This window comes from Mustela erminea, chromosome 14 (genome assembly GCF_009829155.1).
Source record: "Mustela erminea isolate mMusErm1 chromosome 14, mMusErm1.Pri, whole genome shotgun sequence".
NCBI lineage: Eukaryota > Metazoa > Chordata > Mammalia > Carnivora > Mustelidae > Mustela > Mustela erminea.
The window spans coordinates 7,466,976-7,722,107 of NC_045627.1; the positions used below are offsets into that span (position 1 = coordinate 7,466,976).

The 255,132-nt window shown below is 41.4% G+C and overlaps 1 protein-coding gene and 1 long non-coding RNA gene across 8 annotated transcripts; both read right to left on the reverse strand.

The window, feature by feature from the left end:
• Positions 1-4,437: 4,437 nt before the first annotated feature.
• LYST (lysosomal trafficking regulator) lies at positions 4,438-178,554 on the reverse strand. 7 transcript variants are annotated; one of them, XM_032313700.1, is made up of 55 exons: positions 178,430-178,551; positions 162,188-162,352; positions 155,389-155,478; positions 151,507-151,705; positions 138,497-138,587; positions 134,465-136,544; positions 131,792-132,824; positions 129,917-130,078; positions 128,207-128,363; positions 125,842-126,068; positions 125,261-125,327; positions 120,268-120,377; positions 118,467-118,893; positions 115,652-115,796; positions 114,290-114,463; positions 110,638-110,798; positions 109,339-109,529; positions 106,724-106,969; positions 103,262-103,435; positions 102,162-102,311; positions 97,993-98,130; positions 93,619-93,817; positions 91,249-91,380; positions 88,123-88,750; positions 87,290-87,467; positions 85,058-85,227; positions 83,382-83,612; positions 81,585-81,751; positions 80,789-80,941; positions 75,807-75,965; positions 74,954-75,145; positions 72,479-72,654; positions 70,858-71,064; positions 62,810-62,986; positions 62,185-62,261; positions 61,851-62,039; positions 59,387-59,532; positions 59,202-59,298; positions 58,205-58,266; positions 56,694-56,749; positions 52,060-52,212; positions 48,439-48,683; positions 44,194-44,260; positions 42,246-42,402; positions 39,004-39,144; positions 36,150-36,367; positions 30,174-30,404; positions 28,116-28,305; positions 24,469-24,605; positions 21,473-21,571; positions 13,777-13,916; positions 13,404-13,501; positions 7,860-8,016; positions 7,381-7,452; positions 4,438-6,482 (listed from the first exon to the last, which is right to left on the reverse strand). In XM_032313700.1, exons 4-55 carry the CDS (start codon positions 151,696-151,698, stop codon positions 6,344-6,346), a joined length of 11,565 nt encoding a protein of 3,854 aa, XP_032169591.1. In that variant the 5' UTR covers positions 151,699-151,705; positions 155,389-155,478; positions 162,188-162,352; positions 178,430-178,551; the 3' UTR covers positions 4,438-6,343. The 7 variants fall into 7 exon arrangements, with proteins under 7 accessions (XP_032169591.1, XP_032169590.1, XP_032169592.1 ...); XM_032313699.1 differs by lacking the exon at positions 162,188-162,352; XM_032313701.1 differs by lacking the exons at positions 162,188-162,352; positions 178,430-178,551 and adding an exon at positions 166,281-166,301.
• Positions 178,555-179,846: 1,292 nt separating this feature from the next.
• Positions 179,847-180,879, reverse strand: LOC116573543. Its single transcript, XR_004278867.1, has 2 exons — positions 180,777-180,879; positions 179,847-180,141 (listed from the first exon to the last, which is right to left on the reverse strand). It is a non-coding gene; the product is annotated as an uncharacterized LOC116573543 (long non-coding RNA).
• Between the last annotated feature and the right edge of the window lie 74,253 nt (positions 180,880-255,132).

The following is a 255,132-nucleotide window of genomic DNA, read 5'->3' on the forward strand; positions in this document are numbered from 1 at the left end:
AATAAAACTAGTGGTGTCTCTTTTCCATCTCATTGGCCATTCAAATGTACACATTTTGTATTAGCAAATGTAGCTGCTTTTTAAATTGTGGAGTTTAAATTGGACATAACCTGGGGGAAATGTCAGATAAATACTGTGTAATGTGATACTCCAAAATACCAGTTTGTGCTGAACCTAAAACCTTTTTTGCTTCCCTTTGACCTCAATCTTGACTGACTTCAATTGGCTGTCTACTCTGCTCAACCTAACTCTTAACGCTTTTCAGTTGGTTTTCTTAAAGGTTTTAAGCCTATAAAATTTTGAAGTGCTTTGGCTTCATAGTATATAGAGTGTGATCCTGAGAAAGGGAGGATTTTGAAAAATAATACAGTTGTCCAAGAATTAGGACAGATTGGAACAAATGGGGACATATTGCCCCCAATTTGGGACAAGCTGGGAATAGCTGAGGTTAATTAGTAAAGGTAACATGAATAATCCAAGAAGCACACAATAGTTTCAATCTCCAAATATTAGGCAATTGAGTTTCTTTCCTCCCTACTAATTTTTCTTTTCTTTTTTTTTTTTAATTTTTAAAGAAAGATTTTACTTATTTAAGAGAGAGAGAGAGAATGAGAGAGAGAGAGCATGAGAGGAGAGAGGTCAGCGGGAGAAGCAGACTCCCCACTGAGCAGGGAGCCTGATGTGGGATGGAACTCGATCCAGGATCATGACCTGAGCTGAAGGCAGTTGCTTAACCAACTGAGCCAACCAAGCACCCCCGACTTACTTTTCAAACGTTGACTTTGTAGCTCTTTAATTTTTGATGTTTTAATTATAGTGTGTCTTGGTGTGGATCTCTTTGGATTTATCTTATTGGAACTCTGGGTTTTCCAGATCTGGATGACTGTTTCTTTCCCAGGTTAGGGAGGTTTTCAGCCATTATTTCTCCAAACAAGTCTTCTGCCCCCTCTCACTCTCTTCCTCTGGGACCGTTGTATTGTGAAGTCTGGTCTATTTGATGTTGTCCTATATGCCACTGAAACTACCTTTACTTTTTTTTTTTTTTCTGCTCTCATAGTGCAGTCCCACTGCCCTATCTTTGAATTCACTGATCTTTTCTCATTCTCCATCTAGTCTGCTCTTGAACCCATTTATTGTATTTTTCAGTTCAGTTATTCTTCAGCTGTGTGATTTCCTATATTTTCCTATTATTTGGTACATTCTTTTATTTTCCTTCTCTTTGTTAGAATTCTCACTTTATTCATGCCTTGTTCTCCCGACCGTGGTGAGCATCTGTATGACCATTATTTTGAAATCTTTCTCAAGTAAACCACTTATCTGTTTCATTAAGGTGTTTTTCTAAGATTTTATCTCATTCTTTCATTTGGAACATATTTCTCTTGTTTCTTTATTTTCCTTGACTTTTCCTGTTGGTTTCTATGCATTAAATAAAACAACCACCTCTCTCAGTCTTGAAGGGGTGGCCTCTTGTAGGAGGTGAGCCTTATTGTTCAACCCTGCCCTAGCTCCTGGCTGTCTCTTTGAAGCTTCATGATTATCCAGGTGTCTTAGTGGTTCTTAGTGGCCTCAGAAGTCGAGGGTGGGCCAAGATCAGTCAGTGTATCTAGGGAAGGATCTCAGTCAGCACCTAGATTCAGGCTCACTGGAAGCCATACCTTCAAGCAGCAGCTTTTAAGGTATGCAAATATACCTCTTTAATGGGAAGACTAGAAAATGGGTATTTCTATCTGCTCCCTCTGCCCTGAGCCCTGGGGTGTTAGCCAGTTAAGAACAGTTTCTTCTTTGCTAATGTCCCATTGAACCCACGAACACCAGCCCCACTGGCACCCAGGGCCCACCTATTAAAGGCATCCCACAAAAATAGGGATGCCAGATATGTACATTATCTACTTTCTTGGAGACACTGGCACCCTGGGGCAGGGCAAAGGGAGAACATGAAGATGGTGCCTACTGCTCTCCCTGATCTCTGGAGAGGGCTGCAGATATGTTTAATTAGAAGCCTCCACACCCCAACACTGCTTGCCACAGCTATGAAGATAAGCTAGTAGACTATTGTCTATTAATAATAACCCCCCAGGGAAAGACTGGGGTTTATGCCTGCTGCCTCAGTGCTGTGCCTTGAGTGGTTTGCTGGGTAGGGACTATTTCTCCATTTGTTACAGTCCTGTGAGAGCATTGAACAGAAGCCCCACCGGCCACCAGAGCCCATGATCAGGGGTGTTCCCTTGGTGGCAGCTGCAAAAACTGGGGACACAGACATACGCACAAGCTCCTGAGAGACACCTGGAGCAAGGCAGAGGGACAGTACAAAGGTGGTACTTAACCAGACTCCACAGGCTTTGAGAAGTATTCCAGTGGCCTCTAGATGTGTGTTATATTAAATGTCTGACACTCTGACTGAGTCTTTTAAGATAAACAATAGAAAGTCTTTCTCTTTCACAGAAAGATATGTTGCATTTCAATCAGCTGCCTCTATACCGTGCCCCTGGGGTTTAGCTATGGCGAGTCCGCAAGACCCCTTTAAGATCTGTTTCTCAGTTTGCTGTAAGCTTGTGGTCTTGTGGATGCAAGCCCCATTGTCTTTCAAAGCTAGATGTTTTGGGGTCTCTTCACTCAGCAGCAGGTCTTAAAATTCAGGTGTCAGGTGTAGGGTTCAAACCTTTGCTTCTCCAGGAGCACAGCTTCTCTGCTTTTTGTGGGTTGCCATACTGAGTGTGGTTTATGGTGACATTGTGTCTCAGCCTCTCCTAACTATTTTGGTGGTGGTTGTTCCCAACCCCCTAACCCCCAATAATATATAAGAGTTGCTCAGTTTTGGGATTTCTTTCACAGGGAATTTTCCTATATGCATGTAGCTGTATATTCACTGTAACTGTGGGAGGAGGTGGGTTCAGGATCCTCCTATGTCACCACCCTGAACAGGAACACCCTGTGGTTCTTTCTTTGGTTGAAAATACTAACAAGTCATCGAAAATAATGAGAAGCAGATCACCAGGTATGAGCTCTGAAGGGCTAGGATTTCCTTACTCTTCTCTTACCCGGCTCCATCACCAAGCCTGGGACTTGCGCATAACTGGCATTCGGTGAATGTAGTTGAAGGAAGAGGTGATCTGAGATTTGCAGGTAAGGGGGGATATTTGGGTTGGAGGCTTACACTGCTAGATGCTACTCCTGAGTTCTTTTGGGGACAGACACCTAGAAACAGGTGTTCTACTCTTGAAGACCCTTAAAACCTCTCAGATGCAAGGCAGAGTAAAAGAAGAATAAATGAAACAAGATGGGATTGGGAGGGAGACAAACCATAAGTGACTCGTAAACTCACAAAACAAACTGAGGGTTGCTGGGGGGAGGGGGCTTGGGAGAGGGAGTGGGGTTATGGACATTGGGGAGGGTATGTGCTAAGGTGAGTGCTGTGAAGTGTGTAAACCTGGCGATTCACAGACCTGTACCCCTGGGGATAAAAATATATGCTTATAAAAAATTTTAAAAAATTATAAAAAAAAAGAGAAGAATTCTGGGGTCTTGGGCTGGTGTTTGTTGAGTTCACATACCCCTTTGCGATGCCTGCCAGAGCAGCTGAGGAGTGTAGCCGAGGCTCGCTCCTTCACTGGGCCTGGTTCACTGATGGTCCTGCCTCAGGCATTCGTAAATGCGTTGACTGGAACACATCTCCCATCCTCACCTGTCAGATTTCTATTCGTCCATTTCAACAAAAATTTCACTTTCTCTAGAGGCTTTCCCAGATCCTCTTGGTCTGAACTCGAATCTTCCTGTTATATTCGCTCAGAGGACCCTACACTCCTCTTTAACAGCACTTACCGTATTGTGTAGCCGTGTACACCGTGGGTTCCTGACAGCACACTTCTCTTTCCAGCCAGTAACCTCTGGGAGTGCAGGAAACGACTTGTGTGTCCAGCACCCAGGGCAGTGCCTGTACATGGTGCGTTATACATGGGCTCTCGGGGGTAGGAGGGGCACATGTTTTTTTCTTTAAAAAGTGTGGTTTGACCTGGACACTTCTGTCTAAACTCTATGTAAGGATATTAAATAAAGCATTGGTATAAATGGTATTAAAATAAAGGGCTGAAATAAAATTTCTCATAAAAATACAATTAAGGGCACCTGGTTGGTCCAGTCAGTTAAGTGTCTGCCTTCGGCTCAGGTCATGATCCCAGGGTCCTGGAATAGAGGCCTGTGCCGTGCTGCGTGCTCATTGGGGAGGGCCTCTGTCCCCCTCTTCCAGCTCCTGCTCTCTCTCTCAAATAAATAAATAAAATCTTTTAAAAATATAATTAAGAAATGAAAGTTATCTTTTCTTTGTGACATCAATGTATAGGGGAGCTAAAGAGAGAACCTATCTGGGTTACAAAGCAAAAAAGCCACCAATTTGAGCTCTAGTCGTAAATATTTATATTGTATGAAGAATAGGTCTTTAAATCTATTTTTATGAAATTTATTCCCAATTTGAAGTGGCAGTGTATACAAAGATAACAGAGCTTGTGATATATTACAGAAATGTTTACAGCAACATGCACATTATGAAGTGTTTCAAACATATACATATTAAGTTTCATGCTGAATAAATAATACCCCCAAATTAATTTTTATTTTTACATAAAAATATAATATTGCACTCTTAACAAGACCAGTTACTTTGCATATTTTCTCTTTAAATAAATGATGGAATTCGGCCTTAAAAAAAGAAGACTGAGTAGCAACCCTATTCTAATAGGGGACTAGTTCCAAGTTCTTGGTAGAAAAAAACGAAAGCCAGACAGTAGCTGCAATTTTTTTTTCTTTTAACAAAGCAAATCACTTCAACGTGAATAGGAATAATGTCATCTCTGCACCCAGCTGGACCTCAGAGCTCCGAGCTGGCCTGGGCAAACCGCGGTGTCAATGTGGCCCGTGAGCCGTTCTGAGGGATGTATGCTGCTCCAGTGACAAGCACACGTGGCCACTCGCTTCCTCTTGCCCACATCTCAGTGGCAGAGATGTTGGAATTGTGTTTTATACAGTTTTTAAGCAGAATGTTTTAGAAAGTCTGGAAGTTACAAAAGTAGTTCTGTAAACACCATATGAAGTGAATTTCCATAACAAACACGCAAGTTATTCTTAGGCAGGAATACATATTTTTACCCCATGGTAAGTAACATCTTACTGAGCTTATTTTACAGTGTTCTCAAAGCCAATAAGCAGCACCCCAAAATAGAGCCGTAATGGTAGAGACAGACTATAGTAGAGATTTTTAGGAATTCTGTCTTCATGGTGTGCAAGTTCTCTGTGGCATATACTTAGACCTTTCTGTTGTTCCCAGAATTCTCAGGTTGTATAGATTAGTAGAAACAGAGCAGACAGTTTCCTACAAGAATTATTCAGCATCCTGTGGGAAACAGAGTAGGCTGTCTCCTTTCTTTTGTAATTCTGTTTTATGGAAGAAAACATACCCTGCCCATTAGATTTAATGTCTTATCTAGAATGGACTCTTAGTATCTGCCCCATCTTTCTCCATAGTGGAGGCTTTCTATTGCAAACTGTTAAGTATTCAGTGCTCTATAGATGGCAGATATTAAAATAATTATCATTGTGTTTAAATCTTAGTGACTCAACTAAGGGTGTTCAGTATCTAGTGTTATGAATTTTAAGCAGAATTTGTTATGAAAAAACAGAATGTATCTGAAATCAGATGTGTGTTTGTGGCTGTCAAAAAGTTCTGGTTCCTCTTTGAGCTAAGCAGGCAACTAGAAAAAAACCTGCCAACACTAAGATTCATGAGTAGTTTGTTTTTAGTATTCAGATCTTCCATAAAACGTTTGGTGCAGAGGCACCTACTGAATAATTTACTTCTCAAAGAAAGCACTTTGCAAGTTCTAACTTCTTATCCTCTTCTTTAATTTCGTGTGTTTGTGTCAGGAGGTGGGGGAAGGTAGATTATCTCGGCATAAAACTTTTAAAATATAATTTTTAGAGTATTTTATATAAACAACTAGCTAACCAATTTAAATTCTCCTGGTCTTTTTGGAATAACAGAAAAAAAGGAGAGACCCCAATTCTTTCTTTAGAATAACCTTGTGGGTAAACACTTTAAAAATACAATTTTAATTTATCGTGTATGACTTACACCTTGTTGGTTAGAACATACACAACCCTCTAGATGATCACAAAATTAGAACAAAACTGTTCTCTCCGGACCTTGGGAGGCCGCAGAATGTCCTGCAGATGATCATTATTTGGATGATGTATTTGGTCATCCATTTCTTCAAGTTCAACCTCCTAAAACTGGTGAGGTCCACACATCTAGTTTGGAGCTAAAGTGCTTTGGAGAAGTGAAGTTCTCTCTCATTCATCCAGCTGCATAGCTGCTAAGGAAGGAATAGAACATTGGCTGTTTCAGGCGTTGCTGGTCCTTTCGACACCAGGCGATCACAGTCCCGTCACTATTTGCTGTATACAGATGGTGGCCGTCACAGGAAAACGTAAGGCTGTCAAAAGAAATCCCACATGTACATCATCTCTTAAAATTGCATTAGCATATTGGTGATCATATAGAAATCAGTGTAAAGAAGCGAAGATATCTTCACCGGAGCAGAGAGACCAACGAAATAACTGCTTACGACTCACTGGTTTCTGGTGCAATTCTAATATAGTCTAATTGCTCTGCTGACGACTTTGTGAAGGTCACCCTAACTAGGGGACACAGAAGAAAACCAGAGCAAAGAGGTCAGTGTATTCTGTTCCTTCTTTGTACATTTTCTTTTACCACCTTGTTTGTGCTCTTATTACTTAACAAATACTTGAGTTTAGGAAAGTTTAGATCATATAACGGGGCTACATTTTCTCTTTATAGAAATAAATGATGATTATAGGGAGATATTTTATTTCCCAGAAAAAGGAAAAGGCAAAACTGTTAACATTAATAAATAATTGGAGTTCATTAATATTTAAATTTAGTGCACTGAAAATAAATTTAATAAAGTATAATTTAAATCCCTTACTTCCGATTGATTTTTAAAGTCAAATTTGTTGGTGGAACAAAGGGTAACTGATTGTTTATCAGTCTTATCAAGCACATTCCTGCAGCTGTCAATCACCATTATAGTATTTTTAATAAGGAAAGAAAAAAATATAGTTTCTACAATTCAAAGCTTCTCTGGACACCCTCCCAGGATGCCTTCTATCCAACTAGGAGCTCCTGACTCAGATATTAAGCTCCACAAAGACATGGACTGTGTCTCCTTGTAAAAGGTCCTGGTCAACCTAGTGTTTGATAAGTGGTCAGCTGTTTAATAGACTCTCATCACACAGTTCAGTCTGTGTGCTTTCATCTCTAACAAAAGTAGAGTCACAAAATATATGATGAAGAATCTGGGGGTGGTTTACCTTACAATAGGCTTATTTGATTTAGGAAATGTGATTTCCCGCACCGGCTTTAGGTCCCATGTACTCCATAACCTAGAGAGGGAAAAAGTCATCATCTAATTATGCAAACTACAACTGCCTTCGCAAAAAACACCTATATATTTATTTGTTAAAAATCATCTGGAAGGAAACACAATAAGCCATTAGCAGTAGCTACTTGTGGGAGGTTTGCAAGGGGTAGATGTGGGAGTAAGAAAATTTGGTAAATTTTCATATTAATCTTTTATACAATTAATAGACAATATACAATTTCAAAACTGCATGCAAGCTAAGTTTATTACTTAAAAATAAAACAGGGATTAGTGAAGAACCTATATCTGAAGGTGATTTTAAATCTCTAAATATTAAGTATGAACATGCCTAGATATTTAAGGCTAGTTTTTGGGACTGCTGTGTCCTTATGAACAAGAGTGAACAAAGAGAGTCAGAACTCCTCTTACCTTACAATTCCATTTTCTAATCCCCCGGCAATCACATTGATAGACACCCCCTCGGGCTGGTTAGAGAAGGCAACGGAACAGATGATCTCCCTGCAGTGCACATGTCCAACAAGGTCCCCGTTCACTGTCCAGAGTCTAAGGTCGCTGCCTCCACCAGCTAAAACACCAAGACCATCCACAGGTCACCAGAGTGTGGGTATGTCAGAGCCCACCACCCTGAGTCCCAGAGGGGCATCCCTGCACATCCAGCTTGATTGTTTCAGTGATTAAAAAATTTATAGGCAGCTCAGGACTGAAGCTGTGTAAATAAAATTACTATGTAATAAGTCAAAAGGCTCTGCAGATTTATCTAGAGACAATGACCAGTGGAAAAATAAAAATAAAAATATTAATTTCTAAATCTAGAGCAACAAGGCAAATTAATCATATATTTTTGTGTAATCATATTTTAGCAAAGGAGCTGACAAGGCTGAATTTGAGAGTACCCAGAAAGTTAAACAATCTCCAAAACCAGACGAAAATATTCTGTGAAACCTCCTGTAAGAAGTGACTTAGGTAACTTCTGAAGGAAAAAAAAAGTTACAATAAAACTTAGTGGAGTTAAAAGTTACTTTTTTTTTTTTTAAGATTTTATTTGTTTATTTGACAGACAGAGAATTACAAGTAGACAGAGAGGCAGGCAGAGAGAGAGAGAGAGGGAAGCAGGCTCCCCGCTGAGCAGAGAGCCCGATGCGGGACTCGATCCCAGGACCCTGGGATCACGACCTGAGCCGAAGGCAGCGGCTTAACCCACTGAGCCACCCAGGCGCCCTTAAAAGTTACTTCTTAAAGAAAAAGAAAAGACATCTAATTCCTCAGCATGTCTAAGACTGAATCTTGTGGGTCAGTGACTTACTAGACTAGTTTTTCCTTTTCAAAGACCATGAGTAACTAAACTTTCTGGAGTTTTCCAGGGGTGGGAGAGGCAGTAATTTCTCGCCATCTTCTATATTGGGGCCCCATGATGATGCGCCTAGCCTTCTTCGGAGAAACATTCTCAAGCTGATAAAACAGGTTAAGAGGCGCAGTAAAGTCTGGGGCCATGTTACTCCACTTATATTTTAGAACTAACAAAAAAAGTGCAGACTTTAACTCTTTCCTTTATTAAGGCAATGAAAAGACTGCATAGATTTCCTACTTATAGTAAAGAAACAAATTGTGAAAATACTCCTTTATGTCAAGATACGCTGAAGAGGGAGCCTGGGTGGCTCAGTGGGTTAAGCCTCTGTCTTTGGCTCAGGTCATGGTCTCAGGGTCCTGGGATCGAGCCCCGCGTCGGACTCTCTGCTTAGTGGGAAGCCTGCTTCTCCCTCTCTCTGCCTGCCTCTCTGCTTACTCGTGATCTCTGTCTGTCAAATAAATAAATAAAATCTTTAAAAAAAGAAAATTAAAAAAAAAAAAAGATATGCTGAAGACCTTCAAATATTCCAAACCCAAATGACTTCTGTGTTGCAGCAGTATTCACAATAGCCAAGAAGTGGAAACAACTGAATGTCTGTCCGCAGACAGAAGGTAGAGATTTACAAGGGGCTACTACTCAGTCATGGAAAGTAATAAAGTTCTGCTCCATGCTGCAATACGGATGAGCCTTAACATGAGGCTGAGTGAAATAAACAGACGTAAAAAAGACATGAAAGGACACAGAGTGTATGATTCCACTTAGATAAATATCTAGAATAGGCAAATTCATAGAGATCGGAAGTAGAACAGTGGTTACTTGAAGATTTGTGGCAAGGAGGAATAAGTTATGGTTACAGAGTTTCTGCTTGGGGTGATGAAGAAGTTTTTGAGATGGTGGTTGCACCACATTGTGGGTGTGGTGATGCCACTGGATCACATGCTGTAGAATGGTTCGGATCGCAACTGTAACAGTAAACGTATTTACCACACATGCAGAGAAGAGAAGGTTAACAGATGCCCAATGTTTTACTTAAGACTTCTCACCAATTAGGAGAGGTTACCTAAACAAAACATCAGATGTAGGAGTTCAATATACTAACGAGATGCAGCTGTAGGCGATAACCTCTTTTCCGTGAGTAGATATTTCACTCTTGCTTTTGAATTTAATACTTGATAAAAAATTTATAAAATTTATAATGCAACCAGATGTGTGCTAGTAAGAGTTAGAAGGCTTCCCAAAGAGACCAGTGCAGGGGTTGATCACTGCCTGGAATTGAGAGCTACTGCAGGCTCAGTCCTTCAAAACCAAAAATCAAAATGTGGGCCTTGACTCTCTGCAATGGGGTACAGAACTCAACAGAGATCTGTAGATCAGAGAACTCAACAGAATCACCCTAGCAGATTACCTAGGACCTTGGGCCACCTCAAAACCAAGTAATGACTCATCTGCCTAAGGTTGTAAATGTCAAAACTGAGGCCTTCACTCAAGACCAGATAGCTTTCATGTGTAATTTAGCATGTCAACTAAAAGTCAGAAAGCTGGGCATTCCTGAAAAAAAATTTATTCTTCCTATACATGATCACTGAAATTAAAATAAATTGGAGAGTCACTGCCCATCCCGAATTTCATAATATTAACTTTATAATGCCATTGGCAACACACAACCAGGCTATGAACGCTAGTTAAAAGGCATATATTTTGATCCAGTGGCAGAATGATTTTTAAAAAGACAAAAACCGGGGCACCTGGGTGGCTCAGTGGGTTAAGCCACTGCCTTCGGCTCAGGTCGTGATCTCAGGGTCCTGGGATCGAGTCCCGCATCGGGCTCTCTGCTCAGCAGGGAGCCTGCTTCCCTCTCACTCTGCCTGCCTCTCTGCCTACTTGTGATCTCTGTCAAATAAATAGATAAAATCTTTAAAAAAAAAAAGACAAAAACCGTCTATTATAATATTCACATGGTTTAATAAATTTCATATCTTATCATTATAAAAACCACACCCTATATGGGCTGGCAAATTATGAGCAAGAGGAAAGAGCTCACCAGCGTAACTTCAGCCCCGACACAGAAATTTTATATCTGTGTGTATAATGTGTATATATGTGCACACACAAATATATAACATATATACATACACATACATATGTTTTATTTAAATTTTGATTTTAAAGTTACCTGGCTGGTACTCACTAAATGGGTCAAGATGTTTGGTAGGCTAAATCTGTTAACTTTCTTACCTTCTTGAACTGTAAGACTAGGAGGATGAACTCTAGTTTGGGTCACTAAACATAAATTTAGCCTCTCTTTAGAAAAATCATATTTATTATATTTTCTATATACCCAATTCTTGTTATGATTTCTCTTATATATGCACTAAGAGGCTTTAAGAAAGTGGAGGATGCCTTTTTGTTCATATTGAAAAAGAAAGTTCCAGCCATTACTCTATTATACTGTGCTCTCCCCAGGGACACCTGAATACCCTACTAGTAGGTTAGTAATTACAGCAAAAGTAATTTTGTTTTTTGTTCCCATAAGACTGGCTGATATAACATCATGATATAAATCACTACTGGCAGCAGGAAAGTAATTAACTTTACAAAATTCAGCTCCCTAAGGATCAGTCCTAACTTCCAAATGTTGCCAAAACAAGAAAGTAGAGAACACTATATAAATAATAATTATATTATTCCCCCAGATTCCCCCTTGGTATGACAATACTAAAAGCTGCTAATGTACAAATCATGGGAGAACAATTAGCATAAGTCATCAATCATCGGCCCACACTTGTATTAACAAAGTTGACGGTTCAAAATCGTTCCCTTTACTTATGACAATTAGGAAATAAAAATGTTTCTATGGCACTATTCAATAACTGGATGGTAGGATTGGCAAATGTTTCACATTTGATACCTTTAAAGGATGACTGAAGACATTACTTTTCCAGAATACAAGAATGAATGAATTTTTAGAAAATCAACAAGAAAACTCCAAGAGACAGCTGTAGTGTAATAAAAAATACACATTTGGTCTTTGTCCCAGGTCCCTGGCATACAGCTCCTGAGACCCTTGTAATTTACCACCTTCTGTACGCTAACAAGCTGGCTCCGGGGGGTAGGCCCTACATAGCTTCAGGTTGGGGGCCTGTCACTAGACAAACCAGCCATGTGGTTAGGAGGTTAGAATTTACAGGACCTCCCCACCTCTGGGGACAGAGAGAGGCTGGAGATTGAGCTCAGGTCCACAGCCACTGATTCCATCAACTGTGCCTACAGAATTGAACCTCAGAAAAACCCCTAAGCAACAGGGTTAGGAGGGCTTGAGCTCGTGAGCACATTCATGTGTCAGGAGGGAGGCGCACTCCGACTCCACCCAGACTGGCCCTCTGGATCGCCCCCTGTGTACCTCTGCAGCTGGCTGCTTACTCCTTTTTTTGAGAGAGAAAGCAAGAGTGAGGTAGGGGGAGGGCTCAAGGGAGAAGGCGAGAAAGAATCTCAAATAGGTAACCTGAGCCCAAAGTGGGCTCAATCTCACAACCCTGAGATCATGACTGAGAAGTAGTCAGAAGTCGACACTCAAACCGAGCCACCGAGGTACCTCTGGCTGTTCATTTCTACCCTTTGTAGTAAACGACTGTAGTTAAGTAGAGTGTTTTCCTAAGCTCTGTGAGTGTGGTGGGGGGTTGGGCACTCCCAAATTTGCGATCTTCAAGTAGTTAGTGTCAGGATCAAATGGGGTTGGGCACTCCCAAATTTGCGATCTTCAAGTAGTTAGTGTCAGGATCAAATAGTTGAGCACCCAGGTGGTGTCGCGGGACTGGAAAACTCTAGGGCGTCAGAAAACACCAAACAATATAAAACACGCAAGCAAAAGATAGAGGGCCACCCCCTACAGATACGTCAAAGATAATCTATACTGAGTGGGCAGAAAGAGACAATTTTTCAAAGGATTCTTTCGATGCTATTAGGATCCTTAAGAATAGAAATGCAACAGAAAATTTATGAACTTTTCAACTGTTCTTTCCTGCTGGATGTGTGTGTGTGTGTTTAAAAACACAAGTTTTAAAATATGTACTACTTGAAAAAAACAAAAACTAAAAGCAAAACCTCTGATGAGGAGATATAACTCTATCATGTAAATTTAAGGCAAATTATACCTCTATGTATTATAATGCAGTAGGGGTCTCACTCAGGAACTGGAAGATACATATAGTCAAAGCTGATCATTGGTTTTGCTTTACACTTATGTCATGGGGAGGTAGTCAAGTTGGTAGTTAAAAAGCAGAAGCCAAAAGAAAAAAAAAAAAAGAGAGAGAGAAACAAAAGCCAAGAAATTCAGATAATTATGTAACAATAATTTGCTTAACTTTGTGCCCAAATGAAATCTTTCATCTATCAGAAAAGGAGTTAAATGATGACAATATTAACTTTTGCATAAGTTGGCCCCTAAATTGATGACCTTGCTCTTGGACCATACTGTATTTTAACACACAAATTCGCTATGCCATAGTATTTTAGATGTGATTAGGGACCTGAGAGACTGAATCCAATAGTTTAAACTATGCGGGCACCAGCTAATGAGTCTGTGCTTTAGTTCTGGCCTTGCTTACCTGAATCACACACAGTGGCGATGTCTCCAGTAGTTTCACTGGCAGAGACGGCCGTGACAGGGCTTTTGTGTCCTGCCAGGCTTTGTACATAGCACAACCTAAAAGACGAAAGACAAATTTGCATCTGATCATTAAATATCATTAGATTCTCTTGTATAATTCATTCCCTTAGTGTATGGACCTATGATTCATAAGGCATTCCCCACTATATTCCTAACTGATCTTTTGCTGTCAATAGGATTACAAACTAAAGTTTGTATTTCATGCTTAAAATGATCATAAGGTAAAGATCTTATTTCAGTGCACCTGTTTCACACAGGAAGAACAGAAACATAGAGGCAATTGTGTCTGAGTTGGAAATCTTCTTCTGTACCTGTTTAAATCCCATATGATGCAGGTTCCATCTCTGCTCACACTTATCATTATACTGTAGGGTTTGCAAACAAATAAGCTGGTTATCTCTTTTGTGTGCCCATACAGATGTATCTGAGACTCCATTTCTATCTCTGAGGGCTGAAATTGAAAAAAGTCAGTGAAGTACAAGATAAAAAGCATGACAAAAGTTTTCCTAGTACTCTGTTTCAAAAATAAGAACTCAAGACTCAAACATTTTTCTCAAGCACATCATGTTTCAATCCATTGCAGTTCAACTCTTTCCTAAAGGGTAAAACTAATTAAACTTCAAAACATTTTTAATTGTCCATAATTTCAAGAATTAAAATGCTTTTTCATTTTTTGTCTTCTTGTCCAATCTTTGTCCAAATACATACACAAGTATTTTTATAGTTATGATTACTGCTACCCAAATAATTTTATATCTTATATTTAAACATTCTCCCATAAGTATTTTCTATTTTTGACATTGTCTTCAAAATGAATTTAATGATGTTACAATATTCTGTGCAGTTGGTATGCCATAATTTACTTGAGCATTTTTACTGATAGACATTTAAAATTGTTTCTAGTATTTTCAAAATTATAGATACCATAACTAAATCCTTCATGTGTGAAAGTTGAGTTCTTCTGAATGGTTTCTTCAGAATAAATTTCCAGAACCCTACTAGTAGGTCAGTGAGTACTAACAATTTTATAGTTCTTGACAATGTACTTTCCAAAGGCATTGTACCAATTCATGATGCCACCAACAGTGACGTCCTCTCAAACCACCATTACCTGTCTATAGCGACAGACGGGTTTTCTAAATGAAAGGCTGCAAACTGATGTTACAAGGGCCACGTTGGCTCACAGATGCCAGATGTTTATACTAGGTTTGATTCGTGATTTTCATTAGACTAAGCTGTTTACTGTCTTAAAGTATTTCAATATTTCCACTTCAAAGGATACAGCAAAGTAGAAAGAGTAAGTATAATAAAAAGATGTATATTGACCACTCCGTTAAACTAATCCTAACATTTCTATGATCGATTTATTTTTTTAAACAGAGAAAAAAATTAAACATTACCCGGTTTGTGTACTGTTCTATTTCCTCTCTCATCAGAAGTTACTACCATCCTGAATTTTGCATTTGTTTCCCACATGTATAGAACATGCGTTCTACTATACGTTGCCATAACCACGAACAACACACTGTATGGTTACTCATGTTGACGAATCACTTTCCATAAGTGCTATTAGTCTTCTGGTGTCTTTAGCATCTTGCCCTTTTGTTCAACACTGCTTTGGAAACATATCTGTGTTGATACAGTAGTTGCTGCTCACCTACTTTAAAGTGCTACATAGTCCAGGGTTTTACTCACATAAAAATACGTATTTTACACTAAAAGAATCAAATGACCAGGCAATACCAGGCTCACAGTCTTTCTTGGAATGACCAGCTGCCACAGCGTGGCAGGTGCTTTGGTTTAGTGAGGACACGTGACACTCCCACACAAAGTCACAGGCAGGAGACGTGCTTTCACAAGGCCCAGAGTCCCGGGTCTGAGCCCCTGCTGTCTCTCTTCGGACTGTGACCCCCTCAGCAAGGGGAGGTGTCTGCAGGGCCAAAGGCATGTGCCCAGAACTCTTTCAGACCGTGCTTCCAGGAACCTGGGACCAAGGAATGCCCTGATGGCAAAGGCCCGAGCCCCTCCTTTTCCTGCTTGAACTCTTGAGCTCTGGAGTCCATGACCCACTTCACAATGTAAGTCTCTGAAAATTGCCCAAACTTCTAAATGTCAGCAAAGGTTGCTCTAAATTGCATTTCTCTTATTATAACCAAGTTTCACTTTTCCACATACTCATTTTCTTGCATGTAAATTGGTATGCCTGGTTTTGTGTATTTGTTACTACATGTAAAAAAATTATTTGGGGGCACCCTGGGGGGTTAAGCCTCTGACTACCCGCTCAGAGGGAATCTGTTTCTCTGCTCCCCCCTTCCCTCCCCCTGCTCGTAAGCTCTCGCTCACTAAAATAAACAGTCTTTTTAAAAAATAAGAAAAAATTGGAAAACCCAAAAGACTCCACTCCAAATCTGCTAGAACTTGTACAGGAATTCAGTAAAGTGTCAGGATATAAAATCAATGCACAGAAATCAGTGGCATTTCTATATACCAATAGCAAGACAGAAGAAAGAGACATTAAGGAGTCAATCCCATTTATAACTGCAACCAAAACCGTAAGATACCTAGGAATAAACCTAACCAAAGAGGCAAAGATTTGTACTCAGAAAACTATAAAGTACTCATGAAAGAAACTGAGGAAGACACAAAGAAAGGGTAAAACTTTCCATGCTCATGGATTGGAAGAGCAAATATTGTGAAAATGTCTATGCTACCTAAAGCAATCTACACATTTAATGCAATCCCTATCAAAATCCCATCAATTTTTTTTTCAAAGAAATGGAACAAATAATCCTAAAATTTGTATGGAACCAGAAAAGACCTTGAATAGCCAGAGGAATGTTGAAAAAGAAAGACAAAGTTGGGGGCATCAGAATTCCAGACTTCAAGCTCTATTACAAAGCTGTCATCATCAAGACAGCATGGTACTGGCACAAAAATAGGCACATAGATCACTGGAACAGAATAGAGAACCCAGAAATAGATCCCCAACTCTATGGTCAACTAATCTTCGACGAAGCAAGAAAGAATGTCCAATGGAAAAAAGCCTCTTCAATAAGTGGTGTTGGGAAAATTGGACAGCCACATGCAGAAAAATGAAACTGGACCATTTCCTTACAGCACACACGAAAATAGACTCAAAACGGATGAAGGACCTCAATGTGAGAAAGGAATCCATCAAAATACTTGAGAAGAACACAGGCAGCAACCTCTTTGACCTCAGCCGCAGCAACTTCTTCCTAGGAACATCGCCAAAGGCAAGGGAAGCAAGGGCAAAAATGAACTATTGGGACTTCATCAAGATCAAAAGCTTTTGCACAGCAAAGTAAACAGTTAACAAAACCCAAAGACAACTGACAGAATGGGAGAAGATATTTGCAAATGACATATCAGATAAAGGGCTTGTATCCAAAATCTATAAACAACTTACCAAACTCAATACCCAAAGAACAAATAATCCAATCAAGAAATGGGCAGAGGACATAAACAGACATTTCTGCAAAGAAGACATCCAGATGGCCAATAGACACATGAAAAAGTGCTCCACATCACTCGGCATCAGGGAAATACAAATCAAAACCACAATGAGATACCAGCTCACACTAGTCAGAATGGCTAAAATTAACAAGTCAGGAAACGACAGATGCTGGCGAGGATGCGGAGAAAGGGGAACCCTCCCACACTGTTGGTGGGAATGCAAGCTGGTGCAACCACTCTGGAAAACAGCATGGAGGTTTCTCAAAAAGTTGAAAATAGAGCTACCCTATGACCCAGCAATTGCACTACTGGGTATTTACCCTAAAGATACAAATGTAGTGATCCGAAGGGGCACATGCACCTGAATGCTTATAGCAGTCTACGGCCATACCACCATGAATGCGCCCCATCTCGTCTGATCTCGGAAGCTAAGCAGGGTCGGGCCTGGTTAGTACTTGGATGGGAGACCAAATGCTTATAGCAGCAATGTCCACAATAGCCAAACTATGGAAAGAACCTAGATGTCCATCAACAGAAGAATGGATAAAGAAGATGTGATATATATATATGAATACTATGCAGCCATCAAAAGAAATGAAATCTTGCCATTTGCGATGGCATGGATGGAACTAGAGGGTATTATGCTGAGCAAAATAAGTCAATTGGAGAAAGACAACTATCATATGATCTCCCTGATGTGAGGAAGTTGAGAAGCAATGTGGGGGGGTTTGGGGGGTAGGAAAAGAATAAATGAAACAAGATGGGATCGGGAGGGAGACAAATCATAAGAGACTCCTAATCTCACAAAACAAACTGAGGGTGGCTGGGGGGAGGGCAGTAGGGAGAGGGTGGTTGGGTTATGGACATTGGGGAGGGTATGTGATATGGTGAGTGCTGTGAAGTGTATACACCTGGCGATTCATAGACCTGTACCCCTGGGGCTAATCATACATTATTTGTTAATTAAAAAAAATAAAATAAAATAAAAAGAAGTACAAACACATAAAAAAAAATTATTTGGAGGGATTCCTCCTTGTTTCTGCTGGATGACCTTGACCACCATACGGGTCTATGCACACCTTAGCAAGTCAAGTCTGGAGATCTGGACCACCCAGGGAACTGTAACCCAGGCTGCAATTCCATACAAGAGGAGCCCCCGGAACTGACCCGCACCCTTCTGGTGTAGTCCTTCTGAAGCCGGCCTTGGGAGAAGGGCCTCCTCGGGCCTCCTGAGCTTGCTCGGTCCCTGGGTATTAGGTATTCCTCTCACAAGGGCTGTCCGAGGACAGTGTCAGTACTCCAGGAGTGACAAATGCCCTCTAGGCGAGAGCTCCCCTGCTTATTTACCTCTCTGGCTTGGAATTCCCTATTAGCTTGTCAGCAATTTGATGCTTTAATTACTACACACATGTATGTGTGCGTATTTTTTTTTAACTCCATGATCACGAATAATATTTACAGGGTAAACACAGCATAGGATCCCTTTAGTGGTTGTTGATAATTTTATAGACTTTACACTTTAAAATGACTGCAAGAGTTAGTGGTACTAGATGATTCCCTGACAGGTCAGAAAACAGTTTCCACGGGCAGAATAGGAACCATGGACTACTTCATTTAAAAATGCTCTTGAGGGGCACCTGGGTGGCTCAGTCGGTTAAGTGTCTGACGCTTAGATTCGGCTCAGGTCATGATCTCATGGGTCATGAGATCAAGTACCGTTTCTAGCTCTGCAGTCACTGGGGAGTCTGCTTGAAGGTTCTCTCCCTCTGCCCCCTTCAATCGCTCTCTCCTTCTCTAAAATAAATAAATAAATCTTCTAAAAAAACTGCTCTTGAATGATATACCATTACCTCAGATAAACCTCATATATACTCTCTGCCACCACCGATTCAGAGGATGGAAGTACAGGTGTTCACTTGCATGAAGACAAGGTGGCCATGCTACTTAATTAGTGAAAAAAATGACTCAAGAGCAGCTATTTTAAAATCGATTATCACTTTTGGAAGACATTCTTCTCTAATATGTAAATGGCTTATAGATAATTCCTTATAACAAATCAACTTATTCATCCCTACCTAGAATCCATTTTAGAAGACAATCTTGGGGAATTGAACAGAACTTAACGATGTTCAGAGTTAAATATGCTTCACTAGGTAAGGAATGTATTTCATAAGATCCCCTTGAAAAGATTTTCTGACAGTCATTATTTTGGTCACATCCTACACAGCACTTGGGGAGCCCGTCTTTTGTCTGTGTTGAAGCTACTACAAATAAGAACATCCATACTTCTAGAATGCCGGTGCTCAGTGGGTTGGGAGAACAGCAAGCAGAATATGAGTTGCCTCCGGCTAGCCTCACAGGGACGGGGTCACAATGCATCCTTGTGGGATGCTGAGATGGTGAGGTGGTCCTTGAGAAAAAGTCGCAAGAACATCCATGAAAACCCACGGCTCCTCCCCTCAGAGCAAACAATGATAAAAGTGCACAGCTAAGATGCACTGTGGGACGTGGTTAACTAGTAACTTAATCTCGTGACTTGATTACCTAATACTACTACATTTAGGAGAAAGAGAAAACCCTCACGAATAAAGCTGAAAAATCTACTTTCAGGCAAATGTACAGCTGTGGGAAGGTAAGCAACATGAGCTTCGCAGGCTTACAATGGCTTCACCTGTCAAGGAGGCACATGTCTTGCCAGTTCCCACTGCGACAGCCGTGCCCCCTGCCGGCGCGTCTGGCGCATCCAGAGCTCTGCAGGGCCTGGTGACTCCTACGCCAACAACCTCATCTTCTCTCTAGCCCGACTACACACCATGTCAGCGTACACTGAGATTTCTGACGGGAAGAGTGGCGCTAAGGAAAACTGGGAACAAGGCTATGCAAAGTGCTGGGAAAAGCGAAAGAAAACAAAAGCAAAAGCAGCAGCTCCTGTTTGCAGAGCAGTCCGATGGCGTGGTGCGTGACCAGGAGCGCCCACGTGGACGGCTGCTCTCGCAGCGGGGATGAGAACGTATTTGGAGAGCACAAGAAACAAAGGGTGTGTTTAGCAGATAAATGTGATGTCTGGAGTCACTATTAGAGATGTTGTAAGAGGCCAAAGAAGACATTCCAACGGTTAAGACACTTCCCTGCGGAGACCTTGGCATTCTTTTCATGCTGGAATATGAGAACTTGCCTCTGTCTCCCTCTCCTGCCCTGCTTTGACCCCGGCTCCCAGCATCTAATACTCTAAACTACACATAAAAGTATTTGCTAGCCCCCAAGTTACCATGTCTTTGTTTCCAGGTTGTGGGTTTCCTGTGCTGACATACTCTTTCCTCTTTCCTCCACTTCGTAAAATGATCGTTTAAGATCCAGCTCAGGTGGAACTTTCCGGGCTTTCTGACAACCGGCCCCAGCTCTGTGCTCTCTGTTCTCAGAGCACACACATCAGTGTCCTGTAATAACTGGTACGTGCCTTCCTCCTGCAAAGAGCCCTGCACCAAAGCCCACCTGGGCCACTATGGTGGGCACCCTTGCCTCCAGTCTCACACCCCCAAGTGCTGTTTCTGGCAGGCGCTACAGTGGGCTTCCTAAAATGCTTATAGATCATATTACAACTGCTTAACACATTTTGATGGCTCCTTAGGCTAAGAGATGGACACAGTATTATGGTCACATTTATACCCCAAGGATCATGGGAAAGAATCTTAATAAGAGTTTAAAAGGGAACAAACTTGGACAGAAAAGTAAGAGGAGCCCAGTATCACCCCATGCTAGGAAGATTGGTTCTGCCCAGTAGAACACATTTAATAATTTAATGGAGAAAACTGTCATGGGGGGGAAGCAAAAGAAAGTTCTAGACTAAAATAATTATCCCAGTTCTAGAAGGAAAAGAAAGAAAAATTATCACCCTAAATTTGCTATTTATCCTCAGCAGCACCATCGAGAATTGATTCAAGAAAGGAACAACAGTAAATTAAAAGAAATATTGCATAATATATCTTTTCTTCACTAGACTGTTTTAATTTTCAAATTAAAAATTAGTCCTGGAAATTCAGCAAATGGCTAAAATGAATTTCTTCCAGTAAGTGGTGGAAATCAAGATGGGCTCCTTGGATTTTGCTATAGTTCAGAGACTGTAGGAAGGTTAAATATTAGGTGTTCTAAGCTTCCAAATTTTACAGAGTCTTGTAGTGTACTCCTAAGCTTGCAGGCTGACACTGAGAATACAGGAAGCATCACAGTGTCATGAAAAAGCGTAAATACAAAACAGATCATGATGCAAAATACTATGTCTTTGACACTAAAAGATAGGATTGCTATAATTATTGTCAGAAATTTTCATGATCCTAATAAACCTAAAACTAAAGAGTCAGATATGTGACCTTTCACATTTTAAGAGCTTACAGGAAGAAAAGATTAAAGAACAAAAGATTGAAGTACAAACATTTTCAGTTAATCTTATACCAATGAATTACACTTCTGAAGCCTTTTCTTCTTCTCATGAGCATGAAAATCCCAAACTACTCACAAAATGAGCCCAGGACCTACCGTGCTGCTGGTAAACCTGTTAGCATAAGCCGTGATGACCCCGCATTTGCTTCCGGTGAACAGCTGGCAGCTGTCAGGCACCCAGGCACAACTCGTCACCTGTGGGTGAGGACAAACCAAAGATCATGGTGTTGAAAAGCATGAGAAATGTTTCTACTTCTCTAATGGTTATTTAAAAATATATAACCACAAAATTTAATAAACATTTTATTTGAACTAATTAAAAATGTGCAAGATATGATAATATTCTGTAATGTTAAGCCAGATGCTAAAGGCTAGTTAAAATGTGTTACATCATCATCTATGATTTTATACTTTTCTCTACACACACACACACACACACACACAGAGCCACTTGTTCCTCAGAAATTTAATGATCCAGGATTGATGAGGTCCAAGGTTGAGTGTGTGTGTGTGTGTGTGTGTGTGTGATGTGTATATATGCGTGGTTTCACATTTTACTTTTTTTTCTTTTTTCTGCTTTTGGTGGGGAATTGGGGTACATACAAAGAGAGAGGTATTGCTTCTAACAGTTCTAAAGATTGTTAAATAGGAGACAAAGGAAAGATAAACATGGAGAAAAAAAATCTCAGATTATTCCTTTGGGACTGTAAACTCTTCAGTCCTAACCATGGAGGTGCTCTCATTCAGGACCACTCAACTCTCTGGCCCAATAAGTCTTCCTCTGGCTCTGGTAGCCTGCTGACCCCCAGTACCGGTCCCCAGCACCTCTGCTCCCATGGGTCACTTCTCCACTCCCACCTGTCCCAGAGCCTGCGCTCATGCTGCACTGTGCTAAGGGGACAGAGGCCATCAGCCACAGATCTCATCCCCTTCCTTCCTTTGTGCCTCAAGTGTCTTGGTGCTTCTCCTGATTTAAAGGAGGAAGCTCCTCTGCTTTTAAGGGCAAACCCGCCCCATACGAGAGTTCCTCCAGATTTTGTCCTCGCTCTCAGACTTTCAAGTGGTCTCTTGCTGGCTTCTTCCCCCGGGCCTGCAAACGTGCTTGAGTGTCTGCTACATTAACAATGACCTTCTTTCATCCTGGCTCTTCTTAATTCTTGAAACATCATCAGAGTTCACTGGACCCAATTTCACTGTTTGAATTTATTTCTTGAATAGTTCTAACTATTTGTAAGGATTAATATTTCATGACTTATATTCTTTTTTAGAGGCCTTCCAAAGAACAAAGAGAAAATATGTTTTTTTTAATATATATTAGAATAAAACTCAGTGTCTTAGCATTACCATATGGGTCTACTAAACCCTTTCAACCCTTTCATAAACTTAGGTTTAATGTAAACCTAAGTTACATTACAGGGTTTTAATAATCTCATCTTCCTTCTGTCTTGAAACATTATGCTGTTTCATCACTGTAGGAATTATGTCATGACTATTAAACAATTATTCCCAACTCTGCTAGAGCAAAACAAACAGGGAAATGCAGAACAATGGATCTCCAGGAAGGATAATGTAATCTGTGAAATAAACCATCATCTTTTGGTTTTCTGATCGTACTGTCCAAAGAGTGTTGTCATCTTTCAAGAAAATATAAAGGAAGACTGGAGACACTGCTTCGTACTCTGCTTTTAGCTTTCCTGAACACAGCTGGGAATTCAGAATTTCTCATGTTCTACTGATAACAGAAAAGAGAATGAAATTGACAGAGGACTAGGTTTCACAATTATGAGATGAGTCAGAAGGCAAAGAGACGCCAGAACTCTAATCTCTAACCATGAGACTATGATTGTAGAAGTGAGATCTGAGTGTGGGTCCTCATATGATAACATCCTGGATGAATTTTCTCAAACTAGAGAACCACGTAGAGGACAATATATTTCTAAGGAAATATATTGCCGTTTGGTGCAAGTTCTTGATCACAGAGTATTTTGCTAGAAGAATCTGGACAATGCTGTTTTGCTAAAAGGACTTATGGCAGTTTTCTTTCATCTTTAATGATGCTGATGTGTCAAACTTTACATAATAGAAGTAATTTTGCAATGCTCAAATTCTTACTAAAATTTCTAATAAGGTTGTTTTCCACTGTCCTTATGTTTAGTTTTATTAGTTTACTGATAATTAGATAACAAAAGGTGATGACCATTTTTTTGGGTATATTGAGGGTTACGCATGTAAGTCATTGCCTTCCTTTCCTTTTACTGCTAAAACTCCCCACAAGTGGCAGCTTACTCCATTCCTAACATGCTCAGGGAATGGGGAAATATTAGGACACATGAATAGGCAGGAGATGTTATGAAGGTAATGGGAATCAGGAAATGGCAAAAGAATTTCCCATTGTTTAACATACAATTTAGTATGGGAAAAAGTTGTGGCAGTATTTGTGTGTGTCCATACATGCACACATATATATGTACACATACACACACACAGTATATATACAATTGGAAATATTTTTACAATGCTTTAGGAGAGAATAGTGGGGGGTACTATTACCCCAGTTTCAAAGAGGAAAGAACCTTAAGTTTGGAAAGGTTAAGGCACTTGCCAAAGGCTACAGAGTAAATAATAAAGGCAGGACACTAACACAGCAGATCAGACGGCTTTAATTGGGCCCCATGCTCTTTCTACCCATTGTGATGCCTAAACACCTAGTTTAATAGTCAAAACCAGGTACAGAAGACTGCACTCTGGTTATAGAAAATGACACAGTGACAAAAGACAAGTGAACCTTGAGAAGAAAGTGGTGCTGATTTTGTTCCAATACTGCCAGTCGCTGACGCTAAGTGCTTATAATACTCATGAGATACTAGGGAGAAGACATCTCAGTGAGATACTAGGGAGAAGACAAATTTTGGGGACACAGAATAGCAACAGTCAGAAAGGTCTGAGCACTGTAAACAAGGCCTAAGTCCAGCGTCACCAGCTTCCAGACTGTATTAACGGCAGAATATTAAAGACAAGCTGCTCTCAGTCTGACCCCTTTCTAGAGCATTACACTTAATTATTACGATAAAGTACTCTGTAACAAAGTTTACCTGATACTGTTGTGAACTTTGTATAAAGTTTATTGGAGGCTCGCTTTGTTTACTCTTCAGCCTTAAAATGTTATCAGCATATCCCCAGCTCAGGATGGCCGACCACTGAATGTCAGTACTGTTCATGCTTCTCACACCTCAAAAAGGAGAAAGAAAAGCATCAGACTGCCACTGCTCAACTGTTATTTGATAGCCCCCCAAAATGGCAGGTTAAGAGCTGAAGTTTGCACGGCAGAACACAGTATCTTTCCAGAGCAAATCATCTTTGTATTTATAAGATGGATGGATTTAAGTTGGTTTTATTCCTTTAATGCTAATGGGATTTTAAGAGTGGAATCTGAATTCTTTTTCACTCATGGTGTTTGGTTAAGGCTTATCTGATTTAGCACCAAAATGTCTGTTCAGAAATTTTTATGGAAGACAACAATAGTCCAGCTTATTCTGTTCATGTTCTATCACACTTCTACTTTTAAAAATAAATATAAACTAGACACCGTTTAAGTAACTTTGTAGCTACCACCTGCTGATAAATCAGTATGGACAACTGTCGATACTGTAAAGAACACTGCCTCCCTAAAAGCAACACCTGTCCTGGGAAGGGACCATTTAATCCTGTCAACTGCCAGGGCTTTGCAGAGCAGACAGATTTGATGAGTTTCTGCTCTTTTCCTCTTCCTCTTTTTTCCAACATAGTTTTATGTCTTTTGGGATAAAGATTTGGAGATTTTGACATCCCTTTTCAGTACTATTCATAATCTATGCCTTGTTGGTATGCTGGATATAGCTAATGCAACAGAAATGCTAGAACTGATGCTGCCCTGGAAATTTGCACTGCTTAAGTCGCTTAAGGAGAGAGAATGGGCCTTATTTATTCCAGCACCTAGCAAAATAAGCCCACATATAAAGGAATGAAACAAATACATATTTGTTGAAAGGAGCAATACTACAGTGAAAATGTAATTCACAGATTTTTGTCTTCTTTTGTTGAGTATAATACCAAATGCTGACATCAGTTTTACAATAAAGGAACTGGAACATACCCACTTAATAAAATCCCCTCTAAATCTAAGGTGCTAGGGAAAGGAACCACATTTCATGAGTCTCAGGGCCTCTCAAATTCAACCATAATGCCTGGCATGTAGCGGGCACTTCAATAGCCCTTGTGCTCAATGAATTAAGTACATCTAGTAACTGCCCCCAGTTTCTCATTCTAGCACTTACAAGATGCACCACCTCTTTTTTTTTTTTTTTTTTTTTTTAAGAAAAATAAACTTCTCCTTTACCTACTAGGACAGTGACTCTTAAACAGGCGTTTGCAAGAAAATGGCATTTCTTGCATGCCTGGGCTTGGACTTGAGCCCTAGAGGTTCTGACACTGTGTGGCTCAAATGAGACCCAGGCAAGTATATTTTGGAAAAAAGGGATCTCAGGCAATTTGGAGACACAATTTTTGAGTAAGAGTTTAAGGTCATCAAAACCATCGCAGTTACATTATTCTTGATAAAGCAGCGCTCAGTACCTTGCAGCTGTCACACGTGACCTGACACCCATCTGTAAGTGGGGCTCTTACTCCTAAGGCTGCTATGGGGTGGGTGAGCACTCCTCTCGCTCCTCTGTAATGTGCAGCAGTGAGAGCTCACACAGTCCCCAGAGAGCCCCAGGGTGCTTATGGCCTGATGGACCTTTACTGAGCACTTAGGAGGAGTCAGGCACTGTGCTAATCATTACCTACATTATTTCATTAAATCTTTTTTTTTTTTTTAAGATTTTATTTATTTATTTGACAGGCAGAGATCACAAGTAGGCAGAGAGGCAGGCAGAGAGAGAGGAAGGAGCAGGATCCCCGCTGAGCAGAGAGCCTGATGCGGGGCTTGATCCCAGGACCCTGGGATCATGACCTGTGCCTAAGGCAGAGGCTTTAACCCACTGAGCCACCCAGGCGCCCCATATTTCATTAAATCTTTATAGTAAATTACCCTGTGAGGTCAATCCTTTTGTTATTCCCGATTTATAGATCAAAAGCCAGGATTTAGAAGGTTTACATAATTTTCTCAAGGTCAAACAGCTAATAAGAGCTGGGATGTAAACTCAGGGTTCTGCGCCTCCTGAGGCCAGTGCCTTGTATCTGTTGTGTTATACTGTTGTGTATTACAATCTGTTGTATTATACTGCTTCCCCACACAACCTAGGTGCTGGCAAGCCCCAAGTACATTCTACAAGGGAATAAAGCATAATTTGAATGAACACTACTACTAAGGGCTCTGACTATAGTGCCACAAATAAGATAGGCTGACAATGACATCTGACATATTACGTTCCGTCATGGTAAGTGGTAACACCAGCCCTTTCTCTTCTGTTCAACAGAGACAAACTTCAATCCAGTCTAATTTTTTTTTTTTTAAAGATTTTGTTTATTTATTTATTTGACAGACAGAGATCACAAGTAGGCAGAGAGGCAGGCAGAGAGGAGGAAGCAGGCTCCCCGCCGAGCAGAGAGCCCGATGCGGGGCTCGATCCCAGGACTCCGGGATCATGACCCGAGCCGAAGGCAGAGGCTTTAACCCACTGAGCCACCCAGGCGCCCCAGGTCTAATTTTTTAAGAGCAAATTATTGACACATTTTGGTACTTTAAGTATTATTTGTAGTAAATTGTCACACATCTCACAACTAACCGCAACACTGATATTACAATAGTTATGATTATACAGATTTACCCAGTCCTACTAAGTCACCAAAATTAAAGAAAATGATAAGCAGCCTCTCCTACTGCTAACAAGTATAAAGGCAATCATTGATTCTATGATATAAACAAGAGAAAGTCTACAAAGAACTGTGGTCCAGCCAGCACACTTAATTTCTCTGAGTGCCCTCTGCTCGACGTGGGTACCACATCCGTACAGTGCAGAGTTGTACGTGGTAGGAGGCTACACGGCCCCCCAAGGGGCATGGTGCCTCAAAAATCACGTTAAACCCAGTGTGACTGTCAGGAGGCATCTAGTCCACACGCTGGCTTCTAGGCACATCTGCACATGCCTGAAACAGTCGAGCGTCATCACTGATTTGAGTGCCCATGCCCAAGCCTAGGAAGCAGGGAGAGTTCTTTCCCATTAAACGGAATGGTTAATTACATTTACCATGAAGTAATTACAGCACTTTCCCAGGTGTTGCTGTTAGCGAGTCAGTGTACTGAGGGTGAGAAAAGGATTGCTTTCCAGGCACACCTATTTTTAAAACCTGTTTTCAAGGCTAGCGCGACTTCCTTGTTTTGTTTCATTCTGTTTGTTTTAATCTCCTGACTATACCTTCTGAGGTACGAGCTTTGCTAAATAACTGTGCCTATTCTGCGATTCAAGAGTCTCAAAAGATACATTTCTCTAAGACTGATACTCTTTTAATCTTGTGAGCCTAACCATTTATTCTTGTCTCTGACTCTTCCTCTCTCATTCCAAACGGCGCTACATTTAATCTCCCCCCTTTTCCCCATGTGGTGTGTTTAATTCCTACTTTGCACTAAATAGCCACAAATTTGAACGATTTTTCACCATGGATTCAACACTTGCAAATAAAATAGTGGCATGGAGGAGCTGAAAACATCAAATCCCATGAAAAATATACCTAGAGTGATTCTCATTATGTTTTCTTGTACCTTGTTCTTTGCTGTACGTCATCAGAAGACAGAAATTTTGGGATAAACCACAGATGGCTCTCGTGGGCAGAGCCTGGAGGGAACCAAATCTTTCTCCGTGGGGCTGGCTGAAGCAGACCACAGGTACGGGAGCACTTGGAGAGCCTACATACTCCCCCCACTTCAAGCCTTTTATCCAGGACAAAGGACTCTAAAACAGGAAAATAAAAAGTATGATTTTTTTAAAAAAATGTAAATTTAGAGTGACTTCTAATTTGAATTCTAAACAAAGAGTAAGCAGCCTGATTATAAGCCCTTTGTAAGCAAACATTATTTTATATATATTTTTTGACTTCCCCCATACTTAGCATATAGAAGTATACGCTCCTTGTTGCTAGACACAGCGATGAAAATTCATACAAAGCCCTGGTCCTCATGGAGTTGCCTTCCAGCTGGGAGAAGGGGCAGACCAGAGGTAAACAGACAGAGGCTCAGCAGGGGCTGAAAGCTCTAGCAAGAGGGAGGGAGAGGACTGAGAGCACGGGAGCTGCTATCTTAGATTTGGGGTCAGGGAGCTGAGGAGAGGATATCTGAGCAGAGACCTGAAGGAAATGAGACAGCAGAATGGGGCTCATCTGGGGACAGGCCATCCTAGGTGGAGGAAACAGTCGACACAAAGGTTCTGAGGTGGGAATGAGGCCAGTCAGTACCAGGGTCCCACTGTGAGCGGACACACGGCTCTGATCTTTACACATACCAGCTGCAAAGTTAGTTAGCACTAAGTGTAGTGTAGATTAAATGGCACTTATTACTTTTTAGGGATGTGCTATTAAATTATTTTGGCACAAAAAAAGAATAGAATAAAGTCAACTACGAAGCACAACATTGGTGATCTGGTTTGGGCAAAATAACATTATGCTGAGATCGATCGATCTATCTATCACATCATACTGGTGTTTGAAATTTGAATTTTACTGGTTCTATTGCTCTGGTTTGTGTTTAACATGCAAATTTAACACATGTGAGCTCTGAACATAAAGGATTTACATGTCTTCTGTGTTCTACATTTACTGTATTTAAGTAACATTATTTTAAGAAACAACTGTCAAGACAAGGTCTGTGAAAGCCATTTTCTCTTAAAATGGGTCACAGTTTCCTGCAGTCGGGGATGTGTTGCTTTATTTCTCCACAAAGGTTCTTCCCAACCTCTCTCCCATGCCTTTCCATTTTCTGCTATTCCTCTCCACAAACCTTTACATTTTATAATTCGTGGTCTCCCATCCTCTGCTGCTTTTATGATGAAGAATTTAGCTGAGGGTAAGAATCCATTTTCCTTTAATGGTTTGCCTGCTTTGTTTTGTATTTCAAAGTAAAAACTATGCCTACTTTCTAGTTTAAGAGGCAATACTTCTCACCGTTAATATGGGGGGGGGGCGTCCAAAGACATACGTAAGGTTCTCCCTTCACTGTAGGTCACAACACCCACACTTCTAGTGAGTACTTTTGGTGGAAGGTGGCCAAAGGCCTGCCATGCACGTGTGTACAGCCATACCCACACTCGGACCACTCTCCAGTCCTGGACGCCTTCTCTCCTCTGGTGGGCAGGTTCCTGTTAGGCCACTGCTCCGGCAGGCTTTCCCTGCTACTAGCCCCCTAGGGGCTGGCCACCTGACTTGAGCTCCCCAGAGCCCTCCTCTCAGGGACAGGGACAGCCTTTACCACACACAGGACACTGCCGCTCACAGCACATCTGCATTTGCTGGCTGCAGTGTACCCTGCTGGCCGGGACCCTTCTGTTCACTAGAGCCTCGGAGGGGGCCTGACAACTGCGGGGTTGAGTCAACTTCTGCCGAATTCTATTGAAATTCAAAACCATGAGAGACTGTGGACTCTGAGAAACACACTGAGGGTTCTGGGGGGAGGTGGGGTAGGGGTAGGGTGAGCCTGGTGGTGGGTATTACGGAGGGCACGGATTGCATGGAGCACAGGGCGTGGTGCATAAACTATGAATTCTGGAACACTGAAAAGAAATTAAAGAAAATAAAATGGGGGAAAAAGAAATAAATTCAAATGACATACCGGATAGGTGATTTCTTTGACCTGTTCTCGGGTTTCCCTGAAAGCAAACTGCACTAGTAACCCCACAGCAGCAGGAAGCTCTCCTTCAAGGTTGAGCTTGGATCCAGGCCTGCTGGCGTGCGCCGACTGGAACAACTGGCGAGGGGTCTGGCCGTAGGTTTTTATCATGGTTTCCAGCGCTCGCCTCTGAACGGGATCTTCAACTGCAGAGACATCCATTCCAAAATACGTCTGCACGGTGAGAGAGTAGAAGAGAACAAGAGGTTTGTCAAAATCAAGGTTGGCAATGACACCAAAGGGGAAACAACAATGTGTTTTATTCTCTAGATAGTAATTTACTGTCCTCTATTTCAAATGGAAATGGTTTTTAAATGTTTTGATCAGTTAGCATCAGAAACTAAATAATGTTTCATATGTCAATTATACCTCAATAAAAAATGAGGTTTTTTCTTTGGTGTTTTCTTTCAATGAAGACAGATGAAAAAAAAAAGCAAGATTTTCACTTGAGTTGATCCAAAATAACAAGCAGATTAGCAAGTGGATGTATTTTTTTCTGTAGTTGCCTGTCCGATATTGGTCAGAAAACTAGAGTGAAGGGGTTTGTCAAAATCATTTCAGGTGGTCAACAAAATTGAACAAGACAATTTCAGCTTATGGCAACACAGACGCAGAAGAAAAGTAGATGACCCTGACCTGCCCCGATTTTCTCAATTTGTACAAATGAGGACTAGAAGTTCAAAGCCATTTGTATCTGGCCTTTAATTATGTGACAGCCAAATACTCTTTTGTTCTTGGACATTAATGTGCTCAATGAAAGATTTGGATTACTCTTCTCTCAAGACACAACAGCTAATTTCAGAGGATGATGTTCTGTGCTAACTCATGTCAGGGCCAAGGACAGGCTGCCCAAAGATGGACCACTTTGGCCTATTGATTTTATTTTATTTTAAAGATTATTTATTAGAGAGCGTGTGCACGAGCAAGAGAGAGCACATGCAGGGTTAGGGCAGATAGAGGGACAATGAGAATCCTAAGCAGGCTCCATGTAGAGCCTGACACAGGGCTCTATCTCACGACCTTGAGACCATGACCTGAGCCAAAATGCAGAGTCAGATGCTTAACCAACTGAGCCACTCAGGTACCCGAAGCATATCAATTGTTTTAAATAAGTTACTTAGGAGACAGCTTGTATATGGAGACCCAGACCCTCCTCCGTTCCCCTGAGAGCAGGAAATAAATTTTCCATGTGAAAGGTAGCCTCCCCATAGCAGGAGGTAAAGAGCTATCCTTATGACTGGAGATGGGAAATTTAGAGTGGAAAAGACTGGATAAACAACACTTGCTACTTTTTATTAATTTGCTGTCCCAGCCCAAATTCTGTTTAGAGATCCTTACTAACTGAAGCTCCCAAAGTTAAGTTTTCTTTGCCCTATCAATTCCTCATAGATCCTTTGTTTCTCTGTCTAAAAAGTGTAAAAACTGTCTGCCTTGGTCATTTCTTGAGGTCTTGATTTCATTATTGACCCTCTGCACATAATTGAACTCCAGTTTTTGTTGTTGTTGTTGTTTTTTCCTATTAATCTGTCTTATGTGAATTTAACTCTTAGGCCAGCTGGGAGATGTTGAAGGGTAGAGGAAGAATTTCTCATTCCCTTCACTCACACACACCATGTTGGAGATGTCCATGAATATCAACTATTGAGGCATCTATATAGACATTAGTAAGGAGCCTAGATTTTTGAGGTCTCTCTCTCTCTCTTTTTCCTGGGCAGAAGAGTTAGGGATTTGAACACTAGTATCACTGAGACCCAAGTAAAATTCTTCTGATTTCCATTCTGTAAGCTCAAGACCAATGCATGTCGGCCTCAGAGAGGATTATCTGAATCTTGATTTCCTGTCTCTGTTTGCTTTGGAGGTTTTCACATGCGCTGCTAAAACGGACTAGAAGGTTGGAGGGGAGAAGGCTGGGATGTGCTGCAAATCCCTTTAGCCTCCCTCACCCCATCTTGGTGACGCTGCCAGCGGAGGAGGTGACGCTGCCAGCGGAGGAGGCGATGCTGCCAGGGGAGGAGGCGGGAGGACAGACAGCTTCACCTCCCTGGCAGGAGATGGAGGACTGGATAAGAAACAAAGTCAAAGGATTCCATTTTGACCAAGGCACTGTAGGGAGAGTGCTGTCCTCTGTGAAGCACCTTCTTAGGACATGAAGCTGAAGAGAAAGGTGTGTGTGGGAGGGTGGTCAGGGCGATAATCAGACTGGAAGAGGAGTAAAGATTCAGGACTTGGCATGGTCCTTTTTTGCCTTCCTCAGTGTTAGAATTTAAAAAAAGACCGTGTAAAATGCTAAGTTATGGAAAAAGTCATCTGCTTAAAGTAATTACAGGAAAAAGGCAAAAATGAAGTTAAGATACGATGTTGGTAGGTAGTTCAAGAGAGTACTATTTAGGTTCTAACAAAAACTGGGGGTGATTCTGAAAAAGTGTGGTGAAAATTGCAAGCTCTTTAAGGTAAAGAGCGCTATTACAAGCTCCCTCCTCATGTTATCATCCCCTGGGGTGAGATGGAAAGCAATGTGCGTGTCTCCTTTCTGACTTCCTCAGAGAGAGTCAGGAGCTGGGTGCAGATCTGTCACGTCCTGGGAGTACCCGCTTGTACAACGCAGCTTTTAGCATTTCATCAGGCATAGCCAATTTCATTACATAACTAGACATAACCTTTCTGTAAATGCCAAAATAAAATCTCAAAGATTCCTTGGAAGTTAAGTAATCAACACTACTCTCCTTGCCACCCCCACCCCCTTGACTGCCTCCACAAGGGATCAAATACTTGTTAGAAATGCTTGTGTGGGACGCCTGGGTGGCTCAGTTGGTTAAGCAGCTGCCTTCGGCTCAGGTCATGATCCCAGCGTCCTGGGATCGGGCTCCTTGCTCAGCAGGGAGCCTGCTTCTCCCTCTGCCTCTGCCTGCCATTCTGTCTGCCTGTGCTCGTTCTCCCCCCCGCCAATAAATAAATAAAATCTTTAAAAAAAAAAAAAAAGAAAGAAATGCTTATGTAAGCATGGTCATTCTCAATGGCTGCTTGACTTGGTACACTAAAAAATTCAAATGAAGACTGGAATAATCCTCCAGCCAGAGCTTTAAAAAGTATATTTGAAAATAGTGTTTCTCTACATTCTATGGTATCAGTTTCTATGTGAACCTTATATATGAATGATGAATTATGATCAAAAGGCATTTCTACGTTCTTTAAAAAGATTAATGTTTCTTATATGTGGTTCTATGGTGCACATTATCCTGTATGGATTTCCTTCCTTATTTAGGAGGTTGGTATTATTGTTCAATTTTACAGATTTGTACATTTAGGTACGGAGAGGTTAAGCTATTTGCCCGAGGTCACACAGCTAGTGGCAGGGTCACAGGGTGAGGGCTTGAACTCAATTCTGAATTCAGAGACTGTGTAGGCAGTCACTGCACTTTCCTTGGCTCCATGAATTGTTATCAAATCCCTAGAACAAAGGCATAAACTCTATGCTTTTTAAAGTTCTAAAGTCCCAAACAAACAGTGACAAAAATGGTAAAATGACAATTATGTGGTATATTTCAGCATCCAGATACTTTTAATGTGAATTTTCACAAGAATAATTGAAAAGATATGCTAGGATCATAGGCGCAGAGTATAATGAGGTTAATGTAGAAATTCCTAGTTGGTTTTAAAGTTACATTTTAGAACAAATATGAAGGCAGGCCAAAAATTATACCTGAAGCCTTACTTTACTTTATACTACTCTTATGCAGAGAATTATGATTCACCCATGAAACTTTATTATTCCCCTTTTCCAAAACACTTTGCCATAACACTTCTTTTATCAGAGTCATCAGTAAATTTGTCTTATTCTGTCTCCTAGACCTTAAGTCTCTTAAGGATTTGAATTTTCTGCTATTTTAGAGGTATTTAAAATAATTACTAAGCAAAATGGACTAAAGAGATTTTTATTTTAAAACTGCTATTCAGGGGGCACCTGGGTGGCTCAGTGGGTTGAGGCCTCTGCCTTCGGCTCAGGTCGTGATCCCAGGGTCCTGGGATCAAGCCCCATGGCTGCGGGCTCTCCACTCAGCAGGGAGCCTGCTTCCCTTCCTCTCTCTGCCTGCCTCTCTGCCTACTTGTGATCTCTCTCTGTCAAATAAAACAAAACAAAACAAAACAAAACAAAACAAAACAAAACAAAACTGCTATTCAGGAATGGGTCTCTGGCATAAATTAGGTACAGAGTACATTCTCTGGGTTCATGTGCGCATTTTTGCAGCATTTGTCACAACGCTTGATGAACCTACTCAGAGAACTATAGCTAGAGGGGAAGTCCAAGATCCACCCCACCCTACCTCCTAATTACAAAGCTGGGGGAGCCGAGGGGCTGAACATCGTATGCAGGGGAGTAATAGCTCCTGAGCTGGACTCACAGTCTTGGAGTAGCCACTAGGCAACACCAGGCTATAGCTTTTTATAATTTGCCTTTTTGCCCCTCATTCCTTGAGGAATTTCCTTCTGGAGGCCTCATCTGGATCCCACTACCATATCTAGTAGGCACAACCACCCCAACTTTCCCTTCTTGCCCCACTGTCCCCAACTGAATCTTACTCACCTTCACACACCAGAGCCTACCAGATGAAATGTTTCCTCAATAGATTTCATTCTTTTTTTTTTTTTTAAGATTTTACTTATTCATTTGACAGAGAGAGACACAGCGAGAGAGGGAACACAAGCAGGGGAAGTGGGAGAGGGAGAAGCAGGCTTCCTGCCCAGCAGGGAGCCTGATGCAGGGCCCAGGATCCTGGGATCATGACCGGAGCCGAAGGCAGACGCTTAAGGATTGAGCCACCCAGGTGCCCCAGATTTCATTTCTTTTCTTTTTTCTTTCCTTTCCTTTTCTTTTCTTTTCTTTCTTTCCTTCCTTCCTTTCTTTCTTTTTCTTTCTTTTTTTTTTTAAAGATAGCCTATCTAGGACGTCTGGGTGGCTCAGTTGGTTAAGCAGCTGCCTTCAGCTCAGGTCATGATCCCAGCGTCCTGGGATCGAGTCCCACATCAGGCTCCTTGCTTGGCAGGGAGCCTGCTTCTCCCTCTGCCTCCGCCTGCCATTCTGTCTGCCTGTGCTCACTCTCTCTCCCTCTCTCTCTCTGACAAATAAGTAAATAAAATCTTTAAAAGATAGCCTATCTAACAACATCAAAAAGTACATGTGAAAGTGTAATAATTCTACTTCTAAGAATTTACATTGTGCCAAAAAGAGTTAAGGTGGTGGGCCCAAACTGCTTTCCTTGGAAGGGCCTACTTGCATGGTTGGCCCTTGGCTGGTATATGGCAACGTGGATTTCAGGAGAGTTCCCACCATTTCCTAACTGGGTAAGAGTGGCTTACTGTGTCTAAACTGTACAAACAGTGTGACTTATACTGAACACCTTTTCTCCTTCTTGAGGCCTGGGATTTCAGTACATGTAAGAGAGAGAGTGTTTCCACGACCACCCTTAGTAAAAACCCTGGGCTCTGAGTCCCTAATGAGCTGCCTGGCTTGACCACATCATACATGTTGTTGGAGGAAAGAAGCATGTTCTTTGTGATTTACTGGGGGAATACTCTTGGAAACTTGTGCCTAGGGTCCTCCAGCTTTGTCCTATACATCTTTTCCTTTTGATGATTCTGCATTGGACCCATCACTGTCATAAACCTTCTGTAAGTACAACTATTTGCCGAGTCTTGAAGTCCCCATTCAGCCTGGGGATAGTCTTGAGGAACCCCCGGTGAATAGCATCTTAGTTATTTTTAAAGAAGTGAAATATAAAACCTGAAAAGTCTTGGGTAGCAATTTAAGCTGTTGCTAATTCTCTTTGATAACTTGGGTATTTTAAAGAAATAGCCCCACAGCTAACTTTTTATTCCAGTTTTGCCTTATATAAATGCATATTTTTTAAAAGAGTCACTTACAGCAGGATGAAAAACGTTGATGGCTTGAACAGAAGCCTTCCCTTTTTGCTTATACCCGAATACCAAGTCAATCCACTGACAGATGTTCTGGGACACGTAGTCAGACTCTAGAGCCTGTCGATGAATGAGGATAAAAAGACGAGGATCGTTACGTGCCCAAGGAGGGAGGTTGACGTGATTAACCCGTTCACCGTTCTGACGCACACCAAAATCAAAACCTAAAAGAGAAGATTAATATTAATGCTTATCTCCCCAAAGCACACCTCATTTGGCCCACTGAGCAGGTCTTAAGACTTCCCCAAAACAGATATTATGTGCTATAACCAGGGAAAGCAGAGGCAAAGAGGAGAGTGACATCATTGTTCATCTATCTATCTACCTACTGACAGAAGTACATGGGTTAATGCTATCCTCATTATATTTGAGATATTTCAACTTTATTGTTCTACCACTTTATATCATATTGAAAAAACAGCAGAAAATCACTGCCATTTAATTTCAATATTATCAGAACTTCAAATGTAGTTAAGTACTTAAATATATATTCTATTCAATTATAAACTTGATTACAAAATTAAACTAAGGTGTTAGCATCATAATAAATTTAAGATTATATGTAGTAAATATTAGCATTCTGTAGCTTAAATAAATCCAATTAATGCAAAGTATACACATCCTAAGTGAACTATTAACTTTATGGTAAGTCAAGAGGTCTGTCCTAACATCATTTCCACTAAGCATTCCTATGGACAACAAACTTATTCCAACACATTGAATGAGAGGGTTCTTCTGTGATCTAAATAAGCTGTTCTCTAATTGTTTCATTTGTCTGCTAGTGTAAACAAAAATCTCAGAAGTGTTTGTTTAAAAAAAAAACAACTGTCCTAAAAGAAATGTTACAGAGATGTTTTTGTGTTACCTTTTATGGGCAGAAAATGTGAACAGCATAACAGAATAAAAATTAAAAAGGCTTTCTTAAAAGCTGATTACACTCCATATAAAATTAAGTTGCTGTCTGCCTCCTTCTAGATCTTGTGAAAACAGTTACAGGATATTCGCTAATTCTGGAAGTATTCTGAAATGATATGATGTGAAATATAAAGCAAGGGCTTATGTAAATGGACATGGAGTGAGGATGCGGGTCATCTCCAGAAGCTCAGCTCATCCTACAGGCAGCTGCAGAGTGATTTAAGACGGACTGGCCCAGAACCCCCAGAGCTCTCTGGGAGCAGCAGGAATCTACTGAAGTAACAATAGTGAGTGAGACCTCTAAGGGCTGAGTTGGGGAGGGGCTGAGCAGCAGGGGTCTGTATAAACTCAAATTCTCAACTGTCAAATGCTCTGTGGGCCCATCACGGGTGGGCACTCTTCACACACAGCAGATGACTAGGGGACTAATCAAAGGCTTAATGGAATGCCGATAGGAAATGACATGATGTACATGAAAGCAAACAGTGTTTTCCAAAAATAGCTATAACAACCCTTGCTGTGCTGCATGCTTTTCCGGAATCTCGCTACTCTCCCATCAAGTAGCAAAGTTTATGCTCCTTCCTTTTGAATGTGGGCAAGGCACTTGTGACCAGAACGCAGGTGTGCCACTCTGTGACCTCCAAGGTGAGGTTCGTAGAGGCCGTGCAGCTTCTGTTCATTTCTCTCTTGGGACACTCGCCTTTGGAAGCCCCAGTTGCCGAGGAGAATGTCCAAGGCCTCCATGCCATGAGGAAACCCAAAATGGTCCACGTGGAGAGACCACATGGAAAACCACGGACACTACATGAGAGAGATGCCTGCCAGCCCCCAGCTGCTCTGATCCCGACTGGTCCAGCTCCAGCTCCAGCTAATCTGAATGCACACCCTGAGCCCAAACCACTGAAGGCTCAGGGAGGAGCTGCTCCTGAATTTCTGACCTGCGAAACCTGTAATGATAATCAAATTCTTATTGCTTTGAGGCCCTAAGTGTTGGAGGCATTTGTTATGCAGCCAGAGATAACGGAAACATACATAGAAGAAACCATGGACAGAGAAAACAAGCATAGACTGAAATGAGTCCCAAGCCGAAAGCCACCAGGCAGGTACTACAAAGTGCGGGTGCCAACAGCCCATTAAGGCGGTTCTCATCTGGGCAACACTATGAACCGTGCTCCGGGTGATGAGGCACATGGATATATTAACGGTTCTCCAAACAGCTCCAGAGAGGCCAGTTAGCATAGAATAAAATTCTAAAGGAATTTTCCCAACACTAACTTCTCTAAAGATACCATTATCAATTGCATATATTCCTAAAGGTCACATAAAAATACAAAATTAAGCAATGTAGAAAAATGACCCACAAACATCTCTCAGAGGAATACCTGATCTTCTACTAAAAAATAGGTAAGGTGGGCCCAGATTGTTGGTCATTGGCATCACGGAAACTGGATTTTATCCTCTATTATCCCTTATTGGTATTAGAAGATTCTGGCTAGGGTGTTTTATTTCTAAGTTGGTCACTCCGCATAAAGTCATTGAGATTTTGGTTAACTTACATTGTGCTTCAATAAATTCATGACTTATTTTTTTAATGAGCACATGATAACCTTTGCAATCAGGGAAAAAAGCATTTCTGTAATAAAACTAAAGTACATTTTACAGATATCTTTAATAGGTAAAAGTTACCAATTTTCCACACATATTTGGTCCTGTAAAATAGTTACAATCTTCATGCTTGCTTGGAAATAAAATGATACACTTGATAAATAAAGGTATTTATCTTATTGGGGGACTCAAATTACAGGACTTAAAAAAGTTATTCTTATTTTTAGAAAATTATAAAATAAGTACAGAATTATAAATTAGAAATGATGTACTGCTATACCTTCACGGTTGACTAAGAACTCTGGAAGATAAAAAAACTCTGGGATCAGTTCTTTGACATCAGTCATGGATTCAAAAGATGAAAGGCGCCAAGTTGTATTTGTAGAATGAAAAGTTCTGTCTGGAATGTCAAAACTTTGATCTATAAAGAAAGACAAACAATGCAATTAAGACACAAAGACTTTATTCTGTTTAAAGCTTGTTATAGTTTATTTCTGCTACTTTGAAAAGATTAAAATGATGTTCATTTTGTTTTTCAGTTTTAAAGAGGTTATTCATGTTCTTGAAAATAAATATTTCTAGGGGGCGCCTGGGTGGCTCAGTGGGTTAAAGCCTCTGCCTTCGGCTCAGGTCATGGTCCCGGGGTCCTGGGATCGAGCCCCGCGTGGGGCTCTCTGCTCAGTGGGGAGCCTGCTTCCCTTCCTCTCTCTCTGCCTGCCTCTCTGCCTACTTGCTATCTCTGTCTGTCAAATAAATAATAAATAAAATCTTTAAAAAAAAAAAAAGAAAATAAATATTTCTATACATTATTTGAGACCATATTATAGTATTGTTAATCTGCATTATGTTTTCCTGGTACACAAAAAATGGATGAATTTATATCACTTTTTTGTTTAATTGACTACTATCTGTCTACCCAAGCAGAATTAAACAGCAGGGACCTTGGGTATAACCCACAATGAGCACATACTAGGTACTTGATAATGACTTATTTATTGAATGAATAATAAAGAAGGAAAATTGAAGTTCAAGTGGGTAAAACAGTTTTTTCCCCATCAGAAAACAAAATTATTCCTTCACCTTTAAATTAAGACTACTTTTTTTCTTTTTTCGGTGGGGGGAGCACTGCTTTTTAGATGTAACTGAATTAAAGAATGAAGTACAATTTCCTATAAATGAAAAAACTAAACACAGTCACTCCTCTGTTAAGTTTTTCTGCAGTTTCTTTGTTAAGTTTTCTGTAGACTAATAATAAAGAACTGAGTTTTGACTGGTCTCTTTCCTGTCAACAGTTAGCAGAACATGAAATGGTATCCAGAGGCCAGCCCCTGAGAACACCAGCTGTATATATTGTACTATCGAAAACTCCTTTGAAGTTGCAAAAATTTTATACTTATCTTTTCATTTAGAGACTGTCACAGACTAATTTCAGCATCAAGCAAGGCACAATTTTAAAAAGATAGGCTAAATTTCTTCCCAAGGTCTGCGCTTCCCTGTCCAGCAACATTTTCTATTATTTTCATTACTTTCTTATCTATTTTGGGGAGTCAGTTAGCTCAGAGGAAAAGTAACCAATCTAAATGGCATCTAGAAAAAGTAATTCTGGAAGGCTACGGCAGATTCATAGTATCTAGAAGAGAGACTAAGGAACTGTGGTATGAAAGCAGCACACTGAGGGTCTGTTCAAACTGTCAAATTCTGCATTGTTTCTTAACTTAAAAAAAAAAAACTCTTCTACAAATTCCTATAATCTAGAATGTGCATGTATTAAACAAGGGGTTCTGAAGCTAGCATTTCTGTCCCCAAGTGACATTTAGCAATGCCTAGAGATATTTTTGGTTCTCACAACGGAACTAGTGGGGGAATGTCACTGGCATCAAGTGGGTAGAAGCCAGGGATGCTGCAAAAACAGCCTAGAGCGCACAGGACAGTCTTTACAACAAAGAGGATGCACCTCAAAAGGAATACAGGGCCAAGATGAGAAGCCCAGGACCAGGCCCCCGAGTCTAGCTAATCAGATGAAGTTGACGGGGATTGCAGTAGCCTCTGGTTGTTTTTTTTTGTTTGTTTTTTTTAAATCATGCATAAATACAGCATGAAGAAAACTGGCATAATAACAATATATATTTAAAAATTAAGAAATTTTAGTTGATTGGGAGTTTTATATTAATAGATTCTTGGGCTACATGAAAAAAGTGGAGGGCAGGGAGAGTCCTGTTACATGCTGCAGCAGTCCCAAAACACATGTGAAGTACTCTTTTTTATTCTGAGTGTCACTTTTTAATAAGGGCATTTGCAAACCAGAACATGTCTAGAAGAATGATCAGAACAGTGACAGGTTTGGAAACCAGAACAAACAAGGATGGCTTACGCACTGGTTTTTAAAACTCTTCGGTAAGTACAGAACGGTCTTATTTATGTTTTGGATTCCTTGCAGCAGCTGGGATACGACCCTGCATACAGGAGGCTCTCAACCTGATGTCAAATTAACTAAGGATAATTAGCTTGGGGATAAACAAGACTGAAAGGGAAAAAGGGGACAGGGCAAGAGTCTTCAAATATTTGAACAGCTGTCACTGGAACATTTGTTCTGTGTACTTACACAAAGACAAACAGAAGAAAGTCCCTTCTATAGACCAAGGAGAGACAATGCAAAATTCATTCCTCCAAGAGGTGGTATGTGAGTAAAAATACATAAAGAAGTTCAAGAAGGTTGAGTAAATGAATGGATAACGACCCCACAAAGGATTCTGAGTGCCATGAGGAAAAACTACAGAGCTCATACCACAGTCCTCATTAGAAATTGGTAGGAAAGAATGTCCTCATTTGCACACACATCAGTAAATTCACCTCTAAGTAATCTTCTGGCCTGTGAGCTGCCACTTAAAACACTGAGTAGAAGATTATTATCATTCTTCTCTTTTTGTGAGAGAGAGAGAGAGGCTGACCGGGGAGGAGAGGTGGAGCGAGAGGGAAGAGAGAGAGTCTTAAGACAGCTCCACGTTGGGGGCTTGATCTCATGACGCTGAGATCATGACTCAAGCTGAAATCAAGAGCTGGACACCCAACTGAACGAGACACCCAGGTGCAGAAGTTCATTAACTAGACAGTTCCTATGGTGATGGTGGAAGTGTGGCTCTCCTATTAACTACTTACAATAAATGACAGTAACATATTCCCACTAGAAATAACTATTAAATTGAACATCTTTAAAAAGTAAATTGCATACATTTGATAAGGATAAAGTTTGCAAATTACACAGGATGTGAACTACATCCTAATTTTAAAAAAGTGAATTGCATTTTTATAAACATATATGTCTAATCTGCAGTGAAAACTCAACAAATTAGCAAGATAATCTGGTTCACTACAAATTTCTGGAAAGAATTTTATTGAAGGAATAAGTAGGATTATTTTTCCTGTGGTTTGGTTAGTCTCAATACAGTCTCAGGAAGTATGTCAAGTCCCCCCCCGCCCAATGACCCAGTAAAATATTTTAGGTAGTTATAAAATAATTCTTACCTTGGTAGGCTAAAAACATTTTTGTGAACGGAGGCATCCTGACCAGGAAGTGAAGCACGGTGCCGCTGTTGGAGTAGTGGGAGCCGTAGTGGTAGGGCTGCACGGGGGGCATGGGGTCATCCTCCCGGGCCCCTTTGCGGTACTCCTCCTCCAAGTACTGAAGGGAACAGGCAATCAGACAGTGTTCATAAGAGAGTGCTCCAGGTATCACCAGTTTTCTTTCCATCTTCTCTACTAATCCCCCTTTTAAAAAATCATTATTTTATTTTTTATTTTGAGAGAGAAAGAGCACAAGTGGGGGTGCGGGGTGGGGTGCAGAGAGAAAGAGAAAATCCCAAGCAGGTTCCACACTTATCACAGAGCCCAACACAGGGCTCGATCTCATTACCCTGAGCATCATGACCTGAGCCGAAATCAAGACCTGGATCATAACCATCTGAACCACCCACGAGCCCCTATCCTATCCCTTTGACACCATTTTCTATGGTTTGCCCTGCCACGTGTTTGGACCTCAGCCACCTAAAGTGTCTCCTCCTCAGTGCCCCACTGAGTCCTGGTTCCTCAAGAAGCATGTCACAGTCTGCACCTTTACTCTCTCATTCCGTCACAGGAAACTCACCTGCTCTGCACCCTGCCTCCCAGCACTCTGGCTCCCAACGTAGCCTATCATGTGTAAGTTGATTATGATAAAGGAGAGCTGCTACTGTCACTAGAGACATCTGCATTTTAAAAAATGAGTCTCGGGCGCCTGGGTGGCTCAGTGGGTTAAGCCGCTGCCTTCGGCTCAGGTCATGATCTCAGGGTCCTAGGATCGAGTCCCGCATCGGGCTCTCTGCTCAGCAGGGAGCCTGCTTCCTCCTCTCTCTCTCTGCCTGCCTCTCTGCCTACTGTTATCTCTCTATGTCAAATAAATAAATAAAATCTTTAAAAAAAAAATGAGTCTCAAGATACAATGCTATGTTCTTTAGAGAAACTCTCTAGCGTGGAAAGGCAACAGCAGTGGAAAAACTGTACCACGTTACTAAGGTTCTTAGGTATTAAGGTAACATTTTTTTTGACTGTTTTGCAATGTAGTTTCACTGAGATAAAAGCGAATACAGTGATTTCTCACGCCTCCTATCTTCCCATCATGACGTAGGAAGCTCAACCAAATATTTAATATCTGTCACTCATCTCCCATAGCTTCTGTCTGGCTCTGATAACAAAGTCAGGCGATAGTGAATTTCTGGAGTCACTTCTCCTTGATTCCATAGCACTGCCCCACTTTCAACTGCAGAAGAATCAAGGAGTGACTGTTATAAGACACTTGGAGAGATCTTTCTGCAACTGTGCTACAAAACAATGTGAATGCAAGAAGACTGCTTCAGCTGCTCTTACCTTGATACTGCTGTGAAGAATGCAGCATGTGGCTAATGAGTTTTTTAAAAAATTTCCAACAGAATTCCATTAATGTTAATTTCTCAGAAATAGATAAATTATACTTTTAAACTTCAAAATCTGGTAAATTTCTGCTAATAAACTAATGCATAATTTGCTGAATATGAATAATAAGGAATTACAATACATTAAAATAGACAGTCTATTATAAATAGACTGATATTGTTCTATAAATAACACTAGGGGATACAAATAGCAGGATCCTGAAAACCTGTGATTTTTTTTTTAAAGGAATATAGTTATTTATATATGGATGTAACAATGGACTATTAGCTTCCAATTTATGCCACAACAAGCGTATTTCTTTTTCTGGGCAAAGTGTTTTCAGAGAACTGAGATAGACAACAATACCTAAAATCATATAATGATTTCCAGTTGTTTGTCACTCAAAGCACAAGAAGGTAAAAAACAGAAAAGTCAATATTATAAATTTTAAATTAGGTAAAACTCAAGTCTGTAAAATAAAACTTGAGTTCTCATGTATCAAAATATGAGGAAAAATGAAGCCTACCTTGTAGGTATCCACATAACGATCTTCTTTTTCTTTATACTGCACGGCTATGGGCTTAGAGAGATTTCTACAAACGAAGAGAGGACGGAAAAAGATGAAGTCTTTTGATATTGTCAAGCTTAAGCTGCCTACATGCCTGCATCCGTAAGTAAACCTGTGATCAGCAAACATGTGGCCCTCAGTTTAGTGGTTACACATGTTGCTTTGCAACATAACAGCCATCATTCAAGATTATGACTGAATCAACTGGTAGATGGTGGGATTTCCTAAATAGATTCATACCCACTCAGGAGTTCCTGGCTTACGAGTAACCTAGACAAGAAGGGCTGCTGGGGCCCCTGCTCTCTTCGCTTCTTCCATTTCCTCCAGAATCAGAACCGATGCTGTCTGGGGAAGCTGATTCCTGTTGAGCTCTGACATGCCCCACTTTCCAGACCTACACTTGTCCAGCGGTGAAGACGGAAGGGCGGTTTGGATGGGAAGCAGGACCATGAGGAGATATTATAGAATTATTAGGTTATGTACTGAAAATTAATAAAATGACACTTAAAAAAATTTTTTTTTTTAATTTTAAGTGGACCCCATGCCCAACGTGGGGCTTGAACTCATGACCCTGAAGGTAGGAGTCACATGCTCTACTGACTCAGTCAGCCTGGCACCCCAAAATGACACAAATTTAAAAATGACCAAGTGGAGACTAGGCGTGTGCATAGTGAAATCCATGTTTTATTGTCTAACTCACAGACGGGGAGTGACATCCTCATCTGCACAGTAGAGCTGTGTCTGTGCTGGTGTTCACACTCTGTCAGGGACGCTAGAGAACACTGGGATGAATCTTCACTTTTCCAAGCCACACAGGCAAGCAGCCTCCCTGTGTAGCACTTGGAAGAACAAGAGGAAAAGATCCGCCGAGGCCGAAGCCTCCCAGGCTGAGGGGCCACCGGGCTAGCAGCCATCTGGAGTTCCAACCTCTGGCTCCGTAACTAGATCAACATCAAGATCTGCCCAAAGCTCAGTGGATCAAACCAGGTCTGCTGAGCCAGCCAGTCATATGCCTATATCCTAGGGATACTGAAATTGATGATAGTAAGCACTAATTTGGTTTTTGAGACCTTTCTATAATCTTAAAAAATTCATTAAAAGTAAAAACAGTTTTATAGAATAGATACAAATTCACATATCAAAATAGGAGAAATCACGTTTAAGATCCAGGTATGCGGTTTTCTTCTAAACAGTGTATATAGGTTTTTTTGAACACAAATAATACTGTTGTGGTTGAAAAATCAGAAATTACTGATGAGCAGACAGAAAAACCCCCAAATCAGCTAAAATACCATTCTTCACAGGTAAAACATTTTGGTATATACCTTTCCAGTTGTTTTTCTGGTTATCTGTATATGTAGATTCACGTTTAAAAATAAAAATAACAGTCTTCTCCACCTACACTAAATATTTCTAAAATACCATTTTTAATGGCTGCAATATAAAGCAGTTAACTCGAACCTGGTGCTGGGCATTGAGATTGTTTCTAAGTTTTAGCCACTTAAAAAAATGATGTAAGGACTATCCATCCATATGGCCAAATTTTTGCACGCAATGCCAGGCACCATTACCAGCAATGAACCAGACAGAGTTCTTGCCCTCATGAAACTTACTTCCAGTGGGAACCTTTCTGGTAAAGTACATATTCTTAAGTATTCCTAAAAAAAGTCCAAGAAGTTAAATTGCTAAAGCAGTATATACATTTGAAGAGTTCTTTGGCGATATATTGTTAAATGCCTTCCAGAAAGATTGGATCTATTTATGCCAGTAGTGCAAAAATGTCTAAATGTCCATCAGCAGTGGATAAAAATATCTGGAAATAACACGCCACTTGCTGTTTTTTAAATTGACAAACATACTAAGCTGCATCTGATTTTTTTTAATTTTTAAAGATTTTATTTATTTATTTGATAGAGAAAGATCACAAGTAGGCAAAGAGGCAGGCAGAGAGAGAGGAGGAAGCAGACTCCCTGCTGAACAGAGAGCCCGATGCGGGACTTGATTCCAGGACCCTGAGATCATGACCTGAGCCGAAGGCAGAGGCTTTAACCCACTGAGCCACCCAGGCGCCCTGCATCTGATTTCTTGAAAACTATCTTAAGCTAAGACTACTTCTCAGTAGTTAAAATATTCTAAAAAATATATATTCTAATATACCAAGTAGAATATTTGGAGTCAATTTTTCTTTAAATAACCTAAGAGAACTTTAAAAAAAAATTAAATAACCAGAATATTTCCTCATCAACTAGGGCTATGTGGTTACTCTAAAAGGCAATTCATTCAAGAAAAGCAGGATAAATGCTTAATTCTTTTGTTTTAATTGGCAAATGTCAAAGGTAAGAAACTGGTGCCCTAGTTATATCCAGTGGCAACCAGTAAGTTTGTTTCTGGAGCCTTTAAAAAGCATCATTATTAACCTAAGAGTTTTTTTTTTTTTTAATCAATTGTAGTCATTATTTTTCCTAATGCTCCGACTGTCCTATCTTTGGCGGTGTTAGCCACTTCAAGTTGGCTCTTGAGTCCTTTGTTATTTTTCTTTTGGGTTGTGTTAAAAAAAACACACGATACAAAATTAATAATCATAACAATCCTCAAATAAACAGTTCAATAGTGTTGACCATATTTACATTGTTGCATGAAACGTCTAAAGCTTTTTCATCTTGTAAAACTCTACCCCCACTAAACAACTCCCCATTTCCCGCTCCCCTGTGCAACCTTGTCCCCTAGCAACCACCATTCCCCTCTCTGCCTGAGTCTAATGACCCTAGATAACTCACATAAGTGGAATGTCACAGTATCTGTCTGTTTTGCGGCTAGCATATTTCACTTAGCACAATGTTCCCAAGGTTCATCCATGTTATAGCGTATGACAGGACTTCCCTCCCTCTTAAGGTGGAATGATGTTCCATTGTATGTATGTACCACAAATTCCCCATCCATCCATCCACAGATAGACATGGGCTGCCTCCCCCAGCTTGCTGTTGTGAGCATTGTTGCAACGAACACAGATAGGTAAATATGGCCTCCACGTCCTTCCAACAAGACTATTAGTTTCCTTGCTTTCCTTTCTTTTCTTTCTTTCCTTTTTTATTTTTTTTTTTTTGATTTTATTTATTTACTTGACAGAGATCTCAGTAGGCAGAGAGGCAGGCAGAGAGAGAGAGAGGAGGAAACAGGCTTCCTGCTGAGCAGAGCCCGATGTGGGGTTCGATCCCAGGACCTTGGGACCATGACCTGAGCCGAATCAGAGGCTTTAACCCACTGAGCCACCCAGGCGCCCCTGTTTCCTTGCTTTCTGACACAACAAATACTAGGCTCATCTTCTATGTTTTCTTCTAAAAAATTTTAGAAGAAATGAGAGAATAGGAAATCACTATTTTGTGACCCCTAGTGAAATAAATAACCGACTTAAGAGATAGTCATCAATGACAGAAACAAATTCAGGGGAAGCCTGATACCATGGATCAATGTGAGCATCATTAGAATGGACGCCACGTGTCTCCTGAGTTGGTCAATATGTTGGTCAATATGAAGCTCACACCCCCTACAAAGGACACCCGCCCAAAAAGGCTGACCCTCGGTCTAAGCGAGACTGCAGAACTAGTTTCCAGTCTCTAGGAAATACAGAGGCTGAAGGAAGAAGGTAAATACTAACATGGGAATGGGGATAGCCTACAAAATAACTGATCTGTTTCAAAAAGTCAACGTTAGGAAAAAAGGAAGAGGAAAATGCATACCAACAAACAACGGCTTGTTCTAGATATGTCTTCAGAGACAAAGCAACCAAAGGTGATACTGGGCCAAATATGAGCCAGTCAACTATAAAAAGAAATCTTTCATATAATTGGGGGACACTGGAAAATGGGCTGGGTATTAGATGATACCATGAAATTATTGTTAATTTTCTTAGATATGATAGTGTCACTGTAACATAAGTAAGAAAATGTTTGATACTTTCTTAAGAGACCTGTGCTGAAGAACACAGGAATAACATAACAAAATGTCTGTGATTGTCTTAAAAAGAAAAAAAGAGATGACACAAGCTTGGCAGAAATATTCATAACTGTCGAGTTGAGGTTATGGACAGATGGGGTTCATTGTATATTCCTTCAGATTGGTGCATGGTTGAAAATCCTGATAGGTCTTTAATGAAATAAAGACAGCCTATGGACAAAGCCAACAAGTGACACCGTTTTCAGTTACCTGTAAACTGAAGGATCATTGAGGTCAAGGGTCTCACTGACATAGTCAGCGAGTATGAACGGGAACACCGGATACTGCATGAGATCATTGAAGGATCGGCCGGCATGTTTGTTTAAGTGAGTCAAATACTCAAAGTTAGTGATTTGTCCAGTATACCATAAATTTGTCAGAGCATTGATGTTGCCGTATTCCAGGAGATTAGGGAGGTTATTTGTTAGTATACTGTGGTACACGTCATCACGAACCTGCAAAGAAAGGAGAGGAAAAAACAAACAAACAGATTTTCTTTTAGGTTACTGATACTTTTCTCCAAAGTCTCCATATTTTAGGCACATTAGTAACTTCAAGGCCACCAAGAAAATTCTTGTTGCCCAAATAACATCCACTGGTGGTGAACTGAGATTCAACTCTGGGGCTTCCTCTGAAGGCTGGACTCCTAAACGTTATGTTGTGTTGCCAGAGAAATCAGCTAATAAGAAGGTAAGAAAACGTCTGTATAGAAAAGTCACTTATATACAGATCCTGAAAAAAAAAAAAAAAAGGATAAAGAAGAGTCTTCATCTAAATAAATGCAACATGGTATTTAGAAAGAGCATGGTCGGGGCGCCTGGGTGGCTCAGTGGGTTAAAGCCTCTGCCTTCGGCTCAGGTCATGATCCCAGGGTCCTGGGATTGAGCCCCACATCGGGCTCTCTGCTCAGCAGAGAGCCTACTTCCTCCTCTCTCTGCCTGCCTCTCTGCCTACTTGTAATCTCTGTCAAATAAATAAATAAAATCTTAAAAAAAAAAAGAAAGAGCATGGTCATCTTAATTAGACAGATTCCATCTTAAAACCTCTGTGTTACTACCACATCTGTAATATGAGAATAGTAATATTTATTGCATGAATATGAAATAAGATACCCTATGTAAAATACGGTATTTAATTTTCACTACTGATTGAAAAGCAATAAACTTTTGTGTTTGTTTGGTTTTTTAGAGATTCACAAAACTTGTCACAGAAAAAGGTAATCTGATTTTTTCTAAAGTAATTAAATGATGATTGGTAATAAATGGGCAAAAACAGACAAGCCAGGGCTTTACTAAAAACAAATTGAAATATCTATCCTAAATGTGTATGGACTTAAGGCACAGGAATGAGAGCTACAGTCGCAGATAACCAGAGACAGGACTAAAAGTAAATGAGGAAATGGAGCTATGGCTATGGAACAGGCAAGGTCACAGGGGGTTTAAAAATCTACACCGCAAACCTGTTCCACAACAATGTGAATATATTTAACACGTAAAAATGGCTAAAATGAGGACACCTGGGTGACTCAGTTGGTTAAGCATGGGCCTTCAGCTCAGGTCATGATCTCAGCGTCCTGGGATCAAGACCCCCATTGGGTTCCTTGCTTAATGGGGAGCCCACTTCTTCCTCTGCTTCCCTCCAGTCCCTCCACTCATGCTCACTCATTCTCTCTAATAAATAAATAAAATCTTTTTTAAAATGGCCATCTTCTTTTATGTATTTTTTTTTTACCACAATTAAAAAAAAAATGAATCGGTTCAAGGAAAAACAAAAACAAAAACAAAAACCTAAACTTATAGTTTAAATCCGAAGACTGCCACCTTCTAAGGCTAAGGCTGATAGGAGTTTATGACAGACTGCATAACAAAACCACACAAGAAAAAGGAAGTTTTCATTCCTTTGACAAATACTGATCAGGCACATTCAAACTGTTGAAGCTACAGCACTTAACAAAACAAACTGTTTACATTTTATTGGAGAGACAATGTTGGATGTTATTAAGTCCTATAGAGGAAAACAGAACAAAGGCAAGGAGACTTGGGGATAGGAGTAAGGGAGGGGTTGTTATTTTATTAAGAGTAGTCAGGAAGGTCTGAGAAGGAGACATTAGATCAAGGAACCTAAAAAAGTGAGCAAGTGAGTCACGTGGATTTCAAAAAGGAAAAACATTCCCGGCAGTATTCCGGAGCAGGAGCAGTAAGTGCAAAGGCCCCGAGGCATTAGTGTGCCTAGTCAAGGAAAACAAAGTCGCCATGGATGGAGAGAGCAGGGGATACAATGATAGAAAAGAAGGTCAGCGAGATAACAAGATGCCAGATCATTCAGTGCTTCATTCAGCTATTATAAGGACTGTGGCATTAACCAAGTGAGGCAGGAAGTGACTGGAGGGTTGTGAGTAGAGAATGACATGATCAACACACTTTAGCTATTGTGTTGAGAATAGTCTGAAAGAAGGGGGAGCAATGGAAGCAGGGAGGACAGTTAGGAGGCTACTGTAATGATTTAGGCAGGAGATGATGCTGGCTTAGACCAGGAGGGTAGTAGTGTACATAGTCAGACCTATCTTGAGGGAGAGTCAGCAGATCGAGAGCATGTAGGGCATGAAAGAGTAAGAGGAGTCTAGGGGAATCCCAAAATTTCTAGCCTGGGCAATCAGAGAGATTCGAGTTGCTAATTTTTGAAACGGGGAAAATGGCAACAAGATTTTGAGGGGGCAGATTAGAAGTTTGGTTTTGTGCGTGCTCAATATGAGATGCTGATTTGACTTTCAAGTGGAGATGCCCAGGAGGGAGTTAAGTATTTGAGTGTGGCATTCCCAGGAGGGGTTTGGGTAGTGACCCAAATTTGTAAGTTGTTACAATACAGGTAGTATTTAAAGTCCTAAGAGTGGATGAGAAGAGAATAATAGGTCTGCGGAGTGAACCCAGAGGCATTCCAAGCAGCATCTTCGAGGAAGACTGAGAAGGAATGCCCTGACGACAGGAGGAGAGCCAATGAAAAGTGATGACCCAGAAACCTAGTGGAAAAGATTAATTTTTTCTTGAAGATTTTATTTCTTTCTTATTTGAGAGAGCGTGGCAGAGGGAGACAGAAAGGAAGAGGCACTAGCAGACTCCCTGCTGAGCACGGAGCCCAATGCGGGGCTTGATCTCATGACGCTGATCATGATCATGACCTGAGCCGAAACCAAGAGTTGGAAGGTCAACTGCTCCATAGACTGCACCACCCAGGTGCCCTGGGAAGGTTATTATTATTATCATCTTTTTTAAAAAGGAGAAAATAATCACTGGTGTCAAATGCTGCTGATAGGCCAAGTAAAATGAGGACCGAGAAATGTGACCACAGGGTTTAGACACGGAGGTCACTGAGAACCCCAACCAGAGTTCTAGGTGAAGTGGTGAGAAGAAAACCAGCAAGGAGCGTTTCAAAAGAGAATGGAGGCAGTGAGCACACATCACTTCTCCTTTCTATAAAGGACGGCAGACAAACTGAAGCCGAAGGGATGTGGTGGGGGTTAAGAAAGGGTTTGTAAACAATGGAATCTGCTCTCAAGTTTAAATTGCTCTTTTCTGGTCGATTATGCATTCACTTACTTTTTACAGATACAGTTACTCTGGAGAATCTGAATTTAACACAGTTTTGAAGGACAAAAATCATTCTAATATAGCCAAGGTTCACTTTAATTAGGACTAACGAGCAATTTTTACTTGATGACAGAAACAGTGAATCAAAGTTTAAATAAGTTAAACCCTGATAAAATCATTTGAGTACAGTTACACTGGACCCATGATAACTTCAAAAATATGTATCTATTAATAAAGCCAAATTTACCTTGGTGTTATCAAATGCTAACAGGAGTGTTCTACCATTTGTTAAAAAGATCTCTACAGCATTGTCTCTCAACTGCCACCAACGCTTGTGGACTTCTTTAATTTCTTCATATGTCCAGGAGAAGGATGCTGGTTCCAATTCTCCCTGAAGGCTCTAAGACAAAAGAAATAAATGAAAGTGTTTGCTTCATAGGAAATATAAATAATCATTTTAATCTTAGATTTTTTAAAACGTCAAAATGAAATAAGACATCTTCCTTTTGTGGCAATATGGCACATAAGATTCCCTGACCTGCCCCACCCCCTTACTACAAAACACTTCAAAATGCTGGATGAAATTTAAGGAATTTTTAAAAAGACTTTATTTGTATTTTTTAAGAGACTTTATTTTTTAGAGGAGTTTTAGTTTTTTTTTAATTTATTTTTTATTTATTTTCAGCATAACGGTATTCATTGTTTTTGTACCACACCCAGTGCTCCATGCAATCCGTGCCTTCTCTAATACCCACCACCTGATTCCCCCAACCTCCCACCCCCCCCCACCACTTAAAACCCCTCAGATTGTTTTTCAGAGTCCATAGTCTCTCATGGTTCACCTCCCCTTCCAATTTCCCCCAGCTCCCTTCTCCTAACTCCCCATGTCCACCATGCTATTTGTTATGCTCCACAAATAAGTGAAACCATATGATAATTGACTCTCTCTGCTTGACTTCTTTCTCTCAGCATAATCTCCTCCAGTCCCGTCCATGTTGCTACAAAAGTTGGGCATTTGTCCTTTCTGATGGAGGCATAATACTCCATAGTGTATATGGACCACATCTTCCTTATCCATTCGTCTGTTGAAGGGCATCTTGGTTCTTTCCACAGTTTGGCGACCACGGCCATTGCTGCTATAAACATTGGGGTACAGATGGCCCTTCTTTTCACGACATCTGTATCTTTGGGGTAAATACCCAGGAGTGCAATTGCAGGGTCATAGGGAAGTTCTATTTTTAATTTCTTGAGGAATCTCCATACTGTTCTCCAAAGAGACTGCACCAACTTGCATTCTCACCAACAGTGTAAGAGGGTTCCCCTTTCTCCACATCCCCTCCAACATATGTTGTTTCCTGTCTTGCTAATTTTGGCCAAGTAGGAGGAGGTGCCTTTTCAACCTGTACCCTAAAGTGAGCTGATTACCTACCAAAGAACTCTGATCACCCATGAAATCAGCCTGAGATCAGAATTATACACATCTGGATCTCTACAGGGGCAGAAGACGCCAGTGGGCGGGTAAAGCGGAGTGGGAATGGCGGACTGATATCGGAAGATAAACAGAAGGGGGAGGGAGCCACCAGAGGTGACTGGTTGGAAAGTAATACCCCTAATATGAGTGAGAGTGCCCTGCATCTGGGGACCAGCATTAACTTAGAGCAGTTTTAGGTTTGCAGGAAACCGAGCAGATAGCGTAGAAAGTTCCCATGTATTCCCTGCCTGAACTCACAATTGCCCTATGATTAACGTCTCCCATCAGTGTGAGTAGTGTGGTGCCTTTGTAATAATTGTTGAGCCACCACTGAATACATTATTCTTGACTAAAGGCCATAGTTTACACTAGGGTTCACTCTTGGCGTGACGCAGTTGTCGGTTTTGACTAATGTCTCTGGGGAAACGTGTCCACCACCACCGCCTCCCACAGAATTCCCTCGTGCTCCACCTCCTCCTCCCTTCCTGCCCCGTGGACCCCTGATCTTTTTATTATCGCCATGGTTTTCCCTTCCCAGAATGTCATATGGTTAGACTCCTACAATACACAGCCATTCTAGACTGACTTGAGTTTAAAGCTGAGCTGGCAAGAAATTAAGGGAAAATGAATCCCAGGAAGCAAAAATAACAAGAAATGTGAAAAGCATGCCGGGGTCACAGACTAAGTGATCAGGTTGAAACAATTGGAAGAAAGAAGATGAGGCACTGCGTTCTCTGGATCAGAGTATGGGATGAAATTACTTCAGAAATCTAAAGCCCATTAAGGGACATGTTCCTGTTGTCGATAAACACACGAGCCCATCAATAGAGAAAGAAACAGGAGCTTGTCTCTCTTGGCCTGGGGTCGGGGTAGAGAGTAGACAACAAGTTCTGCCTGAGAACTCGAAACTGTGGGCCTGCCCTCACACATGGATTGGGTTAAAATTGACCTATCTGCATGCCTGGGAGCTCACCAGCTCTGACGCACAGTTCGCATGCCTCTGCATCTCCCAGGAAAGGCAAAGCAGCCTCTGTCAATCAGCCCCACTGACTGTAAGCTCACAGATCGTCGCCCACCAGATGGCTATGTTCCTCTCCCATGTGGTCAGCAGAAGGAAGAAGAGATAAAGTGACCACCGGAAGGCTGGGTCTTCCTGACAGCATTAATCCCAGTCTCCCTCAACAAATCCCTAATTCTTTTCTTTCTTTCTTTTTTCTTTTCCTTTTTTTTTTTTTTTAAGATTTTATTTATTTGTCAGAGACACAGAGAGAGAACACAAGCAAGAGGAGAAGAGGGAGAGGGAGGAAAGTGGGGAGAGGGAGAAGCAGGCTCCCTGGAGCAAGGTGCCTCCCTCGGGCTCCATCCCCGGACCCTGGGATCATGACCTGAGCCACTCAGGCATCCCAAATTCCCACATTCTAGAATGAAGGATTAGGGGCCATAGGTCCTATACTTCTTACCACCAATGGGCCCTTACCAAAGTACAAGATCAAGAAACTTTTAAAAACGTATCTAAGTCTGTAAACTGCAACTGAATACATGAATTACATTACTCAATGCTTTCAATAGAAAAATCACGATAAAAGATTCTACTAAAGTTTAAAACTAGTTAGAATTTACCTCATCAAGTTAACCTGCATCCTATTTTGGTTTTTCATCAGTCTTCCCTTTTGGAAAACTGCACTTACTTCTCCTTTGTGTTGGAACAGGAGCTCAGTGCAAAACTTGGAACTCAATCACATGACTATCTTACCCCAGGATCTTTATCCTTCTAAAACCTTATTTGAAATTTTTAAAATTTGACTTGTCCTGTTCCATGTATATTACAGTATTGTACTTGGTTCCAACTGGCTTTTAAAAGTAGGGGTTGGAAATATATTACAAATAAAATTAAACATTTTAATGAAAATCTAATATTCTCACACATAAAACTGAATTCCTTCTTGTTGAGCTTTAACTTTCATTGATTCCTGCAACTCAGCAGATGTTAAGTATCTAGGAGCAAGGTGCTCTGCTAAGTGTTTTGCATGCACTACATCTGTGTCAGATGGAAAGTATATAAACATTCAAAATGCAAGAGAGCAAATGTCATATGTAAAGTGGGAACAAATGCTAAAGAATGGAGGAGAGAAGGCTCTTTCACTCTCAAAAAAAAAAACCAAAACAAAACAAGATTATTTTAAGGAGAGTTTTAAAAGGGGAAAATGGCATCTTTTGGATCCAGAAAAATGTTTGCTTATATATCAACTATTAAATTTCTTGGTTGCTAAAAAAGAGACATCTTGAAAAATAATTAACCATACTTCTACTAGCTGGGATAAATACTGTGGCAACTGCTAGATAAATCCCACATGAAAGAATGCCTACTCAATTTGGGGGGGCTATATTAAATATTTTCATTTTTTTTATATTGTTTTAAAACAAAATTTTATGTTTTAGCTCATTTTTAAAAAATCACCTATGTATTCACTATTAAAGCACATGTAATCTTATTTAGTATATATCCTTAGCAATTCTTGGTGTTAGAACTTTTCTGAAACAAAAAGCCTTATTTCTCTTATTACCAGGATCTCAAAACAATATTTTAATGGCACACAAGCTAATTCATATGGACAAAAAGTCTTGAAATACAAAAAAAAATGTGAATTAAGAGTCATTTTTGTTATTTTCTGACTAACAGCAGTACTTCCAGCAGAATAAAAATTATGGTACTAAGGCATGTGAATATCAGAATTACTTAAGTTATTCAATTATACAACACTTTCCTTTCTTTGTGAAGGTAAGTGTACTTCACAGTGAACTGGGACTGGTAAGAAGTAGTTATTTGTTGCTACTGAGGATAGTGATAAAAAGAATAAATATAAATAAATTAACATAACAAGCATTTTTCTTTCATTTTTTCATTTTTAAAAAAATTTGTACTTTTCAAGTTTTTATTTTAATCCTAGTTAGTTAAAATACGGTGTTGTATAGTTCTAGGGGTACAATACAATGACTAAACACTTCCCGACATCACCTGGTGTTCACCACAAGTGCTCTCGTCAATCCCCTTCACCTGGTTCACCCATCCCCTACCCACCTGCCCTCTGGTAGCCATCAGTTTGTTCTCTATAATTAAGAGTCTGTTTCTTGCTTTCTCTCTCTCTCTCTCACTTTTTCCCCTTTTGCTTGTTCGCTTTAACAGGAGCGCTTTGGAATTTGACTCATAATGCTAACTGCTATGAGATCAGACTGTAAGCCAGACGAGATGGTATGGTCTTCTTTTTAAAAGTATCTTTTAAAAGAAAAAGTTTGGAATTAAGACCAATCTATACATAGAGTCACAATACCTGCTCTCTCGTTATCCCAAAGTTATACATTTTGGGAATTTGTCTAGATTTATGTAAGTGCAAACTTAAGCCTCTACTCACCGAACTTTCAACTGTATCAGAAGCATTATCTTCCACAAAGTACATCCCACATTTACCTATAGAAAGCATTCGGACATGAGTTTAAGAATGTATGCGTACTATTACCGTATGTGATTACAAATATGACCTCTGGAGTCTGTTGGCCTGAATTTAAATCCCAGCACACAGAAACTGTTCCTGTCACCCAATAACATTTTTTAATAGTATCCATGAAATCTCGGGTAAGTTGCTTTTTTTTGTCTTAACCTCCTGATTAAAAAAAGGGGTGAAGGAGGACTTTATTTCACAGGGTTACTGTGGGAATTAAATTAGAATATATGTAAAACACTTATTACTAGTATCTGGCACTCAGTGCTAAAAAAAAAAAAAAAAAAAAGTTGGCCATGTATTATTACCAGTACTCTTTTTATATTACTAGCATATTAATTTGCTTTATTTTCTTACATATTAGCTTAAGTCAACTTGTAAACAAATTTTCTAGCAAAAGAGGAATCCTTCATTATTTTTATCTAAACACTCAACAGAGCAGAGGAGACCTTAAAAGATAGCCCCCAAGTTCTGCTTTATAGGTTGGCTGTGTTAACACATGTCCCTACACTGTATGTCCAACGGGTAGGAATTTCTCTGGGGCTTGGCACTGTATGCCGGTCACCCTTGAGCACTGAGCACTGCTGGCTCAGAGAAGGGCACTATCTCCATCCTCACGACCATGGGGCTCAGTCCAGACAAACCTGAAGCTGTGCCTCTGGAGCTCTGGAGGCTGTAGCTTTAGTGTATAGCAGTGACTCTCAAATTTGAGGGTGCATCCGAATTGCTGGAGGGCTCAAAGAAATGCACACTGCTGGGCTCTGCCCCACAGAGTTTCAGCCTCAAGAGGTCTACGCTGGAGCCCAAGAATGTGTATTTCTATGTAGTTCCCATGTGATGCTGATGTTCTGGATTTGGAAGCCATGCTTCAAGAACTGGCCTACAGCATACACACTGGTTCCTTAAGGGAAGAGAGACCAAGTGGTGCAACCTTTTTTTTCTTTTTCCCCAAGTGGTGCAACCTTATTCCTTCATATCTTGAGGAAAAAATGTCTGACCAAATGTAATTATATAGATACCCATGGATGGACAACCTTGGCCTTTCTCTCAGAAGCACAACAGGGAATATAAATTATCGACTGTCTCAAGGTAGATATATTTCTTAGTATTCCAATAATTCTTCACTTTAAAAATAAAAAATGGATATAGGTAAAAGGAATGATTAAATATAAAGATGTATACTTACAAGGAAAGTCAACTTTATGAAAATCAAAATGCTATTCATGTGCTTTTTAGAAAATAAGATTGTCATTTCTTCACGTTTGTGGGTCATAAGCACTATATATAATGTTAAGGCAAAATCACCTATGTGCTGTTAGAGAAAGTTTATCTGATTTAATGGTATTTACAAGAAACAGTACTTCAAATTGTCTAAGAATAAAGACAGGGTGAGTATGTGTAAAAGTCTTCAAAGCATGACTTACCTAATAACAATTCACCAGCTGTCTCTCTAGATGGTGCAACGCTGATACATCTTCGATTCACTCTGTCAAAACATATTTAAAATCCCTATGATTAAGTGTTTTGACCAATTTTAGCGAGTAGAGTATAAGCTTTCTTTATATAGTAAAAGATTTTAGCATAGCAGACTAGAGTTTCAAAAGTATGAGAAGTCTTGTCTAAACTCAGTTGAAAATATTATCTCAAATTCCAATGCTCTAGTAGAGGAGAAGATAAAAACTTTTAGAGAAGGCTCATAACTCATATGCCATGTATATAGAATATAGGGATTCAATTTTTAAAAAGAAACTTCAGTATTTTATGTTTTCTAGTAATTAAACAAACATTGGATCAGGCCTCCGGTATTTTCAAAGACATTAAAAAATCTTTGTATTCTAGGAAAAACAGGGGATTTAGACTCAGAAAAGACTTATTCTTTTTTCAAGTCACTCACCTCCTTCAAGTCCGAGTTCTGTATCTACTAAATGAGCTCAGTAATAACTGCCACCACCACAACAAATGCTATCAATAGCTAACATATACCGACCCATTTGACATGCAACAATATGCTGATGCTTTAGGTATTATCTTTTTCGTGTCACAGATACAGACACTGACACAGAGAGGCTAAGTAGCTTGCCCAAGACCAGATAGTTAGTAAGACAGGGAACTAAAATTTGAACCTTTAGTCACTTGGGGACACGACCAGCGTGGTATCTGTTTCACAGACAACTACAAAGATAGACACATGCGGATAAGGGACAGAGCGCGATGCCTGAACGTCAACGGATCCTCACTATCAAAAATGTCTTTTCCTTCTGGATTTTGGTCATCCAACTTTGTCTTCTCTTGAGCCATGCACAGGACCTTTCCTAAAACCTCAGCATTTTCTGGAATAAAATATTACCGAAACACTACAATAAACTATTAGACTCTAACTCCTTCAACAAAAGAAAGGACATCTCACGGATTCACACTTACCTTATAGACTCACTCGCAGCTTTGTCTTTTACAGTCGAAGAGAAAGAAGAATGAGTTTTATCTTCAAACAGGAAAGAGAGCGGTGGTTTGACCACATCTGTTGAGGAAAAAAATACATATTGTCTTTATGTAATGATCATAGTTATGTGCTACATTTGTACATTGCATGAAGAAGTCATTTTTACCTTCCGATTTTTGTCTGTCCATAAGGAGATACTTATTTGGAATGGTTAAGTAACACCTCTGTAAACGTCTCCTCTCTCGATTCGGCCCTTCTGTTGGATCCAATTGCCAGGAAGTTGGATAGTAAAGGGGGTCATACCAGGCTGCTCTGCAAGTGAAAATAAAAGAAAGTTTTAAGGAGCAATCTATAGTATTTATAGCTTTAGATGAAATCATTATGGAACTTGAATAAGGAAATCAAAATTGATCTATTCAATTAAAAAAAAACCCAACTGCTTATGTAATTAGACTAGGGAATGCATACACATAGTACAACAGAGTAAGATTAAAAAACAAGTGTCCTTCTGCTCCTAAACCCCAGTCTTCTAGTTCCCTGCCTGGAGGCATGCTCTGCCATCAGTTTCTTATACCTGCTAAATTTTTAAAAAGATATATCACGACTATTCTGAATGCTTTAGCAACATGTGTGCTCTAGCAATACACTGGTTGGACCTAATACAGCCTGATAAGGAAAAAAAAATTAATTTTCCAAGTTAAGTTTCTATATTTCTCATCTTGCCTACTATTTAATATAATAAATAAAATTAGTTCATTTTCGTAGTACAAGCCACATTTCTTACAATGTTGAAAAATAAGTTCATATTTTATTTTTAAAAAAGATTTTATTTATTTGAGAGAGAAAGAGAACAAGCAAGGGAAGGGAGAAGTAGAAGCCGACTCCCCGCTGAGCAGGGAGCCTGACATGGGGCTCAATGAGATCATGACCTGAGCCGAAGGCAGGAGCTTAACTGACTGAGCCACCTAGGTTCCCCCAAAATAAGTTTATATTTAAATGAAAGAAAATGGTAGAACTATATTGAATATATTTTTAGAAATAGATAAGAGAAAAGAAAAATCACCCTAAATCCTACTATTCTAAACATACCAATTACTGGTAGAGATTATTTTCTTTCCTTTTTCAAAACCATAGTTAGAATTATTATATATATACATTTCTATATCCTTTGTTCTTTTACGGGACATATTTTAATCTTTATTATCATCACTGAAAAGGGCTGACTAATGCACTGGGTGGGCGTATTATAATGAATTTAACTCTATTACCATTACTATATATTTAAGTTGTTTTTAGTTCATTCACTAGTATAAATAAAACAGAGATGAACATCTTTACGTTTATTGCCTTTCTATATTTGGAATATTTTCCCTAGGAGAGAATTACTAAAATAGGATAACTGGAGCTAGAAATAAAATGTTTACAGGATTCCTGACATATGCTGTCAGAGTGTACAATGCCATTGAACCTCCAACCATGGACTAGGTTACATTTCTTCCTGCCGTGGGTATGTGAAACATAAAAGGTAAAATACGGTATTTAAAAGTTTTAAAAAATTAAATTAGACTCTAGCCATATTGAATATTTTCCTATATGTTTATTAATTTATTTTCTTATGTGGAAGAGTGTATTCACATCTTTCGCTCAGATTCTTGGGATCTTACATTTTACTTTTAAGTTGGCACAAATGTTTAAAACTATAAAAATATTAACTCTTTGATATAGTTGGTGAAAATAAATTTTCATGTTTTGTTGTTATAGTTGTTAAATACACTGGAAAAAATTAAAGCTTAAATCCATTTATTTCTTCTTGGTAGTTTTTTCTACAGTGTTTGAGCTTAGAGAGTTAACTATCTATCGCAGAGTTGATAAACACCCTGTTTTCTTCTACTTTATAAACTTTTTATGAGTTTATTCTTTTTTTCACCTGGGATTTCCTTTAGAGTTTGATGTTTAGTGCATTTTTAGCACCCCCAAGTCATGCTAATTAGTTAACCAAATTTAGAGATTAATACCTTAATTTTCCCCTTTTCATTAACTGTGATGCATCTTTTAAATTTTACATTAAAGTCTTATCTAGAGAAAGATCTATTTCTCAACTATCCTGGTTTTAGTGATTTCTCTATTCTTCTGCAAACATTACATTTTAAAATTAAAGCCAATATATAAGATTTTATTATTTGGAAGAGCTAATAACACCTCTCTTTCTCATAATTACCTGCTTTACCCCCAAGAGTTTAAATAAAGATTGTCATAGGATTATCGAAGATGAAATAAATCACAAGTGATTAAACAAAAAATATTTAAACTAATGAAATAATGTTATGATCTTTTTTTTTTTTTAAAGATTTTATTTATTCATTTGACACAGAGAGATCACAAGTAGGCAGAGAGGCAGGCAGAGAGAGAGAGAGGAGGAAGCAGGCTCCCCGCGGAGCAGAGAACCCGATGCGGGACTCGATCCCAGGACCCTGAGATCATGACCTGAGCCGAAGGCAGCGGCTTAACCCACTGAGCCACCCAGGCGCCCCTAATGTGATGATCTTTATGCCGAAATGAAAATAGCATTTCACATTAAAATATTCAATAGTAATGATGGACAACCTAAAATATCCTCCCACTTTGCTTACCTATCATGTGTCAGCTGTTGAATAAGCTCCTGCCAGTGTCTGCTGGCACTCAGATCTACTTTATACATTCCTCTGATATGCTGGATCACCTTTTTTCTCTCAATTCCTTGGGAGAGAGACACTGCCTGGGTGATGTCTGCAGCAATTTTGGATATATCCTTTGATTTTGAGTCCAGACGCTGAAAGAGACTAAGTAAATAAACGAGACGGCCCGTAAGTTAAGCCTAAGTGGACTGTTACACAGATACAAAAGCATGATACTGGAAAACTAAAAGTATGTGTGAAGTCGAATGAATTAAAAAAGGCACGACTTTCAGAGTATATAAAAGCCTACCTTTGTTGATTATTATTAACCGTTTTCTGCCAGGTGGCTTTATTTGTAGCTTCTTCAGTTTCATATTTCTTTTGTTCCTAAAAGATGTGGATAATAATATGTAGTATAAAATGTATTATTAATAATTTAACATTGGCACCAAGGCAAACAAACTAATTTTAAAACCGAGGTAACAAGGGGAAAAAAAATACTGTCCCCAAGACACCAGAATGTTAAAATACAATAACTACTTAAATAATGATATAATTCCCCTTTGTTTCTACACAATTTGGGGCACAGATGTGAGGGCAGAATAGTGAACAAGGGTGACAAACCTAAGGGGTTTGCACAGTTGCTTGCTTCAAGGCTGACGCTTCAACTTGTTTGTCACATAAAAATTTGTCCTTCACTGAAAGCTACTGATAAAGGGTAAGGATGACAATAATGAAGAAAATGCTCCTTACAATGAGCCTATTTATTCTCTCATAGTAAAAAAGCCAGATTGGGTAAAAAAAAAAAAAAAATCATCATCATTTCAAATTTATCATCCATGATATTCTATAATAAAAAAAATTCTTTCAATCCTCCTTTAAGTACATTTGATGGGCTCTCCTAAGAAAGCTGTCTTATGAATTCACTGACTCACCTCTTCGATCATTTTAATAAGCTCCGCTTTTGTTGCTGCTCTGGGAGGGGTGCACTTCTGCCCACACAGTTTTAAAGCGTTCATAAGCAGCTCCGCTGTGTCTAGTTCTTCCTCAGTCAATTCATCTTGGTGATTATGTATCAACTCTGACAAATACAAAACTAACTTGGCTCCATGCTTTAAGAGAAAGAAAATTTTTTTTAGTCATATAAATTTTTTTAATTTCTTACATTTAAATTATTTAACAGTAATTAAATTATATCACTAGATTTATTTGGAAGGTTCTGGTTAGAATAAAGCAGTAAAAGACATTTTGGGAACAATCAAAAAAATCGGGTTTTGCATTAGAAACACGGTGACATTAGGGTGTAAGCTAATTTTGATAGGTAAAATAATCTTATGTTACGTAAGATAATGTCTTTGGAAAAAGATTTCTATAATTTACTTTAAAATACTTCAAAAAAAGGAATGATGTCATTATGATAAAAGTATTAACAACTGTTAAATCTAGGTGATGGCTATATGGTACTCATTATACTATTCTGTTTCTCTTATTACATTTGAAAATTTTCATTGTAAGAGGTAAAATAAAAAAGAGAAAGGAAGTAAAGTAAGAGAGAAGGAAAAGAAAAGCAAGCAAGTTTTTGGGGAAAATTTTTTGGAGAAGATTTGCTAAAGGAATATAGGAAATAGGTGGGGATAAAGGAAAATAATTCTTAGTTCTTCTCATAGAAAAAAATGAACTGGAAGGGAAACTTTCCTTTAAATCTTCTAGGTAAGAGAATTATGCTCATTTAGTCTTTCTCCTTTGATTTCTGCTTGGTAGAATGAAGTTTGTGAAACATCCAGAACAAAACCCTGTCTTTGGATTAACCTGTAAGCAGTCTTTACTCCCTAGGGAGAGCTAATGGTAAAAAACTCTAAAACCAGTGAGATGTCAGCACCAGAACCTGTGCACAATGTCCGGAGAAGGGCTGGGTTAGGCCAACCTTATGAACTGCCCTGTAACCAAAATCAGAATGTTACTTAAGGTAATGCCAACTGTCTTTCATAGAAGAAATCTAAACCAATTTTGTTTCATGATTTTTTAAGTGGCCCTTCTATGCTACAGATCTTACACCTAATTGTTATGTTGTACACTATGTATTCTTTAAACATTAAGTATGCCAGCAAGTGAAACATGCAGAGTTTTACTTTTTAAAAATCTGCACTGATACAAATACCACTGCATTTGGCTTTATGACATTTTAAACTGTGAATAGTATTAAATGTCAACAAATGAATTTGGAAGCTCTTACATTTTGGATGATATTTAAATTAACACATGGAATCACATCATGTCACTTCCCAAAAGCATAAGATGAACATATGCAATGATGAAAATAGCAAAGCTCATTTTAATGAAACATTTTAAATTAGTCAGGAGACAGCTGCTTCCTGACCGAAAGAGAAAAATGAACAGACACTCTGCGAGTAAAAGGCCTGAAGAGTTGGCAAATAAAGAGAAACAGTAAATGACTAGACTATGTTCTCATGTGTGTCTTAAAGGTAATGCTCTTGATATAATCTAAAAATAGTTTAATATTCAGTGACATTCCAAAAATAATCTTGAAAAGCTATAAAAAATATTTTTATTCATCCCAAATATCCAAAAAACACATGGTTTTCTTAGACACTGAAGTTGTTTCTAGAATCTCATCTCAACATCTGATCAGTACTTTATTGACTGTAGTTCCTGGGACTAGAAAAGGTGTGATTAGGGATGAATGCGAAAAAGGGAAATGCCTTGTTTTCAGCCCTCAAAAAACTGATTTAAGGAACCAAATCTATCACATACAAATCCTTAGGAGATAATAAATGCTAACCTGTATGAAAATAACATTCTCAGGGATGTGTCTAAGAAGGAAGAGCTCTGAATGGACTAAGAAAGACAGATTTTGAAGGTGGGGAAAGGGAGCTGGGCATACGGATGAACTGACAGAACAGGTGTACAGACAGACAAGGAGAGGACGGAAGGCACTTCAGCAGAGAGGAAAGCATGAGCAGAGCGGCAGGTCAGTAAGAACGCACAGGATGTGAAGAGGTTGCACGAGACAAAGATGAGGTGACATTGAAAAGTGGAGTTCCAGACTGAGAGATTAATCAGACTCAAGTCATGACAGCAGAAGAGAGGTGCTGGGCTTTAAAAATCAAGCGGATTACAAACAGAATACAGCTTGTAAAAAGGAAGCTTTAAAAAGGCACAAGAACATCTCTAGATCCTGCTATGGAATGATCTCTAGGATGTACCATTAGTTGAAGAAAGTAAAGTGCAGAAGAGTGTGTACTGCTCTCTTTCTTTGTATTGACAAAGGGGGTGTGGATAATACACACGTGTGTATGTGCACATACATGTATGTGTGTGTGCACAGATTTACTTATATCTCTAAAAGAAAAAGTAATAATAAAAAAGATGGTGACCTACAGGGAAAAAGATGGAAAGAAGGGAGGGAAAGAGATTAAGAGCTAGAACCTCTCTGAATGAGCCATGTTTCACAGTTTTGATTTTGGAACCATGGTGACATTTCACATAATTAAAAACAAAGTTGGGGCACCTCGGTAGCTCAGTCAGTTCAGCAGCTGCCTTCGGCTCAGGTCATGATCCCAGGGTCCTGGTATTGAGCCCCATATCAGGCTCCCTGCTGAATGAAGAGCCTGCTTCTCCCTCTCCCTCTGTCTGTTGCTCTGCCTACTTGTACTCTCTCTCTATCTCTCTGTCAAATAAATAAATAAATAAACAAACAAATCTTAAAAAAAAAATAAAAACAAAGTTGAACAAGTAAAAACCCAACGGAGGGTGCCTGGGTGGCTCAGTGGGTTAAGCCTCTGCCTTCAGCTCCGGATGGGACCAAGCCCCGCATCAGGCTCTCTGCTCAGCAGGGAGCCTGCTTCCCCCTCTCTCTCTGCGCCTGCCTCTGCTTACTTGTGATCTATCAAATAAATAAATAAAATCTTAAAAAAAAAACCAAACCCAATGGAATCCCTAGAAATAGAAAACAAATGGCAAAAAAAAAAAAAAAAGAAGAACATGACTAGTTAGTTGAAGTTGGTGGCACAACTAAATACAGAAAATTATATGAAGTGTTTTTACAGTATTTTCATGGTGTACTCATAACGGTATCCTAAGAACAAAATAATTATGAGGAAGCCTTAATCTGTTCACTGGGTTTGTTATTAGTGATAATGTTGGTCATCCTATTTTGAAAATGTTCTATGTATATACATAGAGAGAGAGAGAGAGCACACATACAAATAAATATACTAATAACATCAGGAATCAAGGTTACAACATTAATAAAAGGAAATACAAATATAAAATCCAAGAAAATGTGGAAATATCAACATGAACTCATGATTCATTTTTCTTTCTTAAAAGATTCATATTCCTTAGCTTTTCCACCAGAAACACGAGAAGAAATAACAAACAAGTAGAAATGCCTGTTTCTAGTCCTTAAATTTATAATTTCTAAATACCATTATCTCATGAAAAGGAAAAAGGGTCTTCTTGGGGGAAAAGTCTGGTTCCAGATCCAGGAAGGAATGTGCAAGATAAACCTGGGACATTCTTCCGTTCCAGAAAGCAAAGCAGTTAATCATATTAGCTTGTTAAAAATTGGAAAGGCTCTGTTAAAGGCATGTAACAATCTGAGTCTACATAGGTGCTAATGTGACTATCAAACTGAACAATAACCACAAAGATTTGAAACTACTTTTGCAAGAAATACCTGAATTCATAATGATACCTCAAAAATAAAAACAAATACAAAAATTGGAGGCTGCTAGGGCACCAACTCATTATTCTAATAAACAGGGGAAAGAAACAAGAGTTGCCTTTCTTTCTTTTTCTTTTTTTTTAAAATTTTTTATTTTTTATAAACATATATTTTTATCTCCAGGGGTACAGGTCTGTGAATCACCAGGTTTACATACTTCACAGCACTCACCAAAGCACATACCCTCCCCAATGTCCATAATCCCACCCCCTTCTCCCAAACCCCCTCCCCCCAGCAACCCTCAGTTTGTTTTGTGAGATTAAGAGTCACTTATGGTTTGTCTCCCTCCCAATCCCATCTTGTTTCATTTATTCTTCTCCTACCCACTTAAGCCCCCATGTTGCATCACCACTTCCTCATATCAGGGAGATCATATGATAGTTGTCTTTCTCTGCTTGACTTATTTCGCTAAGCATGATACGCTCTAGTTCCATCCATGTTGTCGCAAATGGCAAGATTTCATTTCTTTTGATGGCCGCATAGTATTCCATTGTGTATATATACCACATCTTCTTGATCCATTCATCTGTTGATGGACATCTAGGTTCTTTCCATAGTTTGGCTATTGTGGACATTGCTGCTATAAACATTCGGGTGCACGTGCCCCTTTGGATCACTACGTTTGTATCTTTAGGGTAAATACCCAATAGTGCAATTGCTGGGTCATAGGGCAGTTCTATTTTCAACATTTTGAGGAACCTCCATGCTGTTTTCCAGAGTGGCTGCACCAGCTTGCATTCCCACCAACAGTGTAGGAGGGTTCCCCTTTCTCCGCATCCTCGCCAGCATCTGTCATTTCCTGAATTGTTGATTTTAGCCATTCTGACTGGTGTGAGGTGATATCTCATTGTGGTTTTGATATGTGTTTCCCTGATGCCGAGTGATATGGAGCACTTTTTCATGTGTCTGTTGGCCATCTGGATGTCTTCTTTGCAGAAATGTCTGTTCAAGTCCTCTGCCCATTTCTTGATTGGATTATTTGTTCTTTGGGTGTTGAGTTTGCTAAGTTCTTTATAGATTCTGGACACTAGTCCTTTATCTGATATGTCGTTTGCAAATATCTTCTCCCATTCTGTCAGTTGTCTTTTGATTTTGTTAACTGTTTCCTTTGCTGTGCAAAAGCTTTTGATCTTGATGAAATCCCAATAGTTCATTTTTGCCCTTGCTTCCCTTGCCTTTTGCGTTGTTCCTAGGAAGATGTTGCTGTGGCTGAGGTCAAAGAGGTTGCTGCCTGTGTTCTCCTCAAGGATTTTGATGGATTCCTTTCGCACATTGAGGTCCTTCATCCATTTTGAGTCTATTTTTGTGTGTGGTGTAAGGAAATGGTCCAATTTCATTTTTCTGCATGTGGCTGTCCAATTTTCCCAGCACCATTTATTGAAGAGGCTGTCTTTTTTCCATTGGACATTCTTTCCTGCTTTGTCGAAGATTAGTTGACTGTAGAGTTGAGGGTCTATTTCTGGGCTCTCTATTCTGTTCCATTGATCTATGTGTCTGTTTTTGTGCCAGTACCATGCTGTCTTAAGAGTTGCCTTTCTTAAATAGACTATGCTTCAGGGCTGTCAGATAGTGGATGAGGGAACAGTCTTCCTCTAGAAGACTCCGAGCTAATAGATGCTGGCAGAATGAGAAACTCTGAGAAAACACTGTTTTGCAATTCCTAATGAAAAAAGTGGATCTTGGCAGCTATTATCAGTGGTGGCTAAAACTACTAGGCTAAAGATGGAGGGTGAACTTTGTAATGAATGGATCAGGCTAATATCATTTCAAAAAGCAGGGCAATGAGACATTCTCTGTCTCCTGCTATGCTGTAATGGAAAATGCAAAGCATCCTTAATAAAACAGTCTTAAAACAAACAAACACAAAACCAAACGGGAAACCAGAACTGGAATCTAAGAAGCCTTGAAACCTACAGCCACAAGCATATGATCAGCTCAATCCAGAATATGGGAAATCCCAGTTCCATCAACAAATGGCTGACATTTAAAAAAATGGCTGGGGAGGGTACTTGCCAGGGATTAAAAAGATTTAGCATACATCAAGCCAATGCCATGTGTGGGCCTTGTTTGCATCCAGAATCAAGCAAACTATTAAAAAATTATAAGACTTAGGAAAGTTACACACTGAGTATTAGATGACATTAAAGAACTGCCGTCATTATTGAGCGTGACAAATTTTGTAGAAGTCCTTGTCAGGCAGAGATATAGACAGGTAAAGAATTTACAGGTAAAATGATTTGATACCTGACATTTATTTCAAAACACTGCAAAGGAAAGTTAAAGTTGGGTAATGGTCATGTGGATCCTTGTTTGATTTCTCCCAACTTTTAGGTATCTTTGAAAGTCTCTATAATAAACTTAAAAAAACCAGGCACAGGGGCACCTGGGTGCTCAGTGGGTTGAACCTCTGCCTCGGCTCAGGCCCTGGTCTCAGGGTCCTGGGATGGAGCCTCACATTGGGTTCTCTGCTGGGCGGGGAGCCTGCTTCCCCCTCTCTCTCTTCCTGCCTCTCTGCCTACTTGTGATCTGTCAGATAAATAAATAAAATCTTTAAAAAAAAAAATGGAAGCCAGGTACAATAATGTGGTTTTGAGGTAAAGAAGAGGTTATTGTAGTGATCTGAGCACGGGGGCGAAAGTCTGAACTACGGTGGGGTGGGTAGAAGACAGTTAAAGACACTAAATAAATGACTGGCTTTGGTGATGACATGATTTATGGGAGAGGAAAAAGTCAGCCATTGTCCACAGGAGACTGCGGGCTGGATGTGCTTCTGCCTTGGGAGAGGGAAGACAATGGCCTGGGGGCATCTAAGAGAATCTTAGTAGTAGAGAGAGCATCACTTCCAAACTATAGCCTTTGGTTCTTAAAATGATATATCTGAGTTGCCCAGGTATTAAAAGGGATGCCTGTTCGTACATATCCCCTATTACTGTACTTACAGAGATACAATTTACATACAGGAAAGCATACAGATATTAAGTGTTCATTTCCGAGTTTCGACAACTGCACACATCCATTTTAGCACTACCCAAAATAGGATGTAGGACAGTTTTATTGCTCTAGAAAGTTTCTTAATTCCCCTTTCCAATCAATTCACATTCTCACTTCCCCCTTCCTCATGGACACAACTACTGTCCTGAATTCTACTACCATATCTTAATTCTGTCTGTTCTCAGACTTCATATGAATAGAATCACAGAATGTGTGCTCCTTTGTGTTTGGTTGTTCCTTTTGCTAACATAATGTCCTTGAACTTTGTCCATAATGGCAGTTATATCAATAGTCCGTTTCCTTTTATTGCTGTGTAATATCTATTATATAATCATATATCGCAATCTGGTTATACATTGGCTTGTTGATTGATATTTGGTTTTTTCCAGTTTTGGGCTATTAGCAAAAAGGTTGACATGGATATTCTCGTACAAGTCCTTTTATGGATGTATGTTTAATTTCTCTTAGGTAAATACCTAAAAATGGAATTTTAGGGTCAGGTTAAGTATATGTTTAATTTTATAAGAAACTGCTAAACAACTCTTTAAACTGGTTGCACCATTTAAACTCTCCATCCATCACTCTTTAAGTGTTAGAATTTACAGACTCTGAAATTCTTTTAAGTATTTCAATGTTGATCATTCCAAATGATTAACACATTTTAAAAAATTTTAACTTTAATATAAGCATTTAAAAAATATATTGCATGTACTACTGTTTGAGCTACTCAATTTAGATGTCCTATGGATAATATAATGCTTTTAAAAAAGAGGTGAGGGAAATAGGAAAGGGAGGTGAACCATGAGAAACTATGGACTCTGAAAAACAACCTGAGGGTTTTGAAGAGGCGGGAGGTAGGAGGTTGGGGGAACCAGGTGGTGGGTATTGGGGAAGGCATGGAGCACTGGGTGTGGTGCAAAAACAATGAATTCTGTTACGCTGAAAAGAAATTTTAAAAAAAGAAAAAAAAGAAAACACTTGAAGATTTAGTAAAAAAAAAAAACTACAAGGATCTTATAAGAGCTCAGATACAGAATTCTTAATTTCAGCCCTGGAGGAAGGAATGGGAAATAAACAAAGAGGTCAATTTGAATCTGGTATGGAGCATCTGAAGAAAGACTTCAGTAGATTTTTGGTAAGAAAACTATGTAAAGGATATTTGGCATGAAAATTATCTTCGGTTCTTGTTTGTTCAGTTTTATATTTCACCACTATTTTTTACTTATGAATTGTTGAGACACTTACTTGCAGGGATGGACTAAGACAGTCTCGTAGTATTTCCTGATGATTTGGTTCACGAACTATTTCAAAAATTTGCTTTCTCTCTTGAGAAGAGTGCGCTGGTGACAAAATGTGTGCTAGGAGTCTGCCAAGCTGCATTCGGAAGGTTTCCTTACAAGACCATAAGATTTTAGGCCACTGCTGCTTGGAACCACCGGTTTTACTTGAACCCTTCAATCAGAACAGTAACAATCATGATCTGACTCCTCAAGGAATAATACACTAACCTCTCTACACAGCCCTAAAGAAGATCACAGGTCATGTTTTACTGTAGATTGTTTTTTTAGTAGTAGAAATTAGAATGACATATACCTCCCTACGTACAGATAGTTAAAAAAAATAGACATACACTGACCTTTACAGCAGCATTGTTCAAAAGAGCCAAGAGGCTGAAACAATCCAGATGTCCACTGATGGATGAGTGGATAAACAAAATGTAGTATATACATAGAATGGAATATTATTCAGCCTTTAAAAGGAATGAAGTTCTGATACATGCTTTAACATGGATGAACTTGAAAATATCACGTTAAATGAAATAAACCACATAAAAAAGGATAAATATTGTATGAAATATTGTACTATAAAACTTATATGAGGTATCTAGAAAGTTAAATTCATAGAGACAGAAAGTACAATAGTGGTTCTCAGGGGCTGGGGGAGGGGGAGTATGAGGAATTATTATTTAATGGGTACAGAGCAATTTGGGATAATGAAGCAGCTCTGGAGATGGAGAGTGGTAACGGTTGCACAACAATATGAAAGTAGTTAGTACTGCTGAATTATACCTTTAAGATGGTTAAAACAGCGAATTTTATGTTATGTGTATTTCACCACACACAAAAAAGAGAGAGGTGGGTTAAGAAGCGAAGGTCACTTGAATTACCTAGGACTTAGAAATTTTAAACTAAAAAAAAAGAGAACCATCAAAAAACAACAGTAGATTAATTTTACAATATAAAAGAGAAGGAATCATAATAAAGAATTACTGTTAAAATATGGAGTATAACAGTCACAAAATAAGAACAGCATATAAACTGACCACCAATATTCCGTAATAGGTTACAAAATAAGCTGCTTCAACTGTGGTCCAGCTAAGGCTATCTCAATCTTGACCAAATCTCCTATATCTGATTTAAAACTGGAATCAGTGCATTTTAGAATTTATTCTGGGTTTTGGAATTGGCTCTCCAAATTACTGCCAGTCCTAAGGGCCCTATATAAATCATTTGATTCTAAGTAAAACCCGCAGACACCAAAATCCAGTTTAGATTTAGAGATTGGCAGAATTGTGGTTCATGAGTTCCACTAGAATGAAATTGACTTTTGTTGTCTATGAAGTGTACTAACTGATTTGCTTCCTAGGTCAACTATATGTGACCCACAGATATCCAAGTGCACCAGTGATTAATGGAGCCTGATACTTGGTAGTATTTTCTTTAAAAATTTGAAGGCATTAGATATGTTTAAGCCAAGATTAACCTTTATAATAATTCAAAATAATAATAATTCAAGAGTAAGTAGACACATAAAACCCTAATCCTTTTGTGTGTATGAACATGTCCCATGCAACTCATTTACTTACAATAGATACTTTGAATCCTTCTATCAGATATGTGAGTATCTCCTTCTGAAATGGATTGAAAATGGAAGGCTGTTCATGATGAACATCTTCAGAAATTTCAGTCTGGGAAACTGAGATCTTGCTTTGAGTTGCATTTTCTGGAGTACTCAAAATGTCAATAATATCTGGATTAAACTCTTTAAATTAAAAGAATAATAAACAATTAGTCACATCACTGATGCCTAGCCATTAAAAATGGACATGAAGCTAGTAAAAATATTCTATGTAATTACCAATTCAGTTGTCACAACATATAAATGTGTAACAAGTGTATTAGGTATAGAAGGTAACAATATAATAAATTCACCCAAAACAATGTAGAAATGTATGCCATATAATTCTAAATTAAATATTTTATTAATGAAGATGAGTTAAATTGCAACATTATTAAAGTTATGAGGTTCTTGTACAAATCAAACCTAAAGACCACATGATATTTACATCAGGAGGATATGCAGGGGTTGTTTTAGTGCATGTGCTATCCCATGATATCTGCATGTGATAAGTGACTCAATTTCAGAGATTAGCCTGGGATCTGGCTGACTCAAATACAATCAGAAAAGTTAAAAATATGAGCCTTGGTTGTATTATGCATTTCTAGTGATTAATAACTACTGTCTTCTTTTTTCTGTTTTCTTGGGGTTACTTAAACATTCTTGGGGGAATTCCTTTTGGACTTACCTATAGTTCTTTTTTTTTATAAAAAAAAGTATTTATTTATTTGACACAGAGAGGGAACACAAGCAGGGGGAGTGGCAGACAGAGGGAGAGGGAGAAGCCAACTTCCTGTTGAGCAAGGATCTGGGGCTTGATCCCAGGACCCTGGGCTCATGACCTGAGCCAAAGGCAGATATTTAATTGACTGAGCCACCAGGTGCCCCTCTATAATGTTTTTGAGTATATTTCTTTGCATACCTTTTTAGTGGTTTGCTGTAGGTATTATGTTTCACATATAAACATATAAGTCAGTAGCCCCTATAAAAATGCAAACTGAACTCACAATATGATACCCCTGTATATCAGAATGGCTAAAATTAAAAACAGTGGCCATGCCAAGTACTGGTTAGGGATGTGAGGAAAGCTGCACCCCTTGTACGTCGCTGGTGGGAATATAAAATTAGACGGTCATTCTGGAAGTCTGAGTTTCTTAACAAGAACAAAGCACAAACTACCCTTATTCCAGAAGAATGAAGCCTTATTTTCACACAAAGCCTGCACATAAATGTTTCTAGAAGCTAGCTATTCATTTGTAATAACTGAAAGCTGGAAAACAACCCAGATGGTCTTTCAACAGGTAAAGGACTAAACAAACTATGGTGCCTCCACACTGTGGGAAACCAGCAAAAACAAAATAGCAACAAACTGCTGATACCCACAGAAACCAGGATGACTCTCCAGAGAATGACGCTGAGGGAAAAGAGCCAATCCTAAAAGGCTGCATACTGTATGATTCTGTTTAACAGAGCTCTTGAAACGATGAAAATAAGGAATGGAGAACAGATTAGAGGTTGCCAGGGATGAAGGAAGGGGCAGAGTGGGGGGAGAGTGGAAGTGGCTATTAAAAGGCGACAGAGGGGTGCCTGGTCGGTGCAGCCAGTTGAGCATCTGACTCTCCTTTTCAGCTCAGGTCCTGATCTCAGGGTTAGGAGATCTAGCCCTGCCTGGGGCTCCACACTCAGCAGGGAGCCTGCCTCAGATTTTTCTCTCCCTTTGCTCCTTCCTCCCTACCTCCCACTCTCTCTCATTTGGCAATCTTAAAAAAAAAAAAAAAAAAAAAAAAAGCAACTTAAGGATCTCCTGTGTGATGAAATGCTCGGTTTGTTGACTATATCAATGTCTGTACTCTGGTCATGACCCCGGACTCTAATTTTGCACAACCCATTGGGGGAAATGGGGTAAAAGATACATGGGGTTTCTCTGCAGTATTTCTTAACAACTGCATGTGAATCTACACTGATCTCAAAAAAAAGGTTAAAAAAAATGTACTGGGTCGGGCGCCTGGGTGGCTCAGTGGGTTAAGCCGCTGCCTTCGGCTCAGGTCATGATCTCAGGGTCCTGGGATTGAGTCCCGCATCGGGCTCTCTGCTCAGCAGGGAGCCTGCTTCCTCCTCTCTCTCTCTGCCTGCCTCTCTGCCTACTTGTAATCTCTCTCTCTGTCAAATAAATAAATAAAATCTTTAAAAAAAAAAAAAATGTACTGGGGATGCTGTACTGTTTTAAACTCGACGGTCACTCTAGGCCAGCATATAACATGTTGAAAATTGGATTTTTATTCAAGACTCCTGGTTCCAAATAAGAAATTCTTTAAATCGTGTGGATGTTAGGAATGAGCAATTAATGTCGCTTAAAATTTTGAAACCTAATCAGTTTCCTCTTAAATTGTTTTCCTTCTTGTTCCATATCTGAGCAAGCACCGACGCATCCTCTGGTTCCCACCTTGATAAATAATCCTGTTAACGGCTAAAATGGTGAGCCTCTGCAGCCTCTGCGCCAGCTCTGTCTCGCTCGCCTGGACCGGGTTCTCCTGGCTCAGTCTCCGCTGCATCATCATGTGCAGCTCATCACTGGCCACCGAACGCATTTTCATCAGCAGAGAGTCGGTCGGAGCAAGGGGAAATTTTCGAGGACCTTCAGGTATATGAATTAAAAACATCAAATGCCAGAGTTAACAGGGATCAAGGAAATCATTTTTTTCCTTGCAAGCTTTTTGATTATTCGACCATGAAGCAAATCTTAATTAATACCAAGGTAATTTACACAAAGGGAAGAGCATGATTCAGAAAAAATGCTGTTTCTCCCTCTTCGATGAAGTGCAACAGTATCTGTGATTTCAAAGTCCAAACAAGGATGTTGAAGCTAGTGACACGGCTTGGGAGGACTGCCATCACTCGGCAAAACTGGAGTCTTCAGAAAAACTCAGAGAATTAGAAGGGTGTATGTAAGTAGTTCAGAATGTTTGGACACAATGTTTCCAAATACTGTTTCACTTCCTTGTATGCCAAAATAATTGAAGGGTTTTGAAGGCACACCATGCTTCAGTAAGAACATGACTACTTCTGGATAATTACCATTGTTAAATTTTATAAAGTAGTTTTGAGAAGTATATATAAGTGAGAGTAGAAATCAGTCCAGTGAAAGTGAAGAGATCAGAAAAATGAGTAGAATTCCAGTGATTTGCTATTGAAATGATTTGGTGCTTCTTTAGAATTCAGTCCTCTAAAAGTGTCTCCCGAGAAGTGTCTCCTCAGATTGAACAGTCAGAAGTGGCACCCCTGCACCATCACCGCACCTGCTCCGCGGGGTTCCACACAGCTGGTGGATCCGGGATGCGGGAAGAATGAATCTTGACTTATTGGGCTGAAGGAGAAGGGCATCGGAAGTTGACCATAGGAACCAAAATGACGTCTTGGTAGGTGAGGAATAATGGAACCCTTCATTGGAATTGAACCTTCGTTTTAAATTATGAAAACAAACATCAATTTCCATAGATAGCCTCTATACACATTACTCACATGACTAAATTATGGTAGGTTTTAATGACTCATACTGTAAGATGTTTAAATATTTTAATAGCATTTTAGATTGTAGAGCATTTTAGGCAACCAGTATTTCTTATCTGTTAATACATTTTGGTAGGTGCAGTTGTCTTTAAGACAAAAACAAAGTAAATAAAAAAAATTCATATCCAGGTTATATTCAAGAATAATATTGTCAGACTATGTTCTTACTTAGTTTAAGCAGATTCTTCCTAATGTCTATATCTCTGGCAGCTTTCACACTGTATAAGCAGCAGATAATCCTAATTCAGAGGCAGAGCACTATACCGAATAAGGAAATGTTAAGTCTTCTTCACTACTGTGTACTTGAAAAAACGGAGGGGTGTGCGGTATTTCAGCACTCATGTGTGAAGCTACACCAGCTGGCGTGGCCTCAAGTATATTTTCTAAGCCTCCATCCCCTCGTATGCTAAGATGTAGATTAGAAAGTAAGATAGAGCTTGCCTCACAGATATTTGTCACTGTCTGACATGACATAATGTATTTGTTTACAGGGTTATTGACCAATTTCTTCAGCAAGATATAAGCTCCATGAAAGCAGATAAAACAACACCTGGTATGTGGCTGATGCTCAATAGATATTTGATGGTTGAATTAATGGATAAAGAGGTGTTCTATGGATTAAATAATAAAGTAATGGATGGGGCACCTGGGCAGTCAGTCATTTGAGCATCCAACTCCTGGTTCATGATCTCAGCCTCGTGAGATCAAGCCCTGCATCAGGCTCTGTGCTAGTGGGGAGTCTGCTTGAGATTCATTCTCCCTTTGCCCCTCCCCTGACTCATGCACTCTTCTCTTCTCTCTCTAATAAAATCTTCTGAAAAATGAAATAAATAATGGATGTAAAACACAATGCCTCTCTATTACAAAGCATTAAAAGTTGTTAATAGTTGGTATTATTACTGATGGTTGAAATACAAAGGAAATTCATTTTATGTGAATCATATTAGTAACACAACATACATATTTATATTTATTTATGAGATTTGTATGTTTGTGTATCATTTAAATAATACCCTAATGCTTACATGTATCTTCATGCATTAAAGGGATGTTTAAAGTTTTTCATAGAGATAAGCAGACAAGTGAACAAAAAAAAAACCTATAAAAGAAGGTACATTGCTATCCTGTTTATAACAGCAAAAAGAAACAAGTAAAATAAAGCCTTTGTTTATTGGTGAAGATTAGGAAACAAGATGATGGCAAGTCAATATAATAGATTATTATGCAGTTATTAAACATAAAGAATATTTTTATTGTATGGGAAAATGTCTAAAATATACTGATGAGAAATAGAAATCAGTTTACAAACAGAGGGAAGGGTGTCATATCATTTAGGCAAAGTAACATCTCTCTCTTAGCTGTACCAAAAGAAGACGCAGAGGACAAGGAATCCGAGCAGTTTTGTTAACTGGGGTCATAGGAACCATGGAGGCTACAGAGCAGGATAATGGCACACCAGAGTCAGGCTGTCAAGGGATGAACCTGGCAAGAAAGTAGTATCTAACTTTCCAGGAGTGAGAGAACTTAAAATCTGGATATGACGACAGCGCTGCTGAAGAAACGGGGCCCAAGCCGTGGGTGCTCTGGCATTTAGGTCTGAGACGTGTCGATGAGCAGAGCACGTGGTATGTGGCAGGAACAGAAGCTGCGGCCGCCGGGTGTCCCCACAAGCTCTGCTGGAGGTGTAGGGGTGGGGGAGCAGTGGGGTTGGATGTGTCACTGTCTCAGCAGTTTTCAATAAATGCTGAATGATCTATTTATGAAGAAACCGTCTTCCCTAAACATTTATCACTAATAAGAACAGATTGTTCTACATTATGGAAAGAACACCTCATTATATCTAAATAATGGGAATGATGGAAATATAAATCCTTCTTAGTAACTTTAGCATTATGAGCAAACAGACCTTAATGAGCTTTTACGACCACACTGTTCAGAAGCAGAGGCACTCCAGTATTTTGTATCTTTTGTATCTACAGTGTACACAGCCAATATACTTTTTATACTTAGAATGAAGAAACAAAACACTGTCTTTCCCAAAAACTTGTGTAAAACAATGTGGAAAGAATTACAAAGCAATATATAAAGTATTTTGTAAACTGCATTCAAAGAGACAGAATTTAAATAAGGGCCATATTTAAACCAGGAAGAACTGGTGGGAGAGGCCTGTGACAGATGTGTCCTAAAGACATGACAGAGCTGGAATGAGCAGATGCAGTGTAGGACACGGAGGGAGGAATATGGGGGACAAGGGAGGAGCGTAGATGCTCTTGTCCCAGTAGTCTCTAATTCCAGGCCTCTGTGTTTCTGTAAAACGGGGGAGCTTGTCTGGTGGTCTGGTAGACTTTGAAGGTCTTTTCTCAAGCTCAAACTCTGTAGGACTCTGTAAGTCTCATGTGGCTTATACCAATGGCATTTACTTAGATACAGTGAAAAATATAAACCCAGGGGAAGAAGCCAGAGGAGGCAGAAAAAAAAAGGGAGAATGGTTTAAAGAAAGGACTAAAGGTCTGTCATCCACTTTTAAAGGATTCAAAAAACAAAAATAAACAATTAACGAACTTGGAGCTATGCAGGGCTCTGAGGCTCAAGGTGATAAAAATGCCGGTATCAAAAGAGAGAGATGACAGACTATTAGGGAAATTACAGACCAAACAGAGGACAGCAAGAGCATCACTGTGTCATTCCAGGCACGAACTGATTGAAAAACTAAACCAGGGATCTAGGTATAAAAGCGCAGGAGAAATGGACATGAGAACGAGAAATGTCAGCAAGAAAGTAACAGTTCCTGTGATCTACAACACTGGTGAATCAAGAGAGGGTGAATTCCATCGAAGCAGTCCCTAACTATACAAGGAATCCTGCAACAGAAAAGTGGTGTGAAAGTCATCATCTAGTATGTGGTTAGCTAAGTATGACTGCTAGACTTGATAAAAGGCAGAATTCTACCTGAGACCAGAAAGTTACTGGGATATCCGGTCAAGAGGAGAGACTGTGTTTGGATATTATATTGAGAAAGGTTGTAGAGGGGCAATAAAGTTATGGGGGTGTCTTGGGAGTTTTATTTATACGCTTATATTTAGCATAATTGAAACATACTGCTGCAAAAAATGTGTATTTAATAAATTTTCTCTACAAATGAGTTTCTTACATGGTTTTAAAATCTGGCATAGCAGGGCACCTGGGTGGCTCAGTGGGTTAAGCCTCTGCCTTCAGCTCAGGTATCCTCAGTATCCTGGGATCAAGTCCTGCATCGGGCTCTCTGCTCATCAGAGAGCCTGCTTCCCCCTCTCTCTCTGCCTGCCTCTCTGACTACTTGTGATTTCTCTCTCTGTGTGTCAAATAAATAAATAAAATCTTTGAAAAAAAAATCTGGCATAGCACTGAACAAAATAAAGTTGTTTAACACAAGTAGAAGATAGATTTGATTTAAAAGCCTTTACAACAGTAAAGGTGATAAACTTTAAACAAATTACCAACTACTCTGTTTGGAGATACATGTGTGTGTTCATGTGTGCACATACATGTCCACTATACATACATACGTACTGCACATGTCTTTGCGCAGGTGCACATGTAGATCCTATGTGTGTGTGGGGAGGTGTTTATGCTAACTTTCTAGACTGTGTGCATAAAGGTCACAGCAGATTCTTCGGGAGAAATAAGGAAGTCTAACCATACTGACACTGACTTGGTGACCGGTTCATAGCAAGCCTCGAGGTGGCATGCTCATGCATTCTAACCACACGCGAGCCACCATCCTCTCCTGCCTTCACTGCTCAGCAGCCTCCTACTTGGTACCCCCACTATCTCTCCTGCTCTCCTCTACCCACTCTCAACACACACACCAGAGTGGTCCTTAGAGAACAAAAATCTGCTTATATCATGACTTCCCAGCAGGACAAAAATCTCAACTGCTTCACAGTGCCTACATGGTTACCTGTGAACTGGCCCCTGCCGCACTGGACGGCCTTATCTGCTGGGGCTCCTCATTCTCTCCAGAGTGTTCCACTCCAGCTGAATGGCTTTGTAAGCCGTTCTTTCTGCCTGTAGCACTGTTTCTCTGACCCCACCTTGCTAGATCCCTTCTCACCCTTTGAATCTACACTGAAATGTCACTTCTTCAGAGACTTCTGGAACTCCTGAAGGAAACCAGGTTGCCCTGTTACAGTCTCTACTCTAACCCTCTGCATTCCTCCACTCTTCTGTCAGCTCCGTGAGGGCAGACTCTATGTCTCTTTTCTTCATCACTGCACTTTCGACATTTACACTGTGCTTGGCACATGGTAGTTGCTCAAGAGATAACTGGTGAGAAGAGCCCAGAAACGAATCAGTATGATGTCTTTTTCAGGGAGGAAACCTTCCTCAAATTATGTAGTTCAACATTTTTTTTAAAAAGATTTATTTATTTATTTTAGAGAGAGAAAAAGAGAGAATGAGAACAGGGGAAGGAGAGGGCAGGGGAGAGGAGAGAACCTCAAGCAGACTCCCTGTTGAGTGTGGAGCCCTACAGAGGCTCAACCTCACGACCTGAGATCATGACCTGAGCCAAAATCGGGAGTTGGATGCTTAACCGCCTGGGCGACCCAGCTGCCCCTACAGTTTAACTTTTGAAACTAAAAAATATTTTAAAGGTGTGAGTGGCATCAGAATACAGGAAAGTCAAGCCACCCTCGATTTATAATTATTAAAACATTATTTCAATACTCACCAGCAATGCTCTTCCGCTTGGGAAATACTGCCTGATGGGCAGCAGAGGGGGACTGGAATGTATCTGTGAGGTTTTCAGAATCATGATTTGCAGTCGTCCTTATAAATTCCATAGCAGCTTGGAGAACTCTAAACTGTAGTGCAACAGCCATATCTAAAAACAGAAGATACTAGAATGTTTTCAAGCCATGTGGATGTTAATTTTTAAAACTGAATTGTTTTATATTTTCATGCAACATCTAAACTGTCAGTATATACTTTATTAGAGGTAAATTTTAAAATTTTGATCAACGTGTGTTCTTGATAGTAGTAAACATTTTTAAATGGCCTTTAAAAGAAATGTTAAAGCAAACTTCTAAATGGTCATTATAAAAAATTAAATGGGAAAGCATCAGCTCACAAAATTATTTCATTTTATATCATTATTTTAAAGAATAGGCTTTTTAACATATAAGGCAAAATTTACCAGAAATTCTCACACTTTCCTGTTTCACTTATATGGCATTTGCCATTAAAGAAAACTGATGGGCATTTTTATTCAATGTAAGCCTTTTAATTCTACTTGGTAAGAAAAATCAGAGGCTTCTCTTAATGATGTGTTGCCAGCTACTAATTATACCAAGGCATCGCTTCTTTACATTTGCCACTTAAAAGATCCTTTTAAAGCTGATAGGTATTATCACAAAATTAAGGATGAACCTTTAGTACAACAGTTTCCGCAAGAAAGAGATTAGGTTCAAATAACATTTTTGGCTACTATATAATTTCCTCCCAAATCCATAAAAACTAAATCTTACTTTGTGTCCTCTTGTTTTTGCTATTTTGAAGATACCCAAGCAGTACAATGAGGTCTTCAATAACTCGAAAATACTGCGAGCCCGAGGAACTGCACGCGTGAATTGTAACCGCTATGAGGAGTTGCTGTATGTCACAGGCAAGCAATCTGTACTCATTCAAAGGAACGCTAAAGAAAAGGAACAAACAATGTAAGCCAAAGAGAACTCCTTTAAATCCCTGTTCTTACAGCATTCACTCAAGCATTCACTGTTTACTCAGGCTTACTTTATGGCGGGTCAATAGAACTGCATGCTAGAAACAGAAATAAAAAAACATGCTTTGACTCCTGTCAAAAAGTTGACTGTTTTGCAGAGGACCAGATGAGTAAAGGGATAACTATAAACAGTAAATTCTGGTAAGGGTAACAATAGAGATTAACACAAGATTCACGGGAACGTATAGGTTCCTAGACTGCACAGAAGGTGAAGATTTAGCGGCTATGGACAGGAATGTTCTAGAAGGCTCCTCAGAGAAGCTGAATTTGAATACATTACCTAGCCTCTCTGAATCTCACACCAAATTACAGCTGTAGTTATTTTAAGGACTAAAAGGGATAATAAACTCGAACACATATTAATCATTTATAAATACTTATTAAATATGAATTAGTTACTTCTATCCCCCCAATTTTGAGCCTTGATAATCTACCTCAGTGTATGATATTAAGCCTGGAATACTTCTCTCCATTTATTTTTTTTTCCAAATCAAGCAAGAGTTAGAAAGGGTAACTGGTTGGGGCCAATTAGCATGTATGCACATTCAGTAAGTATAATTTAGTAAAAACAAAACAAAACAAAAACCAACAACAAACTACCTTTAGAAGAAGTCTGTAGGCAACTCTTACCAATTAGATATATTCTATTATAACCAAGACTGTTTTGAGGAAATAAAATACTTTGAATTTCTTTGTATTTCTCCCATGCCTAGTACACAAATCCTGAATTTAATAGGTGCCCAGTAACAACTGAACTGAACTCAGTACAAGGAGTCTCTCTTGCTCACAGACCCTCCCTGGCCTAGAGAATTGCCAAAACTATGTATTCTGCCTTCTCTTAAAAATACAGATAATATTTAATGCCTTAATGTGTATTAAGATGGTGTACTGGAGATTTATATTTTAACATTATGCTAATAAAAATGTTATGCCATATACCATAAATGCAGAAACCAAAGGCACAAAATCCAAGTAAAAATATAATCTCACACATTTTGTAAAGCTGCTGACGAATTTGGTAGGGAGCCGTTTGCCAAATTCTGGAAACAGGAAATTCATTTACAGTAGTAAAAAGCAGGAGAGTATTGTAAGTTGAAAGCATAGGTGTGTTTAAAGTGAGACGGGTTCAGTTTCAAGCCCTGTGCTATCTACTAGCTGGGTGATCTTCAACAAGTCACTCTCTTTTTCTAGTTCTCAATTTCCTATTCCTACTGGGGATAATAATTTTTATAAGGTCACAATGGAAGCTTGTTAAATGTATATGAGGGTAGTCGAATTTATTCAACTTGTCTTCGGGTTTAAATACTTAAAAGTAGGTCATATAAACATCTTTTTAAGTAAGCTTGTTGAAAATTATGGAATATATTTTCCCCTCCAAATTCAATTCAACTTAATTATTTTAAATCCAATCAGTTGGTAGGAAAGATATTCTTTGAAAGTGTTTTGGAAAATCAGATGCTCTAATGTAATCTATTTACTAAAGTTTTCTCTTTCTAAAGTATTTATCAGATGGTGCCACTTTAAATAATGATTTAAAACTTACTTTTTTTCTAATCCATTCAGGGCTGCTACTGTATTACATAACACAAAGAGTAGACCATTATCCAGCAACATATCTGCTACCTTGGAACAAGAATTTAATATTTGGAGAAGTAGTAAGAGAGCACTATGCAAAAGCATGTTGTCATATAAAGATGTCTCTATTAGTCCCAGAATAGGAATGACAGACCACTTCTGAAAAACGTCCATGTTTTTCACATCTTCCAGGTCAAACCTGTAATGAAAAATACACAGTTAAGAGCACGTTAGAAACAATTAACTACCAAATAAGGAAAGATGATGGCGATATGAATCTAGTTTTGCTAACTAGATTTTGAAGTTACAAAAATTAATCTGGAGAGCAAGGAATCTCAACCTTTAAGATCAGAGACCCCACCCCCAATAAAATAAAAGTATTGTTAGAAGTCTGCCCCAAGGTAAATATGCAAACATTCAAATGAAACATGTATACAATTTCATGGTTTTAATTGACTCGCTTTAATTTGCCCACAGGCTCCTCAGGTGTCCAAAGGACTTCTGCTTCAGAGGTCTATGTAAGAGGTGCACAGGAAGATATTATGACGTTATTATTAATAAAATAATTCATAAATTATAATTAACAGTATAGTCATTAACATATAATAGCACACAACATACATAATTTATATGCTTATATGCTGTTACTATTACATAACATATAACAATAATAGTATTTGAGAGACAGTGACCTAGTAAAAAGAGGTCTAATGAAAGGAATGAATCTTGAGCTCTTGTCCCAGTACTCTTTGTCTCTGTGAGAGAAGGAAATTATTTAAGCGTTTTGTACCTTATTTTCCTTATCTGTCAAATATGTGCAGGGACACCTGCCCTACTTTCTTCTTAAGGCTGTTGTTAGAATCAAAGGAGATAGTGCAGAATTGCTTTGAAAGGGCTAACAGCTACATGCAAACGGAAGTGCTATTGTCACTACTGCGCTTAATACGTAAATTCCTCAAAGTCTGAATTGGTCTGCTTATGAGAGGGACGCCTGGGGTGCTCAGCTTGTTCAGCATCTGTCTTTGGGTCAGGTCATGATCTCGGGGTCCTGGGATTGAGTCCTGTGGCAGGCTCCCTGCTCAGCAGGGTGCCTGTTTCTTTCTCTCCTCCCTGCTCATGCTCTCTCTCTTGCTTTCTCATATAAATAAATAAAACCTTAAGAAAGAATAATGATGATGATACACACATATCTCACTACGCTAACACAGAGAGTGCTAATAGTTTCACTTTTTGGCCAAACCAGGAATTCCAGGTGAGGAGATGTACTCTTCTCCCAGAAAACCTAGAGGCTGAGGGGAGTGGGGAGCTTCTCTAGGGATCGCTCATGTGATCTGTTGCTGGGCAAACAGGAGCCACCTTCTTTTCAGCTACCCTTCTCATGTTAACTCTGTGTGCCAAATCTTAACTGATCACCTTCTTCTCTTTGATGAAGTTTTGTGCCTAGTTACTCACTAATGAATGAAACACAAAGGAAGAAGTTAAAAACAAAATCATGTGGAAAATAAGAAATTGATTCACCTGGAAAATGACTTTTAGAGGGTTTTTTCTAAAAATGGCCAAATAATTTTATTAAGAGTCAGCTTAATAAATTTTCTTTTTAAGACAAAAGATCCCCAATTATGATGGAGGAAAGAACCCACTTACTCTTCATCAAGGCCAATACGTCGACCAAAGAACATTTCAATGAAGCATTCTAGCAATTCCTGTGTTCCCCGGTGAAGATATAACTGGTTGGCAAGCAAGGAAAAGCCACGGTTCTTCAGGAATTTGTCTTTTTGTTCCTTAGATGCTCTATTAAAATACGCTTCTAATAGCTAAGAAAAAAATCAAGACAATTTACATAGTGCATTAAAGTTTTCTATGATGTATAGAAATCAGGCAAATGCTTGCAAGTTACTATTTAATTTCACATGCACAGAACATAGGAAGCTCAAAAAAAATGCAATCTCCATAGCAAAACAAAATAATCTGTGTTTTGGACTACGGTGGAATGCTAATGATGACTTCATCTTGGAGATCTTAATACTTTGTTTACGGGAAGACTAACATTTTTAGCTGAGCATGGACCCCTAGTAGACTGGTGGCTCACTGGCAACGTACCCAAATGTAAGTATATTTGTGCTTTATTCTGAAGGAAAAAGAAAGGAGTCAACACTGTATCATCCCCTCTCTGTAAAAGTGTGTGCACGCGCACGTGCGTGCATGTGTCTCCTAGACTTCTATTTCTGGACTTCTTGACAGAATTTATCCTGAGCACAGGCCTAAATTTCTACCCTTCCCTGGCATCTTAAATGCAACATGCATAAAACCCAATCAATTATTCTCCTTCCAAACTCAATCTTTCATGGCTCCAATCTCAGAGCACGCAGTAGTGCCACCTTCCTAGGTTTCATAGTTAATCTCACTTTTGGCTTTTCCAGCCCTGATGTAATTATGCCCACATGTAATTATGGTCTTCATTCCAGGGAAACTCTCAAGTCCATGTGTCCTTCTACTCCCATTTCCCAGATCAGGAACTCATCACCGTTTCTACCCCAGGCTACTGTGCTGGGCTGCTAAACAGGACACTCCCACCGCTCCTCCCGTGCAACACTCCCTCCCAGTGCTGAGAGACCAATTCTTCCCCAAACACTCATCCATTGATTGACTGACCTACTTACAAAGCTTTCTAAGTTTACAGCATGAAACCAAACGCACCTTTTGCATGACTCTTTCCCTGGTTCCTCTGTCAGAGTTAATTGCTTTTCCTATGCTCCCACTCTTCTTTATTAATACTGCCATTAAAGCACCCATCACAAGAAGTCTTTACATTTCACTTAGTTGGGTAGAAGACTTTCTCCCTCACTAGACTATAAACTTTTGGCATGTGGAAATCACTCTACTTTATATCCCACATAGCAACTAGCCCAGTGTTTTGCACAGGGACAGAAGCTCTATAAATATTGGGTTGAACAGCAACTGCTTAAAAAAGCAGCCTCCTTCAGACAAATGAAAGAAAAGGACAATCTCTAAAAGACCATTTCAATATTGGGGTTGTTTTTTTAATTATTTTTTATTTTTTAAATTTCTTTTTAGTGTACCAGAATTCATTGTTTATTAAATATTGGAACCATTCATATCAAACATTTATTCATTTAACACTATGGTTAGTACCTAGTGTACACTAGACACAAAATGCCCACCTCATGCAGATGATACCTCAGTGTGGGAGAGTTAAAGAACAGGCACACAGACAGAATAAAAAGATAATGACAGGACATGGTGACATGTGAACAAAGCCTGACGTGAATGTCTACAATTTGATAGTACACTGCAGGAAAGATTTCCAAAGAACTATGTATTCCTTGTACTTGGGTAGACTTAAAAAGCACATGGGTGTGAGTCAATATATGGAGGAAAGCTTAAAATTGCATGATAACACATATAAAAATATGACCAAGAAGTAACAAACTACAGTTGACCCAAGAATGAGCCCCCTCACAGCTGAAAATCTGCATATAATTTCTGATTCCCCCAGTACTTAGCTACTAACAGCCTCTTGTTGACTGGGAGCCTTACTGAGAACATAAACAATTGATGAACACGTAACTTGTGTGTTCACTCACAATAAAGTAAGCTTGAGAAAAGAAAGTGTTATTAAGAAAATCATAAGGAGGAGAAAATATAGTACTCTATTATATTTATATTAAAAAGCCTGCCTTTAAGTAGGCCCACACAGTTCAAAACCCATGTTGTTTAAGGGTCACCCACATATTGGTTCATTATTCATTTAGAATTAAAGCTTTAGGTCTACTTTAACACATATATTCAAACTTTAAGCTATACATATGTTTATTTTTTCTGAATTAAAACAACACATCTAGAGTTTGTCCTTACTTTAATAACTCCTTGTTGTATAGCGGGTGATGGGTGGTTAACGAGGACTAGAAGTGCATCTGCCTGAATGAGCTTGTCCATCACATCTTGAAGCATAACATCGGGCAGGATGAGAAGAACCCCACTTAAAAGCTCGTATAATCCACAGCATATCGGTACCAAACAGTCTTCTGTTACACTAAAACAGAGACCCCAGAAGTCTTACTAACAGAGGATCAGGAAGACAAGTTCATAATGATGATCTTAAGAATGGTGAGGAGTAATAATAATTTTAAAATGTGAAACAAAAGCTCACAAAATTATAAAATGTTCAACTGTGACTAACAAATGTGCCATGACTTTTTTCACTTTATCAGCAATATAGCTTAGGCACACAGTCTATTAAACACCATTCTCTTCCACAGCTATGACGTGCAGTAGGGTGGTGGGCACCAGCCACCTTTCACGTGCTCAACAGGCACGTGGCCAGTGTCTGCCATACTCCATGGCACAGGTAAAACATTCCCACCACCATAGAAGCTCTCGCAGGAGGTTGCTACTTGCTACTATAAATTTTATAGTTTCCCCAAAGAGTTTTTCTCTAATAACTCTAAGTATTAAATAGACCACACGGCATTTTTTTCTTTAGTAACTACTATTTATGGTCTGGCCTTTGGTAAAACACGGAATTCAATATTATCTAGTATTCAAATAAAGAGAAAGGTACCTTTCTGTTTGTTATGAATATGTCTGTTGCACATGAGAAGTGACATAATGAAGACATTTCTAGAGTGGTAGAGGTTCTTTCAAGAATATTAAGAAAAAGAGGGGGGCCTGCAAAACCCTGTGAATACCTGTGAGTCCTTGCAGTTTGGCTGGAGTTTGGCTCATAACCCAGAGAAAAGGTGAAGTTCTCCCACTCATCGGAGTTCCTATCAACGAGACTTGGCCAGCGTCCAATGGCTGCGGATCCATTCTGGGAAGGAAAAGCTAAACCTAGGCTTGCAATAGTGCTGTGGCTTCGCTGGAATGAGGCCAGTCCCTTTAGGTAATCGGGTCGACGTGGGCAGGACTCTTCTCCGGGACTGTCATCATCTGATCTGGGCTCTGCTGCCAATTCTTTATGATCGACTTTGACCCCCGGAAATCCCAGTGTTCCTTTTGGGACACCGTTGACAGAGGTGCGGGCTGAAAGGGCAGCTTCCATTTCACACGCAGCTTTTGCAGACTCAAAACTACTGACAAGTGCATCCTCTCTGCCTTTTTTCAGGGTCTCGGAACTCACCAGAGAACTCAGTTTCTCTTCTTGCAAAGCAACGTAATTATCTCCAATATTTTGTAACTTGTCGATACTACGACCCAAACTTCCATTTAGTTTTTGTGGTTGTGTTCGCGATGAAATGGTAGGAAATGCTGGCAGGCTTCTAGAACGTGGCATGTTGGCGGTCATCCGTTGTGGAATAATATTGCATGAATTATTTCCTGGTGAGAGCAGACCAAAAAATACTCTTTAAAAATCTATTAAGTGGGACCACTTGTTTTCTGCAGTACCAGTCACAACCATAGCAGTGACCCATTTATCCAGCTATGTTAGAAGAATCTCTATAGGCCAATGTTCCTAGTAATAGTGCTTCAAATTCTCAAGTGCTCAAACTATTTTTTCTTTTAACTACTTTTTATTAAAATCTTCCAAAAATATATGTGTTTTCCTGTCTCCATAACAAAACACAGTGGTGACTGAATGATTCAAGGTCATTAGGATTAATGGCTCTACTGTAGTCAACTTAAGTGAATTAAGTGAAAATTTACTTCAGGCTGGCAATCACTAGGATACAGTTTGAGATAGTGGAAAAGCACGGGCTTTGCAACAAAATATAACTGGATTCATGTGATAGTTCTTTTTTATTTTAAGGATTTTATTTATTTGAGAGAGCACAAGCACGGGATATATATATATCTCAAATATATACTAATACATAACAATTATATTAATTATTATTGTTAGTTTCTAAAAATGTAAAAGGATGGTTCAGAATATCTACTTGGCAAGACTGTTTTAAGGATTCAGTGTGATCATATTTGTGATGCATAGTGTCTGGCATATAATAGGTGCTCAATAAACAGTAGTAATACTCATACTTGTTACAATTACTAGACTAAATGGCCCTAGACTATTCTGTCTCTTGTCCATTTCTGTAGTCACTTCTTGATGCTATTAGTGAGAAGCAATAGTTTTTTGACTTCCCATTATAGCTATCCAGTTTGCTTTTAATACTCTACGTAAGGAGAGACAGAGAAATCACTGTCGCTCTAAGTGCACGGGATAAAGCAACTGCTGTTCACGGAGTGGTTTATGAGCCAGCAGCATGGGGGACCTCCAAACACTACCCGTGTGACTGCAGCACATGCATATTCTCAGGCTCCACCCTGGACCTCCTGAATAGCACGTATGAGGAAGGGACCCAATGATCTGTGCTTTAACAAGCTCCGCAGGTATTTCTTTTGCCTAGGAAAACTTGAGAACACTGATATAAAGTAAACAGGCACTGGATGAACTGTTTTAGAGCACAGGCTTTTTGGCAATAATAGCTCCATAGGTCAGAAGTTTTTCCTAGTTGTTTCTGCATTTTGGCTGGAGGGCTAAGGTTGCCAAAAGATTCTGTTCAAAAGACCTGGGAAAAAAAGGAGGCAATGATTGTATTTGAAAATGTTTTAGAGTGATGCACAATGATTTTAAGAATAGAAATTTCTGGGACACCTTGGTGGCTCAGTCAGTTAAGCAGTTACCTTTGGCTTAGTTCATGATCCTGGGGTCCTGGGATCAGGCCCTGCATCGGGCTCCCTGCTCAGTGGGGAGGCTGCTTCTCCCTCTGCCTGCTCTGTCTGCTGTTCCCCTGCTAGTGCTCAATCTCTCTCTGACAAATAAATAAAATCTTAAAAAAAAAAAAAGAATAGCCATTTCCTATGAAATTCCAAATAAAACTAATTAAAACACATCCATGTTCTCTAGAAGAGAATAGCTATCAGAAAAGGAAAAGATACACAGCCAGTTCGCAACTAGGAGACGTGTACCTATTTTTTTTCTCTATAAAAAGTAGAGATGAGGTAGTCTGTTAAGTTAGGAAGACAGAACATACTGTACACTTAAAAGACCTGAATATACTTGCTATAGAAATAGAAGAGGGAACTGATTTTGAACATACTGAGGAACAACAGAGCAGCATTAAAAAGCCAGCTACAGTTGGAGACCCTCGTAAAGACACGAATTCTCTCCAGCAGCTTTCGGCAGTACAAGAACAGATGGAGGCAAGGTTGGGGCTTTTAAGGTCAAGAATGCCAAAATGCCAGAAGGAAAATAAAGCTGAAGGCAGTATCAGGAAAATGACTGGTTAATGGGATCTAGGCTGGATGGGGAAACAGGAAGTAAGGAACATTGGATGGTGATGAAGTAACCAGAAAGATAGGAGGTTGTTATCAGAGAGTGGGATACTGGAGTTTCAGAGCGGGGTAGTATTCTTGATGATGATGAAACCCACGCATACTGGTAGATAAAGTAGAAGGAAAGGTCCTGACAGTCCAAGAACGAGAGGCTGGAGTACTGGCTGGTCATTGTCAAGAATGATGTTTAGGCAGAAAGGAGAGAGTAAGCCAAGCAAAACTTTTGAAGAAAATGGGAAAATAAATTAAAAAACTTAATGACTGTAGTAAAAGGAGACGGAGAATTCCAGAGCAAGACAGCATGCACCTCTTCTGTTTCCTAATTCTCTAGAGTATCTCTTGTTATACTGAGTGTGAGCTCCTGATCCCGGAAAGTAATGAAATGCATTCCTTAAATATATTCTACAATTTTGTTTTAGCTTTCCATTTATTTGATCTGAATGTCACATATATCATACTGTGAAAACATGCACAATTTATTTATCTGCTAATATTCAGAACTGTATCAGGAAGGGTTACACTTTCAATATCATTATGCTTACCTTCAGGCAGTGAAGCAGTAAAACCGGATGGGCTTATTACCATAAATTCAGGGCTAGGAACAGACTTTCCTCCACTGCTAGAATGTCTCAGGTACATGATAGACTGTACTTTCTCCTGAAAGATCTTGCCATCTATAATCAAAAAAATTTTTCAGACAGTAAAATTTTTTAAAGATAAAATGAAAATATAATTTTAAAAGTAAATCATTAAATGTAAATTTTTACTAAAGATATTCAAAGTGAAAAAATGTGACATGTTTTATACTAACGCACATTTGTTATACAAGCACACGCTGTATCATTCCTTATATGCAGATTGTTACTGTGCTTTCCACATTAACTCTTATTTTCTTCGAATTGCAACTATACTTATTTTATTTCTATAATTTAGCAGCTAACTGTTCACTCCTTGAGGAAAGAACCATTTCCTATATTTTTTTCCTATATTTTTATATATCCCTTTCAATGTCCAATATGACTCCAAAATGAGTACCTCCAGCTTAATTTTCCTTTCTGAGCTGACTCAGACTTGTAGAATTGATTTCTTAAATGCACCCCACATGCCACAAATCTAAATATGAATCCTCTTTCTACCCTAAACCCAGTCCTTCTGTTGTGTCCTCTGGTTCATCTGGCGGAAGCATCCATTTCCTAAGTAGAAGTCGGGATTCACCCTTGATCACTACCTTTCCTTTATCCATGTGAAGTCTGTCTACAGTTTCTGCTGCATAAAGGCCTCTGCCCCCAGCACAAGGCTATAACACAGGTGCTTACTAACTCTCACCTGGAGGCCTGTCACACACTTCTAAACGGTATCAGTGATGGACATCTGGTCACCCTCAAATCTTCACAGCTTTCGGAATTCTATCAAATGTCAATCCCTGCTAAGAAACTTCCAGTGGGGTCTCTGTTGCCTCCTTACCACTGTGGATAAAGCCCAAGCTTCCTGTCTACGGGAATCTCTGTGATCTGCCTCCGGATCCCTTCCAGCCTTCTTTCCGCCATGACACTTTCACAGCACCCATTTCTCACAGCTCCCAATCAAGCTGCTTGCTTTGTTTGGAGGTCCCTGCCCTTCAACTCCTCCACAGCCCTTAAGCAGGCATCACCCCCTCCAGGAAATACCTCCTCACCATGTTCTGTGCTTCCAGAAAACAAAGTATTTCTCACTGTGCTTTCCACACAATGTCATTACCTCTTTATGTCTCTTTCCCCTCAACTAGGCTGTAAGCTTTGTATGGGAGTGGAGCACATTTTACTCATCTTTGCAACTAACACTGTTTCTAGAATCTTGACAGTACTTTATTCCCTATATGTGTGCTGAACCGAACACAAAGTCATGTTGTTTGCTTTCATTTGGATTTTTACTGCCGTTGAATCATTTTATTCATTTATTACATTCCTAAATGCCTGTTTTACAACCAGTTTTCCTCTCTAAATTTACTACCTAGTTTTCTCATAGGTATATTCTTGCTTGCTTTTTTTCCACATTACATTTTCCTGGTTCTTTTAAAACTCTGATTATTCCATCTTTCTCATATACTAAGTACTCTTTCCTTAGGTCTAGACTTTGCTTCTTTCTCCTTCACTCTCTCTCTATACTTCAATGGTCTCATCTCATCTCAGAGCTTCAACTCCCTTCTATGTGGGTAGTTTCTCTTTCCTGAATTTTACTGCAGTAATTTAATTCCATCATATTTCTTTGCTCAAAACAAACAAACATAACAAAATGAAACCCTTCAGTGACCCCTAAATAAATATAAGTTCAAATTTTCTGGCCTCATATTCAAGGACCCATTTACTATGACCGTAGGGGAAAAACTAAATAAGTGACAGCCCTAAACTATATTCATGGTATATGTTTCTCAAGATCCTTTATAGATCCTTATACTTGGGTAAAATTCATCATTCTTTATTTTCTCTCTTTTTTCTCCCTTTAAGTTGTTCTCTTCACCTGGAATGCTAATTCTCCAATATACCTACCAAATTCTACCTAAATTCTTCAATGCCCATGTCAGATATAGAATCTATTAAATATTCTTTCTCCACAGCTGTCTGACGAGACCCTCACTCTTCTAAAATCTCATCAGTCCTTCTTTTGAATCTAGTAGGTACTTACCAGACAGTTTTTGACTATCTTAATTTGTGTATCTGTCCACTCTCTCCTCTCAGCAGTGGCACTCTGCAGGCAGAGACCACGTCTGGTTCACTCTAGAGCCCTCTCCCCTCTCCCAATCCCAGTCTGTAATTAAGGTACTTTCTGGCACACAGAATTCAGTCAATGAGTCTCAAACAAATGTGGATTGAGTGGGAAGAAAAATAATAAAAATTGGGACAGCCAAAAATCCAACAAAAAATGATTATACCTACCTATGTGCAAAGAAAAGTAGAAGTTTGTGGGGTTGTGACAAACATAAGTATTAGTAGGTGGGTGAACTGCTAAAAGGAAATTGAAGATAATTGTCAATAATTCCAAATCTGGAGGAGATCCAAGGACTTCTGCTATAATTTTCACAAATGATCTACAAACCTCTCGGGGCATGGAGGTAAGATGCCCCTCTTTGTGTTCCTGGAAAAATAAAAATCAAACTCTCTTTAGATTTAAAGAGATGTAAAGAGAACTGTCAACTTAACTAACATTTTTCATTTAAGCGATAGCTCCTTTTAAGACAGAATTGTGCTGGTTTATTACTCTAGTCTGACCATATTTACCATTAAACTGAGTTGCTACTTCCCAATTCAACCAATCCTGCCATGAAAAATTCATTAAAACTGATGGCACCTTACTTCTAACTAGTTTATCTTAATTAACAAGGCAAAGTTATATTATGGCAAACACAAACATGGCTCAGAAGCTAAACCCCTGAGCTTTGCATTCCGGCTTCCCCGTTCACTAGATGGGTGATTTGGGGCATACTTAACATCTCCAGGCCTCAGTTCATCTTTAGTATGGGAATGATCCTGTTACTTCGCTGGGCTGTCATAAAAGATTAAATGACACAGACTCTTGGAAGAGCACGTCACATACAGGAAGCCCTATAGAAATGCTAGCTAAGAACCATACTATTGCGACTACTATCTCTGTACTACTACGATGGGATCACAAGGAGAAATGCCTGATAGACAAAACTGACTACAGTACTACCGTGTGTGCCGGTTAACAAAGCTCTTTTTCACAACAGCTCTGAGAGGTTGAGCCTTCACTTCTAGACTGTGAAGTGCAAAGTGATTATACAACTACCTTAAACCACACCGAAAACACGTAAGTAGTGCAGCTGTAACTCACACCCAGACCTCTGAACCCTTTCTGCGGTATCATCGATTGCCTGGTATTAGGAGACCTGGAGAGTGCCAGGCAATCACTAGACATAAAGACAGGAATAACTAAATTTTTTATACTCTCCAAGTCCACCCCCCACGAGGGAGCAGTTGGGCTCTAGATCAAGACTGAGGAAGTTAAACTTCCTCATTTTCACTCTCCCTGTACATGTGATACATCCGAAAAATGATACATCTCTACACCCACTTTCCTTCATTTGTTCTTGTGTAATTGCTGCATCAATGCTGATTCTGCCACAGCCATCGGCCTTTTTTTCAGAATCGTGCCCCTGGTGTCTTCCCCCTTCCTGGTCACCACCCCAGCCGCTCATTCCCAAGACCATCCCAGGCCATGTGTCCTCAATCTTGTATTTTCCACTAACCCTTTACAAATAGTCACTGGTATCCCACTTAATTAAAAAAAAAAAATCCCCTGGGCTACCTGGGTGGCACAGTTAGTTAAGTGTCTCACTCTTGGTTTTGGCTCAGGTCGTGATCTTTGGCTGTAAGATCAAGCCCTGTGTTGGGCTCCATGCATAGCATGGATAAATGCATAGCATGAAGCCTGCTTAAAATTAAAAAAAAAAAAAAAAAAAAAGATTCTCTCCTCTTCTCTCCTTTGCCCCTCCCCTCACTCTTTCTTTAAAAAAAAAAAAAAAATCCCTTAACTTGAACTTTGGGAGCCTTTTGTTAACTTTCTGTTTCTCTTTTCTTTCACTGCTAGACTTTTTAATCACTATTTGTTCTCACTGCCTCCAATAAATCTACCACATTTGCCAACTAAAGTCCCCAAAACTTAATTCTTGCCCTCTTCATTCTACTGAAACTGTGTGGGTCATTAAGAATTTCTGTCAGTAGCCCTTTACTTGTCCATATCTTCTTTGAACTTTCCCCATTATTTGGATCTGGAGACCACCTTTTCTTCCCCCCTCTGCCACTCTTGGCTTTCACGTTGCTGTTTCCTGACTCTTCTCTAAGCTCTTTTCTTACTCTTTCTACATCTTTCAACAGTTTCTTTTTCATGTTTCATACCTGAAAATGGACATTTCCAGAGATGTAAGCCACAGCCCTCTACGATTCTTTCACTACACTGTTTATCTTGTGGTGCTTACCTGTCTCTGTGGCTTCAATGTAGACAGCACCCCATCTGTCCCCCTCATCTGTCCCTCTCATCTGTCTCCTTAGTTCCAATCTCGCACATCTAAGTGTCCAGTGGTCACAGCCGCTGAACGCCCCACTGTAATCTCAGAGGCAGAATGGATAAGCTATAAAAACTTGTGTGTTCAATTCCTTCTTTCATGATGCTATCATCCTTCTTGTCTCCCAGGTGGAAATTTTGCATTATATATTTCATTTCTCCTGCAGCTCCTATTAGATAGAATCAAGCCCTATTAATTCTCTTTACAATCTCCTTCCTATTTGCTCTCTACTTTTACACTCCCTTTTCTATCAGCTGACTTCAGGTTCTTTACACTGTACCCATGAACTAATGAAGCTGCCCTATACCCAATATACTATCAATTTATCAGTCTTTCTTAAATACTCTGAGATGCTATAAAGACAACAATTAAGTTCTTTATACACTTCCTACAATACCTAACACAAAACAAAAAACTGTTGATTTGATAATGGGCTCTTTGAATAAAGAAGGATGAAGAAATATACTTTTGAGGAAAAGGAATTGGTACCTTGATTTTTCTAGCATTTTTATAAATATATGGAAATGAGAATATATATAGAAATCTGGTTTACAAGTGTTACTTTTCTGACATGGAAAGACTGAATAGAAACTTCACACTGTCTCACGAACTCCTTGAAAATTAGCAGGTTTCAAAATGGATATACAAAGAAATTGATTTAAAGAAAAATTGCTGTGTAAATGTTACATAAACTATTCAGCAAGCAAGGGGCCTCAAAGTTCACCGTATTGTATTCTTGAAGAAAGAAGTCTAATTCACCACATGGCCCAAGAAAGGCAATAAAATGTGGTGTTTTTTTTTTTTAAAGAATTCATTCATTTAACAAATATTTATTGGGTTCCTGTTATGTGCCAGGTATTGGAGTTACAGTGTGATCAAGAAAAAAAAAATCTGCTGGAGGGGAGTGAAGTGGGAAGGAATAAAGTAACTGGGTGATGGACATTAAGGAGGGCATGTGATGTAATGGACACTGGGTAAAAGACTGATGAATCACTGAATTCTACCTCTGAAGCTAATAGAACACTATATGTTAATTAATTGAATTTAAATTTTAAAAAAGAAAAAGTAAAAGAAAAAAACATATCCTTGTCCTCAGCAGGTTTACAGAGGGAAATAAACCATCATTTCAGAAATAACGAAATGACACTAACAAATGCAGATGCGTGGAGCGAGTCAGAGGAAGGGCGACGGCGGATGGATAGAGAAGGGAGAGGGCTTCTCTCAGGAAGCAAATTTAAAGTGGAGATAGGAAGGAGAAGCAGGAGGTGGCCAGATGGAAAGAAAAGGATCAATAACTTCTCAATGAGAAAAACTATCATGTGCCCTGAGGCAGGAGAAAGACTCACTGGTTTAAGAAAGAGAACAAAAGCCAGGGGCTTTTTCTTGCAGTGGCACGAGATGAGGCTGGTGCAGTGACCAGAGCACACAGGCTCTCTTTAGAATCTGTCACAGATTCTGGATTTTGTCCCAAGTACAATGGGAAGCACTGGTGTCATCCAAACAAAGGCACTCAAACATAAATATTACTGCTCCCAGGGAACATCTGAACTTATCTGATCTGATAAAGTTCTACTAGATGCCTCAATGAAAAAACAAACGACCTTGAAAAATATTCTCGTACACTGATCAGTGATAAAAGGACATCTGTGAAGGCAGAGCAAAAGATTTAACTAGAGGCCAGGTCATAGCACAGATACTACTGGTGAACTGAGTGTGCCACTTTTTCATATAATACTTCGGATATATTTTTGATATGCTACTTCTAGTACACATAATAGATCTTCAGCAAATACAAACTTATTAAAACAAAACATACTTGCACTTGTTATTTAAGGAATGTGGGATTTAAGTTTTAGTAAGCAATAATCATGCCTAGATTAACCTCACTGGCCACCATACTGCCACTATGCAAAGCTCACAAGAAGTTAAAATTTTGCTATTGTTGATATTCAAGAGATGACAAAATATTATTATATCCCAACATGGAGACATCGCAAAAATCAGTAGTTGTTGTTCTTTTCTAATCGAGTTAGGAATGATGGAAGTGTGAACGTCAAGCTCTATGCGGCAGGGTTGAGAAGAAAGAATGCAGGTGAATAGGGAAAATGGAGAAGAGAAAAAAAATCCTTCCATTGAAAATTTCACAAAAATTTGAGTTCACAGTACTGAGTTACTAAACATATAATTGCAGAAAATATCTCCCAAAGTAAAGTTACATGAAAAGTACCTGCAAAACCTGACAAGTCAGCAGAAAGTGATGGACCACTTGGGCTTTCAGTAACTGCTTGATATTAAAGACCTGCTGATGGTGATCTGCTCTGATGAGGACTTCTAGAGCCGCAAGCAGCGTTTCCCAAGCTCCTAGCTGAGAAAGCAAACACACACCAGTCAGCACATGGTTAATGAAAAACATGCTTTCTGCTTTTTATAAGACATATATCAGTCTATCACTGTGTATATTCAGGGTCAAAGATTAAATTTATCTGAAAAAGAAAACCTTAAAATTTACTCCACACTATTGTTATTAATATATTTTTTAAATCAATAGCTCATTTCTAAATACTTATGTTGAATGCAATATTGTATTAGGTACTTCAGTACATTAACTTTTCTGTGACATTATCTAATAATATGGTATTTTCAAGAGATGAATTTTCATGAGGGATTTATTCGATACAGAGAAACATATTATCAATGTAATTGTTTATAAATAATTTATTTCCAAAGAGCATTACTAAAAATGCATAAACTTCTATAATTTGTGTATACAGCATTAAATAATTTTAGAACAAATTGCACTAAATTGAAAAAACTCAGACAATGTGAAAATTCTGCATTTTTTGATTGATTTACTTTTAAGTCCAAATAATAGAATTCTGTGTATGATTACTGTGTATTTTCAAACATCCTTTTAAGGTGACTTAAAAATGATTCTCGCATGTAGAATCAATCTTAAGTTGAAAAAGGAACCTTCTATAGATAACTAATATTGAAAGATAATCTCCATCTCATCTTATTGTCCCAAATAACCTTTCAGCAAAGCTGTTAACAGAAGACAAAATAAACTGGTTTGGGCTGGAGGTCTTGCTACTTCTTTTGCCATTATTTGATGGTAACGAACAATGAAAAGACCAAGGAATTGACAGATTTAAGACTATTGTTACAACCACGGCCTCTCTCTTCATAAGACAGGGGTCAAGATGCCCTAGAAGAACAAGGCATATGAGAACTGGAGCGCAAGGCAGCCCAAGTATGAAAACTTGATTGAAAAATAGTACCAAATAGAATAGTGGCAATGTAAACAACCAAAACCAAAAGACAATCTCAGTTAAAAATTATTCACTAAGAAAGAAAACCTTACTGCATTACTATTGAATTCAGTAAAAAAATGTTTTGTTTTTTAATAAACCACCCCAAATTAGCATCCTCTTTTGAAATATTAACTAAAACAACTCTTGGCCATTTGGTTAGGTTCAGTCTCCCAATCTACAACTGAGCTGTTTACTGTATACTTTATATTTATGCTGCCTTTGTGCATTTACATGGGCTATCACCATGCAGTTGCTTTTTCCTCATGCAATCTCACACATATTTTTATGCATACACATATATGGTTATTTTTTATTCTAAAAGTGAGAATTTATTTGGGAGGAGAAAAGAAATCATGACAAATTACAAAGTTTTAAAAACTGCTAAGTACCATAAAGTCCAGAAAAAAGCAATAGTTCAGTTAGCTGCTTGTACTGCTTATACTTTCCCCCATGTGGGGCTGCATATTCTTTAATTGCTTTTTTTTCTTTTTTTAAATTTCTTTTTTCTTTAATTTCCTTTTTCATTTTTGCATATTTTTGCATATTTCTTTTTTCTTTAATTGCTTTTTCTTTCTTTTTTTTTTTTCTTTTGAAGAATAATTTGTTTCAGGTACACAACTTAGTGATTCAATATTTATATACATTACAAAGTCATTATCACAAGAAATTCACTTACCATCCATCACTGTACTAAGTTGTTATTGTATTATTGGCTATATTTCCTATGCTGTACCTTACATCCCCATGTCTTATTTATTTTATAACTGGAAGACTGTACTTTCTTATAATAATACTTTTGTAATATAATTTTCTATAAGAAGATTAAAAAAATAATTCTGTCTTTCTCTAGCATGACTGGTCAAAATTTATCTTTATTAATAATAGATTATAAAGGTTTCTTCCAGATTCCCAACCCATTATTGATAATGAGTAAATATGGGGGGAACATTGATAAATTCAGGAATAACTGATAATCTAAAAAATTCTAAAGCTGTATACTTTAGTCTTTAATTAGGTTGGATGGTAATGTTGTTATCTTTAAATAGCTATAGAAAATGTATAGTCTACCCTAGAACCAAGGAGTTTATAAGAACCTATACCATGTTTTGAACTAGAGCATCGGGTGCCTGGGTGGCTCAGTTGGTTGAGTGTCTAGCTCTTGATGTTGGGCCAGGTGTTAATCTCAGGGTTGTGAGATCGAGCCTTACATTGGGCTCCACACTAGGCATGGAGACTACTTCAAAAACAAATAAACAAAAAAGGCCCCCCCCCTCAAAAAAAAAAAAAAACCCTAAAAAATCTAGGGCAGAAAGTAAATATCTCTGTATTCGTTCCCTGGCTGGGTCCTTGTGAAGAAGACCAGTGCATCCATCCAGTTGTTGAGGTGCTGTGCCTAGACCTAAGATCAACCATGTTCCTCAACTTATATCTGTAATGAAGCCAAGACTTCATAGCCTTGCCCTAAACACCCTGAATCAACTCTGTGACTCCTGGGCAACTTGGCTGCCCTGCTCAGCAGTGTGTACATTTCTCTCTCTTTGACTCAACTCTCCAGATTCTTCTTAGCAGGATCCCCTCTGAATGTTTATGGTAAATGCAAGTCCCCAGCCCATTTGAATGAGCTCCATGTTCTCCAGCCTGACTACTGCTCTAGCCATTTCTAGTTAGGCCAAGTTCTGATCCTAACCCCCAGCTCAGCATTACCCATGGCTGCTCGAAGACTTGCACAGAAAATAATCTCCACATTTCTATTTATAATCAACATTACATTGAAGGAATAAGTTTGTTCTGTTCTTCAGAAGAATGATTAGATGAATATTTAAAAGTACATGTCTCTTTGTGCAGCAAAGGAAACAATCAACCTATGGAGTAGCTGAACCTATAGAATGGGAGAAAGTATCTGCAAACACGTGTCAGGAGAGGGATTAATATCTAGAACATACACAGAACTCCTACAACTACATAACAACAACAAAAATCAAATAATCCATTTTAATAATGGGTAGAGAACTTGAACAGACATTTCTCCAAAGCAAACACACAAATGTCCAACAAGTATATGAAAAGATACTCATCATCACTAAATATCAGGGAAATGCCAATCAAAACCACAATAAAATATCATCTCATACCCAATAAGATGGCTACTACCAAAACCCAAATATAATTGTTGGCAAGGATGTGAAGAAATTAGAACCCTTGAACCTTGGTTGTGGGATTGTAAAATGGTACAGTTCTTATGGAAAATACTGTACAGGTTCCTTGCAAAATAAAAAATAGAATTACTATATGATTCAGCAATCCCACTTCTGGTTATATAGCCAAAAGAACTGAAAAGAGGATCTCAAAGAAACATTCACACACCTATGTGCATTACAGTGATAGTCACATAATCCAATATATGGAAGCAATCCAAATGGGATAAAGCAATCTAAAAGGGATAAAGAAAATGTAGTATATACTTACAATGGGTATTGTTCAGTGTTACAAAGAAATCTTGTCGTATACTATAATGCAAGTGAATATTTGGGACATACACTAAGTGAAATAAACCAATCACAGAAAGACAAATACTGAATGATTACACTTCCATGACATACCTAAAGTAATCAAACTCATAGAAACAGAAAATAGTATGGTGGCTGCCAGGGACTGGGGTGGGGGGCAGGAGAAATAGGGGTAGTTGTTCAATGGAGATAGTTTCAGTAAAGCAAGATGAAAATATTCTAGATATCTGCTGTACAACAGAGTGTAGATAGTTAATACTGTCCCGCACACTTAAAAATTGCTAAGAGGGTAATTTATGTCAGATGTTTTTACCACTAAAAATAAAAGCACATGGGGGTGCCTGAGTGGCTCAACTGGTTAAGCATCTGACTCTTCATTTTGGCTCAGGTCATGATCTCATGGTCATGAGAGTGAGCCCCGCATCGCATGCAGCTTTGCACTCAGCAGGAAGTGTACTTGAGATTCTAACTCCCTCTCCCTCTGCCCTTCCTCCCACTCACACGTGCGTGCACATGAGCACTCTCTCTCAAATAAATAAATAAATCTTTAAAAAAATAAAATAAATAAAAACACATGCCTTGGCTTTGTTCCATATCTTCCAGTCAAGCAATAGCTCCTCTAGCAGTTTAACATCTTGGATTATAGCATTAGACTCCACATCCAACTTAAACTCCCCATTCTCATTGACATGAATAATATCTTCACCACAGCAGCCTTCAAGAAGGGTCTATGGAAAATTAGCATTAATACAAGATTCATTAATTGCTGATTAATCCAAAAATTCAACAGAAACATTAAGCTTTCAATCTCAGCAGTCATAACATTAAATTCAAAGGAAAACTAGTGAATAATTCAGTATTACAGAGAGTATCTTTAATTTGTTTTGCAAAACAATTCAAATTAGAAAAATATAAACTTTCAAATATTTGTAAATGATAATTCAGTTTCAAACATAGGTAAAATTAACCCTCTATTTTTATTTTTTATTTTTATTTGTTTTCTTATTTTTTAAATTCAATGAAACTGTTAGGCTTTAAAAACTTTTACAAAAATTACTAAGGATTCATGCCATGAATGTATGGATCTTGATATTTCAAGGAGTGGGGGTTGAGGGCATAGGTGGAGATAGAGTCTTTTGTCTTACTACTAGAACCCTCAGAGAGAAACAGTTTCACTATGTTACCAAATGCTTTTATCTAGAAAGGTATTTAAATATATGATGATAGCTAGATCAAAATAAAAATTAATACAGCTTTAGAAAACTAACTCTCTAGAAGCATTGCCTACTGGAAGTAGATTAATACTAGGTGTCCAGAGAACTGGGTTCTCTTCCGTAACTGGGAGCTGAGGCAAACGTCTACGTGGATCTTAATTCCTCAATCTACAGAATGAGGGGCCCTAAGAGACAGCGCCAGTCCATCCAGATCAAAAATTGAGTTAATTTTTTTCTCTCACTCTCCTAAAATTCTTTAAACAAGACAAAAATGTAATCATGTACATGATGAAGAAAACTAGAAGAGTATCTTAGTTTGATTAAATATACACTGTTGAGTTTCCTTCATTTTCTTCAGGAATAACTGAAACACAAAATTCTATTGTTGGAAGACTAATGAAGAGAGAAGTATCATTGCATATGAATAATGCATATGAATAAGAATAAATTTTATGAGGACATACCTTCAAAACATGAAAGCCAACAATGCATTTTTGTTTAATCAACACCTGATGAATCATGGAAAGTCCATTACAATTTTCTAATTCATGTATTCTCTGTTGGTTATATTTAGTTAATGAAAGTATAACTCTCAGTGCTAATGCTTGAGTTTCTTCACAGCTGCTGAGTTCCACAACCTAAAAAATATACATATTTTAATTTACTGAGAGAAAAATTTAACATGTATGATTACTATTAAAGAACATCAATCTATCAGTTTTATTTGAAAGCTATTTTTTTGCTCACACTTTCCTTATTATTTAAGCACTATAATAAACAAAAATGAAAGACATAAATCCCATGATCTTTAGTTTCTTAAATATACTAGAAAAATAAACTAAAATAACATTCACAACTGTTTAAGTCAGTACCATTTTATTAGTGATCTGAAATGTCAGCAAAATCCATCAGGTTTTTGATTAGTCCATCAACAAACAGACTCTGCATTACATGGTGTGGGAGGCAACAAAGAAGTAAAAGGCATGATATTTATCCCCAGTAGGGCCTACTATCTAGTCAAAAGATAAGATATATATAAACCACAGATTTACCTTGTCCTTCAATTAAACCAATGCTTTCTGGCAACTACTTTATATGAAACACACACCTTATTATCATGACTAAAGGCAAAGAAGAGGGTGCCTGGGTGGCTCAGTTGGTTAAGCAACTGCCTTTGGCTCAGGTTATGATCCTGGAGTCCCAGGATCGAGTCCCACATCAGGCTCCCTGCTCAGCAGGAAGTCTGCTTCTCCCTTTGACCCTCCCTCTTCATGATCTCTCTCTCTTTCAAATAAATAATAAAAATAGAATCTCTCAAAAAAAAAAAAAAAGAAGAATGAGATACGAGTGTTACAAGGGCACAGAAACTATTTTTTACTCTACTCTGCTTGGGTTAGTGAAGCATAAATAGAGAGAAGATGACTTGGAAAGATGACAGAATCCTGGAAAGAAGGAACAGCGGGTGGCTGGGAGTGAGAGACAGGAGAGGGGTAAAGGTCTAAAGCCAGAAGGTCCTGGTACAGCGAGGAGGCTGCAAGTTGCCCATTTGGCTGGATGGCAGACATCCAGTTTAAAAGGCAGCCTATGCATGCAAGCTTTTTAAGGAGATTAAATTTTATTTTTGTAGGAGAGGAGGAAAAATAGTGAAAAAAGATCCCAAGTTTTGAGTGTGACAACATACTTTAGGATTCTTATTGACAAGATCCTAAATTGGTACAAAAAAAGATTAACCATTTTCTCTAGGATCTAGTCACTGTGTAACAGTAATTATAACAAAATTACGTTTAGTATCTTGATGAAAGAAGGAAAGCCAAGGATATACATTTTAAAATTATACAAAGCTATAAAAGTTAGTCATGAAATGCTGATGAGGAGTTAAAAAGCTTTTAATTTTGGAGGACAGGGTGTGGTACATAAACAATGAATCTTGGGATACTGAAAAATAAAATTTAAAAAAATTCTTAAATACTATAGGAAAATCTACTAGATATTGGATGCAAAAAATTTTTGAAAAAGAAGAAAAAAACAGTTTAGAGTATGGTGAGTCAATGCTGACAAAATATTTATAAGATCAGTAATGATATGAAATAAAGACAAACTGAGGGTTGCCAGGGGGAGGGTGCTTGGGTTAGGGACATTGGGGAGGGTATGTGCTATGGTGAGTGCTGTGAAGTGTGTAAACCTGGCAATTCACAGACCTGTACCCCTGGGGTTAATAATTAATTATATGTTAATGAAAAATAAAAAATTAATTAAAAAAAAAGAACAGTAATGATAATATCAGACACTGATGTGCTCCTTATTGCAAAATCAATCAGAGGTGATAGTCCCATCGAGCAAAGCAAGCCAGTTAAGGAGACTGTAAAAACTGGGGAATGCTGCAGAAGTTACACCTAGGAATAAAATTCTGAGAATGAAAGAAGATCAAGGCAGCTTTAGTTAACAAGGAAGTGGACCTTCAGGAAGGAGAGATGATTAGTACCATTTGTACCCCCTATTTAGGATTTTAGCAATCCCTGTAAACAATCAGTATATACTCATTGACTGTCTATTTTACGTCAGGAAAGATATCGTCCCTGCCCTAAGATGACAAAGTAGAACAGATAATAAACAATTTATTCTAATATAGTACTCATGACATCAAACTTTTTTCTTTTTAAAGATTTTATTTTTGGGGCGCCTGGGTGGCTCAGTGTTGTCGGCTCAGGTCATGATCTCAGGGTCCTGGGATCGAGCCCCACATCGGGCTCTCTGCTCAGCAGGGAGCCTGCTTCCCCCTCTCTCTCTGCCTGCCTCTCTGCCTACTTGTGATCTCTGTCTATCAAATAAATAAATAAAAATCTTTTAAAAAAAATTTTTTATTTTTTTTTATTTGACACACAGAGAGAGAGATCACAAGTTGGCAGGCAGAGAGGGGAAAGCAGGCTCCCTGCTGAGCAGAGAGCCCAATGTGGGACTGTATCCAAGGACCCTGAGATCATGACCCTCATGGCAGAGGCTTAACCCACTGAGCCACCCAGGTGCCCCAACACCAAACTTTTTATATTTCTCCTTCTCTTTAAAAAAACTTCAAACAAACTCAAATTATTTTTTGTACTTATTTGCTGACCCTTGTTTTTTTCCATGCATCTGGAAGCTTGGGAAAAACAAGTTTCACAAACCATATTTTAAAGAATATATTCCTGGGGCACCTGGGTGGCAGGTGGTTTAAGTGTCTGACTCTTGGTCCTGGTCTCAGGGTTGTGAGTCCCTCGATAGACTCTGTGCTCAGTAGGGAGTCTGTTTAAGTCTCCCTTTCCTTCTGCCTCTCCCTCTACCCCTCCCCTGTGCTCTCTCTTTCTTTCAAATAAATCTTAAAAAAAAAAAGAAAGAATACATTCCTTACCTATGGCCATACTACCTTGAACGTGTCCAATTGTCCAAAGAACACCTTTCTTCTTTTGGTTACTATAGCATGTATTTGTTTTCTCATTGACAATTTTAATCTTATACATTTACTTACTTATTTAAATGTAATCTCTACACCCAATGTGGGGCTTGAACTCATTACCCGGATATTAAGAATCGGACACTATACCCACTGAGTCAGCCATGCATCCCATTAAATCTTGTACATTCAAATATTTAATTGTTCTAATTACATTTCTAGATAATAGAAAACTTCTAAAATCTCTACAATTAACAGAAACTTTGACCATATGTGGCAGAAAGCTTGATGACATCCTTTTTTTAAAAAAATTTTTTCAATTTATTTATTTTCAGAAAAACAGTATTGCTTGATGACATCCTAAAAAATATGTAATTTTATCTTAAAAATTTAATGTAGTTGACATAAACTTTTTGTAATTTAAAAAAAACCCACTGGAATTTATTAGTATTAAAGAAAAAGTTTCTCTTCAGACAAAACTCTAATCAGTGATTCTTACCCTAGCAAAGAGAAAAACAAATATACCAGTTCCACCAATCTCGTGTAGAACTCCTTGAATAGTTTTACATTCAGTAGGCCGGAGATTCTTTAGATGATGAGGTTCTAACAAAATGCTCTGCACTTCTTTTGAGCTGAAGGGTCTTTGAGAGAGTTGGGTTTTCATCTGACCTTTAAGTCTAATAACTGGCTCATAGATGGTATACTGAGCAGGACAGTTAGTGGTATAAACAACTGAAAGACTTTCCTGAAACACAAATATTTTCCTTTAGTAACTAAACAAAATTTAAAAAGTAAGGTATCAACCAACAAATAAATATTTCAAAGTGAAAAGGTGCCCAACAAATTGTTTTCTTTGACAGACATCACACTAAATAAAGGTAAACATGAGGAGCAAGGTGGCTCTCCAGACAGGAAAAGATCAGTTTCAATTAGCAGTGACCAATAATAGATACCTTGTCAAGGCTGAGAAAGATTCCAGCTTTAACCATTGTAGAATAAACATGAAATTATACTTCCTATTGCTACTAAGAACAGCTAAGTCTTATACCACACTCATTTCATACCAGGCACTGTTGTTTGCACTTACAAATATTAACCAATCATTACAACCCCAAGAGATGGGGACTCTGGGTCAATGAATTCAAAATTTTTGCCTTGAATGTGTTCACAGGCTGGCTACTCATTTAACAGTGACTGTAAGCCAGATCTTTCTACTAGAATAAAATTCCAGACTATCATCATTCCTAACGAAAACTGAAAAGAATTTACAAAATTTCTCCCCCCAGAGGGTTATTTCCATCAGGTTCTGACTTCAGGTAGGGAGCTCAGGCTCAGGGAAATCATGTGCTGAGGTCCGTGTCTTTGCACAGAGGCTGTGGGGGCCTTGGGCTTAGATCGCTTTCAACCACGGCGGTTTAAATAGTTTCATCCAGACATCATCTGGCACATCTGCATACCAACTAACACGACTACACAATCTACAGTACATGATTATGCCGGGCAAAACAGACCCTTCAACCTGCGAGAGTTTTCATCAGGAGGCTGACAAAATGTTCACCTGCCTGAGACAAGCCCCACCTGGTACCAGCACCTTGATGGACCTTCCGCTCATGACATCAGAATCCCCCAGTTACTAAACCATGCTAAAACGGTTTCTAAAAAGAGTTTTAATGTTAAACCCTTTGAATTTTCATTTGTGATAATTTATGTTAAATTTTATGACTAATATAATTCTTTTCAAGCAAAATAAAAGGATTAAGGTAATTTTGTGTGTGAAAACTAATGGAGTACTCCGAAACCAGAGCAGTTAGATTATTATTTGAACAAACGCCAGCTGTGTGAACTCCTTGGTCTCCCTAACAAGGATCCCGTGTTGATCCCGAACCAGCTGCATCAGCATCATCTGGGATTTGTTACAAACTCAAGTTCCTAGGCCACACTTCAGACCTTACTGAATCTGAGACTCTGGCCCAGCAATCTGTTTTAACAAGTCCTCTGAGTGACTCTGATGCATGCTCAGGTTTGAGGAACAATTCCCTTGAGCATGTTTTCTCAATGGTGAGGCATTTGGGATAATTCTTCACGGCATAATACTGCCCTTGCGAGGTGGGACATCTAGCATCCCTGACCACTGCTCAATCAGAGTGGACTGCCACAGTGCCCCCAGCCCCCCATTCTTAAACACTTCCCAGGGAGAAAAAGACTGTATGCACAATATCAGATCATTAGGTAAATTCTATAGGCATCTACACTCTGGATACTTGACCACAGACACATATTTAATACCACTTAAGACCTACCTGTGTTTTACAACGTATCTACACTAGAATTTCTCTTTTCCTTTAGTCAAATGTTACAGCTTTAAAGAAGGATTTATTCTGATTATGAGATATATATCTCATTAACAACAAAATACATTCCAAACTAGTAGTCTTCTTCAAATAAAAATGACCTCTGACCCCTAACCATACCTCTTACAAGAAGCAAGAGAAGGCCAGTTCACAGCTAGATCTACCAATTTTTCATAGATCTTCTAAGACAAAGGCTCAGCTTTCTAGTTGCTATAATGAAAAATATCCCCCCAGGTTCCTAAATTGTATAACTAGAACAAAATATTATAATAATGCATAAAAAACAATCTGAGAACCTCATATAAGCAGAGTTAGCAATATTTTGAAAGCCAAATTCCTGCGTGTTACTGATATTAAAGAATATTCTAAAATCTGAATATATGTAATTAAAACTAATAGTATAAAATAAAAATCAGTATTCATTTATAAATATGGAAATGAAATGTAATGAACAATATTTTTTAGGCTAACATGTATTTTCACTATATCATAAATATTTTTCTTGAATGACTCAGAGGTGTAAACTAAACTCATACTTAGCATAGAAATATAGTTCTAAGGTAAAGGGAATAAAAATTTGAAACCTGAAAACAAATTCTGGGTATATCAAATTTTTTTAAGAAAAAGCCATGTTCTTAGGGAGCAAAAATAGTGAGAAAGAAAGAAGAAACACTTTAGAAATTTAATTCATAGCTAATTACACATTTAATAAACATATATTATCAGTTACTATAAAGTTAAAACTTATAAAATGAAAACTTACAATTAAGAGACCAATGTCCACTTCTTTCTTGGTCATAAAAAGTTCTCTGATTTGCTCACATTGCAAAATTTCTTTATTAATATATTTGGAGTAGTCATTCACAGGCTTGCCATATTTGCATGGCATTATAGATGTATGGTTGGGTCCACAAGCATATAGATAAAAGGCCTCTTGTGAATCAATCTTAGCTCCTGAACAGGAAAAAAAAAAAAAAAAGTTACTTATTTCTATCACTCCAATGAGAATTATTTTAAACCTTTATTTTTATTTATTTGAGAAAAAGAATGTGCAAGGGGAGGGGAAGAGGGGGAAACAGATTCCTTGCTGAGCAGAAAGCCAGAGTGAGGCTTGATCCCAGGACCCTGATCATGACCTGAGCTAAAGGCAGATGCTTAACCAACTGAGCCACCCAGGCATCCCTGACTAGAATTTTTCATAAGCAGCAAGAAATCATGAATTAATTTTTTCTGCCAAATTCTTTCATCTCTATAAAATTGATAAAGTCTCAAGCTCCAAATTGGAGTCATGAGTAAGCAACCTACACCAGCTACGGATGGAAAGTGAGTAAATAGATATAAGGTTAACTGTGAAGCTTGTGATAAAATAAAATCATAAAATTCTATTTGTTCCTTAGAGAACAGTTATTTTGGTTTTGTTCTGCCTTTTTTTTTTAAGTAAATGGAAACTATACTTCAGTAAATTCTTTTTTAAAATAAATGTGGATTAATGTCTCTACACTTCAGTAAATCCTTTTCTAAAATAAATGTGGACTGACGTCTCTATTCCTTCTACCCGTCTGTTCAATAAACACTGCCTGACTGCTATTATGTGCCAGGCTTAGTGAGATAGCTATAAATTTTAGAACATGTATTTCTTTTTTTCCTAAAATTCGATATTTTTGTAGATATTCTAAAATTACAAGAAAGAGAATCATTCTAAGTTTACTTGTCATAATATTGCATTTTCCAGGATTATAAAACAAAGTTAATTTAACATAAGCTTTCTTTTTTGGGGGGATAGGGGTTGGGGTATGATGTATCCCCTACATGAAATGTATATATCAATTGTAAGCAGCATCTCAATTACAAAACAAACAAACAAACAACAACAACAAAAAGAAGCATCTTAATATAAAAATGTTAAAATATTTTTAAAAGTGCATCTTGGTATCTAGATAATATAGTACTTATTAAGTATCAAAGAAGGAACAGGAATTACTATCTTATCCAGTATAATTTACTAGTTTAATACTTGTTAATTGAAAAAAAATTAGAAATCCTTTGAAGGAGAAAAATATACCATTGAAGAGGAGTAAATTTCCCAGGTCCCATTTTCCAGCCAATTGCAAAAACTCTTCTTGGGATGATAAACAATGGCCAATCATGCAAAATGTCTTATTGCTGTCAGATGACAGACTTGTTCTTCTTGGAAGCACAAAATCCAAAGTAACATCAGGTTTCCTACATTAAAAACAAAGTTAAGTCAATTATTTCAGTGACCTAAGTATTTTGCAAGCATGAATGTATAATAATAGGAAATTCTTTAGCAGTTTTCTTGGTTCAGCAGCACAGTGCCGGTGATAGGAAGAAAGAGAACGGATTTTGCGGTCTCCTGATCCACGGTGCTGGCAATACCCAAACCCCAGTGAGGGGAGCGGAACAGCGAGGCCTGCTAGTCCTGCAGCAGCCATGGGAAGTGGGACCGGACATGTGATGCCAAGTTTTCTTTGTCACTGAGTTCTGCGCCTTTCTGATTTACAGATACAAACTGACCACCTCCCCCTAATTTTTCTAAGAAGTCCCCCACCATGGTAAGCCATTCCTAAAATTTCTTCTTTGAAGCCTTGAAAGACCACTCAGAAAAAGATGATTACCTCTTCAGGTTTGGTTCTCCCTAGCCACTGATGAGCCAGTGCTTTCTGCATTTTCTATTCTTTCCACGCTTAGTCACAGAGCTTTTGATTAGTCTCTTGTATTTACAGAAATCCTTATAAAAGAGTAGGAAAAGGAAAACTAATGCTTTCTCAAAGAGATACACACATGAGGAGAGGATGTCATCATCTGGTTGGAGGTGCAGAGTACCAAGCTTTGCCCATATTCGGAGAATGTTTTAGGTTCCATAATAAGATAATGATGGTAACTTACGAAGGGGGAGTTCATAAACAAGATGGTGTGCTTAGCTGTCAACGAGAAATTTCACATTGGTGTATCTATTTATTTAAACACTCTTCCCTAAGGCTTTCTGTTTCATAGTTAACATGTAAATATACGATTTTGATAGAAACATTTTCTGATAAAGATGTATGATAACTTTTATTTTTTTTAAATTGAGGTGTAACTGACAAACACCAACCATTACAGTGAGGTATTTTCTATTGCCCGCATCTTTCTTGAACCAAATACGTGGCTGTGACTGAAACACTACTGCCACCTATTGGCAGCATGACTTCATACAGTTTTTTTTTTAATTTTTAATTTTTTATAAACATGTAATATATTTTTATCCCCAGGTGTACAGGTCTGTGAATCGCCAGGTTTACACACTTCACAGCACTCACCATAGCACATACCCTCCCCAATGTCCATAACCCCACCCCCCTTCTCCCAACCCCCATCCCTCCAGCAACCCTCAGTTTGTTTTGTGAGATTAAAAGTCACTTATGGTTTGTCTCCAGTTTTTAAGGGTAAAGAAAGCTGTTTTACAAGATGAAATCGACAAATATTAAGTATCCACCATGTGCCATATATTCCTACCACATTTGTGGGCTCATCATTAAATCACAACATAAACTACTAATAACTTGTTTTTCAGTGTTATCATGTATTAAACATTTTCTCTTGAAATATATTATTTACAGAAATTATGCTATTAGTTCAGAAAATATTAAAGATAGTACCAAATTTAAATCAAGGGAATAATATAATTGTCCTGGTCACTTGCTTTTCAGTCTACTAACAGATGAAATCATTACTTACTTTGTACCAAATGGCAAAAAATTCCTTTAAAGTAATTTAGGAATATGTGAATGAAGAGACTATGCTCACTAACTCTCTACAGTGAACATCTAAATTCTCCTATACCTGTTACATGATCTGATTCGGAAGAAGGCTGTGGGGGTGGGAAAACTTCAGGTTCTAAAGCATGGGCTGTATCTAAGTTCAAGGTTCAGCTGTATTCTTCTGGCATGACTTTTCTCCACTCTGGGTCTCAACTGTCTCATATGTAAAATAGAGGAAACAATATACCTACTTCCTGGTGTTGTCAGGAGACCAAACGGTAATCTGTGTAAAGTGCTGACTACAGCACATGTTGAAAGCTCAAGAAATCAGGCGAGGGTCCAGGAGAAAGAGGTTCACTATTCATAGCCCTTATCCCCAACTCCAACCTATCTAACTCTAGGTTCTGAAAAAAAAAATATTGACTGGCTGAAGACTGAGAATTTCTCAGAAAATATTTTATTTGGAATATGGAAACTTCAGTGACATATTTCCATGGATTTTTTAAATGAACACACAAAAACTGAATAAAACTGATTTTATTTCCAAAGACTGTTCTTTCCTGTAGCGGACCCTGGGGACTGACTACCCTAGGCCACTCACAGGCCCCCTCTCCCCTGCCCTCCTCTAGCACTGAGGCTGGACAGCTGTAAGCCATCAACTTGATAGCCTCCCTGGCTGTCCCTTTGTTCCCATGGGCCCTTTCCTCTGCCTGAAATGTCCTTCCCCCTCCACTGCTCACAACAGGCTCCATCTCCCCTTGAGGTCTTAGCTTAAATAATCAATCTCTTCCCAAAGAGGCCTTTCCTGATCCACCTGATCCATCTGTCTGGGGATCTGTTATAACTCCATAAAATGTGTCATAATTTGTAAAATGCATATAATTGCGTTTGCTTGTTGTCTGCTTCCCCCTTAGATTGTGAGTTCCAAGAACGCACGGAACTTGAGTCTTGAGCCTTGTTTACCATTTCCCTCAGCCTACTGCAGCCCATTCTGGGCACACAGTCGTTCCTCTGTGGGTCTAATCTACTTTGAGGGATATTTGAGAGAATTGGGAGGCAGTGTTTAGAACACACCTAGCAAAAAGTCTGCAACACAACAGGTATATAATATTTTACAGTCTGTTCAATTACACCTAGATACCTCATCTTGAAATTCAAAACCTGCCTGTCAAGTAGCTTTGCCATATGCATTCATTTCTCTTTCTCATTATTCAACTTAGAATCTTCCTTCCAGCCAGCCTGACCCCATCTCATGCTATACCAGTTTCCAATTCTGTATCTCCTTTTATGTTCTTTCATTCATAAAATATTTCCCAACTCTTATAAATCTAAGATATATTACAGCTTTCTCAGGGTTAAATTTTACATTAATTTATTCCAGAAAATATTTTTTATTAACTTGATCCACAAGTTCTCCTGGTCAGTAAACATCACATAGTATTATACCTGAATCTATCACCTGGTATGTTTCAAGGACCCTATCTTAATCTATCACCTGACACACTGGCTTATATTTTTCCCTAGTCATTCTAATTTCTTTTGAAACCCTGAGTTAATTTAGGTATTTGCCTTTAAAAATATTTAGGTTTTAGCCTGATTAGCCACTTAATTGAAATAATTCCTTGTGGATTCATTTTATAAATGTATATAGGCTTAAGGGCCCAATTGTAGGTTCTGTTCTTAGATCTAACATATACTCTGCATAATGTCTCAATGTCCAGATTTGTGCATGTTCCCCCAAACTCAAATATATATTTTCACCAGTGCCCAGTATGGGAAATTAATTTTGTATTAGAGTGATAAGTAGGAAAAAAAAAATCCAACTGTGACACAGATTCCTGCATTAACATATAGCACATTTTATCTATAGTTTCCTATAATACGTTTCAGAAGCTATGACAAACTAACTTAAAATAGTAAAAGAAGTTAGCGTTTATTTAAAATGTTTCAAACCTCTGCCCAGAGATCCATATGGAGATTTTCCCATGGTTATTCTTTTTCCCTTGGGGCTGCTGCAAGTAGGTGAGAACTAAATGCTGCCATTTGCTTGGGATGAAAATATTCTCCTGTGATTCAACCTGTGCCAGTAAAACAGCTTTTGTATCATCATTTGAATCCATGCACATTCTACAAAAAGAGACAAAGTACAGGTTGGAAACATGGAATTTCTGATCTCAGCATTTAATAAATGTATAACAACTAAAATTCCATATATTTAAATGAGATTAAAAAGCAGTTGTTTGTAAACTAACTAGAAAACTCAGTAGGTCTTTGTTTTGCACCATAAAATCTGCTTATTTTCTTATATTGTTGTCTCAATTCATGAGCAAAAATAGATGATGCTCATTTGCTGGTGTTAATAATTTAAGCATTAATTTTCAAAATTCATTTTCAAAAAAACTTTATTGTTACTATTTCTACAGACATTGTCCTTTCAGAAATTATAATATAATATTTTATTCATACAAAAATTAATACATGTTGTACATAAATGTCTAAATGTCAGGATGTACTGGAGGTCTATCCTACTTGGAGGAACTACTGAGAGAATTAGGATACAATGTCTATAAAGTATCAAGTATGATTTATAACAAAAAGCATATATCCCCTAAATAACATATTTTTATTTAGTTTTAAGTTTATAAAGATAGTGTCATACTATTCATACTCACTCAATACAAGTAAAATATTTGTATCTATACTAGTTAACAAGGGAGGTAGAAGAAAAGACCAGGTCTCGAGAATAAGTAAAGTTTATAAGATAATGTCTATTAAATATGTAATCTGGGAAAACAGTTGTCTGATAATAACATTTTAGGGTGACTACAATCTGATAGAATACTACCATGGATAAGACTTCAGCAAGCATTTGATCTAAAATCTAATTGAGGGGCACCTGGGTGGCTCAGTGGGTTAAAGCCTCTGCCTTCAGCTCAGGTCATGGTCCCAGGGTCCTGGGATTGAGCCCCACATCGGGCTCTCTGCTCAGCAGGGAGCCTGCTTCCTTCCTCTCTCTCTGCCTGCCTCTCTGCCTACTTGTGATCTCTGTCAAATAAATAAATAAAATCTTTAAAAAAACAAATAAATAACTAAATAAAAAATAAAATCTAATTGAGAATGAACACAATCTACTTTAGAGTTTAATTATAGATTTTTTGATAGAATAATACATTGTTACAAAGGTGGTATTAGTGACTATTAGAATGTATCTTCTATTTAAATAATCTTTTTCTAATTTGCTATAATGATCTTTATTAGCATATAAATTATTTAAATACATGATCTATTCATGGCGAGGTTAAGGATAATCAATACCGAAAGATAAAAGTGCCACTGTGGGGATCAGCCCACACTTGGATCATAAGAGCTTTGGATCCCAATGAAATCATATGGATACATCCTTCTTCTATGAGCCTTTCACCAGGATTTATGTACTCTGCACCCTCCGGTCTGTTGTTCTCTACGAAAAAAAGATGTTAGAATAATCAGTAAAGCGGTTGATCATAAAGCTGAGTGGAAAAGCGCATTTGAAGGAACACAATGTGGTTGTCCATTTGTAGTAAATTATTTACCGGGATGTCTAAATCTGACCTGTTCCAAACAATATTCCTGAAGTTGAGACGCTAACTCCAAAAAAGCACGAGGACTGAAAACAGTAACTGAGTGCGATACACATTTCAAAATCGATGATAACTAGCAGCTAACTGTGGGAATGAACAAACCACCGACGGCACTACCAAAATCATCCTACAATTATTACAATGGCATGATTTTAGAAAATTGATTTTAGAAAAATTGTGGTGTTTAAATATATTCTGGTGTAGACTCTCTGATGAGTCATCTTTGAATATAATTGCTAAGTGATTCTGAAACTCTAAAATGTTCTCTAAGGCCAGCTAATGTAATGCCTTATGCTTTGGACTATTGGGTTATTAGTCCCGACTTTAAGTGGTTTCTTACCATGCTAATTCCAGCGCCATCAAGTATGTATAATGACCTGAATCCTTGAGCCATCCATGCTGTTACTATGCTGTGTGACTTTATGTGAAGCTATATTAATAAAGACGTACCAAAATACAAAATGCACGTCTAAGGGTTCAGACTTTCAGAGAGGATGAACACCACCAGTTATGAGACTGTATATATATATATTTGTTGCCATTTTTCAACAGGTATAAATACTACCAATTTTTCAGAATACTGCCCCTAAACGACAGTAGTCTTTAAAAGGAAGAGTTAAATTCATTGATTATTTTGAGGACCACTGCCCAAGATATGAGATGTATATAGAATTCATGGTGATACAATACTAGTGTTTCCATATAAAATCTGACTTTGCACAAATAAAAGACTAGAACAAAAACCAGTATGTACGCAGGTACTGTAAAGTAGGAATATGACAAATGTTTCTTAATTTAATGCTCACAACAACCTGATGAGGTGAATTTTATTGTCCCCCTTTAGAGGGTGAGAGAACCGAGGTGCTGTGGGGTTCAATAACTTGCTCAATGTCACAAAGCTGGTGTAGTGGCAAAGGAAGTGTTATTAACATAATATTTTCTTCTCTGTTCCCTTCAAAATTTTGATATATACACTATTTTTAAATGTTCTTTTTAAATGTTTATGCAGAATTGTCTGAAATATATGTTTTCTAATATATTTTTATAAAAAATTTTTTTTTAATTCCCAATGCTGACTTTTCTCAGGTCACTGTGTATACTTATTTCATTTTATAAGAGCCTGTTCACATTGTGATTGCCCCCACTTAAATGAGAAAGCAATGTGCACTGTTTATAGTGTCATGGTGGCATTTAAGCTCTGGAATTGAATATAGGTGGGTTTAAGTCCCTTTCCATCACTTACCAGCTCTATAAATTGGTCATGCTATTTAATTTCATCTGCAAATATGGACAGAATGAGCACTTAATTTATTGAATTGTTGTGAGGATTAAAAACTATGTAGAAAGAGCGGAGCAAAGTGACACCCACACAGAGAGCTCTTAGCACTCATGAGACAGCATCAGCACGACAGGATCTCATGTATGCTGCTTTGGAGCTATCAGTTCTTAGGTGGCAAAGCTCCAATTCCCAAAAGAAATGCTCTAACTACCTAAGTTTTTAGAAAGTTTGGCTTCCTAGGCTACCTGGCAAAAGTACACAAATACGCTGTGCTAGTAACATGGAAATGTGTCTGGAGAAGTGGATGCAAAGCTCCTGCAAGGACATCAGGTGACCTTTCCTAGTCCTCAGTCTTGAGAGTGTCAGTAAGGACTTTCCTTTCTGTCTGGGAGTCAGTGGCAGAGGACCTGCCCTGAAGGCCTGGTGTTGTGAAGCAGGGCGCCAGTGTGGGGTGTAAGCTCTGTGCAATGCAGAGCTCCAGAGGGACCTCCATGAAGAATAAACCCCTAACCATTTCTCTCCTCTAGTCATTTCATTCATCCGTGGCTCCTAACAATCAGCTCTGCATTGCTTCTCACCACATAAACTGTTTTTTTAACAAACAGGTTCTTCCTGCCCTAGTCATATGAAGAATGAGACAGTTTCATGGAAGCATAAAAGGGATTCCATCAGTTATAGAAAGCACTGGAATGGGAATGATTCTGACTCTGGAGAAAAGCTGATGAATCCAGACGTCTGGTGACAGGAGCTAGGAGAGGCGCACAGAGGTAGGACGCAGCACAAGGAGGAGAATTGAACGACAAGAGAGAAAGGACATGAAATGGGGCTCACACTGGCTGGGGCATAGGGAGCAGAAGGTCAGAAAAGTGGCTCTAGGGTTGCCTCCTTCCCTTCTCTAATATCAGGAGTCACCCTAATCCAGTAATGGGGCCAGGAAAGAGGCAGGAAATGGGGCTGGGGACTGCCAGCCAGGGCAGTTGGGTATGCAGTGGTCTCGCTGGGGCAGTAACCCAGCGCCCCGGCCCCAAGGCAAAAATATACAAGAAAAATGACGTTTTCAAGGCTATCTGATAACCCAGGCTTCGTAGTCAGGGCCTGCCGTTAGGAAGGCACTCGGGGTGAAGAACACACTCGGAGCACATGAGGACATCGCTGTGTTCTTACCGCTCAACCAAACCTGCAGTCAGGAAAGGCTTAGTGTAACAGGTAACAGGTAACGGCAACATCATACCTGTTCTATCCAAACTACTGTCCCGTAATGTTAAGGATTTGTTTCTTTTCTTGATCTTCTTTCCTTTCTCCATGGTTCTCTCAGCTTCGTGGACACACTCCACATTAAACCACAGTGAGACGCTGAAGCCTTCCGACAGGTGGGGCCAGCAGTTCTGCCCCAGCAAGGCCAAGTGGACTGGGGCTATGTGCCAAGAGGAGAGCAGCTGCTGGGGGAAACTTCCGCTCTCGGTCCCTTTCCTGCTCCGGGAACTCCGTGCTCTTCTTAATAATCCCAGGGCCTTACTGTTTAGAATCCCAGGGCACTTTTGTGATGAAACACCATTGCTTAAATTTGGAGTATGCAGGAGAGGGAAGGTTAGGTACTGGGAAGGACTCATCGTAATGTCGCTTTCAATAATTTTCAGAATACCCAGAAGAAGTACTTCCTAGAGAAAAAGAATAAATAAATACAAAATGTACACTGAAATTCAGGTTATAAATGAAAATACAAGCATATCTACACACATATCAGCATTCCTAGTTAAATGCCTATTTCCTATCTACCATACCCCTAAAATGTTCACAAGGTAAAAAGATTTTATTCTTTAAATATGTAATCTCTCATGGTTAATATTAGATTTAGGTGCCTTTTTTTTTGGCACAAGACTGAAAGTTATGAATTGGTTTTAAGTATTAGATGTCAACTCTAATAATTATATCCAGAATAATTTCTACAAAGAAAGATGTATATTTCCTAGTAGGCTATAGTTGCTTCTTTAAATTATTTTTAAGTGAGGGATAGAACCAGAGACCTTACAAATTCTCCAGATTTCTGAATGATATTTACAGCCTGACTGACTTCATAAAATTGAGTGGCTCAATTACTTTTCAACTTATTTTACATGACTTTTCTAATCAAATAAATTTTCTTTCATCTGTTTTGGTAAACCAAAGTAAGGGTTTTTAGGTTTTACTTACAAATTATAAATTTGGGGTTAAATGTAGAATTATAGAAAATGTAAGAGAGGAGATGAGCATTTAATTAAAGAGAAAAGTAATGACTAAGGAGACAAGTGGAGTAGAGAAGAGTATCTCAGTCCAATACACTGCCGAGTGTGTGCCCTATGCCTGAAATAACAGCTAATGTTGATGACGATGATGAGAACCGCACTTAGGGAAAGTACAAGAAACATTTCATAAATACAGGCAGTTATCAAGTGTCTACACTAGTATTTGTTAACCTTGTGTTCCACATAGCCCCTCGGGGTCCACAAGCTGGAGTAAGCTGCTGAAATGGGCAGGACTCAGGAACATTCAACCTTGCTTCAAATTAAGTAGCTCCAAGCTTTTGTTTTATTTGCTTATGCTTCTAGCCAAGATTTCATTATTAAAATGAGTTTCTCAGTAAAGAACAGTTGAAAAGTCACTAAGCTACACCCATGGAAAGAAGTGATAGAAGATACGTGAAGGGTAGATAATAACTTTCTAAAAAGAGGATAATCTTTAAAATGGTAAAAACTAATCAGAATTAAATTCTCTTTACTAATTAAAATTATTTAGCGTTTCTTAAGAACAACCACTTGGGGTGGGATAAGGCAATGGGACTATGAGCCCAGTGACCACGCTGGTTAGCCAAAACAGAAGTGAAAGTTAAAATAAGTGCAAATAATAAAATGATGAAGAACTTTACACATATTAACATGGAGTCGACTGCATAATCATTACCACATTAAAAGACAGAACTTAGTGATTTCCAAGTCATTTTTAAAAATATTCTATTAAGTATCAGTGAAAATATTTTAAAATTATGGCATATTTACTGTACAAGGAGATTTCTCCAGAAATATTCTCAAAAGAAGGGTTAACTCTTCTGAACATGTTCTTGAGCTCATCAAAGATACCAAAAGATCCACCAATACTCTTTGGCATGCTAAATTAAAGAAAGATAGAGGGGAAAAAATTAAAGCCAATACATAATTAAAGTTTCCAGACAAACAATTTCACTGAAAGAGATCAAATACTATTGTCACATCTTCAATGGATTATAAACAACTAATAATCCAAAAATGTGCTGAAAAAATAGCAATACGATTAAATGCAAACCAACTCACTGACAAAAAAAAACAAAAAACAAAAAACCACTTTTCTTAAAGATGGGTCCTTTCCCAGGAGAGGTATTATTTAAAGAAGCATAAATTAACACAGTATTTGTTAAAGAAGTTGACACTGTCAGTAACCACAAAATAGTCTGCTACCTTATCTTGAAACTGTTTAAATTATAACTATTACTTTCTATATTAAATGGAAGTGTAAATATTAAAGATTATGAAAATACTTAAGTATCACAAGCAATTATTTTGAACATTTTCATTGTGAGGTTTAGAATAAAATATCATGGGTAGTACATAAATTCATAGAACTTTTTAGAATAAAGTAACTAATATCTGTAGCATACATTATAGTGTCCAAAGTATATTCACATGCATTACCTCAGCTAATCCTCACCCAAAAAAGCCCTATAGTGAAATCTTATCTCCCTTTTAGATATGACAGAAATAATCCTGATGAGGAAGCTGAAGAAAGCAGCCCTGTTTCAGCACCATGTTTTGTAGAGGTGTGAGCTGAGGCAATAGTGGAACAGTAGGCATATCTGGAAAGAAACTTGAATTGAGACTATAAAATAACATGGACTTTATCCTGTAAGAAACACGAACCCATGAAAGGTTTTAAAGTAAGAACTATGAAAAACTAGAAAATAAAGGAAAATAATTATTTCTCTTGCCTTTCCTTTATGAATTATTCTAACTGAGCATAACCAAACAGTTGATGAGAGCAAGTTTTCTTTAAGTATTCCAGCTTATCCAAGAAGATGGAATGACAGCATGTTACCATTCTGCAAGTTCCTAGCCTATGACCATCCATGGCTCCTAGTGTCCCCCAAAGAGAGGCAATCAGACATTATGTGCCTCTGATGGAGGCACAGATTCCTGCCTGTAAAATATTCCAGTCAAAAAATGGTCAAAACCCAAATCTGATTAGGTTTCTAGATCTTACTGCCAGCTGAAGGAAATGTAAGACAGAGAGGATCATGTTAAACAATTCCCAGGGACATAACTGCCAAAAATCAGAATGCAGATGCCTCATGATAGATGACCTGGTTTCTTCAACCAAAAAAAATTGCAAGGGTGGGGAGAGTATACACCTACAGATGAAAAGATTTGAGATATATCTGCTAACTATAATATATGAACCTAAGTAGGATTCTGATTTTTTAAAAAAGCACTATAAAATAAGTGTTAGATAATCACGGGCTGGGAGAGCAGGATAAAGTAGTATGATCAAAGTAAAGTATATGTATGTGCTTAGACTTTTCTTTTTTTTTCAGTTCTAAACCAAAGGTTCCAGTTCAAAATGAGGGAATGAAGATATATATATTTATATATATTTGCCTTTGTCTACTACTGAAAACCCACCAAACTGGAAGTACAGAATTATAAAAAGAAAGAAATCTGTAACAGCAAAAAGAGTGAGGAAGTCAGTGGGCACTGGGGGCACAGCAGATTTAAAAATATTTCTTGAAGATGGAAGGGCAGAGAGATAAAAGAGAAAGCTGCTGCTTAGAATCTCTTTGAATTACAAAAGGACTCCAAGAAAAGGAGAGCCCATAGGTCTGTCTATATTCCGGAGAGAAGTAAGGATAGGGCTACAAATGCAGGGATTCATACAAGGTCTGTCTGGAAACACCTACCTCTCTCCTAAATTCTGAATACAGAGCACAGATAGCTCGGCTTTTACTTTTATGCCCCCAGCCTGAAAACTGTTTAAAGAAACTCCCTGGATTGTCAGGCAAGGACTGAGACGGAACATGGGACAATCAGCATCAGGCTACCAGGTAGACAGATACAGTCTGCAGACGGGCCAAGTTGCTCAGCTAAGGGAAAAAGTACGAGCTAAAAGAAAACCGGAATGCTATTCACCAAGCCATGCCTCCTGGCATTGAGCTGTGTTGCCCAGATGAAGGAGGGCTTTTTCTTACACAAAGACACTATTCACTAGCCAAGCCCTATATGTGGAGGACATATTTTTCTAATGTACAGAAAATGCCATTTGAGGTAACAGTAGCCCTAATGGCCCTCCCAAGTGAAGCTCTCTTTATATGGTATTTGGGGAGCCTCTATATTCCACTGGCACATGCACACAGAGCTCTTCAACATACTGCCTGTTCAGGGCAGATGCCAAACAGGAAAACAAATTTACAACATTAGCTTCAACAGCTTTCTTAAATAGAAATAGCCAAAATAGGTTCAAAAAGTATTTGAGGATTAGCAACATAAATAAGAAAAACCAAGATATAAAAGACAAATAAATTGATTAACTGACCGAGAGAGAAAATAAATAATTTAGGGTAGAGAAGATATCTTTCTAAAATGTTAATAACTAAATCCAGATATATTTAAGAAGATATTATATCCTTATATGAAAATGGAATAACCAGAAAACAAACAAACAAAAAGAAGCTCTTAAATATTAAGAGATAACTGCCAAAATTAAAAATTGAACAAAAGGTCAAAAGGTTGGGGCGCCTGGGTGGCTCAGTGGGTTAAAGCCTCTGCCTTCGGCTCAGGTCATGATCCCAGAGTCCTGGGATCGAGCCCCACATCGGGCTCTCTGCTCGGCAGGGAGCCTGCTTCCTCCTCTCTCTCTGCCTACTTGTGATCTCTGTCTGTCAAATAAATAAAATCTTAAAAAAAAAAAAAAAGGTCAAAAGGTTGGAATAGAATGGAAGAAATCTGCCAAAACATGGCACAAAAAGAGAGAAGGAGGTAATGTGAGAGGAAAGCTAAGGCATGCAAGACCAATTCGGGAAGGCCCAAGATTATGATCAGAATGTAGGAAAGAAGAGAGCAGAAAACATGCAGAGGAGAAAACTACTCTTTTCTTTGTGACTGTAAGTTCGACCTTCCTAGGTATGACACCAAAAGCATTGTGACAAAAGCAAAAACAGATAAATTGGTCTTCATCAAAATAAAAAATGTGTGCTTCAATTATACATCATCAGGAGAGTGAAAAGATAAGCCAAGGATTGAGAGAAAATATTTCAAGTCATACACCTTTGATAAGGGGCTTTTATCTAGAACATACTTAAAAATTCTTAAATTTAATGACTAAAACCACAAATCACTGTATTTGAAAATAGGTAAAGGGGGGTGCCTTCAGTCGATTAAGTGGCTGCCTTCGGCTCAGATCATGATCCCAGGGTCCTGGGACTGAGCCACTTGTTGGGTTCCCTGTGCAGCAGGAGCCCGCTTCTCCCTCTCTCTGCCATTCCCCCTGCTTGTGCTCTTTCTCTCTCTCTCTCTCCCTTGGTTGCTCTAGCTGTATCTCAAATAAATAAATAAAATCTTTGAAAAAGTGGGTAAAAAATTGAATAGAAATTTCTCTAAAGATATCCAAGGAAGATGCACAGATGGCCAGCGAGTACATGAAAGTATGTGTGATAACATTAGCCATCAGGAAGATACAAATCATAACCACAGTGAGAGTAACATGGCAGGCCCACTAAGATGGATATAACGAAAAAGACGGGTCATAACAAGTGTTAGCAAGGATGTGTGGCGATTAGAATCTTCATATACTGTATGGAATATAAAATAATGCAGCCACTTTGGAAAACACTCTGGCTGCTCCTCATCTGAAAGTTAACACTATACCCAAAAGAAAAGAAAACACATGTCCATGTGGAAACTAGTACATGAGTGGTCATAGCATTATTCCTAAGAGCAAATAAGTGGTAATGTTTGCACAACTCTGCAAATATACCAAAAAACACAGAACTGTATATTTTAAATGGGTGAACTGTGTAGTGTAGGAATTTTCTCTCAGTAAAACTGTCATTAAAAGGTAATGTGACGGAGTTTCTCAGAGCTAATCCAGAAATGAGTTTTCATATCTAAAGGACCCACTAAGTGTCTACCACAATAAATACAAACATACCCATATACTAAATAAGTAAATGGAGAAGGAAAAGCTTTTCTTTATGGTATAACCCCAATTAAATATAAAAAGAATAATGGAAATAGAAAGTCACTATTTGGCAAATACCACAGAATTAACAATTTCAGTCAAGAATCATCAATGGGTGCCAAGGATTAGTGGGTTCAAGTATGATGAAAAGAAAATATTTACATAGTCTCAAGTTATGTACCCCACAAGATACTTACTAATTATAAAGAGAAAACAGTAACTTTACAATGGAGAAACCTGGCAAGACACCACCTTAACCAAGTGATCAAAGTCAACATCACAGTAATAAGATACAGACATCATGAACCACAATATGATGCACTTTGAAAGGTACAATGTCACTTAGGTGGTCTGTTTGCCAAAAATGTATCACTCGAATTTAATCATGAAGAAACACCTGACAAACCTGAATTAATGTTACATGTATGTTAGACTTCTCCAACTAAAATATAAGTTTCTATTATATTACATATTCATTATGAATTCCTCAAATGTCTGTGAAAGTACAGAGTGGAGAGTGGCACTCAGTGTCTGATAAGGCAGGAACACAAGGCCAAGTTTATGTACATGACCCTGAACAACTCACTCAATCACTTGGAATCTAGACATTCCTCTCTATAAAATCAAGATACGATATGGTATGTCTATTGAACAAAAGAGATGATGCATATAAAGCGACTTTTGAAATCACAGGGCACTATGCCAATGGAAGTCATTATTAACTCTTCATTTCACATAACAACAAAATAATTTCAAAGCTATTGTGTAAAACTAACAGTTTCAACGCACCTTGAAAATCAGAATCAGCCTGTGTTAAAATACTCAAGAACCCTCCTAAAAGATTTTTCACAGTTCCCTGAAGATTAAAAAACAAAACATAAGAAATTAAATTTCTTACCTCATGAAAGCATGAAGTAACTGCAATGTCATAATAAATTATTTGATATTCTACTATCTATACATATATAAATATTTTCAAATAACTGAGAAGAATGCTATGTGTACAATTACACAATTTCATTTTCTTTTTTTTAGGTGGTTTATACATTTATGTTTTTCATACTGTTTTTGTTTTCTGGTTTTTCAAAAACAATGACTATATATTAAATGTAATTTATAAACTATTACCCATTCTCAGAAATAATACAAGGATTAGTTAGCCAACAACATTAATTTTTTATGATGCTTTAGAGAACTATGGAATTAAAAGATTTTTAGAACACCATTTGTACAAAAAAACATACCTAAGGTATTATAAAAGATAAATAATCATCTCAATTTTCAGACAAGTTGAGTTCTAAATAAGGAGATGAATGACTGGGGCATGCGTGTAACAAACATTCACCGCATTTACTATATGCATCTTTTACCTGTTGCATGAGTAGAAAAATATTCTTTTCCTTCTGTCTGATGATTTTCAAAAAACTCTCAAATACGTGGGCAAGTACATCAAGTTTGGCTTTACCAGTTGAAAGTAAATTTAATTCCAGCATACAAATCTCAGGATATATGATTTCCCCTTCAGTGAAGGTTTCAATCAAGTCCTTTGAACTGCTTAACACACTAAAACTTTCTGCTTCAGGTTTTAAGTCTACACCTGAAAGAGGAAAAGAAAAAGATGATTTTTATTCTCTAAACCCTGAATAAATATTTCAAATCTCACTTAACATTTTAGGAGATCTTGTGCCAAAGTGCCCTTTGTAAGAAGATTCTCACACAGCCTTTTCCTACACGGCATCTTTTGATTAGAATAAGTATCTTGGAAAATCAAGTCTAATGGATATTTTGAAGATAAATGAGTGGCTTAAAAGTAATTTTGATCTTCAATAGAATTATAAATATCAACAGTAACTTTTATAGACATAAGATACAGGAGCACCTGGGTGGCTCAGTGGGTTAAAGCCTCTGCTCTCGGCTCAGGTCATGATCCCAGGGTCCTGGGATCAAGCCCCGCATCGGGCTCTCTCCTCAGCGGGGAGCCTGCTTCCACCTCTCTCTCTATCTACCTGCCTCTCTGCCTACTTGTGATCTCTGCTTGTCAAATAAATAAATAAAATCTTTAAAAAAAAAAAAGATACAGATTTAACACATTTTCTCTGGCACAAGTGGGAAAAACATTATCCCAAACTTTCTGACCCCAAAATACCTAAATCACAGGCTAGTTCATTTGCCCATTCAGATCTCTGTGAAAAAGACAGCTTCAGCTATTGGTTGGATAAATTCTAAACTTTGTCTTCTTCATAAGTGAGAAATGAACACTGTCACTGAATATTACATTTTGGAAAATTTGATGTGCTCTTAAAACTGACTATAGCGCTGTTTTAAAAATGTTCATGTAGTTAAGAAATTTATAAATGTCTACATGATTAAGAACTAATCAGCAAGCCTATAAAAAGGAGGAGGTCTGTCATTATGAAATGTCAGTACACAGATAAAACCTACACCATTGAACTAATATTTTTTCCAAAAGAGCTTGCTCAGAAGATAGGAATGGGGGGAGATGGGAAGAAAGTGGTTAAAAGGTGCAAACTTCTAGTTACAAGATAAATTAGCACGAGGGATGTATTGGACAACATGAGGACTACAGTGAACACTGCTGTGTGATACGTAAGAAAGTGGTCAGCAGAATAGAACGTACAAATTCTCATCACAGGGAGAAATTCCTTTCTTCTTTTCTTTTTACTGTATGTGTATAAGATGATGGAAGTTAACTTATACTATCGTAATCATTGTTTCATAATATTTGTAAGTCAAACCATCATGCGCAGATCTTAAATTTCTACAGTTATGTATGTCAATTATTTCTTAATAACACTGGAAAAAAGAATAGTTTAATAAACCGAGTAAGTTATATGAATCTGTGTGTGGCTATATACATATACACATACATAGATTCTTTCAATTTGTGGCTGCTTTTGCTCTTTTTTTACTCTTTATTATACACAAACACTTGCTATGGGTCCAACAAGACCTTTCCCTTAGGACACCCACAATTATTCCTTCATGCAATGGGAAAGAGAAACTAGACTGAGGAAGACCAGGTGCTGGAAACGGTGAAGACTAGCAGTCCTGGGACGGCCATAAGGCCAACATTCAAGAGATGGAGTCTTCCAGAAAGATCTTGGCTCCAAAAGCCCATCTATTCTGTTCTACCCAAATTTTAAGCCCAGAGACAAAGGATCATGTTTAATCCAAGGGATAAGCTGGGTTGTGGTGAGTTAAGAAATCTGGGCTGCACCATCCTTGGATGTCACAGAAAGATGTCTATACTCCTTACATTAATTCATCTTTCTAACAAACTGCCTGAAATGCTCTTCCTGTCAGTGTCTGTCTGGATAGATTTTTTAAAAAATTTAGGCCTCACTATAAACCAAACATCTTCAGTGAGACCTTCTCTGACCACCCAACCACTATCACATCAGCCTGTTTTATTTCTTCATATTGTTCACTTCTGACACCTGGTGTTTGTTTTTTTCTACTGGAATATCGATGAAAGCAGGGACTCTCTCTACCCTGTATTCTCAGGCATTCAGCCAATTTGGCAATAACAAAATATATCTGTATGACGTTGCCTATATAAATGCCAGAATTTATTGTCAAGATCAAATAAAATGAAGCAATGCGCTTTTTAAATGGCAAGGCAATACAAAATTCTAAAGGGTATCACCGCAGCCACTTTGCTAATTGATAATCTGACTTGCAAATCCAATCACAAGTACTTCAGTGGTATTTTACCATCGTCTCGGGCTTCACTGTCCTCAGGATTGCTCTCGCTGTCTGCTTCATAGCCTTCTTCTTCAACCAAAAGTTTGAGACTGCAACACCGAGAGTCCTCAGCGTCTTCTGGAAAATCACCAGTTCGTGATGACAGTTCTTCCTCAGACGGATGGCGCTGTAAGAGCAGCACAATCAGAAGGTGAAAGTTGTAATATCTGCTCATGTTTAGTAACAGAATGTTTATTACTCCAAAATCATTTTAAGGATAGCTTCTGCGTTTTCTTTAAGGAAAAAAGTCTCAGGAATCAATAAGATGCACTATAAATTATGAAATTCATGCAGCAAAAAATTTCCAGACTCTCTCAACTTTATGAACATTTCAGAAATGGGAGTCTCTAACAGATGAAGCTATAGGTCACTTCAGTTTTACTGAAAAAGACATCTATGAAATTTCACTCTTAGTTACATAATAGGAAATGTCTAAAAACCACAATGAGTTGGAACTATATTTCTTACAGCTTAATGCTAGCAAATAAGTATTATTTTTACAACTTTGTTCAGGGAAAAAGACATTTCCATAGGATTTTTATAAATAAAATGTTTCATAAACTAGGTAATCAGAGTAGACATAAAAATTATTCAACAGATTCAATCTCAAAAAACAGACTGAGGGTTGCTGGGGGGAGGGGGGACAAGCGAGGGTGGTGGGGATATGGACATTGGGGAGGCTATGTGCTATGATGAGTGCTGTGAAATGTGTAAACCTGGTGATTCACAGACCTGTACCCCTGGGGATAAAAATACATTATATGTTTATTTTAAAAAATTATTCAACAGGATTAATTTTAAGATTTCAGAATCTAGTTGTCCATATACAAGCATTTGGGAAATTGAGAACATTAATTCTGGCAATAACCTGCTGCGTGAAATCTTCCTTTTCTTATAAAAATGCTACCAATATCTTCACTTTAGAACACATTTCCACTTGAAGCATGTCAGAGTACTTTACCACTGCAACATTAATGAAAGGCAGAAATAAAGTAGTATTTTAACACTTTCCAATAAACCAACTGATGCAGGAATATGACAAAGGCAATGGTTGCTATTTCAGTAAGTTTTTTAAAGTTATAACAAACAGCAACATAAAACATTGTGGCAGAGGATTATAAAATGTCATTTATCTGGCTAGACTGCGAAATTAAAGAGAAGTTACATAAAAATAAAGGACAGTATTATTAAGAAGTTACATAAAGATAAAGGACAATTAGTTAAAGGTTAAAGAAACTTGGAAGAAGCAGCTAATTTCTATGCAAGTATAGTCATTTTTGTTTGAGTGATGTAAAATTAAAATGCATAGAGGGTTCTGGAAATACTAACTGTATATTAGGAAAGGATCAGAAGATAGGATCAGAAAAAACAGCTGAGTCATCACCATCCCTGAACTATCATTTAATAAACTATCAGTTATATGTAAGACTTATCAAATCATACATTTCTGTCCCACTGAGAGTAAGTCTCAGTAAACTGCCACATTGCTCTGGTTTTTTATGAGATAGGGCACTGAGTAAATGCTATCCACCCCACAGATGGAGATACAACACCCAGAATTCACCTGACCAAATCCTGGCCCATGTGTTCTAACCACATTCGTGAGGGCCCTACTCCCATCCCACACATGTCTGCCTCTGCCAGTCACACTCAAACAACACACCTGGATCTTATCCATACCTTCTCAGTCATAGCATCATGGTGTTCAAAATCTGCTGAATGATTCCCCAGTGCGACTCGAAGCAGGGCATCAAATAAAGGCTTTGCCAATTCTGTTTCAGTCACCTTTGACCGGGAAAGATGGTCCCTCATTTCAAACAATATGTTTTCCACAGACAAGTTCTAAGGTAAAATAAAGGATACTAAGAATATTAATAACATGCTTTAAACAAATTGAAGTGACAAAAAATAATATTTACTTAATAAGTAGAAACATAGTCCATTTATTTGCAGTAGATATGAAAGTAAAAGGACTACAAATATCTAGCTCTTATACAAATACCCAGTTACAGTTAATAACATTTTTATTTATCAAATGCTTCACTCACCTTATTTCATTCTGATTTTCAGTGGATCACAAATTAACTGTATCATACACAAAAAAGATTAGTTGAAACTTCAGAGTTTTGATTAACTATCCTGACATTTTACAAATGCCTTATTCTTAGAGATTCTGTAAGACTCTAAGAAGGGCTTAGATTCCAGTCCCTTCCACTCTCTCCCTTCTTTATTCCCTCCCTTCTGTCCTTGAAGGAAACTCTTGCTGCTGGCCTGTGTCCCTATATTAGGTGATAAGGCCACAAAGATAAATATGAAACTGACTTCTCCCTTAATGAATTCCCTCCACCCAGCATAAGAACCAGATTCTTGTAGACAAGGCATGATGATGACCACACTAGAGCTATAAACAAAGTTCTAGGATAATCAAAAAGAGAGAAGGTGCCTGAGAGACCTGTCAAGAGTGTCTGGGGGAGGGGTCGTATGAGATGGATAAGAACAAGTAGTAGTGGGCAGGCATCGAGGCAGAAGTCTGCTGGTCAGAAGAACACATCCAGAATTCCTAACAAGGAGTGGCATCTTGAGAAGCTGTCAGCTAGCTCAGTGCGGTGGACGGCAGCATGGTGAAGGGAGGCAGGACGCGAAGCTACGCACGGAAGTAAACACAAGACACTAGGGCTCTGTATGCTGGCCTATAGAGTCTGGGGTTTTAACTTTGAGCACTGTGGAGACATCAGGATTTTTTAGATAGGAGTTAACAGGGAGACAGGAACTGCAGCAGGGAAAGCCTGTTGGCTGACAGAACAGTTAGGGATGGTTATGAACAGGGGTCTGCCATATTTGAAGTTTCTTTAGAAGCAGGGCCTGAAACTGAGGACTCTCTTTCCAGTTGAGGAATGTTCTCAGGAAAAATCTGTAGGGTCGTGAGGGAAGCAGAATATATTTGGGGTGGTGGAGGGGGGAATCCAGGCAAGAATGTGGTTTCAGAATAAATGCTGGGCTCCAGCCTAATTCCATGGGAAGCTCCGGAGCCTGGACTGTACCACAAAGATTGTCCCACTCCACAGAGCTGTATCTATCCATCACTGGCTATGAGCACCCTTCCCAGGCGTCTACAGAAGGGGCGTCTCCCAGGAGCCAAGGGCAATCCTGAGGAGACAACTCACATCCCTGGAGCAATGGCAGATGGGTGCCTCAGCTTGGTAAAGGGGATCTGAGCAGGGCACAGAACAGCGTCACACTGAGATTATAAAGTCTGAACTTTGAAACACAAAGCCCATTACTACTCATCCGACACATAATGCGTATCTAATGCCTTTCAGGGTTGGTAACTTCGATACATGTGGTTTTGCCTTCCAAACTGAACTGTAAGCGTCTTGAGGGCAAGACCTGGGTCATGCACTTCTCTGTCCTCCATAGCACCTGACACTGGACTAAGCATAAAGAAGCTTCTCAGTACTTATAATCTTTGGAAAAACAAAATGGCAATAGTATTACGTTAGAACTTTCAAACAAGAAAAGTAAAGCACAAAAGCCGAACAAAGGAGAAGCTATTACCTGATTAGGGAACTCTAATTCCGTTTTTTGCTGACTAGCTCTGGTGCTGTGAAGACAAATGGCAAGAAGGGCTTCCAAAAGTCGGATACTCTGTAGGGAAGTCTCGCTTTCTTGACTCGTGAGTCCCTTTACTTCCTCAGGAGCAGCCTCAGTAGCTGAAATACGTCCCCCATTTGCAGAAGAGAGACGCTGTGACTCTAATTTACCTACACTGTCAGCAGTCCTGTTTAGACCACCCAGTTCTGACACTGTGGGGTCTCTTTTGACAGCTGAAGATAATAAGTCTTCCCTTGTGGTGATCTCAGATGGAGACGTTCCATTTATATCTTGGTTTTCATGTGTGTGGAGGTCTCCTTCCCTTTGCCCTTGCTCCTCTCCTGGACTTCTGAACAGTTTCTGTATGATCATAAATATTAATTTATGGCAAGCCTGGAAACCACCAAGCCTGTAGAACTGTTTCTGGAAAACCGGACTCAACATGTAGATCCAATGACACATGGACCAAATGTCTGCTGCTTGGTGCATATGTTTGGGAGAAGGCAAGACGAGGCTCTCGGGAGATACGCATGGCGGCATGCAACGTAAAGGCTCACTGGTTGTACTGTCATAGCCAGAAGTATCTTCTGAGTCATTGGCCGACTCTCTGTCGGATTCTGCTTCCTTACTGACGCATAAGAATGCCACGCAGAGGAAGAGGTTTATCATGTTGATGTGAACATCCTGGCTAAAAGACTTCCATTTCTTTGGATAGGCTTCTTTGAGGCTGGCATAAAACTTGCTAAGACTCTGGGGAGAATCTGAGCAAACTTGCTGGTTACGAAAAGAAGTACCTACATTTAAAGACGACAAGTCCTTCTGTTCGATGATGTCTATCCCATCAACACTTGGAACTGAAGAATCTTTTTGTTGTTCCCCTAGGCTGATTATCAGAGTTTCAAAGGCTTTTAGGGAATGACTTCGAATACCATCTAAGTAATTTAATTCAATTAGTTGATTTACTCCATTACAACTTAAAAACAAATCTCTTATTATCCTGTGAGAGAAAAAAATACACAAGATTTCACATATAGAAACATCACTTATAAATAGGTACGTATACTATTTAAATACGTCATTGCTGCATGTGGTATATATTAAACACTAATCGATTCATCAATTATCTGGTTGGTGTTCTTCATGACAGCATGATCTCAAATTATTTTCTAATTACTTTCACATACATCCTTCTTCAAACATCACAAATATGACTCCAGCTTATTTAGGAAGAACAGATTACACACACACACACGAGTTACATGAAGCAACTCAGGGAAGAATACTTATCCCCAACTGGCAGGTTCTGTGTAAATTCTAAACGACACAACCACCTCCGCACTTGAGATGGACAGACTCTGACAAGAGGCAAGTCTGTGTGTGTCCATCTGTTTGTCTGCCTGCTGGCTTACTCGGGAATTTTAGTGTGTTTTACATCTGCACCGCATAAAGGGAAGGAACCAAGCTGCAGATCTGAGTCTCAGGTGAGACTCATGGGTCTGGATCACTGGAATCCTACTAATAACTAAGTAAGTCAGCTCAGTAAAGATCCAAATTGTCCACAAATACGCCAAAGAGTTACAAAACTTTTCAAATCAAAGTCAGTTTTATTTAAACTATGTGAGGATGTCAGAAATTTAAAAAAAATTGTAAAGATAATGATGACAAGTTATATATTATTATGTTTTTGAAATGGTATATACATGAATTTGTAAGACCAGACTATCAGAAGCAAGCTTTATTTTTGTAATTATTTTTTAAGTACCAGACTTGACAATCACAAAATCTGAAAATTTACTGGTAGAATTCTAAGTAATTTGGATTTTCCCTTTTTTGTTTAAATTTTAGTTTATTTATTTGTCAGAAAGAGAGAGAGAGAGAGAAAGAGAGCACAAGCAGGGGGAGGCAGAGGGGAAAGAAGGCTCCCCACCGAGCAAGGAGCCCAACACGGGACTCAATCCCAGGACCCCGGGATCATGACCCTAGCCAAAGGCAGATGCTTAACCAACTGAGCCACCCAGGTGTGGCTTAATCTTCTTTTTGCTTATCTGTATTTTCTGTTTTTCCTATATACATTGTGTATATAACAAATGTAAATGTGGTATTTAAGAAATCATAATCCCCTTAAGTCTACTGCCTTGACAAATAATTATCATTTTAGGTATGTGTGTATTTTACAAAGCTGTAAATAAGTGGGTGATATTTCTAATTTTGTATGTTTTATTGATAAAATATTTTTAGCACTTTCTCATATCACAGCGTGGTCTTTGTAAACATTATTTTTAATGGCTAATAACATTCTGTCAAGTAAATATAAATTAATTAATTTAACTTTGCCTCTGCTATTGGATATCTGTGTTGTGTCCATCCTTCCCTCACTGGTGTATATTTAAAACTTTTTTTCCACTGAGAAATTAAAATCAATGGCTCTGTGCTCTTCCCTATAATTACCCCAGGAAACTGAAATAAATTAATAGATCAATAGATCAACCAATCAATACAAGTAAAGCAAACTCTGACATGGGTTGGGAACACTTTTTGTTGTTAAGATAAATTAAATCCTAGGAAAGAATAATGGGTAAAGACATTTAAAAGCACACAATAAGGAAACGGTATCTGTGCAGATGCCCACATACGAACCTGGACTTAAGCAGAGCAGGCAGGGTTTTTAAATAAATCTGCAGCACTTCCTGGGGCAAACACTGGTCATGATGGGGACATGAGTGCATCTGAGCTGACGTGACGCTACTGTGTTGACAATGGTGTGCTAACTTGACGCCTCGCTGGAGCACAGGGTTAAAGACGGAATGATACAGTTTCCACCGCACAACGACATTGCCTCTCTGCATTAGAGAGCAGATGTGATGTGCAATTTGTACGCTACATAACCTGTCTTCCTCAAAAACAAACTTCTGATAAGCCTCTAAGGCGTCCCATTTCCACAGCAAGTCTTCAGATCCACTGCTGGGCAGGATTCCTTGAAATCTGTAGGCAGGGCTGGCCAGACTTGGGCAAGGGGTGGCCTCACACGAGTTTCCCTGCAGCGTCTCTTCCAATCTGGCAAGTTGATCAGGGTCCATGGTACAAATATTGCAAGCCGCTTGTTTAATTTTTTGCGGGGCGTCAGCTCCTCCCAACTGATCCAAGATAAGCTTGTTGAGGACATTCAGTATATGCTGCTGAACATGCTTCAGCGCAGGCAGCTGGAACGCATGGAGCAGAGGGACGATCACAGATTTGGGGTCCATGCAGCAGCAGACCCCCACGGTCTGGATGCCAGACAGGATGTGGACGCAGGTGACGCTCAAGGACGCCTGCCGCAACAAGCGCAAGCACTGGTGGGCGCACACCGCGATGCAGCAGCAGCGCTCGGGGTAATGAACATCTCCCTCCACGGTCTCCTCGAACGGGTTTTGGGAAACCTGGTTTTTAAAAGCCGAAACCAGGAGGCCCGAGAGGTCTCTGTGATGGTGCATAAAGTGAGAGTACTCACAGCGCCGGTGCCTTCTCCTCGTACACAGGGAATGATGAAGCTGCTCGGATTTCACCTTCTTGACGGTGCCCATGATTTTCATCACACTGTCGACGAGGGCTTTCAGGTGTTCCGAGGCCTCAGCGGGAGCGCCGTCCCGGGCAGCCAGCCACTCCATCTGAAGAACGGCTGTTTCAAATAAACTGAATCCGTGGTGCTGAATGAATTCCTGAACCAAATCCATGGCCTGGCTGAAGAAGAAGGGATTGGAAGCTGCACTTTGAAGACAGCAGATCAGGATCTGCAGAACCCCTTCCAGAAGCTCCGGTAAAAGAAGGGCTCTGTTACGATACTTTGAAAACGCAAAACCTTCTCGAACCTCCTGTAGTGTTCTCTTTTGTCTCGGTGCAAAGGGGTCAGGCTGCTTTTCTAGGCAAGTTCTAATTTTTAAAGCTGCTCTCAGCAATTCCGTTAAGTTTTTCCTAAGGTTTTCTGGCATCGTCTCTGCAGTACTAATATCTACTGACATAAGATGCAACACTGTTCGAAAAAGCATCCGTTGAACCAAAGCCACAGGTTCTTCAGTCCAACCTGTAGAAAGTGTCTGACTCTCCAAGTTGTCGCTTAGATTACAGCAGTCCCCAAAGCCTGCTAGAAATTCAGTCAGTGTGGGCACTACAGTGGCTGCCAGAGCAGAATTATGATTCAAGGTCATGTCAAACTTACAAACTTTCTCTAATAAAGATAACAAAACATGACATAAGTCAAAGGGAGAATTATTCATGTGACTGATAATAGACAAGGCAGCTGGCTCACTCAAAATGTCACTGTTTGACTCCTGTCTTGGAATAATCTCCTTGGAATGTTCCAAAGCCATGGTGTCAGGAGGAGTCTGTTCTTTGGTTGGTAAGTGGTCAAGTTTAGCCGTAAGGTGGTCGTCTTTAGGTGACTGGGTTACAAAATGCTGTAGCAGACGGGGCCGTCGATGCTTATTCATTGCTATGCTCTTGTCATCCGAATTGGCTTCTGAGTCTGAAGTGGACAGCCGTGTCTTTCTTGCATCTCTTATTGAATAGCGGTGGGTAGTTTTACGCTGCCGTCTGCTTTTTCGAAAAATGTTTACTTTCGCAGAAACCTGACCAGATGGGGCACTTCCTTCTAAATATAATTTTTCCTGAGTAGATCTTTGTGAACTTGAGTTCTTTTCTTTGGTCAGGATTATATCAGCTGAGAATGGTAGATTAAAATCTGTTAAGATAAAGAACGGAAGTTTAGACCTTAATATATTTTCAAACTCAGTTTGTACAGATGATTATTCTCTTATTTATCTTCCACTTTCGGAGCTTTTCCTCAGTTTCCGCCCCTGCCCCCGGGGCTGATTTCCTTTAGCTATCTGTCGTGTTCTCTGGATCATTTCCCCCTACACTTATTCTTCTCATGCTATGTACCGGGTAGCATTGGTTCAAAAGATACAAACTGATTTTGAAAACAACAAAGGAGAAGAAAATTAGGGGCGTAAATCTGATTTGAAACCATACATTGAATTCTGACATCAACATAAGTCTCTAGATTATCTGGGATTTAGCACTAGCATTCACACCATCTTACAAATCTCCTCTAATAGTGCCATTAATCAAGAAACAGGAGTATATTATATTCTCAAAAATAGCATTGAGCTTATATCCCTGATATAACTTAAGAACTTTAAGATGGTCCAAAATTATTTTTAAAATTGTATAATAGGTACTAACTGTTCTCTAAGATTGAGGTTAAAAGAGTTCTTCATTCAAAATATTTACTGAATGTGCCACACACTGAACTAGGTACAGGCATCCCTGTTTCATCCTCAGTGCCTAGAACCTAGGGCCTGGTACATGGACCACATGCAACATCTATTTCTTGAGGAAATGAATAAACCCTTCTTACTAATTTAAAAGTAAAATCAGTCTTTCCCTTTGCAATATTACATAGTAAGATCTATGTGAAAAATATAGTTCTAATTCAGAATGAATAAATAACAATCTATAAATAAAAGACCTGGGTCTCAAGAGAGAAGGGGAGAAATTAAAAAGAGTCTGACAAACTCCACCTATACAAAGGATGCAGGCAATGAAGACAACTTTCCTAAAAGAACACTAGTCGGATAGCTTAAGTGAAAAATAATTTGTGAATTCTACAAATTCACAAGAAAATGAGCGCAGAGTTAGTGAATCAACAAATAAGCAGTAAAACAATATTACAAGACCTTAGATAATCCCCTAAAAAGAGAGATCCATATCAGGAATGTATTAAAAGTACATATATGACACTGAAATACCAGATAGAAGGATTTATGTTTAACCTGATAGATTGTTAAACATCTCACAATTCACATATTACAGAAATGGTGAAGGTGAAAACTGTTCAACTGTTAATTCCTCCACTGAGACATTCACACTAAGTTTCAGATACTTAATATTATATAGATATACGTGTGTGTGTGTGTGTAATTAAAAATTTTTTTTCAAAATCAGATACTAAAAATACGTGTTGACCTTAAGTTGTAATGATTCTATCTAGTCTTGAAACAAAATATTACTTCAAATTACTCTCTTCAAAGAACAGTAAAAAAATTAAACTAAACTGCCAAAGTCACCAGTAGAGTACTGATAATAAAAAGCAGTCTTTAAGATAGGTGACAGAGCGGCACCTGAGTGGCTCAGCCGATTGTCTGCTTTCAGCTCACGTCATGTTCTCAGGGTCCTGGGATCAAGACCCAGATGCTGAGAAGAGAGACTGCTACTCCCTCTCCCTTTGCCTCTCTCTCTCTTTCAAATAAAAATAAAAATAAAATAAAATAAGCAAAGGAGCTTTCATTTCTTTCTTCAAACTTTCCACTATCCCTTTCTCTGATGGGGCTGCACACCTAGACTGACCCCTTCTGCTAAGTGTTCTGTTTCCTCGTATATTTTCTGATCATTGTTACATTTGAATAACCCCCTAAGAAGCACATCGTTTTTGTATTATTAGCAGAATAAAAATGCCTAAAGAATTTCTAAATACCTAAATACCTAAAGAATTTCTCCTGTCAAGTATCATGCTAATCTATACTGTTCTGAATTTGAACTGGATCAACTATTAAGGCAGGAGGAGCTTTTCCACGGATCTTCCTTCCCCAGTGGAATTTTGATAACACAAGGGATGTGATAAAAGAAACATACCTGCTGCCTTTTCTTCCTGAACAGGTATCTTCCATACCAGTGGAAGGAGCGACAGAAGTAGAGTAAGGAGCTCTTCTCTACATGTCAATGCCTGTATTAGAAACAAAGCAATCCTTCATGTCCTGAGGTCATGAGACACATAACTCCTAGAACCCTGTCTTAAACTGAGTCAAAAAATCCTTTTTCTTGAAAGGCTGCATTTGAGAAGCTAAGGGTCAAATTAATCTCAAATCCGGTGAAAGCTGTGGTGCTTTTCAACTTATAAACCCTTCCAAGGACAGAAGAATGTAAGGGTATTTGACAGTATTTAGCACATTCTTGCTGACGTTTCCGCAAACAGCTGTCATTACCACCATGCACATGGCAAGAATCTCTTACCTCTGAAGAAACAAATTTGCTAGGTGACAATGAAAAGTTAAGCCCTATTAATTAGCAAACCAATAAATGAAGTTACTAGAAAAACAAAGTCTTCATGCAGTTAAATGTAAAACTCAGAGAACACAATTTCAAAAAGAGAAATTGACATTATTAATAAAGGATATATATAAAGAGAGAAAGACTTATTAGTGAAGGTAATCTAATAAATATGTATTGACTGCACACTACGTCCACAGCACTTACTGTCTTACCCTTTCTGGAGGATATGGTCCTGGAGAAGGTCCCCTCATTTGGTCCATCAAATACATACACACAGACAGTTAAAGAACAACAGAAGGCATGTAGTATAAGTAAGTAGCTGGGTGTGGCACCGATACTCAGTTTAGGAGTTCAGGAAAAGGAGCAATCAGTTCCAGTTAGAAGTGTGGAAATGGGACTGGAGCTGGAGAGCGAGACTGGGATGCTGCGGGGGTGGGGGAAACATGGGTAGTCAGGGAATTAATGACAAATCAAGTTTAAGTTTAAGTTCTTCACTCCAGTCAGTGGGGAAGGAGCCACAGTAATATGTTCAGATTTGCTTGTTAGAAAGACCATTCTAGCCACTGTATGGAGACAGAATTGGGGTGGAAAGGGAAAGGAACTGACCAGCGTTAGAGGAGGGGAAACAAGAACCCAGATGAGAGACGATGGTAAACAGAAGTGCTCTACAGTAAAACTGAGAAACGGCAACGAAGAACAGAAATGACTTGCCGTTATCTATGGAGTGTAAGGGGGGAAAGAAAGATCCAGAAGAACTCGAAGAATTCTGGCTTAGGCAACAAGGTGACTGATGAAGTCCTCACTGAGACAGGAAATTCAGCAGCGGAACTAGGCTGGGCTAGAGAAGATGGATCCATTGTTTAGACAGAATAAGTTTGAGGCATCTGTGGGATCTTCAAAAGGAGAGAGCTTTTTAGTCAACAGTTATATATATAGATCCGGAGCTTAAGAAAAAGATGCGAAGTACATAAAAAGGGACTTGGAAGCCCCTGGGGGCAGACGTCAAGGGCACAGGAGATCTCCTAAGGGGAAAATGCAGAATGGCAAGAGAGGACGGACGGGAATGGAGCTCTGCAGAGCAACACCTCAAGAATGGAGAATGGTGGTGCCGGACAGAGGCCTGCCAAGGAGGCCGAAAAGCGGATCCCCCAAAGAGACATAGAGCAAGAAAAATCAAGGGAAGAGAGCAGCTCCGGAAAGAAGAAAGTCAACCAAGTCAAGAGCTGTTGTTCTTCAGTTGTGTAAGATGATGGCAGCAAAGCATTTGTCCAGTAGAGCGTCACTGGCAACCTTAGCAAGCTCAGTATTAAGGTAATGGTAAGGGTACGAGTCAGGGGGCGGTAGACCGCAGGGCTGGAAAGGAACGAGAAAGCAGGGACACAGCAACCAGGCTATTCCTTCTAGTGCCCTGGTTAGGAAAAGGCTGAAAACACTTCAAAAGTAAAATCTGAACTTCTTTTCTGGTTCCTGCCACCACCCCTGACCTATCCCCACGGTCCAGTCTGAAGGGCTTCCCGAATGTGGCTTGGGCTGTACCCCCGGCATGTCTTCTTCACGTGCACGGCCCTTGTCGTTCTCCACCATCCTCCCATCTGCCGAATGTCAACTCACTCTTCAGGCAAGTCTTAGTCCCTCTGCGGAGAGACTTCTCTACTCCCTCCTCGGGCAAGTTGGGTCTCATGTTCCTGACTGGCTTCTGGTACAGCAACAACTTCCTCAACTTTCCTGCCTGAATGCCGGCTTTCCTCCATGACTCAGCAAATATTTAGTGAGCCCCTGCCATGTGCCACTTGGCAGGGAGGGGCGAACAAGGAAGACACTATTTGCCTTCTCACAAAGCCGACATTCCTAGCAGGAGAGATGGAAAATAATGGGTACAAATAAGAAAACTTCATACAGAATGCTGTGCTGTGAAGAAAACTAAACAGGACAGGGATTATAGAGTGACTCAAAGGAGGACATTTAGATAGGCTGTTCAGAACGGGCCACTTGAGCAGATGCTCAAAGAGAAGAAGGAGTCCTTGCAAAGATTTGAAGGAAAAGGGCTCCTAGGAAGTACACAAAGGGTCGGGAGTGGGCTTGGTTATTTCACAGGATGGCAAGCAGGCCAGTGTGGCTGGGAGAGCAGTGGGGAGTGCTAGGAGATGAGACTGGAGGGCAGAGACTGGCAAGGTGGAGGGTGCCAGATCTAATGCGGCCTGCGGGCCAAGTGAAGGAGTTTGGATTTATCTCTAAATGGGATGGGAAACTTTTCCAAAAGTTCTTTCCAGTCCCCGCTCAGAGCATGGACTCCCAGGCCCAGGCCCCAGTCCTTAGCAATCACCCTTCTTTCCTGGCATGCCTAGTACAGAGTTGGATGTTAAATGTTATCTCCTTGAATGACTTTAAATTCTGGATGAACAGTCAGAATTATTCCCAAAGGCCCTAGTTCCAGGTGCTTGACCTCAAAATTAGAAAGACGAACGATGTCTGGGTAACATTTCCATGTACAGCTCATACTCGGTGTGTACCTCGGTATTTTTAAAGATGCCAGCCAGCAAAATGCCCAAGGTCTTTCAAAAAATGTAAACCAATTTTGGGCATGCCATTCCTGTAGAGTCCTCTCGATCTGAGTCTTTATCTTTGGCAGATGAACTAATACATTCTAGCAGAGCTTGCAGAAACCTTACAAGTGTGTGAAGCACCCCAGCCCTTGCCCTGTAACAGTATACTGGCGAATCGTCATTGCCACACTAATAGGCATTCCTGCCTCCCAGCCTCTGCACGACACATGGTCTGCAGCCTCACTCCTGCCCCCTTAGCTAAGGGGGCTCTCACTACCTTCAAGGCCCAGCTCCAGCAAAACCTCTTTTGAGAAGCCTTTTCTCCCACACCAACCCCCGTTTGCCATTCCCCTGTTCCACAGCCCTCACCTCCCACCCCAGCTCAGGACCTCATGCCTGTTTCCCCATTTCACCAAGTGGATTAGTTCTGGAAAACCATGGGCCTTTCCAAAGAATGAGACTGAAGCAAGTGCAGGATTTTGGTTTTTGCCACCTCTGCTGGAACTGCAGTCCTGAGGAGGACACAGCTTGCCTCCCCATGGCCCAATATGGCAGTGAGTGCCCAACTCCTGACCTCATTCAATCACGGTACTTCTTAACACATCCATCATTGGGGAAGCTCTTGCTATTCCTCTGGATCTATTACTTTTTTAGGTATTGCACATTTCCAGATTTACTTATGCTTTCAAGTTCCAAAGAAACCACACGGATCATTCTATCCCTTTGCAAGTCAGAGAATCCTTTGCTCTTATTTGTGGGTATCCTGGTAAACTAGAACTTGCAGTGCTCTATTTCAACCCCAGCTCTGGTTCTTCTCTTGCAAGGTTCTAATGATAATTGTCACAGTGTCCAGAGGAATGGGGTGCTACCTCATGCCAGCAAGGAGAAAGTTCTCAATATGCCATATTTGGCAACATACACCATAAACGGATTCTTGGCTGTTCCTACACTGTCCGTTCTATAGAAATCACACCACTCTTCATTTAATACTTACATTTTTCTGTTTCCCCTTCTGCAGGAAAAAGGACAGCAACATGCCTTTTTAAATTCCCCCAGAGCAGTAATAAATAGTAAAATCACTCTCATTTAGGTGGTAATTTTTTAGCTCAACTCAAGAAACATATTTTAGGGACCTATCAGGTGTCAGGCATTGCTCCTTTCAGTTCAAGTAATGGTGGCAGGGTCGGGGGGGTGGGGAAGGCAAGTGAGTCTGAGAAAGGGCTGAGAGGAGAGGCAGATGGATGGCCAGGATGCTGCAAAGGCAGGTGAAAACCAAACCAGTGGGGTTCAAGGACCTCAGGATGACAGGCTAAGCTTAGGGCCTGGACTGGATTCAGAATGTGATGGAAGATGACCAAAGTTACTTTAATTGGTATTAATGATATTACTTTAAATCTGGATTTTGACATGCTAATTAAATTTAATGTTCCAGCCATAGACAGAAATATATGTAAGTTCTTTATTTCTTCTATCAGAATTTTATAATTGTTTCTAATGTATGTGTGTATACACACATACACACAAGAACATTTCTTCATTAGTACTGTAAAAAGAATCTTTAATTTTGTTTTCTAGCTATATAGCTGTGGCTAAAGGAAATTACGATCATCTGGATTTTTCTGTATATGCTACTTTAAGAATGGTATTTTTATTTCTCCATCTTTCTCACGTTTTAGCTGTCATTACTTTCATGATCCACTTTACTACTGTGTGTTTTTAAAACATGATAACGAACAGAAATAGTCATAAAGAGTTATTATGTTGATTCTATTATAGAACTTATTCCTAAAAAATATTATTGGTTTTTCTCCTCTTGGTATATGGCATCCTCTATTCTTAATCTGTTTGAGTTTTTCAATGCATTCATTTCATCAAACATTTTTGCTTAGAGTTGTTGAATTACAACAGGGGTGGCAATCTTTGTTAGTAAACATCTCTGCCTTTTTGAATCATATATGGCCTCTGCTGTACATTCTTCTGTTTCTTTTAACAACCTTTGAAAAATGAAAAACTATTCTTAGCTTGTGGGCTGTCCAGAAACAGATGACTGGCCGCAGGATTTGGGTTTGCAGGCCCCAGTTCACCCAACCAGTCTCTGTGGCCTTTCCTCCTCCCTTCCCAGCAAAGCAGGGTTATAAACTGGTTATATTACTCTTTGTTAGGACTCCAGAAAGACTTTAGGTACTACCTAGTAAATCCTATCAGCTAGACAAAAGTACTACCAAGAATCCTGCCGGCATTACTCCACACAAGCTTTATTTGCCTGAAGTAGAGAGATCTGTCTCAAAAGCAATTATAGACGTGGCTTTTGGGGGGTGTGGTAACTCCATTAAAAGTCAGAGGAAACCCATAACACTTTTAAAGAAAGCTGTATTATTAAAGAATGCCGACAGTTTGGACTAAAAGGAAGAGACAATTCAAAATGAATAGACACCACTGGTCTCCCCCTTTTCTACAGGTGTGAGGCAGGGTGAGAATGCTGTGTCTTATGTAAAAGAGAAAACGCCTCAGAGGACGGATCCCAGAGCCCTGGAGAACCATGGATTAAGGAAGCACTCCCACAGAAAAAAACATTCCTTGTCCGAAGAACAGGGGCACCAACATGCCCACTAGGACATCAGTGGGTCAGTGACTGCTCCGTGCCTCCGGTCACTCTCCATTTTGAATACAAGTATGCAGTGTGGTTAACTTGTCCCTGTTCATCACTGTATACTGTGAGCGTGGCTTTTGTGTTCACAAGTCTCTCAGTCAAGAACAGCTGTAAACAAAGCACTGTACCGGGAAGCCTCACCTGCATCCAGAACTGATGGACATCATGAGATCAGGAACTTCAAGCCTGATGCCATGATAGGACAATACTTTGAGAGTCCTGTGGGAGAGGAAGTGTAGGAGGAGTGCTAGTAACTGTGGCCAGAGAGGAGATGATGGTAGACAAAATATGGTCACAAATTTTCTTCTCCTGAAACGATGGAGTCTATGTTCCTATCCCTTCATTCTGTGCTGGCCCGTGACTTGCTTTGACAACAGAATGTGGCACAAGTGAGGTTATGCTACACCTTGTAGCTATTCTTCCCCCCTCCTGGAATGATGCTTCCACAACCACATAAAGAAGCTGAGCCTCACGTACTGACATCGGAGAAGTCACGTGGATGAGAACTGAGGCAGTCGGGCCGACATCCAACAGCCCCCAGTCTTCTGCCAACAGATTGCATAGTCAGAGGCCGCAGCTGGCCCCACAATTAGCGGAGGCCGTGATCCTGGCTGGGTCTGCTGGAGCTGCCAACTCACAGACACATGAGCAAAGGAACCCTTTTTGTTTCATGCCGCTAAGTTCTTAGACTGTGCTCTGTTATGCAGCAATCGCCTGATGTACTCTGCTCAGATCATCAGCCTGGGTGTAAAGGGAGATAACGCACCAGATTACCTGCTCTCTGTGGGTAGCACCACCATCTAGTGGCCAAGAAGATACTCTCACTACTCCAAGAAGTAGGAATACCAGCATCTCCCCTACTCCTTCATTCCTGCCAAGCTAATCACGCACAGATAGATCTTGGCATGTGTGTAAACAGAATCCATAGAACCAGAGTAAAATAAAGTTCATTTACTATAATTATCTCTACTAATTTTAAAAGTTGCATTATTTTCCTATTGAAATCATTCTTGCTAATATTTTCAATGACTTAACTTGTCAGATCTGAAGAATAATTTTCATTGCCTATTTTCTTGCTTCAAAACCTCCTCCATGTAAAAAACAAAACAAACAAAAAACCTCCCCAGGGTTTTCAGAAAAAACTTACGCCTCCTTAATATGGTACATGGGGTTTGCCTTCCAGTCTTCTCAGCACCCCAAAACTGCACATACAGCCTTTGCTCTAACCCCAATAAACTACTGCTAGGTCACTGAATGCTCTTCCTTCTCTGGCTTCCAAGGTCCGCTTTTGCAGTTCTCCTGGTTTAATGTTCCCCCCCTTTCTACATTGCTAATCCCTACTTAGAGATGCCAAGTTCTCTAAGAAGCATTTTCTCATCGCCCTCTCCTTAACACGCCCCCCAAAATGTTTGTCATCATTGCCTTTTTTCAATCTGTCTGCCCCTTCAAAAGCTAAGAGCTCCCAGTAAGGACAGTCTCTGTTCTTTTACCTCTGCATCTAGCAGAGCTGCTGATATTACAGGCTCTTTATGGCCTGCTGAATAAACCAGTGAATGAATTGTGCAGCCCTACTACAAAGGGTCTGGTATTTTTCTATAATACATATTTTATATATGACATTGATTGGCCATTTATGTAGCACTATATATTAAAGTGATAACACTACAGAAATATGGGAAGAAATAGGTACTCTCTTACACAGAAAACAGCTGAAAAAGATACCTATTATAATTTTTAAATAATGTTTTGTTCGTAAATACATAACCTCCTCCAGTAAAACTTCACATTTTATTCAGCAAAATAAGTAACAACTTTTTAGAACATTCATAAAGCATGAACAGGTGTGAAAATTTATATGCCAAAGTTTTAAAAAGTAGTATTTATCACACTTGAGTTGGTAATAAATTATTGTGATTTTCTATCCACTACATCAGAATTAAGCTGTATATATTTATAACCAGAGTATAGAAAAAATTAGAAACTGTTATCAAATGTTATATGAAAACAAATACTTTTTATATTGGAGACATCTTTTAAGTCATCCAACTAAATGTATTTAAATTGTTCCTTCTTGGAACACTGAAAAAAAAATAAAATAAAATTACAAAAAAAATTACACATAACATTAAAAAATAAATAAATTGTTCCTGATGAGGACACGGAGATCTGAAGCAGCTGGTCATGAGCTGAAGTTACCCATCTCACTGATGCTGGTGCCAAGATTAAAATTTAAGATAACTCTTCCTTTTGGGGCTGGACAAATTTTCTTTCAAAAAATCTGTAAAAGTCTGCATATAAACTTCAGCCACGGTATCTTTAACCATTGAAAAGAACATATTTTTTCTATTTAAGGAGACTATTTTTTTCTGAAGAATAAACAGATTTAATGTGTCTGTATATAAGAGATCATGACCAAATGGGGTTTATCCCAGGAATGCAAGTGACGGTTTCAACATTTAGAAACCATCAATGTTATTCATCCATCTTAACAGAACAACAAAAAAAAATATATGGTAGTCTCAGTGTGAAGATTCAGCAAAGGCATTTGACAAAATCCAATATCCATTCAGGATAAACTTTCTAGCAGGTTGGGAATAGATGAGAACTCCATCATTCTGATAAAAGGCATCTAAGAAAAACCCGGAGCTAACATGATGGCTAATGGAAACACTGAATGCTTTCTCTCTAAGGTCAGGCACTAGGCAGGATGTTCACTCTCATCACTTCCACCTACCTCTGCACTAAAAGCCAAAGTAAAACGCAAGAAAATGAAATAATAGGTACAAAAATTGGAAAAGTGAAATTATTATTCACAGATGATTTGATCGTGTGCACAAAAAACCCTAGGAATCTGCAGAAAATTTTCAAAATAAATACAAATAAATGAATTTAGCAAAGGCATAGGATGCAAGGTCAATGTACCAAAATCAATTATATTTCTATATAATTGACAGAAACATATGACAGCAACAAATGACAGAAAATAAAAATTTTAAATTCCATTTACGATAGCATTAAAAATAATAAAATATTCAGAATAAGTTTAACCAAAAATGCAAGACTAAAAATCACTAAAAAAAGACACTAAAAATAAAAAATATGGCAGAGAAATTATATAAGACTCAAACAGATATTTACACCATGCTGATAGACTGAGAAGCTCAACATTGTTGTCAATTTTCTCCAAATTGATTTTTGGATTCAATGTTATCACCACTAAAATCCTAGCAAGCATTTCTATAGAAATAATAAGCTCCTTCTAAAATTTATATGGAAATGCAAAGAACTTAGAATAGTCCAACATTCTGGAAATGAATGAACTGAATGAAAAATGAACACTCTGAAGAACTTATACCACCTAATTTCTAGACACACTATAAAGGCCACAGTAACCTAAACAGATGATAGACAGTGAAACAGAAGAGTCTAGAAATAAAGCCCAAGTATATGGCGAATAGATTTTCCACAAAGGAGCCATCGATTTCTCCCTTGGGAAGGGGCAGACTCTCAAGAAGAAATGTGGCTGGAATGACTGGGTAACTGCACAGGGAGGAGGAGGGAGGAAGGAACTACAGCTGCGGCCTCACACTGTACACAAATATTAATTCCACATGGAATACAGACCTAAAAATAAAAATACTAATTAAAAAGCTTCTAGAAAAAAAAACAGGAGAGTATTTTTGCAACTTTGGGATGCAAGATAAGGATTTCTTAGCATATAAAACACACTACATTAAAAATCTACTGTTCTAAAGGCATTGTTAGGAAATGAAAAGGCAAGCCACAAAGAACATATTTGCAATTCAACAAAGACATGTATCCAGGATACATTAAAAAAAAGAAAACTACAACTGGATACTAAGCAAATAATCTGACTTTTAAAATGGGCAAAAACCTTAAATAGACATTCACTAAAGAAAATGTATGAGCGGCCAATGAACACATAAAATAGTACTCAGATCATTAGTTTTTAGAGAAATGCAAATTAAAATCACAATGAGATACTACTTCATATTTGCTTAAGATGGCTAATATTAAAAGGGCTGGCAAAGTCAAATATCAGAAAGGAGACAGAACAACTAGAATTCTCATACATTGCTGGTGAGAAAGAAAAGTGACACAGCTGCTCTGAATAAAGAGTCTGGCACTTTCTTATGAACACCTACCCTTTGACGCAGCAATTGCATACTAGATAGTTACCCAGAAAAAATGAAAATATATTCAGACAAAGACTTTTTTAAGGAGTTCAGAGCAGCTTTATTTATGAGAGCCAAATGGAAACAAAAGCCAAATGGTTAAACAACAGGTGAATGGTCAAACAAATCGTGGTATATCCATACAACAAAATACCAGAATCAAAACTTGGTGAGTTACTGCTTTATGCATAACAGAGCTCTGGGACACCAGAGTACATATTGCATGATTCCATTTATATGAAGTTCTTGGACAAGCAACACTACACTTAGATGCTGGAAATTAGAACTGTGGTTGTGTGGCAGGGGAGGAAGGGGAGGGGCTGCCTGCAAAGGGGCATGAAAAACTTTTTCTAGAGTGATGGCAATGTTCTAAATTTCGATCTCGGCTATGGTTACATAGGTGTTTGTCTTTGTCAAACTCATTCAACTATACATTTTACGTTTGTGCATTCACTACGTATAAATTATATAGCAATAAAGTCTATTTAATTATTTATACCAAATATCTATTAATAAAGTCCTTGCACAATAGTGGAGGGGTAGCTATGGACTTCACTCCAAGCCTCTTGCTTGGAGTACCCAAGAAGTGCTCCCATTCATGAGAGGCACAGATAACAAAGGTGAAGTTCCTCTTGAAATGCACTGTTTTAGATCTACTGTTTTGAATCCACCCTAAGTGATTAAACTTGCTTAGTTAAATTCACCTTAAGGATCCAAATTATCATTCTCCATTTCCTGGTTTAAATAATTAAATCTTATTTAATTATTTAAAAAATCCTATTTTTTAATTAGGACTTATTTTGCGCTCTACTTCTACTGTTCCTCCTGGTTCCTACTATCACTGCTACAGATATTCCAAAGGTGAATGACTGGGGAAGAGGGAACACAAGGCATTACCTTAGGAAAAAATATTGTTGAAATTATGACTTGGATGATTTCATTCATTTAATAATATATTAAAAGATATTTCATGACTTAAAAGAGAAAGTATACAATCTATAGAATCAGAAAGTAGATTAGTGTTTGCTTAGGTCTGAGGGTGATAGGAGGGATAGGGGAGTGACAGCTAAAAGGTGCCAGGTCCCTGTTTGAGGTGATGAAAATGTTCTAAAATTCTATGTGGCTATGCGACAGCGGCACATATCTGTGATTATGCTAAAAACCACTGATGACTTATTTCACTTGGCATAATCTCCTCCAGTCCCATCCACGTTGATGCAAAAGTGGGATATTCATCCTTTCTGATGGCTTCATTTATTTGTGGAACATAAGGAATAGCATGGAGGATACTGAGAGAAGGGAAAAATGAACGGGGAGAAATCAGAGTGGGAGACAAACCATGAGAGACTATGGACTCCGGGAAACAAACTGAATGTTTTAGAAGGGAGGTGGGTAGAGGGATGGGTGAGCCTGGTGATGGGTATTGAGGAGGGCACGTATTGCATGGAGCACTGGGTGTTATACACAAACAATGAATTATGGAACACTACATAAAAAGTAATTATGTACTTACTGTCTGGTGACTAACATAACACAATTTTAAAAAAGGGGAAAAATAAAGTAATATGTCTTATAAAAAAAATAGATATAGAAAGAAGAAAATAAAGATGTAAAAAATGCAAAAAAACCCTCCATTGAGTTGTACATATGAAATGGGTAAATTTTGTGATACATGGGTTATATCTTAACATCTACGGCTTTCATTAAAAAACCTACTGAAATTCTGATTAGGATTGCACTGGAATCTATACATTAATTTAGAAAAAACAAGTATCCTTACAATACTGATTTTTCTAATACATGAAAATTATGTAGTACTACATTTATTTGGGTTGTCTTTAGATTCTCTCAAAAATGTTTTATAGAATTATGTACAGAAATTTGTCCATGTTAGATTTATTCCTGCACATTTGATATTTCTGATGCTACTTACAGGATATCTTAAAAAGAGAAAAAACACTGAAATGTTCTAATGTGGGGTAAGAAAATGAACAGAACATTATATGTTTATTAAATCATAAAATTTTGAAATAAAAATTACTACACATGATCTAACAAATAATTTTTCTAATTTTAAAATTTATTTATGGAAAAGTCAGACAAAATATAAAAATTAAATTACATGTAGCCAGGCATTTAATAAATAACATTCATGAAAGGAGTAAAAATACATAGTATTTTGGAAAATACTCTGGAAAATTTCATGACAGGTGGATACCACAGTGAGCAGATACTCTCTGATATTTGTTAGGTTCCTTAGTGTATAGTGAAAACAGAGTCATTGTTTAATTTTAGTCTCTGTATTTACCCAATATATGTATTTATTAGCAAAATGCTTTGATAGCAAAAAATTTCAACAGTAAGTTTCTACTAAAGCCAGTAACAGTCATAAGTGTTGAAAAATGTCTGTCATATTGGTGCTACAGAGCCCTTATTATCTTTTCAAGTTAATTGAAATATTATCTAACTACATTAATTAGTCCCCTGAAAGCAAACAGTAAATTTTTTCTTTTGTAAAATACATATTTGTTTTTTATTAAAATGAAGTAAAGACATAAATCATGTTTGGGCTGCAAGTTAAGCCTGTCTGAGTTACTTAATATTCTGCATCTCAGTTTTTCATCCACAAAAGAAGGTTGGATGACATTTCTATTTCCCAACTAGCTTTAGAGTTCTGTTAATTCCATAATAAGGAAACAGCAAAATACTATATGTTCAGACCATACTTTGAGCAAACACAATAAGGTATAAAAAAACTGGATGTATATAAGCTAAAGAACTCAGTAATTACTGGTTTAAGGATTCTCTATTTTCACCCCAGAATTAGTAAATTCTCTATTACAGTAAACCTTTCAAAAACATATCTGACATTTATTGAAAGTGCAAATGTTTTTCTGAATCAAAATCTAAGGTCTCTACTAATAATCATAGTTATCTCACACTGATATTAGGATAAAAAGCTTAATATATATGAGATCACATTAGAAGAAAGGCCATTTATAATCCTAAGACATTTCAGACATTTTGAAAAGTCTTCAAATAAACAGTATGTGCATAAACTGGGCTACTTTTCTTTGTTGGAGTGATGTTAGAAATAGGACTTTATCTCAAAGAGACTCTCAGAAACTAAACAACCCAGAAATTATGTATCTGTAATCAACTATAATAAACTGGTAAAAAAGTTATTTGATAAGAAAATGTTACCTGATCAATGATAGAATTTAGCTTGGTAAGTAACAGAAATCCTCGGCCGTGGACAAGGTACTGGCCCAGCGTAGCCATGTGTGTCTCCTCCTCTTCTTCCTCCCTGGTCTCCACCCTCTGGACCACCGCATTGCAAAGCCGGTTGACATCCGTCAGAAATTCACGTGCCAGTGAGTTACTATCGATGCTCATGACCGAGCTATTAAATAAACATTACCAAAAAAGATTAGAGAAATAAAAATTTATGTTTAAAACTAAGTGTTTTTAAGGTTGGTTGTTTTTAACCAAAGACTGACTTTACGGGGCATTGGTAATTAACCCAATAATATTTTCAGACATAGTCCTGATCTAGTTAGGTGTTCCTTAAATATTGTCACATGGCAGAAATAGTTGTGGGTGTGACAGTCCCTGAGCATTACCAAGAACAGGAAGTGAAAGCACAGTGAGAAGATACACAGCGAGTGGTGGCAGTTAAGGTGAATTCTGACCTTCTTTAACAGCCTCATCATAGGATGTATAGTGCACTGTTCTTGCTCTACATGGCTTCCAAAAAAATGAATGGATCTTTTTAAAAATATAAACTGTTTTTCACATGATGGAACTGACAATCATACATCCTCCCCTCAACAACCAGGGTTCAGTTAATGGAGAGAAAAGGATTTACCATCAGGTAAATAAAAATTGAAGAATTACTGCAGCTGAAGCTATGCCACTTCACTTCTTCCTATACATTTAAATCAAAGGGCAATGCGACATTTTGAGATAAAGGAAGATAATAAGGTAAAGCAGACAGAAGAGACGGAAAACACCAATATAAAGAAAAAAGATGGGCAACTATTTAGAAAGGAAAAATCATGAACAATAAAATTCCCAAAGAATTTCAGAACAGTTTCATCTTAGGGCAAAAAGTAATTTTGAGACATCTGGTAACCTTTAAAAACGTTTTAACCTGGAGAGATTAAATAAGAAGTATATTGTGAAGTCTTTCTTTGCCCAAGGGCGGGGCAGGGGACAGGGTGGGCAGATGCCTCCTAGCCCCTGCAAAGAAGGCAGTGGAGCCCATTCCCAAGGGGCAGGGCCAGCCTCTGAGCCCTAACTAAGCGAAGCACGCCTGATTCAGGAGCAGTCGGCATGCATCCGGCCGCAATATCTGACCCATACGATGCCACTTACAAAGAGGCAACCGGCCAATCAGGCTCTTTCTGTCTCAGGAATTTGAATAAAGGGACACAGCTGATGAGTTGCAAAGCCACATAAAGATGGGCCTGTGGTAGTCCTTGTGAGGTAGCTGAGGCGCGGAAGAAAACAACGGGGTGAAAATGAACTACTAGGATACAAAGGGAAACAGAGAGACATGAAAGGGAAACACTAAAGAAATTCCTAATACTACTTTGGTTACTGTTCATTTTGGGGCCTGATGATTTATGTCCTGGATTCCCATCAGAATACTAGGTGTTATTATAGTAACAATCTCCGCTGTAGCATAACAAAGTTCATTAGTTTTAACATTGTTGATTACCAGGAAAAAGTATAAAAAATAAAATGTACATTATTCATCTCAAAATATCCTCCCTTATATAAACATTGGCTTTTTATAAAGCTTTCATAAGGTAAAATTATTCAATAAATCAAATAATTTTTAATTTATATTAATATAAACTAATTATATATTATAATATGTACATAATATATAAACATCTATATTCACTCCATAGTTACTGATTTTATTAACTTATTTCACCTATTTTGTCACAGATTTTAAGGTACATAATTTAGTGCACCACTAAAACAAGTAACACTGCCAATTAAAGTATAACACAATGCCTTCTTATCTCACCTTCTAGGCCGTCAAGACTACCCACCATTCTTAAAAGTGCTACACTACTGTTCTTGGGATTTTCTTCCAAAGATGCTGACATCATTCTGAAAGTTTCGATGCTGGCACCTAATCTTACCACATAGGATCAGAAGAAAGTTTCCAAAAATATTTAAAACTCATCAGATGTAGTACAGCAAGCGTGTAACTCAGCTCAATTGCTGATATGAGCCACTAAGGACCGAGCTCCCCCGTGAGCAGGCAAGAGCGACCCCTTCACCAAGCACAGCCGGCTCCCAGTGCTTACTAGACACCCCTGAGTACAAGGCACACTGCAACTTTAGCAATATTAAAAATGTGAAAAACTTTAAAATTACAGTAATAATTAGGGTCTATTTTCTGGAAATGAAGATAATAAAAATTAGTATGAATATCTAGGTATGACAATTACTGAGGAAATCATTTCAATGCTACTTCCTATAAGCACAAGATGCCAGGATGGCAAAAAACATTACAATATATGCAGAAATGTATATTATTCCTGATTTTTAAATGTACATAAAATAGACACAGTTACATAAATAGGGTATTATATATAAGTGATCTGACCTGTTTTGATTCACGTAGATATTTTGGAAATCTTTACACATGCTCGCTCTCTTACTCTTTCTGCTAGCTTCTGGCACGCTGCTGCCTGCATATGTAACATGTTCATCATATAGAGTACTGTTAACTATGCAGCCAATCTCTTATTGAGTATTTAGGCTATTTCTAGTTTTGATTATCACAAACAGAGCTGCAATGAACACCCTTACACTACTTGCACATTTATCCTTTATGTGCTTGTGGCAGAAACTGTTACTTCCTCCTACAATAGGTTTTACACATTTCTTGTTAGGTCTCTTCCAGGGTGTTCTGTAGCTTTTGCTGTTGTTCTAGGGATTTTCTTTCCATTATATAATCTAATTAGGAAAGAGAAGTAGTATGTAGGAGGCAAATGGAAGTATATTTATGCTGATGCAATAATCATATATCCAAACTTCTTACTGAACTTTCATTAATTTTTGAGATTTCCAGACATAAAACCCTATCATCTACAAATAACAAAAATTCTGAATTCTCCTACCCAGTATTCACACACTTACTACTCTTCAAAGTACACTAGTTAGCAACAGAACATCATCAGTAGGGGTGATGGGAGATACTTCTGCCTTGCACATTAATAAATACTCATTTCTTCCTGCACATCTAATAGGGATGTTGAACTTCAATGAATGCCTTTCAGCCATTCTGAATGCCAACTGAAAAGATGATTGCATGGTATATTTAATTAATTAATTAATTAATTAATTAAAGATTTTATTTATTTATTTGACAGACAGAGATCACAAGTAGGCAGAGAGGCAGGCAGAGAGAGAGGAAGAAGCAGGCTCCCTACTGAGCAGAGAGCCCCATGCAGGGCTCAATCCCAGCACCCTGGGATCATGACCTGAGCCAAAGGCAGAGGCTTTAACCCACTGAGCCACCCAGCACACCAGCACAGTACATTTTAAAGATTCTTTAAAATATTTCCAATATCCAGAAAAGTACAAAGAATTTATAAGAGGCGGATATAGCAAAAGCTCAGATTTAGCAAAATTAACAGTGTGCAGTGTTCAGATCAGTGTGTGTGTATGTATGTGTGGTGTGGGTATGTGTGTGCAAGGAAATCAAACCTTATAGTACAGGAAATTCACACCCCACCTCACTTCTTCCTCTCTTTAGTTGGTGTTTATCATTTCTATACATGTTTTTATAAGTTTTTACATGTTTACAGCCACAAAAAATTCAATACTATTTTAACTATAAATAGTATAATATATGTATCCTTTTATAACTTTAGTTTTCCTTTCAACATTGTTTGTTCCTTTAAACAATTATGCAATATGCCATTGTATGGGTATACCACAATTTATATATACATCTCTACTAAAGGCAAGTTTAGTTGTTTGTACTTCGGGGTTTAATTAATGTCACATAACTACGTAGTTTCAAAGGCTGCTTTTATCTATTACATTAATACTTACCAATCTCTCAACACTTCTGTAACATTTAGAGTCTTTACAATTTGAGCTCATGAACCAGATGAAATAAATACTCCTAGAATAAAGCTTCACCTATTTAAAGAAAAGACAAACATATTAATGGTAATAGTAAAACAAGTAATTTTAATAAAGTTCTGACACAAAAACCATCATATTTGATGTGAAAGAAGCCAAAGAAGTTTTTGAACCTCAAGAACACACTACGAAATTTCTAGAGCTCCAAGAATGGAATCTTGAGACAGGAAGTGTTGGAACATACTTGATTTGAACAAGGCAACTTGATCACAGATCCCTACTCCTCCCTTCCTTCCAACTCCTCACAATCTCCAGGTAAATCACCAGTTAACTATAAGGGGAATCAGCTCAGTATCAGTCTTCTTAACACTGAATCTAGAGGCAGTGGAATACCATCAACATACATACTACGGGTAGCCAAGTTATTACTCTCCTGTGAGAGTGAAAGGCACCTGAGGATATATGAAAACTCAAAAAAATACTAAAACCAAACAATGAATAAACTCCCACCAAATTTCATATCCTTGTTCACGTTTTAAAAATGAATTAACCTTTTGTGTATAACACAATGAAGGTTATTTCTGAACACTAAAGGATGAATTCCTACTTCTAGGGTAGCAACAAATGCTTCCGTTTAGTTACCTGTTTTCCCCTTCCCTATAGTTGTGCCCAGGCGAGGCATAAAAAATATTTTCTTATTACAGGTACAAGGCAACCATGAATGTTTATTTTAAAACAAGTGTTTAAATCAGAGTGATCTTTAATTCCTTCAAAATGCACAAATCTAGAGAACTTTCTTGAATTCCCCTCAGCTTGGCAAACTACTTATACCACATTATTCTGGGCACTTGAGGATAAAGGAGGCAGGAAATGGATTGGGGGCTGTTAAGACTACACAGGGCTTTGTGTGATGCAGGAAAGACAACTTTTCCTAGACCGGTCAACCCCATGTCAGGCACACAGCTACCCAAGCACAGGCTAAGCTTCAGTCCTGCTGCCGCACTCGGAGCACCAGGGGCCAGTGCGTCACTGCCCAACCAAAGGAGAAAGCCCTGGAATGTGGTCTCGGTTCACCCTCAACACCTGCTCCTGCCGCGTCCTCAGCTCATACAAGCCACCCACCTATTTTCAACTCTAAAATTATTGAAAGGCAGACTATCAATCAAATTATGAATCTAAAGATGGTATTTTATTAACTGCCGTGACTCTGACTACACTCCGGTTTGGACAACTACAAGGTGGAGCCGTCCATCGGGGGATGCCATGGTGACTCCAGGTAACTCGGCATGGCCATGAGAAGTGGAAGCTGACAGACAACTGGATCCATCTGTTTTTCTTTGTTATTGGGGGACATTTCTAGGCCATGCTCTAAATCTCTTAAACTGTATTTTGCACGGCCCAGCTTGGATGTCCATGGAGTTTCACTCTATCCGAGATCGTAATTCTACCAGCTAGCACAGTCGGCGTGACCTCTTTTACTCTGCCACCACCCTTGATAAATACAGCTGCATTCGAACTTTTGTCATCCTGCATTACGCTGGGTGTCCATGAAGTCTGCAAATAGAGTTTTAAAAAATAGAATGAAGATGTCCTTAGGGCATTGTATGTATTTGCCTCTATTTCTAAACTATATAAACACCCTGTAGATACTTATGACTGTCTTACCCCCAAGGTCATGAATTCCTTAAGGATGGGGACCCCATCTTATCACTTATTCTACTTTATAGCCAAAATGCTAAATTTAAAAATCCTCCTTATTACTATCATATTCAACTTCCAATGCAACTATTATTATAATGTCATAATAAATAAAACTTCCTCACAACAATGTTACCAGAATTTTTATATTAAAATAAATGAAAATCATAAGAACAAAGTAACTATAATCTTATAAATGAACTCAGGAAAATAAGTTTTTCTAATACAGTGACTGGTAAAGTATAAAACATGAATGGCCAAAACAAAGAGCAAAAACCTGACAATGTATTAGCTATACCTCTAAGTTTCATTTCTTCAGAAATTTCATAATATGGCATTTAATTCAACATATATTTATGGGACATTTATTATCTGCTGGCTACTATTTTTGGCACTGGGAATAGGGCAAAAACAAAATCCCCACCCTCAGATTCCATGAGGTAGAGACAGATGAAAACAAACATACTGTAATATCAGTAAGTGCTATAAAAAATAAAACAGTAAGGATACAGAGTGACTGGGACGTTACTTCAGAGAGGGTGACAAGGACTGTCTAAGAGGTGGTATCTGAGCAGAAGCCTGAATGAAGTCAGAAAATGGGTCACGTGAGCATCTAGGAAAAGTATTCCAGGGCCTTGAGGTTAGTTTATGTTTGATGCATTGGATACTGAGTGCAAGAGAAGTTAAAAAGTATTACAATGAGTGAGAGAAGTCACTCATTCCCACTTGCCAGGGATTGAAGTAAAGTGTGGAAAGATGAAACCGAAGTGCTGCCCCGGAACTGTTTCTCCCCAACAATGGGAGTCTCCTTCCTGCCTGCCTCCCACCGCAGGCAGTCCAAGGCATTTTAAGCCTGTGTGAAGAAAAGCACAGTTTAGTGTCAGACAAGACTGGGAGGAGAGCAGGATGAAAGGGAAAATCAAGTTCAGCGTGAGCTATGTTGGGTTTGACAGGCGATGTGGGAACCAAGGAAAGGACCCCACGGATCTGCCAACCTGGAGCGCAGGTCGGGAGGCTGGACCTGGTGGGTCAGTTGGGGAGTTACCAGCTTACAGATGTCTTTAAACAGGACTAGAACCCAGAGCGTGCTGTCCAACAGGACTTTCTGCAATGAAAGGACTGTAGCCAGTGGCTATCGCAGTGATCTGTGGGGACCTAGGAAATGTGTATAAATGAAGCAGAGAAGATTCTAGGATTGAGCCCTGGGGTTAGCATCCCCACATCAGGGAGAGGAATAGGATCCAACACAGGAGACTGAGAAGGAGCAGCAAGCAGGGCAGGAGAAAAATCAAGGGAGTGGTACCTCCAAAAGACCAGGTAAAGAAAGCCTCAAATGGGAAAACCTGACCAGACATGTCAAATATTGCTGGAAGGCTGAGTAAGATGAGGACTGGGAGCGGACCACTGGATTTAGCAACATGGAAGTTACTAGCAACCTTGTCAGATGGTCTCAGTGGAGTGGCAAAGGCGGTGAAGAAGATGGGCAAGGAGTTTAAGACGGCTCTTGAGAAGTTCTGCCATAAAGGGTGGCAGGGAGATGGGGGCAGCTGAACAGAACATGGGATGGGGGAGGTGGTGCTTTTTTTTTTTTTTTCTTAACAAGTGACATTCTAGCATATTTGTAAGCTGAGATACTATTATAGCATGTTTATATAGCGTATTTCTCCAAAGAAGAAAGGAAAATAGAAAAAAAACTAGAATGAAAGGAGGTCGCTGCAGTGGGCAGTATGAAGGGGATGCGGTGTACGCGTGCTAGGCACACCGGCAGTTCATGGAATGGAACGAAAGGATGACAGACCATGTCAGCACATGCAGAAAAATTGGTATATCTGGCAGTGAATGGACCAATATTTTGGGGCTTCTCTTTTCTTGGTGGAATAAACTGCAAGGCTGCGGGCTGAGAGTGAGAAGTAGGAGGAGGTGTTACCTGCTGAGTGAAATGAGGTTGAAAGCAGCTGCCCATAAGAGACTTCTTACGAAGCTGCCATTAGTAATTAAGATTGTGTTCGGCTCTTCAATTCCTGGACCCGTACCTCAGCCAGTCCCAATTCCCCAACATGTTTGCAAGCACAGAATGACAGAATGGAGGATGTCAAATCCCTTATGGGAATCTAGATAGATGATAGGCACAGCATTCTCCCATCTGTGCCTGCAGTGTCCCTGCCAAAGGTAGCAACTGGGTTATCCAGAAGGAATTATTCTTAGAAAACCCCTGTAACCCTACTGCTCATCTTTTCCTTCTGTAAATATTTGAGAATCTTTTAAGTTGATCTCTAGAATTGTTTGTGGAGGTAGCATCAAGCTCACTAAAGTCTACAGAATCTATGTTCTTGTTTTGTAATTTTGGAACTTTGGTCCTCCACTGTTTTCTAATAGTGTTCAAATTCCCCAGAATTGCTCAAGGATTACCCGCTCCTCAATGACATTAACACATTTTCTCAGAATCTGAACCTGAACCTAAATGTGAGCATTTAGGGCAGCCAGAGATGCTGGTACCACTTCCTCTCTAATCATGGGCTTAAAGTTTCTATTATTCTTCACATCCATCTTTATTAATCTGTGTAGAGAGCATTCTTCATGTCAGAGAAGTCAGTAATAAAACAGAAGCTGAGTTTCATGTACTCTCTGTATGCAATTATAGGGTCAGGTTTGTTTTTTTTTTTTTTTTTAATCTTTAAATGTGAGTGGAGTTGACACACAATGTTATATTAGTTTCAGATGTACAATGTAGTGAGGCAACTTCTCTGTACTATGTGGTGCTCACCACAAGTGCGGCTACGAGTTTGTTTAAAACAAAAATCTATTATTTGCTTGCTGTTCATCGTCTATATATAAAATGTAAAAGGTCAGCCTGAACATTTTTCAAAACCTCAGTGCATTATATCTTAGGGCTGTATTCCTCTTTTACATGAGATTCCTGCATCCACATCTATATATTTTTGTTTCATATCCTCATTTCCTTCTTCCGCACATGTAATTTTAAAATATGAGTTCATCTGGCCACTTGACCTTGCTCTTTTCTTCACATACTATTTCCAGTTGTTCAATAAAAACTCTGCCTTTGGCCAACTTACACACACTTCCCCTTCTGGAGACTACATCCATGGCATGATATCTAACTTTAGTTGGAAATTTAGGAACTCTGTATTTCCTTTTTTTTTTTAATAACTTTGTATTTCTAATTCTCTATATTCCAGCTTTCCTCCATATTCCTCTTACTGTTTCTTACTTATTCATTTACCATTTACTAAAACACCCACTCTGTGCTAGGTACTAAGAACACAAAATGTGAAAGTAATTTCAGTCTCTGCCTCTAAGAAGGACCCATTACAGTGGCAAAGGCAAACCAACATACAGGGTGTTGTGTACTGATAAGGGGACACTAAATCCAATTTGGGTAGTCAGGGAATCTTCATGAAGGATGTAATCTTTCACTAAACGTTGAACATGTAAAGGAAGAGAGAAAGGGGGGGGGAAGCTGGGGCACCTGGGTGGCTCAGGGAGTTAAAAGCCTTTGCCTTTGGCTCAGGTCATGATCCCAGGGTGCTGGGATAGAGCCCGGCATTGGGCTCTCTGCCCGGCAGTGAGCTTGCTTCCTCCTCTCTCTCTGCCTGCCTCTCTGCCTGTTTGTGATCTGTGTGTCAAATGAATAAATAAAATCTTAAAAAAAAAAAAGAAAAGAAAAGGGGGGAGTAAAGGCATACAGACAGAGAGAGCAGCTCAAGTCAAGTCCCTGACAGAATTATATTAAGTTTGGTATCAAAATGTAAAATGAGAAGCAGGCAGATAAGGATGGAGAGAGTAGTGACCAAGGGTAAGTAAAAAGAACTTCTGGTGGGCTGAGAGCTCGGCAGAGGTCAAAACCCATGAATTTTGGGTAGAATCACTTTTCTCGGATGGTTGAGACTCTCTAGCAGGGCTCAGCTGCTTGGATCTAGCATCAGATAGCACAGACTGTGTCACCGATGTAGAAATGAGTTTTGGTGGGTGGAGGAAGGGAAAGAGTACTAAAGTACAAGCGGGAGAACAATCCATATGGTCAAAACAGGGATACCGACTGGTGAGGAAAAAGAAAAAGGCCAGGCAGATGTTGATACACAAGCTACAATACAGGCAGGCAATCAATCTCTCTGAGCTCAAAGAATAAAAAATGAGGGAATATTAAAAGGAAAAAAAAAAACCCATGAGGGAATAAAGGATACTGCAATTTTTAGATTTCTGAAACAAGCAGTTCAGATGATAACACCCAGAGTGTAACCATGCAAGCAGGTGTCTGAAATGCAGGTTAAGATCACTGCAGTTGAGTAAACCATGACGCTAGTTTTTTGAACAACAGATCATCGTTAGCTCTTAAAACGAAAGCTCCGTGATGACAGGGATTTTGACTATTGTATTTACTACAAAATCTACAGCATCTAGACCACCACGTGGCACAACTATTTGCTGAATTTGTCAAATGAATGATATGGGTTTCTCTCAGGGTTCCCATTATGTCCACTTGTCTAATGAAGCCCTTACAGTGAGTCAAAATTAGGCTGAGTTATCAGCTCCTCTCGTTATCTCCTTAACCTTCTGGAAATGAAATGGTCAATAAAATTAGTCAGCAGCAGCTCTGCTTTTATTGAGTGAGACTCCCCACAGACACTTGGACAGTTGACTATATCTTAGCTCTGTTCTGGTTCTGTGATTAATTGCCACAACACATTATCCAAAAGATCACAGAATTAAGCTATTACCCGCAGTCCTGTGGATGCTGACACAGTCATTTCCTTGACATGCAGTATAAAACTACTACACCTCCCCTACACCAAGTCATCACTGCCTATGTTCTTCAGTCTTAGGCATTTTTAAATACCCTGTCATTTCTGTGTTTTAACCAGTGCTACCAAAAATATTACAGTGACCACTAAAAATAAAATCTCAAGCTCAACAGCAGAATAAGGGCTCCTACATCACCAAGTTTCCTCTCCAAGAACTATCAAATCTATCATTCATTCACTCATTCATAAATTCAACCAAAATTTATTATTCAATAAATATTTTAATAAATATGTACTGATCTCCTTACTCATTATTTTCCTAGGTGTTGAATCTGTTGTGAATAGTCAGCATTGTGATGGTGGTGAAAACAAAGGCAGAAGAGTGTGAATCCAGCAACTACTGGCCGCCACATAACGTGAAGTTTGGCTTCCTTTTACATGAGATGTCCATCCCACAGAGTTACTATGTAGATCTATAAAAATTATATAACATCAGTAAACATTCTTGGCAAACAGAGTTCCCTCTAGGTGCCCAGCACTCGGTGATGGTAGAGTGTGCCATCTGGAGGAGGAAAGAGATCATCACAATCCCTCCTCGGAGCAGTGTGTATGGAAATGTCAATGTTAGACTTTATGACCATACAGTTTTCAAGGAAGCACTGAAAATAAAAGTAGGGAGTACCAGTATATTTTGTTCTTTCCATGTCTTGTGACTTCTACAGAGGAGGAGTAGAGGAAAAATACAATAAGAAAGCTCATAATAATGAAATTTACTCTCAAAGCCTGATTAGAAATCATACCTTTTCCTCATGAAATGGTAATATCTGAAGGTCTCAACTCCTAATTTTCATCAAATGCCCAAAGTCCTGGCAAATTCATTTTTAAAATAATATTATGTGCTTGCCTAAATTTCTTAATTAATATAATACTAGAGAAATTACCTCTGGAAAGAATTTTTTTTAGAAATGTATTATGTACCAAAAAGGAGGAGACTGCTATCAACTGCAGGATTATTGAGAGCACCAAACACTACACGACACGTAATAATAAATATTCAATGAATTCTGCTGAACCAGAACCTGCAGTGATTTGAAGCAGCCTTCTTGAAAATAAGGGCTGGTCATTATGGACTATTAATTATGCTAAATCCCATCTCTCCAAAGTTCAATATATATGGAATATAGACTGATTAATGACTTTCCCAAAGATCTCATACATTCTTTGCAACACAACACTAAAAATTAAAAACCCTTCGGGAAAACAATAATAACACTATTTATGCCATTTCATAAGTGATATAAATAAAGGTATGAACGTGAATAAGTTAGAATCACACATTTTCACAATGGCAGAAACTTTAGGCATCATATTCTCCATCCCCACACTCTACAGATGACAAAAACTGAAGACCACAGGTCCGCTCTCCCACAGTTAAATCCCATGACGGTTGCCTTAGGAGTTACATGATATTTTTAGAGCTAATTAATGAGAACTAAAATAGCCAAGTTTAGAAGACACAGCCTTTCTTCTTCGGTCAGGTCAATTAAAAATTAGACATGGGCAAAGAAGTTTCCTTAACACTAAATACTATCTCTAAATGTTATCCAGAACCTTTACTCAAATCCGCTAGATTGCAATCTGTACACCTGGAAACAAGCTTCAAAAACCGCTCTCTACAAACTTTTGGTTGTTGCACTAAGTGCAACTGCAATTGGACAGTAATCCGGTCACTCTGTCCTATGCAGTTTCATTCCTCCAGGCTAATATCCTGCCACCCCAAACTTCTCAAGGTGTTCTATAGCTTCATGCTATCTTTCCCCATGGGTTTCCACATTTCCCATTTACATCAAGAAGTAAATGAACTGGGGGTGGGGGAACAAGAAGCAAAACACTCTGCTCCTCCTAGAAAGAAGTATTTACATTTTAACAAGAAGCAACACCTTCAGTCTAACTGAAATTACAACATAAGAGGGGTAGAAGTTGGCTCTGATATAGATGTTCCATATTAAAAATGTACGACTACAGGGGCACCTGGGTGGCTCAGTTAAGCATCTGCTTTGGGCTTAGATCATGATCCCGGGGTCCTGGAATCAAGCCCCACATCAGGCTCCCTGCTTGGCGGGGAGCCTGTGTCTCCCTCTCCTGCTCCCCCTGCTTGTGCGTGTGTGCATTCTCTCTCTGTCTCTCTCAAATAAATAAACAATAAATAAAATCTTTAAAAGAAAAATGTGGGACTACAATAATCCTTAACCAGTAAATGTGGGGCAGGAAATAGCTGTGCTGTTCCTACTTTTATTCTGCATTATGCCTTTAGGCTAAGTTAAAGTACAAAAATGTGCTGAAATATTTTCAATTTATGTAGAATTGCATAGGCTGATAAAGAAAACTCAATAAAATGAAAAGGGCAGTGGTTCAGAGCAAAGGGTAGAAATCTAAGAAAGCAATAGCCCCATACTATTTTTTTTCATATTTCAGGGAGTCCCCAAACAACACTGCCTGCTCCCCTCCCCCTCTCCAAGCCCATGACGTTTTGCTTAACACTCTCAATTCTCTCTATCGTGCTTGCCTGGACACCTGTGATTGGCCCAGAGAGAAGTCATCGTGGCTACTCATTTGACAAAACTGGTCCAGGCACGGTGTAGCAAGGCAGAATTTTAAAATAAATTCAGAGGAAATGACACCAAAATGTATCGAAGTTAAGCCCTTCAACAAGCAGTTCGGTTTCCCTAAAACAGATTGGGCAGCTAGGTATCTCTGAAGAGCCTGCATTTGATCCCGAGCACCATAAAAGAATGAAAATTGAGACACCTGTGGTTATAGTGAGGCAGCAATAAACAACCATGAAGGCTCATCCAGGTAGATCATCCGTCCTCTCCCCTGCTTTACTTCTCTGCTGGAAGAATGTGCTAAAAATTTCATACTGCATAGCTGAGATGTCCTCAAAACAGATCTCTGGGTTTCTACAGAATAACGATAATGACGACGTAGCTGCCATCTACAAGCGACTACTACCCATCAGGCACTCCTAAAAGCACTCCCCTACAGCTGTTGGTTTAATCCTCACAACAATCTCATAAGTATAATTAGATCCCTACTTGTCACATGTTAAAAGCTGAAGCACAGTAAAGTTAAGCAAGTGCTTCAGGTCACAGAGCTACTAAGTGTCAGAGGCAAGATTCAGACGCAGGAAATCTGTCTGTATTCTGCATAAGACTTTCTCTTCTCCGTCCAACAAACCAGCTCCTCCTCCCTCACTGCTGTTTCCGTGGATGGCCTCTACCCAGTCACTCAGGGAGAAACCAGAACAGCATTTCATCTGAGCCCAGTCAGTTCTTTGGCTTGACAGCAGCCACTTGCGAACTCTATGAACTTGGCTTCTTGGCTTCCTCTCTCTAAGCCTCAGTCTTATCTAGAAACGTGTCAAGTAGTTGTGGATATTTAAATTACACGAGGTAACGCACATAAAATGCATTGCACAGTGCCGGGCACCCTGTAGGAAGATCAATACTTACTCACGATTATGATCACAACCTTGAATCTGTTTCTCCCCCTCCAACCTGAGGACTGAGCGTCCTCGGCTCCTCAACCCCTCTGCCACCCTCTTAACTGGTCACACTGCCTGGTTGACTTTCCATCAAATCCAAATTCTATAACTGCTAAAACTGTCATTCACGTTTCTTAAAATAGTAAGCGACACTCCAGTTCTTAGGGAGGAAGTTTCTAACTCATTATTACTATTATCATTATGGTGCTCACTGTCCAACCTTCCTCAGCTCTCAGTACAGGACACCCTCTACCGTTCCATAATTCCTCCTAAGGGTACTCACTTTTTCAACACGATTTCACTAATGCTTTTTGTCATGTTGCTGCTGCTATAGAAATTCCTATTAATTCCCAGTTAATTACTTTCTACGTGCCTCTTAGGACTCACCACATTGTGTTACAGTACTGTATTGTTTCTTTCCAAACTAGATTATACTTCCCTTAAGAAGGGGAGCCGGGTCTCATTTGTTAAAACAAACAAGCATACAATATTTCTTGCCTAGCACAGTGCCATGAATAGTAAGCGCTCAACAAATAAACACCAATTCACTTAATACTAACTACGATAGAAAACATTTTAATATTCAAATTACTTTAGGAAATCTTCCTGCAGCTAACGCTTTCAGAAAGAGCCACATTTACAAAAGCCTTTTTCCATTCCTTAGCAAGCATTTAAGATACTAAGGAAAGTGCTACAGAAACATGTAGAAGTTTCAACAAAATCTTCTTAGATTAAAACCAAAAAACTTCAGCAATAAAATCTTGGATGTTTATTCTTCCTATGTTAAAGATTATAATGCAGTGTATACAGTTTAAGAGCTCTTTAAAACCAATTCTGGAAATAATGGTTTTCCATACCTCTTAAGGAGACAAATAAACAGAGCTTGGCATCTTATCCTAAATGTGAAATGAAAACAATAAAAATAATTTCTACAGCAACATCATAATGATCAGTAGTTTCTAATATATATTTTGTATAAGGTAAAAGACTTTGTAATATGTTTCTGAAATACTGAACACAGATATGTACAAGCTTTGAAGATACCACATAAGTGTACATAGCAATAGTTTCCTCTTATTCCTTCATAATTCTTATAGACACAGTGAAAATTAGCTTTATTCTAAAAACCATTTAGTTGGGACAGTCAAGTACAGACAAATGCATTCACTGCTATAAAACTTTTCACATCAAAAAAGATTAACAGTGAGATCAAATTCAGATCCAGCTGCTTAATCTACTGCTCTTTAACCATCCATGAAGATGGACAGATAGTAGGAGAGAAGGGCATAGGGAGTGAGAGTGATAGAGAATATATATATATATAGCAAATGCATTTCAGATTCAACTTACACTTAATATTATTTTTCTGCGTCATTGAGTATCATCACAGTTTAGTTTCTACCACTACGGCAAAAATGTAGACACGTGCAAAGACAAAGGGTTAAAGTTATAAATGAGTTACATACAAGAAACCAAACACTATCACTTTGAGTAGTGTATAAGGCATTTTTTGGCTATGAGATTATTTTCTTAAAATCTGTTAAAATGGTTCAAGAATTCGATGGCACAAAGAATACTACACTAAAAGTCAAGGGACTTTGGGTTTTCTATTTTGCCTCAACACTCTAGGATCTCAGGTAAAATGCTTAACCTTTCTGATCCTGATTCTTCTTATACATATTAAAACAAAAATAAAACAAGATGATATCTATCTTTAAGGCTGTGAACTTTCAAGATAGTACAGCATTCAGAAAATAGTAATACAGTAACAGTAAACATCAAATTTCATTTAAGATTAAAATCACACATTCCAGGGACACCTCGGTGGCTTAGTCGGTTAGGCGTCCAACTCTTGGTATTGGCTCAGGTCATGGCCTCATCTCAGATAGACAGACAGACAGAGTCCCAGCAGGCTCCACCCTGTGCAGAGTCTGCTTGAGATTCTCTCCCTCTCCCTCTGCCCTCCCCAGACTTTCTCTCTCAAGTAAATAAGTAAACTCTTTTTTAAAAATTATACATCCTAGGGGCACCTGGGCAGCTCAGTGGGTTAAGCCACTGCCTTCGGCTCAGGTCATGATCTCAGGGTCCTGGGATCGAGTGCCGCATCGGGCTCTCTGCTCAGCAGCGAGCTTGCTTCCCTCTCTCTCTCTCTCTGCCTGCTTCTCTGTCTACTTGTGATCTCTCTCTGTCAAATAAATAAATAAAATCTTTAAAAAAAATTATACATTCTAAATGTTCCCTTAAATTGTGCATAATCAAGTTCTGTCAAAACTACCTTACTGGGATTCTATTTTTCAGAAATAGTGTGTAGAGAAAATAATTATCTTTCAGCTGTATGGAATATATGATTTCAAAAACAGTCTCCAAAATATTCAAATACAGGAAAAAAAGAACAGTTACCAGCATTACCCCCTTTGGAAGCATTATTAAAGAGGAAATCCAGAGAACAGTAAAGGATTTTAATCTTTAATGAACTCTAAGTTATAATGCAATAAAGATCTAATGAAGTCTAGACAAGAAAATATTAATAAGCAGCATAAAAGCAAGCTGATAGGTATAAGCAGCTGTTCTACAAGTTACACCAGTAAAACCTCCCTTTGGCATTGGCCAGGATACACTGAACTGTGCACTTCAATGAATCCATACCCAGAAGTAGTAACAATGAATGCATTTTATGAACTGATAAATGTTTTGTTGCCCTTTCAAATAAGCCACATTAATATACTAAAAGAGGAAATCATTCTTAGCATTGTTTAATTTCACACTCATCCAAACTCAAATAATTACACTGCTAAAATAATATGAATGCAATTATGATTATTCTTCTTCAACCTAAGGAACTCAGACAAGTGAACTACAGAACTAATAAGAATTCTGTTATAGCAAATCACATTTTGATCAGAGCAATCTTAAAGATGGAAGAGAAAGGAAAAATTAATATACTATTACTGCTCTTTAAGAGTTCATAATACTCAAATGAGCATGTAGAATTTGTTTCACTTATGCTAAATAAATTACTGAAAACACATTTGGCCAAAAATCAAATGCTACAACAAAAAAATTTAAACGTACTTAACCAAAATATATTTCCAGTAAGCAAAGATACAGTTACCTTTGAAACAGTTAAGCACAAAAACAAGTTCCTAAAAAAATAGCGAATCCATCCCAACAACAATCTTGGGGATGGGACGTGGTTAAACCATGCCAAAAAAACCAGGCTTGAAAGTAGAGAAAAAATAGCCAACAACATTATCACAAAATTAGAACAAATAATACTAAAATTTATATGGAACCACAAAAGCCAAATAGCCAACCTGATCTTCTGTTTTAATGCTTTTATTTATTTATACACACACATCACATCACATCTTCTTTATCCATTCATCTATATATAGATACTTTGGCTGCTTCCATAATTTGGCTAGTGTAAATAATGCTGATATACACACGGGGTACATGAATACCTTTAAATAAGTGTTAGGCAAACCAGTCTTGAGAAAGAAGAATAAAGCTAGAGGTATCACAATCTCAGATTTCAATATATACTACAAAGCTGTACTAATCAAAACAATAGGGTACTGGAACAAAACCAGAAACATATATTAACAGAACAGAATAGAGAGCCCAGAAATGGACCCATGCTTCTATAGTCATATAATTTACAACAAAGGAGGCAAGAATATACAATAGGAAAAAGACAGTCTCTACTAGCCCACTTTCTTATACTATACACAGAAATTAACTCAAAAAGACTGAAGACTAAATGTGAGACCTGAAACCATAAAAATCACAGAAGAGTGCTCAGACAGTAATGTCTTTGATACCAGCCATAGAAACATTTTTCTAGATCTATCTCACAAGGCAAGAAAAAACAAAAGCAAAACTAAACTATTGTGATTACACCAAAATAAAAAGCTTCTACACAGTGAAGGAAACCATCAACAAAACAAAAAGGCAACGTGTTGAATGGCAGACAATGTCTGCAAATGATATATCTAATAAGGGGTTAATACCCAAAATCTATAAAGAATCTGTATACACCAATACCAAAAACCAAATAATCTAATTAATAAATGGCCAGGCGACCTGAATAGACATTTTTCCAAAGAAGACATACAAATGGATATCAGACACATGAAGAAATGCTCAATATTGTTAATCATCAGAAAAATGCAAATCAGAACCACAGTAAGATGTCACCTTAAACATGACAGAACAGCTAGAATCAGAAAGGCAAGAAATGACAAATTGAGGATGTGGAGAGAAAGGATACACTGTTGGTGGGAATGTACACTGGTGCAGCTACTGTGTAAAGCAGTGTGAAGCTTCCTCAGGATGCTAAAAACAGAACAACCCTATGGTCGAATTATTCCACTACTGGGTATTTAACCAAATAAGGTGAAAACACTAATCGAAAAGATAGATGCCCCTTATGTTTATCACAGCATTATTTACAGTAGCTAAGATGTGGAAACAACCCAAGTGTCCATTAATAGATGAATGGATAAAGAAAATCTGGTATATAAACACAATGGAATATTATTCAGCCATAAAAAGAACACAATCTTGCCATTTGCAATGACAAGGGAAGAGCTTGAAAGTATAATGCTAAGCGAAATAAGTCAGAGAAAGATAAATGTTAGGATTTCACTCATATGTGGAGTTTAAGAAACAAAATAAATGAGCAAAGAAAAAAAGAGAAACAAACAACCCCAGACTCTTAAATACAGAGAACAAACTGGAGGTTGCCAGAGGGCGGGAGGTGGGGGAGATGGGCAAAATAGATCTAGGGGCTTAAGAGTACCCCCAGTGTGATGAGCACTGAGTAATATTCAGAACTGCTGAATCATTATAGCACCTAAAACTAATATAACACTGTTAATTATATTTCAATAATAAAGAATAGCATGTCAAAGAAACAAAAATCCAAAAAGAAGAGGAAAGAAAATTAATATATACCAATATTTATCAAATGTATAACTAGACTTCAAGTATCATCCCAAATATATATGACATACAATATATAACATATATAAATTGCATAATTATATCAGGTATAATTATATATAACTTAATATTCAAAAGTACCACATAACAGAAATATTAAACTGTTATGATTTTAGACAGTTGAAATATCCAGAAATAGTCAAGAATGCTAGCCAGTAAATTCGATAAGTTGCTCCTAGAAACCACATTTCTCTGGTCTAGAAGCCTATATTCTTTTCAAAGACTTCTTAAGAGAGAAGAGACTTATTTTAATTTTTAATTTTTGAAAACTGTTGAAAAGATTTATTTACCCATCTGAGAGAGAGAGCGTGCACAAGCCTGCGCAGAGCCCCATGGGGGTGGGGGTAGATCCCACAACCCTGAGATTAGGACCTGAGCAGAAACCAAGAGTCACATGCTCAACCTACTGAGCCACCCAGGCACGTAGAAGAGACTTCTTAAAAGAGACTTTGCAGGGGCGCCTGGGCAGCTCAGTCATTAAGTGTCGACCTTTAGCTCAGGTCATGATCCCTGAGTCCTAGGACTGAGCCCCAAATTGGGCTCCCTGCTGAGCAGGGAAACTGCTTTTCTCTCCCCCCTCCCCTTGCTTGTGTTTACATTAATAAAAAAATAACTTTATAACATCTTACAGTTTTCAGGTAAGATCTCAAGAGCATTTTATTCATCTACCAGAAGAAGTCTATATGTTAAGACCTCTATTTTACTTATTTGTAAAAAGTTGGTCTTCTACAATCTGTCAGAGTCAAAGAATGAAAGGAGAAGATGCCTTAGCAAGAAAGTAGCAGGAATAAAAACTTAGCAGGTTGCGGGTTGTAGAAGATACAATTCTGGAACACGAGTCAGACTGAGGCTCCAGCATCCCTAGATCTTTGATTCCCCATTCAGAGAATGAGAAGATGGAATTTAGCTCTTGTTACTTTTTAAGTAGTGTTCCTGAAATGTGTTAATGTTGCAATATAGAGAAAGAAACTTTGGTCAAAGCTATTTGATAAAAACTAATCAACACAAATTATATAAAAAAAATCAGTGTTATGGGATCAGAAATCCTGAACTAATAAGCCTTACACTTATGTGTACACACCATCCTCCTCCTAAAAACTGAAGAGGAAAAAAAAAAAAAAAGGAACCCTAGAGTTAGTTAGTCCACAACCTAAATGTCACCTTACAGTATTTCACCAAATTAGGAATTCTCTCTTCAATAAACACTTTCTACCTATTTCAGCTTCTGATAGGTTGTAGTTATTACAAAGTTTGTCATACTTAATTTAAAATGTATCTTCATCTTACTTATTTCCATTACAACAAAATTACTAACTAGACCTTAGCCAGGAGGCATTGGTTGGAAATCCAGCTCCCTCCTAGTTTTTAACCCCTCATCTCCATTGGCTTCTTTACTGCCTAAAGTAAACAGACATGTATATCCTGTTAATACCTCCCTCTTTCAAGATTACTCAAGAGTGGTCTCCACTTGAAGTGGTCTCCTCACCTCTCTGGGCACCTCAGTCTGACTTTTGCCCACACTCCTCTCCCAAAACTAGTCAGGCCAAGATCAACAACTTTCTAATTGCCAACGCACATTCCAGTCCTTATCATATTTGACCTCTCTGAAGAACATAAGGCATATGAAATGACGAATCATTCATTCCTTGAATCTCTCCTTTCTGGATTTATGAGATAACAAATCTCTTTTGGCTTTCCTTCTACCCTGCCTAACCACTCCTGTTCAGTCTCCCTAGTTGGAATCTTCTTTACCAGCTCCTTCATGATGGTGAGTTCCTGGATTCTATCCACTGCCTCACTTCTCTTTCTTTGTGTTTTCTTTTGATGATCTCATCTACTTCTAAGGTTTCTAGTATGACCTATGCGTTAATGGATTCCAAATTTTCATATAGAGATGGATAGATTTTCATATAGAGATGAATCCAGAACATCTTTCAAATCTCCACACTCTTATAGAACAAAACATACCCAGAACATTTTAGGGCAGTAATATAGAGCTAAAGAGAATAATCTTAGCCTAGTAAGCTCCATTCATGTCCCTCTAATTTAGGGGTCCATTCATTCTCAACATCCACAGCCCCTTTCCAAGGTGATAGGTCCTCTAGTTACCTGTCACTAATAAGACTAAACATCTTGATTTGCCTACGACAGTTCTGGTTTGTGCCTGCTGTCCCAGAGTAACTATTAATGACATTCTTTTTCATTTTCAAAATAACACTTGTTTGGTCAATAAATTATATGATCACCCTACTTGCCCATCTATCCTTCCTGATTTTTTTTACATACAACTAGATGAGTCTTTCTTCCTCTCTGGATTCTTTGCTCACTAGCTTTAGGAACCCTAGTTCCATTGCTAAGAAACATCGTTCTATCCCTCACCTTTACATAAGGCAATCATTTCATCTCCTCCTCTTAATACATTACATCACTGTATACACCCAGATCTCAGGCCAAGAAGACAAGTTAGCATTATTCTGATTATCACCTGGTTTCCAAGGTGACTTGTGCATCATTATTATGCCATTTTATCCATTTCTCAGGCTACATTATAGCTATATTTATAGTTGTCAACTGCTGACTTTGAGTCCTTAATCTCCATTTACAGAGAACTTCGTCATACAACTCCCGCTTCCTCTCCATACAAGATCTGTTATTCTGAGGGCTGCATTATCTATAAGAACAAATAATCTCTATATACTAGGATTCAGAATTCTTTTATTTCCTCTTCTTCAATGACCTCTACTTTGTAGAGAGTAAGCATGGTTTAGTAGGTGGTTGTGAAAAATAAGTATGATAACCTATGGAAGGCATGTAGTATGGTGACTAGTATACAGTTCTCAATAAATGGTAGCTTTTATTAATTTACAATTGCTGTAATTAGCACTATTAGTCTTGGCTACCTACTATCACTGGTTGTACATTGGCCTATATCATCACCTGCAACTGTTTCCACTCGAGAGCCTGAGAGTTAGGATCTCCCATCATGTGCCTACTCTTCCATCCTTAGTAGTCCTTCCCGCCCATGAATCCTACAGCTCCTCATTGAGATTCTTCACCCTCTTTGTTCTGCACATTCCTCAGACCCGTCCTGGCTTGGCTGTCTTCCTTAATCAAGCAGGATGCCTCTGGCTCAGCCTTTCCATTAGCAACCTCATCATCACCCAGTCCCTTGACTTTATACCATCCCCCAACCCAAGTTCTACATCATACCCTCCCTTCCAATGCTCATCCAGATTCAGTGCTTTCTGCACCATTACATAGAGCTACTGGAGAAAACTCCTGATTGGCTGCTTTCCTCATTAGTGATTTCAGGGGTGTTTATCACTATACAGCAATTAGGTCAGTGGTCCCTGATCAAGCCCCTTTCCCAATCACAACGGTAACTCTTCCCATGAACATACTCCAACCCATGCTCTTCTGCCTCAATTTCAGCAGATAAACGGCTCCATGGAGACAAGAGATGCCATCCTGGACTTGTACATATATTGTATTGGTACCTACTCTATTTTCTTTTCTTTTTTTTTTTTAAACAGAAAGATGCATCACCGCCCTTCTTCAGGGTAACCCTTTCACCTGCACTCTTGTTCCCAACCCTTCCATTTCCTCTGAGTTTATGTCTGATTATCTACTTTCTCTTGAGACTTCAATTTTGTGACTTTAATTTTCTTTCCTCTTCAATGGACCCTTCTCATCAGTCCACTAAAGTTCCTTGACTCTTCCATCTTTAAGGAAAAACAAACCTTCCCCAATCACATCTCCCCACTCAAGCTTCTACCCACTGTCCTCTCTTCCTTACCAAAAGTATTTGAAAGGATGTGTTTGCTGAATGAATGAAGACTTCTTTATTTGGTTAAGACTTTTCTGAGTTCCAGAGTGACCTACATATTTTGAAAATTTTAATTACATGTTACTTGGTTCTGATTTAAAAATAACTATTTTCACCAGAATGATGTGAACTGATGAATTTCACATCTCCAAATCTGTTCCTCCACCTACATTTTCAAATTTAAGATCAATTACCAGCATCACCATTCACCCAGTCAGACAATCTAGAATCCTTAAAGCCCACTTTGATTCCTCCTTTTCTTTTATACTGTATCTAAGTAAGTCCTTTCTAAAATCTACCACATATGTCCCCTTCATGTCTTCCCTGGGCTCCTACCATTGAGGCCTCCTCCTCCGATCCTACTTCACAGCGATGTTGTGAGAGTTAAATACAATAATAAATGGGAATGCACTCTGTAAGATGAGAGGTACTTAAGATTATTTAATATTATCACACCTTGGCAAAGTGAGCAAGAGGTTAGTATGACTTGTTCTTAAAAAAACAACTCTGTGTCTTAATAATCAGTGCCTTGTTTTCTAATCACAAATTACAAAGCATCTGCTTGGCAATCTGATCTATAATTCTTCTAGGAATCACTTAGTGTCAAGATGTTCAGTGTATAGTTTCTAGGCTTCACTACCCACCCCCGACTCCATTCTTAAATTTAAAATATGTGATTCTTCAAGTTTCTGGCAAAAATCCTCTATCCTCTTTACTTTGTAAAGACGAGTGGTTACAGTTGTATAAACATTTCTGAGTATGTGCAGTATTCTCTCTTCTCGTTCATCTATTTCTTCCACTCATTAAAAGTGACTAGAAGTTCTCTTATTTCCTCATGTATTTGGAGTTTCAATTTCAAGGAATCACATTTGGATGCAATGATGACTAGCCTTTTGGAAAACTGTTTAATTCTTTTCTTGATGAATTAAAAAGATCACACTTTAAGCATTACGTTTTCATATTATTAAATAAGATCCCCCCCCTTAATAGACCTGAAAAGCATTCAAAGTTTCCAAATGTATCAGGTCTCTCTCAATTACTATAAATCAAGGTCAAGAGAATTAAGAGAAACAAGGAAAAGAAATAGCAAAAGAAAGTAGGATCCAAGAGAATATGGCGTTCCCACTGACTCCAAGTTCATCTTATAACTAGTTATTAATCTGACAGCTTTAAAAATATACATTCAGAATATATTTAGGTTGAAAATCCATTTAAAAACATTAGTTTATAACCTGGGTTCTTAATGTGAGGGTTAGACCTTAAACTCAAGGAGCCTGATATAGTTTTGATATATATTTTACAAGCCAAATTCTATTGTTCCAAAAACTGCATAATTTGATGAAAAGATCTCCATGTAACATGTGATGGCCCATTTATTTCAAGCCATCTTTAATGAAACTAAAGAATTAGGATAATCCCTCTATATTACTGACTCATTAATAAAGTATTAAAAATACAGGTCACTTCCACTGTAATTTCACAAATGGCCAAGTGAAGCCATGTTTGATAACAAGATTTCTGAGGCTTAAAAAAAATTCTTGAACTTAAGCCAGTCATCTAAACATAATATGGGAAAAGATTAATCATTTGAGGTGTTCACATTACAAAGGTATTCCGAAATTCTGGATTATATGGCCTTCTCTACAACTGAAACTAACAAACAGATGCTCTGAGGGCAAGCATATAAGAACAAAACTGCCCTTGGTGAAATGAAATGACTAAGTTGGTCCAAAAGAACTAAAAAGAAAATGAGTATGGAAAAATATTTGGCAGTTTATGGGTGAAAATATTAAGCCCCTGGTAAATAAGGTAATGTAACATCTTCAGTGCAAAGTCACTGCAACTACAGCTAATAATATCTAATTGGACATCTCATTTTACTGTTTTCTAACCAACCCCTCATAAACCTCATCTCAGTACATGTGTACTTCATCTTTTTTTTTTAAATTTAATTATTTATTTGACAGAGAGAGAGATCACAAGCAGGCAGAGAGGCAAGCAGAGATAGGGGAGGAAGCAGGCTCCCTGCCAAGCAGAGAGCCTGATGCGGGCTTGATCCCAGGACCCTGAGATCATGACCTGAGCCAAAGGCAGAGGTTTTAACCCACTGAGCCACTCAGGTGCCCCTGTGTACTTCATCTTTACACTCGCTTAGGAAAAACACTGTGATAACTGTAAGTCTCCTCTTGAGTCTACCCTCAGTTCATCTGAAATCAACCACTCCATCAGTTCCACTCTGTCCAAATTATAATCACCTCTAGCCTGAATTATGGCAAGGGTCCCTGAGCTAACATCCCTGCTTCCACTGCTGCCCAATCCTTCCCCCTGGCCCAAATTGCCTATTCTCCACTCCAGCCACCAGGGTGACCCTTTAAACAGCCTGTTGTATCTCTTCTCTATTCAAAGGGATGACTCCCCTTCTCACTCAGAATGTTAGACCAAGTCCGTCCGAAGGCCTACAAGGCCTCACCCAACCTGATTTCCCATTCCTACTTAACTGACTTCAATTCTACTCTTACTTTACTCACTGCACCATAGCCAAATCAGCCTTTGAGCCCTGTACACTCCTGCGTCAAAGCTTTTGCAAGTGCCTTTCCTGCTGCTTCAACACTCTTCCCCTAGAGAGGGGTATGGAGTACTTTCCCGCTTCTTCTGATCTTGGGCTCAAATGCCACGTTCTCCAGGAAGTCTCCCCTGGCTACCTCTCCTTAAAATTGCAACCCTCTCTCCTTATCCTCCCCCTTTCCTGCTTTTTCATCTATAGTCCTTAACACAAAATGACATAGCACATATTTCATTATCTGAGATCCCCCACTAGAATGTAAGCTCCATTTATCTGTTCAGAAAACGGGCACACAGTCTATGCTCCCTAAATATTTACTAAATTTATACATCATTTTATAGCTTTCAAACTGCTTCCATGTGAGTTAAATTATATAATAACTCATTTTCTCCTAATTCCTCCAATCTTTAGGCAATAACAATATGGAGGACAGCAAAGAGCTATTAGGAAAAAAGTTGCTGACGAGTTGCAAAGCTCTTTAAAACAGATACCCCGGATTAATAACTGCATCTATAAAATGAAAGCTCAGAGTCAACATCTTTATTAGCTTAAGGTTTCTGGGTGTGGAAGTTTAAAGCAGCAGCAGGCCAGCCAGGAGCCATCAGGAAGAAAAGCCCAATTCAGTCTGTCCTATCGATGTGTCCGACAAACCCGGGGAAAATGAGAGCTGAACTCGGTGTTCAAGGAAATGCTGGTCTGCTTTCAGCACGAGACTTAACATTTTCTATCCGTTCGAAACAAGCCTCACCCACCACCAAGTGCGGTCGCGGGGTGCGGAGTCTGCCGTGCACACGGGGCTGGTTTGTTTTGTTCAGCCTGATAAGAGAGAAGGCCAAGGTGCGGCTCCTAACGCCTCGGACCCCGGCCCCTGCACCGCTCCACAGCCGTCGACCCGCACACGGTGGGGTCAGCAGGGGCAGGGGTCTCCTGGGTCGCTTCTCTAAGAGCTGAATCCTGCCGGAGGCGAAGGGGCCCCTCGGCCGGGCTCCAGGGACGCCCGCACAGACGGCAGACGTCGCGGGGACTCTCCGGAGCGTCTCGCTCCCCGGCCAGGGGGTCACTGGCGCGAGGAAGGCAGCAGAGCGAGGCACCGGGGGAGATGACAGCTGGGACCGCGCGGCGGGACCGGAGCGCAGGAGCGACCGCAGGGTGGCGGCGCGGAAACCGTCCGCTCCTGCCGTCGACCTGCGGTCCGGGCCGGGCGGGGGGACCCCGTGCCACCGCAGCGCACTGCACACAAGACCCCGCCGCCGGCCGACCCGCCCTCCCCCGCGCCGGGAAATAAAGTTGGTGGCGGGCGGCCGCGGCGAGGGTCCGGGGGCAGTTCCCGCTCCCGCCCGCGGCTCAGCGGCTGCCCAGGGCTGCCCGGGCGCCGAGGGGGACGCCTCGGAGAGCCGGAGCGGGGAGGACGCCCGAGGACCGGCTTGGGGCCGACTCCCCCGCGCCCTCCGCCGGGTGGCCGCGAGCCCCCCGCTCCGGCTGGCCGCCGCCGCCCCCAAACCCCCGTCCCTCTAGGCCGCGGACGGTGTCGCGGACCCCCCGGCCGGCGTCATCGGCTGCCACGGCCGCCTTTTCCTGCTGTGGGCCGACCGCCGCGCGCTTCCACTCACCGGGAGAATCCCCCGTCGTCCTCGCTGTAGCTGCCGCCGCCGCCGCCGCGAACTCCCCACCCCCGCCCCCTCAGGTAACCCAGGAAACCGGGAACACCGCCCCCTCCCCTCCCCCGTCCGGACCCGACCCGGCCGCCTGCGCGTGCGCACCTGCCCCCCCTCGCGCGCCCCTCGCCCCGCCCCTCGCCGATAGGGCGCGTCGACGTCGCAGGCATGACGCGTGGGGCGGCCGGGCCAATGGGGCGGGGAGGGGGGCGGGCCGAGCCTCAGGGTGGGGGCCTAGGGGGTTTCTCTAGCGCGGGTGCGGCTTGCTTGGGGCCCTCGCCCAGTCTGCGCCTTGTGGGCCCGGCTGTGTTGGACGCCGGAGCGAGCGACCGCCGTCGAACAAGCATCGAGCCCTTGCGCGGCGCCCGCTTCCTCCAGTCAGCGTAGACCCGCCCTGTCCCCCATTGCAGGGCCGGGAGCCGGGGTGCAGGACGCGTGGGGCGGGCGTGGGAGCAGGAGGGCTGCGCGGGGGGCCGAGCCCGCCTTCGGGCCGGAGAAGGCAGTTCGCGGGCCGCGAAGCCGCCGTGGAAGCGACCCGGCGCGGACGCGCGTCTTTTGTTTCCGCGCTCTTGGAACGCGCTTGTGGACGCGCGCGGCCGCGGCCGGTGCCTCCCGGCGGCGGCGCCTCCGGCCGGGGACCGCGGGTCAGCACGGCGAGGCTGGGCTGCACCACCGAGGGCCTGGCCTGGCCCGTGCCCGACGGGCCGCCGCCCCCGCCGGCCGGCGTCGGAGAGGACCCGCTCCCCCCTTCCCGGTCTCCGCGATAGCGCGCGTGCGGCCTGTCGGACGCGCCCGGGAAGGCCCGGAGCGGGGCTCGGGCCCTGCCTCGTCCTGCACCCCGTGAGCAGGTGGTCGGCGAGCCGAAGGCAGTTGCGTTAGGATAGGCAGTTCGAGAAACAGAAATAACTCAGGACGTGGTGTCGTAAGGCGGTGAACCAGATGCCCCTCTCGCGCGGCCCGTGGCGAGCGAAGGAGATAGTTGGTCAGGGCTGGGGCCGGTGCTATGGCCGGCTATGCTCCCGGAGAATTCCGCACTTTAACACACTCCCCACTAACACTCGAAGCTCAACCGCTAGCTGGAAACTTCGGGCAGAGGCTGCCCACTCCCTCCGGCAGTCCGCTAGAACCAAGCACTCCAGCGGTGCACGACCCCAAATCGCTGACGGGTCCGTGTGAGAGACGTCGGCGGGAATTCACGACTCATTACACGGATAATAACGAGCACCTGCTAGGGGCCAGGTACCCCGCCCCACCCCCGCTAGGGGCTGGAGATCCTCTGATGAATCTCCCTGAACTAAAAGAGGAAGAGGAGCCCAAACATGACCCCTTTCACAGTTTTACCTAACAGTGAACCTACTCTGTGTTCGCATCAACGTTTACCCACTATCTTAAAAACATGTTTTTTTTTAATGGACAAAGAAGTCATAGAAATGATAAGTAACAATCCAGTTTCTGTTTCTCTTGAAGGCAAGATAGTCAATGACCATGATTTTGTTAAAGCCAAACAGAATGAAATAGACTTTGTGTTACAACGGTACACAATTAGCCCTCAAAGTATTCTTTATTTGTAAAGGGCACGAAGTAATGTCATTTCTGACGGTTCTCTTCTCTGTATGTCTGCAAAACCAAGCTACCACAGAATAAACTGTTCAAAAGTATCTTAGAACCTGTACCCCTGGGGATAGAGTATTATGCCTCCATCAGAAAGGATGAATACCCAACTTTTGTAGCAACATGGACGGGACTGGAAGAGATTATGCTGAGTGAAATAAGTCAAGCAGAGAGAGTCAATTATCATATGGTTTCACTTATTTGTGGAGCATAACAAATAGCATGGAGGACATGGGGACTTAGAGTGGAGAAGGGAGTTGGGGGAAATTGGAAGGGGAGGTGAACCATGAGAGACTATGGACTCTGAAAAACAATCTGAGGGTTTTGAAGGGACGGGGGGTGGGAGGTTGGGGTACCAGGTGGTGGGTATTATAGAGGGCACGGATTGCATGGAGCACGGGGTGTGGTGCAAAAATAATGAATACTGTTATGCTGGAAATAAAAAAAATTAAAAAAAAAAACCCAGATAAAGGGAGCCTGGGTGGCTCAGTGGGCTAAGCCACTGCCTTCGACTCAGGTCATGATCTCAGGGTCCTGGGATCGAGTCCCGCCTTGGGCTCTCTGCTCAGCAGGGGGCCTGTTTCCCTTTCTCTCTCTCTGCCTGCCTCTCTGCCTACTTGTGATCTCTCTCTGTCAAATAAATAAATAAAATCTTAAAAAAAAATAAATAAATAAAATTTAAAAAAAGAACATGGACATTAAGTATACGTAACTAGATAAAACTTGGTTCAAAAGATTTCAAATGAACACAGGAAACGTGTAACTGTACATTCAATAGAAGAAAGAAAAAAAAGTAATAGATATGTAGAAGGAAGGGTTACTTATGTATGTATCACACTTTGGAAAACTTTGTAAGTGGGAAGTTCTCCAGATAATTTGACTTTAAATTTAGGCTCAAATCAAGGTTATAAAAGATGCATTTAATCTACAGTTGACTCTTTTTTTTTCTTTTTACAGTTGACTCTTGAACAACACAGGGTTAGGTAGGGGTGATGACCCCTGCACGAGGAACTTCTGACTTCCCTGAAACTCAGCTATTGATGGCCTTCTGTTGACCAAAAGCCTTACCTGTAACATAAACAGTTAATTAGCATGTATTTTGTATACTGTATTCTTAAAGTAAGCCAGAGAAAAGAAAATGTTAAGGAGAAAATTATAAGGAAATTATATTTATACTAGTGTGTTGTACTTACTGAAAAAAAATCTGTATTTAAGTAGACCTATGCAGTTCAAACCCATCTTGTTCAAGGGTCAAATGTAAATGTGCGTTCCTCATTACTTCACCAAAATGCCTTAAAATAATTTCATGTCTACATGGATATATAAATTAGACCATGTCACACCTCCACTCAAAACCCTGCAATGGGGCGCCTGGGTGGCTCAGTGGGTTAAAGCCTCTGCCTTCAGCTCAGGTCATGATCCTAGGATCCTGGGATCGAGCCCCATATTGGGCTCTCTGCGGGGAGCTTGATTCCCCCCTCCCCCCCCCTACTTGTGATCTCTGTCTGTCAATCTCTGTCTGTCAAATAAATAAATAAAATATTTTTTTTAAAACCTGCAATGGGGGCACCTGGGTGGCTCAGTGGGTTAAACGTCTATAGTATTTTGTTAAGGCACCCTAGTAGACTAATATACCCCCAAATAATTTTAATAAGAATGTGCTACACAACTTACACATCTATTATGTTCATTTTTATTCTTTTCCACATAGAGCTTTCGTGAAGGCAGCCCCCTCTGTTCTCTTTGTGATGTATCCCAAGTGCCAGGACAGTACCTGGCACATAGCAAACATTCAGCAAAGATTTATGGAAATGAACAGTTTGAGACAAGTTGGTTTCAAGTCAAATAAATATCCAAATAGTTAATCATAATTTTAGATGAAATTTGAAACTTCAATGCCCACTGAACTGCACTGGAACAGAAATGGATTTTTGAAGAAGTGATACAGGAGGCAGAACTTTTATTTTTGTAACAGTAACATGGTCAAAATGACACAGATTTCCACATTTGATACTAAAAAAATCATAGGGGCACCTGGGTGGCTCAGTCAGTTAAGCATCTGCCTTTGGCTCCAGTCATGATGCCAGGGTCCCGGGACCGAGTCTGCTCGATCTGCTCTGCTCAGGGGGAAGTCTGCTTCTTCCTCTTGCTCTCCCTCTATGCTCCCCCCTCTCTCAAGTGGATAAATAAAGTCTTTTAAAAAATTATAGGGGTGCCTGGGTGACTCAGTTTTTGAGCATCCAACTTTCAGTTTTGGCTTGGGTCGTGATCTCAGGGTCATTGGATGGAGCCTACTTGGGGCTGTGCACTCAGCAGGGTGTCTCCTTCTCTCCCTCCCCCTCTTAGGTGCTTGCTAACTCAAATAAATACACTTGATCTTAGCCAAAAGGCCGAGAAGAGATCACTGCCTCAAATAAAGAAAGAAAGTCTTTTTTAAAATTATAGATATACAAGTTTAATTTTGGAAGGCTTTATGTTATTGGGCTGAATATGACTCTTTTTAAAATGTGCTTTTTTAGTAGGCACCTTAAAACTTATTGAAGAAGTCAGTTCTTAATGTCTCCATTAAGTGGCTTAACAACATTTGCTCCTTCTCTTTGCAAAACTGACCAGATTAGGTTTTAATAAGATTTTTACATTAAATTTTCTCTGCTAAATCACTGCTAACTTTTTAAATTTCCCAAAGTATGTATATTTTACTTTAAAAACTCTTAAGTCATTATATTGCAAGATTTGTAAACATCAAGAATACTTTATGAGGTGCTTTTTACAGCCAGTTAAAAGTGTTAAGACAACCCAAATCCCTCTTCTTTGTTGTGGAAACTTCCTGCTGAGTGTGTTTTAGTGTCCCACTTTTGTGTGTAGGAAAGACTGTACTTGTGGACAGCTATGAAACTCTCATAAAAGTTTTTTTCTATTTAAATTCTGAATTGTCTTTTTGCTTAGAATGGAAAATAATTGCTATAGTAATAAATTCAAATGTTAAGACAAATATACAATCTAGAAAATGTAAGTCTTCTGTGATCTCATCCCAGAATAGTCACTAGTAAGTGATGTACATGTCCACAGATACACACACTCACACACTCACATACACACAGCTATAAAGTCACCATCATTGAAAAAGGAGGAATTTTGTCCATTATTGAGCATAATTCTTACACAAGTGACTTACTTGCCTTTTCTTATTTTAACAGTTGATATTTTGTCTGTCTTAATCCCCAATATATTCCTGTGCTCAACAAGTTTATGATGAACTTTGAGTTGTAACCTGCGTGAGCTGTTTATTTTGAAAGAGCAAACTAAGTCTGTCCTATATGACAGGCTAACAAGTGGGAAGAAATTAAATGTTATAAGAAATGCATGTTTGCTGTCCATTGTCAAGAGCTCAGGGGATCATAGCAGATTCAAAAATCACAAGAACCCTCTAAAGCTCATGGTGTCTCATTTAGAAGACCAGAAAAATGTATCTGCAAGTTTACAGAGCAGAGTATCACTTGGCCAGCTCAAAGCAAGTGTTGGAAAGGGCTGGTCAGATTCGAGATGAAGAACAGGTGAAGATCTATATGTTTCACTGCCCACTCAAAAAACATGCTACATGAAAAGATTCTTAATGTATACACTTTGTCTCTAATTTCATATACACCATGATTTTGGACCATTTCAAAAAAAATGTCTCTAACTCTACCTAATTCCAGACATCGAATTCACCAGTAATATTGTTAGATTGACCCATTATTTCAGATGTTGATTCTACTACATGTACTTGCAATGTTTGAGGCTTTGGGATACAAAGGTAGAGGAAAGACATGGGACTGCTGGGGACCCCAGACAGGAAGACAAGCAGTGACAATGGAGAGTGATGAGGGTGAAGACGGCGTCATGGACGGGGATTCCTAGGGTGTGATGGAGGGACATCCAACCTCACATCTGGGATGAGAAAAGCCTTCTTGGACAAGCTCACCCTAGACCCAAGACTTAGAGACACAACAGGCTTCAGGCAGGCCAATTTTTCCTGCATATGCCTTTAGTGCTCCCAGTCTAGATGGACCAAATTTTAAAAATTAAAGGAGTGTTGTGAGCTTTTCACAAAGTTAAGTTTATTCAATTCAAGAAGTCCCCTTCTGAAGCTATGGCCTTACTATTTCTTTGGAATTGAAATAACCTTCCTGTAGGCTATGGCAGTCATACCTACGCTTATGTTCAGTGTCTTATCTTGACAAAGCGATTGGCAATGAAGAGTTGGCAAGCTGATTTGTCCCTGAGAGGGTTTGTTGCTCAGTTCTTTCGCTGATGCAGTGGTTGTTACTATTACTGTTGTGGCCGTCTATAAAACCACGTGTCCGGAAGCCACTGACAGTGAGGCCAGCACTGGGACCATGACTCTCCTCGGACTGCCAACACCACCTGGGAACTTGTAAGAAATCCAGAATCTCAGTCCACAACCCCAGACTTCCTGAGTCATACCTGGCATTTCAACAAGATCCTCAGGTGATTTAGATGCATGTGAAAGTTATAAAGCTCCGCTCCAGGAGAGGGAACGGCATGAGTGCAAACCGATGAGGGAGATCATGGTGGCAGGAAGATCCTTCCCAAAGATGAAAGAGTGAAGGCCACATTTCAAGGAGGGTGAGGGTGATGTTGGCAGGGCAGGCAGGAGGGTGGGTGATGACTGATATTTTCTGTCTGCATCAACTCTACCCAGATAAATAACTGCTCCATATTTCATCCTGGTCCTCTTACTTTTTATTCTAATTTTGGGGGGTAGGGGAGGAGCAAAGGGAGAGGGAGACAAAGAATCTTAAGCAGACTCCATGCCCAGTGCAGAGCCCCACACGGGGCTCCATCTCACAACGCCAAGATCATGGCCTGAGCCAAAATCAGGAGTCCAACGTTTAACTGACTGAGCCACCCAGGCATCCCCATCCTGGTCATTTTAAACTAAACTGTGTTCCATATTGTTTACATTGCTCAACCACTTGCTGCAGGGCCTCAAAACATAGGTTAAACTCTTGTGGGACAAATAAATATCTTGGGCCTAATTGATGGCTGTTAGTGAGATGCATTATAACTATCATAATAGGTCATGCTGACTCTCTAGAGTGACTGGCGGAGAGTCTGTTTTAAGGTGGACCAGACACCAAAGGATAAAGTTTACCCTAAGCCGGGGTGGGCAGAAGGAGTTCTGTCCCACCTAACAGCTTTCTATCTGTTAGATAGATAGATCTAACTGTCCTATGCTGGCCTGAGGCCGCATCGAATATGCAAGAGGCACTTGGTAACCACAAGTTAAGGTATAAACTAGACTATGCATTTCTCTCTCTCTCTCTCTCTCTTTAATTGTTTATTTATTTGAGTGAGAGAGAGAGAACATGAGAGAGGTCAGAGGGAGAAGCAGACTCCCTGCCGAGCAGGGAGCCCAATGTGGGACTCGATCCCACAACTCCAGGATCATGACCTGAGCTGAAGGCAGTTGCTTAACCAACTGCGCCACCCAGGCGCCCAACATTTTCTCTCTTTTATCTACCAAAAAAGAAAGTATATCCCAAGTAAGTGTGGCAAACAAGTGAGAACACAACCTCTGATTGTCTTCCTTGATTTCCCTACCTCCCAGTAACTACTCCTACTCTTGTTATCTGTTAGTCTCAAATACACTTTGAGTTTATTATGTTGTGAGGACTCTAGTTTATCTTTTGGTGCTCATTTTGAGCAGATAGAGGCTGCTCAATAGGTTTTTTGAGTAAACAAGAAAGATAACGACACAGAGGAACACATGTAGCTGGGAGAATTTTCTATGACCGATAGTCAGTCATAGTCAACAGTTGTTAGAGGTGTAGTCAGTCGTAGTCAACAATTGTTATATCTCCTTTTATATTCAAGGAGATTTTATTTGAATCCTTATTTTCGTGCCTGGAATATCCAAATGGTTTATATCTGTGAGCATTCTTACGTGACATCCTATTTGTCAGTAAAGCACTGTTCTATGCAAGAGGAAATAAAACTTTTAAAAATTACATAATCATTTCCCCAATTCACCATGTAAACGAATCTGAAGGGTAAAGAGCTGTCACATATTTGGAACCAGAACTGGGTATTAATGCTAAAACATAGCCTAAGCTATGTTTACCTATGGAATTCGGATAGTGGGAGTTGTAGGGGTCCGGGTGGGACCCTCCAGGAATAGATCTGCATGAGTCGGGGAGGAGTATTCTGGAGAAGTGGGAACACAAGCTCCTCTACTAATAAAACTTGGGTTGCAGAGGGAACGGATGCTTGTACATACGGCACAGGGTCTGGTAATCAAATTTGTTCCCCACCAGCATCCTAGTTCTAACTCTAAGTCTTGAGATTCAAAGATATTTGAAAGGCGGGGCCCAGTGGGTTAAAGCTTCTGCCTTCGGCTCAGGTCATGATCCCAGAGTCCTGGGATCGAGCCTCGCTGGGATTGAGCCCTGCATAGAGCTCTCTGCTCAGCAGGGAGCCTGCTTCCTCCTTTCTCTCTGCCTGCCTCTCTGCCTACTTGTGTCTGTCAAATAAATAAATAAAATCTTTTTTTAAAAAAAAAAGATATTTGAAAGGCATTTGAGATTAAAAATGGAAAAGACTGTTTATGTAGAATCCCTGGTCCCAGGCAGCTGTGCATTAGAATCCATACAAACAAGTAATCATATCAGAAAGCAAAGTCATGTATAGAGCAAAAATGACCCCATGGGGGTGGGGGGAGGGGCTGCAGTGTGTCAGTCGCAGCAGAGGGAGGTCCTTCATCAGGTGTCTGCCCGGAGTCTCGAGTCATAGCAAAACCCTTCTCCCTGACCAGGTGCGCTGACATTCAAGCCATGCAGAAAACACAGGGCTCCAAGGAACCTAGAGTTCATTTTAGAAACCCTTGACTCGGGGGCAGCTTTTGTGTTTTTGATGCAGCTATTCCGTGAGCAAAGTTCTGAGAAATTGGTATCGCTTAAGCAGAACAGACGCAGCCCAGGTGAGGCATCTCATTGAAAATAAAACAAAGACTCTGTTTGGAAGTAGATGGTCTGACACAGAAAAGGGGCCCGAAACACACAATAATATTGGGGAAAAAAATCGCTGACCTTATATTGGAAAATCAATCACTGAAACAGGAAGTGAAGACTGGGTGTTTCTAGATTCTAGGACTTGAATGGAGAAAATGGTTTATCAGAGACAACATCTTAAAGCATCATTGTGAACTAAAAAGGACCTTAAATAAGTAAGTATCTAAAAATATCTGGGCCATTTAATAACATCATCTTCTGGATTTTCATCCATAAATTTTAAAAAGTAGATATCATCCTGTCATTTCTCACACGTTAGTGTGGCAGAATAGTTGAATCAGCAACACCCTAAGGCAGCATCCCAGGAGCAGGTAAGCTCTGCCTTCAGTGGGATGAGGACTCCCTGCCACGAGATGGTCTCACCAAAATGCATTGCCTCCCTGGGCAAGGGGGAAGTGACAAGAACCTTGCCCCTGTGGGCGGACTTTGTGGTCAGTGTGCAAGCTGCCACTTGACTCTGATTCTCCCGAATTCCGTGATTTCTGAAAGATACTCCCCTTTCCATTTTACCCCCTAGGCACCCCCCAACATCAAACACACTCTCGCAAAGAATCAGACACAGCAACTGGAAATAAAAAGAGTGACCACAGTTCTGCTTCTACGATGGCTGTTCATACAGCCCAAATGTGTTCTCAGACACTAAAAGCACCCGCCAAGAATGTGAGGTCACCAAATCAGAGTAATACATGACCAGGAAATGTCGCGTAAAGCACCCCTCTCAAGGTCACGCACCCCTCAGGATAACCTCCCTGACTTGTTTCCTGCCCAGCCTACAGTACCGTTTCTGGAGCTCTGCTGCCGACTGATAAATCAGGTCTACTACAGAGTGAGGGTTTCCTGATGGGATACAGGCAACATGAATTTACTGTGAGGTGTACCTCCCCTTGTGGTTGGAATCCAGCTCAGAATGCCCCAGTGGCGATCCTCCATGACCAACTTAGGCACTCTAGTGACCTGGGTCCTTTACATGTTGAAGCAGCTACGAGGTGAGCAGCTATCTTAACCACCATGGCTGATTCTCAACAAAGAGAAATGGAATTAGAACATTCATCCCTGGGGAGGATGAGCTGGTGGGTGTGTGGGGGGGGGGTGCCGAAAATTTGATAGATTCCAGTCAAATATATAAGAGAGGTCTTCGATAATAAGCTGACTTGGTGGGCACTGGGGACTGGGCTAGCCAAGGTGGTGGGAAAGAGTTGAGTGCCAACAATATTCCCCTCAAGTGCCTGAATGGCACCCTTCGTGGCTACCTAACCAGATGTCTGAGAATCAGTGTGACAGACACCACTTACAGGGAAGGAGAGCAGGGAAAGGACATTTGCCTCCTAATGGCTAGTCTCTCGTCTTCACACCAGGGACCGCCCTCATCTTTTCCCCACTACTTCGAAACGTGACCCTATTTCACACTAAATTCCTTTCTATTTTCCAGGGTGTTTCTGAACTCTCTAGAATAGAGATACACAGATCCATAAACCAAGAGCCCCCAAAGGGGTATTAGTTGTCAGAAGAAGTGCTGTCTCATTTTCCCCCCTTTTATGTGTGCAGCCCTGGGCTTTCTCCCTTGCACACACATGGGATTGATGGTATCTCCCGAATCCCGTAATCGTTCCAAACAGGTGTTCTTTTCCCTGACCGCTTCTTCAGTTGCAGGGAGTGAAGAGGGAGGAATGGAGGAAGCGAGAAAACATCCCACTCAATGTTAGTTTATCAGTCTATGTGGAAAAAAAGAAAATCAGTAGTCTTGCTTTGTACTTCCTTCCCTTCTGGAGACGGCCTGAAACCGTGGAGGAGAGGGATGTCATTTGGAAGATCTGAAAGTTACTTTCTTAAAAGAATCGGGGGAAATTAGAAGGGGAGGTGAGGCACAAGAGACTGCAGACTCTCTGAGAAACAAACTGAGGGTTTTGGAGGGAAGGGGGTGGGGAGAAGGGTGAGCTTGGTCGTGGGAAATAAGGGGGGCACGTATTGGGTGTGGTGTGTAAACAGTGAATCTTGGAACACTGAATGATAAGATTTTTTAAAAAAATCAAAAGATCAAAAGAGAGGGAGACAAACCAAAATACAGACTTTTATCTTTAGAGAACAAAATCTGGTTGCTAGAGGGCGTGGGGACTGGAGGGATGGGTGGAACAGGTGATGGGGATTAAGGAGTGCACCTGTCCTGACGAGCACGGGGTGAAGTATGGAGTTGTTTAATCACTATATTGTACACCTGAAACAAATGTAACTTTGTATGTTAATTATATTAGAATTAAAATAAGGTTTAAGAATTAAGAAAAGAAAAAAGAAAGTAACTTTGTCGGTCAGTTCTTTGAAGGCAAGGAGCTGTGCTGGTTTATGACACAGTGAAAGTGTCGTAATTTGGCACCAACATCCTAACAGTGACTATGAAGACATCTTTGGCACACTGGTACTATAGGCCAGAAATAACCATGTGGAGTAGGCTAGAATATTCCACCTGCAGGTCTTCCTAAAAACTCATGCCAATACTGCCCAGATGGGATGTGCACATAAAGCATAGGACTTACCATCTATTTTTACCAAGAGTATTTTTTCGGAATTTTTTTTATCAGCTTGGCTCAGGGCTTTCTTTCTCTGTGCCTATTCCTTATTTACAAAAACCAATCTCCTCAACTGTCACGTTTTAAAATCCTGCCAGCTACTTTCCTATCAGATACGCCTCCAATGTCCCTAGAATTGTGCTTTCTACTCAAAGTTTTTTTTATTTTTTTTAAGATTTTATTTATTTATTTGACACTCAGAGATCACAAGTAGGTAGAGAGGCAGACAGAGAGAGAGGAGAAAGCAGGCTCCCTGCCGAGCAGAGAACGCGATGATGATGCGGGGCTTGATCCCAGGACCCTGGGATCATGACCTGAGCCGAAGGCAGAGGCTTAACCTACTGAGCCACTCAGGTGCCCTGAAGATTTTTTTTTTTTTAATCGGAATAGGAATGATCAAGTATTGGTGTCCTCCACCCTTTAAAGAATTCCATTTAGCTTCCTTTGAGAGATGAATACGGATCCTGCTGACGGCTAAAGATGCTCCAGTGTCGCCTGGGGTGCCAGGCACTATGATATTCGGATGATCTCTGTGTGTGCGTGTGTTTGTTTTGAGCATTTGGATCAGTCTTTTCTGATGAGTGTACAGGAACATTTGTTATTTTACTGATGGCAGAATCAGAGTCTAAAGAACTAGTAGAGAAAGATAAACTGTATAGGGGAGGGCAGGGCTGGAACAGGGGACTCTTGTCTCTACACTCCCAAGCGTGTCCTAACCAAGTAATCACTGACAAATGCGCTAACTGGATTTCTTGAAAGGGTTTTCTTAGAAGCATCTTGCCAAAGTCTAATTTTAGAGTTCAAGTGTTATTAGCACTTACACGTTTCAAGGGGTTTGCAACTTCTCTATGTGGGAAACATATTTCACTGCAGGGCACAGTCAAATGTTCTTCGTGGGGTGTTTGTTGTGCTTTAATTTTCCCAGCGTCACTGCAAGAGAATGTATATACGGCTGCGCTCCCATGTTGAAGGTGACACTTACCAGGCACAGTGTCCTCAGAGGGAGAAAGACATGAGTCAGAATGATCATATGACCCAGTAATTCTGCCCTTAGGTACATTCTCCAGGGGCCGAGAGCAGGGCCTTGAGTGGATGTTTGTAACGTGGCTGTTCACAGCACCAGCACTCACAGTAATTACTGGGTGAAACAACCCAAGGATCCGTAGGTGAATGAACTCCAAAGAAAACGCAGTAGGTCCGGACAATGGCCCGTCACTCAGTCTCAAAGAGGAAGTTCTGCCTGACACAGGCTGCCACACGAATGGACCTTGAGGACATCATGCAAAGTGAAACAAGCCAATCATGAAGAGAACTAGGGCGTACGATTCCACTAATAAAAGGCACCTAGTTTAGTGAAATTCATGGAGATAGAAAGCAGAATTCTGCTTGCCAGGAGCTGGGGGAGGGGGTGGAAAGTTCATGTTAAATGAGGACAGTATTAGTCGGGGAGGACAAGAAAGTTCAGAGACCACTGCTGGTGATGGTCGCCGAACGATGTGAATGTACTTAATGCCACTGAACTCTCCACTTCAAATGGTAAAACTGGGAAAGATTTGTGTAATACATAGTTTATCTCTCTCTCTCTCTCTCTCTCACACACACACACACACACACACACTCACACCAGGAGACAGAACGATTAACCTTGATCTGGAAGGAGAGAGATGGAGAAGTCTTCTTAGAGGACATGGCTTTGTCTTGAGAGATGAGGAGAGCTGTGGTAGATGAGACAGAAGAAAAAGGTATTCGGGGCTAAGGGGATAACGTCAGGACGTCATAAGGCAATTGCAAGGTCATATTCCAGGAAGAGCGACTCGTCCAGGCCCCTGGATACTTGCAGGTAAGTTACAGTAGATGAAGCCACAATGGCGGGGTGTGGGGACAGGTCTTGAATGCCCCGCCTGCCCTGCAAGATGTTTGAGATTTATTCTGCAGGCAGTGGGAAGCCACTGGAATCCTTTAAGCGTGGAGACGTGACCAAGCTTGCATTTTGGAAAGATGATGTTTGGCAGTTGTGTGAGGAATGGATTGAAGGGGAAAGACATGAGAAGCAGGGACTCTGGTAGTAAGACCATTGCAATGAGCCAAGGGAGGGATCACGAGGGCCCAGCTGAGAGGATGTGGGAGGGGAGGGGCCATTCGAAAGTTCTGGGGAAACACTGAGAAGTGGGGAAGAGAAGGCTCATGCGGTGGGGGTGGCTCCCAGGCTTCAGCGTTGGCTTCATCCATTCCCCAGCCAGGCTGACCCATCCACAGGCTGTCCACGTCCCGGCTCAGAACAGTTGCTCAAGACCCACACAACCATGATCCTAGCCAGCGCTTGTTCTCGACTCCCGCACTCTACAATCCCGTCTTCCACAGGATCCTCAGTTGCCTCCCAGCTGGGTGGGCGTTCTGGCTCCTCGGAGCGCTCCTTCGAATCTCCTCCAGACTCCCCACCTCCCCTTCCCCCACAACTCCAGCTGTGGGACTTGTTCCCTTCATAATTCCCCACTCCCGTCCGTCCGTAGCTCTGTGCTCACTCCCTCTTCTTCACACACCAGCGTCTGGCCTCCAAGATAGAGGGGCAGGGAGAGACTTGAAATCTCCTTAGCACAGACTAGGGATATAACAGAGGCTGGAGGTCAGACGGTACTAGCAGCAAGGGGTGAGAGAGAGAAAGTGTGAGTGCCCTTGGAGTCTGCTGGGTTTCAGGCACCTGGGAGTCCACCTGCACCCATTTATTAAACGAGTCCTTGGAGTTACAACGTGCCCCAGACCAACCATGTCAGTTTCCTCGCATCCAAGAACCAGAGCTGCAGTCTTTCCAGCGAGGGTCTTTGGCTCAGCCCACTCCACAGACGTATCTTCATTCTCCTCCTCTTTCTGCACAGTACCACACCACTCTCTGAGCAAGCAGCCTGTCGGGACCAGCTCCCCGGAGCCCCAGCACTGCCAGGACCCCATCTGCTAATCCCCTGACTCAGCGGTTCTTGAGTTCTCAGCCTGGCCCCAGCGGGCCCACCAGAGCAGCACACATGCTCATCTAACGACCTGGAAGTCTCAGAAACACGGTCACCTACCTGCACGGTGATTCCCTCCTCCGGGTGAGTGAGGAACTCTTCCCTTTGGGAGCCCAACTGCAGGCTGATTAGCAACCAGCCTCTGGGTCAGCTGCAGAGAAATAGGTTCTCCTCCACACTGCGAAGCAATCTTTGGCGCTTGTTTGTAGTTAACTTCTGGCTTCCATTCAGCTTAGGGGAGGATCATTCTCCGGGCATCGTAAGAATGTGCACAGTTGAGTCAAACAGCCCAAGAGATGGCAAAGGCAAAGCCTGCGGCACAGCCTGATGTCACCAGAGGAAGATATGGGAGCAGATGGGGAAGGCGGTAGCTCCATGGACTGCAAGAACCTCAGATCACAGCCTCCCCATGGAAGAACGAGTGAGCTGCTGAAAGAGGCAATGCACCAAACATGGGCACTGAAACTACTCTCATACAAGCCAAACTGTCATTGGAAATGGCTGCGTGTCTGCCCGAGGCTGCTTTTGCATTTGGTGATGGAGCTAGGCAATGTCTGTGTTGCCAGGAAAGCGAGTGGCCCTCTCTGCCCCTGGCTCCTTGGCAGGTGGCCACATTCAGATCACATGGGGCATCTGGCAAATCAAGCCCAATTCCTTTGCAGTGGGGCTGCAGCAAGGATTTCCAGTTAGTAATTTCGTGGTGGCTCCTATGAGTCACGGCGCCCTGATTCTCCTGCAGAGGGGGAGGGCCTAAGTTTGTCCCGGAGAGGATCGTCATTACTCTGGATTTGAGAATTCTGCAGCCTTTGGAGGACAGAGAACGAAGCTAACCATGAGAAAGAGAATCCTGAGCCTCGCCACTGCCACCAGCCACCCGGTCGCAAACTTTCAGCCAACTCGTAGTGCAAATTTTTACCCTTCCTTTGTGCTTAAATCTGGCTCTCTCCTTTTTAAAGCTGCTGGTATTTCCAGTTTAAAATTTGGATTAAAAAGAAATACATCATAAAATGAAATGACTTTTTGATTAAAAACTGCTGTCGTCTTTTAAATCCCACGCCTCTTATGGATTTCTGAATTTATAGTTTTATTTTCAAACCCATATGCAAGTACATATAAAAACAATCAGTCGCTCCCCTTTATTGAATATTTAAGTCAGGGTCTGGGCTAGCGCTTTACCAGCATTGTTTTTAATCTTCACAACAGTTCTGCCCCGGAGGTATTTTGTTCCCGTTTTACAGATAAGGAACCTGGGACTTGCCTGATGTCGCACTGCTTTTAAATGGTGGTACCAGCACTTGAGCCCAGTCCTGTTTAACTTCCAGTATCATGCTCTTGACTATAGATTAGACTGCTTTTGGGGCGCCTGGGTGGCTCAGTGTGTTAAGTCTCTGCATTCGGCTCAGGTCATGATCCCAGGGTCCTGGGATCGAGTCCCACATCGGGCTCTCTGCTCAGCGGGGAGCCTGCTTCCCCCTCCCCTCTCTGCCTGCCTCTCTGCCTACTCGTGATCTCTGTCAAATGAATAAATAAAATCTTTAAAAAAAAAAAAGATTAGACTGCTTTCTGTGTGTGTGTGTGTGTGATATGTATGTATCTATAGACATCATAGTAGATGTGCAGTAAATATTTGTTGAGTCACTATTATATACTATCTGTATTTGCTCAGAACTCTTAGGATTGTTGCTGTACCTGGAAATTGATACCAAGCATACTATTTTCCAGATGAGAGCTAAAGAAATTCATATTACAACATCACAGTGGAGCCTAGAACAGCAGCTTTCAAAGTAGATGCTTATAATCGAGGTCACCACGTCATTTACGGTTCTCAATTCCCATGCCTGCCTGAGCACTGAAACACCTGGCACAGTCTTCATAATTAGTTTCTAAACAAGTAACTGTCAATGTATTCTGAGACGTTATGTGCCCTGCGTGATAGGTCCTTGATAATGAGCGGTGACTGTGACTCTGCCCTGTGATGGCTATTACCATCGTCGGCTCACGGAACTCCTCCGGCCACACTCAGTGACGAGTGCAGATGACTGTACTTGCCGTCCTCGTGTCAGGTCTAGTATAACTCAGGGACACACACCCAACAGAGATGTCAGGGTCGAAGGTACCAAAAGAAACTTCTTTACCTTTCCAACATGAAAACCACCTGAAAGCTGTGGAAATAAAGTCTCCAGGAAAATTCGTCTTTCCCTTGAGAAGTTTGCTGGCTTGTTTCACATTGTGACACATAAAAAAAGCCCCAAGGTATTTTGATACATTAAAGATGTCCCTCAGGGTGCCTGGGGGTCTCAGTGGGTTAAGCATCTGACTTCAACTTAGAACATGATCCCAGGGTCCTGGGATCTGAGCCCTGCTCTGGGCTCCCTGCTCGGCGAGGAGTCTGCTTGTCCCTCTGCCTCTGCCCTCCCCCTGTTAATTCTCTCTCTTTCTTTTTTTCAAATAAATAAAATTTAAAAGAAAATAAAGACACCCCCCTCCAATTGTGCCTTGCATGCCTCATGCCTCATTTAATTCTACCACAACTTGATGAACCAAATTAATGTTTTCCTCCTGAAAGCTTTGTGGAGGAAAATATATCTTGGCCCTATTAGGAACTTAGGAGACCTTGTTAATGACTAGGATGCAAATGCTTCATTTGGAAGAAAAAGGACCTTTACGGGTTGCTACCATGCACCGATGGACATCAATGCTTGCGAGAGTGGCTGCAGCATCCAAAATACCTGATTTTCATTTTCCGTAGCAGCGATCCTTTCTGAGAGTCCTGATTTTGCCAGATAAACAGGTCAGTAAAGTAAATACAGGAAGTTAGATTTACCCTAAGATGCTTCGAACTCAAAAAGTGGCTCAGTAAGTTGAGCATTTGACTCTTGGTTTTGGCTCAGGTCATGATCTCGGGGCGGGTCATGATCCAGCCCTGGACTGGGCTCTGTGCTCAGCGTGGAATCTGCTGGGCATTCTCTCTCCCTCTGACTTCCCCCTCTGCAGGTGCACACACAAACACACACGCACACACACACACACACACACACACCCTCTCTCTCTCTCTTAAAAAAGAGGTGGGGGGACTTGGCAGTTTCTCAAAAACTTAAACCATACCATCCAGCAATTCCATTTCTGGGTACATACTCTGAAGAACTGAAAGCAGGGACTCAAAAGGTACTTATAAGCCATTTTCATAATAACATTGTTTACAATAGTCAAAAGGTGGAAATAGCCCAAGTGTCCGCAGATGGATAAATGAAATAGAATGTGGTTTATCTACACGCTGGAGTATTTTTCGGCTTTAAAAAGAAAAAAATTCTGTTGGATCTCGAAGACATTATGACAAATGAAATAAGCCAGACACCAAGGGACAAATACTGTATGAATCCACTTCTGTGAGGCCCTGGAATAGACACGTTCGTACAGATGGAAAGCAGAAAGACGGTTTCTACGAGCTAGGGTTGGGGAGGAGGGGGGAGTTACTGTTTAATGGGTACATTTGGGAAGATGAGAAAGTTCTGGAGACAGACGGTGGTGATGGTCGCATAACATCGGGAATGTACTTAGTGCCACCGAACTGTGCACTTCAAATGATTAAACTAAAAAAGAAAGAGGGGAAGCCTCAGTGTCCGAGGATGATAACCACAGACGCTGCCCGAGTTGTGTTCCAGATGGTAAGTGTCCTCGAACCTCCAGTTCAGCCCTGGGGAAGAGAAGTTCCTCCAGGCTTCCTCACTACACATGCTCTCGGGAAGAATGCTTGACCCCCTCATCCACGCCCCTCTCTCTCGTGCTTGGACCCACCACGCTCTTACAGTATTGTCCCTTGCTCTAAATAATGCAGCTTCCTCGATCGCCTCCCTCGCCGTGCTGTGTGACCCCGAGCTCCCCACCAGCGCAGCCAGGGCAGTAGTCCAATGGCTCAGCGGGCTTTCCCCACCCCCTTTATTTCTTCCTTTCTTCAAACTGAAAACACTCGAATCCTGCGTGTGCTGTGATTTGTTAGGTGGAGTCCGTTGCTGAAGACACAATAGAAAAAAATAGTAACATGGCATGGGATGTTTTACTACATGGGCAATAAATGTACAAAGGAAATGGCGATTTTCTGTTAAAATGGGATCCAGAGAAGACAAAAGAGCTTTATTTTAGTTTAGTTATATACACACACACACACACACACACACACACACACACATATTCACACACACATTTTTTTTTAAAGAAGTGGGGGGTGGGGGAGTGAGGGGCAGCAGGGGGTGGGTGGGGAGAGAATCTTGAGTTCTGGAGATCCCAGAACTCCATTTTCAGTGAGAGGCCTGACACGGGGTTTGATCTCATGACCTGAGCCAAAATCAAAAGTCAGATGCTCAACGGACTGAGCCACCCAGGTACCCTCCAAAGGGGATTTTTAAAAAATTGTGAAATGTTATAGATGTAAATAGTAATAACAGCTAATATCTATTGAGCACTATTCCAGTTGCTTTACGTGAATTCATACATTTAAGCCTCAGAGTAATCCTAAGAGGCGGGTACCATGATGACCCTTATTTTTCCAGATGAGGAAATTTAGTCGCAGAGAGATTAAAAAGCCACCTAGTAATACAGCTGAGTTGTGCCTGAGTCCGAATTTGAAGCTGGGCGTTCTGTTTCCAGAGCCTCCCTCATAATTGCGACATTATACTTTCTCTCCTATATTAGCCAGAGAGTAAGATAATGAGCTTTCTGTTCTTGCCAGAAAGTTTAATCGAATCTTAGTATTTGCCAGAGTTTCTGCAGACTTCTAAGAGATAGGAAAGAGTATGGCTGTGCTAAAGGTGATGTGGTATCCTGGGTTGGACCCTGGAATAACAACAAAAAAGACATTAGTGGAAAAACTGAGGATCTGAAGAAACTGTAATGTTAATTACAGTTAATTACGGTTAATTTCTTAGCTTTGATTAATGTACCATGATTAGGTACGATGCAAACAGTAGGAGAAGCTGGGAGAAGCCTGTATGGACCTTTCTGGGCCAGCTTTGTAATTTTTCTGTAAATCCAAAATTATCGCAGAAGGAAACATTACCTAAAATAACAATGTTATGGATATGAAGCCTCACCGATACCTTCCTCTTGTGGCCCCTCCACAGAGGTATCATTAATTGTCTGGGATGTGGAGCCCATCAGTTCAAAAGGCCTAACACAACTATTAGTATAACTAACTTGTGGGCCAAAAGAAACACATTATTTTAAAATGTAACTTTTTAACTTTATTTTATCCAAGCACAATTAATATATAGGGCTGTGTCAGTTTCAGGAGGGGTACAATACAATGATTCAACAATTCTCTGTATTTCTCGGTGCTCATCATGATAAATGCACTTTTAATCCCCTTCTCCTGTTTCACCCATCCCCCCTCCTCGTTCTGGCAACCACTAGTTTGTTCTCTGTAGGTGAGTTTGGTTTTTTGGTCTCTTTTTCAAATTCATTCACTTGTTTTGTTTCTTAAATTCCAGACATGAATGTAATCACGTGGTATTTGTGTTTTCCTGACTGACTTTTTAAAAAAAGATGTTTTATTTATTTTTGCAAGAGAGAGTGCACGAGTGAGGGAAGGGGCAGAAGGAGGAGCAGATTCTCTGAGGAGCAGCTGGGAGACCAATGTGGGACTTGATCCCAGGACCCTGGGATCATGACCTGAGCCGAAGGTGGGTGCTTACCTGACTGAGCCACCCAGCATCCTTAACTGATTGACTTCACTTAGCGTTATACCCTCTGCATCCATCCATGTTGTTGTAAAGGCAGTATTTCATTCTTTTAAATGGCCGAGTCATATCCCATTATGACAATATAAATATATATATCCCACATCTTTCTCCATTCATCTGGCAATGGACACTGGGGTTGCTGCTGTATCTTGGCTATTGTAAATGATGCTTTGATAAACATAGGGGTGCACAGACCTTTTCAAATTAATGTTTTCAGTTTCTTTGGGTAAATAAATACCCAGTAGCGGAACAACTGGACCGGAGGGTATTCTGAGGAACCATCACACTGTTCTCCACAGCAACTGCACCAGTGTGCATTCCCAGCAACAGTGCGTGACGGTTTCTTTTTCTCCACATCCTTGCCAAGTCTTGCTATTTCTTGCCCTTTTGCTTTTAGTCATTCTGACAAGTGTAAAGTGATATCTCATTGTGGTTTTAATTTGCACTTCCCTGGTGATTAACAATGTTGAGCATCTTTTCGTGTGTCTGTTGGCCATCTGCATGTCTTCTTTGGAAAAGTGTCTATTCAGATCCTCTACTTTTTAATTAGATTATTTGGGGGTTTTTTGTGTTGTGTGAGTTTTTTTTTAAATATATATTTTGATATATATAAAAGACATATCATTTGAAAATATCTTCTCCCATTCAGTAAGCTATCTTTTTTGTTAATGGTTTCCTTTGTTGTGCAGAAGTTTTTATTTTGGTATAGTTCCAATAGTTTAATTTTGCTTTCCCTTGCCAGAGGAGACCCAGCTAGAAAAATGTTTCTATGGCCAATGTCAAAGAGGTTGCTTCCTGGGTTCTTGTCTGGGATTTTTATAGTTTCCAGTCTCACATTTAGGCCCTTAATCCATTTTGAGTTTATTTCTGTGTATGGCGTAAGAAAGCAGTCTGGGTTCATTCTTTTGCATGTAGCTAGCTGTCTTGTTTTCCCATAGCATTTCTTGAAGAGACTATCTTTTCCCCATTGTACAGACATACCTCATTTGTCGTAGATTAATGGATCATAAAAGCATGGGTTTATTTCTGTAGTCTCTTTAAAAAGCAACACCTTACAAAACAAACAAAACCCACCAAAAAAAAAGAAAGAAAGAAAAAAAGAAAGGAATTCTGAAGGCTTAAGGTCTTAAGACTTCAGGGAGAAGTCAGAAGTGAGATTTCCCTGCCCCTCCTGCCATGAAGCCCTGTCCTTGATCAACCCTCCTTCACCATGACCAGCGACCTGGCTCACAACGCTTGGTCACACTATTGATCTCTGCAAGGACCGACCTGTAGGTCCATCCCCATTCATTCAACCTTTCTGGAAAAGCTGGGCACTGAATTTCTCTGAGCTTGAGGTTAAATGAAGAGTTGCCAGTTTCCAATAGTCTGGGTCAGCGGACAAGAGTCCTAAGGCTGAACCATTTTCTGTAGGAGACATGATATTGATAGAACAAGGCATGTCCTTAGTGGTAGAAAGGCCAGCAGGCTCTCTATTCACTCTGTGCAATAGCTGTGCACCTAGACCCCCACCCTGCTGAGACAGGGGCTAATCCAGATCTCTGAGGGACCCTTTATTTGCTCCTGAGGCTATTTCCCTTATGTCTAAAGGTCATTAGAAGTGACAGTTCTGGGACCTCTTGAGAGATGTCCCCACTCTCCACATCTATTTATAAAACGGCAACTGTGAAAGTGGAGATTCACAGACGCTCTCAAAGAGGAGGCAGAGAAAACCGTCCAGGGAGGAGAGCAGGGACCACCTGGGGCCTGGCAAGGTTCTGGAAGGCTGACTTGGGAAACATTAAAACTTTGGGTAAGTGCCACCAAAGTCTTTGGGAAACTAAACAGGCTTATCAACTGTTCTCTGACCTGCAGATACTGTGTCTTTTGCCAGGAAAAACAGTCCCTCCAGTTTGGGGATTCCTGAAAGGTAACCAGAGGAATGCGGAGTGCACTTCCTGGGCAAACAGTGTCCTAAATTCTTCCACAGGCACCGTATCTGACGCTAGACTCAGAGGCAGAGAAACTACAGATGTGAATTGTTCACTTTTTTAAAAAATAAAGTTGATACAAAAGACATAATGTTCAGGGGAGAAGTAGGGATGGGAAGGAGAGTTCAGCTTTTCACAGCTGACAGCTCTGATCTGTAAGACAAGGACACCTGTGTTCGTGCTTAAGTAAATATTTGAGGTGATACGTTCTTGTTTTCCCTGCTAATTCACCTAATTTCTTTTGAAATCTCTACGAAGTGTACTGGATTGTGAAATGTTTTACAGACACCTAGAATCACAGTGTTTAAAGGAGGACCATTCTAGATCTCAGAGTGAGATATGATTTTTGTGATACATAAAGCTAATTCATGTGTTTCTACTTTTCTTGGGGGGGGAAAAAAACCACTCACAGTTTTATTAACAACTGGGACCATGACTGTTTGTTTCCCAGTAGAAAAAAGAAGTTTCTCACCTAATGCAGGGCTGTGTGGTCGAGCTGGCTGTGAGCTGTAAGCCAGAGACCCGAGTCCTGCCCCAGTCCTGTGAAACCAGCTCTCTGACAGCGGGACCCAGCTTTCCCATCTGTGAATGAGAACTAAAACTCTCACGTGTGATCACTAAGAGGCTGAAATCAGATATTACTCCCAAAGCTGGAAGGTGGACGTATGCAAATGTGAAATCCGCATGACAAGGAGGCATAGATGTATACCAGCTATAAACTGTAATAACGAAGGTACCACAGCTAGTAGGGTTAAATGAGAAATGTCACCAGAGATTTTTAGTGAAGGAAATTCTTGCGAGAGATTATTAATCTTGAAACTGGTTGAATATTGATGAGACATTCATCTTCTGAACTAGAAGTGTCTGTGTACTCTATTCTAGATGGTTTTCAGAAAGAGAGCTGAAACCACCTTCCCTGGTAATTGCCTCAATGTTTAAAGAGCTTAGTGGTGGGGCGCCTGGGTGGTTCGGTGGGTTAGAGCCTCTGCCTTCGGCTCAGGTCATGCTCCCAGGGTCCTGGGATGGAGCCCCGCATCGGGCTCTCTGGTCAGTGGGGAGCCTGCTTCCCCCTCTCTCTCTCTGCCTGCCTCTCTGCTTACTTGTCATCTCTGTCAAATAAATTTAAAAAATTAAAAAAAAAATAAAGAGTCTAGTGGTAAGCAAGTTATTCCTGACATTTAATCCACGCTACCTTTGCTCTCAACCCCATAAAGTGGGGCAAAAGGGCATGGCTGTAGCGTGAAGCTGTCCTGGTTTTGTCACCTACTAGCTCTGTGTGTGAGCTGGGGCAGGGTGACTTACCCCTGTACTCCTGGTCCTTTGTTGATTAAGTGAGGATGATAATAATGCCTAGAGCTAGAGTCTACGGGAAGTGCTTTATAAGGTGATATGGTGATTATCATTTTGAGGTATCATATTTACTACAGACACGGTGTTAACATTCTAAGATTTTAAACGATTAATACTATTAACTTGTTATAACTCGGTGCAGTCTCTTGGAAGAATTGCACAAAGTCACATTGAGTGAAAGAAGCTGGGTACAATACGGTGGGTTTAACACGATATTACAAAGTGGGCTTCTAGGATGCTGGAAATGTTCTATTTCTTGATCTGTGTGTTTACATGAGTGTGTCCAGTTAGTGATCACTCATCACATTGTGAATATAGGATGCGTGTTCTTTTCCATATATATGCTCTGCTTTAATAAAGAATAAAAATTTTTGATTTAGTAAAATTATATACCACCTGGAAAAAACAGCAGCAGCCAACATCCAAAACCTTCAGGTTTTCCATCTTCCAGAGCTAGTGAAGGGGTTCAGATCAACATCTTCAAAATGCGCCGCTTTGGCATGTCGATTATTTTGGTCAGAAGGCCATCAAGGCCCAGTGGATTAAAGAAAAGTGAAAACTTTTCTTAAAAACTGAACTACCCCCAAAGAATTTAGATAGGTGGTCTGACCAAGAAAGATGGCTTTTATCAGAGATAACTTTTTATCTGAAAGACAATATACCAGGGTGAACATCCAATTACCAAAGACCTGTCTTTAAAGTCCTATGAGTTACCCTCCCCACCTTTGAGGCCCAGGCCCCTCTTCCATTCCTTAGTTTTGGAGGCTATAGAAACCTCAACTGCCTGACTTGTCCGTGATTTGCTTTGTCTTTGTGGGGCTTTCGTACATATATAATTAAATTTGCTTTTCTCTAGTTATCTGCCTTTTATAATTTTTGCTGTGAGACCACAGAACCTAAAAGAGTGGAAGGAAAAATTTTTCCTCCCTGAAAATAGCCATTCTTAATGTCCGGATATAGATGCTTCCAGAATTTTTTCTCTGTATACAAACATACATTGCAAAACAGAATCATGCCACATCATTTGGTGACCTAATTTTCTCACTGGACAATATGGTGTAGTCTTTCTGCACCAATAAATTATCAGTCATTAACCATGTAGTACTGGAGTCTGTTTTATTAATGCCCTATTTTGCTGTCACAGATACTGAGACACAACACTGTTCAGACAACTTTGTTCAACAGTTGGTTTGTTTTCATAAGGACTCCCAAAATTGGAATGGGGGACCTCTCGGAGGACACACATCCTTAAGGCACAGGCTTTCTTCTAGAAAAGCAGCACCAGTTTGCATTCTCATTTGCAGCGGATGCAAGCTCCCCCTCTCCCCTGCCGCCTTGCTAAGAGGGGATACTATCATTCTTTTTCATCTTTGCCAATCTGGAAGTTAGGTGTAACCAAGCACAAAGGGCCACAGTAGGGGGCTAAGCTCCTACTCTGGGACAGAACAGACCTGGGTCCACTTTCCAGCTCCCAGCCTCAGTTTCCCTGTGCTGTAAAACAGGGTAAATGACACATTACCAAAAGCCCCAAAGAGGAGCATTCAGTAGAGTCCCAGCCACTTCCTCCGGCTCTCCCTTCTTCCCAACCTCCTTTGGGGTCCTGTCTCTACCCAGCAGCCTGGACGTCCTCCTATGAACTGAACTACATCCCATCACTGCATCACGCCCTCTCTTCAACCTCTTCCTCGACCACCATGCATGGAAATGAATCGAAACGCCTTAATCTGAATCCCCTATGCTGCGTTTGCCAACCTCCCCAGCAAATGGTGTCAGGCCTCGCTTTCCCTCGCCCACCTTTTTGAAGCCACGCCAGGCTGTTCCAGTGCCTTGCCCAGGCCAGTCCCCAGGGGCCTGTGGGCTCCTGCTCCTTCCTGCCTTTGTCGACTTCAGCTTGAAAACCACATCCTTAGAGAGCCCTTCCCTGCCCTGCTATTTTCTCTCACAGCATCCTGTTTCTTCTCTCCTTGCTTCTCATTACTCTGTGTAATTACACTTTTCTTCGATTGTGTTGGTATTTTCTGTCTCCCCACCCCCAGCTCAGCTGGGTGGGAAGAGACAGGCCTTTTTAGTTCACTGTTCAGTGCTTGCCGCATTAGTAGTTGTTCAATAAACATTGGCTGAATGAGTGAATAACCTTTTTACTTTTCCTCTGGTTGGGTGGCCTGGAAGCCTTTAGCAGAGCAATATGGCGAGGCAGCTGCCAAACCTTGGTGACCTGTCCATCCTGGTGGCTCTCTTTCTGTTCTGAGCCTCTGCCAGGCCCTTTCTGATCCCTCCCATGCCCCACCCCTGAGACTGGTTTCTGAATTGCCTTCTGCTGCTCTGGAATGAATATCTGTGATTTTAGGCTGTTTGTGCAGTGTTTGAACTGTTTCCTCCACCTTAGGTCATGACCTCTAATACTATCCTAGTTTCTCCCAATGGCGTTCTGTTGTGAGTGGGGCCAGAGGGAGGCTCAGTAAACAGTCACTTAGTCCCTATTTATTCACGGGGTGCCAGGCACTATGTTACGCACTCAGGATACAAAGATGTATAACATACAGCACTGCCTAACTTTCAGTCTAGGGATGGAAGCATGATTGTCCTGTGTAGCAAATACAAGACAAAGAGCGTATCCCAGGGAAAGGGGGTCTAAACTAGTGTGAGAGAAAGGAAGATCCAGGACCCTTCTTGGAGGACATGGGATTTGATCTGAGCCAGATGAAGAGGAGGAAAGCATTACGGGCAGAGGAACCGCCTGAGCCTAGATATGGACCTGAAAAAGCAACCGTCCGTGGGCAGAGAAACAGTCAGCGGTTTAGAAAATGAAGCACACATCAGAAAACGCAGGAAAAGAATTCAGATGGGCAGGGGCTGACCAAAGAGGGCCCTGGAAGCCTGGTTGTGAGCTCGGATTTTGAAGGGATCACTGGGTTTTAATGGAGGTAAGCAGTGGCGTGGGGAGGCAGGACAACCAGATAAACATGAGGATCTGACCTGGGGCAGAGGTAACAGTGAGAGAGAGAGAGAGAGTCAGTTTTGAGAACCTTGAAGAGCTGGAACCAGCAGAACCTGGTTACTGATTAAATGTGGGGCAGGTTGGCCGGGAGGCTGCTGAGGAAAGGGGAGAGTCCATAGCTTGGCAGATGCAGTTATGATGGAATCCCATCCACCAGGAGAACACCCGGGAAGCAAGCAGGTTTGGCGAGCTTGAGGGAGTGAGGTGACACATAACGCTGGAGATACGCTGGGTCTGAGGTGCTTGTCTTGCAAACCTCTTGCTTCCTGCCCAGGAGAAATGGGCCCAGAGACCAGGGTGGCGATTCTAGGTTTTGGGGCCATCACCCCCTGCCCCCAAGAGCATGTAGGATGCACAGAGCAGCAGGCCCAAAGTGGATTCTGGAGAAACCCCTACACTTGTTCTCAGCTGGGGTGAGAGAAAGTTAGATGTAGTTAACACCCCTCTAGTTATCATTCCTTCATGGTTGTTAACTTTGTACCCATCGCCTTCAGACCTCCCCTAGGCTTGGGTGGCCGATCTCTAACAGCTAACAAGAGCTATGATTTATTGAGCACCTACTATGTGCTTTGTATATTCAAAGTGCTTTCCTTGTACTGATTTCTTGACTCCTCACAAGAGCACCAGGAGGTAGTTTTCATTTTTTGAGATGACAAAGCTGACACACGGATAAGTGACTTGCCCAAGGTCAAACTATTGATAATGGGGGAACCACCTTAAATGGGGAGAAATCCTTCTGTTTGAGGAAGTCTGCCACATTGTCCTTCATAAAAGACTTTCTTTACCTTTCCCTTTCTCCTAGAGACAAAAATGCATTCACAATATATTGTCTGTTATCGTTGCCAAGACTCAAAGAATTACTAAAGGAAGAAATAACTTTTTAATGGGGTCAAGATTCCAGTTAGCCCTATAAAGAAAGTTTGGTTTTTCTGTTAAATGCTACTGTTTAGAACTGAGTTCCAAGTTGAGTATGGCAGGGTGGCACCATTTTGATGTGTACACAATTCCTATAAATATCTCTTGTTTTAGAATAAGCATATTAGGGAGGAGAATGCAAATTGTGTGAGTATCAATGAAACTCTCACATGTTATAAATGCTCCATGGTTGAATGGGGCGCCTGTGGGAGAAGGAAAACTGTAAGGGTCTTCCCCACCCTCTCTTTGTAATTCTGAAGATTGAAAGTATATTGTAAAACACTTTTCTGGGGTACCTCTGTGGCTCAGTTGGTTAAGCACCTGACTCTTGATTTCAGCTCAGGTCATGATCTCAGAGTTGTGAGATCAAGCCCCTTGCCAAGCTCCACACTGGGCATGGAGTCTATATAAGATTCTCTCTCTCCCTCTCCATCTGCCCCTCGGTCCCTACTCATGCTCTCTCTCTCTCTCAACAAAACAAAACAAAACAAAACAAAACATCTCCCCCCCCCAAAAAACCCACAACAAAACACTTTACCTGTAAAAGAACGTTACTATATAGCTTTATTTTGTGGCTTCCTTATGTAACTTTGGAGAACATAGCCAAGAATTGCTTTATCAGTTAGTCATCTTAGAGAAAGCTTTTTGTGTATATTTTGTGTTATGGTATATTTTTTGAAGTTACATCCAAAGCTGGATAATGATGACCTGAATAGGGCAATCAAAAAATATATATATACAATCCTAGGAACATGAACATCTTATGGATCTGGAAATACTCTAGATCTATTTTATATGCTTGCTGGTATAGGAGTGTAATTAAGAATTCTGCTTTTAAATTAGAAGTTAAAGCTTTATGTACATAAAACAGGTGGCTGCCCAGAGGCCATAGTTGGCCAGTTCGATCTTTTGGAATTATTTCATTAAAATATTACTTCTCTAAAAGCTTTCACTCTAAGATCAGGAATAGGACAGGGATGCTCACTCTTGACACTTTTATTCAACACAGTAGTAGAAGTCCTAGCCAGAGCAATTAAGCAAGAAAAAGAAAAAAAGGCATTAAAAGCAGAAAGGAAGAATTGAAAATATCTCTATTTTCAGTTGGCAACATGTTATATGTAAAAAAACAAAACAAAACAAAAAAAAACCCTAAAGATTCCACCAACCCCCCTCCCCCATAAAAACCCATAACTGTTAGAACTAATAAATTCAGTAAAGTTTCAGGATACAAAATCAATATATAAAATTTAGTTGTGTTCCTTACCCTAATAATGGAGTATCAGAAAGAGAAATTAAGAAAACAATCCCATTTATAATTGCACCAAAAAGAATAAAATACATAAGAATAAAAATAGCCAAGAAAGTGAAAAACCAATACACTAAAAACTATGACACTGATGGAAAAAATTAAGAAGAATTAGTGTTATTAAAATGTCCATACTACTGAAAGTAATCCCTATCAAAATTCCAGCAGCATTTTTCACAGAAAGAACAAAAAGTCCTAAAACTTCAAAAAAAAAAATCCTAAAACTTCTATGAAACCACAAAAGACTCCAAAAAGCCAAAGCCAATCTTGAGAAAGAGGAACCAACCTGGAGGCATCACATTTCCTAATTTCAAACTATATCACAGAGCTGTAGTAATCAGTACAGTATAATATTGGTATAAAAACAGACAAATAGATTAATGGAACAGAATAGAGAGCCAAAAAATAAACCCATACATATATGATTAATTAATTTACAACACAGGAGGCAAGATTATATAATGGGGAAGGAACAGACTCTTGAGTAAATGGTATTGAGAAAACTGGACAACCACATGCAGAAGAATGAAACTGCCCTCTTACACCATACACAAAAATAAACTCAAAATGGATTGAAGACATGAATGAAAGACTGGAAACCATAAAACTTGTAGAAAAAAAAAACAGACAGTTAACTCCTTGACATCAGTTTTGAAGATGATTTGTTCTGGATATGACTTCGAAAGCAAAAGCAACCAAAGTATAAGTAAACGAGTGGGACCACATCAAACTAAAAAGCTTCAGCATGGCAAAAAAAAAAATCATCAACAAAATGAAAAAAATAACCTACAGAATGGGAGAAAATATTTGCAAATCATATATCTGATAAGGGATTGATATCTCACATATATAAAGGACTCATACAATTTAATTAAAAATCTGATCAAAAATGCACAGAGGACCTGAATAGACTTTTTTCCAAAGAAGACATACAGATGGCCAATAGGTTTATGAAAAGGTGCTGAACATCACTAGCCATCAGGGAAATGCAGATCAAAACCACAATGAGATATCACGTTACACCTGTTAAAATGTCTCTTATCAAGAAGACAATAAAAAACAAGGGCTGGCAAGGACTTGGAGAAAGAGAACCCTTGTGCACTGTTGGTGGGAGTATAAATCGGTGTAGCCACTATGGCAAACAATATGGAGTCTCCTCAAAATATTAAAAATAGAATCACCATATGATCCAGCAATCCCACTTCCCGATATTTATCTGAATAAAATGAAACTACCAACTCAAAACAGTACCTATACCCTTATGTTTATTGCAGCCTTATTTTTTCTTTTTTTATTGCGGCCTTATTTACAATAGCTAAGACATATAAACACAACCTAACTGTCCATCAATGGATGAATGGATAAAGAAAATGTGATATACAATATTTATATAGATATATAATATGCATATATATATACACCATAATGGAATGTGTCTATTATTGTATATGTTACACACAAGAGAATATTATTCAGCCATAATGAAGAAAGGAATCCTTCCATTTGTTGTATGTATGGACCTTGAGGTCATTATGCGAAATGAAACAGGTCAGATGGAGAAAGACAAGTACAATATGATCATACTTATATGTGGAATCTAAAAAAAAAAAAAAAACAACAAAGCAAGAAAACAATTCATAGACATAGAGAATGGGTGGGAGGTTGCTGGCCAGGGTGGAGAACAGATGAAATGGGTGCAGGAAGTCTAAAGGTACCAAATTCCAATTATGAAATAATAAGCCATGGGGATATAATGTACAGCAAAGTGACAATAGTTAATAATATCGTATGTTACATTTAAAAATTGCTAATAGAGTAGATCTTAGAGGTTCTCATCATAAGAAAAAAAGAATTTGTAACTGTCTGATAATAGATGTTAGCTAGACTTATTGTGGTGATCATTAAATTAAAATTAAAACCATCTTGAAGAACTATGGTATGCCATAGGATTTGAGGCACAAAAAAATTTTTTTCCAGTCTCACATTCAAGTCCACAAAATTTCTTCTACCAGATTCTAATTTATGACTTAGCCATTATTGTCCTTTCTCACAGGACACATATAAACACTCATACACACACACACATTCTCTCTTTATAGTCCTTTATTAAAATGTAACCATTTCCACTATTATAAGAATAGGTAAAATCTGCTAATGAAAGTTGACTTTGTGGAACGCCGACTTTATGCATTATGTCACAAGGTCTACGGGACACTCCTGTGGGGAGGTGTTTGTGTTCGCACTTTGCCCCTAGGAAACTGAGGCCCAGAGAAGTTAAGAAGGACGTGCAGCCTCTGGAGACTGATCTGAACGTTTCTCTGTCAGACTTCATGTGACTTTACCTCCTGGAGCCTTGGGTTGCTTTCAGGGAAAATGTGAATGCTGATTGTCTTACTTCATAGGTCTCTATAAGGATTAAATAAGATAATAAGCCCAAAGCACTCACCAAGGCACACAGCAAGCATTCAAGGAAAGTGTTGTTTTTATTATGATGTGATTGGCCGATGGTCAAGAGCTTCTGGGAGGCATGGCTTGCTGCGCCTTGACCCCAGGGAGGTGGGAGCATAAGGGGAACGGGTATCTATTCACCTCTTTGTGACAGATTTTGAACTACCACAGATACTATTTTCAAGATGTATCATGACCTTGGCCTTTCCCATCAGTGTTTGCTGGATGATGAATGGCAAAGACTGTCTTCTAGTTCCCTTTGATCCCTGCAACAGACAATAGAACTAGTGTTTGACGACTCGATTTTGAATATTTAATCAATCAGTCAACATTTATTCAGCATAAACTACTTCAAGGGTACTTTCAAGATGGGGGTTTAAAGAGAAATAAAACCCAGCAAGCGGTCTCCAGGAAGTTCATGGTGCCCCGACGGTTCTGCAGGAGAGCATCATGTTGAATGCAAAACTGAGGTCGGTTTCATGTTTGTTTCTTTGTTATACTCTTCACAGAAGAACATTCACAAATCATCGAAAAGTTTCTTCTCCAGACCACATGACCCCCACTTGGTCATCAAAATGGTGGGTATTCCAATCACGCCGTGGCTGTTCCTACAATCAGTGTACGCTACCGGTTGTCCAGAAAGGCAAGGCTTCAGGTTCAAGTCCTACTCTGTGTACCTGTAGGGAAGTCACGGTCCCTATGGCAGGACATGTTTGAATCTGAATCCAAGTCATAGGGGTAGGCAGGCTCCCTCTAAACAGTGTGTACCTTTCAAGTTCTGGCACTGGGTCCCCTGTTTGACGCTTTGAAACGAAATCAAAGCTTCCTTTGGTCTTGACTTCAGCTTTAGTCTAATAATAGTCTGATAGGTAGGTCTTGGCAGCCTTTTAAATTTTAACTCTTCCCGTTTAATGACAGGAACACAAAGTCTTTGAATTTCTGGGCATGTGTGAGGTGAGTCATGCATCTTATAGATAGAGAAACTGACAGAGGCATGGCTTGCATAAGGCAGGACAGCAACTCCAAGGATCCAGGGAATCCAGGGCCATGAGGTTGCCTGGAATGACTGGGCACGCTGCCCATTTTCTTCTCCCTCCACTGTACCAGATGCAAACATACAGAGAAAAGCAAACTGTGGCTCACTGAGAGGGGAAGAGACAGAAGCCAAGACTTCACAGCATTTGAAAGGGTAGAGACAGACCCAGGTTGCATTTCTGCTCTCCCCATTTGGGGTGGAGAACAGGAGGTAACGGGTTTCTTCCTTCTTTTATAGGCTTGTGTCCCACTTGGCCCTTGGAAGTCTGCCAGCACTCTTTCTTCAGCAAATGTATGCTGGCTTCTGGGCAAAATGATGTTATAATAAAAACAGAAAAGGTGAACCAAGACATTGCTTCTAATTGCCCCACAGGGTCTTTTTTTCTGAGCCAGAAGATAAGCAATCTTGCATTTTCCTGTTAGGGTTGGAGACATTTTACCTGTCAGCCAAAGAAAACTCCCACTTTCTCGGGAATATGGCTGTTAGCAAAAGCATCCATGATATACTGAACACCAATTTGAGCCAGATACCACTGGGTATTTTGTGGGGTCTCATTTAATCCTCATGACAGCAAATCTTTATTAAGCAACTCCCATGTGCCCAACACTGTATTGGAGACAGGAGATACAGAAAAATAAATTGCACACAGTGCCAGCCCTCCAAAACTGTAGTCTAGTGTGGAAAATATGATCAAGATCAGTTTTATAATGCAGTATTACAAGGACAAAGAGGTGAGCCTAGATTGCTGTGGGAGCACATAGGAGGAGACCCCAAGCCAGGGTGGGGTGCCACGGACCTCTTCTTGGAGGCAGTGATATCTAAGCACTATTTGATTGAAATTACTATCTCCAGAGTTACCCTTCAGCCTAATAGAGTTTGGGGAAGCAGAATACTGGCCCCCAAAGACGCCCACATCCTAACCCACAGAACCTGTGAATATGTTACCTTGTGTGGTAGGAGAAGATTTGCTGATGTGATTAAGTGAAAAATCTCAAGATGGGGAGATTATCTTGAGTTATCTGGGTGGGCCCAGTGTAATCACATGTAATCCTCTATAAGAGGGAGGCAAGGTCAAAGTCAGCTTGGAGGGGGACCTGGGTGGCTCAGTGGGTTAAACCTGTGCCTTCGGCTCAGGTCATGATCTCAGGGTCCTGGGATGGAGCCCCACATCGGGCTCTCTGCTCAGCAGGGAGCCTGCCTCCCCTCCTCTCTCTGCCTACTTGTGATCTCTTTCTCTCTGTCAAATAAATAAAATAAAATAAATCTTTAAGAAAAAAAAAAGTCAGCAGTGGGATATAGAAGCAAGAGATTAGAGTAGTGGCAGGAAGGGGCCATGGAATGTGGGCAGCCTCTAGAAGCTGGAAAAAAAACAAGAAAATGGATTCTCCTTCTGAGCTCCTGAAGGAACCCCTCTGCCAACACTTGTTTTTTTTTTTTTTTAATTTTTAATTTTTTATAAACATATATTTTTATCCCCAGGGGTACAGGTCTGTGAATCACCAGGTTTACACACTTCACAGCACTCACCAAAGCACATACCCTCCCCAATGTCCATAATCCCACCCCCTTCTCCCAACCCCCCTCCCCCCAGCAACCCTCAGTTTGTTTTGTGAGATTAAGAGTCACTTATGGTTTGTCTCCCTCCCAATCCCATCTTGTTTCATTTATTCTTCTCCTACCCACTTAAGCCCCCATGTTGCATCACCACCAACACTTGGTTTTATCTGCGAGACTCATTTTGGACTTGTTCTAGAACTGTCATAGAATAAGTCTGTGTCTTTTTAAGACACTAGGTTTATGGCAATTTATTACAGCGGCAAATAGAAAACTTGTCCAATGTCACGAACCAGAGGGGATGAAGCCAGGACTAAAACCAAGAGTGATATCACTTATATCTCCATAAAACTGTGGGGAAACCCCCCAAAACCCAAGAGTGAATATTCCAAAGCCTGGACAGTTTTCCCCAAAGCTTCTGTTACTTGTTGAGATTCCTTGGGTATTTGCTCGACATGTTTTGAAGAGCGAGTCTACCAGTCTCCTTCTCTGCTCTCTCGCCCACGGCAGACTGTACACTTGGGGGGATGGCAGGTGGGATCAGATGATTCTAGCATGCTAGAATGCTAGCTCATCCACGGGCCAGCGAACTGTTTCTTGAGTAGTATAGCGGAAAGAGAACTGGGTCAACAGACGCTCCAGTCCTAGTACTGGTACTAATTAGCTCCAAGGCTTGAGCAAACCTTTCACACTTTGGGGCCTCATTTTACTCATGTGCAAAAAGGGCTTGTGTAGGATTTTTTAAAAATTTAAATTCCATTAATTAATGTGTAGTGTATTATTATTATCGAGGTAGAGTTTAGTGACCTGTTAGTTGCATAGAACACCCCGTGGCCTCCTTCATGCCCATCACCCAGTTACCCCTCCCCCCACCCACTTCCCCTCCAGCAACCCTCAGTTTGTTTTCTGGAGTTAAGAGTCTCTTATGGCTTGTCTCCCTCTCTGATTTCACCTTATTTTATTTTTCCCTCCTTTCCCCTCTGTTTTATTTCTTAAATTCTACATGTGAGGGAAATCACATGATAATTATTTTTTTCTGACATATTTAGCTTATCATAATGCCCTCTAGTTCCCCCCAAATCATTGTAAATGGTAAAGTTTCTTTTTTTGATCGCTGAGTAATATTTCACTGTATACATATGCCACATTTTCTTTACCCATTCATCTGTTGATGGACATCTGTGTTTTTTCCATAGTTTGGCAATTGTGGACATCGCTGCTATATACACTGGGGGGCAGGTGCCCTTTTGGATCACTGTGTTTGTATCCTCGGGGTAAATACCTAGCAGTGCAATTGCTGGGTCATAGGATAGCTCTATTTTTAACTTTCTGAGGAACCTCTATACTGTTTCCCAGGATGGCTGTACCAGCTTGCGTTCCCACTAACAATCTAAGAGGGTTCTCCTTTCCCCACATCCTCACTGACATCTGTTGTTTCCTGACTTGTTAATTTTAACCATTCTGACTGGTATGAGGTGGGATCTCATCAAAATCCCAGAGAAGACACAGGCAGCAAACTCTTTGATCTTGTCTGCAGCAACTTCTTGCTAGACAAGTTTTCAAGTCTTTGTTTCAAAGGGAAACAAAAAGCAAAAATGAACTACTGGGACTTCAACAAGATAAAAAGCTTTTGCACAGCAAAGGAAACAGTCAACAAAACCAAAAGACAACCAACAGAATGGGAGAAGATATTTGCAAATGTCTTATCAAATAAAAGGTTAGTATCCAAAATGAATGCATCAGACTCAACACACAAAAAACAAATAATCTAGGCAAGAAATGGGCAGAGGACATTAACAGACATTTCTCCAGAGAAGAGATACAAATGGCCAAGAGACCCATGAATAAATGCTCAATATCACTCAGCATCAGGGAAACAGAAATCAAAACCTCAATGAGATGTGACCATGCAGGATGGTTTTTTCATGTTCCTTTAAATTTAGCACTCTGCACTTTCTAAAGTCGAACAGTACATCCTATCCCTCTTCTCCAGAACACACGCTCCAAAGCCATGAAGCCCCTGACGGGAGTTCAGTCATAGTGACCTGGATGTCAGTTCATTTATTATTTAACCAAGGAAAAGGAAAGAAAGCTCTCCTCTTCCAAAGGGGATCATCTTAAATTCCCCGAGTTTCAGAAACTGGGCAGCTCAAGCTGAAAGATGACTTAGCAACTAGCAAAGTTGAAGGGGATTGTCTTAGTTTGTAAGTTCTGCCAATGTGTATATTTGAGTGGTTCTAGATGAATGAGAGATGTAGCTAATTCTGGAAATGGCCATACTCCATGCTTCCTGGTGCTGGAGCCTGAAAGGAGAGCTTGAAATCAGATCTGGATCTTCGGCAAATGATCTTAGGGGCCCCTGTGCACTGGAGTCAAGGCTCTCCCAGATTATGTGTTCAAACTAAACACCAATTTGTTAACCTACCATGATCCTGAGGCTTTAGCTAGACTGGAATGGCACCCTGTGGGTTCCAAGCAACCTAATGATGATACCTGCCATGTTACAGCTTTGCATCTTTGAAACATGGAAGCCACAACACACATTCCCCTTTACCTTTCTGGACTGGTCCCCGGTACAATTCTGTGTGTGCTGTTCCTTCATGTTACTCTGCCTTCTGCACTGTGGATGCCTGGGAACCCTCAGGAAAACATGCTGATTATTAACCTGACCAATGAGCCAATAAGAAACAATCTCTTGGCCTTAACGCACTTTCTTTTCTTGACCTCTCTTTACAGCACTTGACACCTTCCTTATTCTCTTCTAGAACATGTTTCCACCTTATTCTGTGATGCTGTACTCTATCCACTTCTCCTGTTAGCTACTCCTACTTAGTCTGCCCCTCTGGCTTCTCTTCTTACTTCTGCCTGTCCATTTTCCCATTTCCATTCTTGATTCTCAACTCTCCCCATGTAGGTCATTTCCCTTGATGACCTCATCCCATTCCAGGGCCAGGAGGTGTGATCAGCCTCTCAATGTGTACTGCCCCGTGGTCACAGAGAGCTCAGTGCCCTCTCTCTTTCTCTCTCTCTCCCCCACCTCAGGTTCCACCTACCGGATTCACACCAGGGGGAATCCCACCCCTGCCACCCAGAACAGCTGTGCGAATGTGGACAAGTGACTTTAGCCTCAGCTTCCTTGTCTATAAAATGGGAGGATAATAGATGGTACCTCTTGGTGGTGTAGTAAGCGCTACAGAAGTGGATTTTGTGATTGGCACATAGGAATCATTTGATCTGTGCTATCTGTAATTTTTATTTGAATAATTGAGCTTTTTCACTCACAGACTCTACTAGCCCACCTCTCCTCAGCCACCACCACCTGACACAGGCCCTCTAAGGATTCCTGTCTCTGTGTGTGGTATTGCCTGCTTTCCCATAGTCTAGACTCAAGAGTTTGAAATCAACTTTGAACCTCTTTTTCTCTTTTGTCTCTCTATCTAACAAATTGCCAAGTCCCTCCTCTCAGTTCTAATCTGGCTCTTCTGCTCTGTTCCCATCCCCGATAGCCTGATTTATGTTGATTATTGTCATGCTTCCCTAGCCGATCTCTCTGGCTCTCACATTTTTCTTACCGCCAACCCATCTGATACCTTGTGGAAGTGTTCATCTTGGCACATAGCTGTAATTACACACTTCACTGGTCCTAAACAAACTTCCACTGACTCATGCTTCTTGTTGAATAAAAGTCAATTCCTCAAAGTAACATTCAGGTTCCTACACGGTAGGGTTGAGGCTTGGCTCAGAACGTGTGAGGGGGTGGGGAGAGGGCGGCCTTCCGGATGGCGGGATGAGGTGTCAGCTCGGGGTGGGAGAAAATATGAGTCACTTGCTTGTTCTCAGTCAGCAGCAGAGAATATATAAAGAGAATGGATAACTCTGTGCAATAGCAAAAAAATATCAAAAGTCATATGGGCATGAATAACCTTCAGTCACAATTGACCAGGTATCTTCTAAAGTGCAGACCGTAGGGCAGGGTGTGGGGAATGTGGCAGCGAAGGGAAGTAACACCCTCATTGCTCTCAAGGATTTAAGGTCGGAGAGACAGAAGGGTAAATTGACACTGTTACATCACGGTGTGAAAATCACTGAACCCTTTGGTGGGAATATGGAAGAACGTCACCCACACACGTGGGGGTTGGCAGGGCAGGTGAACCGCTTCGAGAGGAAATGGCATCTTAGCTGAGACAGAAGTGTGAAGACTCACTTAGCCAGGGGATGGGGAGGGGCAAGGGGTTGGGGTGTTCCATGGTGAGGGGGTTCTGTGGGCCCAGCAAGACACAGAGAGGCCCTGGCGCATTGGTCCTGCAGGACAGATGCTTAGCTGTGGGCAGAGGTAAGGGGTGTTGAGCAATGGGGAGGGGGATGTAGAGGATGGATTATGGGGAACTCTCTTCACCATGACAAGTGTCGGATTTTACCCCAGGGACAAGGGGGACCCACTGACAAGGGAACGTCCTCATCGGATTCTCTATTCTCAGAAGCTGAGAAAAAAGCCAGGATTTTAGTGGGGAAGAGGTTAAAGATATCAACCATTAGAACTCAAATAATTTCTCAGACAATTTCAAAGAGTTTGATTTTGGTAAATCTGTTTCAACGACTCAAATGATTTCAGTTTCAAGGCACCTAATTGAACTTGGCTCTTTACCTTTGACCCTTGCAGTCTGTAAACAACAAGAGACGTCAACTGATTTACGTGCTGTTGGCTGGGTAAATGTGTATGGGGTCATAACTGTAGGCTGTCGGAGACGAAAGGACCTCAGAGGGAGTCGACTTGAGTATAAAAGCACTTTTTAAAAAATGTAAATATTTTTATTTTTTATTTAAATTAAATTAGCTAAGGTAGAGTACATTATTAGTTTTTGATATAATGTTCAGTGATTCATTAGTTGCATATAACACCCAGTTAAAAAAAAAAAAGTATTGATGCTTTTTTCTGGTTTGCTGCGTTAATTTAGCTCCGTCTGGCTTCTGCACCTCCCTCTGAGGTGCAGACAGAATCTGGGAAGGCACTGAGGTAGCCTTTATTTCAGTCTGGCCGGCCCTGATATCCTTGCTTCTCGGGTAGACGAGGTCATGGTGAGCTCCCCACAGTGAGACCAAAGCAGGTTCACTAGGAAAGAGGTGGGACTGAGCTGGAGGGGTCAGGCATCCCAGAAGAAGGGAATCCAGTCCCCATTACGTTAATGGATACCACCCCTTTTAGCCCAGTTGTGAAAGGCAGAGATACAATCACCTTCCAGGTCCAGACTCAGAGGCTGGCTTAATAGAATTTGGTCCTTGCAATATGTGTCATTAGGAAAAAAATCATCGTGGCTTGGCCATTACAAGGGCTACAGTAGCATAATTCGACAGTCCTGGAAAAGAGTATTAGTCATAGAGTGAAGATGACTTAGATATGATTATTTCCCACAGTGAAGGTCAAAGAAGTATCTCCTGCAAACCCCAGGTATTTTTTTAAGGTTCCTGGAAATTTCCACGTCACCATTGTCCTACAATGGTGGAACATGAGATTGTATAGATGTAACAGCTATTATTATCCCACTTCAGACAAGAGGTTCTTTAACAGAGAGGTTAAGTAACTTGCTCGTTGTCACACAGCAGGTCCTGGTGCCAGACTGAACCCAGGCAAACCTCTAGCAAAAGCCTGTACTATCAGATATTGCTTGCCCCTGAAATATCAGCGATGGATAAAATTAGGCAAAGAGAGAGAGAGTTTAATCACTTACTAGACTGACAAAGACTGGGAGGCTGGATGGTGTCCAGGGTGTGGAGGGCTTGGGGAAAGGTGTGCTCTGCTAGCCAGTGTAGATAAAGTGATGGATGTCCATCCCTCCTCTCCTCTCCCCTAGCAGAACTCAGAAGTCCTTCATGAAGCTGCCTATGTCCATACCAGAAAGGACTCTGAGTTTGCAAAGCCAGAGCTTTTCCCACTGCAACACAACATTTGTCTGGTAGATCACAGTCCCTATGCGCTTTCCTTTCCCAAAAAATGACATTGGGTACAAATAGACAATGTGACACCTTTCATCTGGAGTTCCGGTTTATGCCAGAAAAATCAAGCCAATTTGTGTTGGGATTGTTCCTTTGCAGCCAAAAACTTCCTGGATGATTCACTAGAAGTGTGAACTTCTAAAAGTGCACAATCTTTCTGGACGGCAACCTGACTCCACATGTCAGAATCTACCAGACCTACTCACCAATCCTCAGCAACACCTGCTCTAGGAACAGATCTCAAAGCAATGGATAGCGGCACGGGCAAGGCTAAAGGATGCTGATGGAAACAATATTTCTAACAGCAAACAAAGAAAGAGAAATGACTTGAACCATCATTAAGAAAGGTTCTATAAACTGTGTTGTATTCCAGGTTCTATGCAGCAGAGTGCTACGGCACCAGCAATACGATGAGATTTAGGAAGCAGTGAATTATTCACATCCGGTCTAAGCATAAAAGACACAAACAGGAAATCTGTCAAGCCATTGAGTTAAAATGAAAAGTTAAGATGTGTGTGTTTTCTGCAACCGTTGATGATGATCGATAGAGGCAAAGATCATCACTAGACACTAAAGCCACTGGGCAAGTGATTGTAGGAGGAGGATGTCACATGGTCTCAGAGGATCTCCCTCAAGGTTATTTGCTGCTTGCAAGGGAGGAAAGGCTCCTTTTTATCAAAGAGATCTGGCAGATGCCGCTTAACCAAGAAATCAGTCTCTGTAATCCCAGTGAGACAAATGGATATGATGCCTTCTCGAGTAACCAACCCCACTTAGGCTGTATTCTTGTTGGAGAGACTGAACCAGAATCTAATCAAGGGAAACAGACAAAGGCAGATTGTAGGCCATTCTACAAGAAAACTAGCTTGGATTCTTAAAAAATGTCCATGCCCACAAAATAAAAAAAAAAAAAGGGCAAGAGAGAATATTTTGGAACATTATCCAATAGAAATACAATGAGAGCCAGACATGCAATTTAAAAGTTTTACATGGCCACATTAAAAAGAAAAAAGGTAAAATGAATGTTAATAATTTTCTTTAATAATTATTAATCATTTTAATCCAGAATTCTAATTTCCTATTTTTTAGTCCAGTGTAGTGTGTGTACTATCATTTTAGCCTGCAGTTCGTATCCAGGGTTGCTGATGAGACAACTCACAGTATTTTGTGTGTGTGCTGAGTCTTTAGTACAATCAGTGGCCCAGCCACCTTGGCCATGCTCAGTAACCAAGCTGGTCAGGGGCTTCTGTGTTGGATGGCATAGCTCTAGATTACAGCAGATTAAAGAGTCATAAAACCAAATGAAATGTGGGAGCCTGTTTTGGAAGGAAAAAAATACTTCTAAGGGAGGTTTTGGGGATAACTGGGGAAATTTGTAGACTGCACGGAGTGTAGACTGTGTATTTGCCATATACTTGTATATACATTAAAGTCCTTGGTAATAAATGTACTCAGTTATGCAGGAGAATGATGTTATTCCTAGGAATGGTATTTACTAAATTGGTTACGTGTGATGTCTGATGTCCATAACTTTGTTTTGTTTTTTTAAGATTTATTTATTTATTTGAGAGACAGAGCAAGAGAGACCCTGAGTGGGGAGGCAGAGGGAGAAGCAGGCTCCCTGCTGAGTAGGGAGCCCAATGTGTGGCTCTATCCTGGGGCCCCAGGATCACCACCTGAGCTGAAGGCAGACGCTTAACCAACTGAGCCACTCAGGCACTCCTGTAACTTACTTTCAAACGACTTGACAAACTACAGACAGACCACAGACAGACAGAGAACGAGGTAGCTATAGATAAAGAGAGTGAGCAAACGCTACTAAGTGGCAGATCCAGGGAAAGGACGGTCCGTTCTTCATTGCACAGTTTTCTTCCAACTTTTTTGAAGGTTTGAAAGTTCTAAAAGAAAAAATAGATTCTAATCGTGCTAATACCATCCTACGTGACTTTATAGTTTACAGTGTATTTTCACATATATTGTGAATCGGGTCCTTTTGGAAGTCCCTGCAGGTAGACATAGATGGTGTGTTTTACCATCATTTTACAGTCAACAGAAACATTCCTTAACCGGGCCGGGCGCGGTAGGTACACTTTCTCTTCTAATTTCTGCAAGAGCTCCCAGAGACAGGCTGAGTCTCTCCCATTCACCCAAGCGGACACCCGAGGCTCTGGGAGGTCAGGGGGCTGCCAAGGTCGCCGGACAAACAAGCCCAGGGCTGGGTATGAAGGCACCTGTGATCCAGTCCATGGCCTGACCTCCTTTTTCTCTTTGCTTCCTGTTGTAAGTCCTCTTGGACGGATGCAGACATGGGAGACCAGAGACTTAACTAAGTTGTAGGACGTCGCACAGCTACTGAGGGGCAAAGCCGGACTTCAAGCCAGACGTCAGCCTCCCCTTCCAGGGCTCTATTTACAGAGCCCCCAAGCCCCGCAGGACGGCCCTCCCGCCCAGGAACGATCTGAAGTAGGTTCAGGCCCTAATGTGGTGACTCACGTGAGACGTCTTGGCTCGAGGGCACCTCAGCACAGGAAAGTCCTCGAGCTCTTGAAGTGGAGCCAAGAAACGGCCCAGAAGCTCCGCGCGGGCCTCGCCAGGGAGCAGCTTCATAAAAATAAAACACAGCCGCATCGACTAAGTCATCTGATGTCCTGATTAAGAAGCATGAGTTGCCGCATCATGTGACCGAGAGGCGGTGAGCACCAGCCCTGGAGACAAGACTGGGCACAGATTCTGCCAGGGGGTGGGAGGCTGGTGTCCAGGCGGGATGATGTTTCAGGGTGTGTAGGGGGGGGTGGGGGTGGGGGCACGGTCAGGCCTCCAGTCTCACAGCTAGGCTGCATCTTTAAATGTTTTTATTTTTTAAAGATTTTATTTATTTATTTGAGAGAAAGAATGGGGGCAGGGGCGGAGGGAGAGGGAGAAGCTGACTCCCTGCTGAGCAGAGAGCCTGATGCGGGGCTGGGTCTCATGACCCTGAGAGCATGACCTGAGCTAAAATCAAAAGTCAGACTCTTAACCAACTGAGCCACTCAGGCCCCCATGCTGCAATTTTTTTTTAAAGGAAACAGAATTCAGTGGTCATTTAACTTTAAATGAAATTTAAGTTTTTTAATGGGAATTAACATTTTCATTTAATTTTAAATTTTTTTTAAATGGAAATATCTTTTTTTTTAAAAGAGTTTATTAATTTGAGAGAGAGCATGAGTAGGGTGGGGGGCAGAGGGAAAGGGACAAGTAGACTCCCCGCTGAGCAAGGAGCCCAAAACAGGCCCAATCCTAGGCCCCCAAGACCACGACCTAAGAGGAAGGCAGATGCCCAACCAACCGAGCCACCCAGGCACCTCTAATTTTAATTATTTGATTAAAAAGCCTTGTGCTTTAGTGAAAGTCTTAGGCTGGAGAGCAATGAAGTCATGTGTCAAGTACTCAAGTAAGTAGACAATAGCAAATGGATTCTAAGGGAACCATGAGTTTTGCATTAGAACAGGCTCTCCTTCTCATGCTCGCTCTCTTTCAAATAAATAAATAAATAAAACCTTAAATAAGAAATCCCAGAAGAGGCTCTGCATGGGGACTACTAAAGAGGGCTTGATAGATTTCATTCCTTAGAGGACCGTCCCCTTCTGTCCCTTTGGGCAGGGACTCCGGCAGTGATCCTCCAGGACCACTTAGCTATAAAGCTAAGAAGGTCACCCACTGAGCATTGATCTCAAACCACCAAGAACTGCTTGAACCGCTGGAAGGAGCTGCCTGGCTGCCCCGGACACAGCAGGGTCCTGGTCTGCAGGGGGCCGTCAGCGGCTTGGCTCTGCAGGACCGTGGGCACACGGAACGGCGAGGCCCCCACTACGAGACCCTGACTCTGACTGTGGCAAGGCCTGGGCTTTAGAGTCACACCTTCTTCTTTTCAAATAGCTTCTCAGCCGAAGATGGAGCAGTGCCTGTCAGTCTAGACCCTGAATGCAGGGATGGTCAGTTAGTGCTGAGCCCCCATGAGCAGGACACAGATTCAGCTAGAGACCTGGGAAGCAGCCTTGGCTTTAGTGTGATGCTGGTGGGTCGCTAGAGCCTACCAGTAGACTCCAAACCCCTAGCAGAGTGGTCCTGGGGGTGTGAGTCCAGGCAAGCAACCAAGATCAGTGGTTCTGCCTGCCGGTGTGGACTGGACTGGCCCGTTCATGAATCCTGCAGAACTCTGTCTTCATTCTGAACCATGACCTTCATCTGGGCTCCTCTGAAAGGAACCTGACAGAAGACTGGCAGAGCCAGTGGTGAGGGGCTCATGTAGAACACGTCCTACGTGAACGCCCACCAGGCAGCTGGTGTTTGATCCAGTCTTCACCCTGCCAAGCACTGGGAGAGAGAGGACGCACACAGGTAAGAGGTGACACAAAGGGGTCCCTACATGTGGGTTAGTGACTCAGCAGCCCAGAAGGGCTTGCTCTCCCTTGGGACCTCACAGGCCCACTGAGCCTCCAGGTGCTTGACCAGACCTCAGGGCCGGAAGGACCTTGTGTGCACATCTTAGAGCAGAGTCCACTGAGCTGGAGGCGCTTATGAGGGAGAAAGCCAGAGGGGCCTCAGCAGTCGAGCTGTAGACTTCATGGCGGCTAATACGTCTTGTGACTTCCGGTATCCAAGCTGCTCCTGGTGAAGGAAGGCCTGGAGCTCCCAGCGCTCAGAGGGGCTCAGTGGAGGGCTCTGTTCTATTTTAGGGACACAATGGTCACATTATCCTTAAGATGAAGAAAATGCTCTCTGGGCATCCTGCTAGTGCGTCCCTCGTGCTCTGTCCCATTCTTCCTTCCTGTCCTCACCACACCCTCCCTTACTCTTTGCTCTATTTTTACTGATGTGAAATTCATAGAGCATACAAGGAACCACTTTAAAGCATATGACTCAGTGCCATTTAATGCCTCACACTGTTGCGCAAGCATCACCTCTGTCTAGTTTCAAAACTTTTCATCACTCCACAACGTCCCCGAAGGCATGATGCAGTTGCTCCAGCTACCCCTCCCCGTCCAGGCGGATGTGGCTCCCGCAGACATTTCATAGGAAAGTAATCCTGTGACATGTGAATGAATTCTCACGTCTGGTATCTTTCCCTTCGTGTTGTGTATTTGAGGCTCACGTAAGGTGTAGCATAGAATAGGAGCTTGTTCTTTTTTTATGGCCGAAGACTATTCCCTGGCGTTGATGTACCACAACTCAGCCCATCCTCGCCAATGGGCATTTGGGTGGTTTCCACTTGCGGCTGTTATGAATATTCACACACATGTTTCTGTGTGGGTGTTTGCTTCCCATGCCCTAGGGTCAGAGGTAACTCCAGGTCGAACACTTCAATGAACTGCAGAACTGTTTTCCAGAGCGGCTGCTCCATTGTGGACCTTCCCCTCCCCCGGCACAGTAGGGGGTTCTCTTGCCCTTTTGTCCAAGGAAACAAAACAAAGTCAAGAAAATAATCGGCTCATCCTAAAACACAGAGTCTGCCAAGGGCATTTACATAGCCCAGCACATTTCCTAACAACGTTCACAAAGCAGCCACAATAAAAGGTGAGCCTAAAGCAGCTGGTCGGCAAAGTACCTTGAAAGGCAGAACCAGATGGTCTGTCTCTCTGGAGTCAGGGAGAAGAACAGTGCTGAGGTCGTTTGGCTCCTGCGCTTGCTCCCCTGGCCAGCTGCCCTTCTCTCCATTTGAACAGGTCCGTCAGCGGGTCAGCCTGGCTAGACTCCTGCTGAGCGCGGAACAGCCACCTCTCCGGCAGGTGGGAGGATGGCGGATGTGGAAGGAGAGCCGACAGAGTTCAAGGAGCAGTGTAGACAAGTCTGAGCCAACACGGACAGGGATGGCATCTGCAAACTGGAAAGGACTTGAAGATCTCAACTCGAAGTCAAGCACAAGGTCAAAGTTGAGGAAACGGAGGTTCCCCCAGGTTCAATGACTTCAACCCAGCCGGTCTGCAGCAGGGGAAGCCAAGGTGAGGAGTCAGGTCCCACCATGCCTGTGTTCCCAGACTTGCCTGATAAGGCTCACCCGAGGAGCCGGTAAAATGCAGGTCCTCCGACCCTCCCCTGGCCAACCAGGCCTGACTCTATGGAGAGAGGGTCTGTGCTTTCAATAGGTCTGGTCAGGAAGTCTGGGGAGCATGCCGCTAACTGTGGAGAAAATGATAAGGCTGATTCTAGGTGCACCAAAAGCGCTTCCTTCCTGATTGTATTGCTGACATTCCCTTGCATTTGAGTGAAAACTTGGTCATCACATTTGTGTGATACGTGGTCTCCGTTGGTCTGCATCGGGCTCTGACCGTCAGATGATTTAGATAGTCCCAGCCTTTGAGGCACACCTGGGTGCTCATGCGCCGCACACACGCACGCAGGCGGGACGGTGAGCGGCCCATCTCTCGGCGCATCTCTTTGAACCCAGATTAAAGCACTAACTCCATCATTCTGTACTTCACCTTTAAAAAGGAAAAAAAATTAAGTCCCATATGTAATCTGATAAAAATTAAGAAAAAAAGTGTGGTAATTTTAATAGGTATTTTTAAAATCCAGATTTCACAGATAAATTGAGATTCTGTGAGTCTCGATTACTTGCTCAAAGTCATGAATCTGGTTACTGGCTATTATGGGTTGAACTGTGTCGTTCCCCACTCCAACTTCACTCCCCACCCCCCGCAAAAGATTATGCTGGTGTCCTAACCTCTAGTTCCACAGAGCGTGACCTTTTTGGAGACAGGCTCTTTCCAGAAGCAATCAGGTTAAGATGAAATCATCAGGGTCGGCCCTAATCCGATTTGACTGGTGTCTTTATAAAAAAAGGGAAATTTGGACCCAGACATGCACCTAGGGAGAGCGCCCCATGAAGACGAAGACGGAATTGGGATGATCCTCTATGAGGCAAGGAATGCCGAAGGTTGCTGCCGCTACATAAGCGAGGGGAGATGCTCCTCCCAGCCCTCGTTAGGAGGCAGACCTGCCGACAACTGATTTCAGCTGTCTGACCTTCAGCACCACAAGACAATATGTTTATGTTGTTCAAAGCCAAGCAGTCTGTGGCACTTTGTATGGCTGTCCTAGTAAACTCACACGCCAGCCAAACTGAGGGGCGAACCTGGGTCTGTCCCCATCCAGTTCAAGTGCCCATGTGTCAGCACGGTATGATGGGGAAAAGAGTATGATGGGGAAAAGACAGGGGAGCAAATGAGCACCTGACAGTTCCACACAGCTCTGTGGAAAGATCACAAGAGAGCAGAGGAGGGAGTGGCTCAGGCGGGGGAGGCTGGTGAGAGGTGGCTTCTAGCAGGTGATGCCTGGATGTGGCCTGTGTGCTCCAGCTGGTTCCAAAGTTATGGTCTAGAATGTGGACCAGCAAGCAGGTGGTGAGGGCTCATAGATCTTGCCTCCCCCCTCAACACACATGCACACAGGTGCACACGGGGACAGTACCGTGGATAGTGGAAAGAGAAGCCCTCAGAAGGCAAACACACTGAGTCCTGGCCCCATTCTATCTCTTGGACAAGTTACACAGTCTCTTGGTTATTCTTATAAAATTGCGATAATAATACCTACCGACCCTAATGCAGGTAATGGATTGATGCCCACTGAGGGACCGTTTATGAGGTTTATGTCTGGGTAGCTTGTCTTTAGGGTAGCAGTTTCCAAATGTGGTTCAGTCTGCTGAGTTGTTGAGATACACAGATTCCTGGGGCTTCTCCCAGAGCCTCTGATTTGGTGGTCTGAGGAGCTGCCACAGAACACGTGGGCAAACACCCTCTCTGAGTGATTCCGATGGGCTGCCGGGGAGAGGGTTCTAGATCATTGCTGAACACTGGCACAGACAGGCTGTGGGTGTTGTAGTAAGGTAGCTTATGTATGCGGGCACAACCAGATACAGTTTTTCAGGCCCAATGCAAAATGAAAATGCAGAGCCTACTTGCTCAAAACTTGAATACTGCAAGACAGCAGGAGAGCATGCAAATGAACACAGGCTTTTGCTGAGTGCACATCCTGCACAACTGTGCAGGTCACTCTCCAGGGAGGCTAACCCTGTGTGCTAGCTTCATGGGGAGGGAAGGCAGTGAGCTCCCAGCTACACGTGTTAGAGCAGAAGCTGTTGGGCACCTCGGGGTGACACCTGCACTGGGGGAAAACAGCTCTGAGAGCGCCCACTAAAGTCACCCTAATGCTGAGTCTTTCATTTTATCAGCTAAAAACCCTTCAGGGCTTTGTCAATGACATAGCATGGGCCAGGCAAGTCAGCCTAAAAGACAGAGCAAAGGTCCCTCAAGGCTCCTGCCCAAAAATTCAATCACAGGGACTTCCTATATCAAATTCTGCAGCCTGTCCCAGCCAAAGATTACCATTCTGCTCTAATTTAGACTGGGGCACAGGAACGGTCACAACGGTGCAAATAGTCCCCAGGAAGCGGGGTGCTGCTGGCCACATTCATCACTTTCCTCATGTTTCCCGTGCAGTCTTGGCGCCAGAGAAAACAGGCCTCTCATCTCTTCTGAAGGGTCTATTTCCTTTCTGTCATGAGTTCAGCACCGCTGACGGGTAGAAGAGTGGCAACGTGGTAATTGGATTCCTGCTCTGATTGTAACACTCCTGCCTGAGAACAGGTCTTGGGGAAAATACCTGCTTCCATCAAATTCAGGAATCGAAAGAATGTGTTATCTCCTCTCCTTCTGGAGGGAAAAAAAAAAAGATGATCTAGTTGTTGAGGCTAGTAGCCCACAGATCTAGCTCAGAGGTGAAACCTCAGTCCTTTAGCTCTCTGTATGTACATATGTATGCATATGTGCTTGTGTGTATACAGATATGTGTGTGTATATGCATATACATATATACAAATATTTGCATATATGTGTACACATTTGTGTATATAGTATCTATAAAACACTGACTATGAAGACAACTTTTCAGTCAATATTTATTTTGGGGGACAATAATGTGTTAGGGAAGCTATAAACTCCATTCTGAGAAATCTGTCACCTGTATGGGGGAGACTGGGCTCCCCCACGTCTGCTTGTGACGGGGTACTGAGATCACCCATGTGCAGATCTCAAGCTCCCTTCCCTAACCCTGCCCACCCTGCAGATTTGCCAAGTCACAAAGTTCCTAAAGCACATTTCTCTGTCCTGCAAAGAAACAGGAACTGGGAAGTTAGTTCGAAGACCATCAGCTGGGAGTGCCAGGGGCATGACCCGTAGCACGTTTCCCCCAACGTTTGAATTGGCAGGTAAGAGCCTCTACGAGGGGCTCGTGGGCGGCTCAGTTGGTGAAGCATCTGCCTTCCACTCAGGTTGTGATCCCAGGCCCCACATCGGGCTCCCTGCTCAGCAGGGAGTCTGCTTCTCCCTCTCCCCACCGCTCACCTTCTCTCTCTCAATATCTTTCTCGATTAAATAAATAAAATCTTTAAAAAAAAACAAAGAAAAGATAAGGAAGAAAGGCTCTGTGAGCAAAAACACACTTAAAAAGATTTTTGATGGCAGGCTGGGTCAAAGCCCTGCTCTAGCAGAACTGTAACTCGGCTTTACATATCAGTGGGATTTGGTTCCAAAATAAGGATGGGGAGCCTTCACGGTCCACTGACTGTGTGAGGCTGATGATGTCTGGTTCAGAGAAATCAGATATGGAGACTAACAGCTCAAGACTGTGAAAGACACCTGCTAGGTCTTTCCCTGTGTTCAATGGAAAATTGTCTTACACATCGTAGTGCCAAGGTCTCCCACAGAGAGTCAGTAATAGCTCAGGCCATTTCTTATGTTGTTTTTATGACATACCAAAGCCGTCTATGTGTATTGAAAAAGAATGAGGAAACTGTATGCACATGGACTCTCCCTCATGCCAACCGACCACTTTTGGGTTTGGTCCCTGCATCGTCTAGGGGTTCCACTCTCCACCAAGAAAGAGGAACTAGTTCTTGCTATTTTAGGAGAAAGAAGTTCTAGCTATTTTAGGAGAAAATAATTCATTGTTTGGACAGATCTTGAAACCCCAAACCTACAAAACCATGATGTTTATAACTGCATGTTTAAAATGATATTAGAATAAGAGAAAAATCAAGACAAAATATTAAGATAAGTTAGACAGCTGTTATTTTCCTGAAAATCAGACTCGCTATTTTCATTTCCCTCTCTGACTCTAACTCCAGGAAGGCAGGGTCATTGCCATGTTTATGCAGAGTTGACCATTACTTGCACGGTGGAGCCCCCTCCTCTACGTATTGGACACACAACCTTCAGAGGAGAGAAAGAATAAATTAACAGCGGCATGAAGAAAACGTTTTGGGACTGGAGAGAGTTCGTGAATGTACTTCCTGCCTGTCACAATGGTGAGACTGGTGGTTTTTATCCTACATGTACTTTATCATAATCAATTAATTAATGGGTGTCCACCAGACACAGATCCAGAAAAATGGAATGAAGAGATGAAAATTGCACAGGAGTCCTTGGCATGCACTTCACAGATACACAAACCACATCCACTTAAGAAGACCTCCCACACACACATACACTGGGATGAGCCTACAACGGTAGCGGTAAGTTGAGCCTCACATTAAAAGAAAAAAATAAATAACATTGTCTAGCCATCCAAAGGAAATCCTCTAAACCAGGAAAGAGATTTGTAGGGATTGGCAAACTAGGGCCTCTTTGCTAGTCCAGCCCCGTGCCTGTTTCTGTGTGGCTTGTGAACTAAGAATGGTTTTCAGATTTTCGAATGGCTGAGAAAAAAGATCAAAAGAAGACGTGCATTTTGTGAACCATAGAAGTGAAATGCAGGTGAAATTTCCGTGCCCCTAAATAAACTTTTCCTGGTAAATACCCATTCGTGTAGGTATTGTCCTTGGTGATTTGGAACTCCAAGGCAGAATCAAGTGATGGTGATGGAGAGCATATGGGCAAATGATCACAAAGTAGAAAAGGTTTCTTGTGTTTTTTTTTTTTTAATTTATTCATGAGATACAGAGAGAGAGAGAGAGGCAGAGGGAGAGGCAGGTTCCCTGCTGAACAAGGAGCCTGACGTGGGACTCGATCTCAGGAACCTGGGATCACGACCTGAGCTGAAGGCAGATCCTTAACAGGCTGAGTCACCCAGGTGCCCCTCCTCTGGGGCTCTTTAAGAAGAAGTTTGCCAAAGCTTGCTCTGGAGGATGGATGATCCTTCAGATGAGCCGTAGACTGTCCCAGAGTCTTGGGCTTGTGCTGGGGGCCACCATGTTGATCCAGCAGCCCCCGGAGAGAGGTTCAACAAAGAGAGAGTCTGGTCCAGTGCCTCCGAGAGGCCTGCCCTGCTGAGCGGCAAGCTGGAGGCAGAGGGATGGCAGAAAGGACAGGGGACCTTGTGGGTCCTAGGCTGCTGTGGGTAACAACACTCCCACCTCCCATGTGCTCCAACACACCATCACCCACATCATCTGCTTCCTGCTTTTTCTCCTTTCACAGCTCCCATGTGTGCTCACGGTAAGTGTCTGGGTGCCCCAGCGTTGGAAAGGGAGGGACGGAGGCACAACTGAGGGCCTGGTGGGCGCCCAATACGGAGCTGGGGCTCTTTATTCCTAAGAGTCTCCCATAAGGTGGGCAATACAAGCCCCATTTTATACATAATGTCAAGTCCTTTTTTCTTTTTCTGAGCCATTCCCCTGGTCCCCAGGGTTCTTCCACGAGCTTTATGTAAATTAAATCATTGAATCCTCATGACTAGTCTTTAAGTAGGTACAATTACTATTCTCCTTTTATAATTATGACAACTGGGTCCAAGGTGTATGACGTTACGTTGCTCAAAAAGAGAACACAGAGCCAGGATTTGAACCCCAGCGCTTTGGCATGAAGGCCAGGCCCTCACCGCTCGGCTACACCGTCTCCCGGGGCAGACAGCCCAGAGTGGTTCTCGGTTCTGCTCGAGGCAACGCAGATGGCCATAGCAGAGCGCCATTCAAACCACGTTGTCCCTCTTCACGCTCTTCACTGGATCCTCTGCGTGAGCGCTGGTGCCAGGACACGCACAGCCGGACCCTGCTCTTTGATCAAGAAACCACGACACCTGTCAGTTCTAAATCTCCTCTGATACCTAGTGACGGATTTGACGAGGAGTAAAGTGAAAGGCTGTCCTCCTGGATCTGAGCTGGAGTCCTAGCTTTTCAGCTGGCTCTTTCCAGAACTGAGAAGATCAACTCCATTACCATTGTCTGTAAGACACTGACAAAGAAGATGAACTTGCTCTGATAGATGTAGAGTATCCAGGGAGGGAGAGAACTTCTTTGGCTCTTAACTGGCTCAGAAGGCTGGGGAAACTGAGGGAAATTTTCCATGCATCATCATATATTTGTAGTCATTTGTGATTCAGGTAGCAGAGACAAGCGCGCGTTCTAAACAAAGAGGTGTTCACAGTAAACAGCCTAATAAGGGAGTCCGCAGGGAAGGGGGAGACTGTGGGTTCATGAGACTCCTGTCTGCCCAGCACGGACTGCGGTTGGTCGGCAGCTGCTTGGAAGAACAAGACACCTTGAAATGATCTGGAAAACCAGACGTGAGACACCAGAGAGCAAAATGAATCTCTGTTTCTTTTTTCTTTATGTGTGTGTGGGTCCGGCTCTGCAGGTTTAAGGAAAGACTGGACCCCAGGAGGCAGGAGAGAGAAGGAGCCTTTCCTCTTCCCCTTCCCCAACTGCCACTCCTCCCCCACTGCCCACTGCCCTGCTTCCAGCAGGAGCCAGAAGTTGTAGACCAGAGATGCCCCGGAGACCTGGTTTTGGTGAGTGTGGGAATGAAGAATCAGAGCATTTGGCAGGTGCCTAGATGCTATTCCATTGATGCAAACAGGAATATAGGGTTGAGCCGGCGAGAACGTTCCTGGTAATTGCACCCAGGGAGACCCTGCAGTTGGCATTTCTAAAGGGAAAAAAGATCTTGGAAGCAGATAAAGTGGTGGTTAGGTGCCCTTCTGTACATAAGAGCTGGTATTCATTTTGACAGCAGCCCTGCAAAACGATAGGACAGCTACCTTTGTTTTTAGCTTTAATCAAATTCCCTCAACCCTTGATTCTATTTTGCAAACCCTGAATGGCTGCTTTGAGCCAGGCCTTGTGTCAGCCTCTGGGAGAACAAGGTCTATTAGTCACAGTCCCTGACCACAAGGAGTTCGCCATCCAGACTTTCTGTGGACCTCTGAGGAGTCAATCTCAAGCGTTGTGCTTGTCGACTTGTGTTTTAGAGGGCAGAAATGCAGCCGCCTGGGACTCACAGCTGCGTGTCCCTCTCCTCCCAGGAGACCCTTCTCTCTGTTCCCCAACCACTCAGTGGGCTGAGCACTCGTGACAGCTCTGTAATCTCAGCCACAAAGAGGTGCCCCACCCTTTGTTCCGGTGAAACTCTGGATCGGCCTGTAATTACCGCCACGCTGCAACCTGGAGCCTCTGATAAGTACAGATTTCCAAACAGCGCTCATAATTCCTGCCAGAGCTACCCTGCCAACTTCAGGCATAAACGCCGGCCTGAGCTGAGGGTTGAGTGCTGGTGCCATAACATGAGATTTGGGGCCATACAACAAACAGATGGAAACTCAGCAAGCACCTGCAGTAAGCTGGCACACCCGTATTCACACACACCGCTTCTTCCTGTGGCTCTGACCCTGTCACTTGTGGGATCCCACTGCAAATTTCTAGAAAAAAACAATCCATCTGGAGCACAGTCCGTTGAAAAATAAACACAAGTAATCTGATACGTTCTCAGACAGATCAGCAGGGCCGTGTTGGGTTTCCTTGGTTCTTCCACAGGAACACGCCCAGGTAGGGTTTGTACCAGAGTGATTTCCAGCCCCCGGTCCCGGGACCTGACCAAGAAGGGTCAAGTTTGCTGTGTTTAGAAAGCGAAAGCCACAGCCATCATTTGACAAAAGTTACCAGACTCTATCAGCTGTCTTCCGAACAGGCTGGGGCACCCAGCGGGGTTGGCAATCTTTTCACGGCAGCAAAAGATAAGGACATTAATAAAGAATTTCCAAGAATGCACTGTGAGCCAGGTCTTGTGATGAGAGCTTTACAGGCCTCGGGTCCTGGACTCCACACAGCTACGAAATGATTGCTCTTATCATTCCCATTTCACAGAGGGGAAAACTGAGCTTTCCCAAGTGGAGCCATTGGCCCCTCCTCCTGTTACCATGCTCACCTCTGCCGCTCCCCAGGGCGCTGAGCAGCACAGACAGAGGGAGAAGCACAAAGACTGCAGGCCGCCCTGGTTCCAGAATGTTGGGGAGGGGGGGAAGGTGTCCTTTTCCTTGTCCTTGACGACAGAGTCTCCCTTCCGGGGCTTTTGGTCTCAGTACATTCAGACACCTTGGTGCCCGGCCTCCTGTCCTTCATCTGGGTGGAGCTTGTCTGTTTCATGTCCATCTTTCCCCGTCTATCCCCTGCCGACTCCCGTCCTCGCCGTGTGCCTTCCACACTTACACGAGTACGTACCTGTCCCAAGGTAAATGTGCACTCCTGCCCATGCATGGGGTATACGTGTGTGCGTATACACACAGACACCCGTGTGTGTGACCCTAAGTTCTACAGATGGGACTGCGGCGTCCCCTCTGTTGCCTTCTCTCAGCTGACTGTGTTCTTAAGTTTCCTTCTGTTCATGAATCTCACTTATTGCTTCTGGCGGCCCAGAGTGTTGAACCCCTGTGCCTCTCTCTGCACTCCGATGTGTGTGTGTGAGTGAGTGCGCTCCCATGGGTGTGTGCACGTGGGGGATAGTTGTGCATTGTCAGCTAGCCATCACTCAAGTGTGTGGTCCTTCAAGATAGGGACATTGCTTTATAGCCTCCGCAAATAGAACCATGCCAGGCCACAGAGGTTCTCAGTAAATATTTGTTGAACAAATGAATGAATCCACATCCACCACAATGTGCTTTTTCTCCGGTGAAGGACACGCAGGTGGTCTCTTACTCTGCTGCTGTAAACCCAGCACGGAGGGGAGTGGCTGGGTCAGGAGGTGCTTTCCTACTGAGTCCTCCCTTCCCCACCCCCAGCCACCCCCAGCCCGTCCTTCCCTCCCGCTCCCTGCCTTCCACCTCACTCCTTCCCCCACCCTCTCTCTGTCTCTCCTTCCCTCCTTCTTTTTTACATTCATTCCACTCCAAGTTCCTTGTCCGAGTCCCCCACAGGCAGGGAGGGACCTTGAGCCTCACTTCAGTTCAGTATAAATGAAATCTTTCTTTACGTCACCATGATTGAGACATTAATCCTGACTAGATACCCGGGACCTCTGATCACGCATGTTTAACATTTACTTAGATTTAACAAGTATTTATGGAGTCCCTCTCTGTGCAAACCTCTGCGACAGGCGGGGAAGGGTGAGGAGGAGGCATGGGGAGCTGACCCCGTCCTCACAGTGGGGGAGAAGGGAGACAACGCAGGGGGGACCCACAGGGGGACGTGGGCGGACGTGGGCAGCCAGGTGCAGACTGGGTGTCTGTGTCGTGGAATGTGTCGCTTTCTGGGCTGTGCTAGAAGCCCCTGGGTGCAAATTTGAGAGGAGCAGGATATATATAGACCCCTGGTATCTCCCCACGAATTCAAACGAACATCATGTCCTTAAGGCGTGATGCACTAAGGACATAACGTTATGTAGCGGTTCTGCCCAAAGTGCGTCATCTGAACCTAATCCCAAGGAACCAATCAGACAGGCCTAGGCCAGGGGCATTCTAGAAGCCCTGTGTGGTTCGACACGAGCGACACAGCAAGGCTTAAGAGCCTGTCCCAGAGTGAAGGAGATGAGCGCGACACGTAACTGAGGACAAAGTGTGATGCTGGGTTGGCTCCTGGAACAGGGAAAAGCAATTTCTCTAAAAGATAGTATCGGGTTGATAGGTGAAATTTGAATATGGGCTCTATAGTAGATCGTACGTCGTATTAATGCTGAATTTCCTGAAGACAACAATTGTATTGTCACTTTAGACGTGTGTGTGTGTAGTCAATTTATTTATATATGTATATATCTCTGTGTGTGTATTTATATATATCTAGAAACTGAAATCTGAAACTAGCTCTTGTGTCCACCAACCAAAACTAGTGCAAACATAACAAGGAACAGGTCAGAAGAAAGTGAACCCAGGAATTATAGCTAGCTAGATATATCTCCCAATTCCTAGAAGCAAGGGGCAAAATACTACAATTACTGCAATTCACTTCTCAGATGGTCCCACAAAAATATCCGTAACGATAGCATGTACACAGAAGAGGAAAAGATTTTAAAAGGCGGCAAAACATTAGTACTCGGAGGACCTGAAGGCTGTAGAGAGTTCATTGTACTTGTCGTCTGCAGAGTAAAAGGTTTGTCAGTCTGTCCTGGTGTTCGTAAACACGAGGCAGGGGTAGGTGAGCCACATGACGATGAGCCCGTGAAGGCCCCGAGAGTAAGTATCATTTATTGTTAGTGCCCCGCGTCACAGTGCGGAAACTCACCCAAGACTCACAGCCGGCGTGCGATGAGCAGGGACTGAAGCCGGGCGGGTCGGCTCCAAGAACTCCGTCCTCCCCCGGCAGGGACCACAGCGGAGACTCCCGATCCCACCCCCATCATGTTACTGACGGGGCGGCCGTGGGCAGGCTACTAGCCTTAGCTGCCGAAAGTGATTTTTTAAAAATAAGGTTTACATGAGGTGCCTGGCTCGCTCGGTCCATAAAGCATGTGAGTCTTGTCTTGGGGTCATGAGTTCAAGCCCCATGTTGGGTGTAGAGTTTACTTTAAAAACAAAACAAAACAAAAAAAACAACGAGGGTTATAAAAGCACCGTTCTGGGGTTAAATGAGGTAGGTTATGTTAAGGGCCCAAAAAAGTGTTTGGGGCACGATAAACATATCATCATGTGGAGCTTTTTGGAACCTGGGCCCATCCGGTGGTTGCTCCTAAACTGTATCGGTGCCCACAGGTGATTAGATGGAAATGAGTGCCCGCAGAGACGAAGCCGGCTTGAGACAGGGAAATCGTTCCATGTGAAATGCACGCAGAGCAGGGGGACCTGCCACAGAATGACCGGAATCCACGGCAGAGCACTGGGCGGTTCTCCTGACCACCTTCGATTCCGAGGCCCTTCCTGGCTCGTGGGGTAAGTGTCCAGCACCAGAGCTGCCGTCGCCTGCAGGGAATGCCAAAGGGAGGCCATATTTCTCTGTCCTGTGAGCAAACAGCTTGTGCTCGCCCCGGCCCCACATATACTGAACGAACAGCTCCTTCGCTTTGGGTCCCGTCTATGCTGACAGAAGCCCCTTGGTAAGAATGCTCAACTCTGTCTCCATCTCTGTCTGTCTGTCTCTCTCTAGACACACACACACACACACTCCATCACACTACCGAGGGGTCCCCCCATAAACATGTAGAATAACACCGCCCTCTGCCTGTCCACACTAACCACCATGACTCTGCAGGTCATTTCTGTTGGAGATGACACAGTTCCCAAGAGTCCCTGTGACAAGTACCCGAGAGGCGAGCACAGGAACTGTGCTGTTCAGAGGCAGATAGGGTCAGTGGGCTATCTTTGACTACAGTTGTTCCTTTGGGGACAGAAAAGGCTGAAGCTGGAAGTTATTTGTGGAGATTGAATGTATATATAGAGTCAGACAGAGAGACATAGACAGACAGGGAGACACAGAGAGAGAGAGGCACAGACTCGATTAGCAGCCTGGAAATGGATTAGTGACCCAGAAGTCAAGGTTTGGCAAAAGTGGTAACCAGCAGGCAGTGGGGTTTAGGAAGTTTGGGATCAAGGTATCCACAGAAAGGGGAAACCTGAAAGGAGCGCCTGTAGTCGCTCAGCCCGAACTAGCCCAAACATAACTAGGAACATGTTTGAAGAAAGCAAACCCAGGAATTTAGGCCTTTTTGAGGCGACCACCTTGGCCAAGGGTTTCCTGTTCCTTCTCAGGGCCTGGCAAGGCTGGTGGAAGGTCTTGCCTGGGGTGCTGGGGGCCGGGCGGGGGCCTAGCAGCTGGGCTGGTGGGGGACCTCGAGCCTCAGCTGTCCTGCAGAGGAGACACAACTTTGAAAGGGAGGCTTCTTCATGAGAGTCTTGGACCGCTTTAGTGTGGGTTTAAACTACTTTCAGGTGGCTGCCTGTGGGACGTGAACTGTCCTCTGGGATATACTGTGACCCTCATTAGCTTAAATCTGGGATATACTGTGACCCTCATTAGCTTAAATCTGCCATCACACCCTTCACTGTCCCTTGCCTCACCTTGCCCATCAGCATGACTCAACCTAGCCCAGGTTCTTAAGAGTCTTAAGGTGGCCAAACTTCGATAAACATCCCCCACGAGAGAGTAACCCTGGGCCCGACTTCCTCCCGACAGTGCGTGTGTGTATGGATGTCACACGTACAATCGCAACCCCTGTGTGTTGCCGGACTTGCCTCCGTTGAAAGAAAACACTTTGTGAAGGAGCCTGAGTGCCTGGAAGGAAGTTGCTCAATCGAAGTGGAAACCAAACCCTGGCTTGGGTTTCCTCGGGAAATTTTGCAGTAACTGTTTCTCTGTAGTTAGGTAGCACGGGCTTGACCAAGGCCCCAGCCTAGACCCAGCCACAGCATAACAGACGAGAGCCGTGCGCAGACTTAGAGCCGTCCCGCAGGTCATTTGTGCCATCCTGGGGCCCGGAGGCCTTGGAGTCTTGCAGGAAACCACCGAGGCTGGCAGTGTAGCAGCTGTTTTTCTGAGTCTGCTACGGATCCGAGAGAAGGAGGAGGAGGGAGGGAGGAGAGGGAGAGGAGGGTTTGGTGCAAAGCAGATTCACTTCCACCTATTGTCTCTAATAAGCCCACATTTGGAAGGGGATTCTGTTGTCAGTGAAAAGGGACAAGGAGTTAGCGATTACAGATCTGCCTTCGCTTTTTCACTGATGAGGAAGTAAGTCCAGAGATGTGAAGTGGCCCGAGGTTGTGAGTTTACGGTAAGTGCCGAGGCTTCTGACTTCCCGCCCAGTGCCTGTTCTCACAAACCACCCCCTACTCCCCCATCTATCCACAAATAGCACTGAGGACAGCAGAGTGACAGGTGACAATCCGTCAGTCACTCAATCATCTATTGCTGTCGGTCAGGCCGGCTTACCATGCCGGCACCTTGAGGCCCAGACAGGCTTTAGATGGTGTCGTCTTCCCCACAAAGAGCTTCATCTGTACTCTGAGATGTGACACATTTTCAGAAGGTGTAACTATTGTGCAAAACCAGGATGAAAGAGTGTGGACATCAATGCCATGACAATCAGAGGAGGGAGAGTGGTCTCCCTGGTGGGCTTCACGGAGAAAGTGAGCCCAACCCTGGGCCTTGGAGATGGCCTTCCAGGCACAAGGGCAGGAGGGCAGCCAGGGACCCTGTAGGCGCAGCGTCAGCGGCAGAAACAGAGGGGTCCGTGAGGACCTAAGAGGGTATCCTGGCATTGGGGGTACATTCACACTAGAGGAGATGGCCTGCACCTGCTGGGTTCCCTCTCCCACCTGACTGATGGGAAAGTCACAGTAATACAGTAGCTTGTCAACAGCCACTGCTGGGTCCTTAGATCAGACCTTTATCACCCCTCCGTCTCGGCCTTCTCTCTGCTCTTCTAGCCCGGGACCTGGCTTCCCCACCCTTCTGATGGCCCCAGAATTCTCTTGCTAAATAGCCAGTTACTATGTCCTCACTCTGCTTTTAGACCCAAGCAAGCCATTGCCCGTAGGTTAAGTCCACACTCCTTTGCAGACGAGCCTGGGCTCATGTCCTCACAGCCACTTCCTGTAAACAACATCCATTGCCCCCAATGAGGCAACGGCAGCTGAATCCTCCATGCCTTCCTGGCATAGTTCCCACCTCACAGAAAGTCTTTGGAACTATTTATCTGCTACGTTTTCTTTGAGACTCACCTCAAATGCATCACCTTCTCCATGAAGCCTCCCTTTCTTTCAGCTCAAGTTCCCAGCCCCGAGCTCTGATGTCACATCATTGTTCCTGCTCCCATATTTGTTTAAATATCTACCTCTTCTAGAAGCCAGAGCCAGGCGCCTGGGGCCTGATTCTCAGTCTGTTTTGCCCAGGGCCTGGGGTAGCTCGTGGGTCATAGAGTGCGACTGAACAAAGATTGGCTGAATGAAAGAATGAGTGGGAAAATATGACAGAGAAGAGTGAAAAATGGAGGCAGATTTTTCAGGTTTTGGGGGCAGAAGGTGTAGAGAACACTCTGTGCACATGTGGGCCCTACTCTGCCCCGAGAATGGCTGGGGTTTACCCCTGTTGGGGTCGTCCCCCACATGCTACTGAGCCCCCATCCTGGCTCTAGGGGGGTGCAGGGAGGCACTCCTGGTCCGAGCTGACTGCAGTGACCACAACGCAGACATTTCACACACTTTAAAAAGCCTATTTTGATGGTAAAAGCCAAAAAATGACATAGAAAGTCAGGAGGAAAAAAATGAAGTTAGCCATATTCCCACGACCTCAGTATGATCAATGACCATTATTTTTTGATTTTCCATCCAGTCCTTTTCCTCATGTCTTGTGATGGTTAATTTTATGTGCCTGCCTAATGGGCTAAGGGGTGAATAGAGGGCTGGATAAACATTATTCTGGAGGTATCTCTGCGATCGTTTCCTAAAGAGATTAGCGTCTCAATCAGTAGACTGAGCAACGATGGCCTCACCAATGCCGGTGGGCATCATTCGTCCGTGAGGGCCTGAAGAGAACAGAAAGGCAAAGGAAGGGTGAATTGTCTCCTCCTGAGCTGGGACGTTCATCTGTTCCTGCCCTTGGCCATCAGTGCTCCCGGCTCTCAGGCCTTCAGACTTGTACTGGTACTTACACTATTGTCTTCCCTGATCTCAGGCCTTCGGGTTTGGACTGGGATGACCCCGTAGGCTTTCCTGTGCCTCCAGCTAGCAGACAGCCAATGGTGGGACTTCTTGGCCTCCGTAACTGCTGAGCCGGTCCCTCAGGATAAACCTTTTTCTGAAACACCTCTATGTTGTACATCTTAAACTTAGACAATGTCATATGCCAATTACATCTTGGTAAACTGGAAAAGAAATCTCGTTTTGTGTCCTGTCAATATTCCTAATGGTTCTGTTTCTCCGGAGAACCCTAATTCATGTCTAGAGTTATAATTATGGCTTTTTAAATCCAGCACAGAAGCAGGAAATAAAAATTCTTGAGAACAGCTCTTTTGGTTCCCTTCCAGGGCTCTGCGTACAAGGGGCGCTCCATAAGGAGTTTAGGTAGACTGACATGTGTCCTGTCCAAAAGGTTTTCTGAAAGGTCACCATGGCAGTGACCCTTCCAGAAGGAAGCCTGTGATCACATCTCTCTAGCTTTCTCTTTTCCTCCCTTTACTTCGAACTTTTCAGTACTCAACCAGTAATTCGGTCAACATTTAGTGAGTGGCAGTGATGGCGTGGACCCAGTGACAGAGTTGGACTAGCAAGCCAGTCCCCACACCTGCTGTCCACCCTCGTGACAATCCTGCAGCCTCAGAGACCCCTCAAGACCTTTTACTGGTGGCTCGTTGCTCAGCACTTGTCTGATTCAAACGAAGAGTCCCTGCGTGCTCAGGTCCCTGCTTTTGTGTGTGCCGCACCCAGAAGCAGAATAATCGTCCAGCTGTCCTGGGAACAACCAACAGTTGGGATTGTGTCAGCGAGTCTTTGTTCGGTTCCTATAAAGGATGGTCTATTGGGTAATAATCTGTTCCAAATGGAAAACACGCCTTTCAGAAGGCCTGAAATTAATTATTGCCACATCCCCCCTCAGGACCACAAAAAGTTCTTTCTCTGTGAAAGAACAAGCTTTCCTAACTAGAAGGAGTCTCAAAAACATCTTTTCTAGCTTTAAAAATCATGGGATCTGGCCTCGGAGACAAGCAAAGGACCAGAGCCAGAGCGTGTGAGAAATGCTTCCTGACAGAGGCAAGGCCACGGGGGCTCGTATGGGCAGAACCAGCGTGTTCTTGGAGGGCAGTCATGCTTCTCAAACTGTTCCTCTGTGCAGGGAACGTGAGCGAGGGTGGGCTTGTGAAGGCGAGGCTGTCACAGGGCAGCATTGGGGAAAAGTGTCACCTAACGCAGATGACACACTACGGGAATTTAGGAGGAGTTCGTCTCCAATCCTGACAAGAATTGCGTGAACCTGTGGCAGGTCAGAGCTCTTCAGCCTCCCTCATTAACTCACAAGCCCAGGATGAGGCAGATTTCTTATATGCCAGGGCTCCTGAAGGACAGGCCGCTGATGAGGGTGTCCTCTGGAACTTTCTGTAAGCACAGGCACAGACACACACACATACACTGTCACAGGCCCAACTCTCTCCCCCTGAGATTCCTGTGTTGAAGTCTTGACTCTCAGTAAAGTGACAGCATTTGGACACAGGACCTTTAAAAGAGGCATTTAAGGTTAAATGAGGTTATTAGAGAAGGAGTTACTCCACTCTAATTGGTGTCATTATAATAAAATGAGATTAGGGCCCAGACACACAGAGGGATGACCATGTGAAGACACAGGGGAAGGCAGCCACCTTAAAGCCACTGACAGAGGCCTTAGAAGAAGCCAAACCTGCTGAAGGGGAGAGTATGTGACCTCAGAATGTGCTGCTTTTTTATTATTTTGAGCTGAAGGCAGTCAAGACCCAGAACATTCAAAGAAAAAATTTTCTCTCTCTCTTAATTGCCTAGAAGAATTTAAATGGGGTCCTGGCCTCGAATGACAGCAATGGCCAGAGATAATGGTCTTATCCGAAAGACGAATCTGCAAGGCACTGTTCTTCTCGTGGTCTGTGCCGTAGACCACCCCCTCCTCCGCCAAAGCCCAGCCCTCTATCTGCTCCAGCTTAGGATGGTACAATAAGCCTCAGTTGTCAGACTCCCTCAAGGTCTCTTATTTTTATGGGACTCCTGCACATACAAAGTTAAATTTGATTTCTCCCTGTTAATCTATCCCATGTCAATTTAGTGCATCAGCAAAGAACATAGAGGGGTAGAAGGAAAATATTTCCTTCCCTACATGGTCAACCTCTTGATCTCAGAACTCTTGCCTCCAGATCTGTGAGAAAATCAACTTATATAGTTTAAGCTGCTCGGTCTGTGGTAATTTGTGACAGCCCAAGCAGACTAGTACACCCACATTCACACGTCCTCTCACTCCTATAGAAACTCACATAGAAACACCCTCATTCACACACACACAAACTCACATACTTAAAAACCATCCAGAATCATATCCTCACACACTTATACACACACAAATCATACACCTTCTATACTCACCCACCCAGAAATGCTCACACTCATCTCAAACACACTCACTCATGCTCTTGCTCACTCACACTAATTACCCAGATTCACACTCGAACACTCCCATACTCATTTCCAAAGATGAATACGTTCTCTCTCACAAACACACAGACTCACATATTCAACACAGACTCACATATTCAAACACACTCACTCACACTTATATACTCATGCACAGAGACACACACTCCTCTCCCATCCCCATCCACACCATCTGTGTAATTATTGATCTACTTGCACACCCACGCCTTATCCTCACATACACTTCCTTGAGCCCAGAGACTTAGGCTGCTGTGGCTCAGGCCTGCACTGAGGCCTGTTCCCTTCCTTTGCTCCCTGTCAAGCTCAGTCCTCTTGCTAGAACCTTGGATGCATCCTGGAGCCCTTTGCCTGGACTCTGACTTCTTGCATCTGGTGCTCCGTGGGTGCCTGCCACTTTGCTCTCCTGTCTCCAACCTTGACCTGGACAGGAGCTGGGAAGCCTAGATTCTGTTGACCATGGGTGAGGAACAAACGCTCTGAGCCTCAGGACTCTTACCTCTAAAATCAGTAACGTCAGCTACCGCAGTGTTTCTGAGTGTGGTCCCCGAACCAAGAGCATCAGGATCACCTGGGACTTATTAGAAACGCACATTCTCAGGCTCTACCCAGACATACTGAATCAGAACCTCTGTGGGATAGAGCCCAGAAATGTACTAATGTGTCTTTGGGTAGTTCTGATCCAAGTTTGAGAACCACTGGACTGGATGATCTCTAAGATTTCTGCGAGGGAATAAGCCTCCCAGATTCATTGTACGCATGTATGATAACTAAGATGGGTGTTATTTATGGAATGCCTCTCATGTGCCCATTCCCTTCCAGATGTTATCTCTACCATCCCCTAAAAGAGGCATCATTAGAAGTGTTTCCCAGATGAGTGAAATGAGGCCCAGAGAGGCTAAGTAACTCACGAGGGGACACACAGCTGGAGACGAACAGGAGGAGGACTGACATGGGGCCTCCTCACCATGCGATCCCCGCAGCCGCCACGGGCTACCACTGTGACGAGTGCCTGACCTCTTCTTGGCACTCAAGGAGCGTCATTTTCTGGTGGTCCTGTGACCCTCGGGTCCCTGCGCTTCCCACCTTACCTGGCCTGGCTCGCATCCAGCTCCTCCCACCCCACTAGATCCACCTTCTTCTGATTTCCCCCGAGGCATCCCCGCCACTGCTCCGGTAACACATGTCTGGAGTCAGTTCCAGACTGTCAAGGCCTGGAAAGAAACGCATCTTCTCTCCTCCCAACCTCTCCTTAAAAGAGAGCAGCCTGCAGGCAGATGTGGAGACTCTCAGAGATCCTCACAGCGTTCAGACCCTGGTGGGAGGAACAACACTTTCCTAAGGTTTCCCTAGATGAAGCCCGAGGCCTGCGGGCACTGAGCGCAAGGTGAGCCCCGCCCAGGATGGGTGTGCGTGGCTGGGTCAGCTGGAGACCCGCTTCGCCTTCTTCTGGTGTTAGCAGCGTGGCCCTGCCTGGTCCTGTCACCTCAAAACCCTGCTCTTCTCAGCAGTGGCTGCCGGGCCGTCCCCCACTGGGCCGTCCCCCACCGGAAAGACAGGGATTTTGTTTTCTCACTGCTCTGGCCCTGGGCCATGCACACGGAAGTTCCTAATCAGTGTTTGTTGACTGACTGACTGGATGTTGTCCCATCTACCGGCTTCTGCCTCATGGGGGAATGTCACACACACACACATACACAGATACACACACACACACACGCATGCACGCATACTCTCTGGGGCTGCTGGAGGACAAGGAGGCTTGACAAGGAGGGTGGTGAGGGGCCTGGGCCAAAGCCTGAGGGCATTGGGGGTGAGAACAGGTCTTTCACAGTTGAGGTCTGGAAAAAGAAGCTACACTGAGCCTAGAGGAAAAATTCCAGAAATTGAAAATTAGGCCTGAGACCCGAGAATGATGTTTTTCAAATGACAGGTGAGATCTGCTTACAAAAATTAGGATTTGCGTCGAGGGCAGAAAGGTCACTCACAGGGGTGAAGAGGGCCCCAGGCCGGCGCACTTCCCTGGGAGTCTGGGTCACAGCCGCCGTGGGGTGGCCCCGCGGCCAGGGCTGATTTGGTGACACGCAGAGGCACGCCGAGGGGGGTGGCTTGTGGGCTGGACTTTCACCCGCAGGGACGGAGCTTCGGAGCTTCGGTTCCGCTTTCTGCCCGCTGAGAATTCCCGCCCACCTGGCCCTTCAGGGAAGCAGTCACTTTGCATCAGGGCACTCACGGCCGGCCTTGCCCAAGATCGTGTTGCAACAGGGCTGGGCGGAGACTCCAAGCCTTCTGTGACCCGATGAAGACCCAGTCCTCCCAGTCCTCCCAGTCCTCCTACCCCAGCTCCTCCTCTCTGCCGGTGCTTGTCCCCTCAGATTCAGCGGGTCATCCAGAAATTCTGGCAATTCCGTGACCCAGGCCGGGGATCCGCAGCATGGGCTGGGTTCACCTTCCCTCGCGATGCTGCCCATGGCCCTGTTCTTAGACCTGCTCAGGCTGGAACTCGTGTGTCGCTGCTGCCCTCTAGATGCAGGTCATGGTCGCTGAGAGAGAGGAGGATTGTAGACAAAACCCCAGTGAAGGTCGGTGGCCCGAGACAGCGATACATCAGCTCTTTCGCAGAGCTAAGTCTGTGCGTGAGGTTAACAAGTTAACATTCACTGGGGGCACACACAGGTCCCGCCCTCCGCCGGCTGCCCTCCTGCGGGCATTTCCCTCGTGATAAAGAAGGACACACGGCTGCGGGACAGACTGGCTCCCTGGAGTGCGATCGCAGAGAGGCGGAATTGTCCCCGTGATGGACGGACTCAGTCCCAGCAGAGACCTCACGACCCGTACAATCCAGCTTCGAGAACAGCCTCCCCAGTCCTGTCGTGCTCCCGGCTTAGGGGTGCGCTGGATGTCAGCCGAGGCTCTCCGGCACCAGCACCCCGCACGGAGAGTAAGCACCGGCACGTGCTAGGTTCCTCCAGCCCAGCCCTGCCCGGAGTGTGGATGCCTCCTAACAACAGTTTTGTAGAGCAAACAATACATGTTTTTGGGAATTTAAATAACTGTGGAGGAGGCCAAAAGATGCAACCTTCCACTTACTAAATGAAAAAAATAAATCCCGGGCTCGTCGTGGATACCTTGCTATGTCGTCAACGATACCATATTGCATGTTTGAAAGTTGATAAGAGTTGATGCAAGTTTTCATCACAAGGAAGAGAACATGCAACTCTGTATGGTGATGACTGTTCTCTAGATTTACTGTGGTGATCGCTTCGCCATGTGTGCAGACGTCAAATCCTGATGGGGGACACCTGCAACTAATATCATGTTATCTGTCAATTATAGTTTGAAAAAAAAGGAATTTTTAAAAATAGCCATGAGGTTTTGTAAGCAACATATAAGCATGGCATGGGTCTTTGAGTAGTGAATGAATAATACAAAAAGAATATGGCAGAGGAGCTCTAATCGCTAACTAACCCCACGCTAAAATCCCAATTTTCCTACGTGTTCAAAGTGCTTGTTAATAATGAGCACGTGATACACTGTCCCAGGGAGAGGAGATTTTATCTTTGCTTCAACTCCAGATGCACAAGCAAATACTATTAAAAAATAAAATGAAATGGGTGACCATCAAATTCTAGCTTTTCAAAATAGAGGAATGATTCCTCCATAGTATCACCAGGGTATATCAAAGGCAGGAAGATCGAAGGAAATGAAAATATTAAAGGAGTCACTGAGCTCAGGGCTGGGATGATCATAACATCCCAGTGAAATGAACAGATATAGCTTCTCCACCCGGTGGCCAGTTTCTGGCCTCTGAAGAGAGCAGTTCAGTGAGGTGACCCACCCCCCAGGACCGTAGGACCCGCTTAGGAGGGACTCCCACAGCGGCCAGTTGTTTCCTCCCCAGCTCCTTGGGCACACCCTATTCTGCCTGACACAGTTTGCTTGGCTCAAGGCTGCTTTACTCCCCACTGTCCCCTGTGACCCTGTGACTCAAGCCAGGGTCACAGGAATCTCACATACAAATGGCCACAAAGCCTTTGAGCGAAGCCTGAAGCCTTCCAGAACACAGAACTCCCTAACATACCAAAACCCACTTCCCTGAAGATGTGGGCAGCTGTCTCGATTCTTTTTGGCAAGAGGAGAAGCACAAAATATTCATATTCATTAAATAGAATCATTTGTCTAAAATAACATGTCCATTTACCTCTGGGCAGAAAGCGTCATCTGCTTATGCTTAGGGCCCCGGTGCCCAGCTTCTGGGGGAAGTCTTCAAAAAGATGTGACCACCAGTTGACCCAAGCCAGGCCCAGGCAATCAGAAGCTTCTCGGCGACTCCCCCATCCTCGGAATGGGGGTCTTGCTTGTCTCTCCTGTTCCTAGAGGCGGCTCCAAGGATGCAGCCTTGAGATAATGACGTGGTGTCAAGAACACCTGCCCCGTCTACTTTTTTTTTTTTTAAGATTTTATTTATTTATTTGACAGAGAGAAATCATAAGTAGATGGAGAGGCAGGCAGAGAGAGAGGGAAGCAGGCTCCCTGCTGAGCAGAGAGCCTGATGCAGGACCCGATCCCAGGACCCTGAGATCATGACCTGAGCCGAAGGCAGCGGCTTAACCCACTGAGCCACTCAGGCGCCCCACCTGCCCCGTCTACTTAACTGGCCCCAGTTAAGGCCTCTCCCTGTAGAAACTGTTAAGATCTGGTGAGCAGCTGTACGGATCCGTTTGCCTTGCTGCTGCCCAAGATGAGACTTGTGTGCAAATTCCCTTTGTACATTAGACCTGACACCAGGGGCGCCTGGCTGGCTCAGTCGACAAAGCATCTGCCTTTGACTCAGGGAATGATCTCAAGATCCTGGGATCAAGTCCTGCATTGGGCTCCTTGCTCATCGAGGAGTCTGCTTCTCTCGCTCCCTGCTTGTGCTCTCTCTCTTTCAAATAAATAAATAAAATCTTAAAAAACAAAACAAAAACAAAAACCACCTCTCACCCACCGACCCGGAGTAGCCTGCCTCTTCCTTCGGCCTCCCCCTGACCTCCATGTATGGGGCAGTTTCAGATTATACTGGGGAGGCTCCCACGAGTGTCAAATCACCCCCTAGGTGAACAGGCGGCGGCTGCGCTGTTCCCTCACTGGGCTCGGTCACCAAAGCCGGGTTCTCGACTCCCGAGGCTCACCCGAGACCGTGTTTCAGGACTCGAGTTGCGCTCAGTCTATGTAGCTCTGCCTGCGGTGACGCAGGTGTGACTCGGGAGCCGGCCAGCACCACGGCAGACTCCCTGGCCCTGGGCTGCACAGCCTGCATCTGTCCCGCATCTGTTTCCCACTTAGTGACCCCCCGTAAGTAGTGGCCAGCAGTGCTCACGGCCGACCTGTGCCACCTGGGGCTCTGCAAACCAGCTTTCATAAGGCTGTTCTCTTCTTGGACACCTGGGAGCACCAGTGAGGACAGACACCCAGTGTCTCTGGGGTGTGTTGTGTGTGCAGAGCAAGACACACCTCTCTGGCCCACACTCACGGGGCAGCGGGCTGGTGTGTGCGGGGCCACATCTAGGCGACAAGAGAGAGTTTGGGCTGGAGGCACGTTCATTTTGGTGGGAATATGTCAGCTTCCCCTGCATTAGCCCCATCTGTGCCTCCGTCCCTCCCTCCAAAACTTAGGGTGCGCCTGTTATGTCCCTGCTGTTTGCCTGCAGGATTCCAGGCACCGGGAAAGCAAAGAGGAGCAAGACAGAGTTCTTGCCTTCAGAACACTCGCAGGCCAGTGTGGGATATGGACACAGAAATAGGCCATTTCAGTGCTGTGTGAAAAGTGCCCTGGGGAGGGCGAGTTGGGTGCAGTTGGCTGCGGGCAATGGCACAAGGGAGAGAGAGAGCCAGAGTGAAGACTTTATCCACTCCTGGGTCTCCAGGGACCCCCGAGGCTGCACTGGGGGCATGGCCCATCCTGCTGAGCCTTTTGCAGGAGACCTTCATCCCCAAAGGGCAGGAGCCGGCGGCACTCCCCAGAGCCACTGGCTGATACAGCCACAACTTCCTCTTTGTCACTTCCACATGGTGCCCTCGTCCGTGGACAGGAACTGCTGCAAGCCCTCGCGAGCCACTGCTGAGTGGCCCTGGAGATGGGGTCAGCGGTCTGTGCACACCCCAGGGACAGCCCGCAGCCTCATCCTGCAGGCAGCGGCTACAGCGACACGCCCAGCCTGCCCCCCGGGGGGAGCACGGGGCACAACAGGGACAGGTCTGTTCCCACAGGTGTACATACCTGCCTCCCCCGCCCCCGCCCCTGCCAGGTGCAGCCCGTACCCGTGACCTTCAGAAGGATGGAGTTACTCCACAGTCACCACAGTGGGGAAGGGGAACCGAGGAGCTTCTCATTTTCAAGATTCTGCAATTGGCAACATGGGGACCCTCTTCCCCATCTCTCACAACTAGAAATTCTTTTAATTGTAAAGGTAACTCATGCTCATAATAAAGCACTCTGAAGACAGCAGATGATAGTCTACAATGGAAAGTTAAAATCCTTCTGACTAACCCCGCTAACCCCACCAGCACCCAACCATCCCCCCACCTTGAGCCACTGTGAGGACTTTCTCATGTCCCCTCCAGGCCTTCCCTACGTGCAAACACATGTGCCTGGTTGTTCCAGAATGGGTAGTAGGATACACAGTGTTCTGTGTCTTCCTTATTCACTTAGCTTGGCATTTTGGACATATTTCCATGTTACTCTAGATAACCTGATTTCTCTTTCGTTTTTTTCAATCCCTCATCTCTCTTTAAAGGCAATTGATTATACCAATAAAATGCCCTAAACCAGAACTGGCTGGGGGCTGTCTGCCTCCTTACTAGTGAGAAGAGGCAGCAGATTGAAGGAGAAAGAGCACTAGACAGATGGCTCGGAATTCTGGCACGTTCGCTGTGTGGTCTTTGGAGGTATCTTAACCTCTCTGGGCCTGGATGACACATCAGTAAAAATATGATTATATACATGATTTAGGCTAAGGACCAGAGTGTCCTAATCACTCAGGAATTGTAGTTCTTCTTAAATAAATGGAGAGACTTTCCATATTGGTGGATTGGAAGCCTCAGTATTATCAAGATGTTGATTCTCACTCTGCCTGGGTGGCTCAGTGCATTGAGCATCTGACTCTTGGTTTTGGCTCAGGTAGTGATCTCGGGTCAGGTCGTGCAATCCAGCCCCACATGGGCTCCATGCTCAGTGGGGAGTCTGCTGGAGTTTCTCCCTTTTCCCCTCCCCCCCCCCACGCTCTCTCGCAAATAAATCTTTAAAGGAAAAAAAAAGATAATGATTCTTCCCCAATTTATCTGTGGATGCAACCAGTTCCCTATCAACATCTCATAAGGTTCTTTTTTCCCCCAGAAACTTTCTCAGTGATTCTCACCTTGCCGCGCACCAGAGTCACTCGTGCAGAGCTCAAAAGAATACTGAGCCTGCTCCTGGCCTCCAAGGCTCTGATTTAAAACAGGGCTGGCCCGGGCAACACAGGGCTGACTAGGGTCACCGGACTGCGGCCATGCGGTTGCTGTTAGCAGCGTGGGCTGGAGTCACCTGGGAGGTCTCATCACCTGAATGTCTGGTGGTTGATGCCTGCTCTAGGCTGGGGCCTCAGCGGGGCCTCCAGGCCAGACACGTCCACGTGGCCTCCCCATGCGGCCTGAGCCTCCTCACATTGTGGAGGCCAGAATGCTAGAGAAAGAATCCAGTGCGACCAGGAAACTCTTCTATCTCGCACAGTCTAGCCCAGGCACGACAAGGTAGCCCCTCTCTAGTCATGGGCCCCCTTAGATTCAAAGGAAGTATTCTTCTCGATGGGAGGAATGTCAACATCACATCAAGACAAAACTGTAAGAATATGTGGGATGCGGGGCGCATGGGTGGCCCAGTCGGCTAAGCCTCTGTCTTTGGCTCAGGTCATGGTCCCAGGGTCCTGGGATCGAGCCCCATGTTGGACTCTCTGCTCAGCAGGGAGCCTGCTTCTCCCTCTCCCACTACATATAGACTAAAGCCCCCTGTAAGGTAGAGAAATCCCGAACCCCAAAATCCCTGGGATGTATTATTTGCAATATATGAGACAAAGGCTAATTAGCTTAAGAATAGGGTGTTTATAAGTCAATAAGATTGTTCCAATTAAAAAAACAAAACAAAACAAAACCCAAAAAACTTGTACAGGCAATTGATAGAAGAATTTACAATGACAAATATACATTTAAAAAGTTGAACTCAACTAAGAGAATGTAAGCTTTACTAAACAACCAGCCCTCGATGTTCATGTGTCTGACTGACAAGAGATGAAAAGAAAAAAGAACTCTTCAAGAATAAAAACGCAGGGAGCAGGTGCTCTCAGACACTCTTGCTGGTGGGAGTATAAGTTGGTACAAACTTCTGGACAGTATATATCAAAAGCTTTACCATTTTGAATAATATTGAGTCTTATTCTAGAGAAGTGAATAAGGACATTTTGATAGAGGTACAATGTTGTTTATTAAGTGTTATTTACCATAGCAGAGAGAGAGAGAGAGAGAGTGAGAGAGAGAAAAGAAATATTCTAAATGTTTGTCTATAAGAGAGTTTGTGAGAGTTGATTGTCCATTCATAGAATATAATATCATTACGGGCATTAAAAGTGATGTTCATATGCACATTTATTTAAATGGAAAACAAAATACCTAAAAGTATATTAAGCAGGATCCCATTTTTTGTTATATACGTTTTACAATATACACATAAGACGATTGTGTATGTGTGTGTGTGTTTACATTTCTGGGATAAGAGATCAATGTATTAATGGGATGATTGCTAAATAGTGAGCTTTCTGGTGATTTCTTTTTCTTGAACTTAACCTTGACTTTCCAGTTTTCTTAATGTAAATGTGTTAAGCACAAAGAAATACAAGTAAAATACCATAAAATTTTTTAAAAAATTAAAAAATACAGTAAAAATAAATCTCTAATTTCTACTTAAAATGTTCTCTAAAAAGGGAGGTGGGAAGGATGTTTTGAGTATGGCTCGTAGAGCAAACCAGATCCAGAAGCACCTTCTGCTCTGATAGTTACTGACTGACTGGCCTTTGGGGAGTTACGTCACTTTGGGCCTCAACTTCCTGACTCGTGCAATGGGCACAATAAATTCTACTTCACAAGATTATTGTGAGGAAGGCATCCCCTTTCGCATTTACATTCATCAAATGAAAGCTTCTTCCTGGAGGGTCCCTACGTAATATTTGAGCCAATCGTTTTGCACCACCAGGCATTAATATCTCCTAAGCAACTAGATACACACTCGCTGGGTCTCCCTGGCATAGCGCCCGCATTTTCTGGAATTCCGTGGCAGCCTGCAGTTAGATGCACTGGGAACCTGGTCTCCGGAGGGGTGAGTATACACGTCTGTGTACACGCGAGCACACTTAGGAAGGCTTCCTCCTAAACGGACCGTGCTGCTGTGGCAGGGGCGCCACAGACATCTGCAAACGTTGACTGAGGAAGACAGGATGCTGGGAGGAAGCGCGCTGGGCTCTGTGGGGGAATCTGCCATTGAGAGGCTTGAAGACGCTGAGAAATTGTGACATATTGACTTCCTTTGGTAGCAGGTGAGGCAACTAACCAGTATTAGAAAAGTTCTAGAGAAGGACGATGGGAAAGCCTAAGCAAAGTCTTTTGGGGAAGTTATCTGGGCCTTCAGGCCTGGGAGCCTCAACCCCCCACCCTATAGCCCCACCCTCCCCCCCAAGCAGGCATCGGGAGGCTTTCCCTGCCCTCTAGTGGTCTCCTGTGGCATCGCCTGTGACAAGACCGGCGGAGGGAAACCTTGGATGTATCTCAGGCTGTCATCGGGGCGCATGGAGTCCCAGCTCGCTTCAAACCACCGTGAAGCCAGCCCGGGAGCGGGTTCTTGAAGATCCCGTGGTTCTTCCATCCCTTAACTCTGGCTGTTGTTGTTTAACAAAGGCCCCTGCTGTCCTTCCGCACGGTATGGTGCTAGGCCTGCAGCGGGACCTCCTGACCCCGTAGGAGCCATGGCCAGTGCCAGTGCAGACTGTGGGGCGGCAGCCCGGGCAGAGACGGCGCTGCGGGGGTCCTGGCGCCTCCTCCTTGCGGACCGGTGGTCCCCGAGCCACTTGCTCCGGCTCCCACTGAAGGAATTTTTCAAGACCACGTTTCCCCTCAACATAACCATTATCTTTTTTTTTTTAATTTATTTTTTATTTTCAGCATAACAGTATTCATTATTTTTGCACCACACCCAGTGCTCCATGCAATCCGTGCCCTCTATAATACCCACCACCTGGTACCCCGACCTCCCACCCCCGCCCCATATCCATTATCTTTGCAACATCTTTGTCACAGGTTTTCTTAGTTCTGCAGGGACCGAAGCTCCAGCGTGTGGTCTGTGTTGGCAATTGGGAAATCAAACCCTTAGGGCGCCATGCAGGTGTGTCCGGCGGGACCCCAACGCGAGTGATTACAGCCCTTCCCGAGAAATCCTAGTGAGTGGGTTTGTGCTTGTCATTCCCATTCCCCCATCAAATGTTGTTGTGATGTGATGTGCTTCTGTCCTTGGAAATCTTTCAGGGGCCACCCTGGAATGCATCACCCAGACTGGAGGGCAAGGAAGGGACTGTGGAGGGAGGCGCCCAGCCGGGAAGGTCAGGGCTGCCGGTCAGGCGGTTTGCACTGGGTGGGGGCATGTGCGGGGCCACCTTCCCTGTGGGAAGTGGCCTGAGCGTTTACTGTTCTGACCTCCCCTGCTCGCTTCAGGAGGCTCTGCTGTGACAGGAAGTGAGGGTCTCAGGGGATAATGGCAGCCGGGCCGCAGGGCGTGCGTGGACATCAGCATGGGGGTCACAGAGGCCCCCGAGTAGCCGCTGGGACCACAGACCCATGTGATCAGCGGCGGGTGGACAACTGAGCACCGACGTCTGATGCCATCCCTTCCGCAGGCGGAAGTGTCAAGGGGCTTGCTCCAGCCCCTTGCCTGCATCTGCCGAGCTAACGTGAGGGAGCAGCCCCTGCCTGCTTGTCGGGTCTGAAAGGAGCACTGACTGCAGAGTCTGGAGCAGCCCTTCTGCTCTTCCGCCCTTCAGGAGCACCTGCCGCCCGTTACGCATTGGTCCGCAGCACTGATGTGTCCCGACGGTACACACACCCTCTCATCCCTAGGGGGCAGGAACAGAGACTCCGCTTTGTACCTCTTTCAGTGTCAAACATTCTAAATTTACCGTTTGTTTTTTGAGTCAGGAGAACCAATGCATGGAGGGTTTTGTTTTTGTTTAAGATTTATTTATTTTAGGGGCGCCTGGGTGGCTCAGTGGGTTAAACCTCTGCCTTCGGCTTGGGTCATGATCCCAGGGTCCTGGGATGGAGCCCCACATCCGGCTTTCTGCTCCGCGGGGAGCCTGCTTCCTCCTCTTTCTCTCTCTGCCTGCCTTTCTGCCTACTTGTGATCTCTGTCTGTCAAATAAATAAATAAAATCTTTAAAAAAAGAGATTTATTTATTTTAGAGAGAGTGTGAGGGAGCAGGAGAGGGGCGGAGGGAGAGGGAGAGAATCTCATGCAGGCTCCATGCTGAGCAAGGAGACCCAATGTGGGGGTTTGGAGGGGACTTGATCCCCACCCTCGACCCTGAGATCAGGACCTGAGCTGAAACCAAGAGTCAGACACTTACCCCACTGAGCCACTCAGGCACCCGTGGTGATGGTTCTTTAAATCCATGAGTGGATGAACAAAACAGAAGCTGTGCTGGGATTACTAGGCAGACCCCCCCCCCCCCCAAAAAAAAAAAACTTCAGTTCCTCAGTTAAGAAGCCCCAGTTGCCATGAGTACTGACATGAAATGGCCAAGGTCGCAGGTGAGATTCAGTTCGCTTTAGGACTACGGCCGAAACGATGGCATTTACATGGCCTGCCTTTCAAGATCCAGCATCTGTTCCCTCTGAGAAGCCTTTTTAGATCAGTTATGCCCTTATTATTTATTTATTTCTTTTCAGGTGGACAACGTAGTGATTCGACGATCATACACATCACACAATGCTCATCACAATACGCGTAGCTGCCGGCTGTCACCGTGTGTCAACGCGGCTATCACATTATCACATTATCGCCTTTCATCTCTGTGATGCTTTTCTTTCTTTCTCGGATTCTTGAATTTTGCATGTGTATGTGTTAGGTAAACTGATCATCTGAGGCAATGTCCTCTGAGATGTCCTTTCTCTCTCCATCCCGCCCTGAGAGACTGGCCACGGAGGCTCCGCACATTTCCAGGAGGGATGTCCTTGGGGTGCTGGTGAACAAGGGATAAGCAGGAAGAGAAGTGCAAGGCCACGCCCGTGCGTGGAGGAGCCCCCGGGGGGCTCAGAGCCGAGGGAGAGGGTGGGGTGAAAGGAAGAAGGGGGCAGCCCACTGACTGCCCTGTCCCCCTCGGGGCATGGAGGGACAGCTGCACCTTACCCCTCTGCACTAGTGGCGAGGGAAACACTGTAGCCCCTGTCGGCCAAGGGGCGGGGGTAAGGAGGTTGCGGAGTGACCCGTGAGGACCACAGGACCAAACACCTCAAGACGCACAGAGAGAGACGCTGTAAAATGAGCCGCCAAACACAGCCACCGCCACTGCGGCTTGAAGTCCAGCCTGAGACTGGGGGTGGGGGGACATTGGCCTGGGGGCGTCCTAAGCAGCAGGTCCGCAAGCTGTAGACAGTCTAGATAGGGGTCTGGGGAGAACCCTGAGGAAGGAGGGGGTTCAACAGGACTCCTGGATATCACTGAGTTTGCACCCACAGTGACTAAGAAATGGCCGCATGCATAGAAGTCGAATCCCCCTAGAGTGAGTTTTCTGCCAACGCAGGGCTCCGAGTCTGCAAACCAAAATGAGCTGTGGAACAAACAAGGCTTTTTGAGTGCATTTTGTGTACACCTGTACAAGCCCCACCTACCAGTTATGCTGTAACATTTTATCCTAACTGGATGCAAGTATATGTGAGATGATTATGAGGTAGCTTTTTATCTTTTCTTTTTTTTTTTAACAAAACTACAGACAAACACACTCAAAAGTAGAGATCGCCAGATCTGCAGGGCCTCGCCCCTTCCTGGAGGCTCTGGGGAAGAACCCGCTCCCAGGCCCATTCAGGTGGTAGCAGGATCTGTTCCTTGTGGTTGTAGGACTGAAGTCTGTTTGCTGACTGTGGGCCAGGACTTGTTCTAGCCGGTAGAGGTAACCTTGCTCCTGGCTCGTAACTGCCTTGCTCCACTCTGAAGACACCCGATGGCCAGTGGCCACTGGCGTCCTCCCTACCTTTCAGCCTCATCTTGCCTGCTTTGTGTTTTTGCCTTAATTGATTCTTCTACCTTCCTCTTCTGGCTGTCAGGGCCCACCTGCATTGTGCAGGATAAAAATCTCCGTTTTTAGGTCGCTAATAACTATAGGTAACTAATAACTATAACTACTTCTATCGGCAAAGTCCTTTCACGGAAGTATCCAGACCAGAATCTTGGAATCTTTTGAATGTAGCCAACTACCACCTGATCAGCACTTGGCCAATTTCGGTCACAAGCTTTTTTTTCTTTCTTTAATTACAGTGATTAAAAAAAAAAAAGAACTATACTGAGGTATACCTCACATGCCATACAATTGACTTATTTAAAGTGCACATTTAGGGGTGCCTGGGTGGCTCAGTGGGTTAGGCCTCTGCCTTCAGCTCGGGTCATGACTCAGGATCGTGGGATCGAGCCCCGCATCAGGCTCTCTGCTCAGCAGGGAGCCTGCCTCCA

Excerpts from the sequence above, each read along its gene's own strand:
- LYST (XM_032313699.1), bottom strand. The coding sequence starts at position 151,698 with ATGAGCATCGATAGTAACTCACTGGCACGTGAATTTCTGACGGATGTC. Across the intron at positions 102,312-103,261 it reads TTGGCTTTCATGTTTTGAAG|ACCCTTCTTGAAGGCTGCTG; the intron begins GTATGTCCTCAT and ends AATTTTCCATAG. Across the intron at positions 75,966-80,788 it reads CAAGCGGAAGAGCATTGCTG|GTTCAATTCCAATGAAGGGT; the intron begins GTGAGTATTGAA and ends TTTAAAACGAAG.